A 285,444-nucleotide genomic window follows, 5' to 3' on the forward strand; every position below is an offset into this window, starting at 1 on the left:
TGATTATCCAGCCCAGTCCCACTTGGGACAGATGAGAGCACAGGCCCCCACAAGGAACATGACCTTCCCAAGGTCACCTAGCTAGGAAGCCAATGACGTGGCCAAGCCAAGATGTGGACTTTGTTTTTTTAATTAACTTAAACAAATACTAAGACTTAAATACATAATAAGAAAAGAAAAAAAACTTTGCCATGTGCACGGCAAAATGTGAAAGGATTCAAAATATACAGCAATAAATTTCCATTTCAAGAAAGCCTATATATAGATACTAAACATTGTGTTCAGTGCTGGCCATCTTTTTTGTGATCTCCAGCAAGTTCTCCTTTGTTGTCTGCTGTGCACTTTTTACCTTGTTCTTTCCCCCTCTTTCCCCCCCCCCACCCCAAGAAGTCTACAATTAAGTTCTAATGTGTGTATGCAGACACACACACATTTACATATGCCTACATATACTTAGATATCTATAATCATACCCATATATAGAGATTCATTCATATGCATCTGTGTAAAACCATACTATGCGTGTTCATGCTGTTTCTTCTTCATCAGTCTGAGTCTTCCATATTTTCCTACGTCCAACTCATCATTTTCCATACCACAACAATATTCCAACCTTATACTGTCTAGTTATTTTAAATAACCTAAAACAATATTAATGTCTGACATATAGTGTAGTTTCCCTATTTTTCTCTTTTGGTTAAATCTATTTTAGCTTTAATTTTGTCTGAGATCATGGTTACTACTCTTGCTTTTTTCCCTGATAAATTCTACTCCTGATCTTTATTTGATGTTTGTGTGTATCTTCTTTCCTATCCTTCCTGACTCCTCTACTTTACTTCTACCTGCTGCAACCTTGCCTTCCTATTATTTAACCTACTTCCCCTCCAAAGATCCCTTCTTATCCACTCCCCCACTTTCCTCTTACTCTCTTGTATCTATCTAAATTGAGAAAACTTTTATGACTTTATGTTATCCCCTCTTTATCCCATTCCCGTTAATCTAGAAACCCTTTTGTACCCCACGTATTCCCTCACCCTCTTATTTCTTTATAAATTTAGAAGACTTTTATTCCAATGGAAATGTATATATTATTCCTCTTTAACCAAAATGTGGACTTTAATTTGAGAAACCCTCTTTAGGCACCAAGTCTGGGCTGAATCATCACCTGTGTCATGCCCCCTAAAGGTCAAAACCCTCCCAAATTCTGTCCTAGATCCCTTTTTTCCTCTAAAATCTCTCTTAGTGATCCCACCAGCTCCCATGGATTCAGTGATCACCTCTATGCTGATGATGCATACTGTCTTATTCAGCTGTAACCTCTCCTGATTTTATAACCTCAAATTGTCTACTGCCTACTGGACGTTTCAAGCTAGACAAAAGTCAAGAAGTATTTATGAAATGTGCTAAATGCTGGGGATACAAAGAAAGACAAAAACAAAAAACCCAGCCCATGTTCTCTAATGGTGGAAAAACATGCAAGCAACTATGTCCCATCAAGCTGTATATGGGATAAATTGGGGATAATCAGTGGAGGGAAGGTACTAGCTTGGGGGAGAAGGAAAAACTTGTACAAGATGAGATTTTACCTTGTACCTGAAGGAAGTTAGGGAAGCCAGTAGGCAGAGATGGGGGACAGCCATGGAGCAGAAAGATGGAGGGTCTTGTTTGGAGACCAGTGTCACTAGATCAAAGGTGATGTGAGAATAAGGTGTAAGAAGGCTGGAGGAGGTGGTCAGGGTTGAGGACTTTAAAAGCCAAACAGGATTTTAAGTTTATTAAGATATGTGTGTGGAGGGGTTATGATGATGAGGGCTGGAAGGGGGGGAGTGATACCCCCACAAAGACCGGAGTATCAGGGGCAGGTCACCTGGAGTGAATTCGAGGATTCCAGCATTTTTGAGGTCAAGGTAAAGATTATAAGTTTTTCAATGGGCAAGAGTTCTTAGGGAACCTGCAAACTTAGAGGGGTACAAGTAAAGTTTATATAGGATATTCTATAGTAAAACATGCGCCAACTATGCTAATTAGGTTAAGGAGTGATTAGTTCTTAAAGGAACATGCACTTTTAGTATCTACTGCACAGGTTTTTACCCAGAATTCATCGGGAAATAGCTCAAGGAGGGGCTACATGGAGGTATGGTTTTTGGCCTGAAACATCATTAAGTCAACTAAAGGTCAGGGCTGACTGAGAAATACCCAGGCTGCTCCCATCAATGTCCTGTTAAACAAGAAAATGTAAGGGAGTATGTGTATGTCTCAGTCTAGGATAGACACTTGACACCCACTAGCTGTGTGACCTTGCACAAGTCACTTAACCCCAGTAGCCTCATCCTGGGTCATCTCCAGTCATTCTGATGAATATCTGGTCACTGGATTCAGATGGCTCTGGAGGAGAAGTGAGGCTGGTGACCTGCACAGCCCTCCCTCACTCAAAACAAAGTCAAGTGCAAGTCATGTCATTGTTTCTCTGATGGCATGGTCTTCTTTAGCAACAAAGGACGAACACACACATATGATCGTTCAGTGAGTAGTAAATGTTGTGACCCAGTACACAGCCAGTTCAGCCAGTACATAGCTGATTCAAACTAATAAATTCTATAGGTGTGTGTGGAATGGCTCAGGTCCCTACATAAATCAATTACTCAGAGGCCTCTCAAAGTGATGACAGAAAAGAGATTTATTCGATTCTCGAGAATCTGGACAATCCCACAGCAGTTCACCTGGAGTAGGAAAGCCGAAGACAAAAATCAGGACAGTGATTTATAAACCCTAACGCAAGTCCCTCCTCCCCCCACTGACCATTATCCTCATTAGCTGAGGATATGGTCTTACATTCTAGACACGAAATCTAACCAATCCCTTTGAAATGAAGACATCGAGGAATTACGCAAGTTTTGTCCAATCATTGAGACCCCAGTACACCACACAGTTTTATACCTTATATGGAACTATTCTATTCCAAAAACACTGCAGCCCTGAGCCTCCAGGCCCCACCTCACCCCTGGGAGAAAACCACAATCTGAGGAGTCTTCACCAAGTCTATCCCACTCAATCCCTCCTCTTATTTTATCAGCCTGAAGACTTCTCACGGATGTTTCAACCAAAGTTCTGTAACATAATCTCACACTGTCTATTAATCTCCTCATCCCAATCAGGATCATTCATGTCTCTTGTCTCCACAGGTCCTGTTTGGTTTAAACAATGTTCACCTGGAACTGATTCGGACAAAGACCATTGGTGTTTCTCTTGGCTTGTCCAGAATCTTGTTCCATCATGTACTACAGATCTATTACTTAAGATCCAGGCTGGACTCAGCGGTACTGCTACCCATGGCCATTGGCTTAACCGCTGAGGTCCCCCACAAATCCAACAGTCAGATACCTCAAAGGTGTCCGCAATGGTCTGAATTAGGGCCAGGAAACTATCTTCAAGAGGGGGTGTTGATAACTGGGGCCTGGTGTCCCAGGGTATTACATTTTGGTTGCATTGTTCCCACGGTTTGTCGAGTCCACACAGCCTTAATAAAAGAGTCCTGTTTAGATATTGTGGTAGTTGCCTCAGGGCAATTGCTGAACAGAGAATCCTGTTAATAACAAACAATAGTAATCCTAGTATAGTTCCCCAAATAACAAAGCTTATAATGAATTTATACAGAGGCCTCATTGACTATCCCTGTTCACTTATACTTTAGACGGATCTTTAGTTCATTTGATGGGTCAGGATCTGCAGTCCACTTCTTCAGGGCATCCACGGGTCCTTTTACCCTGGTATGGTGAGTCCAACCTCGTTCCTGGGTTCTTATAGCTGTGTCTGAAGTCAGGAGAACCTGGTAGGGACCTTCCCAGCTCGGAGTCAACTTCTCCTCCTTCCACACCCGGATCAGGACCCAGTCGCCAGGGTTAAACTTGTGCACCACAAAACCTCACGGGGGAGTCTGAGCAATAAGTCCCTTAAGTCGTAATTCATGCAAATGTTTCATCAAAGCAAATACATATTCCCTTACAAATCTATCCTTGTTATCAACAATTGGATCCCAGTTTCCTTCCTGTATTCCCGGGTAGGGATGCCCATATAGAAGCTCATAAGGAGATAGGCCTACATCTCTGCGAGGTTTTGTTCTAATCCTTAAGAGAGCTAATGGTAAGCATTTAGTCCATGGTAATTGTGTTTCTAAGGCTAGTCTAGTTAGTTGTCTCTTAATTTCCTGATTCATTCTTTCTACTTTGCCTGAGGAAGGAGGATGCCAGGGAGTGTGAAACTCCCAAGTAATCTCCAGTGCTTTTATTAATGACTGCAAAACCTTGGCAGTAAAGTGAGTGCCTTGGTCCGAATCTATCCTCTCCACCATGCCATACCGTGGAATTATCTGTTCCAATAATATCCTACTAACTGAGGAGGCAGTAGCTCGTGATAAGGGAAAGGCTTCTACCCATGAGGTCAGGTGATCTACTATGACTAGCAGGTATTTGAGACTGCCCACTGATGGTAGTTCGGTGAAGTCCACCTGAATGCTTTGGAAGGGTCTGTATCCCGGGGGCCTGCCCCCTTTGGGGGGGTGGCGTTGAGCAGTCTTATTCGTCCTTCGACAAATCAGACAACCCTCCACCAATTGTCTGGCCAGTGTGTATAAGCCCGGTGACACAAACTTGGTCAATACAGCATCACACAGGTTTTGGACATCCCAATGACTACCTTGATGTAGGTATTGCAAGACTCGTCTCATCCCTGCCTTGGTCAGTACCTCACGGCCATCCGGGAGAAACCAGCGCCCTCCTTCTGTCTCCTTGGCTCCCAAGTCTTGAGCCTTTTTCTTCTCTTCCTGAGTATAGGATGGGGAGGGGAGATTGGGAGGCAAAGTAGGAATTAATACCAACATTGCAGTCTGTCCAGGTTCCTTTTCCCTTACTATTTACCATTCCTCTTTCTTCCCAAATTTTTCCAAAAACATGTGCTACTCCCCAAACATACTTAGAGTCTGTATTCCCTTCTAATAATTTTAAAGCTTGATGCAGAGCATACAGTTCACAAGTTTGTGCTGACCAAGTCTTAGGTAAGCTACTAGCTTGTACTAGAGAACTTCTATCTCCATCTATTATGGCATACCCATTCTGTCTCTTTCCTTCTATCACCCGGGAGGACCCATCTATAAACCAATTCACTCCCTCAAACAAAGGGGATTCTTGTAAATCCTCCCGCACTTTTGTCTGATAATCAATTATATCCAAACAGCAGTGTTCCAAATTTAGAGGCTCCTCGGGTGAGGCTGACAGAAAACTAGCTGGATTAAGGTTATGGTCTTGGGACAGTATTAAATCATCCTTTTCTAATAATATGGCCTCATACTTTAAAATTCTTGAATCTGTCAGCCATCTCCCAGCTCTCTGATTTAAGATAGATCGCACCTGATGAGGTACACTCACAATCAAACAGCCTCCAAAAGTGATTTTTCTACTTTCTTCTACTAGGAGGGCAGTGGCTGCCACAGCCTGTATGCAAGTTTGCCATCTTTTTCCAAATTCTGTGTGTTCTCACACACGCTTCAAATGGAGCTTTAATACTGACAAAGTGTGTCTCCAAGCATGAAGCTTGAGAGTTATTAACTAATAGCAATAATTATAAATGAAAGTAAACAACTTTAAAATTTTAAATGCAATAACCTTCCATAACTTTGTCTACTGGCTTCCCAATCATGCTAAACATTTTCTGAATTGGTATGGGGGAATAGATAGTTCAAGGTTCAACTTACCCATATTCCTCCCCTCCTCTTATTTTTCCTTTTTCCATACCTAAATCCAATCAATAAATACCTCTTCACATTCTTTCCCTTATGAATCCTTCCCTTCATCTATCTTCCTTTTATATGAATATGGGAAGAAAGCATAGTTGACTGACACATTAGCAAATTACAGGGGGGGCAGTCCCCTTGTCATAAGTACAGATACAGAGATTTAAATTAATGAACTGTCCATTTAGAGGTTCCATCTCATACAGCAGTCTGGGGAGAAATATCATCTTATGCAATTTTCTGATCTGGATGCTCCTTCAAACAGTCGTCAGCACAGCATCTCAGCATCTTCTTTTCTTTATCTTCTTGTAGAAATCCAGATGTCCACTCTCCTGCAAAACTGAACTTAATACCATCTTAGATTACCATTCCTATCACTCTTACAAAAATCAAAATTGAAACTTTGACGAATTGTCATTTTTTAAAAAAAAAAAAAGAAAATTCACATTAAAATGCAGCTTCTACATTTCACAGTAAGTCATTATTAATTCCCTCATTAGGAAGATGAGATTTCACTAAGGAGTCAACACCAGGCTCCAGTACTTACATAAATACAATAAATAATCATTTTTAACACAGTGCACATCACATCATAGAACAATTCCAACTTCTGATCATGTGATGCTTCTTTTAAAGCATTTACAATATAGTCTACAAACCATTTTTCATTTAGCATTAACCAACTAGGACAAAATAATAACTATGCATGCTAGCCTCACAAGCCCTTAACCTAATCATCTCCACACCATTACTAAGAATTAGAGGACCCTAACTTATTGTTGTTGTTCTAAAGTCCTAAACCTGTTAGCTCAATGTTAGACTTAACCTCAGATGTTCCCCTACCAACAATCTATTATTCAACAGATCTGGTATTATTACTTACAAAACTTCTGATTTTAGGAATTTGCCACTAAGAGTAGGGACATTGCAGGGAAACATCTCCCTTACTTCATGTCAGTTCCAGGCAGGAGTAGGTTGTCAACTGGCGTTCAGCCAGGCTTCAAGTCTGCCAGGTGTCAGTGGGGAAATTGAGTCAGGAGAATCCTACCTCAGCCCAGACTGAACAGTCGCTCTCCCAACCTTCCCATGAGATCACCTTTTTGCAGTTCATACCAGCATCTCACAGGCTTACTGGCATCATGGATCAGTGGCTCAGACCACCTCTCTTGCTATCCACACCTGGAGTTAGACTCAGAAGAACAGTCAGTTAATAGTCCCACAAAAATCTTAAAATAGCAAGCTCCAATAATCAGTTTCAGACATGACTAATTTCACATTGGCCAAGGAACATCTTTGAAGCAGGTCTAAGTAGCCTACATGCCTTTCTATACATGTTCTAGTTCCTGATTGAATAACAATCATAAGTCATTGCTCTAATAGATTTATATCTGTTTCCCAAACTACTTTATCCCTTTCTAACCCTGCTCAATCTAAAAGAATGAGCTACACATGTGATAAGTTCAAACACTAACTTGAATTTTTATGTTCATGTAATGAATTCAAATCAAAACAATCATTTAACTTTCAATGCCAAATGTTACCAGAGGCTACCTACCTCTAAGAAAATTAGACTGAAATTCTTTCCCCAAACTGAAGATGCCTCTGATTTAGTCTCAGTAATTAATTCAGTTAATTGCTTTAATACTAATTGCTTTTACATCATTTTGTAACCTGTAAAGATCTCACTCCAAGTTGGGACCTTTGTCCATTACCCCAAAAAAGTTTTAGTCCCATTTGTCTAAAGGCCTTGAAAAACCTCACCTTGAAAACTCCTTGGTTTTTTTTTCCATGTGAACCGACTCTCCTAAGGTCCACTCTATCACTATACCCAAGTCTATTCTACTTCCCACTCTTAATTCTATCAGTCCAAATCTCCAGTTTACTGGCCACTCCCATCAAGACCATTCCTGGAGCTCCCAGACCACCTGGGGCCACCACCACCCCCCCCCCCTTTTTTTTTTTTGTAAGGGATTCCTTTCCCTGAATCCTTCTGTAAATAAAATACAATTACAGTTCACTTTAAATCCCAATTTTGTTCTATGTAACAATGATACAATATCTATTTATCCCCATTAGATTTAGAAAGAATGTTCCCAGGGATTTTATTTACCTCTTAGATCTTAAATTTGCCCTAAAAAGCCAATCACTGAAGATCATTTCTTATACGTTTTCAAATTCTCACCAAAGCAAGTTCTATACACAATCTCCTCAGCTTCTGGGGCTGTACTTGTTACTAGCCTGAGGACTGCTTCTTTCCCCCACATATTCACACAGTGTACCAGCTTTAGGTTTTAGCATTAGAATTACAAATGGCAAACATAATTTTTTATAAGTGGTAACAAATTTTTTAGCTCTGAACCTGAACAATAAATTTCAGATGACATCAATTGTATTTTCATATCCTATTAGAGAAACTAAATTCTTCCCACTTTTGTAACTTACAAATACGAATTGGATAGGTAGGCCTTTCAAAAACCCATACGAAGGATTTTACAAAGTATTTCTTAATACAGCAAATATTTTTACAATTTATCACAATCCCCTTGAAACTAATTGACAGAAATCACAAGACCTAAACCCACAGCCTTTTCACATTTGCCCATAAACTTTCTTTTACACAAAAATAACTTTAGAGTAAATGCTTGATTCATGGCAAAAACAATTTTAGCTAAAATTTCCTTTTCAACAGCAGAAATAAACTTTTAACATAATACATGCTCAGATGAAACAGGCTTGAAAATCACACCTATATATATATATACCCGTACATTTTAAAAGCATTCTCATTTTCTTAATAAGAATGCTACAACAAGAAAACTCTTACAAAAAAACAATTCATAACAACTCTTTTTAACCAATTCACAAATTAGCTCAACAATGCAATTTCTAATACAATATTTAGATGGATTACCTAAAAATTTAAACTTATTTAAGTTTACTTAAAACTTAAAAGAAGCCATTAACCTATTCAGCTCTTTTTATAACCAAACGTAAGTTTCAAATTATCAAATTTCTATTACATCTTTTTAAAACCCCAATCTATATGTAATAAATTACAAAATTTAAAATCGTGTAACAGTTACATTAGATTAATGTTGCATCTAACAAATACCTATCCTTTGTTAATGGATCTAACATTTTTGGCAGAAATGCTGCTGGGTGTCTCTGCCCTCCTCTTATTTGTGCCATGATTCCCAAGGCCATCCCTTTCTGGCCCTCCCACTCTGCAAAGAAAAAGAAAAACCTAAACTTATTATCTTTTTACTTTAAATACATTGTCTGGCATCAAATATATTGATCTAATTAAACCTAAATCCAAAACTCTCAGCTCTAAGTTGCTTACTTGAGTTTTTTTTTACTTTCTAATCTTCTACTTACTTCCACCAAACTTTAATAAATTCTAACCTATCTGAAGCATTAAATTAAGAATGACACATTTCACCTATTCACAATTCCAAATACGACCAGAATGAATTCACTTAACTTTCTGTTATTTCCCATTACACTAAAATTTCTTCTTTGGGTGAGGCAGGAAATGGTTAATTGGTTGCTAGCATGCCTCTTAGGTCTGAGGGAAAAAGAATTTTTTTTTTTTCCTTTCTCTCCCTCCTTGTCCCTCCGCCCCTCTGAAACTAGTCTGGAGGGGTTGAAGAAAGGGAGTAACAGGAATTTCAAGGACAGTTCAGCTCAGCCTTTCTGCTCTTGCTGGCTGGCTGGCTGGCTAAATTTACAACCTTATCAGATAAAAACAGAGACACACAGACTTTCATTCACACAGAAATACCAACACAACATATACAGACAAAACATTTAACAGAATAGAATAGTACATATAGGTTTAAATTTTTGTCACACCCAGTCCTCGGAGGAACCATATTTGGGCCAGATTGTGCCTCCTCCTCCAATGTCTTTTCACCCTATATGAAACAACAGTACTTAATCATCTTCTTCTACATTCTTTTCTCTATAATTTTGGTAATTCATGCCAATTTTGTAATCGCTTTCCCAAGGGACTATTTACCGGTATTTCTTCCTGACTCCACTCCGAAGCTCTATTCTTGGACTGCTTTTGTCTCATTTTGGTCAAGGGTTGTCGCCAATACCTCTGAGTCTGAGACTCAGCGAATTATGCTAGCTCCCTTGCTAGCTTCTCCTGCTGGCTCCTTTGGTCGAGGGTTGTCGCCAACACCTCCGAGTCTGAGACTCAACGAATTATGCTAGCTCCCTTGCTAGCTTCTCTTGCCAGCTCTCAGGTGAGGGTCGCCCGTCACCAGCAGTCACCCAGCAAACGTTTTTGGGGGTGCCCTTCACCCTGGGGTCCCGCAGTCCACTAATTTGGTTGGGAGTCGTCACCTTCTCCCCGAGTCTATCTAAGACTCAACGAATTGACCCCCAGACCCCCCCCACGCTTACCGCTGGGTCGTATACGCGTACAAGTTGCCTGACTGCAAACTTCAACACCAACCAGTTGGCATTTTTACACACTTCACAGCTTCGGAGTCTTTGGAGTCCTTATCTCTATTCTTTTCTGTCTTCACTGAGTTCCTCTGCTTCAGGTCGTTACCTTGCAGAGAAGGAGGCCCGGCAGCTCCTTTCAAGGACAATGGGGAAATCTCCCCACAGGCGCCCAAGTCCTTGAACTGAGCTGTCAGCCGTCTCTCAGAAAGGTCACAGATCCCGGTACGTGCCCCCAAACTGTGTGGGATGGCTCAGGTCCCTACATAAATCAATTACTCAGAGGCCTCTCAAAGTGATGACAGAAAAGAGATTTATTCGATTCTCGAGAATCTGGACAATCCCACAGCAGTTCACCTGGAGTAGGAAAGCCGAAGACAAAAATCAGGACAGTGATTTATAAACCCTAACGCAAGTCCCTCCTCCCCCCACTGACCATTATCCTCATTAGCTGAGGATATGGTCTTACATTCTAGACACGAAATCTAACCAATCCCTTTGAAATGAAGACATCGAGGAATTACGCAAGTTTTGTCCAATCATTGAGACCCCAGTACACCACACAGTTTTATACCTTATATGGAACTATTCTATTCCAAAAACACTGCAGCCCTGAGCCTCCAGGCCCCACCTCACCCCTGGGAGAAAACCACAATCTGAGGAGTCTTCACCAAGTCTATCCCACTCAGGGGCAATTGGTTACTATATCAGGAAAAGAGATAACAGTCGTTGCTGGGGCTGGCTATGTCCTTGGGCTGGGGAGAAACTACCTAGGATAGTATTTTGAGGCTAGGGAGAAATGTGATTTTAGAATTGGGGTCCAAGCATATGCACCCAAGCACCCCATCAATGACATGGTCACACCTGTGCTTTATAAAAATCTCTATCAGTTAAATGGAAGATGGATTGGCATTGACACTTGAGGCAGGAAGGCCAAGCACAGGCAATAGTTCAGGTGTGAGGCGATGAGGGCTTGCACCAATGTGGTGGCTGCACTGGAGGAGAGAAGCAGGGCATTTTTGTGTGAAAAATGTTCAAAGTTAACCCTGACAAGCCTTGGTGATAGACTGCTAAACACTGGGCATACAGACTCAAGCAAGTCAGTCCCTGCCCTCAAGATGTGATGATTAAGAGACCATGGTGACTTTGGTGACAGCAATGTCCTTTGAGGGATGAGATCAGAAGCTAGACTACAAGGGGCTGAGGAGAGGAAAGAAAGTTTGTATAGACAGCTTTTTCAAGGAGTTTGAGAAGGGAGGAGAGGTATGGAGGATAACTTGAGGAGACGGTAGGGTCTAGTGAAGGTGATTTCTTGTTTTGTTTTGAAGGATAGGGTCATGTTTTAAGGCAGTTAGAGAAGGAACCAGTTAGTAGAGAGAGGATGAAGATAGAAAAGAATTGGAAAGAAAGTAGATGTCCATCAACTGGAGAATGGCTCAACAAGTTGTGATATGTGCATGTAATGGAATCTTATTATGATTAGGGAAACAACAAATGAAAAAGAAACATGGGATTGTCTATATGAACTAGAGTACGCAGAGCCAAGGAAACAAGATAGACAATTGACTGGGTACAGACTCTAGAAACCTTCTTGAACTCTCCTTGAATCTTCCCCATTAATCTGGCTTTTCATAGGCAAATTTGTTACCCTCAACCTAGCCTGGCCCTCCATTGTCTGGCATCTCCTGATTGCCTCCAGCTAACTCCAGTCCCATTAAGATTTTCCTTGGACTCCTCCTCAAGACCCTCCCTAAACCCCTCCTCCCATCACCCCAAACTACTAGACCACCCCCAGATCCCTCCCACAGTCTTTCCGTATATAAGATACTTCTTGTCTCCATGAAGGTGCTCTATCATATCTGGCCAGCCTGGTCTCACAAATGGTGTGACTTCTTAAGAGTCAATATGGCAGATCTTTAATAAACTTTGTTTTACTTTGGCTGAAAGAAGGCTTGGTTTGAATTCATTCAGGCAGAATCTGGGGAGTCAGTGTTTTGGGGTCCCAAGCACCCCAAACCTCAACATTATGGTTCCCTGACCTCAACACAATGACCACAATAATATAAAAAGAAAAGAACAGTAACTACTGTAGTTTGGTGTGGCCTCTGATCAGGCTCTCAGGATTGTCTGCAGATGGTATCTATGGGACTATCCAATGGGACGTTCACTTCCCTCCTCTTTCTGAGATTACTGACTCTCTCCCTCCCTCTATGCTTAGAGTGGCAGGTCTAAGGTATTTTCCCAGGGGATGGGTGGGTTGGCAAAGGCCAACTGGATACTACCCAAACTCTCTCTCAGGATCCTAAGGGTAACCTCAGTGTGTGGAGTGCCACACATGCCTTCAGTCAGCCACAAAACACTTGAACTCCCCCTAATGTTCTTCCCATTTACACAAAATCAATCCCAAGGGCACCATTGACTCTTAAACATGAAGTATTTACTAAGTAGTAGGGCAAAGGTAAGAATAACTACAACATTTATTCAATAAAAAAGCAAAAGTGAGAGTAATTCCAAAACTTGTTCAATAGAAGGCAAAAGTAGGACTATTCCAACAATAACCGTCCACCCACAAACCTGGGTCATGCTCTTACCGCCAACGCACAGAATGATCAGAAATTTAGACAGGGCAAAAATTTAAACCTGTGAATTTCCTCAGCAGAGCAGAAGAGAACACAAGGAGCTTGGGTGCCAGAAAGTTGTGGCAACTACAAACTGTTTATTCCTTCCCTATCTTCCTCAGTCTAATGGAGATTTTCAACCCACTTGGACCTGCCCCTCCCTTAGAATTTCCCCTCCAGGAATTTCTTCCTCTCTCTGCCACCCACCTCCCCAAGTGGCCATAATCATTCTGGTGTTACTTGCCTGCCCATGTTGTATGTCATAGCCTCACCAAAGAGTCTCTAGAGAGAGTATGAGACTCCAATTTCTGTGGATTGTATGAAATCCTCTCCATGGTTTGCCAGCTCAAATTCTCTCCCCTACCTGGATCTCCAAAGCCTGACCTTGAAAGGTGTTTGATCAAACAATTGGAGAGTGAGAAGACAATCCCAGACTCCCTGTGATGGCTAATCCTGGACTTGTTTCCAACACAATTACATCATCCCCTTAATCTATCATAAGTAGCTCAAAACTCCCCTATTCCATTTTGTGGTGGCCAAGAACTGGAAACTGAGCGAATGCCCATCAATTGGGGAATGACTGAGCAAGTTGTGTATATGAATGTAAAATACTGTTGTGCTACAAGAAATGAAGAACAAGCAGACTTCAGAAATACCTGGATAGACTTATATGAACTGATACTGAGTGAAGTGAGCAGAACCAGGAGAACATTACACACAGTAACAGCCATAGTGTGACAGGAACAGTGTTTATAGACTTAGTCCTTCACATCAATGCAAGGACCTAAAACATTTCCAAAGGACTCTTCATACAAAATGCCATCCACATCCAGAGAAAGAACTATGGAGATGGAATGCAGATGGAAGCAAACTATTTCTCTTGTGTTATGTTAGGTTTTGTTTAGTTTTACTCAGGCTCTCTCCTATTTGTTTTAATTCTTCTATGCAACATGACTAATGTGAAAATGTGTTTAATAAGAATATTTGTGTACAGCCCATATAAGATTGCACGCTGCCTGGGGAGGAAGGGGGAGAAAATGTAAAATGTATAGAAGCGATTGTTGACAATTGAAAACAAATAAATAAATAAATTTGAAGAAAAAAACCTCCTCCATTCTAATCCCTTCCACTCCTGGTTTCCCAAAACGAGGCTTTGGTTCCTCATGATTGTATACCCTAACTATAACCCAGGCATCCCCAGCAACTGTGCAGGCAAAATTCCCTGTCCTTTTCCTTTCATAGGGCTCTATGCCTTGCCCCCCCTATTACCTTGTGGCTGCTGTAGGCCCTGTGCTTTAGTACAGTGGCCATAAGATCATTTTGGGAGAATGAGAAAGAATTAGTAGCAAATCTTCTCAGCAAAGCAATGATCTAAGGTAATTCCAAAGGACTCCCAACAGACAATGCTCTCCACATCAGAGAAAGAACTCTGGAGTCTGAATGCAGACAGAAGCAGACTATTTCCTCTCTCTCTCTTTTTTCTTTCTCATAGCTTTCCCTTTTGTTCTCATTCTTCTTTTACAACATGACCAATGTGGAAATATGTTTAATATGACTGTACATGTATAACCTATATCTTGGGGAAGGGGGAAAAGGAGCGAGGGAGAAAAAATTGGGATTCAAAATCTTGTAAATGTTGAAAACGCTCTTTGCATGTAGTTGGAAAAAATAAAATACTATTAGATGAGAAAAAAAATAATTAGTAGCAAAGATGAATAGACATTGATGAGCTGTGATGTGTATCACAGATCTCTTTATGTTACCTTTTCTCCAAACCCACCTGTCTTAAAAACTTACCTGATTCCATTAAATGTACCATGATCTTTTTGTCGCACAGATTCTCAAGAGTTCCCCTTATCCTTTACTCCTTACTCAACTGAATCTGCTCTTGTTAAGGTTAGGGAACTATAATGTTGAGGTTAGGGGTGCTTGGGACCCCAAAATACTGACACCCCAAGTCCTGCCCAAATGAATTCAACCCACATCTGTTGGGGGTGTAAGCTCAGTTTTCACGTGGACAGTCTCAGGCAGGTAAAAGTGAGGACCTCTAAATCTCAGAGTTCTCATGAGGCCCCCCAGGGAACAGCTGGGAATTGGGGCGTGAAACACGGGCTATCTCATGCATTTCCACCTCTTCTCAGTGGGAAACTTACTGGGGAGAGCATCCCACCCTTGAGATTGGCCCATGGTCTGAGCACACCTGTTGTTAATTAGCTAGGGGCTGAGAGCACTCACGGCATGGTATTCACGTGCAAACTATGAGGCTGGGAGAGCTTAAGTAGGGACAGGAAAGCCTGAAGGCCTTCTTCTGGATGCGGAGCCCCCTCCAGGGGCTCTTCGTGCTGAGGGACCCTTGGAGGGAAGAGGGTCCCCCCACCTTCTGCTCCCATGCTCTTGCTGTATGATCCTTGCCCCTTGGGAGGAGGAGGATTCCTCTCTCCTGAGGAAGAATTCACCCTGCACATGTAACCAAGACCCTGAATAAAGCCTAACCCTTATTCCACTCTGGAAAGTCTCTTCTCTCAATATGTTTATCCGGCTGATCTCCAAAGACCTGGACGACAGGTAAGAAAGGCTCGGGTAGCCCTTCGGCCTCTAGGCCGAACACACATCTTCTTATAGTCAAAGAAAAACAAAGTTTATTAAAGATTCACCATACTGGGCTGACTGTTAAGGAGCCTAAGCATTTGTGATGCCATGTTTAACAAGCTGGCCAGATTGCATCTCAGCTAGATACTATCTGAGCACCTTAATGGAGACAAGAAGGATCTTTTAAACAGAAAGACTCTGGGAAGGATCTGGGGGTGGCCCAATAGTCTGTGGTGATGGGAAGAGGGGTTTAGGGAGGGTCTGGAGGAGAAGTATCTCCATGGAACTGGAGTGACTAGAAGTCAGAACCAAGAGTGGGGCTGTGGTGTGATCAAGGGTGGGAAACTGCTGCAGGTAATCCAGAGGTAACAGACAATGGAGGACTATAGGGTCAGGGATAGGAAGCAGCCAGAGGCAACTGGACAAAGAGATAATGAAAGGCTTATGGCCTTAGGGGAATGCCTGATCAAGTGGGAAGATTCTTGGAGAGTTCAAGGGGGTTCCCAGATTCTGTACCCCATCATTCTCTCTAAAGTCACCAGTGTTAGAAACACTCTTGACACTAAAAAGGTATCAAGGAAAGTTTATTACAGCAGAGTTGAGAGGAATTGAACACTTTGGCCAAAGTGGGTCCCCACCCTCTTCTCAGGAGGAGGAGGAGGGAGCACTAGATACAGAAGCCACATGAGCTATATACTGTTAGTTCAAGACAGATCCTCCCACCAGGAGGTGGATTGGTCCATTCTCCATTAGGTCACCATCTTCTCTACATAGCCATTACTGTAACAGCCCTTGGTGTGATTCCCTGCTCCCAAACATGTTTTAACACAGGACCCATGATCAAAAAATGGAGGGATAATTTTATGTGGGATGTGTCTGCTTATATGCATGAGGTTCATTAACCAAGCACAGTGAAGAAAAGCCGTCTCCAGATTATTCTAGGTCATTTTCCTGACTGGTTCAAGTTGGTTTCAGGCCTGGACTTGCTTATAAAAAATGTCGTGATTTTCTGAAGGCCATTGTCTGTCTCCTGATTGGTTGAGCCCACCTGCAGTCTGCCGACTTTCTTTCTATCTGACTTATTCTCAATGAGTTCATCAACTAGTAACTTCTGTGGAAACTTAACTTTTGGGGTCTCTTACCCCAGCAAGCTCTTAAAAGCCATGTCTGAGGCTCCATCCTTCTTGACCTCCCTGCAGCCTTTGGCATCGCTCTTCACATTCTCTTGGATACATTCTCTGCCCCGGGTGACTTAAGGCAACATACATGTGTGGCCTATGGAACGTGACCTGTACAGAGCCTGCACAGATAATATGGGAGGGGCAGCCCTTTTCCACCCAAGCATCATGGTTACCCAGCCATGTGGCAGCTAGTGTTGGGGGCTCAGACAGGTAAGCTTGCATTTGGGTCTCTGTCTGTCTTTTCTGGTTTGGAATTTGTTCTTTCCTGATCATAAGGGAACAAGTATAATATTCTGAAATTGATGTGTTTAGAATTAGAGGCTAACTTGTGAGGTTAAGAGGTCAAAAGGTCCTGGGACCTTTGGGTTAAAGTTAAGCAGCAGTAGCGGTCTATAGCAACTCGTACAGAGGCAAGGTGAAATTTGTAACTCCTTTATACCACAAACCTTTTCTTTTCTCATGAGGCTTAAGTATCATTTGTTTTCAAGAGATTATAACAAGAGATTATTATGTAATCAATAATTATTTGTATACGTATATATTATATAATCAAGAGTTACCCATTATGTTACTGAATCCTGTTTTAAGTCATTGTCAATGAGCACTATGAGTCTTTTGTGTTAAACATTTTTTTTTATGTGCAGGAAATAAATACTAATCCCATACCTGATTTGTATGGTGCATTCTGACTTTGGGAAGAACTAGTCATGAGCCAAAACTAAAGCTCTAATAGTCTATAGGCACTGGGAGTAGCAGAAAAGGAAGGCTAATCCTTCTCAGTAGAAACCAGGCTTCATCAGATTGAACCTAATATAAGAGCCAGTCCCTGAATTCAGAGCAGAAGAGCACCTTAGGGAGAAGGGGGGGGGGGTGCAATGTTTCAGCCCCCTCCCCCTGCTGTCCGCTACCCATCCCCCCTCCACCCCTTCACCCCCTCCCTGCCAATAGTCATCTCTCAGTGTTCACTTATAAAAATTCTCATTTCTTTAATCTTGAAAACTTGTAAAGAAAATATTTCAACCTGTTTAAATATCGTCTAAGTAAAGAGTTTCAGTGGGTTTTGAATCCATTTGTTAAAAATTTGAAAATATAACGCCTTCTTATTAGTTTGTAAGGACAATCCATTGGCATCAGAGAAGATGATAATTTATGAGTTGAGATCAGCCAAGATGGTGGAGCAGCCAGAGGTACAGCTGAGTTCTCCTTGACACAATTCTTCTAAAATGCCAAGTATCATGAGTCTTTTTACCATCCCAGATGGGAACTGGGAGATTGAAAAACAGAACTTCAGACACTGGGGAAGGGGAGCAAAGAATATCTGGGCAGAGCATCCCCTGGGCAGGGGACTGAGCAAGGACTACCCCACTAGGGCAAGAGGTCCCCTATCCCTTTTAGAAGGGTCTGACCCTGGCTAACTGGAAGTTGTCTTTTATTGTCCAGTGCCGGGTCACAGATATAGTGTGGACATAGGAGGGGACCTGTGCCTAAGGGTAGTAGTTCAGGACAAGCAGTGACCATAGGCTTTAGACATGTACTGAGTTAGGAGCATGTGCAGAGGCATTTGCACCAACTTCTCCCCCAACACAAAGTTCAAAATCAGGAAATAAGGCTGGAAGAATGGACAAACCCATAAAGAGCTGTTATAGCAACAGGAATGCTCAAGAGACCAGAGAAGACAATGAAAACAAAACCTCAAAGGAAAACTCAGCTTGATAGTATGTTCTAAATGGGTATGTGACATGAATATGAAAGACAAATATAAAAAAATTACAAGAAGAACAGATAACAACTATGGTAGGAGATGTACTCTTAAACAAATAAGAGATAAAGGCAATTAAAAAGATAAAATGGATAACCTCGATTACTTGAAACTGAAAAGCTCCTGCATATTCAAAATTAATGCACTTATGATAAGGGAAGTGGTCAAATGGGAAAAGAATTTTTGTATCAAATTTCTCTAATAAGGGTTTAACAAAAAAGTAATATAAAGAGATACGGGATCCACACTGGAACTCATTCATGTCTATTCATCTTGCTACTAATTCTTCTTTTTAAAATTTTCCCCACTTAACAGTATTTTATTTTTTTCCAATTACATGCAAAGATAGTTTTCAACATTCACTTTTACAAGATTCTGAGTTCCAAATTTTGTTCTCTTCCCTCATTCCCCAAGAGAGCAACAATCTGATATAGGTTATACACGTACAGTCATATTAAACATACTTCCACATTAGTCATGTTGTGAAAGAACGAGATGTATAAAGAATGAATAAACACAAATAAGATTAATAACGATTCTCCAATGGATGAGAGGTCAGAGGACATAAGGACAATTGCCAAGTATTCACAGCCACATGGAAGAATGCTCCAAACCACTACAAACAGGAGGAATGCAGATCAAAACAACCCTGGGGTTTCATCTTGTACCTGGCTAACTGGCCAAAATGACAAAGAAGGGAATAGTCAATGCTGGAGGGGTTGGGGGAAGAGAGGCAAACAGGTGCATTGCTGGTGGAGCCGCGAATCATGAAAACCACTTTGAAAAGCAACTTCTAACTGAAAAGCAAAAAAGTACCTCCGGTACCCATATTTCTGCTGGGTTTCTGCCCCAAAGAGGACATTGACAGGAAGAAAGGCCCTCTCTGTACTGTTTACAGCAGCACTTTTTGTGATTGCAAAGACCCAGAAAGAAGAGATGCTTATGCGTTGGGGGAATGGATAAACAAGGATGGCTCATAAATGTGATGGGATCTTTGTTGTTGTAAGAAATGGGTTGAGAAAAGAGAAACGGAGCGCGCACACACACACATACACACACACGCACACACACACACGCACACACACACACGCACACACACACCACTTTGTGGAGGTGGGAAGTCCACAAGTATTCACGTGCACTGCACAAATGTTCATAATTTTTTGAATGTACTTATTGGTTATGCTGAGTTTTTCCTCTTTATTTTTCTGTCATTAAAAAATACTATTTGTATGGAACTATGCTCAAAGGGCTACAAAAATGTGCACACCCTTTGACCCCGCAATATCGCTACTGGGACTGTATCCCCAAGAGATCATAAAAATGGGGAAGGGCCCACATGGACAAAAACATTTATAGCAGCCCTTTTTGTGGTGGCCAAGAACTGGAAGTCAAGGGGATGCCCATCCATTGGGGAATAGCTGAATAAATTATGGTATATGAATGTAATGGAGTACTATTGTGCCATAAGAAATGATGAACAAGAAGACTTCAGAGAGGCCTGGAAGGACTTATATGACCTGATGCTGAGTGAAAGGAGCAGAACCAGGAGAACTTTGTGCACAGCAACGACTACAGTGTCTGAGACTTTTTTTCTGGTAGACTTGGAAGTTCATTGTAATGCAAGGACATTAAAAAAAAAAAATTCCCAATGGTCTTCTAAGGCAAAATGCCTTCCACATTCAGAGAAAGAACTATGGAATTCAATCGCAGAATGTAGCAGATGTGTGTGTGTGTGTGTGTGTGTATTATGTTTTGGTTTGTTATATGATTTCTCCCATTCATTTTAGTTCTACACAACATGACTATAGTGAAAATGTATTCAATAGGAATGTATGTGTAGATCCTATATAGAATTGTATGTCGTCTTGCAGAGGCAGGGGGAGTTGTGGGGGGGGTAGGTAGGGGGAAAAAAAATCTAAGTTTTATGGTAGTAATTATAGAACATTAAAAATAAATAAAATGAATATATTAAAAAAAGAAAAAAATACTATTTGTTATAAGGGATGGCTCTCTGGGAGACAGAGTCAGAGGAGGAGGGATACTAGCAAAAACTGTGGTGAAAAAAAATCCAAAAGACATTAATATTGATTTTTAAAAAAAGAAAAGCCCACTTCGAGCATAGAATTTGGAACACAAACTTTTAAATGAAAATGTTAAAAAATAAAAAAAAAAAAAAAAGGAAAATGAATCTTGTGATTAAGCAAGGCTTCAATAGGAACCAGCCAAGGCACTTTTCCAGCTACTAAGACCAAGTATCCACTTGTACTGAATTTTGAATCACTGGATTAGTGTATCAATTTAGCCAAAATAAAAAAAAAAAAAGGTGTATTCAGTTATATTGGGGCAGCCAGTGCCTAGCGAAGACCTGAATTCAGTATGACCTCGGGCATTTACTAGATGTGTGACCCTGGGCGAGTCACTTCACCCCTAATTGCCACAAAAACGAAAACGAATAACGATCATCATTATTGGCCAGAGACTCAGGATTGAAGACTTTTTGGTGTCGTTAGCACAGAAAGCATTACTTCATCTTTCACCCTTTAAACATCTATGTTGGCCTCAGCTTTATTTGTTAAGGGTTTACAACGGACAGACCTTGTGCCAAGTGCTGAACGTGCCAGAGCAGACACCGGACTCAAGGAAGCTCCTTTCTAACGAAGGCAGACAGCTCAGCAGGGGGGCGAGGATGGGGGGCGGGGGACACAGCGTGTAAAGGGTTCGTTCTCGTTTTCAAAGGATGCCCATGGGCAGTCTTACTTGTGCCCGCTGTGCCAAGCTGCTCATCCCTTCTCCAACTCTTCTTTTTATCACTCTCCTTTCCAATGCTTTCCTCCACACTCCAGTACACCCAAACATCTTTTAGGGATGGGATCGGGTGATCCAAAAAGTTTGGGGACCCTCCCCTTCGGACTCTGCAGCAGCTAACGTAGCCTGTCCCCTCTCGGGTCTCGCTGCATTCCCTCTTCTGCCCCAGCAGGCTGACCAAAAGTCTCTCGACGCTGGGAGCCCGTTCTGTTTATTTGGTTTCCACCATTCACGTTCTCGTCCCCAAGAAGGCACGCCGCCTGACCGGGCTCCACACACGCACTCCCGCCAGGCGCACCTTCACGTTAGTCCCGCGGCACAGAAGGGTTACAGCGAAGTGGAGAAGCACGAGAAGGAAAGCCAAGACAAGATAAGAGAAAAGAAAGCGGCGGGCCCGCTCCGCGTCCCAGGCCGCCAAACCGCAGCTCGTCCTCGGGAGGTGCCCGGCTTTCCGCCGCAGGAGTGGGGCTGCCCTGGCGGCTCTGCTCGGGGACCACGATCTCCCCTCCCCGCCCAGGGGCCACCCGGACCCTCCCGGGTTCGGCCTCCCCCCGGAGCGGAGCGCTCCAGGGAGGAGGAGTCCTTTACCTCTTCCCCCCTGCCCATCCTCCCCAGTAGCAGGGAGCGCTGGCCGAGTGGGTCGGGGGTGGGCAGGGCAGAGGCTGAGGACGGAGAGAGAGAAAGAAGGGGAGGGGGCGGCGGAGCTCAGATCTCGACCGAGCCCTACTTTTCCAAGGAAGGCACGGCAGAGAGGACAGGAGGGGTGCTGCTGGGGCCTCGGAGTGGGGTGCTAACTCCCTCCAGGGATCGGATGGCCAGGAGGGTGGGGGGATCCAGGGCTGAGGACCGGAGAGGGGAAAAGGACGCAGGAGGACGAGGCAGCGGAGCTGGGCGGCTCCAGGGTCAGGACCCCGACCCTCAGCACGTAGTAAGGGAGAGGCGGGCTGGGGGACTCGGGGCTAAGAGATGATGATCCCGGCGGCTCCAAGGTGTGGGGGCAGTGCGGGGGCGCGGGTCACGGGGGCTTGGGGGGCCCCCGTGAACGAACGCCACCATCTCGCCTCGAGCCGCCCCAGCTCGGGGCACTTTCCGCAGCAGCGCCCATGCTGGCGGAGGGGAAGCCGAGGGCAGGGCCCGGGAGCCCGAGCTCCACGCCCTCCCCTAGCGTCCGGCCCCGGGAGCCCGAGCTCCACGCCCTCCCCTAGCGTCCGGCCCCGGGCGACCCGCAAGGAGCAGAAGAGTGGAGAAGAGAATGAATGAAGCGGGAAGGAGGAGCAGGGAGTTAAAGGGACTGGAGAGTTTCAGCGAAGCGCGCGACGATTGGCTGAGGCCTCGGCTTGGGGCGGCACCCAAGTAGGCCCACGTGAGGAGGAGGCCTCGGCGCTAGGTCGCCAGGGTGCGGGCGACGCTTTGAATGAAGAGCCGCGGGAGCAGTCTCGGCCAATAAACAAAAGGCGTCCTTTGACGTCACCCGTTGCTGAGGCTGGAGCCACTCTGCTCCTCCTCCCCCTCCTTTTCCTGCAGCTCCGTCACAGATCCTCAGGTCGGAGTCGACACCTCTACCAGGAACGAGAGTGTCGGAGGAGGGGAGGAAGCGAGAGCAGGAGGCGGCTCAGGCCTTGGAACCTCCTCACCCCGACCTGGTAGCCAAACGGCGCGTCTGGGGCTGCAGAGCAGACTTCAACTTCCAGCAAGCCTCGCGGTCCCTACTTCCGGAGTCCCCCCCCCCCGGGGGCGCGCAGCCTGCTGGGAGTTGGAGTCCTGGGTCACTACGGCATCTTTCCAGGGAAATGTATTCTCTCCTGGGCTGCGAGCCCGCAAGCAGAGGTAGATCTTTCGCCTCTTACCAGCGGAACCTCCGGTTTCTCCAGGGCGTTCCGAGTCCACAGAGAGCGGGATAGTGGAGGGGAGGGACCCGGGGAGGGCTGCACCTGTGCTGGCCCTTTAAACGCGGAACGGAAGTGAGTGGGCGGGGCCCAGGGCCGCGCTATATAAAGCGGCTCGAGCGACGCGGGCTCTCCAATCTGCCATTTTCTGCTTCGGGAGCTGCGGAACGCCCGGCCCTTGTCTCCCCTTCCCTCTTTTCCTCCCCTCCCCGTCTCTGTCCTCTGCGCCCGCCCGCCTCTGAAAGACCATGGCCACCGAGCCCGCCGCGATCGCCGAGCTCGCCCCAGCCGACAAGTGAGTGGGCCAGGGGCAGGAGCGGGGCGGGGTCTGCGCGGATCCGAGCCAGGGACCAGGGTGGAGGGTGGAGGCGGCCTTCCCTCCCCTCCTTTTCCCTCTCGGCTTTTTTTCTTGGTCGCCCGCCATCTTGCCGGCGCCGCGGCGGTTTCTCCATCTTACCCGCCGGGGTCCCGGGGAGGCCGGTGAGGGGAGGGGGTGCGGGGCACGTGCACGTGCACGCGCATCCCCTCAGTCCCGTGGCCATTCCGCTCCTGGGGATTTGGCGCCAAAAGAAAGCTCCCCTCACGAGGAGCGAGGCTGCTCCGGAGGGGGCGGGGCTCTCGGCGCCTGCGCGGGCGCGTGCTACCGAAGGGGCGGAGTTTCCTGGCGTCTTGGGGCGCCTGCGCAGGCGCGTGTCGTCGAAGGGGCGGGGCTACCGGAAAGCGGGAAAACTCCCATTGTCTGTGGCGGCGGAGGGGGGAGTGAGCTGTGCGCGTGCGCGATTGGGGGCGGAGATGGGGCCGCAGCGCCCGGGTTTCGGGCCTCAGTTTCCCTTTTCCAAAAACGTGCTGGACCCGGCCCGGATGGAGCTGCGCCCGCGACCTTGCACTCGCAGTCCTATTCGTAGTTCAGGTTGCCCCCTGGGACTGGGTCCTTGGGCGTCCGAGGGAGCCGCTCCGGCCGTTCGCTGGGGGAGCTTTGCCGAAGCGCATTTCTCCTGCGGGCCAGGCTGCGCGCGCCTCGGGGTCCCGACTGTCCCCCCGCCGACCCCTCCCCGGCACGGGGTCTGTAAGGCCCCGCCTGATCTCGTGCGAGAGCAGGGTTATGACCTCGCCTTCCCCTCGCACCCCAGGTGTGTGCTTCCTCTGGCCCCTCCCTCTCCTCCCAGAAGCCCCCAGACCGGGGGCGGGGGCGGGGCTCCTGAGAAGCCTGCAGTCCCTGATTGGGGCGGGAGGGGGGCCCGGGACCTGAGACCACGGAGGAGGGGGAGGGGGCCAGGCCGGCCTTTTGTTCGGTCAGTGCCTCCAGCCGAGCTCTGCTCTGGGGCCCAGCCGGCCCGCGTGGAAGACCGAGGGGCCCTGCACCCCAAATAGGGAGGGAGGGGAGGTTGGGGCTTGCTCAGAATGTAGGCCAGCGAGGAAATGTTGGTAGTGGGAGGTGAGAAGCAGCGGTACATCAAAAGAGGGAGGAGGGAAAGGAGCAGACGCCCGGCCTGGCCTTCTGGGGGGCTGCCCGCCTCTTGCCCAAAGTAGAGCAGCCAATAACTTCCAGATAGGAAGGAACCAACAGGGAAAAATGACTTTCTGGATCTGAATCTGACTAACAGGGAACTGGAAGCTGGGGCCAAAATGTTGGAGCAGGAGATCCAACCATGGGAGCTGCTCAGGAATAAAAGCCTCCAGGATAGAGAGAATCTATTCCAATGAGAAGGGAAAACGAGACTTGTCTGAAGCATGATGCAAGGTAGAGCAGGGAAGCAAAGCCAAGTAATGAATGGAGTACACCGCACTCTAAAAATAGGAATGCTAAAGTTTAGAATGAACTGAGACCGGCCAAGGCAGCCAAGAGCAGAAAGGCCTTTTCTAGTTATATTGGAAGGAGGAGGCTCAAAGCAGGAAAGGGACCTTTGCTTGGGGGAGATGGGATGAGTGACAAGAGAAACCACTGAGCTGCTCAGGTCTTGTGTCAGCAAAAACAAAATGGAAACGATGGAATAAAAATGACTGAGGGATGTTGATAGCCAGTCAGTCCTTAGTCCTCACTGAGATGGAGGAAATTCAAGCCCCCAGTGTGAGGCGGGCCTGAAATCTCTGGCATGTATGGGACTGCTGAGCCCCCATCAGTTATGTGGGACATGGGGGAAGTAATCCAAGCTTGGAGAAGGGCAGATGTGAAGGGAGCAGTCAGGTGAACTCCAGGCACATGAATTTGGCCTGGCTTCCTGTGGAAAGTCTGGAACATATCGCTAAAGAAGATGGTTGGTGAACATTGAGAGAAGCCACCCATCTGTCTCCATCAAGCACACGTTGTGCCAGGCCGATTTCATTTCCTTTCTCAATAATCTTACTAAACTCATAGATGAAGGAAATTTTTTTTTTTTGATAAAGTCTTCTTAGACTGTTCTGGTGATGACCTGGAGAGATGGGAATTGGGTGATAATTTAATCCATTGGATGCAGAACTGTGGAGGGATGGGTGAATGGACCCCAGGTTCAGGTGGTTGTTACTGGTTCAGTGACTTGGGTCCTGGGCTATTGAACATTTTTATCAATTCCATGGATAAAGGCAAACTTGGTAGGCACAGAAAACTTGCAGGTGATACAAGAGCAGGGAAGGAGAGCTAACACAGAAAAGACAGAGTGTAGGATTCCTACAGGATCTTGACAGGCTAGAGAGAGCATTGGGCTGATCTAATTAAATGATCTTCATTAGGAGTGAATGTAAAGCCTTATTCTTGGGAGTGACAAATGAGCACAAATATGGAGGCATGAGTAGACTGGAATGGAAGCTGGAGCTGTATTAGAAGGGGCATCTTTCTGGAAGAGAGATCCTTAGTGAACCTTACCTGAAGTCTCGTGTTCAGTTCTGAGCACACCAATTTAATATCATTGATAAGTTGGAGAATATACTAAGGAAGGCAAAGACTGCGGGTAGGGGTTGAAGAGGAAAGTAACAGGCTGGGGGGGGGGGGAAATCCTCTGAATTAGATGACAGTGACAGGTGGAGTTTCCAAAGTGGCACCTCCCTTGATGCAGAGAAAGCACAAATATCTGCTGGGCTACACTTGAAAGAAAGACCTGCTTGCTGTCAAAAGACCAAAAGTTTGGATGAGATTACTTCCAACTGGCCAGGAATTATGATCATCCTTTGTCCTAGCAAATACCCGACAAGTTGGCACCTAATCTTTCAAAACTACTACATGAAATCAATTCAGATTTTGTTTTATAATCTTTGGGAACCATTTACACTTGTCAAACCTGAAAACAATTTTTTTAAGTGCAAGCCATGAGCCTCTACTTCCCTGCTTGGGCAGTGAAAAACTTAGCAAGTCCTTGGTTCTTTGTTTTAGAGGAGAGGAATCGGATGTATAATTAGAATACAAATGATGGTTGATAAAAACATTGGAGCAAGGGAGTGGCCTCAGATTTAGGAGGGTTTAGGAAAGTTGAGGATTGGATATGGGAGCATACGGCATAGTGCCTTGTAACTGTTCAGGTGTGACAGGATTGGGAGGATGAGGTGGAAGATATGCTGCACAGTGCCTTGTCAAAGAAAGATCTGAGGGCAACTTAGTGTGATTCTTGTCGCCCTTTTACAGCTGCCAGGAAACTGAAGGAAAATCCAGCTGTATTAATGGCCACAGTATCTGAGTCTGGAGGGGTGATAGTCATGGGCCCTGATCAGGCCATGGGTTGGAGGATTGTGCACACTCTGGGAGCCATTTATTCAGAAGGGTCATTAATCAGCTGAACAGTGTCCAGCAGAGGGCAGTCAGGAAGGGGAATGAAGAGGAATGCCCTGCTTGAGCCTTGGCGGCGGGGGGGGGGGGGGGGGGGGGGGGGGGGGGGGGGGGGGGGGGTGAACATTGGAGGGAACCTAAAAGGTGTGACCTTCCCCAGGCACAGGCTCTGTGGACAATCACCTGTTGGTTTCATCAGTGGTTCTCCCTCTCCTTCAGGTGTGCTTGGATTAAATGGCCACTGACTTGCCTGGTAGTTCTGAAATGCTACAGGTTTTGTACTGTAGAATCCTAAAAGGAAAGGTTTGGGGTAGGATGGAGAGGAAGAGGTAATTAAGTGATTGATGGAAGGATGAGGCCAGACCTCCCTACAGATGATGAGGCTTTTCAAGTTTGTGAGATTATGGACAAAAATGAGGTGAGCAGAGAGTCAAGTCACAAGAAGGGCAAACGAGTTTGGGGAGAAACATGGTTGCTATCAAATGTTAATATGGGAAGAGATTTGTGCAGCTGGTAGCTTGTTTAAGTGCCAGGTCCTTATATACCATTCATTTAGATCATAGGTGATACCTGGGAAGGAGGAACCTGCAGTGATTTCTAAGGAAGCATAGATGGAAAGATAGCAGAAAATAAGGGAGACTTAGCCAGGTAGGACCAACAGTGAAAGGGGCCAAGCAAGTGAAGAGATTATCACAGAGTGGTGTTGACTGGAGAAGGGGTCCAGGCAAATGAGGCCCAGAAAGCCATTGGTCACCTTTGATAGCAGTTGGAGGGGACCAGTGAGACCAGAAAACTAATTTAATATAGAGCTTGTCAGTGTTTTGTGACTGGTTAGTGTCTTAAATGCCTCAAGATCCTGCAAGCAAGAGAACCCACTGTGGTCACCCATCTGCATGCATAATCCAGTGCCTGAGCACAGGACCTTTATGAATGATCTGGGTCTTCCTTCTTTCCACCTGTTTGTTTCTCTATATGCCCCTCTCTCATCCAGAGAGTGCAGAAAAGAGAGAAGGTTCCCCTCTGAAATCTTCTTAGACTTCACTTAGCTTAGCAGCATGCTCATGGCTTATTGGGCTCATGTGCCACCATGTGTGTTTGGCCATTCCCTGTTGGCTACTACCCCAAATGCGGATATGAATATTTTGGTATATGTATATGTGGAACGTTGATTTTTCTTTAAAATGTTCATACCCTTTAACTCCAGAATTTAGTCACTTGCTTAGCATAATTCTAAATTGCTTTCCTGATTGGTTGGACCAATTCACAGCTTTGTGCATCTGTCTTTAACTTGCTGGGTATGAGGTCCATTAGGAAAGTTGTTTTTCCCTTGGAGCACAAAGGACAGAAGACTAGGGAGGGCTATCTTGATCTCATGTTATGCACTTAAATTGAAAGACTGGGAAAAGCTGTAGCTTAGAGTGAGGCAAACTGGAGACTTGATCCCATTTTATATTTAAAGCCATGCAAAAGAGACTGATTTATAGGATTAAAGGGACAGTCACAGTCCATGTTTATTCTATTTTAAATCCTGCCTCAGGCACTTAATGGGGTTGTTGAGGTTTCAATTGTGTCTGATTTTTCATGATCCTATTTGGGTTTTCATGACCCCATATGGTTTGCTGTTTCCTCCTTGTCATTGTTTTACAGTTGAGGAAACTGAGACAGAGTGAAGTGACTTGCACGGGATCACCAGCTAGTAAGTGTCTGAGGCTAGATTTGAACTCAGGTGTGCTCTGCTTTATAATGCCACTTAGCTGTCCCAGGCATTTAATAGTTTTGTGATATTGGGCAACACTGACTCTGCCATAGCCATAGTTTCCTCATCTGTACATTGGGAGTAATGGCATTTTTTTATACTAGCTGCATTGATTAAATGTGTGTAAAGTGGTTTGCAGACCTTAAAACTGCTTATTAACATTGATTAATTAGCTGTGTGACCTTGAGCAAGTTAATCAACTCCTCTTCCTCTGTTTGGCTGATTAGAGATAACACTGTATAGGAAGTTAGAGCTGGGGGGACAGGAGAGGTATTCTTGTCCAAGGCTGAGGCAATGGTGGACTTTTTCCCTGACTGGAATTAACTACTGGATTGTCTTTCACAAGCCTTAGGACTCTGCTTCTTTGAGGAGTTAATATTTTGAAGAAGAAACCTATTGATAAGACAAGAAGGAAGTTAGATTGCAGTGTGGTGGTAACCTTGTGAAAGGCACTAGCTAGCCTGGCCCAGTTCCCCCAAAGAATAACTCAGGAAAAAGCTGATTAAACAAAAAGTTGAGTAGAACCAAAGGAACCCCAATGAACTCAACCTCTGAGTCCAGAGCTCGAACCTACAAATGTTGTGGTCAGGGTATATGTGGGAAATCTGAAGCCAGAACAATCTTGTGTGTGGCTGCATCAAGAGATAAGGCCAGTGCTGTGGGCCTGGAAGGATGATTGAGAAGCCAAGAGAAACCTGGGCCCATGATGCCCTTCAAATAGGACCTGTATCAGGAGATAGGTAAGGTCTGAGGTCACAAGCATCTTTTGGTAGGTGAATATGCAAAAAGCCTGACATTAGGCAGAGGTTGCAACCCTAGTTTGGAGTGGCTAGGTGATGCCATAGAGTGTAGAGCACCAGGGGAGTTCAAATCTGGCCTCAGACACATTAGCTGCGTGACCCTGGGTAAGTCGCTTAACCCTGTTTGCCTCAGTTTCTTCGCCTGTAAAAATGAGCTGTGAAGAGAATCCCAAGAGGAAAAATCTGGAAAAGGGAAAAGTAACTCCAGTCATTGCAATTAGAACTCTAGAAGTTGTTGGAGGAACTGAAATATGAGATGAATTACAAGGTGACAGCTTGGGAAGGACAATCACCAGCTTAGACCTGAAGGTGGAAAACCTTACCCGAGTAGTATGTGGGCACAGTGAAGAAAAAAATAAAGGAATCAGACAAGGCCAGGGAACGCATATTCTGACAGGAGGTGCCGTGGGACACCTGTTGATGGAGGTGTGACCCACATGAGGGATGCTTGGAATCTGAAGGATCAGAGAGATGTTGAGGTGAAATTGGCAGCTGATCAGCCATGGGGCCAAGGGAGATCAGGACTGGAGAACAAGGCCTAGATCCTTGTTCACTTGGGGCAGCTGGAAGAAGGAGCATGCCATGGACAGAAACAGGGATGTGAGTAGGGCTGGGTTTGGGGGAAGGATACTCTTGTCTGGAGCATTGTGGGACGTGTAGGAGGATAAATAACTAATCTGCTGCTGGACTGAAGCTCTAGGGAGAAGGAAGTCCTAAGAGTGAACGTTGCTGCATGCACACAGAGTTTCCAGAGTAAACATTGATGCCTTAGAAATCAGGCCTTGACTTTGTTTTGTCTGGTCCTGAGAAAGGGGTGGAGAAAAAGTTCGTAATACAGATTGCACTTTAAAGTGTGGCTGGTAAATACTTAACCTCCCTGGCTGCCAGGAACCTCAGTGGTCACATCATGTACTCTTGCCCATAGATGAGAAGAATCTCCACTGAAATCTATTGGGCAGGCAGCTGACTAGATCTCAGAGTGGGAGGCTCCGGGACCCATTGCTCCTTGTTGTCTCTGAGGCCAAGCAGAACAAAACTGAGCCCTCCTCTACAGGCCACAGACAATTGTTGTGTGGTCCCAGAATCTTCTTCAGACCAACCCCATTTCCTTGGACTGATATTTCTATGACATGAACATCAGGCCTGGTTGCCATCCTCTGGAGACCCTCCAGCTTATCAGTGCACCTGGTAGGAAGATGTTTAAAAACATAAAACAGGATGAGCAGGAGGATCCTCTCTCCGCTCCCCAGGCTCTTTTCTGCTTCACCCTCAACCGTAAGTGAATGGATGAAAAGGCACAGAGGAGGCTCTCCTATGTTCCAGGCCAAGCCAGGGCGTGCAAGTGCAAAGTAAGGACAGTTCTGCCATTAGCTCCCATGCCAATGGGCACAATCCAGGGAAGATCGTGTCTAGTGGAGCTCCAGAGAGAGTAGATTAGATGTTGTTTGCTGTAGCTTTGGCAGGATTGATTGGATTGTGGTTGGAGGTGCTTTCACCTCTGGTGTCTTATCTTACTCTGCCCAAAGTCAGCAAGTTAAGCCCCATGTTGCGCACCAAATTGTTAGAAATGTGCTTGACACTAATAGGTATCAGGGAAATTTTATTATAGCAGAATTCAGAGGAATTGAACACTTTGGCCAAAGCAGGGCCCCCACCCTCTTTTCAGGAGGAGGGAGTATAGGACATAAGCTAGATTGGTTTTATACCGTTAATTCAGGACAGATCCTCCCATCAGAGATTGGTCCATTCTCCATTAGGTCACCATCTTCTCTACATGCCCATTATATAACCACCCTGGTATGATCCCCCTCCCAAACATGTTTTAACATAGGACCCATGATCAGAAAATGGAGGGATAATTTTATGCGGGGTGTGCCTGCTTATATACAATGAGGTTCATTAAGCAAGTGCAGTGAAGAAAAGCCTTCTCCAGGTAACTCTAGGTCATGTTCCCATGCTAGTTCCAGCTAACTGTAGATTTGGTTCCTTTTATTGAAAACTTTGTAATTTTCTGAAGACCACTTTATGTCTCCTGATTGGTTGAGTCCACCTGCAGTCCACCTTCTTATTATCTGACTTATTCTCAGTGACTTCATCAACTAATAACTTCTGTGAAAAACTTAACTTTTCCTGTCTCCACAGTGGGGTCTTAGCCAGTGAAATGGGATTTGGCATTCCACCCCTCAAGTCAAATCCAACAGCTATGCTAGCTCTCTCCTTAGGGAGACAGGATCATAGATTTGGAGCTGAAAGACCCGTAAGAGGTCCTCTAGCCCAGGAGCTCCATCCTTGCCTAGAACAACTGAGTGTCAAGGTCCTTGACCTCTTCATCTTGTTGGAAGAGAAGTGCTTTGAGGCTTGTCCACAGTGCCCTTGGGGAAAGCCCAAGTTGTGCTGCAGGGGAGGCGGAGTTGAATTGTTGGTAGATGGTGGGAAGATCTCATGGTGGCTGCCTCTCTGGGCCCCCTTTTTTCCTATAAACTTGAGGTGGTCAGAGTGTATGTGGGAATTAGCCACTACCCAGTCTAATTTTCCCTGTCTTACGTCTCTCCAGAAGGGAAGAGGAGGCCCCTGCTCCGTCCACATCTGCAGACAAAAGTGATAGGTAAGCATCAGTGATGCTGGGGTGGAAATGTGAGTGCTGCATGCCTAGCTTGCTTGTTTGGTGGGTAAGGCTTGGACATATGTTGGTGGAACCAAAGATTTGGGGGCCATTTGAGTCCCTTTTCATGAAGAACCCTTCAGAAATCTGCCTTTGTTTTTTTTGAGTTGAGCATCTGTGTTTCAGAAGCTGATTTGGGGTTGACTCTGGCTGGGGCTTCTGTTAGCACTGGTACAAGACTCCTCACTTAGCACTCCAGGGTGTGCGTTGAGCCTTGGGTTTTCTTGCTGGGCCTTTTGGCCTGGAACTATAGCAGCTTGAAAACTGGGGCATGGGTGGGAGGGAGGTTTCCAAGGGAGGTTACAGCAGTGGTGGAGTTGGCTGATTTGTCTGAAAGGAGCAGGACAGCCATCCCTCATCTGAGCTGCCCTGAGCCTGACCTAGAGTGAGGGCTCCCATTCTGTCACCCTTGGGATGAGTTTCCTTAACAATCTGGAGGGAGAGTGATGGTGTTGGATGAACTTGACCCCAAGAACCTAGAAGGATTTAATGTCCTCTGCTTATTCAGTACCCTGTAGTGTGCACTAACCACTAAGTGATGAGAGTTAAATGTCTACTCTGGAGATCAGGGTGTAGCTGGTGTTAGCCCAAAGTCTTTGAGGTAGGGGCTGATCTTTAGGGGGCATAAGACTTTTTCCCTGGAGTTGGGTGGGGATTAGTTTTGTGGTTTTATAGGAATAAGCTGGACTCCTGGCCCTTGGGGTCTTGGGCTGTGAGCCTGCCATTCTACAGTTCTGACTGGTAGTATCTGGTTTTTGTTCATCTTCGTATGGTGTGTCTACCACCCCCCAGCCTGGATGTGGATAGTGAATCTAAGAAGCTGCTGGGCTTGGGGCAGAAACATCTGGTAATGGGAGACATCCCAGCAGCTGTCAATGCATTCCAGGAAGCAGCTAGTCTCTTGTAAGTATTGATGCTTGCTTTTGGTAGGAAAGGGACACGTGTCATGAATGGCAGGTTCAAGGTCTCTTGAGCTCTGTCTTCATTGTCCCCCTCTTGTTCAGACCTTTGACTTGAGTTGCTTTTCCTGCCTCCAAGCCTTCTTCCCCATCCTGTCCTGTGCCCAGAACATTTGGACAGGGATCCTTGACTGAAGTGGGCAACTCTCCTAAGCTGTGCCTTGCCCCTTAGCACTGGGCACAAATGAGGCCCTGCCTATGTGGCATCGTCCCCAGGTCTATGCCAAGCCCCTGTCTCCCCTAGCATTCAGGGCCTTTCCTGATCCCCCCCACCCCTGGCTTGTGGGCCCAGCTGTAGCACAAGCCCTCACCCCCGCTCTGTGCTGCTGTCACAACTCCTGCCTCCTCATCGAGTTAATTTTTTGTCCTTTCTCCCTCCTGATCCTCTGCTTTTCTGATAGGACTCTGGACTGACCTGCCTGTGGCACTCACTGTTGTCCCTTCATGGCATGTATCTGTCCTTAGTGAAATGAGTAGCTGTGCCAGACACTTGCTTAGAGATGGCCATTGAAGCCAGTTTAGGGGTGCAGGGGACTCTGAGAAGTCATGGTCAGATCATTCAGTGTTAGATCCTCACCTTGGTGCAGAAAGCACTCAGCACTGACTCAGTGTATGAGGCTGAAGAAGACGAAGCAGCTCTGGCTCATACTGCAGTTCTGGCCTGTCACTGTCATTGCCATTTGAGTGCTCAGGATGTAGGCAAAGCACAGAACAGTTTTGTGGGCGAGAGAGCTTCTTATTTTTGTTTATCTTTCCTCTCTAGGGGTAAGAAGTATGGAGAGACAGCTAATGAGTGTGGAGAAGCCTTCTTTTACTATGGGAAGTCTCTTCTGGAGTTGGCAAGGTATGTCCTCCCAGGCGCAGGACCTGGGATTCGTGGAGGGTGTAGGAGCATTGACCTTCCTCTCCCAAGGTGGCATGTGGGGGTAGGAGGAGAACCCAGTTATTGGGAGGAGCGGAATTGTTGGCAAGTATTTGAGTAGGTGCTTGATAAAGGCCACACAGGAGTGCAGATGGGAGGAGAAGTACACACACCATAGGAGTGGAGAAGTGGATGTGCTTTCAGGGAAGCCTGAGAACTGGGCATATTCTCCCACTGGAATTGATGAGTCTGGCATAGAAGAGCGTCTTTCTTTAGCTCTCTGTGCAAGCTTGGTGGAAGTGGGCAGCCGTGGAGGTCAAGGACCCTTCATTAGGTGGTGAAATCAAGGCTATAAGATGCCTAGCAAGCCTTGGTTCCTTCAAGGGCTAGGAGACAGGTCAGCCCCAGGCTGTCACTTGCAGGGGGAACCCTGGAAAAGACCTTCCTGTGCCACAGCAGGCTGGCATGCTGTCTGCCACCTGCTGCTCACACCATGCTGCCTCCTGCAGAATTGCTGGGCATTTTTCATATTGTGTAAGCTAGTAAATCATCCCTCTACAACTTCATTCTGGTCAGTTGCCTAATTGTAACATTGATTGTCACAGTAGTTCGGATTTCTGTCATGCTTCAGAATTGCAAAGTGCATCCCTCACATAACGCTGAAAGAGGGCAGGCATAGTGCTTGTAGCATTTAGAGAGAAAAGCGGTGTGGTCAGAAGTACACGGGGACATCTGAGTTGGGAGCCTGTCTCTAAGGCCCCCGACGCATCACACGTGTGGTGTCTGTAATGTTGGCTCTCCCTGCAGAACTGGGAGGGCCAAGGGGCCACAGCTCTTTTCTGAAATCTTATCAGTAAATGTAATGCCATGACCTCAGTGTCCAGAGCCCACTGACCCACCTTGATAGCTTCCCTAGCAGCCCTTGCTTTTGTGCTTACTAATCCTCTTGCTCTGTCCATACTTTGCATTCTGCTTTGCTGTATTCTGAGTTCAACCCAAGGCATTGCTAGTCCTGACCTTGAGAGGAGTGAGGGGGAACCCAGCTGTTGGATCTCGGTGCTTTCTATGTTTGTTCTCCTCCTAGAATGGAGAATGGTGTGTTAGGAAATGCCCTGGATGGAGTCCCAGTGGATGAAGATGGAGAGAGAGCAGAAGATCAGTCTATGATAGAGAGTACTGATAACGTAGAGGGTATGTAGCGCTGCACGTCCCACCTCCTAGAGCCGCCATGCTGGGTTTCTTGCCTTCCCTGAAGGGTCTCTGCTGCCATGCATCCAAGGAATGCTCAAATGTTCATGGCTGATGCTTGGGGCAGGCCAGATGATCTGAACTCCCCCTTGGGAGGAAGTAAATGAATTCCTTGATAGCTGGGCCTTCTTGTTGGGAGCAGTGCCATAATCCAGAAGCTTGCCCTGATCCCTGTATTTGAACCAGCTGGGGCTCAGTAACTGTCCCAGGATAGAGGAAAGTCTTTCCCCATGTACTCACCTTGAAGACTGAGGGCTCTGGCAGGGAACATTTAGCTTTTGACCAGAACAGTATAAGAATACTAATAATAACACAGATGACCCACATTTCTGTAGCACTTAAACGTTTACAAAACTCTTCACATTTACCGCCCCATTTGAGCCTGGAATAGCTTGGCGCATCCCTGATTTGGCTCCTTGCTTAAAATCTGGCCGACTCTGTCTCAGCAGCTTAGCATGAGGGACTCCTTTTGGAAGGAGCAGCTTTGTTGGCTAGCACTGGCTTCTCTTTATTTGGGCTTAGGTTTCCAGGGGCATAATTCAATTGTAGTTCATCAGCCAGGCTGAGGGTTAAAGGGGGATTAATTGTCATTTCCATTTATATGCCTTTTATCATTAAACTGGAAGAAATGTTTATGCTTCATGTTCCTTCACCATGTAGAGGAAGCAAGGGTGGTGTTGAAAGAACAGGGCTCTGATGCCACAAAGAACCAAGAGGCAGCCCAGAAAGCCCAGGCTGAGGCTCCTGGGGTGAAGGCTGAGGCATTGGCTGCCCCCCCTGTAGGGGAAGCCTGGGGACGTCCAGTGGATGCTGAGGGGACAGGAGCTGATGTCGAGATGAAAGAGGACGAGACCCAGGCAGAAGAAGCCCCTGCAAGCCCCGAGAAGATCCCGAGCACAGCCCAGGAGCCCGAGGCAGCGTCTGCTTCGGAGGAGCTGTCCACAGGCTCAGAAGCCACAGTAGCTGCTCCCCAAGATGGAAAGCCAGAGGAAGAGAAGCCGGCCAGAGAAGAAGCAGTAGTGGAGGAAAAACAGGGCGAGGTAGTTGGAAGAGCAGAGGAAAGGTCCAAAGATGCTCCTGAAGAGCAGCCGGCTCCGGAACAGCAGGAAGCTGTAGTCAGGGTGGAAGGAGAGGCAGCAGATCGGGCAGGAGAGGGGGAGACAGAGAAGGCAGAGGAGGCAGCGTCAGTCCCAGAAGCAGCATTGGAGGCTGAAAAAGGAGAGGAGAAAGAGGGCCATGCTAAAGAGGAGCCAGCAGAGGCTTCAGCTTCAGATGAGGCTGAGGCCGGGGTGCTGAGTGAGGACGAGGCCAAGGAGCAGCCAGTAGCCACCCACACAGAGGGTCAAGACAGCCCACCCTCTGACCCAGGGAAGGTGGCTTCTGCAGAAGACCAGGCTGCCAAGGAGCTCACAGACACACAAGAGAACTCTGCTCCTGACGCAGAGCCTCCAGCACAGGCAGAGCCTGCCCAGGAGGGGCCCAAGGGACCCCCAGAAGATTCTAAGGCAGCTGGAGATGGGCCAGAGACGGGCCCTGTTGACCAGGTGGCTCTAGGAACACCCCCCGAAGAGAAAGATGAGCTGATGGAGGAAGAGGAGGGAGAAGGTAACAGGGAGGCCAGGCCTATTGCCGTGGGGGGATGAAGTGATGACCTTGACTCACTAACAGGGAAAGTCAGTCTTCCATTCAGAATTTTCCGTCTGCCTTTGGAGTAGGAGCAAGAGTAGGGTGGCCGGAGTGGGAGCTGAAGATGAGCTGAGAAGCCCACTGGAGTGGGGGAGTGGGAAGCATCAGTCTCCCTTGGCCGGCTCAAACTAATGCTTTTACTAACTGCCATCGACGCCTGCCAAGGACTGGGTGCAGTGTTAGGGCAGGGGGTGGGGGCGAGCAAAGCAGGGCCAGGCCATAGCCTCCAAGTAACCAGGCTGGCAGAGAATGCTGAATGGACGTCCACTTGCATGCCTTGGGTTATTTAAATGTTGATCATAAGGTTTATTTTAACATCTATATTAGGAAGTAGGATCAGCACAGTAGAATCCACAGATTGGGCGCACATAAGCAGGCTTGCTGTGGGCAGGGAGGGCTCTGTTCTGTGGAAGGAGTTCATTCTGAGCCATGCCCAGCTAGGCCATGATATGCAGACAGACGCTGCTGCCGCTGCCCTGTAGCAGGAGGAAGGAGGGCTCACTTGCCCCCCCATCCTCCCCAGCTTTGCTGCTGCGCTCTTTCCACCTGCTTCCCTGCTCTAGCTCACCTGCTTTAATTTGACCCTTTGTGTAACTTCTTTTTTTAATTGTTTTGTACAATCCTTAAAATTGGCAAAAGAGCAAACGGAACAGTGTACGTAGATCAAATTCATTCCTTTGGTCTCAGTGTGTTGTCATTTGAGGATTCTACTGTCTAATGGGTCGTCTAACACCAACATTAATCGTGGGTATGTTTGCATTGTTTTCTCCCCTGAACGCTGACTAGATCAGTCTCTCTCTGTCTCAGCCCCAGTCCTCTCCACCTTAGCTCCTCCAGGTCATCCAGTCTCCCCTCAGTGGTAAGGAGTAATAGGGGGAACTGGCCACTCCATTGTCTTCCCCATGATTCTTGCTCCCTTTGGCCCTTATGCCCCTACTATGCCACCCTTTTGTGATGTGCTTTCCAAGTATTCTTTGATCCTTACAACAAGGCTGCATAGTAAATACTATTGTCTCTGTTGTACAGTTGAGGAAACTGAGTCAGACAGGTGCACTGGCTTACTCCAGGGTTACATAGCTAGTAAGTGTCAAAGGCCAGATTTGAACTCAGGTCTTCCTGACTCCAGGTCCAACTCCCACTGGCTGCCTGTAGGGAAAGGGTCATGACACGCTCAGACTTTTGGGGTAGCTGAACCTCCCCCAGATTGGAAAAGGAGGTAGGGTGTCAGCAACACTGGTGGCCGGAGATCTGCCCGCTCCCTTGTCCCACCACCTCCTTCCCTTTCCTTCAGAAGCACTAGGGCTGAGGTTGCTGTGGCCAGGACCTGGTCCAAACCACCAGGATCTTTCCCTATTCCCAGAGGGTGGCTGGGAGGGCACCTTCAGACCAGTTCAAATCTAGAAAATCCAAGAAAGCCCAGTTGGCCCAGATTTCCAACCCTTTTGGAACAGATGCTGGAGTGGGTTCAGTCTGATCCATATTGGCTGACTGCACCCTAAGTAATAGAAGCTACGTTTGCCAACTAAGAGAGTGGAAAGGTGGTTCTATTGAAGCCAGCAAGGAGCCAGTCTCCCTCTGCTGTGTTAGTGGACACTGCCATCCCAGGTCACAGAATCATTGGCAGGGAGCCCTGTGCCCCTGTGCTCATACCCAAGCAAGAGTCTGAGGCCTTGGGCCTCCAGGAAAGAGGCTGCCCCTCCCTTTTCATGATTCATGGCCCCAAGATAGAAAGACAGTTGGGAACTACCAGGGTAGAGTGGAGCCTAGGGCCTGCCCCCTTAGTCTCCTGGAGTTCTGAGTTGGGGGCAGTTAGAGGTCACTCTTCACAGAATTTTCTGGAGCCTCAGCAGAGTAGTGGAGTGGTCAGGCCAGGACTGGTTGGGTCATAGAATAGAAGCATGAAAACCCAGAACATGCTGAAGAGCAGTCCTCCAATTCAGTGTGGGTGAGAGTCATTCCTCCAAGGAAACTGGACTCAAGCAGGAGAGCAGGACCTGAGGGGCACTTTCTCCTCAGCCTGTCTTCTCATGTTGAGAGTTGGGTCTCCTTAGGAGGTGAGACCATGTTAAGTGTCACAGCTGGCATTAGATATGAGGTCTGGCCCTTGAGTGTCCACTGAGAGGCCAGTGGTCATCTTGGGCCTGTCCAGACACCAGCTTTCCACTTCCACCTGATGTGCCCTTCAGGTGCTGGAGCTGCCTGTGAGCCAGCCAAACTTCAGAACAGCTCAAAGATAAATGAATGCTCTCCTTGCAGAAGGAGGTGTGGCCAGCTTCTCCTTAGCCCTGACCCCCTTACAGGATGTGCATCTTCCACTTAAAGGCAGGTTCACTTCCTGGATTGTGTCCAGTCTCCCCTGCTTCTCACCTTTATCATGATAAACTTGAAGCTCTGATGTAGCTGACACATTTCCCAAGGTTTTTGAAGAGTCTACAACTTTTGGATTTGAGGTTGTTGTTAACATTTGGTGGGGTGGAATCCCAGGGCCTCTCATTCTGGAGGGGTTTTGACTTGCAGAAACGGAAGGCTCCGAAGAGGAAGACAAGGAGAACGAGCGAGAAACAGAAGAGCCCGTGAGCGATTCCAAGATGGAAAATAAGGTGGGTTCTCCATGCATCATCCAGGTGCGTGTGTGTATGTGTATGTATGCGCGTGTGCACAGAGCCTGCCCTTTTCATGCCAGACCCTCTGCACTGAAGCACAACTTCCCTGACTCCCTCTTTGTCCTTTCAGGAAAATGAAGAGGAGGAAATTGGGAACCTGGAGCTGGCCTGGGACATGCTGGACTTGGCAAAGATCATTTTTAAGAGGTGAGCAGCCCGGCACCCCTTTGGCTCCCTCCACCACAGCTCTGCCCACATTAACAATACTGCTCTTCCCTTTTTAGGCAGGAAACAAAGGAAGCTCAGCTGAATGCAGCTCAAGCCCACCTGAAACTGGGGGAAGTGAGTGTGGAATCAGGTAACTAAGCAGCTGCTCAGGGGCTTTGAGGAGAGAGGCAGAACACTTAGGGGGCAGCCCTTGGGAATATCTGAGCAGCCAGGGCACTACCCTCAAACCCTCAGGTAGAGGCGGGCCAGGTGAAGTCACCTCGTATGCCTGGGATAGGGCAGGCTCGGTACCTGGCCTGGCTCGGTGCCTGGCCTGGCTAGCTTGGTGTACGGTGACTCTGAATCATGGTTTGAGTGTGGTGGCTCTCATCAACTTTCATGTGGTCACTTTACAGCCTCCCCGTTTGTTCTCTCCTGTTGTACAGAAAATTACAGCCAGGCCATAGAGGAGTTCCAGGCCTGCCTCACCCTCCAGCAGAACTACCTGGAGGCCCATGACCGGCTGCTAGCTGAGACCCATTACCAATTGGGCCTGGCCTATTCTTACAACAGCCAGTATGGCGAGGCTGTGTCTCAGTTCACCAAGTCTGTAGATGTCATTGAGAAGAGGCTGGGTGAGTGTGTGCCCGCCAGGACACCTCTCTGTTCTGGGCATAGGAAAGGCATTGTCTCACCAGGGGGTACGTGTGTGTCTGTCTTTGCAGCCATGCTAAATGACAGGATAAAGGCAGCTGAGATGCCCTCTGCTGAGGATGAGAAGGAGGTTGAGGAGCTGAAGGAGCTGCTCCCTGAAATTAAAGAGAAGATTGAAGATGCCAAGGAGTCCCAGAGCAGTGGGAACGTTGCTGAGCTGGCTCTGAAGGCCACCCTGGTAGGTTCATGGCAAGCAGAGCCCGAGCCTCCCCTTGGTCCACTTTGCCCCCAGGCCTGATCTCGGGCTCCTGTTATGTGCTCAGCATGTGTGCCCCGTCTGTACTTGACCTCTGCATTCGAGACCCAGGCCTGCATATGTTCCTCACAGCTTGAGGCCTCTGCAACAGCATGGCCACTGTGAACAAAGAGAGTCACAAAGTACTGGCAGGATTTGTGGGTTTGGGACTCAGACCAGGCTGAGGGAAGGGGATGTTGGCCAGTAACCCAATTCCTTGACCTTGTCTGACACGCAGCGCCCCTCTCCAGAAAGAAGCCAGGGTGCTGCATGGCCCACTGCCTCTGTTTCTCAGGCCTAGTGCTGAGCAGCTACTGGTACCAATGGGATGAGAGCAGGGCCCTCCTTTTTTTCAGGTTCAGGCTGCATCTGGTTTCACATCGAGCGGTGGGAACTCCTCAGCCTCTGGGGTAAGTCTCCAGGGGCTGTCCGGGGGGTGGCAGGGGGCTAACCCAGGTTTCACTCAGGCCTAACTCAGTCTTTGGCTTGTGACAGATCATGGCCAGAAGACCCACAGATGGTGCTGCTACAACGTCTTCCAACTGTGTAACTGACATTTCCCACTTGGTCAGAAAAAAGGTCAGTTTCTCCTACCTTGATGGCACAAGTGGGGGCCACCCCCAGCATCCTCCAAGAGTGTTCCAGGCCAGTGGGGTGGTTATGTTCTGTGGTGGGAGTTGCCTGGTTGTTTGTGGGGAGACAGTGTTCTCTTGCCCTTTGGTGAGAGCTGGGAGAAGACCTGTTCTTGGTCGGGATCCTGGGAGACCCAATGTAACCCTTAATAAGCGGAGCTTTACTTGGTGTCTGTCCCATCTTTCTGGTCCCCACTGAGGTCTCCAAGATGCTCCGTTGTCCTGAAATCTGTGCCTTGGGGTCCTGGTGGCAGAGTAGAAGGGATGCTTTGATTTTCTTAACTCAAAGCCAGTTGGGAGCCATGGGTGCTGAAGTTTTCACACTTTTGTCTTTCAGAGGAAACCCGAAGAAGAGAGTCCCCAGAAAGAAGCTGAGGCCAAGAAACCAAAGCAAGAGCCAGCTGTCAATGGTGGTGGTGGGGATGGCGATGGGGGTGGGGATGCTCCTACCACTCAGAATGAGGCTACAGAAAACATGGAGGCAGAGGTAAGTTGGCATCAATGGGAACAGAATCTGCTGGGGCAGGAGTCGGGGCACCTCTCATTCCCTCCCTATTCCCTGTGCTAGAAGTAAGGCTTTGGGCCATGCCCAGCAGATGGGAAGGGGTGGCTTCTCCATCCTCTAGTCACTCCAGGAGAGGACCAAGGTGTTCACTCACGCCCTCCCCTCTGTGTCATAGGCTGAGAACCAGACAGCAGCTGAGCCTGGAGCTGCCACCGTACAAAGCACCGCGTGAACCTCCCTGAGGGAGGCGGGAGGACCCTTCTCTCGAAGGACGATGCTTTTGTATATAATGTATTTTTTCACTTTTGGGGACTCTTTTTGTATAACTTCAATAAAGATTGTACGCAAAGATTGAAGCGTGGATGGTTTATCTTAATGGTGACCCTGCCTTCATGCACCACCATTTTTCCTGTGGCTAGTCCAAGGTAGCACTTGCCTCCTGATGGATTTGGGCTGCCTCCACCCCTATCCCCAGCTCCTTTTTAGGGGGCTTTTCTTCCTTGTTTCTCAGCCTTGCCTTTGTTTGGGGCGTTTGGTTCTACAAATGATCTCAGGTTTTCTGTCTTGGGCCATGTTGTCTACCTGGCCTCACCTGAAGGCCTGCGTGGCCTCTCAAAGAAATACAGGAAAGCAGGGGAGTCACCAACTAGGTCTTTGGAAGAACTGGAGAAAGTGGAGACCTCCATGGGAGACAACCAGGCTCTTCCCTTATGGCACCCATCTTGGCTTAGCAGGAGTCTAAAGTTTGGTGGGAGGGAGTGACCTCTCTGTAACGAAGCACTGACCTTGTCTCCATGCTTCTGGAAAGAGGCTTAAAGTGACTGGGCAGTGAAGTGACGCCATCATGCAGAGCACCAGGCCTGGAGTCAGAACAACCTGAGTTGTGATATGGCCTCAGACTGTTGCTACCTGTGTGACCCTGGGCAAGTCACTTCACCATTTGCTTCAGTTTCCTCATCTTTAAAATGAACTGGAGAAAGGAATGGGAAACCACTCCAGTATCTTTGCCAAGAAATCCCCAAGTTGGGTCATGGAGAGTTGGACACATATTGACAAGTCTTTTGTGGGTCTCGTACTTGGTAAAAGATGAGTCAATGGAAGCATGTATGTTGGTGAGTTAGTAAAGGAACATTGGATGCTGACTCTACCAGGCCCCGGGGTTTGTGGAGATGAGCATGAAATGTTTCCTGGCCTCCAAGACTAATGCACAAATGATAAATGGAGGGGGTTATAGGGTAGTGCACATGTAATCACAGCCTTGTCTGGAAAGAGGGCACTTGATTTCTTACCCAAGTGTTTTGGAAGACTCGGCTGCCAGCTGATGTATGGAGGGGTGGGCTGGGGTCTCCGTGTTGAGCATGCCCCCTTCCCTGACCAGGTTGAGGACATAGATATTGAGTGGTACATGTAAGAGATGTCACGGTTCAGACCCAAGGCCAGATTACTGCTCCCTACCCATGAGCAGGTTCCCTGGGGGTGCTGATAAGTGGGTCTGACTACCTTCTTGCAGGGAGTAGGCTCCCCCCTGGGCCAGGATGAGAGGTTGGGAGTGGGTGGGCAGGCAAGTGTGCCTGCTTGTTCAGGGCAAGGAATTGCGGAATGGGGGCCTGCATTAGAGTTGAGGGTTGGTTGTTGGGGACAGTCAGTGCCAAGGTGGCCCATTGCTCCAGAACGCTCCAGAACACAGATTTCATGAAGGAAAATTGATAGGTCCAAAGGGGTGTGAAGTCCCAGCCTCCACAGTGGGTACTAGGTTTAGTCCAGAAGAAAAGCCCCTGGGGAATGGGATGGGTGGCAGTGGTGCCCCCTGGGTCAGGCCTGAGAGCTCAACCCAGTGTTGATTCCCTGAGAGCTGAGGTGGCTAAAGGCTTGTAAGCATCAAGTCCAGGGAGAGACACACCCCACACCAACATTGGGGTGGGAAGAGCAGGGTGCGGGCTGCATTTGGATTAGGAAGGAGGGAGAGGGTGGCTAGGGCAAGAGCCCTAAAGTGGCAGATTCAGGTCAGATGGTCACCTGGGTAAGTCAGTCAACGTGTCAGCCTTACTTTCCCTGTCTATAAGATGGAGACAGTAAAAATGAAATAAAATATAGGAGTGCTTTGTAGCCCCTCCAAGCTTTCTATAAATGCCAGTTAGCTGATTGGCAAGTGGTGGTTCCTGTACTTGAATGTAGTGGAAGACCATATTCTGGGGGAGAAGTGGGGGGTTTGGACCCAGATGCTTTGAGGGCCTCACCAGCTCAGATTCAGCCCCAGGTCCAGGCCTAGGCCTCAGTGAGCATGCGTTCTGGCGCCTGTGCCCACAGTGCTTACATAATCTGCGTTCAGTGAATGAGAGGGAATTTGAACTAGGAATGAGAGGCAAAGAAGTGCCGGGTCCAACCTCACTAAGTCTAGAAGTGGAGAGGAGGGGGGAGAACACAAAGATACTTCCTTAGTATCTGGGGGGCCTTGGGTGGGGAAGGAGCCCAGGACCTGAACCCAGCAGGTGGGCTGTTCATGCTCCAGGTGGCTTTGGCCACGGTACCCCAGACGCATTGCTCCTTGTTTGGGGGGGCTTTCTAGCCCATAGGACACTCCTGGTTTTATCCATGAGAATCAACTTGAGTGTTTCAAGGTCTGCAAAGTGCTTAATCAAGTGTTTCAGCTGAGCCTCTCCAAAGGCAGCCCTGCAGGGGTGGGGCTATAGGAATTAGCTCCATTTTGGAGAGAGAAGGGGTGCCGGGTCACAGCAGCTGACCACAGTAGGATGTGACAGATGTTTGTAAGGTGAATATGTGGCAGACCCTCCTGGCCTAATCCAGGCTACCAGTGTGACCACTGACTGGTGGGATTCTGATAGGAATCCGCATTAAAAGTAGGTGCAACTTTCCAAAGACAATTAGCCACTCTCCTCCTTCTGGTCCGCTCTGGACTTGCCCATTTGCAGTGTCTGTCTCAGATATAAATTGATGTCCATCCCACCTGCATACATAGTCTAGAGAATTGTCTTCATCCACTTGCCTTTTCCCTCGTGGATGGTCAGGCTAAAGTCTTTTGTGTCCTTTTGTGTGGGACACGAACAAGAGTCACACAGGACTCTGGTGCGGATGGGATGTGTCTGCATTTCTGAAGAAGCCCTCTCCTTGGAGAGAGACCACAGACTGGAGGATGTAGAGTCAAGTGTCTACTCTGATGGATGGACCTTCCATGTAAGGGGCAGTTGCTGGTGGCATGACCTGGGTCTCTGTGCTCCAGGATTCCCAGATGCCAAGGCTGAGTGGCAATGTGCTGAACCAGATCTCTGCATGTTTCCAAAGAACTGTCTCAGGCTTCCGCAGAGGATTTCTCTTAGGTGGTTCTTCTGAGTGTATTGATGCCTGAGGTGTCGCCTTCAGTGGCTGGCCACACACAGACACACAGACACAGACACACAGACACAGACACAGACACACAGACACACACACAGACACACACACACAGACACACACACACAGACACACACACACAGACACACACACACACACACACACACACACACACACACACACACACACACACAGAGCAAAGAACCTTTCCAGGGAGCTAGGTGAGGTAAGAGACTTCTCTAGGTTCAGGGAAACATAGAATTTCAGATTTGCAGGCTGAAAGAGTCCTGGGGGAATGAGGCCACCTCATTTTAAAGATGGGAACCCTAGGCCAATAGAGGCGTTGGGAGGGGTTTCCAGCTGCTGTATCAGGGGTTTTTGTGGGCTACTCTGAAGCAGGAGGAGGGTCATTGAAGCCATCAGATAGGGAGAGGGAGGGGAGCAGGCTGAGTGGTCCCAGGAAGTGGGAGTACAGGTTGCTGTCTTCCAGAGAGGCTGAGTTGGATACCTGTGGGAGTGCAGACAGGGTCAGGGGCTAGCCCCTGAAACATTAGCTACTTGACTTAGCCTGTTTCATGGAGAGGTCTCAAGCCTACATACCACTCAACCTGGACCATAGCAATCCCAGTTCCTGGCCCCCTACTCAGCCAAGCCGCCAGAGACCTGGTCCCCAGACAGGCAGACTTCCAGAGACCCCTTGGCCCAGACTGCTAGGCCACCCCATATCTGGTCCCCCAGGCTCACTCACGGTGGGCAGGTAGCGGTATTCCCGGCCTTGAGCTGGATCTATTCGGGCCAAGGCCTGGATCTCAGCATCTCTTGCATTTGCTATTCTCAGGTATAACTCAATCTGGCCAGCCTGGGAAAGGGGGCCATGCTGAAGTGGGAGCCTCAGGGCCTGGGCTTCCATGCCCCTCCTCCCATTACCAGGAGCCTATACAGACCTGAGGGATGGCATTGAGCTGCCTGGGGTGAAGGCCCGGTGCCCGGGGCAGGGCTCTCAGAGGCAGCCTCCAGCGTCCACTCAGCACTCTCTGCTCCAGGTCAAACAGCTGGACATTGGTCCAGGCCTGGGGCCTTGGCTCCTGGCCTCTGTCCCAAAGGCCCCAGGCCTGAAGCTCTGTGACCAGGGTCACAGCCTGGGAGGGATGCAACCTGTTGGGGTGGGGGCAGCCAGGGATTGGGGAAGGAAGAATTCATCATGGGACATCCTCAAAACAAGGACTGCAGCAGTCATCCCATCTTGGAACAGAAAGATGATGCTAGAAATGGGCCATGGAACCTTAGGATACTCACTTGAGAGCTCTAGAACTTTAGGGTTAGTGGGACCCTGAGATTTGAGAGGATGGCACTAAGGGTCAGAGAGGGATACTGAATTGGCCAGGGTCACCCAAGCAGGCTTGGAGGGGTTGTCACTAACCTGGGCACAGGTTGCCTGGCTGCCAGGATGGCACAGTTGCCCAGGGGAGCCCCTGGGATAGGGGCCAGTGGCAGACAGGGACTGGGGGGTAGGGCAGTGCTGGGGCCGGTTTCCTGCCCACCCCGTGCCAGCCCTGTCACCAGCTGCACCTGTGACCACTCAGGCTCCAGTCCTAGCAGGAAGTCGTAGAATATGGCAAACCCAGCCCTGGGCAGGAGGAGGACAGAGGAGGATGTCAGGGTAGGGGCCCTCCCCTCCCACACCCTCTCCCCTCTAGCTGAGACTGAGGCCAGGCCTCACCCTGGGTCATAAGGCGCTGGGCCCAGCACATCAGGCGGGGGCAGGAGGTGGTGGCTCTGGGCTGGGGCTCCTGTGATCTCCTGCAGCAGAGACAAGCACGCCCTCTACAGGAAGCCTTCCGGGAAGCCTGGGCAGGGCCAGAAGGGAGCCCTGTCCCACAGTGGGAGGTGAGGAGACAGGGAAAGATCCGGGAGCCCGTCAGGTCAACTTGCCCCAAATCCTCATTTTATGGTTGAGGAAACTGAGGCAAGGCAGGGCAGGACCCTGCTAGAGGCAAGGGAGTCCCGAGCTCCCCATCTAGGGTCTCATTCTTTCTGGGGAACTCAGCCTTCCCACTAGAAGTCCTCACCTTTGTGCCTAAGTAAGGGCTGTGTCTGGGAGGTCCGGGGGGAGGGGGTGGCAGCGGGGGAGCCACAGGGGGCGGCAGGTGGACGGAGCCTCCTCTTCCTCTGCAGAGCATGCCGATCCCCTCCTCAGGCAGAGGCTCCCACAGGCCTGAGGGCAGACGTGAGGAGCTCTGAAGGCCCTGAAGTGACTCCCAGCATCCTCCCACATGGGCCCCAAAAGCTCAGAGTCCGGACAGGGAGACCTGGGAGGTGTCTGTGCTGGCCCTGCCTGGCCCAGGGGCCCAGAGAGAGGGTGGGCAGGGGCCATGCCAGGGCAGCAGCCCCTAGCCAGGCCTGGCAATGCATATCCAGTTCCCTCAGGCTCTTAGATTTGCTTTATTGTCTCCCCAATCAGAATGTCATCTCTGTGAGAGCAGGGACCCCTCACTCTTGTACTTCCTGTCCTAATGCCTGGCGCATGATAGGTGCTTTATTAAGGCTTGTTGATGTAATACATGGATAGAGCATAAAATCATAGATCTAGAGCAGAAAGGGAGGCAAGGTCACCTAGTCCAGATCCATTTTACAGAAGATGACCCGAGGGTCGGAGGCAGGATTTGAACCCATGGCTTGTAGTTGTTCACCCAAGTCCAACTGGGCCCCTCTCCCCACCTCTGGGGATAGGGCTGGAGATAAGATGAACAGAAAGAGGATATGAGGAAGAGTCCCAGGCTTGGGTCAAGCCTGGGAGAGCTCTGGGTGGCCAGAAGAGACCACATGCCCCCAGGGAGCCGCTTGCTGACCAGTAGGGGCAGGGCTCCAAGCAGACCCAGTTGGGCACCCCTCCCCTGGGCCCTTATCTCTGCTCATCTGCCTCTCTGCTCCCAGGAATCCCAGGCCACCAGGCCCCCTCCTTGTTCCTCCAGGCCCTGGGGAAGGTTCTCCTGCTCCCCTTCCAGGAATTCAGACATAGATTTGGGGTCTTGGAGGGCATCCCTCCCATTGTACAGATGAGGAAACTGAGGCCCAGAGTTGTTTTCTCTGAGCTCCACTTTCCAGCCAATGACAACGGATCCCCTCTATTTCTGCCCCCCACTGCCCTGCTCCTACCCCAGAGACTGTCAGTTCCTAGAGGGCCTGGACTTTCAATCCTCTGGGCTGAGCACAGGGTGGGGATTCCTATCACTGAGGTAACTTGCCAGCGTCACATGGAGAACACACAGCAGAGACAGAATCTGAACCCAGGTCCTGGTCCTCCTCTTATAGGTCTCTCTCAGAAGTCTGATAGCCTGTCTTGGCCTTTGCCTTGGGGAGTTCAAGGTCTGCTTGGGGAGACCACATTCTCATTGGGTAGGTCACCAGAGTCATTGAGGACTTGGCATGGTGATCCCTTAGCTCAGAGCCCCCTGGGCCACATGGTACTTGGCTGGACCCTGCCACCATCTTTAGTCAGCATGGAGGGGGAATGTGCTCCTGTCTAGGCTCTGACTTAAGGGGTGGCCTTTGTCAGGAGGGGACCAAGCCTAGGGAGGTCGTGGGAAGGTAGGGAGGGTGGACAAGTACTCGAACGTTTATCCTGCTTCTGACACTGGCTAGCTGGGTGGCCCTGGACAAGTTCATGAACCGCTCTGAGCCTCAGTTTCATCCTCTATAAAATGGGGGTGAAAATGCTGGACCAGATGGTACGGCAAGAGACTGAACCTGTGACTTCATCGATGTAGGGAACTCCCAGGAGAGGAAATTCCTTTTACCAATGCAGGTCAGCAACTTCTCTGCAATTCTGTGCCTTAGAGAGTTGTCTAGAGCAGTGTGAGGAAGGAGGGAGGGAGGGAAAGAAGGAAGGAAGATAGGAAGGAAGGAAGGAAGGAAGGAAGGAAGGGAGGAAGGAGGAAGGAAGGAAGGAAGGAAGGAAGGAAGGAAGGGAGGGAGGAAGGAGGGAAGGAAGGAAGGAAGGGAGGGAGGAAGGAAGGAAGGAAGGAAGGAAGGAAGGGAGGAAGGAGGGAGGAAGGAAGGAAGGAAGGGAGGGAGGAGGAAGGAAGGAAGGGAGGGAGGGAGGAAGGAGGGAGTGAGGGAGGAAGGAAGGAAGGAGGGAAGGAAGGAAGGAAGGGAGGAAGGAAGGAAGGAGGGGAGGAAGGAAACATTTATTAAGTACCTCCTATGTACCCAGCACTGGGCCAGGTGCTTTTTATAAACATCTCATTTGATCCTCACAACAAGCCTGGGCAGTAAGTGCTCTCATTCCCATTTTATGGTTGAGGAAACGGAGGCAGAGAGATGCTAAGTGACTTGCCTAGAGTCACACAGCTGTGCTTCTGAGGCTGGATGTGAACTCAGGCCTCCCTGATCTGCAGATAGCAAACCACCAGCTGAAGGGACTTGCCCAGGGTCACACACACACAGGAGGTGTCCAAATCAGAATCTGAACCCAAGTTCACGCTCTTGACTCTGCTGCCTCATTTAGACAGCGGGGCTTGGTGGACGGAGCTCTCAGCCTGGGCCCAAATCTCAGCTCTGCCAGTTCCTGGCTGGATCTGTCATTAGGTCTACAAGCACTTAGAAGCACCTACTATGGGTCGGTCACTGTGCGAAGCGTTTACAAAGAAAAGCACAGAGATGGTCCCTGGCCTCCAGGAGCTCATGTCTTTGTAGGAACTAGGTATTTACATGTATAAAGAGTAATGGGAGGAGGTGTGGAAGGGCAGCTAGTGCTGGAAAGTGAGGCCAGGGAGGTCACCAGGAGGGAGCCACAGGGCAAGTCTCGGAACCTCGGTTTGCTTGTCAGTAAAATGGGCACAGCGCTTGATTATAGGACACCTCTGGTGACGGGGAGCTTGCTCCCCATTAAGGCCCCCCTCCAGAGCTGCTTCTCCCCTCCCCTTCCTGCCCTGGCTGGGGGGCATCAGCGGTCCTCAGTCCCTTAGTAGGGATACCTGACCAGGCCCCTGGGGACCTCAGGGTCCAGGTGCTGGGCACTCACCCTGCCGGGCTCTCCGGGGTTTTCTCTGTGTCTGCAGGGCCAAGATTTCAGCCTCCAAGCTCCCGTTGATAGCTTCTAGGGCCTGCAACTGGGTGTCTAGTGTCCGAGGCCCGGCAGTGGCCTTCCCTTCTGTGGACAGTGGACTCTGACTCCCTCTGGCATTGCCAAACCTGTTTCACTGGGGGCAAGTTTTTGTAGGTCTCCCTGCCTCCTTAGGCTAGAGCTCAGGTGAGCACCTCCCCAGCTCAAGAGTATTCCATGACTCTCGAGGACCCATAGGTTGAAAGACATAGAATCCCCAGATCTCAGAGGAATTCTGACAGTCAGCCATGCAGCCCTCCAGTCCCCAGGCCCTATGTTCTCCACTGTCAGGACCAATGTCCCCTCTCACCCTCGGACATCCCTCCTGGGATCCCCTGCTTCCGGGCAGCCTCACTCACGCTTCTGAGCCCTCCCTTCCAGCAGGGCAGCCTCGAGGTGCATCTCCCAGAGCTTGGTCAGGACTCCAGGGTCTCTGCCCCCGGCCTGGAGATAGGACACCTGTAGGGCCCTGGGCAAGAGGAGGAGGAGGAGAAGGCTGAAGGTCTCCTTGTCTGGGCAGGTTTCATTTGGGATCAAAGGGCCTGGGTTCAAATTTGGCTCTGTGATGTTGGACAAAAGGAGCACTGGGGAAAGACCACTAGCCTGGAGTTAGTTCAAATTCTATTTCTAACTATCTGGAATGGGGCAAGTCCATTCTCCTCCCTGGGCCTCAGTTTCTTCATCTGTTAAGTGTGGAGGGGTAGGACTAGATCTCCCTGCCTCTGTGAGCCTCAAGGGCTGCCCCTCCTGCAGCCTCAGTTCCTTCACCAATACAATGAGGAGGAGGTTGGGCTCCGTCTGGGCGCCCAGGGGCCTGGGTTCCCAGGAAAGGACCCTCATTCTTGACCTCAGAAGCCACTGAGTTCAGTGCCTTCCATTTATAGGGCAGGAAACTTGAGGGCCCAGGAGGGGAGGGACCTTCAGGTCTCCAGGGACCAGAGAGGGCTTTTGTGAACCCCAGGTCTGCCTCCTCCCTCCTGGGTCTGCCCTGGCTCTCCCATCGTTCTCTGCGTGTCCTTGGGCAGCTGCCTTGCCCTCCCTTGGCTTTATCCTCCTCATAGCAGCTCCAGGACCCCAGCAAGCCTGTCCTCTTGGGCCTCTGAGCTTACCGAACCTCTGAAGTCAGGACCCCCTGACTGGCTGGCAGGGCCAAGAGGCTGAGGCCAGGCCCTTCCTCCTCCTTCTTCGCAGCCTGGAGATCTGGCTGAGACCTGGCAGATGGAAGGGAGGGATGGGTTACAGGGTCGCCCAGGCCCTGACCTGCAAGAAGCATGCACTTTAGGGCCTTGACCTCTGGGGAGGGGCAGGGGGGCTCACCGTGCCTGCAGTTTCTCCACACGCTCCCCTAGCATGTCCAGAGCCAGCTGCATCTTCTTCTCCTGGGCCTGGATCACCAGCATCACCTGCCCCAGGATGCTGGTGCCAGCATCAGCCCCAGCCAGACCCCCAAGCTGCTGCCTGATCTCTGCATGGGGGCAGGAGGCTATGGCTGACAGCTAGCCCTCCCAGCTCCAGCCCAGACCCAGATGCTCCCAGGCACTAATGGGATGGGACTTGGCTTATTGCCGGTACTGAAGGCCTGGCCAGGGGTATGGGTCTCTGGGGGGGGAGAATTCATTCCCCTCTATCCCCTCCATGTCACAGTCTGAGCCATACCCTCCCGGTGTTTCTCCAGACTCCGAGTTCGGGCTCCAATCTCTGCCAGACGACGTGCATAAGCTGCTTCTAGGTGAGCCCGGGACCTTGCAGTGCCCTGAAGAGGGGAGAATGGAGCCCAGGCAGGGTGACGTCCTCTTTCCCTGCCTGGGGCTGGTGCTCCAGGCTATGCTCTTCTGGGGACTTGGGGTTCCTAGAACTCATAACTTCTCAGTAGGGTATCACGGCCCTGGCCCCCTGGGGAACTTCACCCAAGGGCCACAGAGAGCCAGAGATAGTGAATAGAGCCTTGGACCTCAAGTCAGACAAAATCAGTGCCAGTGCCATCTCGGACAATAGCTATGTGAGCCTAAGTATACCTGTGTACCTGCCAGGCCTCATTTTCCCCATCTTTAAAATGAGGGGTTGGTCTCAAAGGACTTTCCTGCCCCAGAACTGGGATTCTTTGATTCTCACCTTCTGGGGAGAGGCCAGCTCTTGCAGCGACACCCGAAGCCTTTGAACCTGGGGGAAGGGATAAGGGGAGCCTGTTGTCACTGTCCTGGGGCTCCCCACAGTAGAGGGTCTGGGGGGTTGAGGAGGACACAGAAAGAGACAGGGGTAAAGCTGAGACAAAGCTAGAGAACCAGAAGTGGATGGAGCACCAGAGGGAGATCCAAGCTGATGCAGCAGAGGCCCACAGGGATGCTGGGTGCCCCTAGGAGCCCTCCTGGGTGTGGGGGTTTGGGGAAGGGACATCGTCCCCAGGCACCTCATCTGTCAGCCTCTTCAGGACTCCTCCACTGGCCTCCTCCTGGCCTGGGGTTCTCCTGCGGGTATCCAGTTGATCCTCAGATTGGTGTGACTGGCCCTGGTAATAAGATCTGGGTTGAGGGGCTATGAGGCCCTGCCCGTATCCCATTCCTGGGGGAATCAGGGGCCCTGGGAAGGCAGGTAGAGCTGCATACCACTCCCTATATTTCTAGGTCAATTAGGGGCTACAGGGATGGGAGGCCCCAAGGCTGGTTCAGCTGCCACTCACTTCTCTCTCAAGAGAGAGGGAGGCTGAGGGCCAGGCCAGGTTCTTCCTTTGGCCCCTGGGTGCCCCTGCAGTGAAGTGGCCAATGCAGAAGCGATAGGCATGACTGTCCCGGAGAGTCCTTGAAGGGAAAACCATATCACAGGCTGAGCAAGGAAATGATCCTGGGGTCCCCTGTTCCCCTGAGCCTGATGCCATCTCTGTGCCAGCTGTCCAGAGACAGGGACAAGGAGAGAGACAGAAAGACAGAGACAGACAAAGGTAGTCACAGAGAGACAGAGACAGAAGAAAGGGGAGAGAGAGAGAGAGAGAGAGAGAGAGAGAGAGAGAGAGAGAGAGAGAGAGAGAGAGAGAGAGAGAGAGAGAGAAAGTCAAGATTCAGAGACCTACAGAACCTGAATGAGCCACGAACAAGGACAAGCCAGACAGAAGGGGAAAAGCAGAGGCAGAGATAGAGAAGCAAACACAAATGTGTGGGGAAGCTGGGAAGCCAGAGTATGCTGGAAGGGGCCAGGCTTGATATGGCCACCCCTGGGTGGAGCTTGGTTACTAGGCTGAGCTGGGGGCTGGTGCCTGGGACAGGCTGGGTCTCCAAGGCTTCCTGTTTGTGTTTGGGACCAAACCTCTGGTGCCCAGCAACCCTGGCAGAGGGGAGGCTGCTGGGGCTGAGACTGGGCCCAAGCATTCCAGGCTTTTAGCAGCCATCTTGTTGGAGTGGGCCTTCTCCATCACTGCTCTCTCCTGGCTTTCCTCCTGTCTCTTTTCTTTCTGCTTCTTATTCATTTTCTCTCCAAATCCTCCACCTCTGCAGACTCCCCTGCCCAAGCTCTCTCCTCTGCTCCCCCTTGGGCAATCTCATGGCCTCTGTCCTCTCCCAATTCTGTGCCCAGTTCCAACCCTGAGCTCTAGATTCAGTCATCCTTGAAGTGTCCATCTCTCTTCTCTAAACTTAATTCATCCTCCCAACTTTTACATCTCTCCCCATGGTATTCCTACCTTCCCAATCATAGGATCCTAGACCAGAATTGGAAGAGCCCCTCTATGACCCTTGACTTTATCTTCTTTTATAAAAAGAGGGCCTTAGACGAGATGGCCTGGGACAGACTGAGATCCTGGGCAATCACTTAACTGTTCAGTGTCTGCCCATCATAACTCATCTCCCATCTGAATGTGGGCCTTCCCGCTTGTCTCCTGCTGGATCTCCATCCTCTTCTGGGAGAAGTGGCACCTTCATTATGAGATCAGTGTACTCACACCTGGAACCACCCTACACTTTCCAGTGATTCTGAATCCTTATGGGTAAAGTCCAAGCCCCATTTCCTATTTCCCTCCACCTGATTCCTTATTCCCATACCCTTTAACTCTCCTACTCCAAAGTCCCAACCAAATGTTATTCACTCCTACTGTGCCTTCTGGAATGCTTGTTTTACAGGCAACAAACTTGCCTCATCTTAAATCTTTTCCTCTCTCGCACCTTCCCTCTTTTAGCCATCACTGAGACCTGTCTCCCTCCTGATGATACAGCCTCCCTGGCCATCCTTTTCAACATTGGCTGCATTTTCATTCATTGCCCTTGGTTCGCTGGTTGAGGCAGGGTGTGCGTGTGCATGGGGTGGGGGGAGTGGGGAGAGAGAGCTGGAATACTTCTTGGTCCCCTTTGCCACTTCCAGGTTCTCCCTTTACCTCCATTCCTCAGTAACTTCTCCTCCCTGAAAGTCCACCTAATCAAAATCCTGGTGGTCATTGTCTATAGACCTCCAGGTCACTGCCCTTCCTTCCTCAATGAGTTTGGTGCCTGACTCACAATTTTTCTCTTCTCTCCAACTAGGGGACTTCAACATACAGACTGATTCTCCCTCAAACACCCAAACCACTAAGTCCTTCAACCTCCTCACTTCCCATGATCTACTTCCTCTACCCTCCCTCAGACTCACAAAAACGTACCACCTCCGTGTTCAATAATTCCAAAATGCCCTCATTGGACTTTAATCCATTGGCTTTCTACCTCTCCCTCCACCTTCTCATACCAAATCCTATCTCTTTGTCCACATCACTCAAATACATCTTCCTTTCTCCTCTGACTCTGCCACCATCTTGGAGCAGGCTCTTATCACCTCATGCTCGGAGTAGTACAATAGCCAGAATCTTCTCCTTCTTTCCTGTCTCACACAAAGAGGCAGTCCTATTCTTTACCAAGGAAAACCCTGCACAAGAGATCCCATTCCATACCATCTCCTTCAACAGACTGCCCCCTCTGTCATCCCCTACTCACAGCTGAGTCAAATCAACTGTGTGCCAGGCACTGTGTTAACTGCTGAGGGGATACAAAGAAAGGCAGAAGACAGTCTTTCTTTCAAGGAGTTCACAATCTAATGGGAGAGACAACATGTAAACACCACAGCCATAACATGTCATCATTGAACCATACACAGTCTTGTGGTAAAAATCACAGAGCTTATGGGGAAAATGGGTTCAGCAGCACAAAGCACAAAAACGTCATCAATGATGTATAAACAAAAAGATAAGAACCTAATAAAAATGGTAACAATTTTTTATACACATGAAGTAGTTAAGAAATACGTAAATACTATGATAAATAATGGTGGTGTCTGAGGCCTCAGGTTGTTGCTTGGCTTGTGGCCTTGGTTCCCATGGACCAGGAATAGCAAAGCTGAGTCACTGAAGATGAGAGAGCATCCTCAGTGGGTTGGAAGCGGGGCCAGAAGCATTATATGTAGTGGAAGATTATGGGTTGGCCTGGCTCCCTTCAGCGCATGGCGCCTTCTGCACCAGAAAGATATGCACTAAGGCACTTTGCCTTAAAAAACACGTCAAGTTTGCTTGGGTATTGGAGGGTCTGAAGTTTGTATACTGTGAAGTAACAGACACCTGCTTTTCTGTTATCTCTTTTCTCTCACTGTTTCTTGGAAATGAAAATATGCACTAACAACACCGAATTTGCAATATGGCCAGATTGTTCCTAATGTATTTTGTTGGGACAAATCCCCATTAAAAAAAAAACAACAAACATAGCAAAACTATGTACAAACAAGATATGTGTAGGATAAACATATGTATTACATACATGTTAATGTTGTGATGTTATTTTATAGATTACATAGGATAAATGGAGATGATTGCTAGAGGGAAGGCACTAGAATTAAGAGGTGTCTGGAAAGGCTTCTTGTAGATGGTGGGATTTTAGCTAAGACCTGAAAGGAAGCTGGGGAAGCCTGGAGGCACTGAGGAGCTGGGGGGAGCGGGAAGCATTTCAGGGTAGAGAGACAGCCAGGGAAAATGCCCAGACCTGGAAGATAAAAGGGTCTATGTGAAGAACAGCAGGGAGCCTGAGTCATTGGATTACCAGAGTATGAGGAGGGTGTGAGATATAATAACATTGGAAAGACAGAGAAAAAGCATTTTTTCTTGCTTCTCTAATGTGGCTATGAAGTGAACTTTTACATCCAGGTCACAGGAGTACATCCTGGTCTATGATGTAAAGTGTTAGAAGATGAATTTCTGCCAGACTTCAATCCAGTTTTCCCAGCAGTTTTCAAGTAGTTGAGTACTTCCTCCTTCCCATTTCCCACCACTGTTACCCAGGTCTTTGGGTTTATCAAACACTAATGTTATTTTGTTTGTTTCTGGATCTTATCCAGTTTTTTTTTTTTAACCAGTGTCCATTTTGTAAAAAATACTGGTTTTTAGCTACTGATAGAACTTCCTCCCCCGCTTCTAAAATTTCCCTTGAAGTTCTTGACCTTTTTTCCTCCATATGAATTTTACTTTTCCTAGCTATATAAAATATTCCTTTGATAGTTTGGTATAGCACTGGCTAAGCAAATTAACTTAGGTAGTATTATCATTTTTATTATATTGGCTATCTATGAGCAGTTAATGTTTCTCCATTTAGGCATATCTTTATGTGTGCAAATTGCGTTTCATAGTTGGATTCATATGGTTTCTGGAAGCATCTTGGTAGAAACTCCAAAATAGTAATTTTATATCCTGCAATTCTGCTGAACTTAAAGAGTTTCAGTTAACTCTTCAGTGGGGTTTTCTAACCCCACTGCAAAAAAGTGGAAATTTTGTTTTTTTTTTCCTGCCTCCCCTTAATCCTTCAATTTTTTTTTTTTTTTGGTCCAAGTACTAGGGCGAGCATTTCTAGCACTGTTAAATGGCAGTTGTAATAACAGGCATCCTTGCTTTATCCTGGACCGTACTGGAGAAAGCCTAACTTTTGTCCATGACACGCTATGTTTGCTTTCGGTTTTAGTTAGATATTATTTGTTGTATCGATGGAAGGAGGATGAAAGGAAATAACCATTTTATAGGCATCTGCTACGTAGCAGACACGATGACAAATGTTTTACAAATATTATTTGATTCTCACAACAATCCTGGCAAATGGGTGTTATTCTCCTCTTACAGTTGTGGAAACTGAGGTAAACAATAGTTAAGTGACTTGCCCAGAGTTAGACAGCTAGTAAATAACTGAAGTCAGATTTGACCTCCTGGCTTAGGAGGCCGTGCACCACCTAGTTGCCTTTGGAAAAGTCCACTGATTTCTGTGATGAGTTTTTAATAAAGTGGATGCTGCATTTCGTCAAAACCCTTTTCAGTATCTATGATTTTTTTTTTATTGTTAACATTTACTATACGGATACGGTTCCTTTTGCTGAACCAGCCTTGCATTCCCAATTAAACTCAATCTGGCCAGTGTATAATCTTGTTAAATATTGTACCATGGACAACATACAACTTTTTAAACAATTAATGTTCATTTGGGAATTTTGTTCTACAGATGTTTTCCTCTGCATTGTCTCTCCCTGACACGAGTATAAAGACCATATTGGTATCAAAGAGATTGGAAGGATGCTTCCTTATTGCAAACATTTTATGGAGAACTGGAATTGTTTCTGTAATATGTGATAAAATTCATCTGTAAATCAACTTGGTCCTAGAATTATTTCTTTGGGGGTTCATTTATGGCTTGTTCAACGTCTTTATTTGATATTGCATTAGTCTTTGGCTATTCTGGTTATTTCATATTTTTTCTAAAAATTCGTTTCTTCTAGGGTTATCCATTTTGTTAGCAAATAATTGGGCAAAATTGTTTCTGATAATTTCCTTGATTTCTCCTTCAACTGTTAAGTTCTCCTTTTTTCATTTTAAACAGGGCAACAATAGGGTTTTCCTCTTTTTAAGACGGATTAGCTGTTTATTATTTTTAAAAACACCTCAGTTTTACCAAATTTAGTTTTTGCTTTTCATTTTGTTTATATCTTCTTTTACAAAAAATTCTATTTTCTAATTTAGTTGGAGATTTTAATTTTGCTGTTCAAGCTTTTAAAATTGCATCCCAATTCACTGATTCTTTTTTTGGTAAGTGTTGAGATATACTTCCCCCCAAGAATTGCTTTAGTTGCATCCTCTAAGTTTTGGCATTTTGTCTCATTATTGTAATTTTCATCGATGCAATTCTCTATCATCATCATCATCGTCAGCAGTTAGGTATATAGAGCAGCAGGCTTGAAGTTGGAATGATCTGAGTTCAAATCCACCCTTAGCCACTACACTTACTAGCTATATGACCTCGGGCAAGTCATAACCTCTGTCTCAGGTTCCTCATCTGTAAAATGGGTATAATAGGGTTGTGAGGATCAAATGAAATAATTATAAAGCCTTTAGCACATAGTAAGAACTACATAAATCTTAACTATTATTATTACAATTTGTTCTGAGCCACTATTTAGAAAAATTTTATATATTTGTCTCAAATTACTTCTTAATTCTTTAAGGATCCTTTATTGAAAGCAATTACATTATTAGTAGATACATTTAGCATTTCTGATTTTCTACATTTATGCCCTACAACATGGTCTAATTTTGTAAAGGTATTTTTAATTTTTATTCTCATTTAGTAAAATGCTAGAACACTATTATCTCTAAATTTTCTAAAGCTTTATTCATACATTTTTCTTTTGGTTAATTTATCTAGATTTGAAAAGTATACAGTAAGGTCCCTCATTACAGTTTTAGTCTTTACTTCTTGTTAAGTGTTTAGATGCAATGCCACTGTATCAATTAAGTATCGATATTGACTCTATCTATGGTGCCTTCAAGTATAACATTTCCCTGTTTTATATATTTTTAACACGTACTTTCTACAGTTTGCACTCACTCCTGCTTTATTGAGTTCAGCTGAAGCATGACCCATTTTATTCCAATCCTCCCTCCTGTGTGAATCTTGGTGTTTGAAATGTCATTTTTTTTGTAATCAACACATTATCCAATTGTTTTCTAATCCATTCTGCTGACCCTCTTCCACTTTGCAGGAGAGTTAATCCCATTCCTATTCAGGGCTGTGATTCCTCCCAGGTCCCTCTTTACAAGGATGGAGGTGGGCATTTGATCTACAAATGCAATGGCTTATTTCCTCTTTCTGGCAGCTCTTCTCTTTGCCTCCTCCCTTCCTTTCAACGCCCCTTTACAATCCTCTCTTTAAAATTTGAGATTGTTTTGCTTGATTATTCTCTCACGTCTCATCACTGCTGATTTCTCTCCTGTCCCGTGCCTGCTCTCTCTCCTCTTTCTTTTTTGAGTTTAATGTATCTCTATACTGAAATCTCTACTGAAATCTCTGTATGTGTGGGTGTAACTGCATTCAGTCTTCATCCTTTGTCCAGTTCAGGGGAAAGTGAGTTTCATCGGACCCCTCTTTCTCTCATGACAATCCCACCCTTTGCTCCATTCTTCCCCAGAAGAAGGCATCTTGGGCAATTCTCAAAGCAAGGTACGATCCTAGGGTGTTTGGAGTTTTCCTAGATCTCCTTCTCCACTTCACTATCTTGGCTGGGGAAGGTGGTGGTGCTTTTGGCTTGGTTCAGCAACTGGATAGAATGGGCAGTGCTGAGCCGCTCGAGTGTCAGGGCTAAGACTCAAGTCTCATTCCAAGGACTCTGGGGCTGGGTTCTGCCTGGGGGCTCTTTCTTATCCCACAGCACTGGGGCTTTCCTGAGTCAGGTTCTGACTAGTTCTCTCTGAATCCTCCCCCTCCTCCCCCAGCTCCCACCAGGCCTTGGACTGCCCTTTACTTTTGAGATGGTTTCTCCTTCCTCTAGAAGGAGGGTACTAGACTCCACCAGGCACTCTCCTTCCTGCTGGGCTCTCATATCCAAAGAAGATCCTACTACAGGATTCCCTTCTGTGGATCCCAGGGGTGGATGGAAGTCTTCAGGGGCTTCTTCTTTTTAGACTAAGCCACGCAAAGGTTGTCTGTGGCGCTTCTGTGCATCTCTATGTTCTGGCAAACCAATGAGAGGGTGTTTTCTCACTTCAGTCCCCTGTACCAATGAAATCATGTCTGGCCCAAAAGACCCCTCAAGCCTGCATACCTCTCCCAGATCAGAATGTAATCTCTTTGCAGGGAGGGATAGCCCAGAGCTTAGTGCACTGCCTGGTAAGGAGTAGGTGCTTCAAATTTTAACAGAGTGGGATTTTTAACCCTTTTCTTTCCATTGGTGGTCATGAGGAACTCTTTGGTGCTACTTGGGTCTTTGGCTTTCTTATCTGGGAGAAAAGGAATAAGTATTTTTATTGTGCCACAAACTAAAACCAAATAAAATGAGCATTTCCACGTACAAAGTAGAAGAGAAAAAAAGATGTTTGCATTGGAAAATGTGTCTTATAATAAATCTCGCAGGCAACTCTCCAGGCTGTCCTCCTTGTCTATTTCTTTCTGTTCTCTTCTACATATTAAGATTTTCATCAATGGTTCTCTTTTTTTTGGCAACCTTATCAACGGCCCCCTTTTCAACTCATTCTCAACAGAAAACCAAAACCAAAACCTTTATTAACAAATCGCCATTGTCAGGCCCAACACATCATACCCAAAGACAAGCCGCGCTTGTTGTACTTCACGTTTGGCCTCTGGAAATGGGGCTGATCTTATGTTGTGGTCACTGCCCAAGTCATTCCTCTGGTCTGGCTTGTTTCATTCTGCATCAGTTCATACAAGTCTTCCTGGCTTTCTCTTCTGTTGGTTGGTTCTTATACTGCAATAACGTCCTGCCTTTGTGGGGATTTGACCTTGTTTCTCCTTTTCTAATTGAGCTCCAGCTACTTTCTTAGAGACAGACTCCACGTCTGACACTAGCTGCAAAAATGCAAATGTAGCTTAATTTCTTGGAGCCTCAGTTTTCTCTTCTGTACATGGAATAATAATAGTGCCTACCTCCCAGGGTTGTTGTGAGGATCAAATGAACTGATGCAAAGTATTCTGAAAACCTGGGAGCCCCATAGAAATGCTAGCTGTAATTATTAATAGAGGAAAACTGGAAAGGCAAATTTCGACCCAATTTAAGGAAAAACTCACTCTTTAAAGTGGAATGAACTGCCTTGAGACAGTTTATTTCCCAGCACCAGTCGTCTTCCAAGCAGAAGCTGGAGGACCTCTTTGGGGTGGGACAGTGGAGATCCTTTCAAGTACACACTGGAGTGGAGAACCTGGGATGGCATCCTTCATGAATCTGAGATTCTGTGACTGTTCACTGTTCAAATGGTCTCCAATGGGAAGTCTTCCCTGATTTACCGGGGTACCCTCTGACCTCACAATCACCCTCCTTGATGTCTGACACCAGGGTCCTCTAACCAACATCATGTGCCAGTGCCATCAGTTTTAGAAGGGTGGGCAGGACCTTTGTCTCATCTAAACCCAGGATTTCCCTAAGAGCTCATTTGGGATTCTGCATGCAAGGGATATTTAATAACTATCATATGCTTTAATGATGCACTGCTCCCCCCCCAATAATGAGGCTTCCAGAAAACCTCCCCTCCCTGCCATCTTTTGGCTGAACTTGTGGGACCCATAAGGACAGGGAAGCCCAGGACACTGTCCTCAAGGCCCAGGCTTCAAGAATAAGTAACTGCAGAGATCAGAGATTGGCATCTGGGGGCCTGGCAGCTCCTGCCAACACAAGAGAAAAACGGGCTCCACACTAGCCTCTCTGGGTGTGACTTAGGAAGATTGAAAACCATGACTGAGCACAGGAAAAAACGTCTAAACAAAGAGAGTTTTTGCTGAAAATGGAGAGAGGGGTTGAGTGGGAGCACATGTGTGGTACTCCAGGGTGGGGGGAATGGGCCATAGGAAGTAAAGCTGAAGCCTGGCCCCTTTTGTTCCAGAGGCAATGCATGGGGAAGCACCACAGAATGCTGGGAAGAGGTGGGATGGGATGGGACATGGCCCTTTCCTCAGATGAAAGGCCTGGAATGTCATTCACACTGAGGCACCAAGGAGCCATAACAGCTTCCACCATCCAAGGGAAAGAAAATTTTTGGCCAAAACCCAATATCTGTTCCCAGATTTATAAATTAACAGCATCACCAGAAAGACCTGGACCAGTTCCCTTAAAACCAAACTCTTCCTCAAACAAGAAGGACAATTCCAATTGGCAAACTGATGCAAAATATTTATTCCAAGTTAGTTATTTTTGATGCAGTAGTTTTTCCCCTTATACAGACTCATGTGATAACCACTTTTTAAAATCTGTAAATAATGTTATCAAAATAATCTTAATCTTTGAAATCTCACAAAAATTTATATTTTACAATCCACCCTGAATATCAAGGCTGCAAGAAGAACACAACAATTCCTATATCCAAATATTTTACAGCTGTACCCAAAAAGGAAAAAAGGAAACCCACAAATGCTTGGTTAAGTGATGAAAGCTGCCCGAGCCGCCAAAAATAAAAGAAAATTAAAAATCCATGTTATTTGCATTAATTTAACACAATTATAACTTCCGTAGTCATTTTGTCATTGACAATGATTGTTTGAGCACATTGTGAGTAGCCCGGGCTCCCGAGGGCCCAGGGTATGCAGGGGGGGCTGGCTGGGGTGGGTGGGGCTGCGTTAGAAAGCTATGGCTGCCAAGGTTCGGCTTTTGCTCACTTCTGCCACCAGCTCTGTCAAGACACATTTACTGTCCTACACACAGAAATGTGTGTGTATGTGTATACTTGTATATTTATTTTTATTTTTTTGTCACAAATTTTCCCAGCTATACAAACTTGCCTCTATTAAGCATAGAACAGGCTGAACTGAAAAAAAAAAAAAAAGCCAAACAAGCCAATCTTTCTTCTTTGGGATCGTTCCCTTTGTGCACGAAGGATTCAACAGCAATGAACAAAGAAAGGAAAAAGAACGGTTTCATTTATACAACCCTGACGGGGAGCGGAGCTGGACAGGTCACTCGAGTCAGGCCTCGTCATCCGAAGTCTCACTGCTGCTTGTCTCCGTGCCCGAATCCTCGGCCTCAGGCTTCAATGCGTTTCTCCAAGTGGCAAAGAGGCCGGAGAGGCGGCGGCTCTGAGAGAGGCCATTCCTCCCAAAGCCGTTTCTTCTTAGCTGGGGGAAGGGAGGAAGGTGACAATCACTGTGGGTAGGGGCTCTCCAAGGGGATGGGGGGACAACAAGAGGTGAGTCCAAACAAAGCTATCCCAGGGCAGTGGGATGGGTGGCAGACGTACCTTCTCTGTCTTCATGTGGAACTCTCTTAGCTCATCCTCCGTGAGGGGAAGACAATTCTCATCATTCTCTGGGTATTCTTGCCAGCCCATCGCTTTCAATAACCTGCTCCAACAGAAGGAGCATGTCAGCGGAACAGGGCAGATGAGAGAAGCCCAGAAGTTTCTGGCTCCCTCCTGTACTGTTACCCTCTTCTCTGTGCCCCTCAGCAGGTACAGACGGGGTACAGCGAGGCCCACAAACAGCTAGCATCAAACTAGAGCCAAGTCCTGGTGAGGCTGAAGAATGACTCTCCAAAAGTAGTCACATCACTCAAATTCACACCACTTACTTCTAATGACCATATTTTACACACGCATACCTCCAAACAGTGAGAATTCAAGTATCAGCAACCACTCTCGGGGATTCACTACTCACACTAATTACGACATTCAAGATGGCCAAGGCCACCAAAAGGATTCCAAGGGATGAATGCTACCAATTGCCAAAACCAAAACCAAAGCCAGCTCAGGTGATTGAAGATGAGGACCACAGGCCGGAGAATGAAGGTGGATACAGGGACAGAGGGAAGGTAACAGGAATGGGAAGTCCTCAGAGGGGAGAGTCAAAAGTATTTTAATTAAGGAATCCTTTCTCCTAATCTCTCCCCCTGCTCCAATGCTACTAACTCTTCTTGACACAAAAGTAACTATAGATATAACAAGTTCATTCTTGCTTTGAGTGCCTTCCAAGACTTTTCTGGGCCACTGCAGGATTCAGGCTTTCTGTGATGAGATGCTGAGTAACACTTTCCTGAGATGACAACCTGCCTGTGGCCTACAGGCCCCCAGGTGCCCACCAGTCAGTCTTCCAAATTAAGCAACACTTGCCACACTTTTTCTTCTTTCACTCACCTGTGTTCCGCTTCCAAAGAGAGAGAAAGGCCTTCTCTCTTCTCCATTAGGGGGAGAGTGAGGCCATTCTGATGGCAACCCTCTTCCCCATTTTCCTTTGGTTCGGGTGTGCTGTTCCCCTCCATCTGCAGCAGGAGGAGAAAGAAATCACCTGGGAAAACCATCCTTTGCAAATGAGCAGTCCCCAACACAGGATGATTTTCCTCCCTCCTGTCCAGTTCTTTTCCCCAAAAGAAATGTGGGTTTACGGGGTTACCAACTCCCAAAGGAGGACAAGAAACCACTGTCCTGGGTTCGAGTCCACTTCACTGGAAGCCTTTTTCTTATGGTGGCTAATAATGCGTATAACACCCATGGAAGCCAGGGCTGAGCAGAGTAATAAGACTTCATACGAGGGGGACAGATTTCCTAAGTGAAACTGAAGCTAGCACCCAAGGTGACCTACCACTTAAGTCCTAACTCTGGCCCTTTGATGGATGGAAAGCACAGCATAATTCACTTAAGACAGGCACAACAACACAACATCCCCACTGTTGACAGCTCGTTTAACTCAAAATGAAATCTAAGACCCTAATGGAGTTTGGGCAGTCACTTAGGTTTCAGGGGTAAGAGGGCTAAGACCACCAAATAAATAGTAAGCAAGTGGTTGCTGGACAAATATTTCCTGTTATGGATGTGGATGACTGTATCTTCTTAGCTCCAAATCCCATTGGCTTGGATTTAAGACTTAAAACAAGTAGCAAGACGAGGTTTCCTCAAGTGTAGCTCGAGTTTCCTGAAAATTTCCCCCATGTTGTCCAAGGAAGAAAAGGAAAAGGGGATGAATCGATAGAATCAGGAACACATTCAGCTAAGAAAGGAGCTGGGTTGTAAAGGATTTCCAGACAGAAGCACAACAGGGTAGGATGGCCTGAGACCCTAACTTTGGTCTTCCCCAACATGACTCTGCTCAAACTTACAAAGGACAGCGGTGCAAGGAAGAGCTGCTGTGCTTGGAAGCGCTCTCAAACCACCAGCAGTGAGGGCTTATTTTGCTTCATTACAATTTAGGGCAAGGTAATGGAAAAAAAGGTAATCAAACTATCAAGAAAAAAGAATCTTCCAAGGTAAAGCTTGAAATGAAGATATGGGAGGCACATGACCCCTGCATTTTAGTTTTTGAAGGATAATACCGTCAGATGGATTCAACATGAACGGGATGGCCAGATTCAAAGAGTAATTATTAATAGTTCATTGACATTGGGGTCTCCAGGGGAGGGCTCCAGGGATCTGTGCTCAGCCTCATGCTGTTTAACATTTTTATCCGTGATGTGGATAAAGGCTGAGATGGTACTGCTGATCAAATCTGCAGATGATGCAAAGCTAGGAAGGACAGCTGACATAGCGGATAGCAGTGTCGGGATCTAAAGAGACCTTGATTGGCCAGGTTAGGGCAGAAGGCTGAGTCTAATAAGATGAAATTCATTAGGGATAAATGTAAAGTCTTGGGTATAAAGAATATGAACTCTACAAAAATAAGATGAGGGAGCCATGGAGAAACAGTAGGCATGTGGAAAAAGATCTGGGGATGAGGTACTGCTAAAGCTCAGTGAGCCATTAAGGTGATGTGGCAGCCAAGCTAACGCCACCTCAAGTTGCTCTGGGAGGGCAATGCTTCCAAGAACAGGATGGTCATAGTTTCAGCCTTCTCCTCTGTCCTGGAAAGGAGTCTTGTGCTCAGTTCTGGGTACCACAATATTAAAGGACATTTATCAGTTGGGGAGGACAAGATGGGAATGGGCCTTCAGTTCATGATGTGGAAGCTGGTGAAGATTCAGGGAGGGACGTAATAGATGGGTTCATGTCTGGGAAGAGCTGGCAAGTGAAGGAGGGATTAGATTTGCTGCCCTTGGTACCACAGAGCAGGATGAGGTGCGAGAAAGGAAGGAGAAAAGCAGACCATTCAGGCTGATGTCAGGAAAGACTTGCCAACTATGAGAACAGAGTAAGAGTGGGATGGACACCTCCCCTTCCTTGGGGTCTAAAAACAAAGTGGGGGTTCCTCTGGGCAGGCCAAGGAGGAGTATTCTCTTAACTCTCATGTTTCGAATGCTGGGGTTCTTCACTCCACCCAACCTCTTCCCAATCTTTAATTGAAGATCCCCAGCTCCTCACTGGCAATCTTAGGGTTTCAGCCTCTTCTTATGAACAGATGATAAACAACTCACATTTCTCAGAGCTCTTACAGAGCAATCTTCTTACCATCACCTTGTATTTTGATACAAGTGCTATGCTAAGCACTTTTTACAAATACTGCTGCACAGCAACAAATATTGTACACAGTAACTTTGTGAGGTAGGTAATTATTATCCCCATCTTATAGCTGAAGAAACTGAGGCAAACTGAGTCTAAGTGACTTGCCCAGGGTCCTATAAATACTAAGGGTCTCATGTTGATTTGAACTTAAGTTTTGTGGCCTCCAGGCCCTGCATTCTGAGTCACCAGCCTCAGAGTAAAGGGAGTGTCAGTATTCTTATCTCCAAATAACAGAGGAAGAAAACAAAGTGCTGAAGGCTTAAGTTTAATAAAGCCTGGAACTTGGATTCAAACCCATGTCTTCTGAATTCTTGAACTTGAATATTTGTTTCATTAAGTATGTCGACCTCAGCACATCTCAAACAGAATTTGTTCTTTCTCCCCTTAACTGGCCTGATTTCTGGCTCCCCCCAGATGCCCACTTTTGTAACCTTGTGATAAACATTTTCTTCTGTCAGCTTCCAAATCCATTTTCATAATGTCTACTGAATCTGTTTCCTCTTTTATAAAATGACTCTGAGATCCTATAAAGATCTAAGTCCTGGAACCCTCTCTTCCCCTCAGTCCCTACCCCTGAATTTTTACAACAGTTCCTCAACGGTAGTTTTTCCTAACTGGTCTCTCTCCATCACTACAGTCTTCATTCCATGGATTTTCTTTTGTAGAATTCTGATTATTTAATTCCTTTGTTCAAAAATCTCGAGTGTTTCCCTCCTGACTCCTGAGGCAGTTCAAATCCCTGTATGTGATACTCAGGTCCTCCACAAGCTGGCACAGCCAGACCTTTCCAGAAGGTCTCCTTTTCTTCAGGCCCATGTTGTTCTCTGTCTATACCCGAGATGTATTCCCCAGGAACTGATTTAGTTCCTCTATGTCCTTTCACATGCACCCTCCTCCAGAAAGCCTTTTTTGATCCCTTGGTCTGCCTCATCCTTCCCCCCTCACACATCAAAGTACATAAACATTTATCAAACACCTACTAAGTTCCAGACATTGTGCCATTATGACTCCCCATTCTACACATGAGGAAACTGAGGCAAAGAGAGGTTAACCAGGGTCATATAGCTAGCAAGTATCTGAAGCAGGGTTTGAAGACAGGTCTTCCTCATGTTAGGCTTGGGGTTCTACCCCTATGTCATTCACTTAGTGGTCTCTGTGCCATGAAATGCTTTGGGTTATATCTTATTGATGCAATTCTCAGGCAATATTGTGTATTACAGTTAACTATAATACTTCTATTTACTGGCATTTAAAAGGCCCTTAACCTACCTTTTAGGCCTTGTTTCCCACTGTTTCCTTTCAGCCCACATTCCTAGCTATCATCTTTCTTAATATTTCAGGGGTGGGATATGAGAGTTCTGAGAACATCAGGTACAGCCCCTTGGCTTGACCCAGAATCTCCACCAACATGCTAGTGGCTCTACACAGGGGCAGGAGGGTGGAGATGTATTCCAGGCGAGGGCAGCCCAGTGGATGGTATATATTCATCTGGAACGTACCATATGCCAGGCACTGGGAAAACAAACAAAGGCCAACCCTGCCCTGCTCTTCAGAAGCTCATGTTCTAATGGCAGTGAGGCTATAATCAAACAGAACTGGGGCCTGTAAACCACCCGTGAGGACCCTGTGGACCACACGCTGACTTCAGCTTTATTTTTATTTATCTTGTTACACATCCAACAAATCGCTGCCCATTTCCCGACTACGGTTCTGAATGCAATTGGGAGTGGTGTGGGTTCTGTGACTAACCCTTTGGGTATAAATCACTAGGTTAACTATCAGACCCATACTGAAGAGGAACTGGGCAGAGATGGAGAAGGCTCTTGCCCTGGGTGGGGCTGGGCCTTGAAGGAAGCTGGTAATCTACTTGGGAACCATTTTCCATATTAGAAGGAGGCAGATTCCCCTAAAAAACCCGCAACCACAAAAAAAATAAAAAAGGAATTCAAATCCAGTTAGGTATACTCTGCGTCTTGCCTGTTATTTCTACATTTTTTGATTCAGAAACCCAAACCCAGGACTAACAACTTTTTAGCCAGCTGGTTGCTTCCCGAACCTGCCTCTTTCTCAATTCCTTCTTCTATCAGTAGGAGGAATGAAAACCTCCAAGTCTTCAGCATTTTGCCCTGGCCATCTTTAACCTCACTATGAAAAATCTCCATTTCTCTGAGAGGTATCCCATGTAAAGAACTAAGTCTGACAAATCTTTTCCAGGTCTTAGCAGCATCTCTACTGACAGTTTCTAGAATCTTCTTTCATAGTAAAGTCCACCTCATTGCTCTGTGGTCTGAAAATTCTATTTGTTTTCTTTTCTGAGAAGATGGAGACATTTTCCCTTTACCAATACTCATGATGCCTCTGACTTGCCATCATCTTTTGAGTATCACTAACAATGCTGTGGCGATCACACCTGCCAGTTCTTTTAATTCCAGAAGATGCTGGGGAGCCAGATGGAAAAAAATAACAGAGTTCTGCCCTGGACACTTACTAGTTGTGTGATCCCCTGCAAATTACTGAACCTTCCTCAATTATAAAATGGGAATTATTTATCTTGGGAATTAATTTCCTATTAGCCATTTCTATTTAGTCAAAAGGTCATTCTTATTGGCACAGAGAACGGAAGCATAAAAATCGAGCACCTTCTGTCATGGTTATGGCAGACCTGTCCTTTCTTTGAGACTCCCTTTTTCCTTCTCAACACAAGCCCAAATCATTCTGTGGCCCATGGCCTCCCTGATCAGCTTCAGCTCATTCTCAACCTTAGCCCTCCTTGGCAGCCCTCTTTTAAGGACCATGTTTGGGGCATTTAAAAATCTAAGGGGGGTTGGCAAGCTGCCTATGCCTCTGACGTATATCTCTTCAGAAAGCTTTCCTCTACACTTTCAACACAGCCCACTCTCTTAAAGTGAGGGAACACCACACTCTGCCCAGCTCTGTTCTCCTTCACCCTCAACTTCGAGGTCAACCAGCACCTCCAGAGAGTGAGAATCAGTTCCAAAAGAAAATGGATGCCCTGCAGAGAATGCATTATTTGAATTCACACTGAATATTTCCACTGACCTTTAACCAAAAACTTTACATAGCCATAACTATGAGTAGTGTGATTGGGAATACAAGTGACCACTTCAGGGGGACTCAACTATTTCCATTAATCAGGACAAAGCTTTATTTTACTTCTACTAAATGGTCAACTTTGAGAACAGAGACCCAATCTTAGCCCAGCTGTTTCTCTGCTACAATGGAAGCATGGGAGGTGTTGGTGCTGGTTGTGTTGAAGTATCTTTTCCTCAGGGTATAACTTCAATATTAGTGAAACAGAAGGCAGTCCAGCAACTGGGACTGAGGCTTTAATTTAAATAGAGCTATTAATCTAGCCCTTGTTTTTGGCATTGGGTTGCTAATAAAACTTCACAAAGATCAAAACTTATATTTCTTTGCTACAGACGTGCTAGAAAAGACCTTTTTCCAGGAAAAAAAAAAAGCATTTTAGGGTGGATAACTATAAACTGCCGATGAACTTTCGGTACAGCCTATGCCCATTATGAATACTTAATAAATATGCCAATGGTTTAGTAGTTCCTTCACCAAAGTAAAAACTCAAGTGCTTAAAATCAACACTGATCCAGAACCATTAGGATGCCATTTTCCAGCAAGGATTCCTGCCCTCCCCCCAAAAGCCTTTGCTCTTACGTCCTCCAGTTTGTCACATTCTCGGTTCTCTGAGATCTCTCCGTTCCGGTCATCCTTCAGAGTCTTGAGGAACTCGCTCTTTTTGTCTGTGGTCCGACGGGTCAGCTTGGTTAAGCGGCAGGAACTAATCTCAATGGGAGGGGTGGTGCTGGAGGGGCTCTAAGCAAACACAATAAGAGTTTTGTCAGATAAGATCTGGGACTGGGGACCTCCATGGACTAGTTCTCACAAGCTTTAAACTTTAGAGTGCCCAGAACTTGCCATTCCATCTCACTCATGACTCTTCCATTAGTAATCTAAAACATTCTTAGTTTGGATAAAAAATCCACCTGGACTCCCTCCTTCCTTGGTGGCCAGTCTGGTGGTTAGTGACACAAAAGCAAAAGCATTTAAGAAAGCTGGGAAGAGTCAGATGTGAGAGATGTTATAAAGGTAGAGAGAGCAAGATCTGGTGACTGATTGGATTTGGGGGGGGTGAGGGAGAGGGGATAATTGAGGACACAGCAGAAGTCATGAACCTAGGAGAATGAAAGGATGGTGGTGACTTTGACAGAAATGGGGAAGTTTTAAAAAGGGGAGAATCTGGGAAGGTAATGGGTTTAGTTTTGGACATGCCAAATCTGATGTAACTTTTTAAGAATAGGGGAAGAACTGAGGGCATATTTGAAGGCAAGAAGAATGGAACCAGGAGTAGAGAGGGAAGTATTTTGAAGACACAACAGAATGCAGCTGGAGACAGAAGGGGAGAGGACCCAGGGCATGTAGAGCAGGGTTGACATTGGTGAGGAGAAGGGTCATCTCTATTAGAGACTGGCAGAAAGGAAGAAAGAGTGGGGGCTGATGATGTCAGGAGGTTTTGAGATGAAGAGAATGGAAAGAAGTGGAGCTCTAGGGAGGAATAAAAGGAAGACTGCTTTGCTGCAGTAAGGGCCCAAATGAGGTTGGATAATATAAATTTGGATAGTAGGTGCTGGACCTGGATTCAGGAAGATCTGATTTCAAATCTAGCCTCAGACTCTTTTAGCTATATGATCTTGGGCCAGTCACTTAAACTGTATCTACCTTAGTTTCTTTATCTGTCAAATGGAGAAAATAACAGCAACCATCCTGCCAGGGTTTTGAGGATAGGATGAGATATTTGAAAAGTGCTTTATAAACCTTCAAGTGCTCAATAAATGCAGTTTGTTATTATTTCTAATGTACCCGGTCAGTGTGGTTGTGAGATTTCTTCCAGTTAGTGGCATCAGAGGAGGTAGATGGGAGGAGCACAGCAAGAGATGAGGGGGTGAGGGTTTCAAGAGCAGAGGGCAGTATAATGTTGAAATGGCTTGAGAGGCATTGAAAGGCAGGAAAGAGAAGTCAGAGCAGAGCTCAAGGCTGAAAAAACACTGAGGGGTTACAGGATTGCAGGTGTCCATGAGGGCAAAGGATGGGCTTAAGCAGGCTCAGGCATTAAGAAGAGGGAATGGAGTGTTCTTTTGTCCAGCAAATCTGGCCCTCACTTCCTTATTTAACTGACTGGCCTCGAGCACTGCCCTGTACAAAAAGCCTTCTTTATTCCCCACCCAGTCCATGTGCACACATGTGAGAGATGGTACAGTGGGGGTGATGGGGAGATGGACTTGGAGCCATGAAGATCCAAATTAGAGGTGTGACTGGGCAGTCACACTTAGGTCAAGTTGCAGAGAAAGTGCCAAGTGGCATTGGTGGAGTTTCTTACCTGGAGTTCCCCACTCCTGGTAAAATTGAAGGCCCAGACCCAGTAGAATGTGAGCTCCCGGAAGGCAGACCCAATTTCATTTTGTTCTCATATTAATAGTGGCTGGCTCAAGGTTGGTCTCATTACTGATTTCAAAGTGTAGCATGAGCAAAGCTGTGTTCAAAACTTTCCCCAAACAGCCATGCATTGAAGACCCTTCACTAAAGGGTAGTGGGGCAACTTATAGATATAACCAGCAGAAGATCAAGCCCTTCTCTTTAAAGATGAAGCTCAATGCCCTTTGACTCAGCAATGCCACTGCTAGGTCTCTAGGTCTCGAAAGAGAACAAAGGAAAGGGAGAGGACTTCTATGTATAAAAAGGCTTAGAGCAGTGATGTTTTTTGTGGGGGCAAAGAACTGGAAATCGAGGGGATGCCCATTAACTGGAGAACGACCAAACAAAAGTTGTGGTTTATGATGGTGATGGAATACTATTGTGCTACAAAAAAAGACAGGATGGCTTTAGAAAAACCCGGCAAGACTTCTACGAACTGATGCAAAGTAAAGTCGACAGAACCAAGAGAACAAAGGCACGAGTTTAACACCTCAATTTATCCAGCCCCCCTTAAAGCTTGAAACCACAAGTATGATGGGAGGGGCTTCACCTTCATAATATGTGATAAGCATTTTTTAACATGACCTTCTGCATGAACCTTTCCTAATCCTCCAGTAACAGCAAAATTACAATAAAGACTTAGTTATTCTGATCAAGAAAATGATCCAAGACAATTCCAAAGGACTCATGATGAAAAATGCTATCTACTTCCAGACAGTGAATGAAGTGCAAATTTTTGAAACTCTATTTTTCTTTTTTTGCAACATAGAAAATTTTTTCAATATGGAAATGTTTTACATGACTTCACATGTAGAACTAATATGCTGCTTGCCTTCTCAATGGGTGAGGTAACAGCTGGAGGGAGAGAATTTAGAATTCAAGATTTTAAAAAATGAATGTTAAAAAATATTAAATTTATTTTAAAAATATGTAGATCAAACATTACTTTCATGGAACACTTTCCTAAACTTGTCAGTCCCCGCCCCTCTCAAACTACCTTGTATTTAATTACTTTATTTATTACTGTATCTGTGTTTATTCACATAATAGTTATGCTATACAGACATACACCTTTCTCTCTCATTAGCATGTAAGCGCCCTACAAGCAGGGATGGCTTCACTCTGTACTTGTATTGTCAATGCTAACACAGTGCTGGGCACGCAGTAGGTACTTGGTAAGTATTTGTTGATGTACTGATACTAAATGTAGCATATACTGTCAGTAGTAGCCAGTATCACTGGCTTGGCTTAAATGACTTCCTTTGTTGAAAGGGAGACTTCTTGGGAGTGGACAGAAGAACAGAGATCTATTAAGAAAAGACTGGTATAAAAACCCAAAGTCATCAATGAAATGCTGAGATTATAGGGACCAGTCTCATTCAGGCCTAGAACAGGAAGAGGAAATACCATGGCCAAGGAGTGAATGATTCTGTCAGTACCAGAAGGTGCCTGTTTGTGCCTCTGTTAGCAGCTTTGCTAAAGGCATTTCCGGGCCCTTTCGATGTTCAGGTCACTGGTACCTTTTCTATGGTTAAGTTCAAAAGATTACTGGCTGGGCCTTATCTGGGTGTGCAACCTGTGCTAAAGTCTAGGGTGGCAGATATTGAAATCTGGGGCATCCAAACTGCCCAGGGAACTTAGTGAGGTACACCCACAACTCTACTTGGATTGAGAAGCAGCTATCAGACTGTCACATAGACCCATTCCATCTTTCACGTGCACACACACAATATTCATTAGCTTAGACAAATGCAGGTTAATTCATCTGGGTCACATGGTACATATACCAGGTAGCCTCAGAGTTAGACAAACAGTATTTAAAATAATCATAAAGGTGAAAGTCCTTCCCACCACACTTGTGATCTCAGACTCTGAAGGGCATTGAACAAATTGGGATATTAAACTCATGCCAGTATCATGACTAGTTGACCGGTTCCATGTCAAATAATCAGATGATGATTTTCTCAAATTTTCAAACTTACAAAAAAAACAAACGATGACGTGTCCTACCACATGGCCACTGTTTGGCACTAACTCTACAAAAAGTACTGAGGATAAGCAAGTTTGTTCCAATGATTTAGGCCAATGCAATCAAAAATAATAACACTTTATTATAAACTTAGCTTCAACGTACATGACAAATGAACAAAGAACACAGAACAAAGAATAAAGCCCCATGGAACTGAAACCATCTGGAGGATCAAGGCAATCTTATACCGTTAAGTGGGACTGGGTTTGATGAGGGAGTGATACGGGCCACCTCAGAGAGAGTGAAGCAATCTCTTTGAGCCGATAAAATAGAATAAGTACATAAAAAATAGAAAAGAGCGGGTAAGAGTGACGACACAGAAAAGCAGAAGCTGGCAGGGAACCCTTCAGGAGGGAGGAGTAAGCGGGGCCGACTGGCTGGGCGGCTCGCCTACTCACTCCTACCAGGCAAAGACAGGTGTTTGGAGAGGAGTCTGGGAAGGAAGGGGGTGGGGAGAGAGAAGGGCACAACGTGGAGCTGTGGATAACTACTTCAAGGGCAGCCGCGGGGAAGAGGGACGAACTTGGCCCTGGAGGGCAGAGCTAGCACCAAAATGGGAGGAGAAACACAACCACACAGTCAGATTTCAGCTCAGTGGATGGCATTCCTAACAACCCCAGCTGTCTAAGATTGGAATGGGTCACTCAGGGAAGTAGTGAGGTCTCCCCAACAGGAGCTGAAATGTATATAGCGCCGCAAAGCACTTCAGATACATTATCTTACCTGAGTCTTACAAGTACCAAGTGAATCATTTCACTTTATAAATGAAGAAGCTAAGGCTTGGTGGGTTGAAGGGACTTGCCCAAGGTCACAAAACTACAGGCTGGACTGAAGCCCAGGTCTTTCACACCTCTGTCTATTACACAAGAAGAGGTCTAACTAGTAGGGGTCAAACCAGATTAAAATCTAATTGGGAAGAGTTTAACCAAAAATAAACAAACAAATAGACAAATGAAGTGACTCCACACAGATTTTGCTACTTTGTGGTTTTCTAAGTCCATATGGGTCCACAGGAATCCATTTCTATTTCAGTCTGACCTCCCTGCACTTGTAACATGGCCACCACAGATGACCACTTACAGCTAGGGTTCCTCCTCAGGTAAGAATTAGACTTAATGCAAATTCATTTCAGAAAGCCCACTCAAATCCTTTCCTAACTAATTTCTATTGATTCTCTGGCTTTGGAAGCTGCAATTTAGATGCAAGTGAGATATTTCTATTGACAGCACCAAGCCCCAGAATACAGCAGAATATCTTCAATGAGATCCATGGCCCCTAAATAGACTGGCTCACAATCTACACAGGAAAAGCCAAATGGATGAAGAATGCCATTACCCAGATTATGATATGTTTAGGAGATAATTTTGTCAAAATGTTGTTTAAATCATTTATTTACCTCATAAAACCACTGCCAATAAACAACAAAGGGTCATAAAACTGAATGAAGAGGAGGAAGGTAGGCTAGGCTGCATGTGAAAATAAAGCAATCCTCCTTCCAGCGTTCCCCAGTTGCTCCCTGACCGAATCAATATTCTTCTGATAATGCTACATAACTCTAAAATACAATAAGATCCTGAGTTTCTAAGAATCAAGACTGCATGTGATTCAGAGGGCAATGGTGGCCACAAGGAGGATGTCACAAGTGAAACCATGGATGCAAACAGTATAAAGGTTAACGATCTGTAAATTCATAATGGAAAAGGAGTGTGAGGGAGGGCTGCACAGGGACATAAGTTCAAAATCCTAGAAGGAAGCCCCTTGATGATGTAGGTAAGAATAATTTAGAATGAGGAAGTATGGAGGACAGTACATATGATACATCCTGGTGGACAGTGTTATTAACACGATGAGCTTAGAAATAATTAATAATAATGGCTAGCATTTATAGAATGCTTTAAGGTTTGTAAACATTATCACACTTGATCCTTCAATAACCCTGGGACGTATGTGCTATTATTATTCTTATTTCACAGATGATGAAACTAAGGGCACATAGTGGTTAAGGAATTTGCCCAGAGTGACATATCTAATGAATGTCTAAGGCAGGATTTGAACTCGGGTCTTTCAGTTTAAAAATTATAGTATCCATGTCCAAGTAAATGATGCCATATAAGAGAAGACAGCAATGGGAAGCCCCAAAACAAAGTAGGAGTTTTAAAGCAGAAGGCTTAAGTGTCTAGAAAGAGATGAAAAATGGTATTTCTTCAGCTGAATTAAACAGAAGTTCCATTTCACAGAGGTTCTGGAGAGAGGCAGATTTGGCCATGTGGAAAATGAATAGTTCTACAAGTCACTGGGAAGACATAGAGGGTGGTTTCAGACCCTGAATACATTGCTCTCTGTCCAGAACTCAAACACTAAGGAAAAGCCAAATATAGGATGCACAGGCCAGGGCTTTCTGTTCTATTACTAGGTGCTGCTCTCCCAATGACATGATTGACTGAGGTTGACAAAACCTGAGTGAGGAAACCATGGGGTCTATACAGAGCTCTTAAGTGACTAACACTACTTTGGTTGAGAGCCTTGAGACTCCATACATGAAATCAGCTTCTGGACTATTTCAACTTGCCCCATTTCTCACCCACCAAATCATTTCTCTTTGTGTCCAAATTCAATTCAAAACAATAACTTTTACTTTGTTGGAAAACCTTTCCAGAACAGTTGTATAATGTCATCTGCACCCGGGAGCCCATCAATGTCATTCACAGTATGAGTCACAATTTGAAATCACCCATTTCCCTTAGGAAGTTCTCCCAGGTTGAACCTAACCTATTCTTCAATGTGTCAACCCAATCTCAGACAATTTTTCTTCACTGTGAGTCAAAAATTTCAGTGAACTGAGAAATATTTTCACAAAGTCCCAGATGCTATTAAAAATTCTAACTTATACATTATAAAAGCTGAGAATAGCATTAGTGAACTGAAAGACAAATTTATCTATGTATAAGCATGAATTCAGTGGATCTGTGAAACCCCCTGAATCTTCTGTTACAACCCATCAGTCTGTCTTAGCCGGTTAAACTGCAAGTGTGGTAAGAATAGGATTGCATCTAAGGAAAGGCAGGGTAGCATGGTAGAAACAGCAATGGACTAGAATCTCAGAGATTCCTAGCTGTTACTGATTATGTGACCCCCAGGCTAGTAACTTAACCTCTACTTCCTCCTCCAAGCACTGTTACCATCCTGAATTAAATTTTCACAGGTTAGAAATCAGTCCTCTGTGGACTACATTTAAAATCCTGTTAACAGATGCTTCCCTCAGGCATCCTGGAGAAGATCCAGCAAACACGTGTGTAATGAAATGACCCTCTTTCTCAAGTTGACAGCGTGGAAGACTTCATTTCAAGCTGGAAATGACCAAAGATCCAACCCCCTTATTTTACAGCTGAGGAAACTGAGGCCTGGATATGAAATGGTACCCCCATGGTCACATATAGGACAAGAAATAGCAGAGCTATTTAAAAAACAAATTAGACATCCAGTGCTCTGATAATGACGAGGCCCAGTGGTTTTCACTGATTCATCCTCAGAGATCTTCTCTCACCTATCTATTGATTAGAAGCCAAACAACCAAAAATAGGGGCCGAATACTGCAGGCCTTCTCTGCTAGGAAGTCCAGAGTTTCTTGTCTCATCTATGGTCAAGCATTTCACTAGTGATAGAGACCAGCACAGCTTATCAGCATGTGTCAATTAGTGTTGGTGTTTAGCCACGTCTGACTCTCTATGACCCCATTTGGGGTTTTGTTGACAAAGATACTGGAGTGATTTGCCATTTCCTTCTCTAGCTCGTTTTACTGATGAGGAAGCTGAGGCTAACAGGGTTAAGTGACTTTCCCAGGGTCACATAGCTAGGTAGATTTGAGACCAGATTTGAACCCAGGAAGAGGAGTCTTCATGGCTCCAGGCCCAGTGCTCTGGGCACTATGGCACCACCTAGCTGCCATTTTGTGAAAGCTATGTTATTAGTAAGGTAAACAGACAAGGCCCTCAAGTCCCTGGGAAATGCCATTTCCACCCTTAGTAGCTCTGGCTGGTTCCACTCACCTCTTTGGGAGAGGGAAGTACTGAGCCACTTGCCAGTACTACTGGTTTGGTGACAGCAACTGGACTGGTGAAGGCAGAATCCCGGCTAGAGGAGAGTGAGCCTGCTTTGTGTTCTGTCCTGGTCGCTTTCCATGGACTGGGCTGTGGGGGAAGAAAACAGCAAAGGGCAGTTAGACTAAGAACAGTCTCCAAGCTTGCTAGGAAATTTGACCTTTAGCTCCCCCACAGACTACCTGCCTCTCTCTTCCTTGTTAGTGTCAGAAGGGAAGGGAAGCAGAGGGGAGGTGGGATGCTTCTTTAGAAGATGAGAGTCTGGGTAAGAATCCTGGTTAGATGAGGAATTTGGCTAGATACAAATTTAGGCATGCCTGTGGGAGGGACAAACTAAGCTGTGAGAAGGGACTGAGGTACTGGGCTTAAAAGAACTATTTGGGCAGACATTTTCTTGCTTAGTCAAGAGGGCTTTGGGTACCACTTTCCCCTGCTGAACCTACTTGATCATTCCTGGCATCATTCTCCAAAATGATTCTTTTGCCAAACTGGATGAACTGCTAAAACTGTGCCACTGCAGTCGAATGGAAGAATGGGGCTCTCTGAGAGGCATGTTTTGCATGGAGGCCAACTGTTCACAGCATGTCCTTATGATCTGGCCTATCCCATCTCCAGGTGGTGGGTGATACAGGGAGCCTCATCTGGGATTCCCTTGCACCCTGACTCTACTGAGCTCTTTCAAGGCTGCTGCTCCCAGTGTAGATGTCATCTGCTCTTGACTGTGGCTATATAAACCATGCAAAGATGGAACTGTGTTCCCTGAGAAGTGCACCAAAACAGCCAGGTGGTATGAAGAAGACCCTAAGATATTGTGCTTCAGCGCTTGCAGAATAAGCCACTCCTCCAGCCTCTGCCATAGTGGTGCAGGGGCCTTGGATGCATTATAATAGCTAATGATAAAGCCCCTCTGGGTGAAGCAGGGCTAGGGACTAGCTGGGAAGAAAGAGCTTGAATTAGATGCAGTCCAGATCCTCATATAAGATATACACACTATGTAATAGACAATAATACATGATAGAAATTTTAAGATAAATGGTTCCATCTCACGAAGTGTGAAGGAGAAAAATCAATTCAACAAGATATCAATGTCTTATAGGCAATGACGGAAGGCAGACAGAAAAATAATAATGCTAACAGACAATAACATCAATTTATATAGTTTACTATGTGCCAGGCACTCTACTAAGCACTTTACAATTACTGTCTCATTTAAGTCTCAAAATGACCCTGGTAGGTCAGATGCTAATGGGTATTATCTCATTTTTAAAGATGAGGGAAATGGAGTCAAACAGGTGAAGTGACTTGCCTAGGATCACACAGCTAGGAAGTATCTGAGGTCAAATCTGAAATCAGGTCTTCCTGACTCTAGGCCCTGAGTCCTACCCAAGTGCCCCCAAAATGACATCTGAATGAAGCTTTAAAGAATCATGAGGGGGAGGAGAATAATTAGTACCAGAAAAGTGTATTTAGAGAACTAAGAAAATTAGTTTTTTCCTGCAACATGCAGCCTTAGAGTGTTGCCTAGAGCACTGAGAAGTCACTTCCAGGGGTCACACAGCCAGTACGGAACAGAGGCAGACCCTGGGGCCAGCTTTCTAACTGCTACGTTACTTGTGCCTCTCATACAGCGGGACAGCAGAGACTTGGAATGACAGGTACAGAGTGGGTTTGCATGCTTTCCATGAGCATCAGGTGAAGGAGAGACTGGAGGAGGTAGAGTTCAGTCTATGATGTCAGCAATGGGAGAAGCAAAGGAAGCAACTGAGAAGGTGTCACAGGGCACCTGAACTACTAAGGCTTGATCAGATGTGACAAATAAAAAGAATTCTAACAAATGCCAAGATTCCAAACGCACGAGACTGTGAATGGTTCCACAAACAATGAAGTCGTGAAGGAAGGGAGAGGAATATGGGAAGCTTGGGAAAATTTTGGCCATGTTGAATTTGAGCTACCGGTGAGATATGTAGGTGGCAATTTGAGATCATAAAGAAGAAATGTTCATAAAATCAAGTGCTAGAATTTCAATGAAACCAACAGACCTGGCTACCTCCACAATACCACCTGCAGCTTTTCCTATGGAGCTGCCCCATGTCCCCACCTGGGCCTTCAGAGGCCTTGCTCACTATCACCTGATATTGCTAGGCCAGAAGCAAGGTGAATTCCCCCAGCTCTCCCACTACCCAAGCAGCCTGTCTTCTTTTTCAACCCACCATTTTCCTGATGACACCTTTGACTGCTGCTGGGCCTCTCCACTGCCATCTACTGGATAATCATTTTAAATGTTGAGACTGTTGTGGTCCATGTATCATGACTATACATAACAATGCCTTTAGTTATATAAAAAGTAAGCTTTTGTTTCTGGGAGGTGTTTGGGGTCATTAAAGGAGCTCCATGGTTTCCTGAAGGCAATTCAACACCCTTTCCTCCTCTTCCTTAACCCAGGACCTATCTCACCAATCACTTGTACTGTTTATCCTAGTGGCTAAAATCTTTTTTATCTAACTGCATGTCATAATCTGAGGAAAGGACAGCCTTCATGTTCTTGATTTTTCCTAAGTGAATGTGAGGTTAAACTACTCTGAGGAGAATACTATGGAGTTTCTACAAACAAGACAACCGGAAGGATATGACTATTCACAAAGGAGTCTGTCTTTACCTGGAACTCTGCCCTGAGGTTTCTCCACTATGGTGATGAATACCTGTGTTGAGGCTGTCTCCCTGTTTTCAGTCAGTGAGTCAATAAACATTTATTAAGCAACTATTATGTGCTAGGAATTGTACTAGGTGCTGAAGACACAACAAGAGACCAAATAAAAATAAAAAACCAGTCCTAACTCTCAAGGAGGTCATAGTCTAATGGGGGAGATAACATACAAACAACTATGTACAAACGAGTTACAGACAGGAAAAATTAGGAAGGTATGGTTTCTTGTAGAAGGTGAGATTTTAGTGGGGACCTAAAAGCAGCTAGGAAGGTTAGTAGTTAGAACAGAGGAGAGAGAATATTCTAGGAATGGGGAATAGCCAGGGAAAATACCTGGAGCCAAGAGACGAAATATCTTGTTCATGGAACAGCCACAGGTCAGTGTCACTTGATAGAAGATGTGTTGGGGAGTAAGGTGTAAGAAGACAGGAAGGCAGGAGGGGGCTAGGTCCTGAAGGGCTTTGAAGGTAGAGCAAACATTTTGTATTTGATCATGGAGGTGATAGGGAACCAGTGAAATTTACTGGGAGAGTGGGAGGGAGAGAGGGAGAAAGAGAGAGGGAGATGATTTGATCTACACTTTAGGAAAATCACTTTGGCAGCTGAATAGAGGATGGACTGGAGTGGGGAAAAATTTCAGGCAGAGGCCCACCACAGGCTATCAACAATAGTCAAATTATGAAATCATGAGAGCCAGATTGGTGGCAGTATAAAACAGAGGTGGTAGAGGTGGGGTGTACATGAAAGATGCTGCAAAGGTCAAATCAACAGGATATCAACAGCAACAGATCGGATATGGGGAGGGGTGAAAATAGTAATGGATAATACCTACTGAGAGCCTGAGTGACTGGAAGGCTACATGGTGGCGCCATTGATAGTAATAGGAATGTTAGGAAGAGTTTGGGGGACAAAATAATGAGTTTGGTCTTGGACATGCTGAGTTAAAGAGGCCTGCAGGATGTCCAGTTCAAGATGCCCAATAGGCAGCTGGAGATTTAAGACTGGAGGTCAGCAGAGAGGACAGAGCTAGATAAGCAGATCTGAGAATCATCAGCATAGAGATAATTGAATCCACAGGAGTTGATGAAGTGAAGTAGTATAGAGGGAAAAGAAAAGAAGGTCTAATAGAGCCCTGTGGGATATCTACAGGGAATGGATGTGAGTTGGATGAAGATTCAGCAAAGGAGACAGAGAAAGAATAGATAAGGTAGGTGAAAAACCAGGAGACAGTGGTGATCTGAAAACCTAGAGACAAGAGTATCCAGGAGAAGAGGATGATGAACAGTGTCAAAGGCTGCAGAGGTCAAAAAGGATGGGGATTTGAGAAAAGGCCATTAGATTTGGCAACTAAAAGGCTGTTACTCATTTTGGAGGGAGCAGTTTCAGCTGAATGATGAACAGAGTGAGAAGATGGAACATAGTGGCACAATGCAAACTTCTCAAGGAGTTTAGCCATACAAGGTAAGAATAAATATAGAATAGTCAACAGGGACAGGACCAAGTGAAAGTTTTTTGATGAAGGGGGAGATATAGGCATATTTGTAGTCAGCAGAGCAGCAGCCCATAGACATCAAGAGACAGAAGATAAAGAAGGAAAAAATGAGGATGATGCTTTATGACTTGCCTGATGTTATCATCAAAGGGTCACTTATTAATAAGGCTCTAATTATTTCTTAGGAATCTTAAATGAACTAATGAGTGAACAACACTTATTAAACAATTTCTATGTTCCAGACACTGGCAACACATTCAAAAAATCAAGGCAGTTTCTGCTCTCAAGGACTTTACATTCTAAACAGAGAAGCAGTGCATCTTGTAAGGGTGAACTGGTTTGGGAAGTTACAGGGATTATGAGAAATTCTTAACCCCACCTTCATCTTTACTGTGATCTGCATGCCTCCAACTCTTTCCCAGGCCATAACCCCTGCATCTCTTCACTTCTGATCCCTTGGAGAACCAGAGCTGAGTAGATGCTGGACTTGAGTCCAAGCACAGTCCAAACAGAAGATGACTTTAGTAGCCCAGGCATTAAAGTGACGAAGGTCTGGCACAAAGATTGGTAAAATCAATGGCCCTTGGCAACAGATAGAATTTGGGCCATGAGAGAACAGTAGAGGTTGTGAGCTTGGGGCACTGAAAGGATGGTGGCGCTTTGGTCAGAAAGGCAAGTCAGGAAGATGGAAGGAAGGATGGAGGAAGAGATAACAAGTTCAGTTTTGGATATGTTGAGTTTAAAATATCTATGGGACATCCAGTTTAAGATGTCTCACAGGCAGTTGGTGATTTGAGAATGGAGGCCATGAGAGAGGTTAGGGCTGGATTCAGAGGTCTGAAAATTATTTGCCTGGAGTTGATAATTCATCCACGCAAGTGGGAAATAGGATATAGAAAGAAGATAAAATGGTCCAGGACAAAGCATGTGAGGGATACAGTTAGAGAACAAGGCCTGAATAAAGATCCAACCAGGAAGACAGAGGAGTGGTCAGACATATCAGAGAAGAAGCAGAAGATATCAGTGACATTAAAATTTTAAGAGAAGAGGATACCAAGGAGAAGAAGGTGACTGACAGCACAAACAACTGCAGAGAAGTAATGAATGAAAGAGAAAAGGGAATAAGTATTTATTAAGCACATACTATGTGCCAGAAATTGTGCTAAGGGATATTATCTCAGTTGTTCCTTTGATCTCTATTTTAAGTTGAGGAAACTGAGGCAGATAGAGGTTAAGTGACTTCTTCCAGGGTCACACAGCTAAGTGACTGAGGGTAGAACTGAACTTGGGTCTTCCTGACTACAGGCTGGGTGCTCTATCCATTGTGGCACCTAAATGCCAGAGAAAAGGACATTAGACTTGCCAAGTCAATGGTAACTCTGGTAAGACTTGTTTCTGTTTCAGCTGACTGTTGAGTCTGTCAGTCAGAATGAAAAAGAGAGTGAGAGGAAATAGAGGCACTGACTGCACAAGGCCTTCTCAAAGTCAGTCAGAAAGGGGAGAAGAGACACAGCACAATAAGCTAGTGGGGATGGATGTCAAGTGGGGGCTTTTTGAGGCTGGAGGAGACAGATAGTAGGTAGTAGCCAGAAGACAGGGAGAGACTGAAGATTCATCATTTCTGCCTTCACATTCCTTGTATCTATCCCTTCTCTCCACTCTCACAGTAATATCCCCTACATGGACCCTCTTCACTTACCATGTGGACTGCTGCAATGGAGTTGCTGTCAGGTCTTGCTGCCTCGTATCTCTCCTCACTTCAGTCCATCCTTTACTATTGCCAAAATATATCTTCTTTATAAAGCACTGTTCCAGACAATCCCTCTACCCAATAGACTCCAATATCTCCCTATCACCTCCAGGATTAAATATAAAATCTTCAGGTTGGCTTTTTAAAGCTCTTCACAACCTGGTCCCTTCCTACCTCACCAGTCGAGTTACACCTTCTCCTCTCCATGTTCTCTGCAACCCAGAGAAATGGGCCTGCCTGCTGGTACTTGAACAATTCTCCCATCTGTGGAACGCTCTTCCTCGAGGCCTCATTTAAATAAGACTCAGTTCAAATCCTACCTTTTGGAAGAGGCCTTTCTGGTAGCACCCCACTGCGTATGCCATCTTTTTGAGACTTGCTACCACTTATACTGGATACTTTCTTGCATGTAAATAGATGTCTGCAGGTTCTTATATGTATGCATTCTATATGCATTCCTTGAGGGACAGCAGAGATCGTGTTTTTGCCTTTCTTTGTATCCCTAGGCCTTAGTACAGTAGCTGATGTATAGTTAAGTACTTAATAAATGGCTGACTGACCAACAGTCCTTTTCCAGGGATGGTGGTGTTGATGTAATTATTGCACCTATAATTAAGAGGTCAAAGCGGGGTGAGTATATATATGGCAAGGAGGCTATCGTCACTGGATCACAGAGCATGTGGGGAGAGGGCAGGGATCAAGAAAAATGATCACAGAGTACAGTGGCAGGTTTGAGACAGACAATCTATAGTATACACACCAAGATCAGCAAGCCAGGGCACCAGGACAGAAGCTGGAGTCCTAGGCCTTGGTGTATGTCACAGGCCAAAGCATGGCAAGAAGATGGCCAGAGGTGAGAATGATTTTGATGTATGGATGAGGGACACCTTGATGGAAGAGATTATTCAAGAGGGCATTTTGCTCTGCTTAATCAACTGGGGAATCTTATTTTCTCTATTTTAGGCAATTGTGAGAAGGTAAAGATGTGGTTCCACCATGGAAGCAAGTCTGTCTCTTCCCTCCTAATAGGCTGATTAAGTATACCCCTAACACACACGGATACAGGTCTCAAATACTTTGTAGAGATGGAAAGTAGGCAGAGAGATTGGGAGTTGTTAATGTTCTCATTCATTTTTATGAGTATTAATAAAGTTTGAGATTTTTCCATGCTTTGGCTACTTTCTACTTTTCCAAATCCTTTGTGAGTTGCTCCCCTATGGCTCCCACAACTGTGACACTACCAGCACAGACTTACCCCTCTGTAGACTTGGTTGAATTCAGATGCTTCTCAAGTCTGTGCCCTCTCTAGCACTATGTCTATGTCCTATAGCTTGCCTTTCTATTAAAGGGATTCTCAGTAATCCAGTTCACTTCACTTTAAGATGGACAGAGGCCAAATAAAACAAGGCAAAATTATGAGCATTATTTTGAAGTCAGGGACTGTATTTCTGCCTTTCTTAGTATCCCTGGGGCTTCGCACAGTGCCAGGCACATAGCTACTACCTAAGTGCAGACCCTCTTCACGCCCTGCAGTAACTTCCTCACTGGCCTCCATTGCTCAAGTCTCTCCTCTTCAGTTCATGCATCACACTGCTGACAATAATTTTTGTTAAATATAGATCTGATCATGTCACTATCCTACTCAATTGCAGCAATTTCCTATCACCTTGAGGATTAAATATACATTTCTTTATTTTTAAAAGCCTTCACAAATTGGCTCCAACCTATCTTTCAGATTCACCGGACATTATCCCCAATCCTGAACTCTATGCATGATCCAGCCTCCTAATCCTTTTCATTGCTAGTGATTTCCCTAACAAACTACTTAGGACATAAACCTGTATTTATCATATTTTAAATTTATGCTATATTTTTATGCACTTGTCACCCCTATTAGAATACAGTTAGCTTCTTGCAAGTAGGGACTGTTTCACTTGTCCTTATCTCCCCAAGGCTTTGAAGACAGTAGGCACTTAGTAAGTGCTTGCTGTGTGATTGATTTTTATAGATTAAGACCTGGAAGTGACTTCAGAGATCAGATTCTCTATGGTCTCTGAGGGCCTACCATTCCTTTGCTTTCTAAGAATAATCCCTTTACTAGCTGTAATCTTGTTTCTTCTCCTGGACCTTGCTGTGGATCAATCTATTCCAATCTGTTTTGCTTTCGCACTTTTTCTTCTCCATTGCTTCCTTTCACTGTTATTTTTTCCCTATCTCATTTCTTTCTTCCCTTGTCTTACTTGAATGAGGTGTTTGCAGATGTATCACAGTTCCTTCTTTGCTGAGGTAGAAATTTCCTCCAGTGCTGTAGATCAGTCAACAAGTCTTAATTAAACACCTATTGTGTGCCAGGCCCTGTGCTAATTGGTACTGTACAAAGAAAAGAAAGAATGCTGTCCCTGTTCTCAAGGACTTCCCAATCTAAGAGGACCATTAGATCATCAGTCATTTTGCAACCCTAAGAATCCCAGCTGCCTGGGACATTGAAAAATTGTGACATGGCTGTGATCACAAACTATACGTATCAAAGGTAGGATCTGAACCCAGTCTTTGCCTTCCAATCTACTAAATCTTGTAATCTAGGCTCTAATAATTATAGGCAGTTGGATGGTGTGGTGGATACCACATAATACTGGGCCTGAGTCAAAGAGCTGATTTTAAATCCAGTTGTGTGACCCTAGTCAAGTCATGTAATCTCTGTCTCAGTTTCCTCTGGGATAATAATAGCACCTACATCACAGGGTTGTTGTGAGGATCAAATAAGATATTATTTGCAAAGCAATTAGCAGGCACTTATTCCTTCCCTAGTCTACTGTCTCCTCAATCCTCTACAGTCTGGGTTCAGGCCCTACCATGTTATTAAAACTTCCTTCTCAAAGATCATCCACAATCCAATTGTGGCCTTTGCTAAGCCCTCACCTCCTCACTCTTGACCTCTGGGACATCTTGTGGGAACTCCTTTTCTCCTATCACCTCTTAAACAAAGGTGTTTCTAAGATTCATTTCTCTGCTCTTGGGGCTTTTCTCCCTTGACATCTACCCGTGTTACTTCAGTTCTCATTTCAATGCATAAGACACTTCTGTGACATACCCAAGTTCCAGTCCCTCACAAATCCCCAAACTGTTTTCCTCATTGACTTGTGAGTCAGCTTTTTGCTTTGCTGATTCATAATTTTTCTCCTGCTCTTTCAGTGGCTAGGAATACCTTTTCCCCTTTATCTACCCTGCAATACTCAGATCAAATACTTCCTCTTCCATAGAATTCTAGTAGCAGCTGTCTGTACAATCATTTGGCAATGAATCACGTAGGATCCCGTGAAATCTTATTCAATCGTTAATGTGAGTGTTTTATTTCAAAGTATATAGTAAGTTGTAGGAAGAGAGGAACATGCTTAACTGCTCTTTGTAAATACCATGACACCTCACTCAGCCTGCACTTAATCAGTACATGTGAGAAGATTCTTCACATAGACTAAGCTGGTTGGGATCAAGAACTGCTACCATTCTTGGTTTTGCCCACAGCATCCAGCAGTGCCAAGTTCTCAATAAATATTTGTTTAATTAGCAAACAGAATGAAACTCAAGTTCTTTCTGCTCCACCTCCAAAGTCCTCATCTCACAAACTGATACCTTGGAAGGAGGCGCTGCCGGCTTTGGGACGAGGTTTTTGTAGACACTTGGGACAATGGTTGTGGGCTTGTTCCCATTTGCAAGGTGAGGTCCTGGTGAGGTGAATGCAGCAGAGAAGGCAGCGGCAGGATCCTCTTTGGAAACCTTTTTGATGACCAGCATCTTGGTAGGTTGCTTGGCACTCGGAGGATTTTCTGTGAAAGACAGTGATTCAGAGAGCACAGAAGAAAACACAGTGTAGGTAGGTCTAGGCATCAGAAACACTCTTGCTCCTTAGCCCTTACTTTCTGCGGTACACAAAAAAACATGATCAGCAGAGTTTAAATTTCTTGAGCATTGGCTCTAGAGTCAGATCCTGCCACTATACCTGGGACCACAAGTAAGATAAAGAACCTCCCTGAGCCTCAGTTTCCTTATGAGGGGGTTAGATTAGATGGCTTCCAAGGTCCCTTCCAACTCTAGATCTGAGGCTATGATCCTTGAGGGCACATAGGCAGAAAAGTGCTTTCTGGGACACAAACCAAGTCACAACAAGACTGCCTTTCCATTAACCCTGTCCCAACCCAGACTTCTCCACTGTTCACGGGTCTTGGAAGAGAAACGTGCTCTTCCTAGGGAAATGGAGGACCAGCAAGCCATGCTGCATGACCTTGGCCTCGTATGGTTCTCCAGGTCTTAACAAGTGCCTTGCCTCTATTCACTCCAAATGCCTAGCAAAGCCAGGACCTTGGCCCCACATGCTGATACAGACTAAGTTCCTAAAAGCCTGTCAGTCTGCTCTACAGCTGAACTCCGTTTAATGTACCATCTCCCCCAATCACAGCGTGAGCTCCTTGACAGCAGGGACTGTCTCAAGTTTTTTGTTAGTCCCCAGAGTTAAGCACAGTGTTTGGCACAAAGTAAGCATTTAATAAATGCCTTTTCAATCATTCACTGGTTCATTCATAGTGGAAAAGTGCTTAATAAATGCTTATTGATTGAGCAGAAGGAGTCCTTCTCCCAAGCTATGGTGCCTAGAAGATGACAAAGATGAGGCCGTGAGCCTTCTGACATGAGGTTATGGCACTAAAAAGCCACCTAAAGCACGGCTACTGTCTAGGGGAGACATTAGCAGTCCTCAAGGGTCCAAGATCAGCTGTGGATTGGCAAAGGCTTAGGACTTGTCACAAGGTACAACTAGAATGACCATTAGAGAGCCTTCTGAATCTAATTTACAGAGACCACATTTTGATTCTGTTTAGGAGAGTGAGAAGAATAAGAAGGGAACATCGCCTTCTAAGCAAAAAGACAATGTGAGTCTGAGTCTTGTTCTATGCAAATTCTTTAAAAGTCTCCCCTGGCTCCATCCCAAGGTGCCACAAATTGGGACAGCTCCTCTGGCATGGTGTGTGCTTGCTGCCTGCTCTAAAGAGAGAGGGAGAGGGAAATGGAGGGAACAGGAAGGGAAGAAGGGGAGGGAAGAGAGAGACAATGAGAAGGGAGAAATGGGAGGGAAAGGAGAGGAGGACAAAGAGGGAAGAGCAAGGAAGACAAAAGAAAAGGAGGGTAAGGGGAAGAGAGGAAGACAGAAGGAGAGGAGGAAAAGGAGAGGGAGAAAAAGAGGCCCGAATCATCTTGGTGTGGCTAATACTGGCTCTACTCACTGTCAAGTGTCAAGGGGTATTCAGAGGAGAACCAATAGTATGGTGGTAGTGACACCACATACCTTGGTAAACCAATGCTTTCAGCCTCCTTGGAGGTTTCTTAGGTACAGCCCTGGCTTCTCTCTTAACTGCTTAAGTTGCCTGCCCATACTCACTCCAAGTATGTGAGGTGGATGCAATTCTAGCAACAGGGGCTTCAATAATTTCAGCAGATATGACAGTGGAAGTATTATTACAGACAATTATTTTGAAAAGGGAGAGTGTTAATTAGGAAGATCAGGTAAGGCTTCCCATAGGAGGGAGCACCTGAGCCGAGGCTATACTGAAGCAAGGGACTCTAAGAGGCAGGGATAATAGGAGGGGCATTCTAAGCCTCAGGATAGCGGGTACAAAGGTACTGAACTCAGGAAACAGAGAGTGGGCAAGCCAGTTTGACTGGATTGTAGAATGCATGAAAGGGAAGTAATGTGAAAGAAGCCTGGAAAGACACAGGTTAGAGCCAGACCATGAAGGGCTTTAAAAGCCAAGTTAATGTGCTTGTATTTTATTCTAAAGAGAAAAGGAAGCCACTAAAGGTATGTGAATTGGCAAGTGCCATGGTCAGCCATGAGTTTAGGAATATTTTTTTTTTGAGAGCTCCTAGGAGGACGGATTGAAGAGGGGAAAGGATGGAAGCTGGAAATCAAAAGAGAAGGCTACTGCAGGAGTCTGCACAAGAAATGGCAAGGGCCTGACCGTGGGCACTAGTTTGCCTCTGTAGTGTGTGAACAGAGAGAGAAATAATGAGACTTGGCCACTGACTGGACACTGGTGAGGGAGACAGATGGAAGGGCCTGGGTTTAATCATAGGTTAGGAACCTGGGCGACAATGCCACACTTAGCAGATTATGAAGGGAGGGAGTAAAACTCTGGTCACAATAGTCTGAGATGCTCATGCAATCCAAGTCCTGCAGGCAGCTAGTGATTTGGGACCGGACACTGGACATCTACCCAGAGCCTGAACTCACAGGAGCCAAGGTCAAAGTACAGACAGAGGGAGAATTTCAGGGAGGGTGATGCTATCTCCCTTTAGACACTCTCCAGATACATGTGGATATTCTAACAGTGTTTCACACAAATACAAGAATCATAAAACCACAGCAATATAAGAGAATTCTGTGTTTGTTTAATTTAGAACTAAGAATTTTTGACACTCTCTCTACCAAATGATGAGTCTCAGTTGGGGAAACCTTCAAAGAGGTGAGGAAACCACTGGGAGGCTTACTCTACAGCTTTCCTTAAGGTATCACTTGTGAGAGACTTCTTCTTGGTATCAAGACATGCTGCCTTTCTCCACCTCCACTGCTTCCTAGAGGTGCTTTCTGGGAGACCAAGAATAGCCAGAGCAAGTCTAATTCATTTTCTAGAAGAGCCACTTGAATGCAGTGATCACACATCCTCCAATTCCTTTGGCCAAAACTCCTTTTTTTTGAGGCTAACCTAAGCAGCATGGGCTCAAGTCCCTGCATCACCACCATCACTTTTAGCTTGTCAATATTTTCTTTAAAATGCAGCTCTCAGAATTTAAGATACGCTCTAAATACAGTGTGTGACCAGGGCAGAATTAGGTTAGAATGCCACTCTCCTCATTCTCAAAAAAAGATTCTTAACCTTTACTGTCTTGTGGACCCTTTTGGGAATTCTATGAAATGTACAGATGCCTTCCCAGAATGTTTAAAATGCATACAAAACATTACACACACACACACACACACTTTATTTCTACTTAGTTTTCAAAATTAAAAAAAAAAAACAACAAATTCATGGACCCCAAGTTAAGAACCTGTATTCTACATACTATGTCTTTTAATGTGTCCTAGAACTGGATTAGCTTCTCAAAATTGCCACACCAGAGTTAATTATTACACCTGTGGTCCACTACAAACCTAAGGTTTTTTTCTGAAAAGACTACTGTGTCGCCGTGCATCAACTATCTTGTTGTAGGCTAGTCAACAGGCATTTTATTAAGCACTTACTATGTGGGCTGAGCATTAATAATACTAAGAAAGGCAAAAACACCTCCTGCCCTGAAGGAGTAAACATTCCAATGGGGGATGGCAACATAGACCTATCCAGTGAAGACAGAAGGTCTGGGAAGGCCTCCTGTAGCAGTGTGGCCTATCCTTAGGAAGATGGTTATTTTTAACATAGGAAGGGCTTTATGTTTCTCTCTCTCAAATTTCACCTTCTCGATTTGGCCTGTAATTCTGGCCTGTCTACACTTGCTGACACACTTCATTACTTGCAGAAAGCCTTGCTGAACACTTTTTCACAAGGGGAACAATAATTACTGGGGCCAACAAAAGGAAAGTAATAAAAGGAAAATGATTTTGTTCCTTTCTCCCAAGCATGAACCTGCTTTAATTTATGTCCCTGAAGTTTTCTAGGAGAGAAGGGAGCTATACCTACCCCATACTCCAGAAGGGGTCCCAACAGGTCTACTTGGATGATTCTGTTTCCCAGCCTCTGGATTCAAAGATGGCTGTAAAAACCAGAGAAAAACCTTAGTATAAAGCAGTTTATTTTGGCCATATCTTCTCTACAATAGCTATCATAAAATATAAGTGAAAATTATGTAAGAAGAATGTCTAGTAAATACCGCATTTAGCAGTGTGCAAAGTAGGACAACAAACATCCACCAACAGCCCACCTGGGTGGGTTGCTGTATGTTCACTCAAAATTCAGTCCTAATCTTTTTGCCTGCAGTCAAGATTTTTTTACTTCAGAAATTTTACTGGACTGTTGGATGTTCAAATCAATCCAAAGAATTTTTAAAGACAACAAACACTGTCTCTGTGCTCAAGAGCTCTGCTCTCAAGTCAAGTGAGTTTTGTTTCATCCCTTTAATTCATAACATATATCACATGTCAAATAAAAGCTTACACCCCCCTTCCCCCCAAAAAGCAAAAAACCAGGCTTTACTTGCCTGGGCTAGGAAAGATTCGGCTCAGTGCTTCTGAAGATGAGAATCACACACAGTCACTGTTAACTATTGACTGACTACTTTCACACGTACAAAGCACTTTCCTCACAATTCTAGCAGGTAAACAGTGACCTAGAGGCTTTTGTGACCATTTGACAAACGAAACAAGTGAGGCTCGGAAAAATCAGGAGTATCTTGCCTGGAGTCTCACAGCTTGTACATCTCTGAGTTAGGATAAGTAGCTGGTCAGGTCTTTTTGCTGACTATAAGATTAACAGCTGTTCCCACTTACTCTATCAGGCTGCCTCAACCATTCAGAGTATCTAATAATACAGAAAAAGGCACTGTAGCCTATGAAAGCTACAGGGTAAAAGAAAATGTGCATGACTCTGGTATCAAGGACCTTCAATATGATAGGGGAGATGAGATGTATAAAAACCACTCCAACACAAGCTGAATACATAATATACACATAATACAAATGGTGTCATAAAAGTGTGCTTAAACAAATATCCATGGGAGTCCAGGATGATGGGAGAAATGTCCTCTGACTGTGCCTGGGGGAGAATAGAGGTGGTAATTTGCAGAGCCTTACAGGATAGAAAGAATTTCTACAGGTGAGCTGGGGGAGGTGAGATGGGTAAAAGGATATTTATTCAGGTAGATGGAATACAGCGAGCCAAGGCACAAAATGCACAACGTGCTGGGTATATTCTTCAGTTGGAAAGGTAAGTTTGGGTCAAGATCCTAGAAGGCTCTAACTGCCTGGCCCAAGAGTTTGTCCTTTACTGTGAATCTAAGAGAATACTGATTTTAATAACTTCTTTCTCAGGGTAAAGTTAGGCATAACCTAGTAAACATTCATAGTGTTTCCAAGGTTATTTTATGATGGATTGAACTTTAAAATCTGCCACCTGTTTTAGCAGAATAAAATGTAAGATGAGACAAATGTAATTTTGCTCTTTGTGTATTCAGACAAGTAGGAAATAAAGGCAATAAAATGCCAACAGTTGGAGTCCACTATTAGGTGGCACCAGATCATTTTTATTTTAAAAATTAGGGGTCTCAAGAAACTGTATCCAAGTAGAATCCCCCACTCTCTTAGAAATCCTAACGTCAGTAAAGAAATGCCAAGGGAAAATTAGAAAATCTTAAAATTTTCTGTTCATGCAGAAAAGTGGCAGATGGGTTTATCAAAGGCAACTGTACAACGATAAGTTCAGGAAAGTGACAAAGGAATAGTTTCATAATATGTCCTAAAGATAAAATTCAAAGATGTCACACTGACATAGCATATTCCTCACAATAACCCTGTGAGGTAAATAGTGTAAATGACACTATTCTCATTGCAGAGAAGAAAAGGGAGGCTGGGGGGGGGGGGGGGGGGGGTGTGGCGTCGAGGGGGGTCTGACTTGTCCAAGGTCAGGCAAGTGCGAAGTAGTACGAAATGTGACCTCAGGCCTTGTGAGTCTAAGGCTCTCTGCATCACATCACACTGTCTGTCTGGTGCCCTTTGGCCAACAGTTCAGTATATGTTACTGTGGCTAAGAAGCAGTTGGGAGTTACCATGCAACGTATCAGTTACCAAGGTAGCAGGACTCCAAAACCTCGGTGCTACCTTCTGCTGTCGGAGAGTGACTGGCAGGGTGGGGTCAGGGAGCTTCAGTAAAAGGACAGACTTGCAAAGTGGGAAGATGAAAGAAAATAATTGGGATTAGCGTGGGAGAAATAAACATGGGCTTAGATCTGACAGTGGAGGATGAAGGGGCCTTCTCCAGAAGCTTCAGGGAGGGAAATGCAGGACAAAGACTTCCCAAAGTCAAGACAGTCAGGACAGAAAAGAGAAAAAAAAATGAACTCAGATAAAATCCTGCTGCCCATGACAAAAAAGTACTATATTAAGGGACATTAGGATTCTAGGTTCAAAATGCAGAATTAGACTGGGCTTTAGAAATCATCTCAGTTTAATACGCCGATTTTAACAGAGAAGAAAAGTTCCTGAGATGTAGAGTGGTTTTCCAGAAAGTAACAGAGTGAGACAAGCCCAAATATCAAAAATCCAGGGTTTCCTCTAAGCAAGCGAATATTAAAGAAGATACCTATGTCTTTATATAGAATAAACCATAAATGCAATAACTAGGAGTATGAGTGACTGAATCTTGGCTCCTCCACCTATAAAATAAAGCTCTTTTATTTCCTCATAAGACATCCATATTAACAGCAACAATTTTTCCACTCACTCAAACAATATAAAGTATTACTACAACTATATGTGACAAAATGTCAAAAATGCAAAATAACACAAGTTTTTCCAGATATGTTTATGCTTATCATGTTTAAACTCCACCAACAATTTTTGGGGGAAGGGAGGGGGAAGGGAGAGCTTCTAGATTCCTACTTACCAGAAGAAGCCTACCTGCTCTATTTCTGTATTTTTTCCTCTTCCTTTTCCCTAAGCAAAGTAATTACTGCTAATGGACATCAGAATCATAAACCTGAAATCTGGGAGTAACCAAGGGGAACCATAGCATTGTAAATGGATTTTTTCCACCCAAAACCTACCATGAAGTTTTTCTAGCTCTCTACTTTAAAATATACTGCATCAACTGAATGGTAGGTTTAGATGCTAAGTGGCAAAGAACTCAACACAGGAACAACAGGATTTGTATCAACCATCTGTTATGTCACCAAGTCTTTTGGCCACAGGCAACTTTAGCAACAGAGAGCAAGGGCAAGAAGGAACTCCTTATGATCAGCAGAAAACAAAGCCCCTCCGAGAGGGCACACTTTGTAATTACAGAGCATTATATCTAGGAACGCAGAACGCACAAGGTAATTTATAACTTTGCTGTCTAGAAAACATCACTTTCCATGAAAGATGAAGCAACTAGGTCTAAAGCAGCTAATCACTCACTAACCCTTTAAATAAGACTGAACGTGACTAGCAGTAACAACTGTTCAGGGATTGTCATGAAGCCCTCCCCTCCTCCTGCTGACTCTGACTTCTTTCCTCTACAAAAGTCTACAAAGTCTTATAGACTTTGACCGACAGGCTACAATTTGGTTTCTGGTCCTGGCTCTCTCACTACCTATGTGGCTCTTAAGAATTACCTTCCCCCTCTGGTCACAGCGTCCTCCTCTATGAAATGAAGGGGTTGGACTAGATGTTCGCTAATGTCTCAGGCCTGATTCTAAACCTGAACTTAGTTATATCTACTTCCAGACTGTGTAGTTTCTAAAAAAAAAAACAAAAAAACAAAAAATTCTTGTTGCCAAAGGGTCCTGACTTCTGCTATTATTATGCCGCAGCCTTAGCTGCCCTCAGAAAGTTCCACACTTACAAAGTCTTCCTCCTCAAACTGCAACTTCTCCGCCTTCTCTTCTTTCTTTTCTTCCCTGGCCTCAGTAGGTGGCTTTTCCTGAAAGGCAGAGCCCTTGCGGGAGTGGAAGCTGCCATTCCAGTGGCGGTGGGTCCCTGCTCCCCCCCCGCCGCGCTGGCTCACGCCATCGTGACCCCGGGCAGAGCCATGCCAGCCGGACTGGTTCCCAGAGAGTCCAGCATGTGTACCCTTGGAGACACCCGAATCTACGGAGTCATGGCGGAGCAGGGAGGGTTGGTGCCAGGAATCTAACGTGGAAAGGAAAAGCAACAACACGCGTCAATGTGGCTCTCTTCTGGGAGTGTGGAGGGGATGGGCCAGGGACTTCTGATCTGGCTGAAGGCTCTGCCAGTCAGACAAAGGCTAGCCCGATTAGTGTGTTTAGAATGATATGGATTATGAGATTGGACAACTGAGCTAGAATGATGAAAGATCAACTTTTCTTTCAATGCCAATTCCTGGAAAGATCCCTTTCAACTGCAACAAATGGTTTAAAATTCATCAGAAGACAAGTCTCTCCCACCCAGTAGAGAGCCCAGCTCGAGTGGGTACGAGCAGTACAGCCTCTACCTAAGACAAGTTCCTATGTGGATGGAAGCAATGGTCTGCCTTCCTTCCTTACATCTTTCCCAGGTGGTGCCTGCTGCACCAGATGGCACTGATGTGAACAAGAGGACAGTGGAAATCACTCACCTCCTGGAGTCCGTAGGGGCCCATTGTTAAAAAAACCATCAGAGGAGTTATGTCTCCGGCGACTCACTCCAAATCGGCCTTCTCCTCGGGATAGGTGTTCTCCATGTTTTTCAAAGCTGGCTGCAGGAGACTAGAAAAAGAAAGACCAAAGAAGCAAACGCATGATTAGGAGCTCCAGCTAAGCCCCTGACTTCTTCCTGTGGGTCAAATTCAGCCAGGACCAAGCCCCAAAAGGGATAAACACCCCCAGAAGAAGCTCACGTTAATGCCATGGGCAAAAACACACCTTGCTTGAGTACGAACACCTTTCCACAATCCAGCTCTGCCCTCCCTTTCTGATGCTCTGCTCGCCTCTCTCATGGCTCTAAAAAGCCTCTGGCTCATCAAAATTCAGTTCTTTGTTCACCTCCTCCATGACTGTCTCATCACATTTTCCCTAACAAGCCTGTGTCTAAGTTTAAGGATTAGAATCATGGTCTGAGAGCTGGAAAGGAACTTCCATCCAAAAGATACATAATCTAGTTACATTTAATATGATCAACGAAGTGAAGTCTTGAGAGGATATGTGACTTGTCTGATGCTGTCTTCAAAAGGGATTCTGGGGGGAGAGAGCCTCTGTTGTCTCTAACAAACCCAACCCTTGTATCTATCCGTGTCCAGGTCACATCTCTCTCTTGTCCCCAGACCGTCATTCCCATCCCATTTACCCCATGAAAGAATATTTTTGAGGGACTATGACTTTTTTTGAAAAATCCCTCCCAAATCAAGACACTTCTGCCAAATCCACTCTTAGGATGCTGAACACAGAGAAATACAGAACTATGCAGTCTGGGTCCAATCCCAACTCAGGCTTTACTGACTCTAACCACTTCACTTCTTGGTGACTATTCTAACGCTCTCTTCTTATCTCAAACCTCCCACACCTTCACGTACATTGGCAACTCTCTTTTCTCCTTATTCTACACCACGAAGTCCCTTGACCCGACTCTCATTATTCCTTCCTCTTTTGTTTTACTGCTGACAAATTGGTAGCTCTTGTCTTTGCTAAGACCAATCCTCAGTTCCTTCCCCACCCATGTTGTCCAAGAGCTTGCCCTTTTAGTGTCCAGTCCATTCTTGCCTCCTAATTTTCAATCGCTCTTTATTCATTGGGTTCTTTCTTGCTGTCAAAAAATAAGCCCGAATCTCCTAACATAAATAAAGAGCTAACATTTATATAGCTTTAGAGTTTATACTTCTCTGACCCTCACCAAAGCCCTGGATGCTAGGGGCTATTATCACCCCCATTTTATACAGATGAAGAAACTGTGGCTGAGAGAGGGTAAGAAGTGTCCTGCCCAAATCTGGGACCGGATGTGAACTCAAGTCTTCCTGACTTTCGAGGCAGATATGTAACTCAGTGGGCCTGGAGTCAAGAAAACCCAAATTCAAATCCAATCTCAGATACTTACTACCTGTGTGACTGTATGTAAGAGACTTAACCTCTGTTTGCCTGAATCCACTGGAGAAGGAAATGAAAAATCACTCCAGTGTCTCTGCCAAGAAAACCCCATGGACTGGGGTCGGCATGGTATGATTCACAGGGGCGTGAAGAGTAAGACATGACTGAACAATAACTTCCTGACTCTGGGTCTTTACTTCCTCTGAGAAAAGATAAGCAAAATTCTTTAGGGAAAGAGAAGCCCAGGGAAGCTCTTACGAAAGAAATTCTGAAGACATACAAGAAATACTTCTTATGAGGCAGCAAAGAGGAAGTGTCTGTCTGAAGACCCTGGTGTGGATGCATCGAGATTCTAAAATGACATGTACAGGAGATGGCAATAGATTCAAATAGTGGAAGATGAAAAATGTGTGGCATGGTCACTGATGGATAGTTTGAGGACTGCTAAAAAAAGTCAGAACAAATTGAGACTCATGTGAATACTAAGGACAACAACAAGGGTATTTTTAGTTGTACCCTGGAAAAAAAGAAGGATCAAAAAAGTGCTAGGATTTGTAATTAGGATGACAAGAGGGCAGAGAATATATAACTTTTATTTTGCTTCCTATTTTCTCCTTCATGGAGAAGAATGACAAAGAGTCAGGATGGAGGACTGAGAGGAACAAGTATGGTCTAGCTTGCCCACCCAAAACACCGGATCAAATTCTGATCAGGAAATCCAAAAATAATCACAGTGAGGGGAGCCAAGACGGCAGAGTAACATCATGGTCTTTCTAGAGTGCTGCCACCAAGCCCAGTCAAATACCTGTAAAAAATGGCTCTAAACAAATTCTGGAGCTGCAGAACCCACAGAATGAGGGAGTGAAGCAAATCTCCAGCCCAAGACAGCCTGGAAGGTTGCCAGGAAGTGTCTACAGGGTCAGGCTGGGAGCAGAGCATAGTCCAGTATGGGCTGCACTGGCACAGACAGGACCTGAGCAGGCCTTGGGGAGACTGAAGCTCTCATACCTGTGGTGGTTTCCAGGACCCCAAAACGCTGAGGATAAATTGGAAGGTCAGTGGGAAAAAGCCTGTGGGACCAGTGTGGGAGAGTGGAGTGGTACAGACTCAGTCCCAGGGCAGCTGAGGGGGGAGGGGTGGAGGAACCCACATCAGCAGCAGGAGCAGCTGCAGCCACTGTTTCTAGAGCTCTAGGCCCCCAGATTGTGGGGGGATAGGGCAGCTGACAGCACACCCCCCACTCCCACTGGAAGCTGAGAAGTACCTTGACAAAGAGCTCAGAAGTCAAGTAAATCGCTGCGGAAATGAGCAAAAGCTGAAAAAAGAATCAGATCATAGAATCGTACTTTGGTAACAAGGAAAACCAAAACATGCAAACAGAAGAAAATAAAGTCAAAGCTTCTCCATCCAAAGCCTCCAAGAAAAATACGAACTGATCTCAGGCCATGGGAGAGCTCAAAAAGGATTTTAAAAATCAAGTAAGAGAAGTAGAGCAAAAATTGGGAAGAGAAATGAGTGATGTAAGAAAATCATGAAAAACAAGTCAACTGTGTGCTGAGACCCAAAAAAATGCTGAAGAAAATAATACTTTAAAAAACAGACTAACCCAAATGGCGAAAGAGATCCAAAAAGTCAGTGAGGAGAAGAATGCCCTAAAAAGCAGAACTGGCCAGATGGAAAAGGAGATCCAAAGGCTCACTGAAGAAAATAATTCCTTAAAGGTTAGAATGGAGCAGATAGAAGCTAATGACTTTATGAAAAATCAAGAAATTATAAAACAAAACCAAAGGAATGAAAAAATAGCAGACAACATGAAATATCTCACTGGAAAAACAACTGACCTGGAAAATAGATCCAGGAGAGGCAATTTAAAAATTATGGGGCTACCTGGAAGCCATGATCAAAAAAAGAGCCTAGACATCATCTTTCATGAAATTATCAAGGAAAACTGCCCTGATATTCTAGAACCAGAGGGTAAATTAAATATTGAAAGAATCCACTGATCATCTCCTGAAAGAAATATGAAAAGAAAAACTCCTAGGAATATTGTAGCCAAATTCCAGAGTTCCCAGGTCAAGGAGAAAATATTGCAGACAGCCAGAAAGAACCAATTGAAGTATTGTGGAAACACAATCAGGATAACACAAGATCTAGCAGCTTCTACATTAAGGGATTGAAGGGCTTGGAATATGATATTCCAGAGGTCAAAGGAGCTAGGATTAAAACCAAGAATCACCTACCCAGCAAACTGGGAAAAAATGGTCAATCAATAAAATAGAGGACTTTTAAGCATTCTTGATGAAAAGACCAGAGCTGAATAGAAAATTTGACTTTCAAATACAATCAAGAGAAGCACGAAAAGGTAAACAGAAAAGAGAAATCACAAGGGACTTAGTAAAGTTGAACTGTTTACATTCCTACATGGAAAGATCACATTTGTAACTCTTGAGACTTTTCTCAGTATTTGGGCAGTTGGAGGGATTACACACAGACACACAGACACACAGACACAAACACACACAGAAGGCACAAGGTGAGTTAAATAGGAAGGGATGATATCTAAAAAAATAAAATTAAGGGATGTAAGAGGAATATATTGGAAGGAGAAAGAGAAATACAACGGGGCAAATTATCTCTCATAAAAGAGGCAAGGAAAAGCTTTTTCAATGAAGAGGAAAAGGGAGGAGGTGAAAGGGAAAAAGTGGAGCTTACTCTCATCACATGGCTTAAGGAGGGAATAACATGCATACTCAATTTGGTAGGAAAATCTATCTTACACTACAGGAAAGCGGGGTGTGGGGAGGATGATAGAATGGAGGGACAAGGTCAAAAGAGGGAATAGAAGAAATGCGGGGCAGGATAGGATACAGTCTTTCCCAACAGGACTTTTATGGAAGTCTTTTGCATAACTACACATGAATAACCTATATTGAATCGCTTGCCTTCTCAGTGAGGATAAGAATGTTGAAAATTGTTTTTACATGCAACTGGGAAATAAGAAATACAGGTAATGGGGTATAGAAATCTATCTTGCCCTACAAGATAACAGAGGAGATGGGGATAAGGGAAGGGAGGGGTGTGATAGAAGGAGGGCAGACAGGGGGAAAGGGTGATTAGAATGCACGATGTCTTAGGGTGGGGTTAGGGGAGAGATGGGGAGAAAATTTGGAACTCAAAATCTTGCGGAGATGAATACTGAGAGCTAAAAATAAATTAGTTAATTAAAAAAAAAAGAAATGAAAGAAAAAATCACAGTGAGTCATTTTGCCACCCAAGAGCAGCTTAGGGAGACAGAAAAAGTCTACAGAGAGAGGGATGAGGTCTGCTCAGGAGTTTCCTGCTAGGAGCATTTTAGTACCCAGGGACTGAAAGAAGACAACTAGTTCAGGGCACAGGGATGGGTGTCATGTGGTACCCATTTTGTTCCGTTGCTTGCTATCGAGTTCTGAGCCATGGATCCAGAGCAAGGAATAAGTACTGGAAGCAAATAGTAGCTGTGGGGATCTGATCCCAGGAGCAGAAGGGGAATTCATTTCTTGCCTATAGTGGAATTACCCTGGTAGAAATCACACACTAAAGGGGACTCTGGAGTTCAGTTGTTCTGAACTTAAAGAGCTATCCAACAGGTGAAATAATAATGTCTCAGTTAAGCAGCTGTTTGCTGAAACTTCCACTAGGGGAAAAGCTGCCAGACCCAGATGTGGGTCAGGAACATATAAAGTTCAGACTAGGAAGTATATGAACAGATACTCCCCCAGATCACATCCCTGCAGCAGCACACACAGCTGGAGGTAAGAGGACAAGTGCTCAGGCCAGATATTCTTAAGTGCACTGAACCCAACATTAATATGAAGTCCAAAGTCAAGAAGAAAGGAAATAGTAGAATCTGACCATAAAGAGCTATGCTGACAACAAGGGAGTTGAAGACACAAACACAGAAGAGACTAACTTGAAGAAGTCTACAAACAAAATCCAAGGAAAAGAAATGCATATTGGGCACAAGTCCAACAAGAGTTCCTAGAACAGAGAAAGCAAGAGTTAAAAAAAAAATTGAGCTAAAAATGATTTCTAAAACCAAATGAGAGCAGTAGAGGAAAAAAAATGGGAAAAGAAGCAAAAGCTAGGGAGGAAAGAAATGAAGACAATTAATAGTCTGAAAAAAAGGAACTGAAATAGTCTGAATAAAAAATTGTCTGAAAAACCTTGCTCAAAAAAGGAACTCCCTGAGAAGCAGAGTTGCCCAAATGGAAGCTAATGACTCCATGAGGCATCAAGGAAAAATAAAACAAAGTCAAAAGATAAAGAAGACAACATAAAGGAACATAGAACTACCTAAAAGCCATGAACAAGAAAAGTAATCCAGACATCAAATTTGAAGAATAATTAAAATACAACTTCCCAGTTATGTTAGAACCAGAGGGCCAAGTAAAACTGAAAAAAATGCATGTTACCTTCTGAAAGAAACCCCAAAATGAAACTTGCAGGTATATTATAGCCAAAATCCAGAGTTCCCAACTTGAGAAAAGTACTACAAGAAGCCAGAAAAAAAAGGAATTCAAGTACTGTGGCGGAACAACAATAATAACAATGTTACGATGACAGCTAGCTTATAGTAGTGCTTACTATGTGCCATGCACTGTGCTAAGTACTTTACAATTATTAACTCATTTGATCCTAATAACCACTCTGGGAGGTAGGTACTATATATTCCCATTTCACAGATGAGGAAACAGACAACAAAGGTTCAGTGAACTGACCAGGGATATAGAGTTAGCAAGTCCCAGATCTGAACTCAGGTTCTGCAGACTCTAGGCACTCTACCCTCTGCATCACCTAGCTGCTCCCAAGATCAGGATCATGCTAGATTTAGCAGTCAGTACAATAAGGAAACAGACAGCTTGGCATAAAATTCCAAAAGGCAAAGAATCCAAGCTTACAATCAAGAATAATCTACCCATCAAAACTAAGCATAATGGGGGATGGGGACCCAGTCCTTTAAAGAAATAGAAGACTTGCAAGAATTTCCAATTTAAAGACTAGGACTAAGCAAACATATCTGACGTACAAAAACAACAATCAAGAAAAGCAAGAAAAGGTAAACATAAGTGAACAATCATAAGGAACTAAAATAAGATTAAAGTGTTTACATTCTAATATAGGGAGAAGAAACATTTATCCCCCCAAAGCTCCATGATCATGAAGGTGCACAGAGGAAGTTCTGTTGTTTGGATGATCTCAGAAGAAGAAAGGAAGGGTGGGGAGGGAGATGAAGAATGGTAAAATAATCTCACATAAATGGGGTACACAAGGAAAAGTTCACATAAGAGGAGCCCACAGGGGAAGGTGGGGAAGAAACACTTGAAGCTCACTCTCACTTGAAATGGTTAATAGAAAGAAGAATAAAATGCACTCACCCCCTCTGCCCCAGTACCCAACAGGGAAGAAATGAAATGGGGAGAGGCATAAGAAGGAGGGCAGATTAAGGCAGGCAATAGTGAGAAAATAGACTCTTCAAGAGGGTACAGGAGAAAAAAAAATAAAATATAAGAGAACTGGATGGAGGGAAATACACGGTAATTATAACCACGAAAGTTTGAAGGAACTGATTCTGTATCATTCTAGAGTAGATGCTCTCCTGTTCCACCGCCCCATTCTGCATGATTCTTTAAACCTTTTCTACGTCTTTGAGTCGAGCTCAGGAATTCAGTTTTCCCTCTGAGTTAAAGTTATAATTAATGGGAAAAACTTATTTTCAGCTCCTGGGAAAATACTAAGACAGCTGGTGTTAAGTCCTGAAGCTCCAAGAGATAGACTGTTTGTTCATTCTTGCCTTTGCCTTTCCTTGCACAATTAAGGCCGCTCTTATTTCCCTAGCAAACCCTCTTAGGAGCTAGGGAATCTGCCATCCCTGGTTAACTAACAACATCCTCAGGATGCAGATGGGTCCCATAAATCAATCAAGCATTCCTTAATGACACAGATGTAATCAATCATGTTGTCCCCACTCCCATGACGCTGTTTACCCAATAAACAATTGCAGGGTTGTCTCTACCTACTCAATTCTGTACTCCCCCAAACTATAGTAAGGTTAGTGAGCCCTACCTTGGGCTCTTTGGTCATTGAGGGATCAAATAAATTGGGTTTATTTATTGGTTACTGCTGGCCTAACTAATAAATTGATCACGCTTAGAACATTGTCTCTCAGTTTACCTTAATATTCAAATACAATATAATAATAATATTATTATTACATAAATTATATATATGTAACTTATTATATATAAAATAATATGATATAATTTTCAAATAAGTAAATGGGATAAAATCACCCATAAAATAGAAAATAGCAGAATGGATTAGAAATCAGAATCCAACAACATGCTATTTATAAAAAGGATACTGAAGTAAAAAGTATACACAGAGTTAAAATAAAGGGCTAGAGCAGAATTTACAATGCTTCAGTTGAGTAAAAAATGGAAGGGCAGCCATTATGGTCTCAGACAAATCAAAAGCAAGAAGAGACTTAAAAAAAGAGATAAGCAGCGAAATTACATTTTGCTAAAAGTTACCAAGACAATGAATTAATACAAGATATATGCACATAATGGTGCCACATTTAAATTCTTAAAGAAAGAATTAATTACATGGAAGAAACAGGAAGTAAAACTATAATAGTGGGAAACCTCAATTTATCCCCTCTCAGACCTAGATAAACTGAACCAAACAATAAACAATAACTTAAGCTAAATAGAATTTTAGAAAAGTTAGATATGATAAACCTCTAGAGAATACTGAATGGGAATAGAAAGGAATACGATTATTTTTCAACTGCGCATGGTACCTTTATAAAAACTGACCATGTATTAGACAGGGCATAACCTCACAAACAGAAACAGAAAAACAAAAATATCAAATATATATATTTTTTTTACCAACACCATATTCAATAAAAGGCTGCTGAAGCAGAGATCAAAAATTAAATGGAAATTAATAAAAAAAAAATAGATCAAAGAATAAATCATAGAAACAATTATTAAAGATAATAATAAAAATGAAAAGGTACCAAAATTTCTGGGAAGCAGCTAAAGCAACACTTAGGGGAAAACTGATACCTTTAAATGCTTTCACCAATAAAAGAGAAAGATCAGATGAAGAAATTAGGGATGCAATTAAAACCCCTCCAGAAAACCCAACAAATCAAAAATCCCCAATTAAACACCAAAAAACCCCCTGCAAATTAAAGGAGACAAAATTGAAAGCAAAAAATCAAATGAGTTAATAAAGTTAGAACCTTTTTGGGGGGGAGGGGGAAGACACAAAAAATTATAAATAGGTAAGTTGATTTTTTAAAAAAGAATACCAAATTGCCAATATCAAAAATGAAAAAAGTGAATTCACAACTACTGAATAAAAGAAATTAATAGCTACTGTGCCAAACTATACAGTTCTTGCTTTACATAAAGATTATTCTGCAGACCTCTATGTAAAGTTATTTTTACATAATATAATTATAATTGTGTTTGTCCTTTGTTGCCAAAGAAGATCATGCCATTGGAGAAATGATGACATGACTTGTACTTGACTTTGTTGTGAGTGAGGGAGGGCTGTGCAGGTCACCAGCCTCACTTCTCTTCCAGAATCATCTGAATTCAGTGACCTGATATTCGTCAGGATGCCTGGAGATGACCCAGGATGCACTGGGAGATCTTAGGCCCTTTAGGCCAAGGTCTTTACAGGCACTCACTTAGGGTGAGGCAATGCCCATTCATTGAATAGGCCTGTTTAAGAAGTAGCCAGGGCATGGCCCCTTTAATGAGGTCAAGAAAAAGGAAGATATCACAGGACAGGACAGAATGCCTGGAAAGAAGTAGAAAGGGAGCTGCCCTGAATGTCTGTGGAAGAGGCTGGCAAACAGTGAGAAATGACAGCAGGAGGAGGAACACATGGGGACCTGCACCAAACTAAGAAGAACAAGAAGCTGGGGGGGGGGGGGGGGGGGGGGGCAGACACATGGGAGCCAGACATGGACACAGACAAGAGAAAACAGGTAACACGTAGGGGTCAGGGATAGACACTCAGAACCCCAGCACAGACATATGGAAGAGAGACATGCAAGAAGAACTGACATCTAGGCAGGTGAGTCAAGTGGCAAAGGTGCCCTTTCTGACCAAAGGTTTCAAACCAAGTCCCTAATCCTTCTGCAGTGGCAGCTTCTGCTTTCACTAGGAGATTTTGTTTTGGTTTTTTGGGAGAAGGAGGTGGAGTATAGGTGGAGGAGTAAAGCATAGAGCAAAGCATAGAGCAGAGGAAGGCAGGGGCAACAGTGGAGAGAGGATGCACAGTACTGAATAGTAAAGTTAAATAGGTGTTCTTTCGGAATGAAGAATTTTTCAGAATGTTTTCTGTAAAAAGTCAAATCTGCATCATACAAATTTACATAAAGCCAGAACTGTATGTATGTCAAAGTGACAATCTAAATAAAATGGATGAAAATTTACAAAAACATAAATTATACACAAGAAATAGAGTACTAGATAACCCTATCTTAGAAAAAGAAATTGAACAAACCATGAATAAATCCCTAAAGAAAAAACCTAAGGACCAGCAAATTCTACCAAATATTTTAAAAAACAATTCCAATACTACATAAACTGTTTGAAAAAATAGGAAAAGAAAGAGGTCTTACCAAATTCCTTCTATGACACAAATATGGTCTTGATACCTAAACCAGGGAGTCAAAACAGAGAAAGAAAACTATAGACCAGAGGTGTCAATCTCTTGGACTGCAAAACTTCCAAGTATAGCCTGAACCAGATTAAAAGGTAATTGGAAAATGTTTAACATAATAAATAAATAAAACAGAACACAGATAAGGTTAATTTGTAGATTTCTAAGTCAATAAGTGGCCTGCACAGATCCATTTCTATTTGAGTTTGACACTACTATAGACCAATATCCCTAAAGAATATTGCTATAAAAATTATGACTAAAATGTTAACAAGCAGACTGCAGCTACATATTACAAAGATAATATACCAAGCTGCATGTACAGCAGGAATATAGAGTCAGTTCAATATCAGGAAAACTATAAACCTAACTGACCATATTGATAACAAAACAAGAAAATCTTATGATTATATGTCAAAAGCTGTAGAAAAAGTTTCTGAGAAGATATAACATCCATTCCTATTAAAAACATTAAAAAGTACATGAATAAACAAGTTTTCCTCCAAATAAGTAATATCTAAAACCAAGGAGAATGATATGAAGAATGGAAAGGATAGAACAATAATGGTTAATAGTGAAATGAAAACTCAAATAAGGAGAGAATAGAAGGTACCTAGCCTCCCTTTATGAATTCCAGTCATCTATCTTTTTGGTAATACTGAAAAGGTACTAAAAGAACTTGTAAACTGTGACTGACAAAACATTGTGTATTTTTAAAAGACCCTGGAGAACAGAAGAAGTATCACAGGCTAGAAAAAAAAGAATATCCCAATTTTCAAAAAAAAAAAAAAAAAAAGGTAACAGCATCTAGAAACTATAAGTAAGTGAGTTTGACTTATTGGTTTCAAATTTGAGAACATAATGAAGGGATATTTCTGAACATTTCAAAAGGGATAAAAGTAGTCAGAGCTAGTCTGGCCTCATCAAGAACAGGACATGTCAGATTAACTTTATTCTTTTACGGGTAGGATTAATATACTGACTATATCAAGTGAATGATACAGTCAATAAGTGACTTAGACATGTGGAAAAATCCAACAAATTTCTATTTATTCCTATCTATAAGATAGAGAAATGTGAGCAAGATGGCAGTAAAACCAAGTAGATTCATAACAAACTGACTCAAAGAGTAATACTGATCATCAGTGTGAAATGGAGAGATTTACTGAAGGGCCTTCTGGCTGGCTCAGATCTAATCATCCTTGTCATCAACTGGGATAAAGACCTACACAACACACTTTTTATACTTGAAGATGACAAAAAACTGGAAAAGAGAGCCAAAATGTTGAGCCATATTCATAATTCTAAAATATCTTAATGGACTAAAGCTATGGGCCAAAATTTTAAATTTGTTTAAAATTGTATAAATTGATGCTTTTATGTCAATTTCTTTTTTTGATTATATTTCTCCCCACTCTCTCACCCACAGAGCCATCCCTTCTAATAGATGACTTAAAAAAGGGAAAAAAAGTAACAAAACCTACCAAAACATTTTTATACCAATAACAAAATTCAAGAGGAACTAGAAAAGTAAATCTCGTTCAAAAAAAGTATAAAACTCATTAAGTATTGAGATCATCTACCTAAGTACATTCAAAATTTATAGAAATAGTTACAAAACAATCTTTAAAGAAATTATTTAAATAATTGGAGGGATATTCATTGCTTGGGCGTAGGCCACACTAATATAATAAAAATGATATAACTTAAATTAATGTATAGATTTAGTGCTAAAACAAGTACCAAAGAGGGTAGGGTTACAGAGCAGGACAGAATTCATGTAGAGAAACAACAGGTCTAGAATCACGGTAAAAAATGCAGAAAAAAAGTTTAAGAATGAAAGTAAAATGGCCATTTTCAGACTTTAAATTATCCTATAAAGTGACTGTCATTAAAAAGATCCAATACTGGTTAAAAAACTCTCAGAAAAGCAGAAGCAGCTAGATGGCACAGTGGACAGATCATTGGACCTGGAATCACGAAGAAGTGAGTTCAAATCCAGTCTCTGACATTTACCGGCAGTATGACCCTGGGCAAGTCACACTGCTAAAGCTATCTAGGTGGCTCAGTGGATAGAGAGCTGGGCTTGGAGCAGGAAAAACTGAGTTACAATCTGGCCTTAGACACTTACTAGCTATGTGACCCTGGGCAAATCTCTTAATCCACTGGAGAAGGAAATGATAAAACAACTCCAGAATCTTCGCCAAGGAAACATCCTTGTACACTATGGGCTTCCTCTCCATTCCTTTCCCATAGCGTCTGATAAAAAAGGTCATCAAGGTCAAGGCCAATCCCACTCCACATGCCTTTGATCCCCATCGTCTTCTGTCTTTTCTAGTAGATGATATCCTTGATCAAACCCCCTTCTCTCTCATCTTCAGTCTCTCCTGGTCCCTTCCCTACTGCCTACAAAGATATTCCAGCCTTTCCTATCCTTAAAAAAAAAATCTTCACTAGACCTTCCACTATACTATCCCCACAGACTCTCCTGTATCTCTCCTGTTTCTCAGCCAAATTGGTTCCTCAACCCTTTGCAATCCGAAAATGCTCCCCAATGAATAACCGTTTTTATCTTTCGTTTTTGAAGAGGATCAATGACATCATTTGTGTGAACTGGATTTAAGTGAGGCAGAGCTGCAGCCTTGCTCTCTCTTTCAAAGTCATTGAAATTCAGTGAAAGGACAAAAGTCCAGATGACCGTGGTTCAGGATGCAGTGGATGACCATAGTGTCTTCAACGTCGGACCAAGCTCTAGGAACTCCACAGCACCTGCTTCAATTGCCTTCATGGCCACTACATCAAGTTGTTTTCATTTGCCCATTCCGCCAGGGAAGTCTTCACATGCTTGGGATAGACATTCCCCAACTCACCAACGGGTTTGAAGCCTGCTGGTTACTTTCAGCCTAGCTTAATTTGCTAAGACAGTATTACCTGGGTGTGGCTGCTGTACAGCTACAGCTTCCTGGAGCTACAGGTGAGAACAGGACAGGTGGACACCAAAGGTGGATAAGCAGCCCTCACACCAGATGTGCTACTGCTCCCTGAACACACCTCTCCTCCCCTGCCCCCAATTACTGAGGACTACGAAACTGGTGCATCTGAAGGTCTTTTCTTAATTCTAATTATTCTCAATTTACCAGATGCATTTAATACTGTTGATCATACCATCTACCTCAGACAGTCTCTCCTCTCTGTTTTTGTAATATTACCACATTTGTCTTCTACCTCTGACTGCAGGTCCTGTCCTAGGCTCTCATCTCTTTTCCCTGTACATTCTTTCTGTTAAGCCCATCAGTTCCTATGAGTTTGAACTATTATTTCTATGTAGATGATGTTTAGATTTATACATCTAGTCAAGTCTTTCTTCTGAAATTCAGTTCATAATTGCCTATTAGACACATCAAAAGGAATTCATTATTTCCCCCCTCCATCTAACATTTCCCTCTTCTAAACTTCCCTCTGTTCATCTCAGACATCAATCCTTCTAGTCACCCAAGTTTGTAAACTTTCTATCATCTCAGACTTCTCATCTGCCCTCACCTCACATGTCCAAGCATTTGCCAACTCCTGTTTCCCTCCACATTTCTTCTATTCTAACCCTTCTCTCCTCCACTCATACAGTGATCACTTCGGGCCCTCATCAGGTCACATCTAGATGATGATGATGATGATGATGATGATGTTGATAATGACTAGCATTTATATAATACCTGAAGGTTGGGAAAAAATGTTTTTCAAATATCTCCTTCTACTTTTATAACCACCTTCAGAGGTAGGTGATGTTATTATCCCCTTTCAACAGATGAGAAAACAAAGGCACAAGAGAGGTTCAGTACCTTGCCCAGGATTACACAACTAGTAAGTGTCTGAAGCTGGTTTTTAATCCAAGTCTTTCTGGTAACAGGCTTTATTCACTTTATATTTTTACTTATATATTTATATATACATTTATTTATAAATATATTTATCCCTTTATCCACTACAGCACCTAGATGCCCAACTTCATGCAACAGCTGCCTAAGTAATTTCCCTGCTTCAGGTCTCTCCACTTCATTCTACCATACACTGCTGCCAAAGCTATCTTCCTTAAGCAGAGCTCTATGTTATTCTATATTCTCCCACTCAATCAATTCCAGTAGCTCCCTGTTAACTCCAGGATCAAACATAAAGCTTCTCTGCTGAACTCTTCCAGTCCCTTACAGCCTGGACCCAACCAAGCTTTACAGATTCCCTGGACACTGTCCTGTTTCTTGTCCACAATGCAGCCTTCTAGCCTTCTCTCTGACATATGACACTATAGCTACCTCTGGTCCCCATGCCTCTCACCCGGTTGATCCCCATGTCTACAATGCCCTCTGTCCTTAACTCCTCTTTGGAGCCTCTCTCAATGCAGCTCAAACACCACCTTCTGTACAAAGTTTTTTCTAATGTTCCTAACTCTTGTGATCTCCATCCCTAACTACCTTTTATTTAACTAATGTTGCATATATTTGTATTTATTCGCTTGTATGTATGCCATCTGTTTACAGGTGTACCTGTCTCCCCCATTAGAATGCAAACCCCCCTGCAAGTAAAAACTGTTTCATTTCTGTAATTGTATCTCCAGTGTACAAAACAGTGACCAGAATTAAGTAGATATTTAATAAATATGTGAATCCCTAGACTGTTTTGGCTTTTCTGACTGCCTCATCACCCTGCTGATTCAAATTGAGCTTGTAGTCCACCAAGACCCCCCAAATCTTTTCCAGACAAAATGCTATCTAACTAGGCTTCTCCCGTCTTATATTAGTGAAGTAATTTTTTGGTACCCATTCACAGTAATAGTGTGAAATAGCTTATAAAATGTAAACAGAGGGAAAAAACAGTAAATCTGATTAGTGTTGGGTTTATAATTTAGTTAAGAGGAGGGAGAATTAAAGTTTGGCTTCAGAGACCAGAGAAAAAGAACTATACCTTAGCTGACTGTGGTGTGGAGAAATTAAGCCAAGCAGGGACGAAGTCATGCTGCGCCATTTAGGTCCAGTGTCTCTCTTCAGCAAGGTGAGGAGGCATCAAACCTCATTGCCAGGATCTGACAGAGACAAACAAGGCAAACATCCCTTAAGTCTGTCAGGTTCTGGGAATGCGGAAGGAAGATAAAATATTTCTCAAGGGTTCCTTGTGAACATTAGAAGAATAAGCAGAGGTAGAAAGTTTTCCAGGAAGGCAGGGACAGCTTCATCACCTAGGAGGCTCTGCTTCCTGCTGCCATCAGTGTCCTTCAGAATCTTCCAGTATCTTTCCCCCTGGAGACCTGTACAATCTGCAGCTGGTTACCCAGCCCTGACTCAGATACATTAAATCTGCCTCCCAAACGACACCTATTTTCACATGCACATTCACAGGCTTTTTTTTTTTTTTTTAAAGAATCAGGCACATGGAGAATATTTACCCCAGAGTATAACCTCTGTGGTCCTGGTCCTCCAACTTCGTATGCTTGGCCCCGCTGGGTCTTCCACGTTATCCTTCTGTCAAGAGGGGCTGGGGTGGCCTGGGCAGCAGCACGCCTACTCGAGGCACTAAAAGCCACGCCCTATGCTGACCAGCCCTTTGCCCCTTCAGTTGCTCATTTTAAACTACTGTTTCTCACACTTACCCAAATAAAGGGGGGAGGGGGAGGGGGAGAACAGAAAAAGGTGTCTGGTTACATTTAAAAAAAGGGAGGGGGAAACCACACACCTCTGTTCAGCTCATTCACCTGCCTTCAGGGTGGGTACTATGTTGTTGCTGAAGCAGATAGTACATGAGGATCTAGGGAGTTGGTACCAAACACTATTCATAGCAAGGCCATGGCTAGCAAGACAAATGTGGTCATGTGTTAGCAACAGGTAAGTGGCAGAGGAAAAATATAATTTTAAAGTAACAGAAAACTGTGAACTTGGAGAGTCAGCTCAATTGAGAAACATCCACATGAGAATGTATTTAAAATATTAATTTCATTATCCCCAATCATAAAGCTGCTAAAAAAGTGTATATGTGTGTATGTGTGTCTGCTGTAGCTTTAAGATCGTGGACTGCCTTGTGGTAGATACAATCCAGCAGAAATTTGCTCTGCTTTGTGAAGATTCTGGACAACACACTTGCTGAGTTCAATGTCAGACTGGGAGTGGAATGCTTCCACAGGTGTAGTCTACTTCTTCAAAGCTGACCATTTATAAAGTGAAAAAAATTAAAATGCAGAAATATGGGGCAGATGAAATTTCCTCAATGGTGCTTTCTTTCCTCAGATCTCTGTCACTCCTCTCGCTCCACACGGGGAGCACAGTCGAGAGCAGGCTGAGAATGCTTCTACTGCAACAAGGCAGAATCTGCTTCTTGTGTCCGGTGCATTTTCACCATCAACCAATCTTCAAAAAGCCATACGACTCAACTGGTCTAGAAACGAAGATGAGACAGAAAACAAAGTATGAATTATAAAACTCTATGCCGAGTTATCATATCAACTACATAATTACTAGGCACCCACCACATGCAGAGTGTTATGTCAGGTTCCAAGGTAGATATAATGACAAGTAAAATGAGCTGTCTGTGCTCTACATCACAGAGGTCAACAAGGAAAGGAGGCATGTAACGTTCAAGGATCTGTGATTTTGTGAATGGATACCCCTCCCCGCTTCTCCAAACACTACACCCCTTTGATGATGGTCTGCAGAATTGTTGTGACCAAATTATATCTTAAAGCAAAACTGGTAGTAATCCTTCTGAAATTAGCTAGGTCATATTACAGATGGACAAACAGGCATATAGCAATCTGGTACTCAAAAGTCTTTCCAACCTGGCAGGACCTGTTAGCTGAGCTATTGAGAACTCAGGGTCACTTCCATACCACATGGAAGCAATGGAGAGAACCGGAATGGAAGAAAACAAATGCCAAAGCCTCTAGAATACAAAATAAGCTGTAAGTGCATATGAATTGGATCTAATTGGATGGCTCCTCCCAGAAGGTAGTCCAAGTCAGTTATATCTCACTCCTTTCCTCACACAGGGTATGTCTCTCTGCCCCCTTTAGCTTCCTTTTAACACGTTGTCTTTCCTTATTAGGATGTAAGCTCCTTGAAGTCAGAGGCTGTTCATCCTTCTACTTGTATTTCCAGCACTTTAGCATAGTACCTGACACAGCAAAGCCTTTAAAAAATGCTGATTGAGGCACACTAACGCACTATTGGTGGTGCTGGGAAGTCCCCAAATTCTGGAGAACAATTTGGATCGATGCCCAAAGGGCTATAAAATTTTGCATATCCTTTGATTCAGCAATACTACTACCACCACAATACTACTGCCCTAAAGAGATCAAAGAAAAGAGAACCTATACGTACAAAAATATTTATAGCAGTTATCTTTACGGTGGCAAAGAACTGGAAATTAAAGAGATACATATCAAATGGGGAAAGATTGAACCAAGCTGTTGTCCATAATTGTGATAGAGTACTATTGTGGTATAAGAAACAACATGAAGGATTAGTTCAGGAAAACCTGGGAAGATTTGTATGAACTGATGAAGACTGAAGTGAGCAGAACTAGGAGAATGTTGTACACAGTAACAGTAATACTGTAAAGATAATCAATCAACTGTGAGAAACGTAGCAATTCTGATCAAAGCAATGATCCATGACAGTTCCAAAAGACTCATGGCAACTCTTCATTCTATCCTTTCCTTTATATAGCACTCCCCTCCATGCAGACAACTCTTAAGACCTCAAAAACTCCTATCTTAGCATCCAACAAACAGACCAGAGCAGGTGAAGTGTATTTGTTTTGTCCATGACCACGTAGCTAAGAAGTGTCAGAGGCAAATTTTATCTATGCCTAGGCCTATTAGGACTTGAAGCCAGGATTCTCTCCGCTAGACCATGCTGTACAGCTTACATTTCCATATTGATTTGTGGCTGGCAAAAGGGCTTGAAAAAGGCTTTCCTCATGATAATCCTAGTCGTGCAAATATTATCATCCTTATTTACATTTGAGTAAACTGAGGTCTAAAAAAGTCAAGGAACTTATCCAAGATTACAGACCTCCTAAATGTGGGATCCAAATTCCAGTGCAGTATTCTGTTCACTATACTGGTGGTTTCCCAATTGTACCATGGGTTCTTACGGGGCAGGAGAATTATTTTAAGGTGTCTGGAAATACGTAAGTGTAGCAAGTATTACCTTTTTTACCTTGCTTGCTTAAAAAATATGTATAATATTAACAGTGGGGTTTTATGCTAATGACTTTCTATATTTTGGTACTTTATTCATCCTTAACAGAAACTTGTAGGTAACAATTATTTAAAATCCATATTTGCATCAAAGCACCTGGTTGACTTTATTCTAAATACTTACAATGGTTTGATAAAGTTATTGAGTACTTGGGTTTATCTTCTGTATTGAAATCTAAGCTTGACATGGAACCAGATCAAACTTCGACCTCTACAAGCTGCAAAACAGCACCAGCTACTTCATTATGACTTGTCATAATAAATGAGCAGACACACCTTCTAAGGCCTGACTGTCTCACACAAATACATATTCAAATAAGGAAAATATCTGTAAAGTGCTTAGCACAGCTCTGGGTACAATGCAGGAACTTAATAAATGCTTGCTCCTTTCTCCCTCTTCCCTTCACTTTAAAGTGTTAGTGAATTCACAGAAGCTTTCTGTTATGAATTCTCTAACATATATTAATAGCATAATTGGTATCATATGTAGATTGGAAACTCCACCCCCCCACTGAGTGTGGAAGGCACTGAATGTCTGCCTGAGTTAGACATTATCAACAGACACAGGAGGGCCGCTGAAGATTTCTGCAGGAGGGAAGTGAGGCAATGAAATTTTGGAAAAATGCATTACAAAAACCCATGTGACTTTTGAATTATAACTATCTCTGAATATTTTAACTTTTTCATTAGCTACCAAAAATTTGTAGTATCTTAAAGGATGCCTTAGCTGGCATCTCAGAGAATTCAAGCTCATATGGCTGTGAGACCTGACCTTTTAGGGAGAAGTCTGCAAAAAAAAAAAAAAAAAAGGCTATAATTTGGAGGGATGAGCCGACAGCATGGCCACCACTACTTAAGAGAAAAATAGTCACGTATTGGGCATTACTTACAAAAACTAAAAGTTTTAAGTTGGCTTGAAACAAAGATAAAGAACACAAAAAGAATTCTCATGTTTTGATAGTAAGTTTTTAGCATGCTCTCTTTATAACATGAGGCCATGTGGCAAGTCCTCCTTCATATGCTTACTGGGCATCCTTTCCTCACTAAGTCATATTCTGGGAACCACCCCAAAATAAGATGACCTGACCTTCATAGGATAGTCATGGGCTCAGTGTTGTCCTCCACTCCAGGGTCAACCTCATGCACTGAGTGGTGCACAGTAAGGCACTGACCTGGAGACCTTCTGTTAGGTCTGTAGCTGGAGGCTGGACAACAGTTTATAAAAATACCAGTAAGAGCTCACACCTGGATTCCTCCATCGTTATTCAACTCAAACTGACCCTCTATGTTCTCTTAGTTGCCTTCTTTTCCTTTTCTCATCCTTGGGTTCTCTGCAAACTTTGACCCTGTAGACCACTGTTTTCTCCTCTCTGGGTTTTTCTGACACTGCTCTCTCCTAGTTCTTTCCTACCTGTTTGAGAGCTCCTTAGTTTCTTTTGCTGGTTGAACCACTTCATTTATGCCAAGTCTACTTAACCATGGGTATTTCCCAAGAGTGCCCTGTGCTGTTATCTACCCCTATATACTATTGAACTTGATCTCATCAGCTGCTAGGGATTCAGTTTTCACCTCTATATATGATTCCCAGATCCACATATTCCATCCTATTATCTTTCCTGAACTCCAGTCTTACATTACCAATTTCTTCCTGGACAGCATGAACTGGATGTCCCTTAAGTTCAACATACTCAAAACTGAACTCATTATCTTTTCCAAAAAACCTTTCCTGTTTTCAAATTTCATATTAATGTCCATCCTGCCAGTCACCCAGGCTTGTAACTTTGGTGCCATCCTCGAGTGCAGCTCACTTTCACTCTCCCATATACCTAAGTCTCATTTCTACCTTTACAACGTTTCTAGTTTCTTGTTCTTTTCCCTGACACTGCCACCTCCTTGGTGTGGGCCTCCATCATCTCACATTTGTACTCTTTCAATAAGCCTTTGATCTGGTTTTCCTGTCTCAAGTCTCTCCCTATGACAATCGATCTTCTACTCAGCTGCCAAAGTGATTTTTCCTAAAGATCAAATAATGTCACTCCCTCTATTAGTAAACTCCAGTGGCTTCTTATTGCCTCTGAGAACAAACTAAAAATGTGCCACTGGGCATTTAAAGCCCTTTATAACCTGGCCCCTTTCCTAATGTTTCAATCTTTTCATAATTTTCCTCCCCTGCACACTCTCAGAACCAGGGACACTGGCTCTCCCTTGGAGGACACTTCATCTCTCAAGTCCATGCCTTTTCTATGGTTTTTCCCCAGGATGGCAGTGCTTCCCCTTCTTACCTATACCCTCTAGTTTCTTTTAAGACTTGCTCAAAGTTGACCTTTCGCAGGTAACATTTCCAGCTGCCCACACTGTTACTGCCTTCCTTCTGAGAGAATGTCTCATTTACTTTATAGATCATGTATTTAAATAGTTATTTTCAGCTGTCTCCATTAGCCTGTGAATGCCTTGAATTGAGGACAGAAAGGATGCCCAGTAAGTGCTTAATCAATACCTGGCTGAATGTTACATCTATGGAATGTTCCTCCTAACAATCTTTCAAGGAACTCGATCCAGAGACTTAGCCTCCTAAGAAGTGAGCTGACAGAAAGACTTACGTTTATGTCACAGCTGGACAGCTATTCCATGAGAAGCTTCAGTTCCAAAAATGAATAAAAAAGTAATTAAGTCCCTACTTTTTGCCAGGCACTGTGTCAAGCACAGGGAATACAAACACAAGCAAGCAAGATAATCTTTGGTCATAGGAGCTTACAATCTAACAGGGGAAGACAACACATAAAACGAAGCTCAAACGGGGTGGAGTTTCATGCCCTGGGGAAGTGAGTTGCTAGCCTGATTCTGGGCATAGCAAAGTGAAAATTCTCCTATTAGAATCCAGTGACTAAGGATGAACTCTGGGAGGGTAAGAAGGAGGATGGTCAGAGTGCAAACGCACAGTTTAGAAATCCCTGGGATTTTTCTAGAGCCAATTGCATTCTGTTGGCCTTCTCCCAAATCACTGTTAATCTACCATTCTTGATGAATCTGTAAAGCTGTTCAGGAATATAATGAGAAAAATACTTAAATCTTACCGCCAGCTTTGATGTTTCAGAAGGTTGTGTGGAAGACAAAAAGAAGGAGGAAACTGTCAATGTGATTTGAATTTGTAAAGGCCAGAGATAGAAACTGGAGAAGAGAAATATGAGGGAAAAATCCTGAGGAAATTGATGAAAAGTCAAAACAATCTCCAGGTCCAGATTCTATTTCCAGCCTCTGTAAGAGACTAAAGAGGGGGAAAGCAAGAGGGAAGACAAGACCACAAACCAAATAAAAGCAGAAATAAACGGCAAAGGCAATTTGAGGAGTTTGGACTTGTGAAAATGACTGAATAGGGAACGAAGAGAAGTTGAAAATAAACTAAAGAAAAGGGAATCCACCCGAAGTAAAGGGATTAAGAAAAGTTAGGCCAGAAGAAGACTCAAGATAGAAAGTGGATGATAGAAATGACATCCACACCTACTGTAACAATTTTATCCATAAGTATAATCAATCTAAATTAACTGCCACAAGACATCAAAGGAGCCCAGCAAATTTACTTGTCAAATAGAGAGAGATGGTCATCAAAGATATCAGAGTTAGAATATAAACTCATTGAGAAATCCTTACAAAGAAGGATGATGGGCAATTATAAGCAGTATCAACTTTATAAGGCAGAAAAACAACTGAGGGCAAAACCAAATTAAAGAAAATTAGGCCAGATATTCGTCTAGCCATTACCAAAGTCATCTTTGTCAGAGATGACTCTGATGGGCTGGCCACGTTGTTTGAATGCAAAATGTACTCCTGCCAAAAAGACTATTTTATGGAGAACATGGGGCAGGCAATCACATGGTGGCCAGAAGAAACAATACTAGGACACTCTCAAGAACTTTGAATTTGATTGTGCAACATGGGAGACACTGGCACAGGACCGCTCAGCATGGTGTGCCCACATCAGCAAGGGCGTTGTGCTCTTTGAGCAAAGTAGGATTGAGATAGCACAAAGTAAACGCAGGATGTGCAAATTTGGGATATCCACCCCAAATATTCACACGGCCTATCTGTGCCCAACTTGTGGTAAAGCATTCTGAGCTTGTATTGGTCTAATCAGTCACAGTTGGACACACTGAAATTTCACTTTACAGTGGTGATGTCATTTGGGTCCTCTTCGAAGACAAATGATGATAACCAACCAAAGTCATCCCAAAGACAAAAATGAAAGGACTGCAAACAGGAGAAAAAATGGGAGAGATTTGCAAAAAAACTTTTCTCTATGAACAGCAGTGGAATCATTCCTGGAACCTAAAATCACAGCCTCAGTACCAGATGTACTCATAGGAGGTAGAAAAAGAGAGGCACTAAAGAGAACAAGGACAATAAAAGCAGCCTAAAAGGACTAAGTATCTTATTTATGCTACTGGTGACACAATTGTGAGGCTGTTGAGGGATAAATATACATACAAGATATCTAAAGGAGGGGAAGCTACCAAAGTGGAAAAATACAATATATACTAATACCAAAAAAAGAGCAACTGAGAAAATATCAAAAACTAATGAATTATACATGACTACTCTCCTATCAATACAAAATCTTTTGAATAAGAGTCTTCTATGCATGAATTAAGGGAATCCTGGATGTGGGTATTAGGAGGGAACAGGTAGGCTTTCCTAAGTGACAGACAGCAATGGAGCACATCTTTACTATTACCATAGTTAACTGAAAGATGTAAAAAGAAGAGAAAAGAAAAACTTAATATGTTCACTATTTGTTGGCTGTGAAAATGCATTTGATTTGGTGGAACAAAACACTACCTTATAGGCTCTTTTACAATAAATTGTCATCTCCCATCCACATAGCAAAATTATTCAAGATTCTTTAGAAGGCATAACAGAATACTCTTATTCAAAGACTCTCTGATAAGAAACATCAGACTAGGCATAAAATAAAATGTATGCCTGCTAAAGGTATTTGCTGCTACTGTCATGGAGGAGATCCAGAGCAGAGACTAGAGGATAGTGAGGTCATTGAGATACCCTTGTTATGTTGATTACAGCAACCCTTCCAACACTGAAGAGACCCCTTCCTAAAAAGATCTATAATCATCCAAAATGGTTTCACCTGTCCACCAAAAAAAAAAAAACCCCAACAGAAAAGACCAACTGGATGAATGTCTACTGCTTAGATTTCAACATGTATTTGCAAGGCTCCAAACAGAACTTGTTCATCAGTATGCAAATTTGGGAGAGACACTTTTCCTGAGGCAGTACTAAGGCAAGCATTTTCTTGGCTGATAACACACAAGTCTGTAACATTCCTGGAGGTGTCCAAGACAAAACAGAGAGCCACCCAATAAATGTCAAAACAGATAGCTACTACCCACTTTTGGTGAGTCACATGGGCATACTCAATATTCCCAAATGGAGCCTAAAAAGTTTATGGAACTCTCAAAGACTATGGAGCCTTGGGTAAAAATCTGATGATCACAGCAATTTTAAGAGTTTTCCTCAATGCTTTATCCCCATGAAGATCTTGCCCAGACAAACCCCAGTTTTGGATTACTCCCATCACTTGCTGCCTTTGCTTCTACACATGTGCTGCCGAGGTAGAGAAAACATGAAACTATTCAGACTGGATCCACTACAGCTTTATGTTTCATAACCTTGTCTTGGCCCTCACTGCAGCCAGGTAATTTGTTTACATCTTCCTAATCGATTCATTAGCCCACTTATCACAATGGTTTTTTCAAACCTTTTCATCATTCCTCAAACTTTCCCCTCCTCCCCCTGTCATCTGAGAACTCTGACATGCATTTCACTGAAAACACTGAGGCTATTTTCAAAGAGTTCCCTTTCTTCCCATATTCCTCACATCACTTAGATTAACTTCCTTCTGCAACTATCACCTCCTTCACCTAGTTTCAATTATCATTATGCTGATAACTCCATCTTTCTATCCAGCCCTACCCTCTTTCTTAAGCTTCCAGTCTCAAATCAACTTGCCTAATGGACATCTTGAACTAGATGTTCTGTAGACATCTTAAACGCAACATAAATTTCCATATTACTCAAGGATATCATCAGCCTCCTAGTTACCCAGGATGACAACTCAGGTATCATCCTCAACTCCTCACCCTATCTCATAACCCTCTATCTAAACAGTTGTCAAGTCTTGTTGATTCTACCTTTGTAACATGTCTGGCATTTACCCTGTGGCAGCTCTGATCAAGCCCTCCATCACCTTACATCTGGACTATTGCAAAAGCTAGTTGACTTCCCCTACCTCAACCTCAAGTGTTTCTCTACTCAGCTGTCAAACTGATCTTTCTAAAGTGCAACTGAATTCTACAGATTCCATAATTCCTATTACCTACAAGAACAAATGCAAATCTTCTGGTTTTTAAAGCTTTTCATAACATTGTTCCTTCTGACATATCATTCTTATACCTTCCTCTTCTCCATGTATTGTGCAATCCAGTAACACTGACCCTGCTGTTCTGTATGATATCCCACATCCTGACTGAGCATTTTCACAGGCTGTTTGTCCTCCATGCCTAGAATTCTGTTCCCTCTTGATTCCAAGAAGCCTTTCCCAGCCCTCTGTAATCTTATTGCTTTTCTTCTAAAACCACCCCTAATTTATCCCACACATGAGTTTTATGTATGTGGCTGTTTGCTCTCCTATCATATGCCGAGTTCCTCGAGAGCAGGGACTGTTTTTTGCTTTTCTTTACATTGATGGTGCTTGGTACGGTGCCTGGAACATAATAAATGACAGCTGACTACTATCCACTGAGGGCAAGGGATACAGGATAGACAAATTGTACGGTGAAGCCAACAGCTAACTAAGAAGGCAGTATCTGAATATGGGCTTTTTATTGCTAGACTAAGGCTTAAAATACAGTGAAGATGCATGGCCAAGGATGGAGTAAACCTCAAAAATCTGTTTTCCTGTTTTTTTGAAAATCAAAACAAATGGATTCTTTTAGTACTTTACAAGGTAGATCAGAAAAAAAGAGGTATATGCATGAAACTTCAACTATTTTCTACTGTTTGTTTTTTCTTTTAAGTATACAATAAATTCAAAATGTAACTTTTAAAGGTGATCTGCTTCGTGGAGTTTTTTTTTGTCTTTCGTATATCATTTTGTTTTTTAAAGACTTCAATGAGCCTTTCTTTTTATAGTTTTTGCTATTCTCTCTCCTTTTTTTTTTGGCAATCCTCTTGCTCCTCCCTACTCTCCCTTCTTCCTAACTCCCTCCATTAAAAAAAAACAAAAACAAAAACAGAACCTTTGGAATAAACACACATAGCAAAGCAAAACAAATACAGGGGCTATGTCTAAGAATTTAAATCTCATTTATGCACATTAAGTTCATCACCTCAGGTGACTAAATTGCTTTTTATCAATATGTCCTCTGGAATTGTGGTTGGTCACTGCACTGAACATAGTTAATAAGTCTTTTAAAGTTATTTGTCTTTACAACACTGTTCTCCTGGTTCTGTTCACTTCAGTCAGCATCATTTTTTTTACAAGTTTTCAAAGAGTTGTCTGAAACTGTTGAAAAAAGGCTCTTTTAAAATAAAAAGGACTGGGGAAGGAAAATTGTCATGTATACTGTTAGATATCATAGACGGTACATGATGAAGGAAGACTAGAAATTGGGATCACCAGAAGTTCACAGGAGACAAAATCTAAGAAAAGAACCAGTAGTAAAACACATAGTTTAATACAATTATATACACAAACGCTCAATGTTTCAGCAAAAAAGCAAGAGGAGCTAGAACTTCTAACATAAGGAGATAAATTTGATCACAGAAGTGCACCTGAATGTTGGTGGGATAAAGTCCATGACTACATATTACGTATGGCTTTGGATGGATACCTTATTCAAAAGAAAAAAAACTGGTAAAAGGGGAGAGAGAAGAGAAGATAGGCTGACACTGCATACTAAGGGGCACTCATGCAAGAGAAGAATGGGAGATTGGAATGGGGGAAAAGCGTGCTGGAGAGCATTATGATGAAAATCAAGGGAAGAAGAAACAGAAATTGCTTCATCACCCTTGGAGAGCAACACACACATAAGTAATCAGTCAACAAGAATGTTGCAAATACAAATTTTCTTTTTCATTATTAATTAAATTAACAAATATAAACAGTACAATATTCCAAGAATCATGGAAAAGAATTGTATATGAAACTGTGAACTTCTCTTATTTATAGTCTTCCCCTCCCATCCCTATGTAGTTTGGGGCTTTTTGTGTAATTCACTTAGTGTGGCAGTCATATAACATGTTTTTAAAATAATTCAACAACACTCTTTTCTTCCCTTTCTTTTCTTTTTAAAGTATTTCTTAGTACCTTTCTCACCCCTCAAAAAAGAAAATTCCTTTCTTGTAACAAATATAATCAGGAAAACAAGTGCTGAAAATGTATGTCTCTTTCTGCCTCCTGGGCCTAGCACCTTTCCACCAAGAAATGGGAAGAATGATTTATCTTCCTCCTTTTCTTATTAATGGCCATGTGACCCACACTGTAGAGGCTGCATGGCAGTAAGAAACGCAGTAAAGTAGCCTTCAAAGAATTAAATATTATTATCATACAAAGGGCAATAATAGAGAGGCACGTGGGGGTATGGGTCAGGGTTAAGCAGGTCACATCACATAACCAAAAAGTTGCTATGAAGAGGAGAAATAAGAGTCAAAGATGTCATCAAGGAATCTTATGATAGGAACTGATAAGCTGGTCATGTGACCAGCACGACACAGGACAAGTAGACAGTGTATTCACTGGTATCTCAGAAGCAAACAAGGAAGGCCTTAAGCCTGCTGGGACTGACCCTCTATTTAGGGGAGAACAACCACCCACACAGGTTGGGCAGGCACAGATGGGTTGCGATCTGTATTGCCGGAGAGAACTAACAGATACACAAGGGCAAAGATCCATTTGAGTATTTCTGAATTACCTAAATGTTCCAATTTGCAAACTGGATGGTACTTGCAAATAGACATGGTACTGCCTGTATTCAGGCACAGATTACTAAGAAAAGAGATTGTTCTGTTTTTACTAAAAAAAAATAAAATAAAGTAAAGTAGATGAAAAATGTATACTGTCTGACCAGTAAGTTCAGTACTCCAGATAAATTTTCATTATACTCAGAACTGCACAAGAAGATGAACTGGGTTGTATGAAGGTCTAGACACTTGTTTCCACTTCTGAAATAGCAATATTCATTGGGCATCTTAAGGCTCTGAGTGACGGAACATCAGGATCTTAAAGGAATTAGGATGATAAAATCCTCAGATGGCAATAAAGAAAGGGATGCATAGTAGGCGGAGTATGCATGCTGCAACCTGCTGAAAATGATAATGTCTTTTGTGCTCCCTGTCTTCTGTGTTAGAGGACCTGTAAAACCAGAAAAAGAGGTAGGTTTGTCATGCATCAAGGTATGGGACCTAACTGAAAGCTCTTCCCTCCTCCCATCAGCCTCTTTCAAAGCATAGTTTAAATTTCACCTCTTTCAAGAGGCCTTCCCTCATCCCTCTAGTTAGGGCTTATTCAGCCTCCTACACTGAAATTATTTTGCATATATTGTCGTTCATTTTCAGTTGTGTCCCACTCTTTATGACTCCATTTGGGACTTTCTTGGCAAAGACACCGGAGTGGTTTACTACTTCCTTCTGGTCATTCCATAGATGAGGAAATTGAGGCAAATAGGGTGAAGTGACTTGCCCAGGGTCCCACAGCTAATAAGTATCTCAGGCTGGATTTGAACTCAGGAAGAGGAGTTTTCCTGACTCCTGGTCCAGCACTCTGCTATCTTCCCTATTAGGATGTCAGCTCTTTTAAAACAGGAATTTGGTTGTGTGTGTGTGTTTTTTTAACTGCATCCTCAATGTCTTTCACATAAACAGTTCTTAATAAGATGCTGGCTTCATTTATTACTTATCTGACCAAAAGATATAGAGGTGAATGGTACACTGATTTATCAATGTACAAAACTATGGCTATAGCCTGAATCTCTTTCTCCTAAATTCCTCTCCTTTGAACGCTCTATAGGATACTCAAACTAAACATATTTAGAATGAAACTCAATTCTGTTTTCCACCAACTCCTCCCCTCTTCAAAAGTTCCACATTTCTTCTGAGGGACCATCATTCATCAGTTTCTAGTGTTCATTTCTCCCATCTCCTCCCTCTACTCACACAGCCTCTACCGTATTTCAGGAGCCTATAAACTCTAACCCTGGCAATTGCAATGGTCCCCGAAGGAGACTCCTTTTTTAGTCTTTATCTCTCCAAGCCATCTTCCACAAAACTACCTACATGGATGCAGATTTACTGCTTGTTATTCTTCTACACAAAAAAATATTCAGTGGCTCCCTCCTACCTCTTAAACAAAAAGCCTCAGTCTGGCATTAAAATAAAGCCTCCTCTACTATGGCACCTATCATATCATAGATAAATTTAATTGAATTACAAAGATAGTAACATGATAGTGGTAGGAGATTTTCTTGTCCCTCTCTGTTTTAGACAGTCTAATAGAAAGGTAAACCAAAGGGTATATACAGAATTGGATAAATTGCTGGACAAGCTAGTTAACTAATAGATTTATGGCATCTTGTAAATAGGTCTGCTAAAGAATATAAATACCACATGAATTTTAAAAAAAACCTGATAGACACTGTAAATAAATGTAAAAAGGCAGAAATAGTAAACATCCTTTATGGACCATAAAACAATAAGAACAGTAATCAGTTTAAGGGACATAAACAAAAGACACAGACTCACTGCTGCATGGCAATGAGACATGGAGCATAGTAGCCTCCAAAGAATTAGAATTAAAAATTAATATCATACAAAGGGCAACATGGAGGCACATGGGGGTAGGATATGAGGGGTGAGCAAGACACAACAATGAAATGCTAAATAATGGGTACATCAAAGAAAAAAGTCATGGAAAACAATAAGTGAAAGAAAATGACAACAAACTAAAATTTATGGGATATAGATAAAAGTCTTTAGAAAAATAGCAATAAAAACATTAACAAAGCAGAAAAGGAGAGTATTCATGAACTGAATATGCATTTAAAATATTACAAAACCAACAAGTAAACAACACTAAAAAAGTCTTACTATGCAAACAAAAATGGGAAACACTAAAGAGATAGAGGAATACCTTCAAAAATATAAAATAATCAAAAGACCAAATAGAAATCTTAAATAATCCAATCTCAGAAAAAGAAATAGAACCAGCTATACAGAAACTACCAAAGGAGAAACTCTGGGTTCTGGTGGATTAATAGGAAAATTCTATCAAAACTTTAAACAAAACCACACAAATTATTTTCAAAAACTGAGAAAGCACTATATCAGATTCCCTTTATGAGATAAATATAGGAGATATAAACCAGGAAAGGATAAAGCACAGAAAAACTACAGACCAACAATATTGATGAATACTGATTAAAATTTTTTAAGTAAAATCTATCAGACTATAGTAATTCCTCCAAGAAATCATTTTGACCAACTTGGATTTGACCAACCCAACTTGACCAGGGAAGGCAAGGATGGTTCAACATTAGGAAAACAATGAATATAAATAAAGCCAAAACATCTCTAGACATGATTATCTCAATAAATACAGAGTGTCTCTGACCAAGTATAATATTCACTAGTATAGGCACAGAAGGACTTTTCAAAAAATCATACAAAATATCTATCTAAAACCAAAAGCAAGTATCATAAATTTTCTCAATAAATATTATAGGAGTAAAGCAAGGGATGGTTACTCTTCTCCTCACTATTATATAATTCTAGAAAATGTTAGCCACAGAAATAAAACAAGAGAAAGAAATGAAAGACATAAAGGTAAAGCAGAAAATAAAACCCTCCCTATATGTGGATGACATGTTTTACCTAGAAAATCCCAGAGAATAAGCAAAGACATTGAGACAATTACTAGCTTCAACAAAGGTTCACAAAAAGCTGTCTGTCTCCCCACCATCAAAAGCATTTCTATAAAAAACCCCCCAAAGAGGCAACATTGGAAAAGGAAATTCTAGTGCAAATATAAATACAAAAAACACAAAGTATTTGGGAATACAAAATACCTGTATAGATCAAATGACAAAGACTTCCTCAGGGAAATAAAAAAACTTAAATAGATGGAGGAATTTTTGGAGCTGGTGGCTGGACAAGACCATAGAATAAAATGACAATGCTAACAAGGTTAATTTACTTTTAATGTGATAAAAATCAAATATCAAAGTTTAACTTATAGAACCTGATAAAATAAATCGTACTTGGAAAAATAAAATGTCTAAAAATATCAAGGGAAGTAATGAAAAAGAGGTAGGATGAAAGAGGGTCAGTATTTCCAGACTTCAAGCAATATTATAGCAAAAGCAATCATCAAAACCATTTGGTATTGGTTAAAAAACAGAGAGATAGATCAAAAGAACTAAGGCCAAACAAGAAAGAATCAGAAATAATGGAACTCAATAACCCAGTGCTCAATAAACTTGAAAATGGAGCAGCTAGGTGGTATAGTAAATAAAGCAACTGGCCCTGAAATCAGGAGGACCTGAGTTCAAATCCAGCCTCACTTACTAGCTGCATGATGCTGGGCAAGTCACTTAAACCCCAATTACCTCCCCTTACAAATAAAATTAAATAAAAAGAAATAAACTGGAAAACCAATTATTTAGCAAAGAACTCCTTATACGATTAAAAACTGCTGGAAATACTGGAAAGCAGTTTGGCAGAAATTAGCCTTGGAACAACACATTATGCCACACCACACAATAAATTCAAAATGAATACATGATTTTATTATTATGTAAAAAATTAAGGAGATCATCTATATAACTTTCGCAATTATAGATAAAAGACAGAACAAGGGATATAGGTAATTATGAAAGATAAAATGAATAACTTCGATTATGTGAAATTGAAAGGCATTTGCACAAATAAAATTAATGTATCTAGGTTAAGAAGAAAAGAAACTCACAATGAAAAAAAACTTCAGATTTTTTAAAAATCTGAATATTATTGTTATATTACTATTATCTGAATATAATTGTGAAAGTTATATAGATGATCTCCTTAATTTTTTACGTAATAATAAAATCATTTTTTAAAAAACAGGTTAGGAATAGACCAATACCTCACACCCTATACCTAGACAAGTTTCAAATGGATACATTACTTAGATATAGAGGTGACAACAAATGAGAGGATAAAAGAAGAAATTACTTTTCGGATCTATAGACAGGGGAAGAGTTCACGACCAACTAAGCAAAAGAATCAAATAAGCTAAAATGAACAGTTTTTATTACAGGAAATTAAAGTTTTGTACAGTCTCATGTAATTTTGGAAGGGAAATGGGGAAATGTGGAAAATTCTTTGTAGCAGGTTTCTCTGATAAAGATTTCATTTTCAAGATATATAAAGAACTGATGCAAACGTATAAAACCAAGATATGTCTGAAGGATCAAACAAATTTTTAAAAGAAATTAAAATTATTCACATTTCTATGAACAAATGCTAACAATTCCTCCACCCATCAGACTAGTAAAGATGACAAAAGAGAAAAATGACAAAAAATGGTAAGTGGGAAGAAAACAATTACACGAGTGGCCAATCATTTTGGAAAGAAATTTAGAACTATGTCCCCCAAATTATCAAAATGTGCATAATACCCTTTGACCTAGCAACATAGTGGTATGGAGCTATACCCCAAAGAAATCAAAGAAAGAAAAGGACCCTAATGTACAAAAATATTTAAAGTAGCTGTTTTCACTGTAACTAGAAATGGAAGATGGGAGGGGTAGGGAGACTCCTCCTACTGGGGAATGGCTAAACAAACTATAGTAGGTGAATATAATGCAATTCTAAGTATCCAATCTATTATTATATATTGAAGGTCAGCCCCTCCTTTGTTCCCTTTGTTTTTAATTTTCTGGGGAGGTGGTGGGGATGGGAAAGGAAGATTAATAAAGACAAAGAGGGACGACTTACAAATTACAAAACTGTTTGCTGAGATAATACAATTGATAAACATTTCAGTAATTCTCACAATTAACTAGCACAAACAAATCTAAGGCAGTTTGTTAGGTTCATAGCTCCATTCCAAAACATAAAAGAACAACATGTTTAAAGACGTGACATGAAATCAGAATGCTATAAAATATTCCATTAAAAACGACAGACATCTGAGGGAAAAATATTATCCAAGGCGTAGCTCTTTCTCTGCCTGTTCTTTTTTTTTTTTATTATTAAATTTATTTATTTATCTTTTAACATTCATTTTCACAAAATTTTGGGTTACAAATTTTCTCCCGTTTTATCCTCTCCCCTCCCCAAACACCAAGCATTCTAATTGCCCCTATGACCAATCTGCTCTCTCTTCTATCATCCCTCTCTGCCCTTGTCTCCGTCTTCTCTTTTGTCCTGTAGGGCCAGATAGCTTTCTATACCCCTTTACCTGTATTTCTTATTTCCTAGTGGCAAGAACATTAATCGACAGTTGATCCTAACACTTTGAGTTCCACCTTCTTTACCTCCCTCCCTCTCCACCCCTTCCCTTTGGAAAGCAAGCAATTCAATATAGGCCAAATCTGTGGAGTTTTGCAAATGACTTCCATAATAGTTGTGTTGTATAGGACTAACTATATTTCCCTCCATCCTATCCTGTCCCCCATTACTTCTATTCTCTTTTAATCCTATCCCTCCCCATGAGTGTCGACCTCGAATTGCACTCTCCTCCCCATGCCCTCCCTTCTATCATCCCCTCCACCCTGCTTGTCCCCTTATCCCCCACTTTCCTGTATTGTGAGATAGGTTTTCCTACCAAAATGAGTGTGCATTTTATTCTTTCCTTTAGTGGAATGTGATGAGAGTAGACTTCATGTTTTTCTCTCACCTCCCCTCTTTATCCCTCCACTAATGAGTCTTTTGCTTGCTTCTTTTATGAGAGATAATTTGCCCCATTCAATTTCTCCCTTTCTCCTCCCAATATATTTCTCTCTCACTGCTTGATTTCATTTTTTTTTTTAAGATATGATCCCATCCTCTTCAATTCACTCTGTGCACCTCTGTCTCTATGTATGTGTGCGAGTGTGCCTGTGTGTGTGTGTAATCCCACCCAGTACCCAGATACTGAAATGTTTCAAGAGTTACAAATATTGTCTTTCCATGTAGGAATGTAAACAGTTCAGCTTTAGTAAGTCCTTTATGACTTCTCTTTGCTGTTCACCTTTTCATGCTTCTCTTCATTCTTGTGTTTGAAAGTCAAATTTTCTTTCCAGCTCTGGTCTTTTCATCAAGAAAATTTGAAAATCCTCTATTTCATTGAAAGACCAATTTTTCCCCTGAAGTATTATACTCAGTTTTGCTGGGTAGGTGATTCTTGGTTTTAGTCCTAGTTCCTTTGACTTCTGGAATATCCTATTCCATGCCCTTCGATTCCTTAATGTAGAGGCTGCTAGATCTTGTATTATCCTGATTGTATTTCCACAATACTTGAATTGTTTCTTTCTAGCTGCTTGCAATATTTTCTCCTTGACCTGGGAACTCTGGAATTTGGCCACAATGTTCCTAGGAGTTTCTCTTTTTGGATCTCTTTCAGGCGGTGTTCTGTGGATTCCTTGAATATTTATTTTGCCCTCTGGTTCTAGAATCTCAGGGCAGTTTTCCTTGATAATTTCATGAAAGATGATGTCTAGGCTCTTCTTTTGATCATGGCTTTCAGGTAGTCCCATAATTTTTAAATTGTCTCTCCTGGATCTATTTTCCAGGTCTGTTGTTTTTCCAATGAGATATTTCACATTATCTTCCATTTTTCCATTCTTCTCTCTTTGTTCTGTGATATCTTGCTTTCTCATAAAGTCATTAGCCTCCATCTGTGCCATTTTAATTTTAAAAGAACTATTTTCTTCAGTGAGCTTTTGAATTTCCTTTTCCATCTGGCTAATTCTGCTTTTGAAAGCATTCTTCTCCTCATTGGCTTTTTGAACCTCTTTTGCCAATTGAGTTAGGCTAGTTTTCAAGGTGTTAATTTCTTCAACATTTTTTTGGGTCTCCTTTAGCAGGGAGCTGATCTGCTTTTCATGCTTTTCTTTCATCTCTCTCATTTCTCTTCCCAGTTTTTCCTCCACCTCTCTAACTTGATTTTCAAAATTCTTTTTGAGCTCTTCCATGGCCTGAGCCCATTGGGTGGGCTGGGACACAGAAGCCTTGATTTCTGTGTCTTTGCCTGATGGTAAGCATTGTTCTTCCTCATCAGAAAGGAAGGGAGGAAATGTCTGTTCTCCAAGAAAGTAACCTTCTATTGTCTTATTTCTTTTCCCTTTTCTGGGCATTTTCCCAGCCAGTGACTTGACCTCTGAATATTCTCCTCACACCCACCTCACCTCCTGATCCTCCCAGCCAGCGTTTGGGGTCTGAGATTCAAATGCTGCTTCCAGCCTTAGGGCTTTTGGCGGGGGCAGGGCTGCTATTCAGTGTGAGAATTAAGTTCAGATGGTCAGGTCAGGGCAGGGCCGCCTCTCAGGCTCAGTTCCCTCAGGGGGTTTATGCACAGACCTTCCACAATGGATCCAGGCTCCCGCCCTCTTGGGGAGCCCCAGTCTGCAGCCTCCTCTCAGCTTCTACCTCCCGAGGGGGCCTGAATTATGGGGGCACCCCACTGCCCTTTCAACCCGCCAAAGAGACTCTCTCACCGACCCCCGTCACCTGTGGGTGGAGGGACTTGCGCGGCCGCTGGAGATCCCGTCCCTGAAGCCTGCTCGGATCTGTATCTCTCGGTGCCGTGGCCGCTGCCGCAGCAGGTCTGGGCTGGGCTCCGCGTCTGCAGCGCGACGGATCTTTTGCGAGAGGTTTGCATGTCCCTCTGTGGGTGGAGGGACCCGCGTGGCATCCCGTCCCTGAAGCCCGCTCGGATCTTTTCCTCTCGGTGCCGCGGCTGCGGCAGGGCTGCACTCAGCTCCCAGTCCCGGCGCCCAGTGCGCAGTGCGAAGGACCCCCCGCGAGAGGTTTGCAGGTCTCTCCGGAACAAAAATCTCCCTCGCTCCAATATTCTGTGGCCTCTGGGTGCAGAATTCGCCGTGAGTTACTTCCTTGTAGCCGTTCTATGTGTTGTGGGTTCGGAGCTATGTGTATGTGCGTCTTTCTACTCCGCCATCTTGGCTCCGCCCCCCTCTCTGCCTGTTCTTAAAAGAACTTCGATGTGTCTAGTTTATTCAAGTCAAGGCAAAAAACACTGAAGGCCATGAAACATATGATGTGCCATGTATTGTGGTTTAGTGTTAGGGATACCAAAGTAAAAACAGTCCCTGCTCTCAAGAAACTCACAGTCTAATGCGGGTGAGAAAACATAAATAACTGTGCACAAACAAATGACACAGTGGAGAGACTGGAGATCCAGAGGGAAGGCATTGAGATTAAGGAGGACCTGGACAAAGGGTGGGAAGTCAGGAGGTGGAAATGAAGAGGATTCAAAATGTAAAGGCTTTATTAGAAACAATAGCTATGGAAATAAGTATTTGTATCAGTTTAATATTTCAGATAAGCACAAAGATGGTTTGAAAATGTATACCCTGGTTTGTAGGCTATGTGTTGTTATATGATGCCACATATGATTTACACAGTTATCCTTGATGATTCTGCAAGACTTTAAAATACAAATACGCACACACACACACACACACACAGGGGCTTAGATGATTATTAAGTACTTGAGTTGAGGCAGGGCCTAGAACAGTTCTGGTTCAACAAAAGGCCTTTTGGCTCAAGTGATAACTTGTCCCTGCAGGGTGCTGGACATATCTTTGGCTTCTTTACAGTAAAGTTGCAGAGACAGTTACCTTTGGTGAGAAGGCTACTGTCACGGCCTGTCTTGGCAATGTGACAGGGCCTCAATTTTTATAGTATGAGGTGACATCTTCAGCTGACAAGGTGTGGAAGGGGGGAGCCTTGGAAGCCTTGAGAAGGTCTGCTACTCCAGCTGCAGTGGGGAGGACACAGATAGTAGAATGACTACTTTGCTGCAATGAGGGCCTAATTATAAGATAGACAGAGCAAGCATTTATTAAGCATTTATTGAGCCACTGGTGAAACAAATACATGTAAGTACGACAGTCCTTGTCCTCAAGGAGCCCACTCTAATATGGAGAAAAAACACAAAAAGCTTAGTTAGGAGGGTATGGGGAAGGTGACACCTCAAGAGGCCTAACTGCAGGCAAGGCAAGGGACATAGAGACCAGGATGGTTCCAAGGACTGAGTTCAAGATTGGGGAGAAAAATGGTGTGGAGATGGCCAGGAAGTTGAGATTTGATAATATAAATCTGCTGCAGACTCAACCAGCACAGTTTTGTGATTTTCTTCACAAAAATGCCAAGAGGAACACAGGAAGTGGACAGTAAAAGTAATTCTGGGTAGGATTTTGGCAAGGTGTGACTGGCAATAGTACAAATAGGCAAGAGATCTAAAAGTTGAGATAACAGCCTGGCAAAACATCAATAATGAGAGAACACCATATATGAGGAATAGGGCAATTCAAGGACAAGATCTTATGATGGGGGGAGAGGGAGGAGTGGAAGGGGGTTGTTATTCCTCCCAAGATTGTATGATTTAGTAAAGTCAAGTAGTATACATTATCTACTGCACTTGGTACACTAGAAGACAGTTATTTTGAGAGAAGCCCTAGTAAAAATAAGGCATGTTCTTTGTCCTCAAAGCAATGACAATTTATCTATTTAGGCAGACATGGCAAACCCATTAGACAATGTAGAAACAAGACAGTATATAACCAATGTGTGATAAAAATTCAGAAAAAAAGAAAAATCACTAACCTACTTATACTTTCTCACCTAGCAGTCCCATTACTGGACACATACCCCAAGGAGATCAAAGACAGAAAGGATATATCAAAATATCCAAAATCAGAACCTTTCAGTTGAAGACTGAAACTAAAGTAGGTGCTCACTGGGGAAGTACTGAACAAATGACAAAGTATAAATAAAATGGAATATTCTTATAAGAAACAAAAATAAGAAATTTAGAGAAACATGAGGAGGCTAGTATGATTTGATACAAAGAAAAAAGTAAAACGAGGAGAATATAAACAATGACTACTTCAAATAAACTTGGAAAAAATACAATGACCAAACTTTGTCCAAGAGAACTGAAGAAACATATTTTTCTGTCAGTACAATACGGACTTATGAGTGCAGAATGTTGTATATTTTGTCCAAAAGTGCTTCAATGTTGGTATTAACTTTTCTTTATTACTAGTGCTATGGGAGGAATAAGAGGAGCAGGGCATATATCGATAAATAATTAGAATTTTTAAAGAGCATAAATAATTTTTTAAGTGATTGCTGTAGGATATGGAATTTAAGAGCTGAAGCTGAAATTATTTATACTAGGCTTAAAGTTTATTGTAAAGCAAGGGCTCCTAGGAAAGAAAAATAGAGTATTTTGGTTAGAGAGAACAAAATGGGTTTCAGCACTAAAAAAAAGTGGACAGGGACAGCAGCAGAAGTAACCTATTAGGAAGAGAAGTTTTCCTCTTGGGGAATGAAAGGCAGATAAGAAAAGGCCTCTGAAAGGCTTGGAGAAAAAGCTGCATTTGATCTGATAGATAACACCAAGTCTTTACCAATTTGCAAGCAACAGTATTGTGATTTCCTCTTATGAAGGGTGGTAATGAAGAGTCAGAGAGACCAGTTAGAAGCTACACATAGTGTGATGAAGACACGATGCAAGGATCAGTATTATAAAGATGTATTTTTACGTATCATCAAAAGAAATATTTGTAACAATACTTAGCATAGTGCCTGACACATGGGCAATATATAGATGCTTATTCCCTTCCCAGCAGCAATGAGAGAGGAGTAAGACAATTAAAGGATAATCAATAGGAAATAGTGATTAAATATCAGGATGGAAGTGGCAAAAAATAAAAATAAAGGTTTGAAGCTTGAGGGAAATCGGAACTTCTTTAATGGTCAGATCCAGAGTGGCAATAATTTAATATCAGCCTGAAAGGTCTTTAACAGAGTACCCCAGGGTTCAGTACTTATCTCCTGAGATGTTAAACATTTTTATAAATAACTTGGATAAAGACATAAATGGTATGCTTACCAAAGAACAGATAACACAAAGCTGAGTGTGTGACTGGATGATGACAAAGTCAGATAGGGCATCTGGCTGAATCTAATAAGATGAAATTTACTAGGGATAAATGTATAAAGTCTTGCACATGAGCATTAAAAAAATCCCAATTTCACAAACATAAGATGCAAGAGGTAAGGAGAGGCAGTAATTGTTCTAAAAAGGGATCTGTGTTTATTTGTGAGTTTTAAAAAACAATAGTGGACTATAAGCTCAATATGAAGCAGCAATGGTAGCCAAAAAAAGCTAATGAGATTTTGAGCTGCACTAAGAGGCAAAAAAAGCTTCCAGGAATAAGATGTTAGTCTCTTTCTCTGTGCTGCCCTAACCTGACCCACATCTAGAGTATTCTGTTCAGTTTTGGTCTGCACATTTTTGGAAAAACATTGACAATCAAGAGGTCGTACAGAGAAGGATGACCAGGATATTTATCCTGGAAAAGAGAAGACTAGGGGGTGAGCAAGGCCATGATAGCTGTCTTCAGAAGGGCTGCTATCAAATGGATGAGGTATTGGACTTGTTCTGTTTGTTCTCAAAGGACAGGACTAGAAGCAGTGGATAAAAGTTGCAAAGATGCCAGTTAAAATTAGATATTAGGAAAAATTCTAACAATTAGAGCTGTCTGAAAGTGAACTCTGGCTGGAGAAGTAGTGGGATCGCCATTCTGGGAGATCTTCAAGCAGATGGCCAACAATCTCTCATCAGGGATGTTGTAGTGGGGATTTTTTCCACATATGAGTTGGTCTAGATGGTTCCTGAGGTTCCTCCCAATGTTAAAATTCTGTGACTCCCCCAAACCCCATCCTTATTCAATCAACAAGCATGTATTAATCATTTACTATGGTTGTTGCACTGAGAGACAGAAAGAAAAAAGTTCAAGACTGATTCCTAGGACCTTACACTCTAACAGGGAAGAAAATATGTAAACACAAGGTGGGGGGGAGGGGGGAGCAAGATACATAAACCAAATATGACCTGTTTGTCAGCTGGGAGGTCTGAGTAGCTTCCTGAGTCCTAAAGGCACCTATGAATCCTAGGAGGCCCAGACATAAGGCAGTCAGTACGACTGCAATGCAGTTTGAGGAGGAGAGTGAAACATAAGAAGCAAGCAAAGGGAGGAAAGAACAATGTCAAACAAAAGGGTAAACCATCACTTCTCAAACTTCCCTATTTTCATCCTGTGAACAACTATGGATTATCTTTCATTTAACTCCCCATATGTGGCTAACGAGTACCTGGTCAATTCTCTCTCCTCAATGCAGTAAACTTCCTAACGAGTCTCCAATCCATTCTCTTCCCCTCCGCACAACTGCCAAATTGATATTCCTAAAGCACAAATACGATTAAATAATTCCTATGCTCAAGAAACTTCAAAAGTTTCTCACTGACTACAGTCATCCTGATGAATATCAGGCCACTGGATCCAGAAGGCTCAGGAGGAGAAAGTGAGGCTTGGTGACCTGCACAGTCCTCCCTCCCTCAAAACAAAGTCAAGTGCAAGTCATGTCATCATTTCTCTGATGTCATGGTCTTCTTCGAAAATGAAGGGCAGCAGGATGGTAGTACCCTGGACAATAGTTGGCAGGTTTGGAAGGAAAGTGATAACTAGTGTTTCTTTCACCCTAAGAAGCCTTTACGTTTGTCAAATATTTACTTATTGGATTTATCCATTCTGAGGGGAGGATTACTTCCATTTATAGTCCTTTACATCAAATTCCTTGTTAGCTTAGTAGATTCTTTTCATATCAGAATGCAGTATTTGCTACTATTAAATAAATAGGTTAGCTAGCTGCTCATGTAATAGAAAATCCACATCCAAGAAAGTTTACCTCAAGAATACTAGTGGATACAAAGACAATAGAGTTATTGTCTTCAAAGTGCTTATATTCTACCAGGGGATCAAAACATGATCACAGATAAGCAAAAACAGAATATGTATAAAATTCACAAAGGATGAGAGGTGGGGAATCCCTAAAAATGGGGGAGGAGGGAGAATCAGGCTGAGTTTTAAATAGTAGTTAGAATTTATATAGCCCTTTAAGGTTTTGCAAAGTCCTTTACATATATTATCTCATTTAATTCTCATAACCTTATGAAGAAGTTGCTCTAATTATCCCCATTTTACAGGTGAGGAAATGGAGGCAGAGGGCATTATATGATTTTGTCACATTTGGGAGGGAGGTAAGAGGAGGAAAAATAGCAGTCATGTCCTGAATGTGTACAAAGGAGGTACAATGTTGTGCGCTGGGAGCAAGTCCAGTTTGGCTGAAAGTATAAGATGGAGCAATGTGAAATCAGCCTAGTAAGATGGGCTGGAGTCACAACCTCACTACCAACCTCCTAGTTACACAGGCTTGCAATATAGGCGGTATTCTCAACTCCTCACTCTTATCCACTCATACTCAATTACACACCAAGTTCTGTGGATAGAATTTTGCTACATCTACCTAACAATCTACTTTTTACAAGGTCTTTCCTATACTGTCCCCGACCCCACAGGCAGGCCCAATTACCTCCCCTCTGGATGACTGCTGGTTGGCCTCCCTACCTCAAGTCTCTTCTTCACTCTAGTCCATCCAGCTGCCCAAACAACTTTCCTATGTCACCCGTTCTAAAGAAACTCTAGTGGCTCTAGGATCGAATATAAATTCTATTTGGCTTTAAAAGCTCATCACAGCCTGTCCTCAACCTACCTTTCCAGTTTTCTTATATTTTATTCCCCTCTCTACACTCTATGATCCAGTGACATTGGCCTCCTTTTCTGTTGCTCAAACAAATAAACAAACAAACAAACAAAAAGACACTCCATTGCAACATTCCATCTCCCAACTCCAGGCATTTTCATTGGCTGCCTAGCATGGAAGACTCATTGCCCTCTCCTGGCTTCTTTCAAGACTCAGCTCAAATGTCACCTGCTGTAAGATGGGGCCTTTCCTACTTTTTCCCTCTGGGATTACTTTCCATTTACACTTTATATATTTTATATGAACATAGCTGCTTACAACGCTATTGTCTCATCCAATCTAAAGTGAGTTCCTAAAGGACATAGACTGTTTTTTTTATTTTCTATGTATCCCAGTAGTACTTAGCATAGCGCCTGGCACATAGAAAGGACTTAATGTATACTTAATTGATTTTTACTTCTTCACTTTCTGCTCCTCATATTCTTGTAATCTAGCTTCAAACCCAACCATTTAAGTAACAGCAATCTCTCAAAAGGTATCAATAATTCGTCAACCAAAAAGCATTTACATGCCTACTGCGTGTTAGGCACCCAGTATCTTTGCAGTCCTTATCCTTCTTGACTTCTCTGCTGTTGTGGGCACTGCTGACCGCCCAATCACTATGAGAAACTTTTCTCCCTTGCCTACTGTGACAATGCTATCTCTGGGCTCTCCTCTTACTAATGTGACTGCTCTGCTTCATCATCATACACCTCCCATTGTTTTTCAAGGTTCTGTCCTGGGCACTCTTCTCTTTATAGGATCTCTCAGTGATTTCATCAGTTCCCACTGACTTCCAAATCTATATATTTAGACCTAATCCCTCTCATGAGTTTAGTAGTATCATGTTACATCTCTATCTGGATATCTCATCAACACCTCAAATTTAGAATTTCTGAAATGAAATTCACATCTTCCCCTAGACACCCCTAAAAACTTCCCTTCTTCTCTTGAGCGCACCATCATGCTCAGCCATCAATATATTCTACCCTGACTCTCCCTCTGTCTCACTTCCTACAGCCAATCAATTGTCAAGTTTGATCTATTCCATTTTCCCATCTATTTTCTTCTCTCTACCTCTGGGCTACTATCTCTAATTTCTTTCTAACGTCATTCCAACGCAGTCTAGCCCCTCTCCAATCCATTCTGCTCCCTAAATGATCTTCCTGAGATAGAGGCCTGTCCTCTCACCTTCTTGCTCAATAACCTTCAGGGTCCCCTTACTGCTTCTAAAAACAAAACACTAACTTCTCAGTTAAGGCCCTCCAAAATCTTCTTACCTATCTTGTTCTAATCTTAATCTTATTGTCCTTTGCAAACTCTACTGTCCAGCTAATTGGACAGGCCATTTACTGCCCCTTCTCTTCTCTGCTTTCCCACCTGATCCTCTATCCCTAGAATGTACTTTCTCCTTATTTTTGCCTCTCAGAATTATTTAAGGCCCAGTCTAGTTATCATTCCTACAAGCTCTTTCTGACACCATAGATCGTTAATATCCTTTTTTGCGTCAATTTATCTTGCATATACAATCTATGAACTTGATGAATTCCTTCAGCAGAAAGCAAGCTCCTTGAGGGAAGATATAAGGTTTCTTTTTTGTCCTTGTATCCCCATTCCCTATCACAGTTCCCTCACCTCATCCCCAGTAAAGGGAGTTTAAGAAATGGTTGCTGAGTTGATTTAAATTGTTAATACAAAGTAAGACAATACTGCTTTCTGTTGTTGTTTGGTTGTTTCATGTTGTGACCCAATATGGGGTTTTCTTGGCAAAGATATTGAAATGGTTTGCCATTTCTTTCTCCAGCTCATTTTACAGATGAGGAAACGGAGCAAACAGGGTTAAGTGACTTGCCCAGGGTCATATAACTGGTACACGTTTGAGGCTGGATTTGAACTCAGGAAGATCAGTCTTCCTAACTTCAGGCCCAGTGGTCATCCACTGTACCACACCTAATTGCCTTGTACAGGCTAAGAAAAAGCAACTCTACAGTTCGTTATTGTGAAAATTCTGACGTGTATTAACATAGATCATACTTGTCAGGCATATTCTAGGGGGGGAAGTCCTTTGTATAAGGACTACTAAACACTCAGTTTCTCTAATTTGGTAAAATTTCCAAAAATGAAAGCATTTTTAAAAAAATGTCACCGTAGTTGTATGCTATACTATATGTACCACATGAAAGTATGCTATACTCTTACCATAGATGGTGAATATATGGGGAGAAACATGGTTCCTTCAGGAAATGCCCATAAAGGACCTCCTTTGGAAGCTCTTTCCAAAATGGATCATTATTTTCCAATCAGAACAAGGAAAAATTCTCTCATGTACTTTGGTAAATGAAAATAACCACTGGCAGTTTTATAGCTTCTCCCCTCACCCACATAATAGGAGGTATGGGGTTTTAAAAATAGTGACCTATCACAGTATTCTAAAATATCAGAAGGGAAGTTTCTTACTACTGCCTCGTGCTAAACCAGTGAGAGAATTTCTCTAGTCTTATGAAACAAGCCAGGCTATTATAACACATGTTGAGCAAAATAAAAAGCATTCCTTATACTGAATATACAGCTCTCTTGGGCCCACAACCGTATTAGGTGTTGAGGGAAATACAAAGATAAGTACAATCTGGTTAAGGGATCAGACCAGTTCTTAACCTTCTACACATTCCCTCCTTGTACTATGCAGTACAGCCACATAGGTCTGTCCTGTCTACTGGGTGTTGCTCACACATAATTGTTCCATCTTCCACTTTTGTGCCTCTGCAATTGCTATTTTAGTCATTCCCCAACCGAAGGACAACTACTTTGTTTCTGGTTCTTAGCTACCACAAAGTGTCACTATATTTTAGAGCATTGGACCTTTCTGCCTGTATCTCCTTGGGCTAAATGCCTAGCAGAAGGATTTCTGGGTCAAGGGGTATAGGTATTTTAGAAACTTTTAAAGTTGTATGCTAGAGTTTATGTGGGATAACTGGGCTTCTTCATTACCTTTTACAACATTATAACTGAAAGTCGCTTTTGGCATAATTCCAAATTGCTCCAGATCCTGGTGACTCTTGTGGCATTCTCCTTCCTTCTTCTGTGAATTTATTTCCTGGCTCACAGTATCTCTCTTGTCATCATTTCTTGCATTCATATAGTAACGACCCTTGGCATTCATGATAGCCCCTTGAATTCTCTAACTTTCTAGTTCCTCAACCTCCTCATTTACCCTGACCTATTCTTCCACTTTACCTCAGCTGTTCAGAGATTGTGACCTTAACTTCACCCACAAAATGTTCTACTTCCATGTTCAAAAACTCTTAAATTTCTTTTTCCTATCATAACCTTGTATCAATCCATCTTTCCCTCTGCCTTATGATCCCTAATCTGCTCCTACTTCTCATCAAATTCTCCACTAGCCTGCCCCTCATTCTTGACTCAGGTCATGGGCCCCGCACTAGCTACAACAATTTCCTCTTCTTTATCTTGACCCCTTAGTGAATTAGTTCAACTTTATCCTATCCTTTATTTTAGAATCACTGCTTTTCAAACTCAAACCTGGATTATTCCCAACATCCTCCTTCGATCCTATTAACATGTTGTTTCGTTGCTTAATGGGAGCTACAGAAGGTCATGAAATCAAGCTTACTGCATCCTTAATTTTATGGCTCATAATCAGTGTAACAAGAAAATCCTTCTACTCTTCCCTGATTTACTTTTCCAAACAAAAGCTCCCAAAGCACTCCTTTCCCCTCTCAGCTGAGGACTTCATACATCACTGAAAAAAAAAACTGAGGTCAGATGCCAAGAGCTCCTTCCACATTACTCAAATTTCATCTCCTCTCTGACTGCAATCTCAAGTGGGTTTCCTGGGCCCCCTCCTCTTTCTATACCATTTTATTTGGTGATCTCATCAACTCTTACAGATTTAATTATCATTTCTATCCTGATGATTCTCAAATCTACTTTATCCAACCACAACTTCTCTTCCTAACTGCCAGACTTGCATCTCCAACTACCTATTAGAAAATTTGTAAGTGGATGTGTCCTGTAGACATCTAAACCCAACATGTCCCAAACTGAACTTATTAGCTTTCCTCTCAAACCTGTTTCCTTTCAAAACTTCCCTATTACTGTCTAGGATACCACCATCCTCCAAGTTATCCAGACCTGAAGCCTAGATATCATCCTAAACTTCTTACTTTCTCTCAGCCACCATATTCAATCTGTTGCCAAGGCCTGTCCATTTTACCTTCTTAACATCTCTCCCATAAGCTCCCTTCTCTCCTCTACTCACGACACGTGGTGACTGATATATGGTGTCCATGTTGTGATTGTCCTTTTCTTTTCAATAGGGGGTGCATGATGGGTGGAGTGGGCACTAGTATTGTTCTTAAAAAGGGGCACTGAAGAATTTTTTTTAAAAGGCATAGAATAAAAGGAAGTTTAAAAGGAAATGAGCAGAATAGCTTTGAAAGTAACATATTTATTTAATGTTAGGACACTTATTAGCTGGGTGACCCTGGGCAAAGTCATCTCAACTCTGTCTGACTCAATGTCCTCATCTATAAGATGAAGATGATAAGTAATCCCACCCCACCAGGGTAGTTGTGAGGATAAAATAAGTTAATATTTGTAAAGCACTTTGCAAACTTTAAAGTGTTATATAAATACAAAAGTGATAGTAGTAGTAGTGGTAGTAGTAACAGTAGTTGTACTACATCCTAAGGATCTGTGCTGGGTCCCAAGCTTCTTAATGTTGTCATGAATACTTGGACAAAGGCACAGATGGTATAGCTCACTCATGGGATGACAAAATCAAGATCTAAAAGAAGATCAACAGACTAGTTATTGTTCAGGCATTTCAGTCTTGTCCAACTCTTTGTGACCCCATTTGGGATTTTCTTAGCAAAGATACTTGAGTGGTTTGCTATTTCCATCTCCAGATCATTTTACAGATGAGGAAACTGAGGTAAACATGGTTAAGTAACTTGCCTAAGGTCCCACAACTAGTAAGTAGTTGAGGCCAAATTTGAACTCAGGTCTTCCTGGTTCTAGGACTGGTGCTCTATCCACTTCACAACCTAGCTGGCTGCAACCCTGGGCTAAACTTAATAAGATGTAATTGAAAAGAAATAAACTTACATAGGTCAAAAATAAATCATCTCCACAATTATGAGTAGGGGCAGAGTAGCTAGATAGCAGTTCATCTGAAAAAAGATCCAAGGGTCACAGTGGATTGTCAGTGCCACATAAGTAAACATTGTGAAACAGCAGTTTAAAAAAATCTAATATGATCTGAGACAGTGTTGAGGACTAGGGAGGAAATGTTGCACTCTGCCCTGGACAGAGCCTGCTCATTTCCAACTATGAAATTCCACAATTCTTCATTTTTCTAGTCTAACCTTCTCATTTTACAGCTGATGGAACTGGGACTCCAAGTGAAATGACCTGCCTCAAATTACTAGAAGAGCTGGGTTACATATAAGCATGGTCTAAAGAAAAGTTTACTAACAACTGGAGCAATCCACACATGTGCAAAGGACTAACAGCCTCAGAAATTGGTGCATTATCTATCTCTAAAGATCAATTCTATTTTGGTTAAGGTAGGACTAAGATGCCTCCAGGGTCCATTCCAATTCTGAGATTCTCAGGATATCCAGAGTATGACTCCTCCCATTTTAATTGGCCAGGAGGAGGAGTTAAGAGTACCATGCTTGGGTACTACCAAGTATTTACCCCTTGACTCTACCTTGCCTTAATTTTCTCACCTATAAAATGGGGGATTTTTTCACCCCTGATGTAAATATTTGCTTTGAGGGAAAAAGCTTTCAAAAACAGGTAAATAAGACAAAGATCTCAAGATCCATTCTTAGCTCTAAATTCTATGACTTATCTAGGACAGAGGTTCCAACTTAGGCCTTCTGACAAGACTCTTGCTCTTGTAAAGTTCACTGATTCTTCCTCCCAAAGGATTTACTTTTCCTCATCTGACAAACATTATTCCAGGCTTCTCCAGAACTTGAAGACACTAAGGAAGTGCCTTAACCTCTCTGGACCCCAGTGTCCTCACCTGTCAAATGGGATGACCAAACTTCTTTGACTACAAGGCATGGGGGTGTGAGGAAACAGTACCCACTTCAATGTGAATTTGTATACACTTCCTAAGCAACAGCTATATTCAAATTACAAAACCCACTCATGGCCAGAGAGCCTGAGCACAGGAGTATTTTTTCCAAACAAGTCTCCTTTTAATGAGAAAAGGGAAACTCAGAGCTTACACTGGACTCAGAACCAGGATCAAGGACTGCCGCACCGAACAGCTGTTTGACCCTGGACAAATCATTAGACACAGTTGGGCATCAGTTTCCTCATCCCTACTCTGGAGTAATACCTAGAGCAACTCCCTTCCCAGAACTGCAGAGTTCAAGTTACAGTGTGCACAAAGATCTCCATAAAGGCAGAAAGAGCACTCCCTGCATGGGAATATAGATCTTACGTGGGTAAGTGTTTCAAAACCACAGACAGTTAACAGGGTATTAAACAGCAAATGATGGTTTTCTAGCTCTTGTTCCACACAGGAACAGCCAACACAGCCCTCAAAGTAAGAAAAGCATTCAGTAAAGGTAAGTACTCTTATCAACTATCGCTAGCCTGCTGACCCTTAAGGCCAGTAAGTACAAACAAGGGGCAGTTACAACTCTCTGCTCTTTCCCCTTCACCCCACCATCAAGTAAAATCAGAGGTGCTGAAACGATCCTTTCCAATGAGCCAGTCAGTCACTAAGTGTTCTATTAAGCGCCCACTATGTGCCAGGGATTGTGCTAAGCAGAAGCCACTAAGTGAAAGTCCTGGAGACTGTTCTATTGTACGTTCATTTTCACTTCCATTTTCTTGGAACATTTTGACTCTAAGGGCAAAAGCTTTTATTCACTTTTGGATACATTTGGTATTTTATTATAAGAACATAAGAAGTGCAATAAAGTTTTGAGGAAAATACATGACTAGAGATTAACAGGCTGAAAAAGTTCAGGTTTCTGGAACCAAAATAAAAACACAACTACCTCAATTTTGTAATTTAAGGATAATCTGAAAATTAGGAAATGATTTCAGTCCACTTTGCCAGGATATTATCGATGCCAAATTCGTTTTCCAATTGCTTAAAATGTTCCTGATGTTCCGCTTCTCCTTGAGTACTACGCGCACACGGACGGTTCTGGAGCACCCCCGCGGCCAGCACCCTTCTCAGGGCCCCCCCCAAACCGCGAGCCCCGAGCCCCCAGGGGCTGGAGTCCTGCCCCAGGGTCCTACTTGGTCTCCCGGCCCGCCAGGGGGGCCGAGGCCCGGCACACAGCCCGCGGCTGGACCACCCTGCCCCCAGGTGCGCCTGGGTGCCCGTGTCCCCCGCCCAGCACACAGCAGGCGCTTAATGTGTGCTGGCTGACAGCTGGCCTGGAGCCAGACCCGGAAAGGAGCTGGATGACAGCGGAGCCGCCCCCCGGCCCGGCCCCCGCGCCTCGGGTTTTCCCCTTCACTGCGCCGGCCGGGGGGCCCCGCCCCTGTCCCCGCCGCCGGGCCCAGCCTCCCGCTGGACTTTGCCCCGCGGCCCCCCCGTCTTGGGACCTTCCCAAGGTCGCCGCCTGCAGCACCGCACCCCCGTAGGCTCGGGTCCGAGGGGGAGGGGAAGCTTCCACACGCGCCCCCCTCCCGCCGGCCGCCTCAGGACTTGGGGGTCGCCCCCGCACGTCTCTGGCCCGCAGGCAGCGCCTCCTCGATGCCGGAGGAACCATGCCGCCTCCCCCTCGTTCGCCCAGCGACTCACCGGGCCCCTGGTCTCCCCCGCCGCCGGCTGCCTCACAACCACAACAAAGCTCTGCCCAAAATGGCGGCGGAGGCGCGCGGCCCCGCGGCGGAGGCGCGCTCTGGGGGCGGGGCCAGGAAGCTCCGCCCCTAACCGCCGCGCTCGGCCCAACGTCTCCTCCCGTCCCCCCCACCCCTACCGCCCGTTGGTCCCGCCTCGGGCCTCCGCGCTCCGGGCCCCACCTGATGGCGCGCGACGGTTGGGGCGGCCTGATCCCTCTGTCCCTCCGGGCAGGCCCCGCGTCCGTGTCTGTGTCTGCGTCTGTGTCGGTGTCCGCGCAGGTACAGAGGGCGTCGCGGCAGCTCTTCCTGCACCCGCCTTGCTCCGGCTGACTCCGCCCCTCCCCGCCGCCACCACCGCCTCCTCGCGCTGCGTGAGGGCCGGGACGCGCGCGCTTGTGCGCGGGGTGAAGGCTGGGGGAGGAGAGAGAAGTAGAGCCTACCAGCGCTAACTTTGCGCATGCGTTTGCATTAGTGCACATGCGCTTTCCGCAGACTGTCTTCCGCCTCCAGGCCCAGCTTTCGCGGCGTTCGCTAAACGCCGCCGCACTACCTTTCGGGACTTGTGGTTCGAAGGTCGCGCATGCGCACAGACTAGTCGGAAAATGAGGAAGGCGTTTCATTCACCCAGGCCTGGGGATTGTAGTGGGTCCAGGTTTCCCAGACCCGGTTAGAATGGAAGCTCCTTGAGGACAGAGTTGTTATCTTGAATCCCGGGATGCTGACCTGGGTCACAAGCCCATTGAATCTTTCCCGGATTACCCAGACTCCGCCCTTTCCGTTCAAGTTCCGCCCTCGAGGACGGCTGCCTAAGGAACCCTGGAGCCCAACGTTCCCGGAAGCTGCTCTGGGAACCACGGGGCACTGGCCGAGTTCCCACCCGCCCTGTTTTCTCTGTGGCGCCGGAACCGGAAGCGACTCGCCCCGCTCATTGACAGCCGCCGCCACCATGCTCCGCCTTCTCCGTTCCGGCTGTCGGGCGCCGTCTCAGGTAAAGGGAACCGGAGGCCGTGGGGCGCCCGCAGCGACCACCGCCGGGGAGAGGGCCGAGCCTGGCCCCGGGGACTTGGGGAAACGCCTTCCCATGCGGAGGTGGGGGGCCCTGGGTGCGGAATCGTGCGCACGAGACCAGGCCCCGCCGGGTGGCTGGGCTGTCGGGGCTGGCGAAGGGAAAGGAAGGCAGTGTCCGAGGCCTGCGCCTTCCGAGGGTCAGCCTGGGGTGCCGGGATCGGGCGGGGTCGTGGGGAGGACAAGGAGGAGGGGCACCCTTCCTCCTTAGTAATAATAATAAGTAACAGATAGAACCCTGGCAGGCAGGCGCTTTTATTGTGCCCGTTTTACAGACGAGGAAACCGAGGTTCAGGGACCTCCCCAGGAAGTGTCTAAGACTGGACTTGAACTCAGGGCCCTGAGCCTCAAAACTGAGCTTGGTAAGGAGCTGAAGCTCTGGACCTCTGGTGGGCAGGCAGTGCCAGGGCAGATGCCTGGAGGTGGGCACTGGCAGGCCAGGGGTTTGTCCCATTCATCTTCCTTTCTTCTCTCGCAGGTCCTTAAGGCTCCGCCGTGTGCGGCTCCGGTGTCCGCGAGGCCGGAGCCAAGCACCCCTTGTGCCCCCCCTTTCCTTCGGAGGCCTCGGCTCCTCGCGTCCAGTCTGGGGTTTGAGAATGGGGGCAAGGACTATCACACGTCCACCCGCTGCCTCAAGAAGAAGGTCCCCGCGGTTCCGTCGTCTCCACCGCCCACTCTCACGCACCTGCGGGACGTCCCCAAGCCGGCCCTGCGCGCGGCGCTGACCGGGCTGGTCCCCTTTGCGGCCCCGCCCCTGATCATGATGACGGCCCAGACCTACGTCCCGGTGTTGGCTTTTGCTCAGGTGGCCTATGGGGCCAGCTTCCTGTCTTTCCTGGGCGGGGTCAGGTGGGGATTTACTCTGCCAGAAGACAGTCCGGCCAAGCCCGATACGATGAACTTGGCCTGCAGCGGGGCCCCCCTGCTGTTTTCGTGGTATGCCTTCCTTATTTCTGAGGGACTCACGGAAGCCATCCTCATGGTGGTCGTAGGCTTTGGGGTGGCCTTACACAGTGAAGTCTTCCTCCTGCCCCGTTATCCTGACTGGTTCAGAGCTTTGAGAATAGTAGTGACTCTGGTGGCATTTTTTTCATTTGTAGCCACTTTGGTAATTAAAGATTTTTATCCTGAAACTGGCCCTAGACGGCCTCCTCAGGCTGAGTGAAGCCTGCTCTCCTGGCCTCTTCTGAGGAGACAGGCTATTAAGAACTTTCTTCACACGCTCACAGAGGCTACTTTTTTCTCTGAAATTCCTGCATCTAGTGGCTGCCCTTCTCTGGAGATCGTCCTTTTATTATAGTTGCCTCAGACCCTAGCACACAAGACTGTCATGTGTGTCCATAGGCTGGCACTCAGCAAGTTTATTTCACTTACAAGTGAGTTGTAAAGAGTTTTAAAAAGATCAAATAAAGACCACAAAGCATACTTTGGCTAGGGCATTGTGGCTCCTGAGGGACTGATTTCTGTACCAGTGGGAGAGAATACCCTGGTTACATGTTAGCATTTTAGACCTGTGTTTCCTCAGGATGCTCTTGGGAATTGCCCTTTGGCATTTATGTTGCCTGGTCATTTGAGGTGGGTGCTTGACCTAAACTCCTTCGTTATGGAATTCTGCCAGAAGGCAGAAGCATTGAGCTGTATGGAAGGCCACAGATCATCAAAGAGACCATACTTACCAGTGGGGAAAGCCATGACACCTTAAGACCATTGACCCAAGCTCTCTTAGTGAAGGCAAAGGGTCTCAGTTTGGTCCTCAGGTAATGGCACTCAAGTGATGGGGGAAAGGGAAGAATTGAGTGTGTATGGAATACTTCAGTATGGAATGGTGCATCCAGTTTTGGTTTGGTTTAGAAAAACTCGTGAAATATGGTTCTCATCAGACATCAGAAATTCTTGTGAAGGACAGACAAGGGGCCTTTCTGAGGTACTATATTCATCTAATGGCTTCCCCTTGAGCCCTTCCCCACAGTGAATCAGGAATCTTCTGAGCTCCTAAGCCTTACAGAAAGAATGATGGTGCAGGTAGCTGGGCAAAGCATGGCATAAGACAGCTGTGTTGAGTTGGGTAATTCTTTAAGCAAATGGCACTAAAAAATTTGGGGAAGAAAAACGTTTGACTTGTTAGGATGCCAAATGTTTTAAAAAATATATTTCATTTTAGATACAGCTAAGGAAATCTAGTGGCAAACTGCTCCAAGCAGTCATACCATGTCCCAGAATCAGCCACAGAATCTACATAAAGGAAGAAACAGTCCCACACACTTATTTTATCAGTGTCTTGTTTTAATCAGAAGGCTCCATTGTTCCTTAGGTCTTTGCCTGGAGATGCCTCTGTTGGGCCAAAGCCTGGCAATGCCTCAGCTCCCATCACATGCTTGTCTGCCTGAGGATTCCATAGCCCTTCTATCTTCTTTTAGGAGAAGCTACCCAAGGGCCTAGTGCCTTGTGTGGATGAAGTGTATGAGAAGGAAAAGCTAAGGCAAGACTGGAGCCCAGTGGGATCAAATGTTTTGCAGACTTAAACCAGAAGAAGGCACTGGGATTCTCCTGGTGAAGCCAGCTTGCCAAGCCTTTCCTGGGTAATCACTTAGGCCCTGGCCTCTGGATGACTCAGGCTTGTGTTCTCTTGATGTATGTGATGTTCAGCGAGTGTTCCCAAGTTTGGCCTCCAACAAAGGAAGGCACGGCTTCCTGGTGTCAAAACCAGGTCATTTTCTCACACATTTAGCCCTTCTAGAAGTATTTTCCCATGCTGAGTGGTGCACAAAGGGAGGGCAGGCCTTGGCTCAAGGTGGAGCTTTGATTTCTAACATCTGCCCCCAAAAAGACAGAACCATCACATGCAAGCAAAACCTTTGCAGTGTTTATTAGAAGCAGAGAAGAGCTGGAATTTGCAATGAGCTTTACACAGATTAATTCACTGGATCCTTACAACCACTCTGTGAAGGCAGATGCCATGATGGTCACATTCTCCAGGGGAGGAGGAGAGTGATTTACAGGGGGTTTCTATACCAAAAGTGCCTTTGCCACAGTTTACTAATTAAGCTTTTTGGACCTAAGATGCAGCCAATATTTAGAATGCCACAGTAAGAAAAGGAAAACTGCACAACTGCTCTATCAGTAAGCAACTTGGGGATTCAGGGTACACCAGGCCCTTGAGAATTGGGGAGCTGAAGCTGGCACAGGCAAGCAAAATGCAGAGAAGCAGTCCCAGGCTGAGCCTTCCACCCGTGATCCCACCCTTTGCCGAAGGCCTGGAAGTGACAATGGGGGCAGCCCCCATGAGCCAGTGCTTTTAAGGAAGCTTCCCAGGTAAGCAAACAGCTGGAGGAGGAGCAGAACGGAGGCCTGAAGCTTTACCTTCTTCTAAAAGCCAAGCAGGCGTAATCTGTGGGTGACCCCTCCTTGGGCAGTGGAGGACTGGGGCTGCTGCCCAGGGCCTCCATTTCAGAAGGCTGGCTGAGGATTTCTGAACTTGCCCAGTTAATAGGGAGACCAAGTGAAAACCAGCAAGCCGAGGTCTGCCATGAGCTTGATAGGATCACCTCTGTTTCCCACTGGCCTCTCCCAGCGAATATGTTGCCATTTGAGGATTCATTGCCAGTGAAAGACACCACCTGGCACTAAGGGCTGGGCAGCTGTTGCCCTGTGGGGCAGGTGGCATGGGCAGTGGTGTCATTTTCATTATGGGTGAACAGGACTCAGTGTGAAGAAGTACTTAGACCTCACAGGAAAAGCCCCTGACAAGAACAAGGGCACAAAAAGGGCAGTGTGGGTCCATGAGCAGGACGGGTCTGGGAATGGGAACCTGATGGCCCCCTGTCAGGGTGGGCTTTGCCTCTAAAGGATGCCAAGCCTGTCCTACACAGCTCTCGGGAGCATGGCACCAGTCAGTTTTTCAGCTTTTTCTGTACTGAGAAGCATCTGCCATTCGGACTTCAGGGCCTCTCTCTCTCCTCTATTCCTGTCCCAAGCCCCAGGGTCCTCTTCCTCAAGCTCAGGTTTTCTGACACCTGTCACAGCACAGCCACACCCCCTTCACACCGACTGGTGATCATGTTACCAATTTCAGTCCACGTGTCAGAGTGAGGGTTGTATACTTCAACTGAGTCCAGGGTGACGGGGGCCAAGAAATCGTGGCTGGAAGACCGGCCTCCAGAAACGTACAGCAGCCCATTTATTGCCACCACACACACACCAGCTCGGGGCACTTTCATAGGTGCAACTTCAACCCACCTCTCCTGGTCAGGATAGAAAAGCAAGAGATGGCCACATGATTAGTAGTCAAACAAAATGAGAGTCTTGGGGTGGGGATTAGGAAATGGCTGAGTTAGAAGGAGGCTGTGGGACATGGTGATGAGCCAAGAGAAGGCACCCCAAAACATTCAGAGGCCTGGCCTCTGAGATGAGAAAAGGAGTTTAATGTGGGGATGGAAAGTACTCCCCGAGGACATCGACCTAGTGTGCTGCTGGGACACAGGCCAACGCTGGGAAGGCTTGGGAACCAAGTTAGGAAAACACCTATCTGCCTCGAGACTGCAATAGGTGCAGCCAACTGCTGCTCAGGGCCCAGTCAGAAGAACAGTACCATTCTGGAGAGCTGAGAATCCACAGGATCCCAGCCTCAGAGATCCCTGAAAAGGAAGGCAACACAGGCTTGCCCACTAATCTAAACCAACAGGCCTGGCCCACTCTGAATATGTACTTCTTTACATGAGAAACTTATTGGATGCATGGGCAGAGGAAAGAAATTCAGACAAGGTGAGGATGACTTCATAGTGAGCAGCAATTTTTAGGCTTGAGGTGGGAAAGATCACGAGTCTTTGAAGATGGCACATACAAGGTCTTCAAAGCATGTATTGGCCTCTTTTAGAGAAAGCCATGCTGTCACCAATGTCAGGGACAACACACTCTACCTGGCACGAGGAATTGTAGATCATCCTCAAAAGTCAACTTTCCACATGAAAAAAATGATAAGAATGTCACTAGAGCTCACTCTCTTTAGCAGACAACCTAACCATTTTGGGGCCAAATAGAAAGGTGCTAAGAAATGCGTGGGAATCTGAAATGCTGCCCATCACTGCTGGCCTAGCAAAGGAGAATAGGTATTGAGTCCTGAATAAAGCATTCCCAGGGGGCCCAGGATGACTTCCAGTGACTTCAGATCCCACAGACACAAACCTAAGACTTCTGGGAGGACAGTAACTGTAACTGATGCCTGGTTCAGGGCAGCCCTGGTCATAGAACCTCTTCCAGGGAGAGCTCTGATTACCATAAATGAGAGTGCCATGGAGTAAATAAATCGCTAGGGTGCATCCTCTGGCCCCTGGGTCTCTCCTTCCTGAGCCCAGATGGTGTGTTCTGGGACCAGGCCCCACTAGAACACAGGAGAGGTACGCACCATCATTGTATGGCCAGCTTCTAAACACCCCAGGTCTGTGTTCCTTCCCTCTTGCTTCCTGTGAAACAAATGACCCTAGGCAGGGCAGACTCCAAATAGGGGCTGTGTCACTCGGCCCCTTCATAACCCGTGTAACAGAGCTGTACCCCTAAGTGTCCTACCGTACCTCCTCAAAAGAGTATTTTTCTACGGAGTTCAGCGTGTCCTGGGTCTCATTCCATCCTCCAATTGAATAGATGCAGTCATTGAGGGCAGCCACCCCCAGATAGGCTCTCCTGCTCCCCATGGGAGGGAGCATGGACCAGCACTTGGAAATTGGGTTGTATGCTTCAACGGAGCTGAGCTCCACGCCCTCATTGCTGATGCCGCCAACCACATAGATTACACCTACAGACACAGAAGATGCCAGCTCCAACAGAGGCACAAATAAGGGCTCAACATCATTAGAGCTGTTAACCATGAAGGGCAGCCTGACAGGCCCCTCTCTGAAGTGGGGGACCCAGAGGCAGGAAGGCGTGGCTCCTCCTGGCACACTCATGCCACTGAGTTCTGGTCACAAGGCCCAAAGGAGAAACAAACCATAAAGGTTTCTTTCTTTTCATTTGATAAGCCTCACGGATGGAGGCCTTTTGTCCTTACATTCAGAAATGTCCCTCTCTGCACCCCCCCAGACTGAATCAATCATCCCCAAACACAGAGTAAAACAACAAAGCAGAACTGTGGGATACAGGATGTAGCGTCCCATCCAGCTGCAGATGTATTCCACGCTCTGCTACCAAGGCCCCCATTTTTCTCTGTTTGGGGCTCAGGTCTTAGGGTATGTTTCCTCATCTGTTCTCTGAGTCTGTCACTGGTTTTATAAGGACCCACAGTCCCCCCCTACACAGTGTGGTCCTCACTGTCTCTACCTTCCTCTGAATTCCTCGTATGTCTCATTTCATACTGTACAGTCACACTCCATCACATTCATACACTGTGCTGGCTTCAGCCATGCTCCCAAGCTGATGGGAACCCCTGTGCTGCCAATTTTTGGCTACCATAGAAAGGGCTGCTATGAAGACATGGAGCTAGAAGGAGCCTTTGACTTCCTGAGAATCAGTAGGGAAGGTTCCCTTCTAGGTTCACTTGCTGCCCACTCCCATGGACAAAATGAGTACAGGGCATACGGGACAGCAGAAATGAGAAAAAGCACACTTGCTGCAGGCCACATCTGTGTCCTGCCAGCTTAGGAAGGGAGATTTATTAGGTGCCTACTATGGGCCAGCACTGTGCTAAAGAAAAGCATTACCTCACTTGATCCTCACAATGGCCCAGGGAGGAAGGTGCTATTATTATCACCCGTTTTACAGATGAGGAGACTGAGGCAGACAGATGAAGTGACTCGACCCCAAGCGCAGGCTCTGGGCATGGTGGTGCCAGCCTTTCTTCCCATCTTGATGCTCCAACAAGTCCTTACCTTGGATCTCACAGCAGCCAAAGTAGTAGCGTGGCACTGCCATGCTGCCAACAACTTCCCAGCTGTTTTCCTCAGGATCAAATCGTTCGATGGAGTTTCCTATCTCTGCTCCAACCCAGCCACCTGCAACAGAGAGCAAAGACTGGTGCCTCAGAAGAGCTTGGCACCTGGAGAAGGGAGCACCCAGTCCTCCAGAAGCATGGGGTCAGTTATGGCTTTGCCGACACTAGCAGGTGACTGAGCCCTCTTCTCTCCGGGTGGCAGACTGGCATCGCCCTCCCAGAACACAAGGAATGAAGGTAATGGAGACTTAACGGGTCTTATTAAGCTTTTGAACTGAGTTAATAAGTAATTAAAATTTATGTGGGCAAAATAGACTTTCAAAATAACTGCCTTTTATAACAGGCCTCTGGAGCTGCTGGCCTTGGGGACACTGACCACTCTGGCTACTTACAAATTTGGCTCTCAAAGGTCATCTCTATGAAAGATTATTTGGATTGCACATAATTTTTTAAAACTATGATTAACTCAATTTAAAATCTCAATAAAACCAATTACACACATTCTCCCACTATTCCCCAGACACTGCCTGGAAAGCTTTAACCCCATAGGGAAGGGCTCTTGACCCCAGGCCCAAGCTTCTCCAATCAGTACTCTGTCCTCAAAATTCCTCTAACAAGAGCCACTTTTCACCATACAGTAAGAGATAAGGCTGCACAGCTCAGCCCAGACCCCTGCGGAAAAGAAGTGCCATTCTCTTCAGGGTGTTTCTCTCAAATAGGGCCATCAGATGAGGGAGGGGAGGGAGGCCACTAAAACAAAGACTTTCCTTCTAAAGAACGTCTTTTAGTAAATTCAAATCAAATCAAAGGTCATTAATTTAGGCTCAATTTGGGGCCTGAGAAGTTTGTCCTTCCCTACTATGTTTTCAAAGATTGTTCCTCTCTATAGGAATGGGGAGGAGGGGAGTATATTTTAATTGGTCAAGAGAACTGACTGTTCACATGACATTTGTGTGTTATTGTGTAGGTACTGCTAATTATAAATGTAATTCATGATTAGAGCAGGCAGTTGCATAGAGGGCTTCTAATCCCTTCCCCAGCTGGAGGACTAGCCAAATTCTTTTGGTGTAAAGCACTATGTTTTCTTTATTTGTGCAGTGAGTGTTTGGCAGTTAGAGTTCCTTGGAAGAAGCAAAAACATGGAGTTGAGTCAGTCCCCTGGCCTGCTCTAATGTGCAGCTGCTGGATTGGAGACACAAGGCAACCTGTCCTCTCCCTGCTCCCTGACTGAGCTGCACCCTCAGAAATCTGGAGACTAAAGAAACCCCCAAGGGGCCAGGGAAGGGATCCTCCATTGCAAAATGGTCACACATAGTTACCCAGAGCATAGATAGCCCCATAACACACGCACACCCCCAGGCCACAGCGGGGCTGGTTCATGGAAGCCACAGTAGTCCACTGTTTTGTGACTGGGTCATAGCGCTCAGTGCAGTCAAAGATCATTGAATCCTTTTCTCCTTTAGGAAAGAGAACAAGCCATGAGAAGACAAGCTGTGCTCCGACTCCCACTTCCCTCAGCAGCTTCCCCCTCCAGGTCAGAGCTCAGCTGGTGCTGGCCAGGGCCAAGCATGCATCCCAATCCCAAGCCCCACCCTATGAACCACCCACGGAATTTGGAAAGATCGTCTAATTTTGATGGAAAAAAACACCACAAAGCCAAGAACACTTCTCTGGTTCTTCCCTTGGACCTTCAGAAAAATATATCCCCAGGCTAGGAAACTAAATCTCCTCCATTTAGATGGAAGCCTGGCAAGTCACATAAATAAATCAAGTATTTATGGCTACGTGTCAGGCGTGTGTCAGGCACAGCGGAGGACAAAGAAACAAGATACACAGGTCCCTGCCTTCAAGAAGCAGATAACCTAGCCGAGGAAACATGATTTCCTGGCATTCAACTCACCCCAATCCACCTGCTACCATGTTAGGTGCCTGCAGGCCAGAACACAATGACAACACAAAACAGATTCTCTGTCCCCAAGGACCTTGGAGTCTACATGGGGAGACGCAATCTGTGAGAGGTAAGTAAGTTACTTGAGGAGGGATCAAGGGGACAAACTAACAACTTGGGCAAGCAGAGAAGGCCTCCAGAGCAGAGGACCAATATGGGGAGTGGAGAGATGTTAAATGCTTTTTTCCAAGATGGCAGCTCCCTCTGTCATGCTATCTGGGCAACAGGAGGACCACACCTCAGGCTGTGCTATGGCATTCTTTTCTGCCAGGCTTGTTCACTTAGGAAAAATAAATGAGGTCATAGGCATGGCAGACATGGGGGCCCACAGAGGCTGGTGACCAGACATACTGGTGTGAGTACTCTGGGGAATTAAGTGAGCCCTATCTGCCCTAGGGAGGGCAACCCAGGAAAAGAGATCTCACTTTTGTCTCAATCTACTGCCAGCAAAGAGCTGCTCATGGAGGGACTCTTCCTGGCATTTTCTACCACATTGTTGGGCTTTTGTTAATGGATCTCCTGCCTAATCACATGCTGCCAAGGTGGTAAAGCTCAGAAACACTGCTAAAAATCAAGGTGAGCCAAAGAAAATGGCTCCTCTCCCAAAGGAGGCAGAAGACAGTAAGTATGAGGGCATTCAGAAGATGAAGAGCAAAAAGGCTGTGACTACACCAACGAAGAAGTTACCAGCAGCCAGAAAAGTATGAGTACTGGTGAGAAGGCTACCGTGGGCCTGCTAAGAAAGTGGCTCCCCCAGCCAGAGGAGTCAGCCCACCAGGTAAGCAGGGAGCCAGCCCAGCAAAGGCAGCAGCACCCCTAACCAAAGGGGTGACAAATGGCAAGAAGGATGAGGAGGAGGAAAGAAATGGGAACAGCTCCAGTCAAATGAGCCTGAGCACATCTGCACCTGCCAAAGTAAAAGCTGCTTCTGGGGAAGCCGGGGAACCCCAGGAGGAGGCGCCATCCCATTGAAGCAGACCCAGGAAAGAGGAAAAGGCATTGAAACCAAGGAACAGAAATGGAGCTGAAGCAACTACAAATTTCAGCCCCTTTGCTGGAAACCTCAACTTCAACAAAACCACTCCTGAGTTGGTATGTAGGCTATGGAAAATTCAAGTCTGCTAAAGACACGAAAAAGGCTTCAAAGGGTCAGGCTCTGAAATGAAACTGGAAAAAGCAAAAGAGAATAAGAAAGATCTAGAGGCAAGGATGCTCTTTATCAAGAATCTGCTGTGAAAAGTAACGCATGTATCCCCAAGAGATCATAAAAATGGGAAAGGGTCTCACATATACAAAAATATTTATAGCAGCTCTCTTTGTGGTGGCCATAAACTGGAAATCAAGGGGATGCCCATCCATTGGGGAATGGCTGAATAAACTGTGGTATATGAATGCAATGGAATACTGTTGTGCTATAAGAAATGATGAACAGGAAGACTTCAGAGAGGCCTGGAAAGACTTGTATGAACTGATACTGAGTGAAAGGAGCAGAACCAGGAGAACTTTATACACAGCAACAACCACAGTGTGCGAGGAATTTTTCTGGTAGACTTAGTACTTCATTGCAATGCAAGAACCTAAAAAATTCCCAATGGACTCGTAAGGCGAAATGCCTTTCACATCCAGAGAAAGAACTATGGAATTGGATCACAGAATGAAGCAGACCATTGTCTTTTGCATTATATTTTGTTTTGTTCTATGATTTCTCCTATTCGTTTTAATTCTTCTATACAACATGAAAAAAAATTGACAAAAAAAAAGAAAAGTAACACACTACTGAGGTCACAAGAGCCTGCATCAAGGATGGGATGCCCAAAGGAACTGGCCACGGTGAATTGAAAACAGAAGCAGATGTGGAAAAGGCCTTGGAAGAGAAACAGGGAAGTGAGGCTGGCAATCAGGAGCTTGTTCCGTACAATGCATAATTCCTGGAGTGAGAAAAGCAGCAAGTCGACAGACCCAGACCCTGGTGCCAGAAAACTACGTGCCATGGAGGAGAGTCTGCAGGAAGGTCTGAGGAAGCAACGTCCATCATCCTGTTCCGAACAACCAAGCTTGACTCAAGCGTCCTCAATCACTGCATCTGCCTCTGCAGAAGAGGCTAAAGAAGCTCAAATTCTTGTAACAACACAGAGAAAGAAGACTGAGCTGCCTGGCTGGTACTAAAGGGACCAAATCCATCGGATGTAGCCAAAGGAGCTGATCCTACACAATCTTGTTTGTCAAAAGTCTGTCTAAAGACATGACAGAAGAACCCAGCTCTGGGGGTGCCAGCAGAGTCACCAAAGGGCAGATGGGTTCATCTAAAGGGTTCAGTTTTGGGGACTTCAACTCAGAGGGTTCCAGAGCTGTGAAAGAGGCAATGGAGAAGGAAGAGACTCATGGCTGGACTAGGCCAAGCCCAGTAGCCTTGAAGCCACAGGAAACATTGGAGGTTGGTGGTTTCCAAGAAGGCCAAGGAGGAGGAGCCAACAAACCACAAGGAAAGAAGATGAAGTCTGAATAGCATTTTCCCGCTCTCTGGAGGTCTATCCTGTCATCTAATCATCGACAGCTTTCTGAAGACATTTTAAGACAAATAGGCAGTCCAGGTAGGGGAGGAAGCCAAGGTCCGTGGAAAGGAGGCCAGTTTTGAAGTCTGAGGAGCTGGGTTCTAGTTCTCCCTTGGATGCTGTCTACTTGTGTAGCCTCAGGCAGTCCCTTAAGCCACCCTGGGTCTCAATTTCCTCCTCTGTAAAATAAGGGGGCATGACTGAATGTCTTCCATGCTGTGATTCTAAGTGACTAGTTAGGGGCAGCACTGAGGCAGACCCCACATCTGAATGCCTGAGCCCTCATCTTGGCATGGCACCCATGGAGCCCAAACTCTCACCAGTCCTGCCAAGCTGAAAGGGTCTACGTGCAAATGTGTCACCAGATGCTCACCCACCAATTGGACCCATCAATGTAGACACTGTTGCCTGCTGAGGATGGTGGGAAGATGGGCAGAGCCCAGAGAGCAGCTGGCCTTTTGAGTATGGCTAGAGTGCTTCAGACTGCAGTGTCACAAAGAAAAGACCAGGGAATGGACGCTGGAGGAACGGTGGGCCGCCCAGACGCTCAGCCAGACTTGGCACTCCAAGGCTTTGTGCCCTCATGACCCATCACTGTCCTAGATGCTGAGCTTCCTCCTGCAGTCATTTTGAAGGCCCTAGATTCTATGCAAGGTTCCCTTCCAAGGACACCAAGCCAACTACACTGGGATATGTGTGTGCTGTAAAACACAAGGCATTGATTAAAATGTATTTAAAAAATAAAAATGAGAAGTCACTAGGGTCGCCTGATGTGCTTCGAAGCCCTTGTTCTATGCCCTCACCCCTAACCATGCACCATCATTACCTCCAATGGCATAGATCATCCCTCCCACTACTGCCACGCCCAGGCCACTGCGGGCCTGGTGGAGGGAAGATACGGTGGTCCAGTACTGGCTGAAGGTGTCAAAACGCTCCACGCAGCTGAGGGCTCTGCTGTCACTCCATCGGCCCCCCTGCAGCCGGGTGTATCCACCTGGGGAAAGAAGAGAGAGTGCACGTACCAGGTTAGCCAAGCCTCCCTTGGAGGAGTGTCCCAGGCCCAGAAAACAAAACAAGGCACTCTTCTGTACCCCCGGTAGCCTACTGAAAACGGAGGTCAGGCAAGGTGGGCTGGTGAGAAAAGGGCCTGCCATGGCAGCTTATTTCAGGGATCATTCTGACCCTTTCCTCAGCTGATTATGGCAGCAGCTGAGACTGCCAGGCCAGGCCGCCCACTGAAGGCTGAGCCTTGCTTGGATACGATTCAGCAATGTTCAGCCTAGTCTCTCCTATGTTTCCACAAAAGTCTTCTAGCTTTAAGAGAAGCATTTTTCCAGGTGTCTCTTTGTTCTTAGCTAAGCTGGGAACAATAAGTCCCAGATTCTAATTACAAAATGAGGGATTTTCTACTCTCTCCTGGTGATGACTCAGGCTGGAAAGCAGACAAAGGATGGCGAGCCTGTCTGTGGGATGTGGGAGACCATCCAACCTCTTCACTCTGAGGATGACAGTTCATGGCCTTTGTCTGAAGAACACACAGAGATGCTCACCTACAGCATACAGGTACTTCCTGGCTTTCTTTCGAGGCCGCACCTTGGAGGTCTGCAGAAAACTGCAGAACCTGTGATCCTTGGGGGACTTGCCCATCTCACAGTACTCTTTCAACAGTGTCTGCAGGGCTACACGGAGGCTGAAGTCAGGAACTCCTTGGGGAAAAGAAAAACCTTTATTAAGTCCCTACTACCTGCGAAGTCCTGGGGATACAAAAAGGGGCGAAACAAGGAGCTCAGTCTAATGAGTGAGACAACACACAACAAACCACACAAACAAGCTACAGACTGGAAAGACTGAAGATAACAGAGGGGAGGTCCTAATTAGCATGAACAGTGCTCAGAAAGAGTTTCCTGGAGAAGCTGGGATTTTAGCTGTGACATGGAAGAAGCCAGGGAGGCTACAAAGCAGAGATGAAGAGGGAGAGAAGTCCAGGCAGGGGTGGCATGATGCTGATGAACATTTAATAGCATCACTCTCCTCTCTCTGCTTTAAGAGTTTCAATATGTACAATCAAACCAGGAAGTCCACCGTGGCGAAACAAGGGAAATAAGAGCACTTTCCCGAAGGCCCTGGTCAGAACTGGATGATGACCCCAAGCATCATGAGTCCAAGTAGATGAGAGGAGGCTGGCCACTCAGGCCTCCCATCACCACCGGCCGGTGCTGGTCTTCCTTCAGGCTCCACCCCTGCACCACCTCCTCTCTCCCCTCCTCCCTCTTCCCTTTCCTCTCCTCCTCCTCCTCCATGTAACCCGACCTATGCTCTCAGCTTTGCCTCCAGAGGGCTCCCATCTTCCCATCAGCCCACAGGGCAGAGGGCTGGCCTGTGGCATCCCCAAGGCCTCAGGCACTGGTTCTCCAGTGTTCTTAGGACTTCCTTCCCCTTCCCCTTCCCCACAACATACAATGCAAACACTAAAGGTTGTTTCAGGGTAGTGACAAGAGTTAAATAGTTTCAGATCCAAGGATAAAAGGAAACACTATTAAAAACAACAGAGGGAGGAACAGAAGGACAGAGAGTTCCCTCCCCTCCCCCCTTACAGTCTCTTCTAAACAGATCAAGGAACATACCAACCACATTGTATTCTAATGGGAAAATTCAAGGGAAAAAATCTCGGTGAGTCATTTATCCAGCCCAGGTTAGCACAGAGACATACAAAGAGAGGTCAATGGACCCTGAGGGTGGGCTGGCCACTCCAGCCCAAGGGAAAGGCAGTGCCCAAAGGCAATCCATATGAAGGCCCTAAGAATTCCTGCAGACCGTGGAAATGAGTGCCAACTGGCAATTTGGTTGCCCAGTATATCCATTTCTGGGTCACAGATTCAGGTGGAATGAGGAGGGGGTAGTATTACTAGAGGTAGTATTTCCAGGTAAGGACAGCCACAAGCCCTAAGCAGGCTATATACTGAGCAAGAAGAATGCTCCAGCCCACTATGAAGCCTGCAGACCAATAACCAGGGCAGAAACCCCAGATCAAAGGGAATCCTACAAGAGACTGAGTCCAGAAGCAGGCTATACTTTCTGAGACCCAAGCCAAGGTCAGGAAGTTGCAGAGATCAGATGTTGCCCTGGATCAGACCACTTCAGGAGCACTGAAAGCTTATGGGTGCCCAGCATTAGAACCTGGAACAACATAACCCTCAGTACCCCAAGAAAGCAGCAGCAGCAGCCCAGCCTTTCCCTCTAGAAGGGTGGCAGGGCCCAGCCCCGACCTCAAGTCCTCAGGAAGTAGGCTGGACGAATGGGCAAACAGAAGAATTCCCCCCCCCCCCCATAAATAGTTAGTACGGTGGCAGAGACCCTCACAAGGCCAGAAAGAAGGTGACTCCAGCTCAAATTTCTCAAAGAGATAAAGTGAAAGTTAAAAAAAGAGAAAAAAAATTTTTATCAATGAAATGAGAATATTCTAGGAAAAAAAATTGGAAAAGTAATGAGAGCTATAAAAGGAAGGATTAGTAAGGAAATTAATATCTTAGCACAGAGCTATAAAATCTGGCCAAGCAATAAACTTCCTAAAAACTCAAATAGACCAAAGAGAAACCAGAGACATCATGAGACAACAAGAAATATTAAAACAAAATCGAAAGGCTGAATAAAAAATAGAAGAAAATGTGATGTATGTCAGAACAAAAACTCACCTAGAAAACTGATCAGGGAGAAAAAAATTGAATCACTGGACTGTCTGAACACCATTATCAAAAAAAGAGCCTAGATACCATATTTTAAGAAATCTTAAAGAAAACTGCCCACATCCTTGAGAACCAGAGGCAAAGTAGAAATAGAAAGATCCTACCAGAAACCTCCTAAAACGGACCCCAAAACAAAAACTCCTAGGAACATTACAGACAAAATTCAGAGTTTTCAGGTCAAAGAAAAGGACTTCGAGCAGTTAGAAAGAATTCAAGTAGAAGGAGACACAATTGAGGATCCCACAGAATTTAACAGCCACCATGATGAAGGCGCACAGAGTTTGTAATCTGATATTTCAGAAGGCAAAGTATATGGGCTTATCCTAGAATAACTTATCCTATAAAACTAAGTGTAATGCTATAGGGGGGAAAATTGATCTTTAATGAATTAGATGACTTCCAAACATTCCTAATGAAAAGACCAGAGTTTTGAAGTACAAACACAGGAATAAAGAAAAATGTAAAAACATAAACCTAAATGAACATGAAAGGACTAAACAAGCATAAACTGCTTATATTCAAGTCTAAGGAGATGATCCAGGTGTCCCCTCTGATCCCTATCACTGTCAGAGGCCATGGAGAGAGTCTAAGTAGGAAAGGCCCAGGAGGGTTCTGTTATGACTTGATGATTCTAAAAGAAGAATGGAAAGAGAGAGGAAGAAGAATGTATTAGGGGAAGAGGGGGAAGAAGAGAAAGGAAGGTTAAGGAAGATTATCTCATAATCAGGGTTCACAAGTAGACATCTATATAAAAAGGAGGTGGGGGTGGGGGAAGTCAAAGGAGAGAACACATACATTTATTCACACACACACACAGAGTTGAGTATAAAAATATGTTTCTGTCAATAGGAAAGTAGGAAGTAAAGAAGAGAAGGTAGAAGGGGAAATTAAAGGGAGGGTGAATTAAGGGACAGATAAATCCTAAGTAAAACAAGCACTAATTAAGGATCTACACAAATATTTACAGCATCTCATATTGCTGTGACAAAGGATGAGAATCTGAGGGGCTGCCCATCAAGTGGGGAATGGATAAACAATTATGGTACAGAAATGTGGTAGAATTCTATTGTGCTACAAGAAATGAGGAGAGGGATGGTTTCAGAAAAACCTGGGAAGACCTGGATGAACGGATGCAGTCGATGAAGTAAGGACAACATTTTATACAATGAGAACGCTATGGTAAAGACAAACAATTCTGAAAGAATTAGGAACGCTGATGAGTGCACTGACCAACCATAGTTTCAGAGGACTCATGATGAAACAGGCCCCCCACCTCCTGACAGAGGTGGGGAGTCAGTGCTGAACTATACAGGTAACTGTGTGTTTATTTTTATGTTATTTTTCAGGGTTGGGGAGGTTGGAATGGGAGGGAGAAAAAGTTGGGTTTTTTGCTGATTGAAAATCTATATCAAGATACAAACCCAACAATAATATCAGTTACTGTTTTGGGCTGGATACATTTTGTAATGAAAGGTGGTGGTGCTGTGGGATATAGTCTGGGTCTGGATCTAGAATTTCACTAGTACAGGGAAGTCTAGGATGAGTAAATTCCTTCCACCAGTGCAGGGAGGCATCTCACTGCAGCTTGGTTTTAGAGAGCTGCCTGGATTCTTGAGAACTGAAGAATTTTCCCCAGGGTCACATGGCCAGGAGGGGTCAGAGCGAGGACCTGGATCCAGGGTTTCCTGGTCCTGAGGTCAGCTCTGTCTCCTCTACTCCAGGCTGCTCCTACACAGAGCACTGTTGGCAGTCTTCCCCTCAGACATCAATCAAGCACTAACAACAGGGCAGGACAGGAAGCCATGCCTGTGAACAGATAAAAGGTCTCCAGGGCCCTGCCCACACTGCACACTAATCTGCTTGTGCCCTACAAGATTGTTGTGTGCAGGGTCAGGCCACAGGGGCATAGAATGGGCCTTGCTAAATGTCCCAACACATAGCACAGGGCTCTCAATATGATGCTGCTGCCTGGTGTGACCAATCCAAAGTGAAAAAGCTAAGGGCCTCCTTCCTCATGGGCTGACCCAGTCCCAGGCCCAGCCTCCCTCTCTTACCTTCTATGTACTTGGCTAGCCTCTGTGGAGGCAGCAGGGGGAATCGGACAGGCTCCAGGATCTCAACTGCATGCTTCTTCCTCCCACTCAGGTCCTTCAGAAGCCAGTGCATGGCAGCCAAGAACACCTGGTACTCATCTTCAACGCTCAGCTCCTCGCTTCGCAAGATCTTAATCAGCTGATCCTTGGTCAGAGCCAAGAACTCTTCCCCACCGCTCACCTCCACGAAATGCACGTGGATGTAGTTCTCTGTGAACTCAAGCAGGTCATGACAGGCAATCTGCTCTGAGAACTGGAAGATGCCGATGCAGTTGGATGGCTCTAGTTGGCCTTTCAGAAACTCAGAGCACAGGCCCACCACCTCAGTCAGCTGGAGCATGTCGGCAGCCACGATCAGCTCCTGAACATTGTTCACCCCTATGTTCACCACGCCTGGAGAAGTGGGAGGACAGAAGGGGTGTTAGGGGCAAGGAGGTTCTTTCTGCACCGAGCCCAGCCAGACTCGCTTCTCCTACGAAGGTCCCAGGCCCAATGAGAGACAGCATTCCATGCCTCTCTTCTCAGATATCATTTGGTTATGTACAGATCATTACACACAGGGAGCCCCCTGAGGGCAGGGACCAATCTTGGCCTTTCTTTGTATCCCCAGAGCTTATTAGAGTGCCTGGCACACAGCAACTACTTAATAAATGCTCACGGACTGACTAATGTATGTCAAAATCTAGAAAGCTTAGGGACAGCGGCAACTGGAGAAAGCCAACATACTACATTCTCCCGATGTTCCAGATGGGGTCCTTAGAAGGTGGCACTGATTGCCCCTCGGATTTTAAAAGAAGCCTTCCCCATGCCCTCTTAACTCCAGCACCTGTCTGTGTCACTTACTTCCTATTTATCCTGTAGAGACCTTGCCTTCTACATATCCATCTGCCTGGGGTCTGCCCCACTAGTTTGTGAGCTCCTTGAGGGCTGGGACAATCTTTAGTCTCTTTTTGTATCCCCAGGGCTAAGCACAGAGCCTGGCACACAGTTGGCACTTAGTAAATATTTGATTAATTGACTGAAGAGCAAAGGTACCAGGTCAAAGGAGGCAATTTGCAGAGGTGGAAATGGGCATGACATTCACAATACTGAAGCACAATGGTGAGCAAAACTTCCAGCACTGGGCAGATGCCTTTGCAAGTAAGAAGCTTGTCAGAGTCAGACAGGCCGCAACGAAGGGCAGGCTACCAGTGAACCTAAAGAAGCATTAGCTACCCAGGGAGAGGGTAGTCATTTGCTCTGGGTCATGTCCCGGACCCTTTGGGCAGGCGGTCTAGTGTTGCCTGAGGACCCCTCCTCACAATTATGCTTTTAAATGCAAACAAAAAAATAAATTAAGGAAATGAATTGTACAGAAATAGTTAACAAAGTTGTTGGGTTTTTTTTTAAAGGTCACAGACCTCTTGTTGAAAACCTCTGCCATACAGGGTCAGCCATGTGCCCAGATTTTAACACCTCACATTCCCAAATCCTTAAGAATCTGTGAGTATGTCAAGGTGGGCAGCCACACTCCATCCTCAAGCTCTAGTTGCTGGGATCAGCATAGGCCTGAACCTCTCTGCATTTGTCTGGACCCCGCTGCCCAGGCCTGGGCCCCCACACAAACCCCCCCCAGGTGGGTGGGGACTCCTAGGGCTCACAGAGCCCTCAACAGCCCTGATCATCTCTCTACCCCAATGGAGCATCAGAGGATGGCTTCACAGATTCCAGCATCACTGAGTAGTAGGGATCTAAGGGGCATGTAGCCTGGCCACTTGGCTCTTGAACAAAGAGGCTCTCCCATCCCCCTCCCACTCAATTTTGGCAAGGAGGAGCTCACTGGCTCCCAAGTGATTCAATGTCCAGGTAGCTGTCTTTACACTCTCTGCTCCTCTCCCACTGCCCCTGGTTCTACCCTCTGGGGCCAAACAGAACAAGGCCCACCTCTCCTGATACTTGAAGGGGGCTATCATGTTCCCTCTGAGCTTTCTCTTCTCTGAGATGGGCATGCTCAACTCCCTCAGATCCACATCATATGAGGATATGATGTGGATCTGAGACCCTTCTCCAGCCTGGCTGCCCTCCCCTGGACACTGTAGTTCGTCAATGCCCTTCTGAAGCCTTTCCGCCCAGAGCTGAGCCTGGTACTCCTGCGGGCTCTGACCAGGGTGGAGGCCAGCAGGGCTGAGGCATCCTTAGCCCTGGACAGGACGCCTCTCTGAATGGAGCCTCAGATTACAATTACTTTCTTGGCTGCCACTGGACATTACTCACCTACATGGAGCCATTGACCCACACTTTACAAGTGAGCTGAGGACACTGGGGGAAGGCGAGGCTCTGTGAAATGTCTGGATGGATGCAGAGTGGCCATACCAAAGACAGTTTGAAGAAGCCAGCCAGAGATGCAGCTCGCCAGGGACTAGGGAGAGAAACCAAGAAGCAAGTCCTTGGAGAGAGCCCTGGGAGCTACGGGGGCGGGGAGGGAGGGATCCTCCACAGAGCCACACGGAGAACTGGCTGGCCTATCTAAAGGCCTGACTGGCTTGTTCTAAAAACATTTTTAGAAAGAAAATGAGAAGGACACACAATGACATCTTCAAGCCTGCAGGCAAGGAACCCTCAATCGCTCTGGTCAGCAGAGCACTGAGCTGATCAAGAGCCCACAAACCCAGGGACTGTGTGAATGGCCAAGTTGGTCCAGGCCAGTCAAGGCCAGGACCTGCATAGTAACCAGCCCCAGAAGGTTATGGGGATAGGGAACTCCTGGGGAAACCCTGCCCCATCCAGGAAGGTGAGCACCTTTTAGGCAATTGTTGTCTCAGAGAGCTCCCCAGCACACTGAGAAGTTAAGGACTTGCCCAGGGTCACACGGCCAGGGTGTAAGAGTAAGAATTAGGACCTAGGTCTTCATGGCTCAAAAGCCACTTCTCTGTCTACTATCCCAGGGTTGTCTCATTTCAATCCCACAAGCATCAATTAAATGCCTACTGTGTGCCTGGCACTGTGCAAGACATTGGAGATACAAGTTCAAAAACCAAGCAAACAAAAAAAGATTCCATGTGAACAAATAAAAGACAGTTAACAGGAAAATATTCCCTGCCATAGAGAGTGGGCTGTGAGCCACCCAAGGAAATAGCTCCCTGGACTTCTGTAGCCAAAGCAGCCAAAGACTGAGCAGGCCCAGGAGGCTGGGCCCAGAAAGCAGGCAGGAATCCACTGTTAGAGTCAGCCAGCCAATAAGCACCTAAGTACAAAAGACAGTCCCTGCCCTCAAGGAGCTCCCAGTCGATTGGGAGAGAAAACAAGCAAACAACTATGTAGAAACAAGCTCTAGACAAGATAAAGAGGAAAAATCAACAGAGAGAGGCAGTCGAACTATGGGGGCTGGGCAAGTTTCCTGTAGCAGGTGGGATTTTATCCAGTACCTGAAGGTCGCCGGTGAAGTTGAGAGGTGGACAGAGAATGTTCCGGGCTCAAGGAGAACCCAGGGACAACACCCAGAGCCAAGATGGGGGGAAGGGCGGAAGAAGAAGAGTGAAGGAAATGTGGAGATTGCTGAGACCCATCGAAGGCTGGGAGAAATGATGCTGCTGAGGAGAGAACCCAGCCTTCCTGCCAAATTCCAAAGGCACACGCCATGTCACAAGGCAACTCAGGCGAAAACAGATTCAAGAGTGGCTTTGACCAGGGCTGTTCTGCCTTTTGGTGAGTGTTGGGTTATCTGGTGAAGACTTCTCAGAATCATGCTTTTAAGAAACTGAAAGAATGGCTAAATTTTAGTTAGAGGTTAGTAAAAAAAAATGTCTTTCTCTCCCCATCCAAGCTCCTGGGTTCCCTGAGACCTATTTACTCAAAGAACTACTGGTTTAGAAAAATTCCTGATGGAAATGTTTTCCATGACTGCACATATATAATGGATATCAAATTGCCTGTCTTCTCAAGAACAGCCAAAGAAGGAAACTGAGGGATATTTGGGACAAAGCAGGAGATGGTAATGAGACAGCACGTTCTTGGAGGACCTGAGCAGAGACCAAAGAAGACCTCTGACTCCACCCTCCAGGAGCTGAGGCATCTCTGTCAATGTAACAGCCTGGTTTCCTCATCTCCACCAAGGCCAGTTCTCCCAGGCCCTCCTCAGGGGGACAGGATGATTCCAGCTAAGCTCAGCCCTTCCCTAGTGTCCCACTTGGGGACAAAGCAAGCCTGGCACGCCAGCTAGCACCCTGCCCATCCTCCAGGGCAGCCTGGGCCATGGGTGCTACCTGTGTAGATGAAATCCAGAAGAGTCTGGAAAATTCCCGCTTCGATGCCCAGGATCTGCACCTCATCCTTGCAGGATTCCTTCATTCCCCCAGTGAAGAGAGCAGCAAAGTAGGGGCTGCTGGCAGCCAGCACCAGCCGGTGCACTCGGAACTCAGCCTCTCCCACCTGCAGCTGCACATCACAGAAATCCTGCCCGCTCCGCATCTCATTGATTTGGGCCAGGATGATGTGGGCATGTCTGTCGGATGAGAAGGTGCTATCAGTCGCCTTTGGCCCAGTCTCACAAGCCATGACTGGAGGTGACTCGGCCCCTCAGTTGCTTCTCTGCTGGAAGGAAAGAAAAAGACCCAGTTAGTGAGCATCATGTCCCCGTGACTGACAGCTGGTCAGACATAGGATCAGCCTTTATGCAGCTGAACTGGCCTGAGGACAGATGTGGCCCAGGCTGCTTGGGGATCACTGCATGCTGGGGAATGACAGGGAGAAGAAGTATTTATATAGCCCCAACCATGTGCCAAGTTCTGTGCTAAGCAATCTACAAATATCTCCTGTGACTCTCACGACAATCTTGCAAGATAGGCACTATTGTTATTCCCATTTTACAGGTGAAGCAACTGAGGCAAACAGAGGTTAAGTGACCTGCCTAGAGTCCCACAGCTAGGAAGTGTCTGAGGCTGGATTTGAACTTAGGTCTTCCTAACTTCAGGCCCCAAGCTCTATCCCCCTGTGCCACCTAGCTTCCTCTAATATGACAGAGGGGACCTTGAAGGCTGCAAATAATAGCTAGTAATATTAATAAATACCATTATCATTAAAAAATATAACATTTATGAAGAGCTTACTCTACGCCACAGCTATCCAATTATTATCTCATTTGATCCTCACAATAACCCTGGAAGACAGGTAATATTATCCCCACTTTATAGATAAGGAAGCTGAGGTAAACAGCAACCAAGTAACTTGTACAGGGTCACAGAGCTAGGAAGTGTTTGAGGCTAGACTTGAACTCAGGTCTTGCTGACTCCAGACCTGGCACTCTGTCTAATGAACCACCCAGCTGCCTCTAATATGATAGATTGAAGCCCTAAAGACTGCAGAGGATCTGAGGAGAGGAAAGGATCTCAGTAGCCTCTGAGTCCAGGTCATCTCTGAGACAAGACCCCACTACGGGGGCCTCCCACCTCTGCTTGAAGACTTCCAAGGATGGGGAGCTCACTACCTTCCAGCGTAGCCTATCCTACTCTAATTGTTGCAAAGTTCTTCCTTACCTCCAGGTTACATCCACCACTTGGCAGCTTTCCCCTATCCCTCAAGGTCCTGCCCTCAGGAGCCAAGCAGAACCAGAACCAGACTATTCCCTCCTTCAGATACTGGAGCACAGCTCTCATGTCCAGTCCCGCCTTCCTCTCCCCAGGCTAGACTACCCTGGGTCCTCATAGCGCATGGACTCCAGGCCCCTCCCCAGCCCAGCTGCCCTCCTCTGGATCTTCTTTAGCTCATCAATGTCCTGGGCAAGATTACCAGGATGTGTGTGAGATGACAAGCAGACACTCTCCACAGGGCTGACAAACTGACCCTTTAGGCTGCTGTACATCAGCCTAGGGCTTGCTGTCCGGTTTGGTGACACCACTGACCTGCCCCCCCAAATGCAGCATCTGTCCCTCCTGGCTAAAGCAATGACTCCCATGACACAGCTGACAGGCTACTTCCTGCAGGTAATTCCTCTGTCAGTGGATCTGTGGTCTAGACAACAAGTGAGACAGAGCGGGCCACACTGGGGACTGAGTCCAGCAGAAAGGGCCCTACATGCCACCTCAGTTCCCATATGAAGACTGCTCCTGCCAAGGACATAAACTAAACCATCACAGTTGACTGATCTGAGCCATGGACTATATAACCTGGTGGGATGGCTGTAGGGGTGGGCTCTGGAGCCTCTATTCCCTTTCCAACAAGAGTGACAGAACAGATTTTTTAACTAATAATTTCACACAGGGGGTGTGAAAAAGACTCAGGGGGTCTTGGTGGACCTCAAACCTAAGTCAACATAAGTGGTATGGCAGCACAAAATGCCAATGAGACTTGGGCTGCATTAACAGAGGCAGGGCTTCCCAGAGTATGGGCATCCCTTCATTTTCAGCACTGCTCAGATTCAATCTGAAGAACTGTATTTAGTCTGGGCACTCAATGAAGGAAGGACCAAGACAAGCTGTGGCAGTGAGGAGGGCGCTTAGGCAGAGCTATCAGGTCTGCCAAGCATTTTATCAACAAGGTCCCCAGAGGTCAGGTGAGTATAAGGGAACTGAGTCTTTGACAGGTTTAATGACTTGCCCAAGGTCACATAACTACTAAAAGTCAGAGACAACATCTGAATCCAGGTCCTTCCTGACTCCAAGTCTAGGGCTAGATGGCTCCCATCCTGAAGTCAGAGCACATAGATTCAAATCCAGCCCCAGACCCTCACTAGCAGTTGTGTGAGTGTAAGTGGGCAAGTCAATCTGTTTCCCTCCGTTTCCTACTATATAAAATGAGGATACCTCCTTTGTAGGTCTGTTGTGAGGATCAGATATTTGTAAAGTTCTTTACAAACCTTAGAGTGCTCTGTCAATGTGAGTTATAACATTGTTATGAATACAACATTGTTGTTACTATTACACAGAGTGCTTGAGGGAGGCTACATTCAAGTCTTTGAAGGATTAATTTTCTGGAGAGATCAGCTTTCATCTGCTTGGGGGGAGGAGGCGGAGGAAGGCACAAAGAGAGGCATGATTTGGTCTAATGGCAAGGCAAACTTCCTAACAGTGGGACTGAAATGAGCTGCTTCAAAAGGTAGTGAGCTGCCCACCCCCAGAGGCCTGCAAGAAGCCTGGGGTTGCTGTTAAATACAGGTTGGCCTCCAGGATGCCCCTTACAAAGGGCTTTCCTCAGACACATCTCCACTCAGAGTGGGGCCTGACAGCACACTGGTGCTGATGGCCTGACGGTCTGGGGTACAGTGAGGGTCAGAGACAGGGTCTGGACCAGCCCACACCCGTGGCTGATCCTTCCCTGCTCAGGCACCCTCTCATCCACGAAGCCTCCCAGCTTCCAGCATCGGCCTGGTCTGCTGTAAAGCACCCCCGCCCAAGACTTAGCCCCCTGAAAGCACAGCTGGGGGGGGTCTGTCTTTGCCCGGTGGAGAGCACCTGTCCTGACCAACAGCCCACTCTGGGCGTCTGTAAAGTAGCAGCTCTTGAACCTGGCATTCAGGGCCCCCCCTTCGACACCCCCCCCCCCCCCCCGCCTTGGCCCCTAGGGGCCAAGGCTCTCTGGGACCTCGGGCGGTGCCACCTCACCAGCTGCTCTTCCGCCCTCGGGACGGTGAACCCCGTGACCCCCGCGACCGTCCCATGGGGGCGGACAGGGCAGGCCTGGAGGCTGGGAGGGGCCCCGGGCTGGAGGAGGCTCCCCGGGGCTGGCAGGGTGGGGTGGCGAGCGCGGAGTCCTCAAGTCCGGGCCAGGGGACCCCCCAGCCCCGCCGGAGGCTCCCGATGCTCCTCTCCCATTCCCACCCCCCATAGGGGACCGGAAGATCCAGAGGAGGCCGGCCCTGGCCCCCGGGGGCTGCCTGTCCTCAGGGCTGGACGCAGCAAGTGCGGAGGGCCCGGACCCGCAGCTGGCAGGGCCGGCCCCCTCCTCTTACAATGGAGGAAACGGAGGCCGAGGGGCGGGCAGGACGAGACGGCGAGCCCCAGGGCTCGCAGGGCTCAAGGGCCGGGGTAAAACTACACTGACTGGGGGGAAGGGAGGGCCCTCCGGGCGCAGGCAAAGGCCCGGCGGCCAGAGATGGCGCACCTTGGGACCCCGGCTCTGGCGGCCTCCATCTCAGTCCCTTTCTCTGACACGACCTACCTGGGGGACGTTAGTGGCGGGGCCTCATCCCCGCTACCCACCGTCACCGACACCTACGAGGGCACGGTCCGGGCCTGGCTCCGGCTGCGCACGCAGCTGGGAGGGGGGCGAGCAGGAGCACCTGAGGGAGGAGGGGGCGGGCCACGCGTTGGCTCCTCCCATGTGGGCGGGGCTTAGGGGCGCCTGCGCTGGGCGTTGGGGCGGGGCCTTCGGGCCTGCGCGTGCCCAGCTACGGGAGGGGGGGGCGGCAGTAATCCGCTCTTTGCCCGTCTCTGGCCTCAGTTTCTTCCTCTGTAGAGTGAGGAGTCGGGACTGTCCATCTACGATAATGTCCGTCAGGGATCGGGGCCATCCTCCACGGCTCCCCCCATCACCTCTCCCCTCTCCATGCCCCCTTCTCAGGGCTGCTAAAATCAGCATGCTGAGCAGTCAGTGAACGTGCATTTATTAACTACCTTCTGTGTGCAAAGCGCTGGGGTTACGATGAGAAAAGTCAGTCTCTGCCCCTAGGAGGTCAGAAGAAAGAGGTTCCAAGCCCTTAGTCTCAGTGAGGTATCATCAAGAAGAGAAGACTTGAATTCAAATGCAGCCTGAAATAATCACTAGCTATGTGTGACCCTGGGTGAGTCAGTTGACCTGTTTGCCTCAGTTTCTTCATCTGTAAATTGGGGTTTATGATAGTGATGGGGTGCTTGGGTGCTTGAGCCTGTACCTCAATTATAAGGCACATTTCTCCCTAGTCTCAAAACACTATCTCAGGCAGTTTCATTCCAACCCAAGGGCAGCCTGCCTTGACAACAACTGTTATCTCCCTTCCTGATACAGTAGCCAGCTGTACCTGTAGAACTTATTAGTCTGAACCAGCTGTGTACTGACTGAACCGGCTGTGCACTGGGTCATAACAACATTTACTATAAACCGACCAGTCGTATGTATCCTAGACTTAGCTTGTCTAACAAAACATTGATAAGAGCAGCCTGGTATGACTTAAGTCAGTCCTGCCCTGAATCACCTAGTTACCATATTTGGCACATGTTTTGTTCTACAACATCCTATACAAGTTTTACCTGTACCCCTCTAAGGTTGCAGGTTCCCTAGAACTCTAGCCCACTGAAAAGTATAGTAAATTTTTACCACCTTGACCTCAACAGTGCTTGAGTCTGTGAATCCTTCTCCAGACAGCCCACTCAGGGAACTCCAGTCTTGGAATTCCTGTACCTCTATCTCTCCAGCCCTCATCAATAGCACCTACCTCCTAGGGTTGCTATGAGAATCAAATGAGATAATTGTAAAGTGTTTAGCCCAGTGCCAAGTTAGCTATCGTCCTTAGGGTGCAGCCACAAAGCAAATGGTAATACCTCTTCTTTATTGTTACTTCCACCATGGGGTGCTCAGGGAGAACTAGCACGTCTCATGTGAGGATTTGTCAAATTCCTTTCAGGGCTGCTCATCCACCTTTGTGGTCTACCTGTCACCTACCTCTTACCTGTGGCTCCAAGAAGTTACAGCATGCATAGGAGCCATATATACTCTGTTAAAAAAAAAAAAAAAATCATCTCAGTAGACCAGTAAGCCAGGTTGAAGGTAACCGATGGGCCTTGGACCTGTCTGTGAGTTAGGGAGATGTCTACCCCAAGCATATGAAAACTTTTTCCAGTGGAATGGGTGAATGAGAACAGTTTGTTCCAACAGCCATGGAGGCGGCTGAAGCAGGTGCTGTGGAGTTCTTAGAGACTAGGTAATCTACTGCATCCTGGCAGGATTAGGTACCAGACACTGAAATCCTTGCTTGAGCTGAACTGCCAAGTATTTAAACTGTGCTTCAGAGAGTGCAACTCTAATGGGCTGGCCATGTTGTTCGAATGCAAAATGTACACTTGCCAAAAAGATTATTTTATGGAGAACTCGCATGGGGCAGGGGATCACATGGTGGGCAGAAGAAACGATACAAGGACCCTCTCAAGGTCTCTCTCAGAAACTTTGGATTTGATTGTGCAACATGGGAGACACTAGCACAGGACCGCTCAGCATGGTGTGCCCACATCAGAAAGGGCGCTGTGCTCTTTGAGCAAAGTAGGATTGAGATAGCACAAAGTAAACGCAGGATGTACAAATTTGGGATATCCACCCCAAATATTCACATGGACTATCCATGTCCAACCTGTGGTAGAGCATTCCACACTCATATTGGTCTGTCTGATCAGCCACAGTTGGACACACTGAAATTTCACTTTATCATGGTGATGTCATTTTGGTCCTCTTTGAAGACGAAGGACAACAACCAGTCAACCAACTCCACATCATTGTCTAGATAGTAGATGGTCTTCATCTGTTTGGTCTTTCCTGTATGGATGGTCAGGCCACATTTCTTGAGTCAATATAGATATCTTTCAGGAAGCTCTCCAATGTTCTGGATCTGGAGTCAATCACTTCTTGAAGGAACATCTGGAGGACTTTGCCCTCCCCTGGGAATCCTTGTGCCTTGAGTTGGGATTTCCTTCCTCACAGTAGCAAACTTGTGTACTAGAAGCAGCCAAAGATGGGGAGTTTTAAATCCATCAAATTCATATACATGACTGCATTTTCATTTGTATCCAGAGTCCTATAACAAAGTATTTGGCTATGCCCTGAGATGGCTTCTACTGGTATAAATACTATCCTCAAGAATTACTATTCTGCTTACCCAAAGGGCTCTAAAATTTTGCATATCTTTTGACCCAGCAATATCATAAAAAAGGGAAAAAGACCCACATGTACAAAAATATTTCAAGCAGCTCTTTCTGTGGTGGCAAAGAATTAGAAACTGAGGGGATTGCCATCAATTGAGGAATGGCTGAGCAAGTTGTGGGATATGAATGTAATGGAGTACTACTGTTCCATAAGAAATGGTGAGCAGGCAGATTTCAGAAAAACCTGGAAAGACTTATATGAACTGACACTGAGTGAAGTGAACAGAACCAGGAGAACATGTACACAGTAACAGCAACACTGTGTGATAACTGACTTTGATACACTTAGCTCTTCTCAGCAATACAATGACTTAAGACAATTCCAAAGACTCATGATGCAATACATGTTGAAGCAGACTATTTTCTCTCTTTTTTCTTTTTCATAGTTTTTCCCTTTTGTTCTGATTCTTCTTTCACAACATAACTAATGTGGAAATGTGAAAAAAAAAAAAAAGAAAGAATTACTATGCAGAGTATGGGTTTTGAAGCCCAGGTGGCTATTGGACAGAGCTCCAGAAAAGTACTCTATGTCTGAAGGTTTGATACCCTTCATCTAGGCAGTAGATGAGAAGTTTGAAGGACAAAGCAGCAAGGAAAGTTTATGTACATAGTGTGGTCATCACAAGGTCATGTGGTCTTATTTCATGATGAAATCTTAATGGTGTTTGGGGTGGCATTGTTTTGAGAGGCTAATCAGGAAGTGGTTTGGAGAAAGAACTTTTTTTTTTATAAGAGTCAGGGCAGAAAGAGAAAGGCCCTTGTTTTCTATGTTTGTTGACTAGCCAATGGTTTTCCCTGTGCCATTTGAAGTAATGATATTTTTCCAACTACTACCCCAAATCCTCTCTGACAGAGAAAATGGGTTATGACATCTTGACTTCCAGAATTTCATGCCAAATTTTTCTAGACTCTTTTTTGCTATCTTCAGGCCTTTTTGGAAGTCTGATCACTGCCCAAACCAAGCCTTAGGAATCACAAGCACCCCACTCTCAAGAGATTCTCAGTCTCAGAGACCGAGGGGACCTAAGGTCATATCCAGTCCCTCTGGCTTGCTGCCTCCTGCATAGGAGTAAGAGAACCTGATGAAACAAGAGGGGGAAAAGTCTGCAAGATTGAGAGGGTATCATTGCTTCCAAAGAAAGGCTGAATTCAAATATAACACCCCACTATGATATTTAGCTCTGCTTAAGTCTACGGACAATATAATAGTCCTTGAGGTCCATGTGATTTATGTTATGGTCTTATTTTAGACAAAAAGTTCCAAATTTAGTCATGACTACTCTGAGTCTCTAGTTGGGAAATTTCCTAATATTTAGGGTTCTGTTGTGTAAAAAAAAAAAATTGAGTAATAAAATAACAGATATTAAATTGTCTGTGGACAGATAGGTACAGTAGGGAAAGAGTTGACGTTTTCTTGAGACTTTTCAGTCCTTGAGTTCATGGGTGCACAGTGTTGCCTGGTCTTCTGCTCTGAGATACCTTTAGCTCTAATAGATCTTCTCGATAGCTCCCTTCTCCAGTTCAGTCGTAGGGTTTCCCTTCCTCCTTCTACTGCTTGCCCCAAGGTTGTTGGTTTTTGACGTGGCTCTTATGACTCTCCTCCTTCCTCTACACTTTCCAACCATCAGACTCTATCTGGTTCTGAGTTACTTCCTCCCTTTGATGCAAGTTTTTTAGGAGGTAACCAAGTCTCTTCTAAGTAATAACTTTGATTCTGGGACTGAAGGCAGGCAGACCAATTAGGAAACTGTTGCAATAGTCCAGGCAAGAGGTGATCAGGGCCTGGAGTGGGATGGTGACCATGTAAATGGAAAGAAAGGGACAGAGAGGGTATAGAAGGGTGTTTAGATTTAGGGGAATGGGAGAGTAAGAGAGGGATTGTTGGAATGGGTATAGGTTAAGTAATAGGAGGGCAAGATAGCAGTCAGAAGTAAAGTAGAGGAGCTAGGAGAAATAGGAAAAAAGAGATGCATAAACATAAAAATAAGATTAGGAGTAGAATCTCTTAGGGAATGTATATGTTTATATATGTATGGATGGATGTATGTGTATATATGTGTACATGTATGTATATGGTCATACCTATATCTAAATATATCCATGCTCAGTTGTAGTCTTGGGATGGTGGGTAGGGGAAGAAGGGGGAAAGAAGAACAAAGTAAAACGTACAACAGAGAACAAAAGAAAACCTACAAGGAAGCAAAGAGGAACAGCTTTCAATTTAATGCACAGTATTTAATATATAGGCTTTCTTGAAATGGTAAGTTGTTGAATCCTCTTTTATGTTCTGTTATGTGCACATGACATGTTTTTTCTTTTCTTATTTTATATTTATGTTTATAATGTTTCTTTTTCTTATGTATTTGTTTTAGTATTTGTCTAAAATTTTTAAAAATTTTTAAAAAAGGGACAAAGACTAAAGATGTTGAGGAGATGGAATTAACAAGACCTGACAGCTTGAGGAGCCGAAGAGGACTCTTGAACAATTAATATTTCTCCAATTGTTTAGATCTGTCTTTATTCGTGTGAAAAGTGTTTTGCAATTGTGTTCATATAATCCCTGAGTTTGGCTCTACAGGGAGACTCCTGAGTATTTTATATTGTCTGCAGTTATTTTAAATAGAATTTCTCTATTTCTCCCTGCTAGGTTTTGTAGGTAATATATAGAAATGCTGATGATTTATGGTGGTTTATTTTGTATCCTAGAACTTTGCTGAAGTTGTTCATTGTTTCCACTCGTTTTTTAGTTGGTTCTCTAAGTTTTCCATCATATTGCCTGCAAGAGGGAGAGTTTTGTTTCCTCATTACCTGTTTTGTTCCTTCAATTTCTCTTTCTTGTTTTATTGTTCTCACTAGCATTTCTAATACAATATTGAATAATCGCAGTGATTGTGGGCATAGGTACTAGCCTTCGGATGTTATTGGGAAAGCTTCTGGTTTGTCACTATTACAGATGATGCCTGCTCTTGGTTTTAGATAAGGACTACTTATCATTTTAAGAACTCTCCATTGATTCCTATGTTTTCTAGTAGTTTTAATAGGAATGGATGCTGTATTTTGTCAAACACTTTTTCTGCATTTATTGAGATATTAAATGATTTTTGTTGGTTTTATTATTGATATGGTTAATTATGCTGATGATTTTCCTAATATTGAATCAGCTCTGCATTCCTGGTATAAATCCCACCCGGTCACAGTGTTTGGTCTTTGGGATATAATGCTGTAGTCTCTTTGCAAGTATTTTATTTAAAAGTTTTGCATCCATATTCATTAAGGAAATTGGTCTATAGTTTTTTTCTCTGTTTTTGCTCTCCCTTGTATAGGCATTAAAACCATATTTGTGACATAAATGGAATTTGGTAGGACTTCTTTTTAGCCTGTTTTTTTTTTTCAAATAATTTATATAGTATTAGGATTTATTGTTCCTTAAATGTTTAGTAGAATTCACTTGTAAATCCATCTGGTCCTAGGGATTTTTTCTTAGGGAGTTCATTGATGGCTTGTTCAATTTCTTTTCCTAAGATAGGGTTATTTAAGTATTCTATTTCCTCTTCTGTTGATCTGGGCAATTTATATTTTTGTAAACATTAATCCATTTCACTTAGATTGTCAGTATTCTGGACATAGAGTTGGGCAAAGTAACTACTAATAATTGGTTTAATTTCATCTTAATTTGTGGTGCATTAACCCTATTCATTTTTGATACTAGTAATTTGGTTTTTTTAATTTTTCTTAATCAAATTAACCAATGGTTCATCTATTTTATTTTATTTTTTAACAAAATCAGCTCCTAGTTTTGTTACTAGTTCAATGTTTTGTTTTGTTTTTCTACTTTCAGTTTTATTAATCTTACCTTTGATTTTTAGTATGTACATTTGCATTTAATTGCAGATTTTTAATTTGTCCTTTTTCTATTTTTTTAGTCATAATTCATTGATCTGCTCTTTCTCTCTTTTACAGATGTATGCATTTAGAGATATACATTTTCCCCTAATTATTGCTTTGATGTCTCATTGTTGTCATTTTCTTTAATGAAATTACATATTGTCTCTGTTTTGTTCATGACTCGCTCAATCTTTAGGATTAGACTATTTACTTTCCAAATAATTTTTAATCTATGCTTCCATGGCCCTTTATTAAATATAATTTTTCTTGCATTATGGGCTGAATAGGGTACATATAATATCTCTGATTTTCTGAATTTGGTTGTGAGATTTTTATGCCCTAATACATGGTCAGTTTTTATAAAGGTGAAAAAAAAGCTGAGAAAAAAGGTATATTTATTTCTATTCACATGTCTAATTTTTCTAAGATTCTATTTATCAATCTGACTTCTTTCTTATTTATTTTATGGTCAGATTTATCTAGCTCTGAGAGGGGAAAGTTGAGGTACCCCACAAGTATAGTTTTACTATTTTCTTCTATAATTCATTTAACTTTTCATTTAAGAATTTGGATGCTGTGCCATTTGGTGTATGTATATATATCTATGAATATGTTACATATATATATATAATAGTATTGATATTACTTCATTGCAAGATGTAGTTTCCCTTCTTGTCCCCTTTAACTATATCTATTTTGGCTTTTGCTTTGTCAAGATCATGATTGCTATCCCTACCTTTTCTATTTCAGCTGAAGCATAATAGATTCTTCTCCAGCCACTTATTTTAACACTGTGTTTAACGCTGTTTGAAGTGTATTTTTTGTAAACAACATATTGTTGGATCCTGCTTTCTAATCCATTCTGCTATCCACTTCTAATTTATGGATGAGTTCACCCCATTCACATTTATGGTTATGATTACTAACTGTACATTTTCCACCATCCTTTTTTCTTTTGTTTTGTCCTTTTTTTATCCTATCACCTATCCTCTCTTTTTATCCTATCACCCCTCTAAAGTCTATTTTGTTTCTGACCACTACCTTCTTTTATCTGCCCTCCTTTTTATCACCCCCTCCTTCTCTTATCCTCTTCCCCTTCTACTCCTGTGTTCAGTAAGATAGATTTCATTACCAATTGAGTATGTTTATATATTTGCTCTCTTTGAACCAATTTAAATATTGTTCAAGTGTTACCTGTCCCCCATAATCCCCCCTCCACCATGAAAGCTCTTCCTAGCATACCTCTTTTATGTAAGATAATTTTCCCCATTCTACCCCTCTCTTCACCCCTCTCCCAGGGCATCCCTTTTTCTCACATATTTTTTAACAATATCCCAACATATTTGACTCACTCCTGCACCCTCTTTCTATGCAGAATCCTCCTAACTGCCCTAATAATGATAAAGTTCTTAGGAGATATATATCAAAAGGTAAACAGTTTAACTTTATTGAGTCCCTTATGATTTGTCTCTCATATTTACCTTTTTATTCTTCTCTTGAGTCACATCTGAAATTAAAATTTTCTACTCAGCTTTGATCTTTTTTAAAATAATATTTTATTTTTCCCCAGTTACATATCAAAAATTTTTAATTTTATTTTTAAGTTTTGACTTCCAAGTTCTGTCCCTCCCTTGGTCTCCTTCCCCTTCCCTGAAATGGTAAGCAATCTGATATAGGTTATACATGTGCCATCATATAAAACATTCCCCTGTTAGTCATTTTGTGAAAGAAACAAAAAAGAAAGAAAGTGAAAAATAGAATGCTTCAGTCTGAATTCAGATAGCACCAGTTCCTTCTGTGGAGGCAGATAGCATTTTTCATCATGAGTCCTTTGGGATTGTCTTGGATCATTGCATTTCTGAGAACAACTAAGTCATTTTACAATTGTTCATCATTCAATAGTGCTGTTACCATGTACAATGTTCTCCTGGTTCTGCTCACTTCATTCTGTACCAGTTCATGTAAGTCTTTCCAGGTTGTTCTGAAATCACCCTGCTTGTCATTTCTTATAGTACAATAATATACCATTACATTCATATACCACAATTTGTTCAGTCATTACCCCATTGATGGACATCCCCTCAAATTCTAATTTTTAACCATCACAAAAAAGATCAGCTCTCATCTTTCCATCAGAAATGCTTGAAAGGCTCTATTTCATTTATCCATTTTTTCCTTTGAAGGATTATCCTCAGTTTTGCTTGGTAGTTAATTCTTGGTTGTGATCCCAGCTCTTTTCCCTTCTGGGATATTATATTCTAAGCCCTCTGCGCTTTAATGTAGTACCTGTTAAATCTTGTGTTATCCTAACTGTGAATCCATGATATTTGTATTGTTGCTTTCTGGCTGCTTGCAGTATTTTCTCCTTGACCTGGGAGCTCTGGAATTTGGCTACAATATTCCTAGGAATTTTTCCTTTTGGGATTTCCTTCAGATAATGATTAGTGCATTCTTTCATTTTCATTTTACCCCCTGCTTGGAGGACATCAGGGCAATTTTCCTTAATGAGTTCTTGAAATATGATATCTAGGCTCTTTGTAACCAACAGAAGTAGCCTGTTTTATCATAAATTCTCTAGAATTTAGAGTGATCATTATTCTGATCGGAATTTCTAGTCTTTCAAAGTTATTTGTCCTTACAATATTGTTATCATTGTATATATTGTTCTCCTGGTTCTGCTCACTTCACTTTGTATCAGTTCATACAAGTACTTTCAGGATTCTCTGAAGCCATCCCCCTTCATTATTTCTTACAGCATGATAGTACTCCAACACATTCATACACCATCAATTGTTCAGCCATTTCCCATTTGATGGGCACCCTTTCAGTTTCTAATTCTTTGCCACCACAAAAAGAGCTGCTGCAGAAATGTTTGTACATCCTTAGTTAGAACCTTTTTGCTTAGGACCAGCCCTACCCTTAATCTACCCTCCTTCTCTTCCCCATTGACCTTTCTTCTCTTTCCTGCTGTTTACCTGTTGAGTACAATGTATGCAACTAGGTGTCCATTTGTGTATTCTTCCCTCCTTCTTTTAAAGATTCTAATGTATTTATTTATTTTTACTTTTCAACATTCATTTCCACAAGATTTTGAGTTCCAAATTTTCTCCCTATCTCTCCCCCCACCCACTCCAAGACACCATGCATTCTGATTACCCCTTTCCCCAGTCTGCCCTCCCTTCTATCACACCCCTCCCTTCCCTTATCCCTATCTCCTCTATTATCTTGTAGGGCAAGATAGATTTCTATACCCCATTACCTGTATTTCTTATTTCCCAGTTGCATGTAAAAACAATTTTCAACAATCGTTTTTAAAACTTTGAGTTCCAACTTCTCTCCCTTCCTCCTCCCCACCCATCCCCACTGAGAAGGCAAGCAATTCAATATAGGTTATACATGTGTAGTTATGCAAAAGACTTCCATGAAAGTCATGTTTTGGAAGACTAGCTATATATCCCTCCATCCTATCCTGCCCCCCATTTATTCTATTCTATCTTTTCTCCCTATTCCTCCTCAAAAGTAGTAACTTCTAATTACACCCTCCTCCCATTTGCCCTCCCTTCTATCACCACCCACCCCCTGCTTATCCCCTTCTCCCCTACTTTCCTGTAGTGTAAGATAGAGTTTCACAGCAAATTGAGTGTGCATGTTATTCTCTCCTTAAGCCAAATGTGATGAGTAATGTTCACATTTTCCTTCTCACCTCCCCTCTCTTCCCTTCCATTGACAAATTTTCTTGTCTCTTTTATGTGAGAGATAATTTGCCCCATTCAATTTTTCCCTTTCTCCTTCCAATACATTCTTCTCTTACCCCTTAATTTGTTTTTTAGATATCATCCCTTCCTATTCAACTCAGCCTGTGCCTTCTGTCTATATGTACATAATCCCTCCAACTACCCTAGTACTGAAAAAAGTCTCAAGAGTTATAAATATGATCTTCCATGCAGGAATGTAAACAGTTCAACTTTAGTAGGTCCTTTATAATTTCTCTTTCCTGTTTACCTTTTCACGTTCTCTTCATTCTTGTGTTTGAAAGTCAAATTTTCTATTCAGCTCTGGTCTTTTCATCAGGAATGCTTGAAAGTTCTCTATTTCATTGAATGACCATTTTTTCTTACTCAGTTTTGCTGGGTAGGTGATTCTTGGTTTTAATCCTAGTTCCTTTGATTTCTGGAATATCATATTCCAAGCCCTTGGATCCTTTAATGTAGAAGCTGCTAAATCTTGCATTGTTCTGTGTTTCCACAATACTTGAATTGTTTCTTTCTGGCTGCTTGCAATATTTTCTCCTTGACCTGGGAACTCTGGAATTTGGTTACAATATTTCTAGGAGTTTTCCTTTTGGGATCTCTTTTAGGAGGTGATCAGTAGATTCTTTCGATATTTATTTTTCCCTCTGGTTCTAGAATATCAGGTCAGTTTTCCTTGATAATTTCATGAAAGATGATGTCTAAGCTCTTTTTTTTTAAATCATGACTTTCAGGTAGTCCCATAATTTTTAAATTTTCTCTCCTGGGTCTATTTTCCAGGTCAGTTGTTTTTTCGATGAGACATTTCACATTGTCTGCTATTTTTTCATTCCTCTGGTTTTGTTTTATAATTTCTTGATTTTTCACAAAGTCATTAGCTTCCATCTGCTCCATTCTAATCTTTGAGGAATTATTTTCTTCAGGGAGCTTTTGGATCTCCTTTTCTATCTGGCCAATTCTGTTTTTTGAGGCATTCTTCTCTTCATTGACTTTTTGGATTTCTTTTGTCATTTGGGTTAGTCTATTTTTTACAGTGTTATTTTCTTCAGCATTTTTTTGGGTCTCCTTTAGCAAGCAGTTGTCATTTTTCATGATTTTCTTGCATCACTCTCATTTCTCTTCCCAATTTTTACTCTACTTCTCTTACTTGATTTTCAAAATCCTTTTTGAGTTCTCCCATGGCCTGAGACCAATTCATATTTTTCTTGGAGGCTTTGGATGGAGGAGCTTTGACTTTGTTTTCTTCTGTTTCCATGTTTTGGTCTTCCTAGTCACCAAAGTACAGTTCTATAGTCTGATTCTTTTTTCAGTTTTTGCTCATTTCTCCAGCCATTTAGTTGACTTTTGAGCTCTTTGTCAAGGTAGTTCTCTGCTTCCAGTGGGGTTGGGGGTGTACTGTCAGCTGCTTGATCCCTCCACAATCTGTGGGCCTAGAGCTCCAGAAACAGTGACTGCAGCTGCCCCTGCTGCTGCTGTGGCCGCTGCGGGTTCCTCTGCCCCCTCCCCGCTCAGCTGTCCTGGGTCTGGGTCTGGACCACTCCACTCTCCTGCACTGGTCCCACAGGCTTTTCCCACTGACCTTCCAATTTATCCTCAGCGTTTTGGGATCTTGAAGTCTAGAAACAGTCACAGATGTGAGAGATTCAGTGTCTCCAAGGACTGCTCAGGTCCTGCCTGTGCTGACATGGCCACGACAGACTGTGTCCTGCCCACATGGTGCGATAGACACTTCCCAGTGACCTTCCAGGCTGTCTTGGGCTGGAGATTTGCTTCATTCTGTCATTCTGTGGGTTTTGCAGCTTCAGAATTTGCTTAGAGAAATTTTTTACAGGTATTTGGCTGCGCTTGGGGGCAGCACTCTAGAAAGTCTGTACTGCTACTCTGCCATTGTGGCTCCATCCCCCTATTCTTCCTTCCTTTGACTCTTTCAGATGGGTGTGAGATTCCAGTGTCATTGCCTCCCTCCAACCCTTCCTCCTAGTTTGTATAGACTTCTACTCATGCACCCTGATTGGGTGAGACAATTTCCCCTAACTTGTTCACTTTCACCAGTTTCCTCTCCCCTTCTCATGTATTCCTCTTCACCTTGTTTACAATTCTTCCTTTAAGATCATTAAGTTATTTCAGAACTATTCCCAGGGTTTATGAGTAATTAATTCCCTCTATGACCCTGGGTGATAATAGGATTCAGAGGGGACCCATGTATTATCTATTTCCACTTTACTGTTTCCTTTAGGCCTTATCTTAGGGATCCACCTGTAAAAGAAAACTATCAGGATCTGTCTGGCCTCCTAGCCAGTTTTTCTATGTATTCCCATACCCTTTCCCAAGACACCAGTTATTAAAAAATCCAACCCAAATCACCAACTTCTCTGGCTCAGTCAGGAGAAGAAATGCCTGTCTAGACAGAAGCTTCTGAGCCTTACCTCAGTCCCTGCCCAGGGCCTGTTATCCTCTGTGCCCAAGGCTGGACTGGCAGATGGTTCAGGAGATGAGGGGGTGGAGTGGCCTGGGGGTGGGTAGGCTCTAAAGAAGCCTCCCAGGTGTACCTGACCATTCCTGGTGTCAGGAAGGTCATGCTTGACCTGGAAGAAGTATTTTCTATTCTTCTTCAGATTCTTACCTGCCCACAGCTTGATGTTCTCCACTAGATAGCAGTGTCACCTCTTTGCAGGAGGATGGGACCTTAGAGATCATCTGTTCTGCCCCCAGAACTAGGTCACTCTACCCACCCCCCCCAATTACTTTGTATGGTTTTTGTGTTTGCTTCTCCCTGTAGATGTATGTGGTTTTTCTCCTAGTAGAATGTAAACTCCTGGCAGGTAGGGACTGTTTTGTTCTTGTCTCGGTATTCTCAGCACCTAGCCCAGTACTTGGCATTTAATACATATTTCTTGGCCTGAACTGAACCAAGGCAGCTAGGTGCTCCCTCCATATCTTGAGGATCTGTCTGTTCTCTATTGACTAAATTCGTTCCATCCCATCCCGTCTAAGATAGTGATGGGGTTCAGACTCTGGGAGCCTCCCTGAGCTCCCCTTGAAGACCACTTAATATGGTCTTTCTTACTCAAATCTAATCTCCCCACCCTTGATCCCATCAAAACCCCATTTCCCCAGGCTGCTGACCACTCTCATCAAGATCTGTATTACTTCCCAAACTGCCCCTATCAAGATCTCTGGATTGCCCCACCTGCTTCCCACCCCAGCCCTCCATTGTCTGATATCTCCTGATTACTTCCAGCTGTTTCCAACCCTTGACGAGTTTAGACTCAAGACCCGCCCTAAACCCCTCCTCCCATCACCCTAGACTACCAGACCACCCCCTATCCCTCCTATAGTCTTTTTGATATTTAAGTTCCATCTTGCCTCCATGAAGGCTCTCAGATTCAATCCAGCTCAGACTCTGTCTAGCTGGGATTCTGTCTGGCCCACTTGGGAATACAAGCATTACAAATGCTTAGGCTCCTTAAGAGCCAACCCAATTTGGCAAATCTTTAATAAACTTTGTTTTCTTTGGCTTTAAGAAGGCTTGAGTCGAATTCATTCGAGCAGGACCTGGGCTGTTGATATTTTGAGGTCCCTGGCACCCCTAAACCTCGTCAATAGTTGGCAGAGAAAATAGGAGGTGACCTGCCCTACCATGTCTCAGATCACAAAAGTACTCAGTGTGAGAGGCAGGATTTGAACCCAGGACCTTTGGCTCCAAATTCAGTGCTCTTCCCAGTTCATGAACTGGTGTCTTCCTAGTTTCGTGAAAGTAGGCATCTGGTCTAGCCTGCCCCAGAGCCAGATACCTCCTTCCAGGATCCTTGATGAATGGTAGGTCATCTAGTTTCTTAGAAACCTGCAATGTCAATAAAGTCATGAGCCCCTGAGTCAGGCCACAGGGCAGCTTTCTGCAATGTGTGACCAGCTGACCTTTATGATTTCTTCTAGTCCTTATAGATTAAGAATAACACTTCAAGAAGCTTGTATCTTTCCTCTCTTTCTTCCCTTTTAGCATTCTTTGTTTGTTTCTTAAGGTTCGCAGTGCCCTCATATTTCCCATGGACTTTCCTTTCCAAGGCCCCCTAACTAGTTTGGTGCTTGCTGGACAGTGCCCCTTTGCCCTTCCCCATCCTAGAGGTCTTCCTGTTTCCTCTCTTCACCCTCCTTCTACTCATGCTTCACATCTCTACCAGAATAATTTTAAACATCTATCTGGAGATGTTACTCCTTTAATTTAACAATCCACAGTTGCTCCCAATTACCTGTAGGCTGTCACTGACTCTTCTACATATCGTTCAGGGTCCTCTATCATCTATCTGGTACCACCCTGCCTTTCCCTACTGATCTCAGATTTTTAAAATTTAAATGTTATTTGATTTTTGATCCTCATTCCCTCTCTTCTTTCATCCCTGTCTTTTCTTCTTTCCCCTAACCCCCCCAGGGAGAAAGAGAGAAAAACAAAAACTGTTAAAAATTTGTATAACCAAACAAAATTTCCCACATTGGCCATGTCTCAGTCTGCAGAGTCCCTAACCTCTCTGTATGGAGATGAGGATTTCTCATCAGGGTCCTGTGGAATTGGGGAGGGTCATCCTGTGGATCAGGATTCCTAAATCTTTCAAAGTTGTGTTGTTGTTGTTGTTGTTTTTACAATATTGTTGTGATTGTATAAATTGTTCTTTAGATTCAGCTCACTTCACTCTGCATCAGTTCCTACAAGTCTTCTTACATTTCTCTGCAACTATCCCCTTCATCATTTCTTACAGAACAATAGGATCACGTTCATCTATCACATCTTGTTCAGTCATTTCTCAAATGACTTAGTTTTCAGTTTGCCAGCACAACAGAGCTGCTATAAATATTTCTGCATTTGTAGGTTCTTTTTCTTTCTTTTATCCCTGAGGTATAGACTTAGGAGCAGTAGGTATGTATCACTGGACCAAAGGATATATATAAATAGTTTAGTAATGTTGGGGGAATAGTTCCCAATTGCTTTCTCAATTGGCTGGACTAACAGAGCTATTATAAGTATTTTTGTATGAACATATCCTTTTCCCTTTGATCTCTTTGGTCCCCAAAAGTAGTGGTATTGTTGGGTAAAACGGTATGTACAAATTTATAGCCATTTGGGTACACTTTCAAATTGTTCTCCAGAATGTTTTGACCAGTTCACAACTCCACTAATAATGCATTAGTGTCCCATTTTTCCACATCCCCGCCAGGGTTTGTCATTTTAATTTTCTGTTGGGTGAGTCAATCTGATCAGTGTGAGATGGTATCTTGGAGTTGTTTTAACGTGCATTTCTCTAATTATTTGTGATTAAGAGCATTTTCAATATGACAGTTGGTAGCATGTGAACTGCCTACTCATATTTTTTGATCATTTACTTTTATAAACTTGATTCAGTTCACTTTATACTTTGGAAATTTGACTTTTTTTTTCAGAGAAACTTTTCACAAAGATTTTCCTCCATATACCTGTTTTTCTTCTAATTTTAACTGAATGGGTTTTATTTGTGCAAAAACTTTCAAATTTTATGTAATCAAAAATTGTCCATTTTACTTCCTATGAACATCTCTATTTCTTTTGGTCATGAACTCTTCCCATATTCATAGATCCATCAGGTAATTTCTTCCTTACTCTTCTAATTTGTATATGATGTCACCTTTTTTGTCTAAATAATGTGCCCATTTGAAGCTTGTCTTGATATATGGTGTGATACATTGGTCTCTACCTAGTTTCTGCCAGACTGCTTTACAGTTTACTCAGCAGTTTTTGTTGAATAAATAGTTAAGTTCTTGACACATTAGTCATTATGTTTAGTCCTACAACTGGGGAAGACAAAATGAGTGAAGGTAGAAGGTATTCATAGTATAATCACAGGGCATAGTTAAATGGGCTAATATGGATGTATATGCTTTACTGTATTAGAAAAATGTAAGTGAGGGACAGCAAGGTGGCACAGTAGATAGAACACCAGCTCTGGAGTCAGGAGGACCTGAGTTCAAATCTGGCTTTGGAAACTTGATCTTTACAAGTGGTGTGACTCTAGGCAAGTCACTTAACCCTGATTGCCTTGCAAAAAGAGAAAAGTGTGAGATGATTACAGAATAGTGGAAAAAGTTTTGATCTTGGATTTGGGACCTGGGTTTGAATCCTGACTGAACTATTTTCCTTTTCTCTGACCATGGGAAAGTAGCTTGGCCTCTTAAAACCTATTTCCTTATCTATAAAATGGGGTATTATATTTGTTTCTTCCAGCTCACAGGGCATTTGTGAGAATTAAATAGAGGAACAGAAACTAGACTTGTGATTTCATTGATATTGGGAAAATCTCAGATGAGGAAACTCCCTCTGCTGGTGCAGGCTGGCACCACATTTGCAGCTACTTGTCTTAAGAGAACAGCCTGGAGCAATGAGAGGATAAGTGACTTCCTTAGGACCAGGTAGTCAGGACGTGTCAGAGATGGAGTGAGCAGAACCAGGAATTGTTCAGTTTATACAGCAGCAGCAATACTACTACTAATAATCAACTGTGAAAGACTTAGTCACTTTGATCAATGCGTGACTCCCCATAGTTCCAAAGGACTTATGATGAAATGTGTTACGTACCTCCAGACAGAGAATTAATGGACTCAGACTGCAACTTGAAACACATTTTCTTCTATTTCTAATTTTTCAGGGGTGGGGATATGGATAATGTGGAAATTTGACCATCACAATGTGGACAAGTCTTTGACTCGATAGCTAGTTAGCATGTAATCCTGTCAGAACTCCCTTACATTTCTAGATGAATCTTTGTACTTTATCACATTAACACCTCCTTCCCTATTATGTGGTCCTTATTTCTGCAATTACTTCAACTGAACTGGGGTAGGGGAAGATCAAATCCTCCCTCTCATTTTGTAAATATGTAGCTTCTATTTACTTAATTATAACATGTTGTATTCCCCACTCCTCCCAGCAGAATAAAAGCTTCTTGAGGGTAGGCACTATTTCATTTTTGTCTTTGTATCCCTAGTGACTACCACCATTCTGGGCACATAATTGATGTTCAATGAGTGTTGATTTATTGACTGAACGTTCTGGTCCATGCTGACCACTCCAGCCTACACTGACTACTCTGGCTAATCTCCATCCTGAGCTCACAGCCATCATTCCATGATTTGAATTCCTAAAAGAAATTGTGATGGCAGCTTCACACACAAGGTGGTAAGCAGGCAGAGGACCTGGGTTTCACTCCCTGCCTTATAGCTATGTGACAGAAGGCAACTCTTTTTTCACCCCGGGGAACCTTGATTCCCCAGTGTATAAAATGAGGAAGTTCCACTGTATGGTGAGAAATGATGAATGTTGTTCTTGGATTCAGAACACATTGGTCTTAGGCCATCACTTTTCTTTTCATCTTTGTATTATTTTGCTTTTCTGTTCTTTTGCCTCAGCTGCCTCTTTTGGGCTGCAAGCTCCCCTTGGTAAGCATTTCACTTTCTTCTTTTTAAAAAGGAAAACTTATTTTAAAATTAATTAATTTATTTTTAGTTTCCAAATTCACTTTTAAAATATTTTGAGTTTTAGATTTTCTCCCCCTCCCTTCTCGCCTCCCTCCCCAAGATGGCATGCAATCTGATATAGGCCATACATAAACAAACATAGTAAACATATGTACACATTAGTCATGTTGTAAAAAATAATTAGAACCAAAGGAAAAAAGCATGAGAAAGAAAAAGCCAAAAAAAAAAAAAAAAGGAAAAATAGTCTGCTTCCACCTGCATTCAGACTCCATAGTTCTTTCTCTGGATGTGGATGATATTTTCCATCATGAGTCATTGGAGTTGTCTTAGAGCCTTGCTTTGCTGAGAAGAGCTAAGTGTATCAAAGTTGGTCATCAAACAATGTTGCTCTTACTGTGTACAATGTCCTCCTGGTTCTGCTCACTTTACTCAGCATCTATTCATGCAAGTCTTTCCAGGTAAAAACAAAAACTTTTGTTAATATCTTGTTTCTATGTCACATGCATATACACACACACGCACACACACACACACACACACACACACACACACATATATCTCCCTTCCCATACTTCCTGCCAGATAAGATTAATAGAGGACACAGGGATCCTCTCCCCATATTAAAATGTAGTTTGATAAGCATAAAAATCTAAGCTTTGGGATAAGAACTCACTATTTGATAAAAAAAAATATTGCTGGGAAAACTGGAAAGCAGTCTGGCAGAGACTAAGTATAGAACAATATCTTACACCACTTATCAAGACAAGGTCAAAATGGATTCATGACCTAGACATAAAGGGAGATATCATAAATAAATTAGAAGAACATGGAACATATTGCCTATCAGGTTTATGGATAGGAGAAAAATTTATGAATAAACAAGAGATAGAGAGCATTGTGGGATGCAAAATGGATAATTCTGATTACACTGAAAAAGCTTTTGTACAAATAAAACCTATCTAGCCGAAGTTAGAAAGAAAGCAGAAAACTGGGAGGAACTTTTTGTAGAAAATTTCTAAGAGAAAAGACTTGTATCTCAAATATATACAGAACTCAGTCAAATTTACAAGAATATGAATCATACCCCAATTTATAAACAGTCAGTTTTTGGAAGAAGAAATCCAAACTATATATATGTATATAGTCATATGAAAAAATGCTCTAAATAATTATTGATTAGATAAATGCAAATTAAAACAACTTTGAGGTACCATCTCACACCTCTCAGATTGGCTAACATGATAAAATGGGAAGTGGAAATATTGGGAAACTAAGACATAGTTGGTAAAATTGTGAACTGATCCAACCTTTTTGGGGAGTAATATAGAATTATGCTCAAAGAGTTGTTAAACTGTATATACCCTTTGATCCAGCAATACCACTATTTGATCTGTTTCCCAAGATGATCAGGGAAAAAGAAAAAGAACCTATATATTCTAAAATGTTTATGGCAACTCTCTTTGTGGTAGCAAAGAACTGGAAATTGAGAGGTTCATTCTGTTAGGAAATGGCTGAATAAGATGTGGCATATAATTGTGACATAACACTACTGTGCTGTAAGAGACAATGAGCAGGTTGATTTAAAAAAAAAATGTAGAAAGACTTGTATGAAACAATGCAGAGTGAAATGTGTAGAACCAAGACAACATCGTATACAGTAACAGTCATATTGTTCAAAGAGTAACTGCGAATGGCTCAATGACAACTCAAAACTCAAAATGTAACAAAAAAAGAAACATTTAAACAAATAGCATAGTTTATCCTTGTTTTAGTCCCTTTTCATTTCTCACTCATTTTACCTTCTGTTTCTCTTGACCCCTGTGTAGTACTTCAAAGTTTCTATGCTGCTCCCCCGCCTTTTTTTTTAAATCAGGAATGCTTGAAGTTCTTCTGAAGGATCATTTTCCCCTTGTAGGATTATATAATTTTGCTAGGTAAGTTAATAGTGGTTGTAACCCTGTAATTTTGGAATATAGAATTTTGAACTCTCTCTCTTTTTTTGTATGTGGTGGCAGCTCTATTATCTGTGATACTGACTGTGGTTCCTTAGCTCTTGAATTCTCTTTCTGGCTGCTTGCAGTAATTTTTCTTTGAGCTGGTAACTGGATTATAATGTTCCTGGGGGTTTTCATTTTGGGTTTTTTTTGTTTTTTTAGTAGTTGTAAGAGATTTGGATAGTATTTCTTTTCTGATTTCTTCAAATATGATGTCTAGGCTCTTTTTCTTCATGGTTTCAGGTAATCCAATGTTTTTTAAATTATTTCTCCTTGGTCTGTTTTCTAGAGTCTGAGATACCTCAAATTTTCTTCTCCCCCCCCCCAAGTCTTTTGACTTTATTTCAGTATTTCTTGTCTCATGGAGTCATTATCTTCTATTTGGCCCATTCTATTTTCAAGAAATTTGTTTCTTGGGCAAGATTTTGAACCTCTTTTGTCAAACTGTTTATTCCCTTTCTAATTCTTTCTTCCCTAGCTGCCATTTCTTTTCCATTTTCCTCCCTTTCACACTCTCATTTCATTTATAAAAACTTTATCCACTGGAAACAAAAACTTCTTGCTTTTTTTCTCCCAAGAGTTCTAGTTGAACTTGTGCCCAAGTTGTGTTTTTTCTTTTTTTGTTACTAATTCATTTATTTGTTTTCCATTTTCAACAATCACTTCCATAAATTAAAAATTTTTCTCCTCCTTTCTCCCTTCCTACGATGGCATGCAATCTTATATGGGTTCTATACATACATTCTTATTAAACACATTTTGACATCCGTCATGTTGCATAGAAAAATTAAAATGAATTGGAGAAATCATGACACAAACCAAACCAAAACAAAACAAAATAGAAAATTTTCCGCTTTATTCCGCATTCTGACTCCATAGTTCTTTCTCTGGATGTGGATGGCATTTTGCCTCGAGTCTTCTGGAAATGTTTTAGGTCTTTGCATTGCTGTGAAGGGCTAAATCTATTATAAACAGTGCTTGAACACTGTGGTTATCACTGTGTATAATGCTCTCCTGTTTCTGCTCATTTCACTCAGCATCAGTTCATATAAGTTTTTCCCCAAGTTCCGTTTTTCTTCAAGCCTCTGCTTGTGGATGTTTTGGAAGGAAGAAGGAAACATTTAGTAAATGCCTATTATGCGGAAAGGACTTCACAAATATTATCTCATTTGATCTTCCTAACAACCCTGGGAAGTAGGTACTATTATTATCCTCATTTTACAGTTGGGGAAAGTGAGGCAGACACAGGTTAACTGACTTGCCCAGGCTTAGATGGTTAGTATTTATCTGAGGTCAGATTTGAACTTGTCTTTCTGACTCTATATACTGTGCCACCTTAGCTTCCTGTTTTGGAGTCTTTCTCTTCTTCTAGGTTTGTGTTTTGAACAACCTTTTCACCATAATAATTTTTTTATGGTATGTTATGAGGGACAGAGTTTCTGGATAATTAATCATCGATTTATTAATTAGGTTAATAATAAATTGATGATCAGTGATTTTTCTTGGTAACCAGATGCCAAGGGAGACTCTGAAACCCCTTAAATCATATGTATTTCTTCGGATAGGGAACTGTCTGGACAAGGGAAACTCAACCCTGATTCATGGACATTTAATGAGGAGGTAGGCTAAAAGTCTTTTCAGCATCTCCAGCTGAGAAAGTGTCTTGAGCATTAAGGCTCAGCAGCCTCCAGCAATTTGGGCAGAGGAAGCCACTTCCATCCTAACCTCTCTGGCTAGTTTTGTCCTCCATGAGTTGGGTCACGCTAAACTCTAATGGAGGGTATCAAGGACAAGAGTTCCTTCCCTAAGCAAGGGTCTCCCCAAAACTGGACTCTCTTTATACTCTAAACAGAAATTATATTTCCCAGCTGGATGTGGTGTGGCTCAAATGAATTAAATGAGGCTAGGAGTAATCTCATCACCTAGCCATGCTCTTCAGAGACTAACTGATCTTTTCAGGAGTTGGGTCTTAACAGAAATAGGAGGAAATGAATGGATCACAAATTAATAATTAGTTATTAGTAACATATTAATTTCTCTCCCTTGGAATTAATTTTTTTGTTTTCCTATTTCTTGACTTTGGATTTCATGTTAGTATCAAGCTCTGTGCTCTTATGGAAGGAATGCCTAGGCTTATCTTCTGACTACTTTCTTGGAATTTTTGAGTGTTGTGTGTTATTCCAGGATTTCAGGGACAGCCAAAGCTAGGGCCCTGTAAGCTTTCAGTGTTCCCAAAGTGATCTGCTCCAGGACAAAGTCTGAATATGGACCCTTGTTCTGAGCTTTGCCAAGTTCCTGACCTGGGTTTGATTCTGAACATCACTCTTGTGGGCTTGTCCCACTTGAAGTTCCAGTAGACTGCTACTGGACTCAGCTACTATCAATTGGAAAGCTCAGCTGGATCAATGACAGAACAAAAGGAGTCCTTTTGGTCTAAAATTCCTGCCTTGTTAATTCGTCTGAAGGCTTTAGCGTGGCCTAGAAACTGGAACTGACACCCTACTCCACTTCTAGGGTCTATGTCCCATAACTACTGCTTGCTTCTTGCTTGATGCACAGTGTGGAAAAGGTTTTGTTATATTGTTTGAAAAACTTATTAACTAGAAAGTATTTGAAATCAGCAACTAATGTGTTGCCTTGACCTCAGTAACTCTCCAGGAATGTCAAGGAAGAGCTATAAGGGACTTTGTGTTTTTCCAGGTCCTGTTTTGGGTCTTCACACCTAGATCTTGTTTGGGGTCCATCCAGGCTTGTGTTTTGGTTTTGTCTAAATTTTATTGAACATTTACATTTACTCATATCCATTTCAACCTACCTTGCTTTTAAGCTGCTCTCTCAGTAAAATTGCTTAATTGCCTATGTGGGGTTTGTATGTGGGTACCCTAATCTAAACCCTATATAATGTAAGCCTTCTAGTGCCTGGGGAGAGGGAACCACACCTCCTTTCTGACTTGCTCTCCTCTACCAAGTAACATAATAAATTTCTTTTTAATGCTCATTTATATTTTGGATTTGCTTTTTCAAATAACAACAGCTTGGGGCTCTTGACCCCTCCTCACCCTGGAATGCCAAACCTGGTTGAAAGTAACCTCTTAAATCCTCCTTGGATCTGTGACCTGGAACTAGGTAGTACATGATAGTTGTCAGTTGGCACCTGTTCTTGTGCCCAATATAGGATTAGGGTCCTCTGTACTAGATCTGCCATCTCTTGCAGTATTGTATGGCCTCTCCCTGAGACAGAATGCTTTGTGTGGTATGCTATTATCGGCCAGACCCAACAACCCTGGGAAATAGATACTATTATCAGCCCCATTTTACAGGTGGGGAAAGTGAGGCAGACACAGGTCAACTGACATGCCCAGGGTTAGATGGTAAACATCTGTGTCCACAAACCTCTCTTTATTTCTCCTTTTGTTGACCTGGTGATTCACGGTGATTTTTTTTTTTAATTTCTGGATCAAGATTTGGTCTGGTGCATTTTCTAGAACTATTGCTTCCAGGATCAAATATAAAAATCTTCTGTTTTGACTTTTAAAGCCCTCTATAACCTGGCCCCATTCTACATTTCTAGTCTTCTTGCTTCTTTCTCTTCCCTTTCCCTCACATGTAGTGTGAGTGTAGGAGTACAGGGTGACTAGTACCTTTGGTGTGAGGGCTTGCTGAGTCCTTTTCAGGGCTGCTCATCCACCTTCGGTTCTACCTGCCACCCATCTCTCACCTATGACTCCAAGAAGCTGTGGCATGCACATCAGCCACATCCTGGTGAAACCATCTTGGCAGATGGGTTAAATTAAACCAGGTTGAGGGTAACTGATGTGCCTCAAATCTGTCAGTGGGTTAGAGGGGTATCTACCTCAAGCATGTGAAGACTTCCCTGGTGGAATAGGTGGATGTGAAAATATTTGTTCCAGTGCCCATGGACGCAGTGGAAGCAGGTGCTTGTAGAGACTTAAGAGCTTGGTTAGACAATGAAGAAGCAAGGGTCATCCACTTCATCCCAAGTCATCCCCAATTATCTTGATTTTGCCTTGCCACTGGACTCTGATGACTCTGGAAGAGAGCAGCCAACAACTTTGGTGCAACTTTGTGTCACTTAAATTCAGTTCACACATGTGCTAAAAGACATCACCCATACCATTTCATCATTTTTACCTACCTCAAAATTCTGTGGCAATGGGCAAGTGATGAAGCAGTAGGTGCAGATACTCTGGGAGTTGTAGTCATAACCCTGCATGCAGGTGGCTCAGGCCATAGGCTCATCTTCCCACAATGGACTGAGGCAACTGTGGAATCATCAGCCCCCCTGGGCCGATGTACTTCTCACCTCTTGGCATGAGGAAAGGGTTAGAAAAGGTCCCTTAAAAATTGTTGGCTTCACCTCACTTATGGGGATCCTACTCTGCGGCCAAAAACGTCTTCATTCTGAATGTTCGTACAATTTATGTCAAACCTGTGGTAGACCTTCTGAGCTCCTCTTGATCTGATCAGCCACAGTTGGACGTTATACATTGACCCTGACATAATAATGTCACATTGGTCCTCTTTGACTAGGAAGGACAATGACCAACCCAACAACCCCATGTATTCTGCAACCCAATGTCACTGGCCTTCTTGCTATTTATTCCTTCCTCTAGATCCTCTATCTCCTGACTCTGGGTATTAATGTCTCCAATGCCTGGAACTTGCTCCCTCCTTATTTCTGCCTCCTAATTTCCCTGGCCTACTTCAGGTCTCAGTTAAAATCTCACTTCTGAAAGAATCCTTTCTTGTGTCCTTCATTCCCCATCTCCTAGAGTCTTCCCTCTTTTGATTATTTCTGCTTTATCTTGTCTTTATCTTGTTTGTGCAGAGTTGTCTTCTACCTTTTGTATCTCCTGTGTCTAGCATAGTGCTTGGTACAGAGCAGGCGCTTAATCAGTGCTTGTTGTTGTTGTGTTTATCCTTTGTTTTTGAAGAAGACCAGGACCTCAGAGAAATGATGGCATGACTTGCATTTGCCTTTGTTTTGAATGAGGGAGGGCTGTGTAAGGTCACCAGCCTCACTTTCTCCTCCTCCAATGCTTGTTGACTGATTGGATGAGTGATGGGGTGTGTGTTCGTGCCTGCTATTTCTTCCTGCTACTCCACCATCTTGGTTCTGTCTTGTGCACATCAGATTTGAGTCTGACACTAAGCCAAGAGGTGGTGGTTGATACACAGGGTGAGAGAGAACAGTCAAGATCCAAAAGGATCTTGGCAGGCCAAAGCATGGGGCTGAGTCTTATAATATGCAACCCCATAGGGATAAATGTCATGTATTACAGCACAAAAATATGAACTTCACAAGTTAATATGGGGTGTGTGTGTGAATAGATAGCAATTCTGAAAGAGATTTGGGGATTTTAGTGGACTTCAAGCTCAATGTGAGTCAGGAGCGGGGATGGAACATCCACAATAGCTAATAGGATCCTGGGCTGCATTCAGAAGTGCAAAAGTTCCAGGAATAGGGAGGGCATGGTCCTACATTTGTGGGATGCCACATTTTTTAAGAACATTGACAAGTCTGACAATTCAGAGGAGGGCAACAGGATGGTACAGTCCACATCCCCCAAGGATCACTTGAAGATTTGGCACACTTAGGTGGGAGAAGAGAAGACTTGGGTGCCCTCACCCAATACATGACCTCATAGTTGTCTTCAAGCATGGGAAGTGATGGTGTGTGCAACAGGGACTAGATGTTCCGTTTGGCTCCAGAGAGCAGAACCCAGAGCACTGTGGGATAGTCAGTTTAGGCTCAAGGTCAGGAAAAATTTCCTAAACATTACATAGAGCTTTTGGGGAAGTGGCAGACTCCCCTCCGTGGAGGGCTTTGAGCAGACAGCCACTCACTGAGGTGAGTGGGTGGGAGGGCCTTTGTACACGGCCCCCTCCAGTTCTGACCTTCTGTGATTCTGAGGTCTTCCCACGACCCCCAGAGCGCCTCATTCTGTCATATTCCCCCTGCCACGGGTAGTTACTTTGTTTCAAGGTCTTTGCTACCCACAGGGTAGCAATGTGGCATCTGTGTGACTCACTTCCCTTCCGTAACTTAGTGCGGGAGGGCACCTGGGAGATAGAGCATGACATCCTGCCACAAGCTCTAAAGAGCCAGCCTGGCAGTGCCAAGCTGGGCCTCAGGACAGGCTGGTGACCCCACCACCTCCGCCCTTCCTCCCTCCTTCCTTGGATTTTCCCTTTCATGCCTTCTTTGCTCACATCTCCCCCTTAGTCTGGGGGCTCAGGCTTTCCTTCAGAGGGCCCCCCAGGGGGATCATCTCTGTTCTGTCCCTTCCAGGCCATGGGCAGGCCCCTTCCCCTCTCTGGATCTCACATCGGGGGTGGCTTTAAGCATCTTTCCAGCTCAGAGCGGCCAGTCCTGGAACACCCAGACACACACTTCAGGGGGTCGCGCTGACCCTCCCCTCCTAAGCCTTCCGTGCTTCCGTGTTCACGAACGGCCCCATCCCACCCAGTCAGAGGGAAAAATCAGGGAGGGCTTTCGGGGGTCAGCCACGGCCTACCCAAGGGGCCCTGTTCGGCTCGAGCCCAAGTGAACCAGGGCCAGGTAAGGTGGGGGGTGGGGGCGCCAGGTGCACGCTCCCCAGGTAGATACTCGGTACTCACGAGCCCAGCGCGTGGCCAAGGGAGGAAGCCAGTAGAGTGAAAGGCGTGCTAGCCGGCAATGCGCATGCGCAGGACGGGCGGGGCCTTACGGGAGTGGGTGGAATCTTAGCTTGAGTAAGCGTGTCCCGGGGGCGAGGCCCCGAGTGCCGGGGGCGGAGCTGGGCCCGTGCGCGTGCGCCAGCCACGGCGGAGCTGGGGCATAATAAGGCGGGGCCTGAGGGGCAGGGCGGGGTCTGCGCTGGCGCGCGTGCTCGGGGCGGGGCGACTCGGGGCGGGGCCTTTGGGGCTGGGTGGGGGTTTGCACCCTGCGCCTGCGTATGAGAGGTCCTTGGGCGGGTACGGGGAGGGGCCTGCGGATCTGGGGGCGGAGCTCCCGGGCCCGGCGCCGGTTGGGAGGGAGGCAGGCAGCCGAGAAAGCGCCGCGGTTGGAGAGCCTGCGGGAGGCGGTGCTCGCGCCCGCGTCCGTGCCCGCGCCCCGTCCCGGGGGCTGCAGGTCCGCGGGACCGGGAGGAGAAGAAGAAGAAGGAGGAGGAGGACGAGGAGGAGGAGGAGGAGGGAGAGGAGCCAGGCGCCCCGAGCGCCTCCGCCCGCCCGCCCGTGGGCCGGCCCGCACCCCGGCGCGGCCATGGTGGGGGGGCCCGTGGGCCCGGGGCTGTTTCTGCCTCCGCCGCTGCGGGCCGGGCTCGGGGCCGGGCTCGGGGCCGGGGTCGGGGGGCCGCTTGCCCAGCAGCCGACTCTGCTGCCATGAAGCGCCTTCGTGCCCGGGACAAGCCCGCGGCCCCCGGGCCGGCCCGCGCCGAGGGGGGGACCCCCAGGGCGCCCGGGGGCAAGGCCCCCCCTGAACCGCGAGCCGCCGGCTCGGACCCCGTAGCCCCCGCGCCTCAGGAGCAGGTAGGACTGAGGCCCGGCCGGGTCAGGCCAGGAGGCGGGGTGGGGGTTGGGGGAGCAGAGTCAGGGACTGGGGGAGGCAGGGGGAGAGGGCCTGCGGTGCCGGGGAGAAGGGGGGGAGGGGCTGGGGCAGTCAGGGACAGGGGGCAGGGGCTGGAGGGTGCAGGGGAGAGGGCATGAGGTTGGGGGGCAAGGGATTGGGGAGACAGGGAGAATGGAGCAGGGAAGGGTGACGGATGGGTGACTCTAGAGGGGAAGGGGGGCTGGGGCCTAGGGGATGAGGAAATAAATGCAGCTTGGTGCCCTCCTGGCGGCGGGAATGACATTGATAAGCTGGGCTGCGCTGGGGGTGGGTGCTGGAGCCCAGATGATGGGGGAGCAAGTTTGGTGTTGGGCGTGAATGAGCCCAGGTGAGTTTGGAGAGAGCTGTGGAGCTTTGGAGAGACCTGCTTCACACTGAGTTGGGTGGGACACAGGGGCTCTGAATAAATTTTCCTTTCTTCGAGGCAGACCCCAAACCAACTGCCAGGCCTCCCCACATTGCCCCTTTGGGTTCTCCTCTCAGGTCAGTAGTTGCTATGGAAGAGCTTCCAAGCTCCACAGCCCTCTGCAGCAGCATTGACCCCAAATGGTGCAGTGCCCATTATAAAGGCCATTCTCAAGGAGACCTGCACAGGCCCCTTTCTTACCTTCAGAAAGCTTATAGTCTATGAGCATGACACATACCATACAATACACATATTACCCTCACTTATAAATGAACCATAAAGTGTTGAGGTCTGGTATCCATGGGACTCTGGGGCATTAAGGCTGACAGGGGAGTTTGAATTCTGTGAGGTGGTAGAAAGAGGAAAGAAGGATATCTTAGAGGTGGAAGGGACTGCAGCCACCCCTGCCAGAATCATCCAACTGGTTTTCCTGGACAACAGACTGAATATTTCTGCTGCCTCGCTAGGCTACTTCCCATGGTTGGCCAGCTCAGCCACATTGTTAAGAGATGGTCCCTTCTGAGCTGAGCTTTCCTTCTCTGAGGACTGCCCATTGCTCCTAGTTAGTCAGTATTTATTAAGGGCCTGCTATGTGCTAGGTACCCTGCTAAGAGATAGGGAGATAAAAATAAGGCCTTCCCCCTGCTCCTTTTCCCCCAGGGCAATTCTCCAGGTATGTGAGATCTCTGGATGCCCTTCTTTGATGCCATTATCATTCAGTACCCTCCTCAGTTATGGCACCTCAGCAAGGTAGAGATTAGCAGGAGCCCCTTGGCTTTCTCCTTCTGAATGTTAGGGTTCTATTCATCTTTGAGAAGTGGCCAAGCCCTTTCCCCTGTTAGTGGTTTAGGATCTGTGGAGCTGGAAGGAACCTTTAGAGACCATCAAGTCCCAGCTTCATTTTACCGATTAAGAAACTGAACCCCAGAGAGGTCACATCAGTATCTGGGATTTGAGCCCAGGGTCTCTGACTCCACTGATAGCATTTTCTTCCCTGGTTTTCTCCCAGTTGTGACAAGGAAAAGACTTTGCAAATCTCCCTTTTTTGGTCCTGTGGCTTCATCTAAAAGTAAGGAGCTCCTGGGGAGGGCTTATCTTTAACTTTCCCTCTCAGTAGACCTTCAGAGCTCCTGGAGCCCATCTATGGTAATGGCTGGCCTTAGCTAAAGTGCTACTTCAGTGTCAATGATGATTACTTATGGGAATGGGCAGAATCTTGACACATCTTGTAATCATGACTATCCTTGGCTCAGAGGTGATATGTCCTTTCCTACAACCCAGCCCTGGACTGTTATCACCATATAGAATGGAAGCTGCTTGAAGGGCAGCTCTTGGGTCTCTGTAGTGCTTTGAAGTCCTGTGATACTTGACTCTGGGTTCAGTATCTTTCTTGGTAACTCACTATTGTGCTTCTGTCAGAGCAGGAAGAGACCTCAAAGGTCATTTAGTCCAACCTTCTGGAGCCCAGGGAGGGAGAGGAAGGGTCTTGGCCAGAGTCATGAAGATGACCAAGGTGCCCATTCCAAAGCCAGTGGCTGCTCCCTGGTCCTGCATCTCTTTTGCTGACAAAGTAGTTTGGATGTTAGAGTGGGGGTGGACTGGGACTAAGGGTTCTTGGGAAAAGATGGAAGGAGGGGAGGTTAAGGTCTGGCCTGAGTCACACTTCTTGTGGAGGTTAAGGTCAGGCTTTCAGCAGCTCCCATGGATGGTGGAGGCCGTGTTGATGGCATTCAATACTGGTCCTGGCTGTTTCTCTGACCAGATCTTCTCAGGGTTTCTCAGCTCCAGGCTTTTCCCCTGATTGTCCCCCGGATCTGCAATGCTGTCTCTTACCTCTGCTTCCTGACTTCCACGATTGTGTTCAAGTCTCAGCTAACATCCTATCTTCTAAGGAAGCCTCTTAATACTAGTTCCTCTCCTTTCTTAATTAATTAAGAAGCCTGTATATGGCTTTTTTGTACATAATTGTTTAAATGTTGTCTCCCCTGTTAGATTGCGAGCTCCTGAAGGGCAGGAACTGTCTTTTGTCCCTTTTTGTATTTCCAGGGCTTCTCATAGTGCCTGGTACACAGTAGGTGCTTCATAAATGTTTATTGACTGACAGGGTGGTTCTCTTGGGCTCCTGCTGAGCCCAGTGCTGCTCTGGGTATTGTGGGGGATCCTTCGCCGTGGAGTCTCCACACACGAAACCTGCCCAGTGACTGATCTCAAGGGGAGGAAACCACTAGGGCCCAGTCACCCTTCATCATTCTCTCTCCCTTTCTCTCACGAAGTCAGTTGCTGAGTTTGCTGATTCTGTGGCCACAGCATCCCTGTGCCATAGGGTCTCTTGGATATGTCCTTTTCTATCACCCAAGGAAGCCACAAACCCAGTTCAGGCCTTTGTCATCACTGGCCTAGACTATCGGAATAGCTTTTTGGACCTGCAGCATGTCTCTTTCTTATCCAATTAGCTGCCAAAGCCCAGGTCTGACCGTGCCATTATTCAGCTCTGAAACCTTCAGTGACTCCTTTTTACTTCTAGGATATTATAACAAAACTCCTCTCTCTTTCACTTCCTTTTCACACTTATTTCCTGTTCCTTCCCTTTCTGTATCCCCCATGCCACTCAGACTGGCCTGCTCGCTGTTCCCTGACCCTGGTGTTTGATCTTCCATCTGCCACGGGCTGTTCCTTAAAGGGACAGGTAAATATCACCTATGATTGAGCTTGCTCTCATATATGTGGAAGTGGTGGATGCACCGTCACTGTTGGAAGTGTTTTTAGATTTTTAAGGTCCTGGTAGAATCACAGAGTTGGAAGGGACCCTTTAATCCAGGAATTCTTAACCTTTTTAGGATGTGTGATGTACTCTACCACCTCCCCCCAAGCCTTTGGACCCCTTCACGGACTGAAGTTTTTAAGTACATTAAGTAAAACATATAAGATTATAAGGAAAGTCAATTATATTGAAATACAGTTATTGAATTAGACAGACAACATTCATGGACCCTCTGAGGTCTCTCCATGGACCCAGGTTCAGAATTCTTGATTGGGTTTCTCAGAATCAGTCTTGCTGACCCAGGGGAGTCAGGCCACCCTGGCCCCCTGCTGTGCAAACAATCCCTGTAGATGTCTCAGGGTGAGGGGATGAGTGGCTGTGAATGGGGCTGGTTGCGGCAGAATGAGCTGCAGCCCAAGTACTTGGCACACATGGGCCTCTTCGTCTACACACAGAAGCCCTGATTTATAGTCTTTTGCATCCTCCAAGCCCTGGGAGGGTCCGAGGGTGCCATCCATCCCTGAAAGCAGTGCCCACTGTAACATCCCTGACAGATGATCTGGCTTCTGCTTTGAAGACCTCCAAGGAGAGCAAATCCTGACTGTAAGAATGTTTCTCTTTGTATCAAGCCCAGATTAGCCTCTCTGCAGCTGCCCTTTGGGACTCTTGGAGCCACTCAGAGCATGTCTTAGCCCTCCTCCCAAAGGGAGCCCTGCAGACACTTGCACATGGGTCATTCCAGCTCACCCAGGGAAATGGTGGAACATCTAGGCCCAGTGCTCCAGGTCAGGATGATGTGGGGTATTGGGAGCTCTAGGCAGCTGTGGCGTTAAGAAGTGAGTCTCCTTTATTTAGTTACTTAAAGAAAAGGGACCAAGGCAGTTAACTAATTTAGGAACCATTTTTAATTCCATGAATGATGGTTTTATTGACCTCATTCTTGAATACTCTTTCTCTTTGAATGGTTCAGTAAAATGAAACAATTAGGTTGAATTGATTCAGTTCAACAAGGTTCTATTGGGTGCCTCCTGTGTGCCTAGCACTGTGCTAGTGTTTGAAGATACAAAGAAAGAAGCTGTCTCTGTTCTCTAGCAGCTTGTACTCTATTGAAGGAAACCCCATGTATGCTACTAGATCCCTGTGCCTCCTCCTCGAAGCTCTGTCTTTCTGAATTCAGTTTCAGCATTTGGAGCTTCCCTGTCGCCCTGTAGTGTCCTACTGAGCTTGTCACTAGAACCCCCAGTTCATTCTCCTACTAACTTGTCTTTAACCACCTATCTCTCCCCAGTTCTGCGCTTGGGGACCTGATTTCTTTGCAAGACTTTACAAGATCCTTTCTAGATTCAGTCCAAACACTCTAGGGCACCATTGTGTTTTTGGATCCAGCTTGTCATCAAGTGTTCTCTCAGCCTTCTGTCTTCTGCAGATTGGATGAGCCTGCTATCTATTCCTTTTGCCTAGTCATTGATAAAAATGTTAAGCAGCCCTAGTCTAAGCCCAGATCCCTGGGGCACTCTAGAGATCTCTTTCAGGGTAGGTATCCAGCCTTTAATGACTTTTTTGGACCTGACTGTTTTACCTGCTTAGAATCTATCTAATGGAATTTTTGTCAGGTCACATCTTGACATTTGTCCTTGAGAACAGTATAAAGACTTTCATGAGATGCTTTGCTAAAATCAAGGTGTATTGTATGTATTAGTATTTCTTTCATTAACTCTGTTAGAAAAAGAAATGCAGTTTGTTGAACATTACCTTTTCTGGAGGAAGACAGGCTGGCTCTTTGGGATGCCGACTTCCTTTTCTAGATATTCCCTAATGTGCCTTTCACTATTGTATTCTACAACTTGGCCTGGCATCGAAGCTGAGAGATCACTGCTCCCCGAAGTGGGGACTGCGATTGTGCCTCGAGGTTGGCTCAATCCCTGCATTTTTGGAGTGGCCTTGTGGATGGGAAACAGGCCTGTTATTGTGCCAGTAGCACTTGGATGACCTGGTGCTCCATTGCTAGGAGAGTGACCCCCACCAGTGCAGCTGAGGTTGGGGATTGTTTGGAACGGCGCAGCTCATGGAGCTTGTCTGGAGGACAGGATGTTGTCTTTTGGAGTCTCATTCATCATCTTCATGGAGTTGACTGCTGTCTGCAGTTTTCATTGTTTTTCTTCCCCCTTTTGAAAACAAAGAATCTTTAATTTGGAGTTACCTACAGAAGAAACAGTGTGTTTACCACAGTTTTTTCATTTGGCAGAGGAATTTTTGACCTTACTGGGTTTTGACTTCCTGTCTCCATGACATACAGGGTGTTGGAAAGAAAAAATGATTCTTATGTGTTCTAACATTTGTAGATGTCTCTAGCTTGGAGAGGCAGCATGGGGTGATGGAGAGAGAGCTGGTTTTGGAGTCAGGAAGACCTGGCTTATAGCCCCATTCTGACACTGGGCTGCCTGCGTGACCCTAGGCAAGGGCCCATGACCTCTCAGTGCTTCAGGAAGCTGTCCCAGAGTCTGTGGACAGAAGAGCTGCTATTCCCGCCCAAAAAGGAAGGAAGGAAGGCAGGAAAGTGAGGAGTATTTATTAAGCACCTCCTGCGTGCCAGCTGCTCTGCTAAGTGCTTTACAAATATCTCATTTTGGCTCCATAGGTGCTATTATGATCACCCCTATTTTACATGAGAAGAAACTGAGGCAGAGATGAAGTGACTTGCCCACCATCTCATGGTTAGGATGTATCAGGCAAGATTTGAACCCAGGTTTTCCCTACTTCAGGTCCAATATTCTTCTGTTCATTATGCCACCTAGCTCCTACTCACTTGTAAAGTCACAGGTCCATGTCAGTACGGTGTGTGCAAAGGAACTGGGCTGGTGGACATTCTGGTGGCCTTTTGAAGCTATTACTTGTTTCGATGGAATCCGCAGGATATGGATGGAAACCATGTCCTTTGCCAGATTGTGGAAAGAACTGAGAATGTTTAGTTTGGAGAAGAGAAGGCTCAGGAACAGGAGAGCTGGGGCTGTGTCTGAAGGGCCAGCCTGAGGAGCGGGGAGAGATTTGTTTTGTGTGGGAGATACTGCATCGTTGTGTGCAAACTACAGCGCAGATTGGAATTCTTAATTAGGAAGGAATGTCTAGTCATTTCAACAAACATTCATTTTATTTTATTTTTTTCAAAAAATTAAAAACTGCTCCTTCTACCCTCATTCCCCCAAGCAAATATTACAAAAAAAAAAAAAGAGAAACTAAGCCCTCAGCACATAACTGCACAGTCCTGCCAAACATTCCCATATTGGCTACATCTGAAAATATCTTTCTCTCTAACTTTAAAGTTCCAGGGTTTCATCTTTATTCTTTTTGTGTTATAATTTATCATTGTATTGATCAGAGCTGTAAAGCCTTTGAAAGTTGTTTATCCCTAATGTTGCTTGTTCTCATCAGGGACATCTCCACATCAGGGAGGTGGTGACTTGGCAAGTGAATTGGATTTAAATGAGACAGGGCGGTGTAAAGTCACCAGCCTCACTTTCTCTTCCACAGCCATCTGAGTCTGGTGGCAAGATACAGATCGGGACGACTGGAGATGGCCCTGGGTGCAGTGGGGAGACCTTGGCCTTTTCAAGCTAAAGTTTTTAGCTGGTCTCAGTTTGACTGAGGCCACATCTATTCAGTGATTAGGCTGGGTAAGAAAAGAGGCAGAGATGGCCTCTATTACCTAGTGAAAAAAATAATCCATCTGGGAGCTGAAGACCCTCAGGGTTTCTGGCCAAAACAGAAACAGTTGTTATTTGCATTCACTCTGAGCCAGTCAGGACCCAAACAATCCAAGTGAGGCTTGGGCTGGGACCTATTGTTGGCCAACCAATGAAAACCAGAGTGACTTGGGGTTTAAGGCAAGGTCCTTTAGGAAAAAGATATTTTGCAAGGTTTCAGTGATCAAAATTTACATTCCTTTGGGCAGAGTGCCCGCAGGTAAGGGTATGATACTCTATTTGGACTGAAGGAAGGAAGAAAAGAAAAGAGGGAGAGAGGGGGAAAGGAAGAGGGAGTTGTATTATCTAACTGGCCACTTCCACTTGGGTCCCCTGTAGGGCAGCTCCTACACACTCAGAGGGGTGATTGTTTGTCCTAGGTTCTCCAAGAGGACCAGGTGATGTTATGACATGCAAATGAATCCCTATAATGTGCATACAGGTCTCCCCAGTTTCCTCTGACACTGTTCATTTTATCATTTATTATTGTTCAGTAATATTCCATTACATCTATATACCATAATTTGCTTAGCCATTTCTCAGAAGGAAGACACTCCGGTAGTTTCTAATTTTTTGGCTGCTGTGAGAAATTCCTTTAAGTATTTTGCACATATGGATCCAAAACATTATTTTAAAAATAATTATTAATTACGTTAATGAACAATCATTTCTCTCTCACTTCCCACAATTAAAAAAAAGAAAAACCGAACATTTGTAAAAAAAATATGCTAATGCCATGATATTCTATTAAATTAATAGTTTAATTAATTAAATTAATGGTTAAATTAATGTTTTGTTCAGCCGTTCCTTGATTAACAGGTACCCACTTTGTTTCCAGATTTTTGCTTCCCCAGAAGTGCTGCTATGAATAGTTTGGTGTAAATGGATTCATTTTTCTATATTTGACTTTCTTGGGGTATGAGATCACTTGCAGCAAAGACATGTTAACAACATAGTCACTTCTTTTCCCCAATTCCAGATGGTTTTCGAAAACATTTGGGCCCATTCACACTCCCACCAACATTGCATTCTCATGTCTGTCATTCTATAGCTCCGGCAACATTACTTACCTCAGTGTTTTTGACCTTTCTCTTTTACTGCCTTTGCAGCTTTGAGTGGCCAACCCCAGGATTGTTTTAATTTGCATTTTTTATGAGTAGTGATTTGATTATATATATGTGTGTTTGATTCATAGTGAATCTGCCCTCTCTTCATGTGGCTGTTGATAGTAGGCAGTTCTCTTCAAAGGTCTTTATGTCCTTTGACCACTTGTCGGGGAGTGATTTGGGATCATCCATTCATTTCGGTTTCCTGTATATCTTGGATATCAGTCAGAGATACTTGGTATAAAATTTTTGCTTTCTCAGTGATTTCTCTTTATATTCGAACTGCATTGATTTGGTTTATATACCAGCTTTGTGATTTTATGCAATCAAAACTGATCTTTTTTCCCCTTTATTGTCCCTCTATATCTTGATTGGTTCCAGGGGTGGGGAACCTGGGGCCTCTAGGCTACATGTGGCCCTCTAGATCCTTGGGTGTGGCTTTTTGACTGAGCCTAAGTTGTACAGAACAGATCCTTTTATGAAGGGGATTTATTCTGTGAAGTTTGGATTTAGTCAAAGGGCTGCACTTGAGGACCTAGAAGGCCACATGTGGCTTGGAGGCTGCAGGTTCTCCACCCCTGGTTTAGACTCTTACCCTAACCATGGTTGTGAAAGGCACCATTCCATTCTTATTGGTTTTTATTTTTATTTTTTTTTGTTTTAAATCTTTTTTTTAATTTTAAAATATTATATTTGTTTTCAGTTTTCTACAATCACTTTCATATATCTTAGATTTTTATCCCCCTCCCTCTCCTTCCCCCCTCCTTCCCCGAGACAGTGTGCAATCTTATGTAGGTTCTACAGATACATTCTTCTAAAAAATTATTTTTAAACATTTATTTATTTATTTTTAGTTTTCAGCACTCATTTCCACAAGATTTTGAGTTCCAAATTTTCTCCCCATCTCTCCCCTCCCTTCACCCCAAGACACCATGCATTCTGATAACCCCCTCCCCCTAATCTGCCCTCCCTTCTATCACACCCCTCCCTTCCCTTATCCCCATCTCCTCTATTATCTTGTAGGGCAAGATAGATTTCTGTACCCCATTACCTGTATTTCTTATTTCCCAGTTGCATGAAAACAATTTTTAACATTTGTTTTTAAAACTTTGAGTTCCAACTTCTCACCCTTCTTCCCTCCCCACCTATCCCCACTGAGAAGGCAGGCAATACAATTTAGGTTATACATATGTAGTTATGCAAAAGACTTCCATAAAAGTCATGTTGTGAAAGACTCACTGTATTTCCCTCCATCTTATCCTGCCCCCCATTTATTCTGTTCTCTCTTTTGATCTTGTCCCTCCCTTCTATCATCCCCCCACCCCACTTGTCCCCTTCTCCCCTACTTTCCTGTAGTGTAAGATAGATTTTCCTACCAAAATGAGTGTACATTATTCCCTCCTTAAGCCAAATGTGATGAGAGTAAGCTTCACTTTTCCGTCTCACTTCCCCCCTTTTCCTCTCCGCTGAAAAAACTTTTTCTTGCCTCTTTTATGAAAGATGATATTGACCTGGAACTGGTTCCCAACCAGTTGTAGCTTTTCTTGTCCCAGTCCATGAAATCTGGACTCCTGAGACAGACATTGAAGGTTTTGCTTCTGGTTGCCCTGTCCAGCCACATTTTCTCCTCCCCATTCCTACAGGTGCACTGTTCCATGGAGCCTGGCAGCTTTGCACCAGGCTGCCTACACACAGGAGTACCTGGCCAGCCACAGGGCATCCCCCTTTGACTGGACCCTGCAAGACCTTCTCTTCTTTAAAAAACATTTTTTTTAGCATTTATTTTCTCCCCTCTACTCCCCAAGGTGAAAAAACCAAACCAGATCCTTCTAATAGATATACAGAGTCAAGCAAAATAGTTTCTTGCATTAGCCTTGTCTGAACCTAGATCTGTCATTCTGTGCCTTGGGTCCATCAGAAGTGGGGAGCATTATTCCTCCTCAAGAGTCCTTTGGCGTCATGGTCAGTCCTCGTGTGCTCATCAGAGCCTTTACAGCGTTGTTATTGTTGTATAAATTGTCTCCTGGCTCTGCTCATTTTATTCCACACTATTTCGTATAAGTCTTTCTAGGTTTCTTGGAAACAGTCCTTTTCGGCATTTCTTCTTAATATCCCATTTCATTTATCAAGTCAAATCAATAAATACTCATCATATAGTGTGGCTGTTACTGTGTACAATGTTCTGGTTCTGCTCACTTCACTCAGCAACCAGTTCATGTAAGTCTGTCCAGGTTTTTCTGAAATCTGCCTGCTCGTCATTTCTTATAGCACAATAGTGTTCCATTGTATTCATATACCACACCTCGTTCAGTCATTCCCCAGTTGATGGGCATCTCCTCAGTTTCTAATTCTTTGCCACCACAAAAAGAATTGCTATAAATATTTTTTCATGTGGACCCTTTTCCCTTTTTTATGATCTCCTTAGGATGCAGACCTAGTAGCAGTATTGCTGGATCAGAGTGTATACAAAGTTTTATAGTCCTTTGAGCATAGTTCCAAATTGCTCTCCAGAATGGTTGGATCAGTTCACAACTCCACTAACAATGCATTAGTGTTCCAATTTTCCCACATCTTCTCCAACATTTATAATTTTCCTGTTTTGTCCTGTTAGCCAATCTGATAGGTGTGATATGGTACCTCAGAGTTGTTTTAATTTGCATTTATTTTATCAAATAGTGATTGAGAACATTTTTTCATATAGCTATAGATAGCTTTAATTTCTTCATCTGAAAATTGCCTATTCATATCCTATGACCAATTGAGGAATGGCTTGTATTTTTATAAATTTGATTCAGTTCTCTACATGTATGAGAAAGAAGGCCTTTATCAGAGACACTGGCTGTAAAAATTGTTTCCTAGCTTTCTGTTTCCCTTCTAATCTTATTAAATAGCACCCACTGTGTGCCAGGTGCACTGTGCTAGGCTCTAGAGACCCTAAGCAAGGCATCTTCCCTCCTCCTTTCCCCCCTCCCCCCAGTTCCTCCTCTCAAGGAGATCAGTTTAATAGGGGAGATAACATGCAGACAACTGTCTACAAATAAGGTAAATACAGAGTAGATAGGATGGCTCTTGAAGTAGTCTGGGCTAATGTGAGAAGGGCCTGCACCAAAGGGGTAGTATTTTTTGTTTGCCCTTCCTTCTTGAAGAGGATGGTGACTTTCGGAAGGTGATGCCATGACTTGCAAGTGAGTCGGATATAAGTGAGGGAGGGCTATGCAAAGTCACCAGCCTCACTCTTACCTCTGGACCCATTGGGGTCCAGTGGCAAGATATACATCAGGATGATGGGAATATTAGAGGCATGAAGGAGGCATATATGACATGTTATTAAATAGAATCGATAGGACTTTGTTGGGGGAATGAGAGTGTGAGGAGCTACATATGACACTTAGGTTGTGAACCTTGGTGATAGGGAGGTGATGCACTCAGTAGTTTGAAAAGGGGGGGTGGTTTGGGGGAAAGACAGTTCAATTTTGGACATGAGACATTTAATATTCTATTGGACACTTGAGATGTCTAATAAATAGTTGGTGTTGCAAAACTGGAGGTTAGAGAGAAGTTTGGGCTGGTTAAGTAGATTTGAGAATCATTAGCATAGAGAGAATAAATTAATCTGGGAATTGATGAGATTACCAAGTGGTATTGTATAGAGCAGTGATGTCAAACTCAAATAGAAACTGATCTCTTGTGGGCTGCATATTGATTTAGAAAAACAAATTATATTATAACTATGTCATTCTATTTTTATTTATTTTGTTAAACATTTCCCAATTACATTTGAATATGGTTGTCTGTACTCTACCCTCTAGTTTCACATCTCTGGCATAGAGGGAGAAGAGAAGAGGATCTAGAGTGGATGTCTTGGGGGACACCCCTTAGTTAGTTAACCGTGGTTAGTGTGACCTGCATGAAGATCCAGCAAAGGAGACCAAGGAGTAGTCATACAGGAGGGAGAGGTATGAGAAAGTAGTGGCACAGGAGCCTAGAGGGAAGATATCAAGGAGGAGATGATAATTGATAGTGTTAAGGGCTGAAAAGAGGTCAAGAAGGATGAAGATTTTTTAGCCATTCCCCAATTGATGGACACCCCACCCCCCCTTAGTTCCTAATTCTTTGCCAGTATGAAAAGAACTGCTATAAATATTTTTGTATGTTTGTGTCCCTTTCCTCTTTCATTGATCTCTCTGGGTAGAGACTTAGTAGTAGCATTACTGTCAAATGGTAAGTCCAGTTTAATTACTTTGGAGACATAATTTCAAATTGCTTTCCAGAATGCCTAGACCAAGTCACACAGCTCCATCAACAGATCATCAGTGTGACTTTTCCCACAGCCCCTCCAGCATTTGTTATTTTCTTTTTTTGTCCTCTTTGCTAGGCTGATGGGTGCGAGGTAGAATGTCAAAGTTTGTTTTAATTTGATTTTTCTCATTATTTGTGATTTGGGGCAGTTTTCTTTCAGAGGTTTGGATTTCTTCCTTTGAAAACTGGCTGTTCATATCCTTTGACCATTTCAAAGTAGAGAATGGCTCTTATTCTTTAGTTTCCTTCCATGTCTTGGAAATGAGATTTTCATCATAAAAATTTTCTACCCTCCTGTTTGCCTTCTAATTTTAATTGCATTGATTTTGTTTGTGCAGAAATTTTTTAAAATAGTCAAAATTATCCATTTTATCTTTGATACTCTCTTATTCCTTGTTTGGTCATAAACTCTTTCTGTATCCACAGATCTAAAAGGTAATGATCCTTGATTCTCTTTTTATATCTAAGTCATGAATCTGTTTTGCACTTCTCTTGCTACATGATTTGAAAGGTTAGGTTTGTTTTTTGTCAGACTTCTGCTCCATTTGTGAGTCCTTGTCCCAATAGTTGGGGCTTGTATGTTTATTAAACACTAGTTTATTTGCTTTGATATATTATCTACCTCATTTGGTCCACTGATTGATCTTTGTATTTTTAGCCATTACCAAATCATTTTGATGATTATTGATTTGTGGTATAATTTGACATTCGTTACTGGTAGTCTCCTTTCCTTTCCTTTTCTCTTTTCTTCCCCATTATTTCCCTTGAGATGTCAAGAGCACGTGAGGAAAGTCTCAGCAAATGGAGTAGATCCTCCGTGGAGTATTTATGGGAGGGCATGGACAAGCATTTCCCAGTGTGAGGCAATTTGTCATCTGCAAGGCAGGACAAAAGACCCCGAATGGTGAGAGCATGGTGCCAGTGAAAGTATTGTTTATATACGTCACGTGCTTGCTGGGAGTTTTCTTAATGCTGGGGAAGATGACTTTAAGAAACAAAAAGTCAAAAGAATAAAAAAAAGAAAAAGAAAATATGTTTCATCTGACAAACAACAACTAACCTGAAAAGTAGATAGCAGATTATTGGTCCTCCTGAAAGTCATGATCAAAGAAAGAGCCTAAACTTCATATTTCATAAGAAATTATCAAGGAAAAATGCCTCAGTATCCTCGAATTAGAGGGTAAAGTAGAAAAGAAAAAAAATCCACCTTAGAGAGATCCCAAAATGAAAACTTCCAATAATATTATAGCCAAATTCCAGCCTTGCTAGGTTAAAGAGAAAAATACTTCAAATAGCCAGAAAGAAACAAGTAAACTATTGTGTAGCCACAGTCAGGATCCCACAAGATGTAGCAGTTTCCACGTTAAAGGAGTGGAGAGCTTGGAATATGATATCCTGGAAGGCAAAGGAAATAGAATTACAGCTAAAAATAACTGCCCCAGCAAAACTGAGTGATCGTAATCATTCAGGGAGAAAAAAATGAGTATTTCATAAAATAGAGGATTTTCAAACATTTCTCATGAAAAGACCAGAGCTGAATAAAATATTTGACATTTAAATGCAAGACTCAAGAGAATCATAAAATGGTAAACATGGAAGAATAACCATAAGGGTCTCAATAAAACTAAACTGTTTGCATTTCTCTGTAGGAAGATGAAAGAACTCCTAGGAACTTTCTTGGTATTAGGCAGTTAAAAGGAGTTTACATAGAGAGCATGGATGTGAGTCAGTTATACCACCTCCAAAAAAAAATGAAGGTTTGAGAAAGAAGGATACCCTGGGAGAAGGGAGCAAGGAGAGGAGGGAAAAACTTTCTCATATAAAGAGGTGTGCAAGAGAACTTCTGCAGTGGAGGGGAAAATGGGGTGGTGGTGGCAGGCAATGCTTGAACCTCACTCTTATCAGAATTGGTTCAAAGAGGGAAAAAGAATATGTATGAACATAACATACACATTCAGTTGTATATAGAAGTGTAACTTACCAAATAGGAAAATGGAAGAGGAGATAAGAGGAAGGGGAGGGGGAATGAAAAAAAGGACAAATTAAAGAATGTAGTGGTTAGAAGCAAAATAGACTTTTGAGGAAGGATAAGATAAAAAGAGAGAAGAAAATGGGGTGGAGGGAAAACACAGTGATCCTAACTGTGAATGTGAATGTGATGGACTCACTCATGAAATGGAAGCAGATAAAATGTAATAGAAACCAGAATCCAACAATATGTTGTTTTTTACGAGAGACACTCTTGAAACAGAAAGACTACTCGTGGAGTTAAAATAAGAGACTGGAGCAGAAACTAATCTGCTTCAGCTAAACTAAAAAAAAGGCTTGAGTAGCAGTCATGAGCTCAGACAAAGCAAAAGGAAAAATAGAGCTAATTAAAAGGAATAATAAGGGAAGCTTTGTTGTTTGTTGTTCAGTTGTTTTCAGTCATGTCTGATTCTTTGTGATCCCATTTAGGGTTTTCTTGGCAGAGATACTGGAGTGGTTTGTCATTTCTTTCTCTAGATCATTTTGCTATCAGGAAAACTATACTTTGCTAAAAGGTACCATAGACCAGTGCTTCTTAAACTGTGGGTTGTGACCCACGGTTTAGGATGTGTTTGAAGGGCTTGAGAGTGGAAAATGTTTAAGAAGCCCTGCCATAGACAATGAAATAATTTCAACATTTTTATGACAAGTTTCTCCGATAAAGGCCTCATTTCTCAAATATATACTGAGTCAGATTTATAAAAGAACCATTCCCCAATTGATAAATGATCAAAGGATATAGAGAGGCAGTTTTCAGGAGAAATCAAAGTTACAGTCATGAAAAAAAATACTCTAAATCACTACTGAATAGAGAAGTGCAAATTAAAATAATTCTGTGGTACCATCCCATATTTATCAGAAATGATAAATGCTAGAGGGGATGAGGGAAAAATAGATACATTAATGAATTGTTGATGGAGTAGTGGAGAACAATTTGGAACTTGGCTCAAAAGACTTTCAAATCGTTCATACCTTTCCACCTAACAATACTACTACTAGGTCTGGATCCCAGAACAATCAAAGAAAAGGAACAATACCTATATGCAAAAAAATATTTATAGCAGCTCTTTTTGTGGTGACAAAGAATTGGAAATTGAGGGAATACTCATCAATTGGGGAATGGCTGAATAAATTGTGTTATATGATTGTGCTGGACTACTATTGTGGTTTAAGAAATGACGAAGGTGGTGGTTTTAGAAAAACATGGCAACACTATATGAACTGATGCAAAGTAAAGTGAGAAGAACCGGGAGATCGTTGTGCACAGTAACAGCAATGTTGTAATGATGATCATCTATGAAAGACTTGACTACTCTGATCCATAAAGTGATCCAAGGTAACACCAAGGATTCATGATGAAAAAATGCTGTCCATCTACAGAGGCAACTCATGAATTTTGAGGGCAAATTGGAATATAATTTTCTCACCTTCTTTACTTTTCTTGCTTTTTTTTTTTGAAATATAACTGATATGGAATTGTGTTTTGTATGATTTCATATGTGTAATTGATGTCATTGATTGCCTTCTCAGTGGAAGGGAGAAGTGGGAAGGAGAGAGAGAATTTGGAATTCAAAGTTTAAAAAGTAAAGAATATTTAAAATAAATAATAAATTTCAAAAAAAATTTAAAAAAACACTGGAGAAGGGCAAAAGTCATCTTACTTTTTTTTTTTTTGACAGTGCCAGTTTTAAATAGATTTTATTCTAGAGGACAAGAACTGATAAAATGTAATGTTCACTTCTCTCTCTCTCTCTCTCTCCTCATTCAAGTACTCAGAATGCCCAAATTTACACAATAGTTGAAATGTTCTTTTTTAAGCTGCTACTGCCTTGGCTATAAATTGGAGTCCTTCACTTTTGGAAAGCATGTATGGAATGCTCTTTCTTCTCATGGGTGTAGTCTACTCTTTGATGTTGGGGCTGCTCCACCAGGCATGCTTCCTGGCACACCCCTTACACTGTGCTACAGGTTAGGAGTGATGAGGTTGCACACCTTCTCCAGGTCTTTGTGCTGTTGCTCAAATGTTTCCTTCTCAGCATTCTGGTTCATATCCAGCCAGTTGATTATTTCATTACATTTGTTGAGGATCTTTTGTTTGTCTTTATCACCAGTTTTGCCTTGGGAGTTTCTTATCCTTTAAGGTTACCTTTATGTTGAAAGCATAAGATTCAAAATAATTCTTGGCAAACACCTTTATCTCTCTGCTTCTCATCTTGAGCTTTGTATTTCTCAGCCTCCTGGATCATATGCTCACTGTCTTCTTTGCTCAGACAGTTGTCACTGGTGATGGTTCTCCTTGCCTGTGCTCTTATCCACACCAGAAACATTGAGGATGCCCCAAGGTGGGGGGGTTCCCTGTGAGCTCAAACGTGCCAAGCAGGTGGTTATCTTTTGTCACTACTCTCACCTTCATAAATCTGAATAAACATACCAGACTAGTTATCTGGTAAAAGTCTGTGTCTGCTTGCTGGGGATGGTGGTACTGTGTTTGATAAGAACTGTCAGAACTCCACTGGCAGTTTCAGTTCGAGGGAAAGAGGAATGACGTTCAACAGCAGCGAGGCCTGCAAATTCTCATTTGTCTCCAGACAGAATGGCAGCCTGGACAGTTTTTATCAGGATTGATGCTCTTGCTGAGCTCCTTACCACTTAATAAATCCTGCAGAAGTTTACAGATTTGGGGGATCCAAGTGGAACCACTACCAAGACGACGTCATGAGTCTGTGATTTATCTAGCTTGGTGTTTCTTAGGGCCTTTTTCACAAGGGAAAAGGCGGAGGTCAGCATTCAGCTGTTCAAAACAGGTCTGAGTGATAGAGTAGAGAAATCATTGCCTTTCTAAAGGGGCTCAATTTCAGTACTGGCTTGGGCATTGGAAGAGAGGATGTGCTTTGTATGTTCACAAGCGATGGATAGCCCTCTTGTTCTCACTGATGTTCTTGTGTTTTCATTTGAACTCAGCAATGAAGTGATGGACAATGCTGTTGTCAAAGTCCTTCCCAACCAAGTGGGTGTTCCCAGCTGTGGGCTTGACTTTAAATATGCCATCTTCAGTAATAAAAATGGAGTCATCGAAAGTCCCACCTCAGAAGTCAAAGAGCACCAACCTTTTTGTCCAAGCCATTAGCAATATCCACAGCAGTTGGCTCATTGATGATTCAGAACGCATTGAGCCCAGTGATGTTTCCAGAATCTTCGGTGGCCTAATGTTGGAGATTGTTGAAGTAGGCTGGTACTGTGATGACAGCATTTGTGAGGGTCTTCCCAAGGAAGCTCCAGCATTTCTTTCATCTTGGTCAAGACCATAGAAGACACTACTTCTGGATAGAAACTTCTGGTCTCTCTTTTGTACTCTACTTGAACCTTTGGCTGTTCATGATAGTGAAAGGCCAGTGGTTGATGTCTGACTTACAACTGCACCATAAAATTTGTGACCAGTCGGACATTTGGCATCAAAGACTGTTGGTGGGATTCACTGCAACTTGATTCTTTGCAGCATCACTGATCAATCATTCTGTGTCAGTGAAGGGGTGGTTCAGTTTCCTTGGTCATTAGCAATGATCTCCACACTCCCATGTTGTAAGATTTCTGAACAGAAATAGGTGGTGCCAAGATCAATGCTAGTCACTTTGACATGGTTGCTGGGGTGTGACCACTGTGATGCTGAGTAGGGTCACTTCACTTTTCAAAAAAAGGAGTGAGAGTAGTCTGTAGACTGCAGTCAGTGAGTTTGACTTGGATTCTTGGCAACCTTTTAGAAAAGGATGGTTGTTATTTAGTTGTGTCTGACTCTTCATCTGGGGTTTTCTTGGCAAAGAGAGTGGAGGGGTTTGCCATTTCCTTCTCCAGCTCATTTTCCAGATAAGGAAACTGAAGTAAACAGGGTGAAGTGACTTGCCCAGGGTCACACAGGTAGTCAGTGTTTGGGGCCAGATTTCATTTTCCTAAGAAGAATCTTCTTGCCTCCAGGCTCCCAGTGTTCTACATACTATGGCACCACCTAGAGGCCCCAAGAGGGTGGTTAGTGATCATAGAGAAACAAGAAAGTGTGATCACAAAGAAAGGGCTTCACCCAGAATAGGCCATAACAGTCTTACCTCATTTCTTTGGAAAGAATTGCTTAATTGGCCTGGGAGTAGATTTCTATAGACATAACTTACCCAAATTTAACTGGTTAGTGTTGAATTTATTTAATTTTCATCTCTTATTTTAAACCATTCATTAAAAAGCTTTGTCGTTGACTCCTTTTTTTTTTATGCCCAACCTTCCAGCCAATCCATTATTGAACCTTATAGGAAAGAAAAATTTTTGCTCAGAACTGATTGATTGTGTCTTTGACTGAGTGGTAGACCCCTCTTCCCCAACCTGTAATCTCCCGCCTTTCTCCCTAGTGAAGGAAGGTTCTCTGAGGCCCAGATTGGTCATTGCAGTTAATCTGAGTACTTAGCTGCCTTGTATGTGAGGTTATCATTAACACAATGTTTATCTAGATTTTTAGCATATTTTTCTGATCAAATATCCTGTTTTTGTTGAAGAAAAGATGGAGAAATACAGACTGGACAAAAGTCCAGTTAGGTTCCCTCGGAGCATGTGCCTAGGGCTGAATGACCAGAACTGGAGAGAGGAGTCATTTATCCCTCAATGTCCAGGTGGAAGAACACTCTCATGAGGAGGGTTCCAAGTTTCTCTGCGTAATTCTGTCTTTTGTAATGTTTTTGATCAGTAATTTGGATAGAGGCAGAGATGACATTGATTTTTTTTGTTTGACCCGTTTAAAACAAAATTTTTTGATGTCTCTTGCTTTGTGTCCCATTCATTTCAGATATGTTCCCTGACCCCACCTGAGGACTCTTTTCTTATAACAAAAGATTGTACTATTTGATGGTATGTACAGCGTTCCATACCCTTAGTTGCCTACCTCTTCAATGAAAGGAGGGAGATGCATTTTTTAAAAAAAGTTTTATTAGTGTCTCTTCTTTACATCTCCCAGATTTTATCCTTATATTCTTTTCCCTCCTAGGTAGCCACTTATTATAATAAAGAATTAGAGTAAAAATAAAAACTTAGCAAAAACATAAAATATTGTGGAAGAATAAGTTTATATACAGTATTCTATACCCAGAGGCTTCCCACCTCTGAAAAGTAACCGGGGGAGGTGTCTTTTCACGTCTCTTTGGTGCCAAGCTTGTTCTTTATACTTTGGAAGCATTTAGTTTCAGTTGTTTGATGGTTCTTTCCATTTACTTTGTTGCAGCCATTTTGTGTGTTGTTTTCCTGTTTGTGCTTACTACACTTTGCATCTGTTCGTATGGAAATCTTTCTAGAGTTCTCTGTGTTCATTATCTTTGTCATTTGTTACAACACAGTAAGATTTCGTTACATTCTTGTACCACCATTTGTTTAGTCCATCCCCAGTTGATGGGCATGGACTTTTTTCAGTTCTTTGCTACCAAAAAGTATTGCTAAAGCTATTTTGGTGTACATCAAACTTTTTTGTCAGTAGTTGGTTGTTGTCCTTTGTCTTCAAAGAGGACCAAAATGACATCACCATGATAAAGTGAAATGTCACTGTGTCCAACTGTGGCTGATCAGACCAATACGATCTCGGAATGCTCTACCACAGGTTGAGCACAGATAGTCCGTGTGAATATTTGGGGTGGATATCCCAGATTTGCGCATCCTGTGGTTACTTTGTGCTGTCTCAATTATGCTTTGCCCAAAGAGCACAGCATGCTATGCTGAGCGGTCCTGTGTCAGTGTCTGCTACGTTGCACAGTCAAATCCAGAGTTCTTGAGAGACACCTTGAGAGTGTCCTTGTATCGTTTCTTCTGGCCACCATGTGATTGCCTGCCCCATGCGAGTTCTCTATAAAATAGTCTTTTTGGCAAGCGTACATTTTGCATTCGAACAGCATGGCCAGCCCATTGGAGTTGGGCTCTCTGAAGCATAGTTTGAGTACTTGGCAGTTCAGCTTGAGCAAGGACTTTAGTGTCTGGTACCTTATCCTGCCAGGTGATCCTCACAATCTTCCTAAGCCAGTTCAAAGGAGGTTAGTAATCTCCTTGGGGTATATGTCAGCAGTGGGATCTCTGGGTCAAGAGATATTATGGGTGGTTTGGTCACTTTCTTTGCATAATTACAGACAACTTTCCTGGAAGGTTGTATTAATTGACTGTTCCCACCAACAATGCATTAGTCTGCCTGACCCTCCACCTCCTGTTTAGCCTTGACTATTTCCATCTTTTGTTCACTTTATCTATTTGTTGGGCAGGGAGAGAAATCCTAAAAACTTGATTTACGTTTTTCTTATTGTTCATGATTCTGAGTATTCTTTCATATGGCTCTTAATAGTTGGTCAACCTGTTTTGTTTCAGGATTTGTTGTCTGTGCTAGGCTGGGATGCAAACAAAGGCAAAAGATAGTTTCTGCTTTCAAAGAGTAGTCTAATGGAGGAGACCACAAAAACTCTGTACAAACAAGCTATTCACAGGATAAGTAGAAGATAATCAACAGAGGGAAGCTACTAGCATTAATGGGGACCAGGAAAAGCTTCTTGTGGAAGGAGGGGTTAAAACCCTCAAGGGGTTAAAAGGGTTAAAAGTCCCTCAAGTTGGGACTTGGAGAGAAGCCAGGAGTTGGGGAGAAAGATGAAATTTCAGGCACTGGGGACAGCCAATGCATTTATTCTCTTTTAGAATTGTTCATATTCTTGGATCACTTTTCTATTAGAGACTGGCTTTTGGTCATATTCTATATATATCTTGGCCATTAAGCCCTTATGAGAAATATTTGATACAAATATTTTTTTTCTCATTTTGACTGCTTTTCTCCTTATCATAGGAGCATAAATTTTGGTTCTGCAAAAGTTTTCCAAATCAAAATTGTTTTATCATTTATAATTGCTTCTGTCTTGTCATCTAAGAATATATCGCTTACCTATTGCTGTGAAAACTCTATAATCAGCTTAATCTTTTAATGATAATCTTTAATACTCAGTTCATGTATTCATTTTGAATTTATTGTGTGACTTGGTATAAGGTGTTGCTCTCAGGCTAGGTAGTTGAATGTAGTATATGTGCTTTGTCCAGGCCGCTCTATCTGCCCCTTAGGGTCCTAGGGAGTACTTGAGGAGAATATTTTCTGTCTTGTCCTGAGCTTCCACTAGCTTTGCTCCCTCTGTTATAAGGTGCCAGGCCCTAGCCCTTCAGTTCCATTTGATCACTTAATATCCATTGGCTTTTACAGAGGGATAGTTACTTCAGAACAAACATTCCTCAATATTTCCCAGAGCATACTCCCCCCTCTCCCACTTTGGCCTCTGGCGCTGTGCCCTTATAACTTAGCTCTCAGATCCTTCTTGGCATTGGCCTCACCAAATTTGTGTCCAGATGCAGAAAGATGGTCAGATGAGCCCTTGGTCTCAGGTGTTGTTCCTAAAGGTCAGTCCTTGCTCCCATGCCCCACTATATACAAAACCTGGCATGGGCACTTGCCAGGGTCTGACCCTTTAGATACTTACAAGGCTAGAGATTCCCCTTCTTCCACCTCAGTCAAACAGGCTGTTTCTTGGGGTCCCATAGGCTCCAAGCAGAGGAAGGCCTTAGCTACTTACTCTCTTACTGTCAGGAGCAAAGGAGGCCTGGCTGGGCTGAGATGCTCTTTGGAATGGCTCTGAGGCCAGAGGTCCCACTCTTCCTCCCAGGGTCAGCCCACTGTACTCAAGGTGCTCCATTACCTCCAGAGTGCTTCCCTTTTTATAGCATCAAGCTACTCTGGGAATTCATCTCTCCCAACCCAGTATTTGGAAAGCTTCTGTTAGTCAGGCACGCTGATGGGCTTTGCACATGTCCAGACCTCTACTGCACTAAGGTTCTCAGATACACTGGGTTATTGAGTTTCCTTTCTGATTCTTCCTCTTTTTCTGTACCAAGTGGTTTTGCTGCTTTCTAATACACCTGGCTATTGCTTCCCTTCATTCTTGTCTTTTTTTCATTATTGACATTCTAGCTCTCTTGTTCCCCCAAGTAAATATTGTTATTATTTTATCTCGTTCTGTAAAGAATCTCTTTGGTGGTTTGATTGGCAGAACATTAAAGGGAGGTCTGCTCATGCATTTCCTGTGACTCTGGATCCTAGGTCTGGAGCCGAAACACTTTTGCACATTTCACTTTCAAGTTTCACATTTTGCTAGGCTACAAAGGGAGATTTTGACAGCTCTGCCCAATGTTGGGCTTTTTCTTAGTGCTCTGGGCCATGGGCAGATGAAGAGGTATTGTTGATCTTACTTGGCAGCCCTGGTTTCCTAGCTATGTGGAAGGTGCCTAGCCAGGAGCTTTTAAAACAAAGGAATAGGACAGCTTCCTCACCACCCAACAGCTGTTGGAGTAGGGAGAAGATGTCGCTTTGCAGTGAGGGGCCAGGGTGGTATCTGGGGCCTGATGATACCTGCTAGTTCTGAGTCCTGTGGTGTACCATGTAGCTTCTAGGCCTCAGTTTCCCCCTCTTTAGTGTGGAAGCATCAGAACTTGCACTGATTGCAGCACAGGATTGTCAGGGGGACAGGGCTATTCATTAAATAACCAAAACAATCACCAAAGAGGATTTTCTGACCCTGTCCCAAGACCAGCTGCCTCCCTGGGCCCCAGTCTTTGTTGTTAAGGACAGGTGTTCTTCCTTGGATCTCTCCAAGTCCTGATCCATCTAGTGTAGCACATGCCCCACTGCAGGGTACCTATCTGCTTCAGTTCAATTCAGCAAGTGGTATTTAAATACCTACTGTGAGCCAGGTTTTGTGCTAGACTAGAGCGGTACAGTGACAAAAGTGAGTCACCTTCTGGCCCCAGGGCAGGGACTGGGACGTGGGCATGATCCATATTGATACTGATGCAGGACAGTAGGACTCTCATTCTTCCCAGCAGAGTGTGGCGCTAAGACCTCTGTGCTGCTGTTTCTCCAACAGGATGTGACAGCCAGAGGACCCAGCCCCTTATTCTTTCGGAAGCTCAGCAATCCTGACCTGTTCTCCTCAAGTGGAAAAGCCAAGCTTCATCGGCAGCTGAGTCAGGACGATGGCAAACTCCGGGGACGGGGGAGCCTGGCCACAGCCCTGTCTCTGTCAGGTGAGTCTTGTGGTTGGCACTAGAGTCCCCTGGTGAGTTTCCCTGAAGTACTTGTGTCATCTTTAAATCAACTGACTAGTCACAAAGCCTTTAATAAGCACCTATGTGCCAGGTCTGTGCTAATAAACGTTGGCAAAACAAAGAAGAAGCTCGCTGCTCCAGTGGGGAGATAGTCTCTCAGTAGCCAGCTGTGAACTAGTTAGTTTCGAGATAGCTGGAAGAAAATCTCAGAAGGCAGAGATGGCTGGGGGACTACCAGAGGGCTCCTGCAGAGAGAAACCTGGTGGGGAGAGCATGCTGGGCTGAGTCAGATAGTGACGGTGGCCAGCATTTCTGTCAAGGCTTGCAAACGGCTTTTATAAAGACTCATTTGATGCTCACAAATGAGGGAGAGAGGTGCTGTTGTTCCCATTCTACAGATAAGAAAACTGAGGCAGAGTGAGTTCTCCAGGGAAGTCAGCTAGCATCTCTGTGAGGTCACATTTGAATTTGGACCTTCTGACCCTGAGTCCAGTGCTCCTTCTCCTCTGCTGTCTGGCTGTCTCTGAATTTCAGCAGTCAGCTCTCATTAGCCTCAGGTGCAGGTGGGACAGACTGAGAGCACCTGGTACCTGGGACAGATGAGGAACCTTGGCTGAGTACAGCTTCTCTTGGGGAGGGGAGGGACCCTCGATCTTGCCTTTCTTGCTCGTTGTGTAGGGTCTAGGGGCGCTTTCTGACCAGGGAAGCCTGAGGACCTCACTTGGCATCCCAGCTGTTTTCCCAGCTAGGCATATGATCTTAGACTAGCAAGTCCCTTCACTCTACTTATTTGTCAGATAGGCTGGGACAGGGGGTAGGGGGGAGGTTTAAACCTTTCTGATTCTCCCCCATATTGGCTGGGGAAGTTGAGGCATTGCCAAAGGTGGATTTTCATTTGTTCTGGCCTCCTGAGGGATTCCATGGGGAGGGAGGGAAGGTGTGATCTTGTGGGCTGACCAGTTGGTTGTCAAAGTTGTTTCCAGATGTTTCTGTCAGTCAGTTAATCAGCACGCATTCATTCTGTACCTGCCATCTGCCAGGCACCGTGTTGGTCACTGGGGATACAGAGACTAAAAGGGGCAGTCTCTGAGTTCAGGGAGCTTATGTTCTCTTGGCAGGGAGCCTCTGCATATACACATCACTCCACAAGCATTACTTAAGTGCCTACTGTGTGCTAGGTATTATTCTAGGCAATGGAGACATGTACACAGAATAACTTTGTCCAAGAGAAACACCAGGTAACGACTGATGTTATGTTTGTTTGTGTCATTGCAACCACAGCTACCCATGGGCTCACACCAGCCTGACCCTGTCATGTTACAAATGGCTTGTGAAGCAGACAGGGCCAGTATAAACACCCCCATTTTAAAGATGAGGAAATGCCATATCAATGGCGTGACATTGATTATGGCCTAGGCCCAGGGATTGCCTTGGTGAGTGGCCCCTCCCCTGCTGCAGGGGGCAGCCCCCATGGCCAGTGGGTGTGTGGTCATACTGTGCAAAGCAAGTGCTGGACCGATGAGTCAGAGAGATGCTTCTGAAAGGCTCTGGCATAAAGGGGCCAGGCAACTTTGTGGTGCCCCCAGCAACCAGCATGCTTCCTGGCGTAAAGTGGGATTGTAAGAGATACTTGTGGGCCAAATGAGGCGCTCCCTTGGAAAAGAGAAAAGGGCTCCTAGGGAGGATCATTCCAAGGTTTCCTGACTGGCTAGAGAGGGCACCCCTGCTGATAGCTCAGGCCTCACTCAGAACTGGGTTGGCACACTGTTGGTGTGCCTGCTCCTGGGGACTGTAGAGGTCTTCGTTGGCCTGAGCTCAGGACAGCCCCATCCAGACCAGGACTCTGTGGTAGGAAGTTTACTGAGTCCTGTTCTCTGGGTTCCTGTGAGCCCGCAGCTCTCTGTCTAGCTTCCTGTCCCAGCCACATGCCTAATTTGGACCTTTTTCTTGAATGTGTTACTCATAGGCTCTTTGGGGCCATGCCTCCCCCCACCCCTCAGGCTTTGGGTTTTTTAAGGTAGGATCTGTCTCAGACCCTTTATCAGGCTGTAATGATTCTCCCCTTGTAGGCAAGCAGCTGCTGCCGTTGTCCAGTGGAGGGCAGAGTGGCTTGGGACAGTCAGCCTGGCAGTGCTCAGGGGAAGCCTCCAACCTTGTCCGCATGAGAAACCAGTCCTTGGGGCAGTCGGCCCCGTCACTGACAGCTGGCCTGGTGAGTGTGCCTGAGTTCTTCAGCATTGCCTTATGACTTTGGGTTTAATGATTTTTTTCCCCCTCTGTGGGGTGGTTGTGGGGAACGTAGGGAGCTAGGCTCTCCAGTCACCACAATTTTAAAGGAGTCCAGTCTCTGTGTGTGGTCACTCAGGGGTGAGGGGCCCAGAGATAGGCACTGAGCTCATTGAGAAAGACCCCTGTAAGCTCCATTTGGCCTTGGGCTCCTGCTTTTGGCAGCCCTCTGGGCCCAGGAGGCAGGACCTTGGGGCAGGGTGGGGTGGGAGTGAGCCGGGTCCTCTTCTCTTGCACTGGGCAGCATTGCAGAGTCTTATCATGCCCAGGCTCCCTTTTTAAAAAGCACCTACCTTCCAGGCTTTTGGGGATAGAATGAGCTATTTGTAAAATGCTTTGCAAACCTGAAAGCTCTCTCTAAATGCTAGTGATTAGCTGTAATTTCTCCACACCCTCCTTCTTTGACTCAGTACTCAGGGCCCAGGACAATCTCTGGGCTCCTGGTTTGGCAAAGTGGCTTCCCAGCCTCCCTAGGTAATCCCATGCCTTGCTCATCCCTGAACTGCCTGAAGGCTGCTGTATCTGCCTTCTCTGGCTTGCTCTGCCCGCTCAGCCTGATGTACTGTGGATCCTGACTGAATGCCTTGGACCCTGAACCACTGTGGCCTCTTCAGATCATATTGGGCTCTGGGATTCTGAGTCTGTGGGAGGCCACACTCACCTCAGGAAGAAGATGCTGGAGTAAAAAATCTCTTCAAGACTTTGGATAACCTGAGTCACCTTTCCCAGGGAAGGATTCTTCCAAGGGTATCTTCCCTGGACAGGGCTGGATGTGTGGAAGCCAGCCTTGTGCTTTGCTGAGGTTTTAATGTAGTTTTTACAATGATATGCCTTGTATCTTAATATTTTTAAAAAGGAAAAAGCTTCATCTTTGTGAGTGTCTCATTAGTTCCAGGTGTCAGAGATTTACCTGTTTTAGGAAAATCAGATATCAGGTGTGAAAACCCTGGCGCTGTGGGTGGGGGCTGCTCCTGACCTGCCCTTAGTCCTTAGTCAGCAGGCTTTGGTGCAGGGCCTCCTCTGCTGAGCTGCCCTCAAGGCGCTCATGTGCCAAAGAGCAACATAGAAATAACTGGCCCATACAAGACACGTGCAGAACAAATAGGGGATAGCACTCGGAGTGCTGGCTGTGGGGTGTGAGAATGGGTAAGGCCCAGAGCTGGGAAGTGGAGCCGCATGTCCAAGGAACCTTGGGGATGTCATTGTAGACCATCTTTTGGCGCATGGATTGGACTAGCTGCTACTCACATCCCTTCCAGCTCTCAAATTCTGTGACTCTGTGAGTAGCATGTGAGTGTGAAGGACTGCTACAAAGCCAGGGAGGGGTTGGGCTGAAGAGACTTGAACTGCCAGGCCAGGGAGTTGGCTTTATCTTGTGGCAAAGGGACTTCCTTGAGTTTGTGGAGTTGGTGAAAGGTGTTGGAGAAGGGCCCCAGGGCAGGGGAGGGCTCTTGTCCATAGCTCGTCACCAACATGCTGAGGACATCCCTTTAATAACAAATTCAAAGATTGCCAAGAATTGAACACAAGATTAGTGGCTGAAATGAAAAGTCTTTGCTTCTGTGGCATTTTCTAATAATCCTCCCAGGCATTCTGGAGGGCAGTGGTTCCAGTCATCCATTGGTTCTTTCAGGCCCTTAGCATCTCCAGGTCTTTTCCTGCCACAGAGCTAGGGAGTCCATCTGGGAGTTGAATCCAGGTGTCGCTGACTCCATGTCCTACTCTTTCCACATGCCCACTACTCTGCCTCTTCAGTGAGGCATGAAACACTCAGCTCACAGATTTCTAGCTCGCTCCTCAGGCAGCCCTTCTTCCTGGGGCTGCTGTCACAGCTAGGAAGCTTTTTCCCCCTTTGCCAGGTCCTGCCCCTTGGGGCCATGAAGAGCAGGATTGATCCTTGTCAAGCAGGACAACCTTTCACATACTCGAAGGCAACTCTCCTGGCCCACCTGAGTCTTCTCCACTCTGTTGATGTCCACATGGCTTGACCCCAAGGCCCTTTCTTTGGAAGTCATAGGGTACAGGCTGTGTGTTTGGGAGATTGACCTGGCGCCATGTGCAGGAGGGAGAGGAGTGGGAGCAGGAACAAAGCTTGATCTGCAGTGGGGAAGAGAGAGGGTGGATGTCCGGACAGCTGGGGGCTGGCCTGGCCGGCAAATAGCCTGCGCTTCGTAATTCCAGGGAGCTCTTTCCAGAGTGACTTTTGTCCTTTTCTCATGGTATGGTAGGTGCTTAGTAATAGTCTTTCTTTTAGCTGGTTTATAACAGAGCACTCAGGCAGCAGTAATGAATACTGGGGGAATTGTCCCCAGATTTTTCTAAGTGTGGAGTGCCAACATTTGGTCCTCTGGTAGTGAATGTGGGGTGGGTAGGGAGGTGCAGAGCTGGGGCTGGGGCCTCCTGCCAGACTTGACTCCAAACTGTGGAGTGCTTTCTGCTGGCCTCTAAGGGCACGTTTCCTAGCATGTAGCTGAACCAGTTTACCCAGCATTCCTGAGGTGTTTGTCCCCTCCTCCTCAGGGCCTGAGCTCCATACCAGGCCTGCGGAGATGGTCCATGGGGATGCTCTGAGTGGCCTTCTCTGTCGATGCTCAAGCCCCAGAGCATTTGTTAGGCTCCCTGAAACAAGCCGTCTGTCCTCAAGGAGCTTTTACTCTTTGGGTAAGTGAAGAGTATGGGTGAGGCTGAGTAAAGAGAGAGCCCTGGAGGGACCTGAGTGTGGGAGGTGTGCTCTCCTATCTTGTGAGAATGTAATGGGCTAACCTTTGATTCTGATAGTGTCCCTGCCTTTAGTACACTCTGGCATGTAGGAAGTTCTTAATAACGGCTTGTGGCCTTGCATCTTTATGTGATGCCTGTGTGGATGGTTGTTTGACCTGCTTATCCCCCTTAGCCTTTCCGCTGACCTTCAGTCTCACATCTCCAGCTGCATGTCCAGTAGATGTCATAAAAATGTCTAAAACAGGCTCATTAGCTTTCCCTCTCACCTTCCGTAGTACTATAGAGGGTACCACCCTCCTCCTAGTCCCTCAGGCTCACAACCAGGAATCATCCTGAACTCCTCATTATGTCTCACTGCTCCCCTCTCCAAGCTGTTGCCAGGGCCTGTAGATTTCACCTCTGCAACATCTCCTGAGTGCACCCCTACCCTGGTGTAGGCCTTCATCACCTCACCTCTCGATTATTGCAGTAGCTGTTGGGGTGGGGGTCTGCCTGCCTCAGTCTCCCCCCACTGCAAGTAATCCTCCATTTAGTCACCAAATGATTTCTTCAAAGCTTTGGTCTGATCATGTCAACCCCTTCTCTCATCTCCCCCACTCAGTAAACCCCAGGAGCTCACATTGCCTCTAGGATCAAACATAAACTTCTTTCACCTTCAGAGCCCTTCCTGACCTGACCCCTCCTCCCTTTCCAGTCTCCTTACATGCCAGGCCTAGAGGCCTGTGGGCTACCCGAGTCTTCTTACCTCAGCTTCCGAGGTCTTCGGTTGGCCAAACCGGATGCGCATATGAGAGAAAGGACGTTCCAGAGTCGAACAAGGGTTGAGCTTTATTTCAGGGTCTAGTTACAAGTGCAGGGGATTCTTCCTTAGGAGGGAGAGAGAGAGGGATCTCCCAAGGAGGCAAAGATCTTACAATAAGAGCTTAGGAATAAAAGTGTAAGTGGGGAGAGAGGGGGAGGGGGGAGAAAGAGAGAGGAAAGTGAGGAGCCTAGTAAGCTCACACGTGGTCCTTCGCCCAAAAGCTTTTCCGGCTTTCCTGAACCTACTTAAGCCCTCTGCCGCGTAGTTTACATGTCAATACCGAGCCTGTTAGGAGACAACAGGTGTGTCCAATCTGGGACAACCTTGAGAGCAGGGAGGCTCCACCCATCACGTATCTCCCGTGAAGAGGCGGAAATACCCGAGCTAGCTGAGCTAGCTCGGTCTGACCTTCTCGATTCCCTACTGTTTTTGGAGGGCCTCGTAGGAACTCTAAGATTTAGAAGTCCCACTTTTACCTGCCTGAGACCATCCACACGGAATTGAACTTCCAACCCTAGCACTTACACCTGGCTCTTTGACCTGGTAACACTGTCTTGTTTTCTGTGTACCTGTAATTTTTGTCTAATGCAGTATAAACTTTTTAAGGGCAGGTGCTGGTTTCCTTTCCTCTTTGTATCCTGAGTCCAAGCCCAGAGGCTGGTTCTCTCCACCCTGCCACCTTGAGAGCGTGCTTCTGCACCCTGCTGGTTGTCACTCACTGGGTCTGCTTCTCCATCCCCTCCTGTGTCTAGTTTTGGGCACAGCAACAAAATCCACATGACTGTTACTGAAGAGAGCGAAGAAGTGTGCCAGGCTGTTGGCCTTTATTTCCCCATCCCATCCCTGCCTGTCATTCCCCCCCAACCTCCCATCGGAGTGTAAGCTTCTTGGAAGCTGTAATTCCCTTTGCTTTTAATGTATGTATTCCCAGCATCCCGTTGGCACATAAACATTGAGTAAACACTTACTTTGTGCCAGGCATTACACAAGCTTCTGACAATAGGGCAAAAACAGGAGGATCTTGTGTTTTACTGGGGTAGAGAACATGTAAGTAACTGTCTGTACCAGGTAAATGTAAGGTAATTGGAAAGGGTGTCCCTGGCCATTGGCTGAAAGCAGCACCTCTGGAGAAGGTGGGATCAGGACTGAGGCTTGAGGGAGAAGGGCCAGGGGGCACAGCCAGAAGGTGGGCTGACTGTTTGGAGGAGTCACACAGCAGGAGAACTGAAAGGCAGGAGGAAGGCTCTGAAAGCCCAGTGGAGGATCTTCTGTTTGGGACTGAAGCGTTGGGGAGTCACCAGATTTTATTGAGGGATTGGAGGTGAGGGGCTTGCATGACCAGATCTGCTCTTTGAGAGGATCTCTTAGATTTCTGATCAGAAGGTGGCCTGCAGTGGCGACTCCTCTAGGCAGGGAGGCAGACCAGAAGGCCATGGCTGGTTGTGAGGTGACACAGTGCATCAATTGGTTTTCCTTGATAAGTGTATATTTGTTACCAAGAGTTTTTTTTGTTTTCTTTCTCTGTGAGAGGTAGGAGGGAGATAAAATATTTGTTAACCAAAAAAATAATAAAAAATAATGCCTGGAAAGTAGTCCAGGCATGAGGTGATGAGGACCTGCATCAGGGTGGGGCATTTTCAGAGGTGGGCGGGGGGGGGGATTAGAGAAGATGCTTCAGAGGTGACATCGACAGGCCTTGGCACCTGCTTGGATCTGGAAAGTCAGAGAAAGGGAGGAATCCAGGATGACACCAAGGTCTTGAGCCTGGGTTACTGGAAAGATAGTGGTGCCCTCAACAGTAATAGGTGAGTTAAGGAGTGGCATCTTGAATTTAAGTAGTCTACAGCAGAGGCATGAAACAGAGACCTGGGGGCTCCATGGTACCCACAACGTGCCTGAATGTGCTGAACCAGATTAAAATGTCCTGATTTCAATGTCTTGATGTATTAACAAAAATATGTATGTGTATATATGTGTGTGTGTGTGTGTGTGTGTGTGTGTGTGTGTGTGTGTGTACATATATATATACACACACACATTATATATATGTGTGTGTATACACACACACACACACATACATGCATACAAACATTTGTGGAATTATGAATTGAAATGATTTTTCCATACAGTTAGTGACTGGCCCCTGTTTCTGGCCTACAGGATATCCAGTTTGAACTGTCTGGAGGGCAGTTGGAGATGGGATACTACAGGTGGATAGAGAGGTTAAGACGGATTTAGTAGATCTGAGAATCATTTTTGTAGATGGATGCTGACAATATCAGGCTAGATAAAGTATAGGGAGAAGAAGAGAGGATAGAGCCTTGTGGTTCATCTACAGGTGACTGGCAGGACATGGAGGAAGGTCTAAGAAAGGAAAATGAAAAGGAAGGATTAGAGGTTAGGGAGAGAACCAGGAGAGAGCAGAGAGTATGGAGGGAGGAGGGCCTGAAGGACAAGGATTGAGTCATGACTATTAGACTTGATGAGAGAGCACTTTCAGTTGGGTGATGTCAGAAGGAGATTGCAGAAATGTAAAGAAGAGAGTGAGGAAAGCAGGTGGAAGGTCCTGCCATGGATATGGCTTCCTTCAGGAAGGGAGAGAAGATATGGGATGAAGGGATTATGTGATGAGGCCCTGGTTGTTGAGCAGGCAATGAGCCAGAGACAGATGATTAGTGAGAGCGGCTCTACGAGAACAGCTGATCTTTATACTCAAGTCCTCTGTCTATGTAGACTGCTAACTACTCTACTAATGATAAAGTTCTTGGGACTTACATGTATCATCTTTCCATATAGCAATGTAAACAGTTTAACTTTTGAGTCTCTTCTTATGGCTCTTTGATGCTTTCCTCCAGGGGTCTTCTGACAGGGTCAGAGTGCACCAAGGCTGCCATGTGTCTCCTTCCCTCCCTCTGGCTCCCATGATTTCTAACCATACAGTGGGAGGTTGACCCAGCTTCCTGGCTGCCTTTCCATGCTGGCCAGGGAGTCAACCCAACCCCCTGGGCTAATTTAGCCTGTGTATGACTCTGAGATAAGGGCGTCTCCAAACTTTGCTTCAGCAGTCAGCTTTTTGGAACCTAACTGTAGTAGTGTATTTATATACACATATATACATACACATACACACAAAATTTATCATACAAAATGGACCATATCTTTAGCCAGTGGAAAACCATTTGGGCCTTGATCTGTTCACCTAGGTAATGTTTTAGCTGTGGCCCCTGGCTTTTTTCCACATGCTGATCTCATCTTCTCACCTTTAGGCCTTTCTGCAAGTCAGGGATGGCATTGTAGAGCAGATGAAAGAGCTCTGAGGAGCTTACTGAGGTTCCTGCATTGATCCATGCAGCCATCTGGACTCTGCCAGCCCCCTCCCCATCCTCTCTGCTAGGAGGCTGAAGTGCTTTTGCCTACTTCTGCCAGTTGGCCACATTGCTGATTTTGTCTAGGGGAGACTCTGAGGGCAGTTAGGCAATATCTTACCGTCTCTTCACTTGTCTTCCTTTTCTGTTCACTGTTAAATACTTGTATTTCTCTTATTCTGCTCTAAAGGTCATTCTCCTTAGTTGAGGAAACAGAAGCAGAATTTTGGTATGTTGGCCAACTTTCTCAGCTGCTCTCCAGGCTGAAGACCTGCTGTATAGAGGGCTGGAACTCTCACATTAAAAACCGCCTTCCCTGACTTTGTGTTTCTTCCATGGTGGCCTGCATGGGCAGGCTCCCTGACCACGGAGCTCTGAGGAGGTCGGAGTCACAGTTAGGTGTGGGGCAGAACCTTGGCACCCATGGAAACAGAGCCTTTGGGCTGTGTTAGCTGCCCCTGGGCCTTTGTCTTGCATGCGGGTTCTGTAGCTCCTGAACTGATCCCCAATCTCTGTGGTCCCATGGGCACACTCTCACTGCTGCTACATTCCTTATCTGTCTCTGCCACTCGGACATTCTACAGCTTCTTCAGTGTAGTCTCTGTCCTTCCTGAGGTCCCCTGTCCTCTACCTGTGAGGCTATACTCACTGACCTCCCTTTTCTAGATACAGCTGCTCCAGGTGCAGCTTATCTGATGTTTAGCAGAGAGCCTGATGAGTCTCTTGTGCTATTTTATGGATCAGATGAAGAGGACAGGATCCCAGGAAAACACGTTTAGAGCTGGAAGGGGCCTTGGAGCCCCCATGTTTGAGAGATGGGAAACTGAGGCCCAAGGGGTGAAGTGACTTGCCTAAGGTCATGCAACTGGTGAATATCAAAGGCAGCTCTTTTTGACTCCAAGGCTGGCATCAAATCCCAGCAGTACAATTAGACAGCATCAGAACTGGCTGAAGGGTGGGGGCCCTAAGGTCAGCCATCAGGGACTGAATGACCTCCTGACTGGTCCTCCTATCTCCGGGCTCCCCTCTGTGTCTGCTACCATAAGCTTCCTAAAACACAGAGATGCCCTTTTTCTCCTCCTGCTCTGGAAGATTCAGTGGTTCCCTGTTGCCTCTAGAATGAAGTGAAAACTCTTAAACCCAACACTGGAGAGTTCTTTCGAGGCTGCTCTTGAAGGATGAAGTGGCGTCCCTTCTCGCCAGTGTCATCCTTTTATGTTCTTGTTCCCATATGGTCCCTTCTCTAGGAACTCACTCAGCATTTCCCTCTTCTTTATTTTCATTTGCCTCCCCAGCTCCTTCATGGCTGCCTACAAACATGGCCAGATTCTCCCATCCTTAAACCCCCTTCTCTTGACCCTGCTGTCTCCTCCAGCTCCTTAGCACCTTCTGCTCCTGTCTGACTTTTGATTCTTTCCCCCTGTGCCTTGCACAGAGTAGGTACTTAATAAATGTGTATTGTATTGCATTGAACTCAGCTGGAAGTCTCCAGTGGAATGCCCCAGGGACTTATACTGAGCCTCATGCTTTTTCCTCACTGACTTAATAAGGTCCAGAGGGCAGGCTCATCACGCCTCTATATGACACCAAGCTTGAAGAGACGACTGAACTTTAAAAATTTTTTTAAATTTTATTTTCAATTCTAAATTATCTCCCTCCTGCTACCACTTGTCCCATCCATGAGAAGGCAAGAAATATGATACATATTGCACATATGAAGTTATGCAAAACATTTGCACATTAAGAGGGAAAGAGAAAGAGAGACAGAGAGGGTGGGGGGCGTGGAGGGAGAGGCTTCAGTCTGTACTCTTGAGTCCATCAGTTCTCTGTCTGGAAGTGGGATAGGGTTTTCATCAGGAGTTCTTTGGAATTGTGGTGTATCACTGCATTGATCAGCGTCGTTAATCACCAGTGGTTGTGTTAACTGTTCTCCTGGTTCTCCTCACTTCAGTTTGCGTCAGTTCATACAGATCTTCCCAGGTTTTTTTGAAACCATATCTTAGATTCTTATTTATTTATTTATCCATTTATCCATTCTTGTTTATTTATAGCACAGTAGTAACTGCCATTGGGCAGTTAGGGGGCAGCTAGATGGCGCCATAGTGCATAGAGTGCATAGAGTGCCGGGCCTGGAGTCAGGAAGACTCATCTTTCTGAATTCCAGTCTGGACTCAGACATTTTCTAGTTGTGGGACCTTGCACAAGTCACTTAACCCTGTTTGCTTTAGCTCATCATCTGTAAAATGAACTGGAGAAGAAAATGGTAAACCACCCCAGTATCTCTGCCAAGAAAACCCCAGATGGGGTCATGGAGAGTTGGACGTGACTAAAGTGACTGAACAATAGGTATACTGCCATATTCATATGCCCTAACTTGTTCAGCTATTTCCCAATTGATGGGCAGCCTCTCAGTTTCTGATATTTTGCCACTACAAAAATAGCCGCTATAAATATTTTTGTCCCTATAGATCCTTTTCTTTTTTTCTTTGATCTCTTTGGGATGTAGACCTAATAGTAGTATTACCTGGTCAAAAGGTACGCACCAATGGTCAGCTTTTGGAGGCACAGCTCCAAATTGCTCCAAAATGGTTGGACCAGTTCACAAGTCTACCAGTAGTGTATTCATGTACCTATTTTCCCCTGTCCTCTCAAGCATTTGTCATTTTCTGTCATCTTAGCTAATCTGATGGTTGTGAGTTAGTACTTTAGAATTATTTTAATTTTCATTTCTTTAATTATTGGTATTTTAGAGCATTTTCTTCATATGACTGTTGATAGCTTTGATTTCTTTCTCTAAAAGCTATCTTTTTAATCCTGTTTATCAGTTAGGGAGTGACTCTTACAAATATGGCTTAGTTTCCTATATATTTGAGAAATGACCTTTTTTTCCCCTCAGTTTCCTGCTTTCCTTCTAATTTTGGCTCCACTGAATTTGTCTTTACAAAAACTTTTAAACTTTATGTAACCAATAGCTAAGTGGCATGGTGCTTAGAGTATAAGGCCTGGAGTCAAAAGAGTCATTTTCCTGAGTTCAAATCATACACTTAGTAGCTGTGTGACCCTGGGCAGGTCACTTAACCCTATTTGTCTCAATTCCTTCATCTGTAAAACAAACAAAAAAAACAGAAACAAGCAACAACAAAAAGAAAACTGAGCTGGAGAAGGAAATGGCAGAGCAGTGTCTTTGCCAAGAAGACCTCAAATGAGGCCCCGAAGGCTTGGGTACACGTGAGCAGCAGTAACTAAAACGATCCGTTTTACCTCCGGTGAGCCTGGAACCTTGGGTTTATCAAACACCGGGTTGGAAGAAGGACTTGCGGATTTTTTTCCCCTGGCTTTCTGCTCAGAGTTTGACTTGGTGCATGTTTTAGGTCACTGAGGAAGAGGTTCTCGGAGAGCTGTGTCCAAAGTTGCTAAGTTCTTGCTCCTCCGTCATGACTCTGGTCCTCCAGGTCCTTTCTTCTGGATGTCAGGACTCAGCGTCTGCTTGGAGAGATGAGAATGAATGTGGCCCAGCCCTTACCTTCCCCATCTCTAGGTCAGGAATGAGATCCAGTCTGCCCAGAGTAGCTTTTCCTGTCCAGAACTGGGAGGCCAGATGGCATTTTTGAGTCTCAACGTCCAGTACTGTTTGTGTGATTTTAAAAGAAACTTCGAGACCAATATTTCCCTGTCATTGAACAGTGCTCATTGGGCCTCAGGCAACCTCATCTGCTCCTCATGTGGGACTGCTGGCTGGTTAGACGTAAGTAATCTGGTCCTCAGGGCCTCAGTGGCCCCGTTTGGGCAGCTCTTCAACTGTCCCTGTTTCCTCGACCTCCCAGCACTTAGAAATGGGAGTTGTGGAGCTGGTTGCTGGCTGCCATTTCTTGCTGCATTTGACTTACTGGGTGCGGGGGAGAGAACACGTTTATCTATGTCCCGTTTTCCCAGCATGCATGGTTGGCTTTCTTCACGTCTCTGTAGTGTCTCCCCTGGGGAATCTCATCAGCTCCCATGGATTCAGTTGATAATTCTTAGATCTATTTATCCAGTCCTAACCTCCCTCTTGACCTCTAGTTTCACATTTGTTACGGCCTGTTGGGCAGAACATCTTAAACTCAGCACATCCAAAACAGAGTTTGCTATCTTCCCTCTTTCCTCAAACCATTGCCTGTTTGTGTTGAGGAACCCGCCATTCTCTTCCCAGCCCCACAGGCTTGCATCCTGGGCATCAGCCTTGATTCCTCACTCTTCCACATGGCTGTGGCAAAGTCCTCTCTGTTTTCCCTTGGAGCCATGTACACACCTCCTCTTCTATGATGCTGCCATGGGTCCTCATCATCTCATGCCTGGATTACTGTGACATCCTGTTGGTGGGTCACCTTGCTTTTAGGGAGCTCTGTGTGTGTGCCCAAGAGCTGGCCTGGCCCCCTCTGGACAGGTCCTGCCATGCAGATTCTCTTCTCTGTTAGAACAGTTACCATCAGGATAGGTCATCTGGAGAAAGCTCTCCAACAGGTCCAAATTGGGGAATTGAACAGTAGCAGAAAAGCGCCATTCTGCCCAGAGTGCCTGGCTGGTGTCCTCGTTCAGCTTGCCTGGTCTCTGCTCCGTTCACGTGTGGCCTCAGTCTGAGCCTCCCTGGCCCCAGCTTTTCAGAGGCTCACCCAGGTGTCTGGCACCTGCTCTTCAAGGCCCAGGCGTTCAGCCTTGAGGTAGCCCTCCCAGCCAGGAGCCCACTGTTTAGTTAGCTCTTTTTAATGTTGGAGGAGCCCTTTGCTCTCACCCCAGTCTGGTTATGTCAGTGAAATCATCAGCTTGGCATTTCCTTTATTTGTTTACATATTTGGGTCATCCACTTAATCCTGCTAGGACCAGCTATGTGATGGGGTGAGAGACTACCCCTCACTCCCAAGTGGTCCTCCTCAGAGCTGCCTTTGTTTCTCTCCTTACCAGCCTCTGTGGAATTACCCAGTGGGCCAGGCCCCTCTTCCCCTCTGTTTTTGTCCTTGTGCCAACCAAATGAAGCCGTCTGTTCTGTGCCAGATGAACTGTCTGTTCATCTGTGTCTGGATGGTAGCACCCACGTGTGGGATTTAAAATTCCCCACCCAGCCTCCCACCTACCAGGGGTAATGCAGTACAGTAGAAACAGAGCCAGGTTTGGGTCCCGGCTTTGCCACTCAGTAGCTGGGGGACCTTCCGGGGCCCCAGGCCTGAACTCGGTGGCCTGGGAGGTCCCTTCTAGCTCTGGATCAATGATCCCCTGATCCTGGTGGTGAGGGTTCCAAGGCAAAGTGCATCCTTTGAGTTACTGTGGGGAGGATGAGCCTGCAGTCTGTGTGGGTTGTGCACTTGACCCTGAGTGTCTGCTTATGTATTTGTGCAGTTTACCTGACTGTGATATGGAAGAGACATTTTTTTGGGTGCAAACCTGACCTTTACTACAGCAGGAACATGCATCATTCATCTGCTTCCTACACAGAACTCAGGGCATGGGGGAAGTGGGATGGGGAGCATTGAGGGTCATTGTGGCCGAGAGAGAGAGAGACAGAGACAGAGACAGAGACACAGAGCCCGTGCATTCCCAGTGCCTCATTCTATTGTGGCAATCAGAGCATCCTATCTTTGGGTTCCTGGTTGCTCTAGAGGGGCCTCAGGCCTTGAATGTTGGTATCAAATGGCTGTGGCCTGTGGATGAATATCCCTTCTTTTCTTGGGTCACATTACTCACATTCATCTCCAGATGGACCAGTGATGTCCAAAAGTGCCTTGTTCATCCTTTTGATGCCCCTTGGTGTGGCAGGAAGTCTTCCTTCTCCCAGTGACAGGGCTTGCTCTCTGTCCCCTGTGGATGAGATGGTCTGGCCACATTCTAGGCCATGAGGGTGGCATGTCAGCAGGATTGTTTTCTGTCTTTTCCCAGAAGCATTCGTGGCCCCAGAAAGACAAGATGACTGACCTTCTCTGAGGAGTAGGAGTTCCCAGGGCCAGGAGTCCAGAGGGGCTGTGGCCTGGAATGTGGCTCTCACAGTCTGCTTCATTCCAGGCATTTCAGCAGAGTTGATTACGTACCCTTGGCATGAGGCCCTTTCCAGCAGACTGTCCAGGTCAGTGGGGACCTTTCTGCCAGAGTTGAAATTAGAATAGCAAACGCATCAGACAGAGGCTGATATGATGTAACAGTGTCCTCCACAGCCCACGTGCCTTCCTGGGGGGACCTGTTCTCGGGCTGTTGGTCATCCAGAGGCCACAGTGGGGGGCTTTCAGCTTGGAAGCCAGACAAACAATGCAGCACACATTCTTATGACACAGGTCACTGGGTCATTTTACAAAGTGGCCAAGGCCACCAGGAAAGGAAGAGTTCTTTTTCCCTCCTTTTGCCATCATCCTGGAGGCTTCTCCTGTTAACTGTCAGCATCACAGAACTGGTAGGTTACGTCACCAGATGTGGCTCACCCTCCTGCTGCCCCTGGATGTGCACGGCCCTGCTAAGCAGATGGGAGCCAGAGACTGTGACCCCATAGTCAGGAAGGTATTTTTGTTGTTGAGTTGCATCTGACTCTTCGTGACCCTTTTTGGGGTTTTCTTGGCAAAGATACTGATGTGATTTGCCATTATCTTTCTCCACCTCATTTACAGATGAGGAAACTGAGGCACACAGGGTGACATGACCTGCCCAGAGTCACCCAAACTAGGAAGTGTCTGTGCCACCTCACTGGCTCCAGTTAGGAAGGACATGGACAAATTGAGGTGTCCAGAAGAGCGCCTAGAGTCCAGGGTATATAAGGGGATGTTGACTCTTGAGAATCAAAGGCTGCGTTCCCACATTTATAGTATTGTCATGGGGTGGAGAAGGGGTCAGGTGTGTTCTGACCTGTTCCCACAGGGTGGAATCCGAGAACTATGTGAAAATTGCCCAGGCTGATGTAAGTGCGATAAAAGAAAACACTTCCCAGCGATGAAGGAGGCTGTGGTGAAGGCCATTGGAAGGTCTCGTGTGGCGTGGCCTGTCCTGGGTATGTGGTTGGTTATGTAGCCGCTAGGGTTGCCCTGCTTCTCCTCAGTCATTTAAGGCACTTTTATCTTTGCGTGTCCCCATCACTGCTAGCTTCAGTCCCAGTGTGGAGGGGCCACCCTCTTCCTGAGGGGTCTTCAGGCAGAAGCTGGTTGTCCACTTGGCAGAGACACTGGAAGTGCGAGGGGAGAGGGAGCCCATTTGTGGAGGGCCATGGACGCCAGGCCAAGGAGTCTGTGGTTTTGTCCTGTGTGTTTCTGAGCAGAGGAATGAGAGGGGAGGCCTGTGCTTAGGCTTCGTCTGGCTTGTGGTCCGATGGAGGGATCTACAGTGTGTTCAGGAAGGATGGAGATGGAGACTGAAAGGCTTGCTTGGCACCTTGTGTTTGCTTTTTGGCAGAGACAGGTTGCAGATGCTCCATCCGTCATTTGAGGCCTGGGTCACTGAGCTTCAGAAGCTGCTTTGGGTTGCCTCTGCCTGCAGTTCTTTTTTATTGTCTCTTTGTGCCTTTGGTTGGTGTGAGCTTGGGCTGAGCTCTCTCCCCCTCCTCCAGGCTGAAGATCCTCTCTGCTGCCTAGAGTTGGGAGTCTTCCTTGGCAGCCAGGCCTGCCACCCCAAGCTAGAAGTCCCTCCAGCAGCCATCCCCCATTCTTCTGATCTTTTCCTTTGCCTGTGGTCTTGTGCCTTCTCTTTCTCAGAACCAGACAGGTAGTTCCAGATGCCCATTTTTCATGTGACGATCCCAGATCTATTTGTTTGGGGCCGCCCTGTGGCAGAACTTTGAGACCTGGAATCAGGACAACCAGCATTTACTCTCCCTGATCTTGACTGAGGCAGAAGGAATGTGGCTCAGTGGCCCCAGTGTCAGGACCTGGCATCATTCTCACCGAGGGAACTTCCTCCCTCTGTGATGTTTTTTCAGGGACCTCACTGTCCTCGTTGGTGAAGATGTTGAGTTGGCCTAGAAGAAGTTGGGGAGAAGGCTTGTATTACATCCTGCAGATTTGGGAGCCAGGGAAGACCTTTACCAGGTAGAACAATGACCTGCATCTAATTCGGGGCATGCTGGTAGCAGTGCACACCTGCACGTGGTCCTACAAGGCATCTCTCAGTCCTGGGTGAGAGCGGCAGGATTAGACAATTGTTGGTGCGCACAAGGCTGCTCAGACTCCTGGCATCTTGGGCTGATTATAGAGGCAAAGTGACTGGGACTACAGAGGGTTCCTTCTCATAACAGGTAGAAGATGGCGCTCCTTTGGGGACTGGGTTGACAAACTGGCATCTGTCTAGAGGAGTCACCAGGAAGTCGTGGACCCTGGGGCCCAAGCCCTACAGGGAGCAGTTGAAGGTCGGAGTGTGTGGCCTGTGGAAAAGGAGAATTGTCCTCAGGTGTTTGAAAGGCTGTCTGCAGAAGAGAGGCTGGCCTTGTTCATCCTGCTTCTGGAGGAAAGACGAGGCCCAGCCTGTGGACCGAATGTAGGGTTAGCGCTGTCCTGCTGTGCCGCAGACTTCCTAGGGGAGCCACTCTGGGCTGCTTGCTGGGGACAACATCCAGTGCCTTCTTCGTCAGATTGGACTCCAGTATTCCTCCCCTCCTCACAACTCAGATTCTGTGGAAAATCACAAGGCTCCAGGTTCTCTAAAGGGGAAACTGGCACACCCTCTACCTCCCACCCTGAGCGTCCATCAGGCAGCCTCCAAGACGCCCCCTGTCTCTGTCTCATCTGAACATGGGTGTCTGTGTGCAGTCTCCTCCCTTAGGCTTTGAGCTCTATGGGCAGGCACTTTGTAGTCCCAGTGCTGGGCACACGGTTGGCACTTAATTACTGCTCATCACCTGACTTCCCTCACAGCTGCCAAGTTGCTCTCCCCATCTGCTGCTCAGTAAAGTCTCAGTTCTTTTCTTGGCATCTCAGGCGTTCCTCAGTTTGGTAGCTGACCTTGCTAGGCTTCTCTGAGACTGCACCCTCTCTGCCCCCTATGTCCGTTGCCTACCATACCTGGGCTAGACTTGATGCCTCTGGGACTGTTCACATCTGCCATTAATGGCCCCTCTTCCAGAAAGCTGCTTTGGGCCGCCTCCCCTTCCACCTCTGCTGACCCTCCCTCTCCCTTGCACCTGCCACGTCGTGCCTTATTTGTGTCTATCGTTTCCCCACTGGGGGCTCAGCTTTGTTTTCTTCCCCTCCCCCTCAGTGCCTAGCACAGGATTTTGTAGAGAGTAGCTGCCTAGTCAGTTTGTGGCATTTAGTTTGGCTGCCTGGAGTCCGAGGCCACTGAGGCTTCAGGAGGGAGCGAGGCTCAGGGAGTCAGTTCAGCATTTCTGGAGTACTTCCTGTGCTGTGTAGAGCCCAGCCCTGCCTGGGGGAGACAGAAGGGTCAATGATGGGCCAGTGGAATGGGTGGGTGTGGTGTGGACACAAGTAAATGTGATCTAGAAGGGAGCATTAGGGCCAAGGGCAGAGCCAGCCAGGGGGCTTGCTTAGATTTGAGGGAAGTGGACATGTGGGGGCCACTGGGATGGAAGAGCAATGCATCAAGGTCAGCTAGGTTTTCTTCTTGTTTGATTGGTCATCCCTGCCACTCTCTAGATGTGGCCTTCTCAGGAGCACAGTCCTGGGGGCTTCTCTTTTCTGCCTGTTCTCTCTGCTCTTCTCCAGAGCCTTTTCTGTTTCTTATGAAGTAAAAAGTGGAAGAGTTAGGTCCATTTTACAGAAAAAAACGTTAAGGCTTAAAGGGTTGCAGGCTCTTGTCTCTGAACATGCAACTTTCCCTGCCCTACCCGGAGTGAGAATGAGTGACTAACCGTGGGCTCCCAGGGTTCCTGCTGATCCTTTCTTCCCTGGTTGCTTGTTCCTGAACCTTGCAGAGATGTATGAAGCCAGGTCCAAGATGTGCTGGCCTGCCATCTTGTATCTTCAGGACATGGACATCATTAATTTCTGCTTGAGGAGGCAGAATCGTCTAGGGCTGCTTTTACTTAAAAGGAAAAGCCAGTGAATCTACATTCTGATTGGAGAGAGCAGGCTGGGGTGAAGGCCTAGAGGCTGATGATTTTTCAGAGGTAGGAAGATGCTGGGCAAGCTGGCGTGGTCCCCAGGCTGTCTGGTGCCCAGGCTGTCTGGTGCCCAGGCCGTCTGGTCCCCTGGCTGTCTGGTGCCCAGGCCGTCTGGTCCCCTGGCTGTCTGGTGCCCAGGCTGTCTGCTCAATTGCCTCCCCTGCCCAGGCTGGGGACTTGCTCTGGCTTGGAAGGTGTGTGCCTTCAGTCACGGAATAGTGGCTGGGTGCCTTCTTTCAGGATTGCTTCTTTTCCTCTACTGGTTGTATCTCTTCCTTGCCCTAGTGCATGCTGGAGTGCATGTGCTGCCCTGTCCCCTGGCATCCTCCCGGCCATTCCTGTGGTGACCTGCTCTCCTCCAGCCCTCAGCTCCTCTCATCAGCTCAGTTCTTCTTTGCTAAAATGGGTCTGTTATTGTTTGTTTTGCCCGCCTGCAAGCTGGTTGCAGAGATGTGGGCTGGGACCGCCGTGGTCTTTTCTGTACCATTCTCTTCTAGGAGAGATGGGGACTCTTGGAGGCTCACATAGCCCAGGCTTGGAGTTGGGTTTGGAACCAGACCTGGGATATCTCTGGTAGGGAGTTACCCAGTGGATGTCAGAAGTGGGACTTGAACTCTGGGCTTTCTGATGCCAACTGGGCCACACTGCCTCTTGTCAGAGGAGTTAGTCTAAGTTGTTTTTCTTCGGATCAGAACTGTGGAATTCTCCTAGTGAGAGTGATACCAATTAGGACGCACTCTGTAGTGGCTTGGGGCACTAGGAGGGAAGGGTCCCAGTATGATGTATTCGGAGGGGAGGCTCCTGGCTTCAACCCCAGCTCACTGCCCTTCCTAGTATCTTGTGAGTCCAGCCGAGCACATTGTTTTGTTTGGGCCAGACCTGTGATTTCAGGGTCTCCCAGGCAGCATTTGACAGAGAGAGGCCACGAATCTGCATCTCTGACTTTGGGCTCTGTCGTGTATAAATGCAGTGATCTCAATTTGACAGGTGAGGCAGCTGAGGCCCAGGGCAGTGCAGTGACTTGCCTGAGGTCCTACACTCTTGTCACAGCGGCATTCGAACCCAAGTCTTTCTGACTTTGTTCCCAGACCTCTTCACAGCATGACACTTCCTTTGGAGAACAGTTTTGTGGGTTGTAGGGAGCTCATGTGACATGAGAAAGGACCCTGTCCTCAGGCTTCCTGGGAGACTTTAGGGTCTGCCCCTTTCTCTCCAAATGTGGTTTCCTGTGCCTGCCTTCAGTGTAGTGCAGGCCCTGGGCCCTGCAGACTGACCTGCTGGGGTGCTGATGATGGGAAGGAGCCAGGTTTGATCTCTGATCTACCTCCTGGCCGGCTGGATTCAGGCCGTAGACAAGATGCATCTGCTAAGATCAAGCCCTTCCCCTGACCCTTTCCTTCCTCCACTCCCAGATCTCCAGATAGGAGAAGTCACCTGTAGGGCTGACTCCCTGGTGTTCAGCCTGGTGACACCATACTGGATGCTAGGGGTACAAAGACAGGAGTGGCAGGCCTCAAGGCATTTATGTTCTTTTGTGGGGCTTGATAGATCACAGCCCATGCTACATGGAAAGTACAAGAAGATGAGGGCATGAGCCCCTTGGGGCATAAGGGGACATCCGAGCTGAACCTCGAAGGAAGACAGGGATTCTTAGTGATGGTGGTAAAGGAGGACCTTCCAGCCTTGGAGTCGGGCACGGCCAGCAGTGCCGTTTGTCATAGAACACAAGTGTACAAAGAAGTGTGAAATGAGGAACAAAGACACAGGAGGACCTCCGGTGCCTGGCTAAGGAGCTCGTCATGTTTGACTGAGAAAGTGACTGGGAGCATCCAAAGGCTTTGGAGCAGTGTGGTCCAGCCTGGGCTGGAGGACGGGTATCCTGCTAGCTGTGTGCATGGGGAAAGCCTGGCAGCAGGAAGACCAAGGAGAAGGCTGGCACACTTCGGGCATCTAATAAATGTTTGTTGACGTGACTGATGTGAAAATATGTTTGATATAATTGTACATGTATAACCTGCATTAGATTGCATGCCACCTTGGGGAGGGGAACGGGGAGGAAGGGGGAAAATTTAGAACTCAAAATCTTATCAAAGTGAATGTTGAAAATTAAAAATAAAGTAAATTTAAAATATTTGATTTTATCTTTTTGTAAAATTATATTTTATTTTAAAAAATAATCAGAATTCTACTTTTTATCTCTCTCACCCCATCCCCTCCTCTCCAATTAAGAATGAAAGAAAAACAAAATCCCCATTACTAATATGTAGTCAAACAAAACAAATTACTGACTTGGCTGTGTCTAAGAACTCTAAATCTGTATCTGTGTGTTTCTTTTGCATTCTGAGTCCTTCACTTCTCTGTCATGAGTTGGTGATAATGTTTCATTCGCAACCCTCTGGAATAGTCGTTGGCCATTATGTAGGTCAGAGTCCCTCATTTTTTGGCTTGTTTACCTTTACAGCATTGCTCTCATTGTGTACATTGTTCTCACTTCACTCAGCATCAGTTCGTACAAGTCATCTCAGATTTCTCTGAAACCAGCCCTTTGTTTTCTACAACCTAGTAGAATTCCATCACATGTATAGACCATAACTTGTTCAGCAGTTTCCCAATTGATGAACATCCCTTGAGTTTCCCATTCTTTGTCACCTCAAAAAGTTGCTATAAATACTTTTGTATATCCTTAATTTTGCTTAGGGCTAATCCCCCTTTAATCTGCCCTCCCCCCAATTCCCCCTCCTCCCTTTTCTCTCCCTTTTCCCGATTGAGTGAAATATATTTCTGTACTATGGAATGTGTGTGTGTGTGTTCATTTGTTCCTCCCTTCTTTGTCTCCCGTCACCTTCCTTTCCCTTTCCCAATGAGTATATTCCTCTCCTCTTTCTGTTTATTTCTTAAAATCCTCAAGACCTAACCGAAGCATCCCAAGGCTTCCTTCTCTGATCCCTGATGGTGATAGGGATCAAAGGGGACACATGGATCATTTCCTCAGCTTTGAACATAGGCAGTTTATGCTTGTTTCATCCTTTATCTTTGTTTATTCTGTTTATCTTTTTATGTCTCCCTTCTCTCCTGGTCTTGAGTCATCCAGAAGAGAGGTGACGAGGGGCTGAACTAGGGTCCAAGCCATGGCCATAGAGAGAAGAGGATGTATCAGAGGTGATGTGGAGTTGGAGTAAGCAGGAATTAGCTGCTGATTGGCTATTGGGTGAGGGAGAGAGACTGAAGCAACAGAGTTCAGTGGGGAGAGGGGAGAAAAGGGAAGGGGATAAACATTTGTACAGCTCCTACTCTAGGTCAACATGGTGATAGGCACTTTACAAATATTATCTTAGTTGATCCTCACAACAACCCTGGGAGATAGGCACCTTTATTTTCCCCATTTTACAGTTGAGGAAACTAAGGCAAAGAGAGGTTGAGTAACTTGTACAGGGTCACCCAGCTAGAAAGTGTATTGAGGCTGGATTTGAACTCAGGTCTTCCTGACTTCAGGCTCAGGAAATCTATGCATTGTACCACCTGTCTCTGCAGCAAGCCCTGGCCCTGGGTTCCAAGTTGTCTAGGACTTGGGCATCCTTTCTTTGTAGCTCTGGTCTTTAATCAGGAATGTTTGGAAGTCCTCTATTTCATTTTTCCCTTGTAGGATTCAAGGAAATTAATCTTGACTAACCCTTTATGCTTTATCTTCTTGAATACTGTATTCCCATCTCTCCACTACTTTAAGGTGGTGGCTGCTAAATTGTGTGTGATCCTCACCATGACTCCTCATTACTTGAATTGCTACTTGCAGTATTTTTTATTTGACCTGAAATCTCTGGATTTTTGTCTGTAATGTTTTCTGGGAGTTTTTATTTTGGAGTTTCAGGAGGTGACAAGTAGATTCTTTCTATTTGCATGTCACTCTCTGGTTCTAAGAGATCTCGGCTCTTTCCTTTTAAGATTTCTTGAAACATGATGTCTAGCTCATGATGAAACATCATCCCTACTTCTAGACAGAGAGCTGATGGACTCAGAACACTGATGGAAGCATTTTTTCTTTCTTTTTTTCGGGCATGTCCACCGGGGGAATTGTTCTTTTGTTACCGTGCATATTTGTAATGGGCTTTGCTTTTCATGCCTTGGAAATGGCTGGGGAAGGGGGAGAGTTCAGAAATGAAAATGAAATAAATTGAATTTAAAAACAAAAAAGGGAAGAAAAAAAAACCCATAATGTTTGGGCCCCTTTTCTGGTCGTGGCTTTTAAGGGAGTGAGGGGATCCTTAAATTTTTTCTCCTATCTTTTTTCTATGTCATTTGTTTTAGCTATGAGATACTTTATTTTTTCTTTTGTCTTTTCAGTCTTTTGATTTTCATATTTCTTGTTGTTTCATGGAGTCATTGACTTCAATTGGGTCCATTCTGATTTTGAGGGAGTTTGTTGGTTAGGCAGTATTGTGTACATATTGAGTACGTTGTTAATTCCTTAACTCTTTCTTCCATAACTCTCCTCTCTTCTCTATTTTTTCCAATATAGGACTCTTCCTTCATTTATTTAAAGTGAACAAAACCTTCTCTGAGCAGTTCAAGTTGTCTTTTTCTTTGGGGCGTTACTGGTAGATGGTCTGAATCTGGAGTATCTGTCACCATGAGAGATTTTTATGGGGGGATTTTTGTTTGTGTGTTCATCCTTCTGTCTTGACTGGACTGTGCTCACTTCTGGAAGGAAGGGCTAGGCTTTTCTTGCTACTCCTTTCTTGGGGTATGAGTGTTAGGTTTTCCTGTGATTCCAGGGACAACTCAGGCTGGGACTTGACAACTTTCCACGTTCCCAAGGTGGCCTGATGGCTGTGCCTCTGATCAGAACACCAGGAGACAAACCTGTTGGGCTTATTATCAGACAGATGGGAACCCCTGCTGGTTCAGAACTGCTCTCTCCCCTTGTGCCTGGGAATCTTACTCTGATTATTCTTCTATTGGAGGCTCCAGCCTGGGCTAGAAGCTAGACCTGAGAGCCTGCACTGCTGCTGGGCTCTGAGCTACACCCTGGCTATTTGCTTCTGAACCTGTTCTTTTCTCAGTGCATAGCCTAGGGCCTCACCCTAGAGCAGGACTCCCCCCTCCCCGGTACAGGTACCTCCTCAATGTGCCCTGGGTCTGTGCCCTGCCAGTGCCCAGTACAGGACTGGGACCTCCTCTTTACCTGGAGCATAGCCTCTTCCTTAACCCTGAAGTGCCCGCAGTCTGTCACCTTATACTGACACCTGGGCTGGAAAAATGACTCAGCAGGATTTTTTCCTTGAACTTCCCCATTAGGATTTGTGCCAGTATATTTTAAGGTGTGTTTGGAGGGGTTTTGGTGTGGGAGCTGACTGTCATCTTCCTGCTTCACCATCTTAGCCCCACCTCTTGGATTTTGTCTTTGTATCTCTCTGCCTCTAACACAGTGCTTGGTGCAGAAATGTTGCAAGAAGGGGATCCCAGGCTCTCCCTGAGCAGTTGCTTGTCCCTTCTGGGGAGCCTCGGGTACTGACTTGTTTTCCCTGAGGCCAGGCCTCCCTCTGTTGCTGTTCACCTTGTGCAGTCAGTCAGCCTCCCCAGCTGCTTCCTTTCTCTCTCAGGCCTGACCTCCCCTCTAGCCCAATAGTGGTCTGGGCTCAGCCAGACTGTATCGACAGGTCGGTGGCCCCAGAGGCAGAAGCAGTGGCCTCCCTGGGATTTGGGATGGAGCTCAAGCGGAGGCCCAAAGGGGCCCAAAAACCCAGATTGGATTGATAATCCTGGAAATCAAGTACTTCACTCCTGACAATCTTGACTTGTTATCACCATTTTATGGAGGAGGAGATTGAGTAGAAGAGAGAGAGGTTGTTTTTAAGTCTCCTTTAGTCAAACCAACAGTATTTATTGAATGTCTGCAGTGTGGTACTCCATGTGCCTACCATGTTTAGTGTGGGGATCCCATGACTTTCTCTACCCAGTCAGGCATCAGCCATAGACAAGTGCAGACCAGACTTGAGCCAGGGGAACCCAGAGTGCCCCACCAGGCAGGCTGGGGCCCAGCCAAGGATGGTAGGGCCCAGTGCCAGGCAGAGGGCTGGAAGCTGGTCATCAGTGGTCACTCTGCATGTTCTCTGTGCCCATTTCCCGAACACAGTAGTTCTGCCTGACTTTACAGAAGGCTTGTGACTTTAAGAGCTCCGCCCCTCCCTGCAGGGCAGGCACACAGTCTGCAAATGGACTGTCTTCTCTGGCAGCTGGCAGCAGCCTGGGGAGGTTCACAAAGACACAGGCAGATGGAAGGAAGCAGGCTCCAGGAGCGGGACTGGGAGAAGAGGCGGAGGCAGAGGCGCCGCCGGCATCCTCAGCCCTCACAATGAAAGCCCTCCCTGGCCAGTCCCCACGCTCTGAACTGCCAGAAATGTTGGGCGATTGGGACATCTTGAGGAGCTAAAGCCCCTTGTTTATAGGGGCACCCTGCCTGAGCTTTGGGAAAGCCCCCTCCCCTGCACCTCTGGACTCAAGGTGGGGGAGAGGAGGAAGAGGAGGAAGAGAGGCTGGGACATTTTCTGGCCATTGCCAGCCCTGACCAGACCCTTGGATCTGGGCTTGTCTCTCTTTGGAGGGTGGGTGTGGGTGTGGGTGTGGGGGGGGCGTGGCTTGGTGGATAGCTCGTGTTCCGAAGAACAATGATGAGGGCGGGCGGCTGAGACTTCCTGAGAGCAGACCCAGCCTGACTGGCCGCCTTTCTGACCTGCTACTGGGACCTCAGTGATGACCATCAGCCTGGGGGTCTTCTTCACAGCTGCATGCTTGGAATTCTCTCCAGAGAACCCCCTCACTTTGAAATTTAACTCATCTACTTGGGACTGGCCTTGAAGGAGACCCAAGGCATTTTTCAACTTGGCCCAAGTCCCAGGCTAGAGCAGGACAACTGATGACCAAAGAAAGCTCAGAACCATGGATGCTTCAGAGAGCCTTGGAGACCCAATTTCTTGCACTGGTGGAAGGGGAAAGGCTTCCTTACCAGGTTGGCAGGAGTGAGTGACTAAATGAATTGTGGCATGCTCAGAGCTCACACTACATGTGACCTCAGGGACCAGGGGCTCCTCTGCTAGACTCAGGCCAACTGCCTCTGAAGATGCCTGAGATGAGAGCAGATCTGGAATAGAGAAACAAAAGAGTGTGCCGCCAGATTGAATGGGAGGACTCTGTGTGCCCTGGCCTTTCTCTGTCCAGATGATTCACAGAGGACCATCCTTTTTACCTGTGGATAGATGTGACCAGGACTGTACTCTGGCTTTGGGAAGGTGGGCTTCCGTGACAGGGGCAGGAGGCTTGCTTCGGAGGTGAGAAGTGGGTGGGAGAGCCTGGGTGCTTTGTGGCCCCAGGAAAGGGACTCTGGCCCATCATTGTCGGATTGTATTTCCATTTGGGGGCATTTCATTAGTTTGGGGCCTCTCTTCCTGATATTAACCATATCAGTGATATAGGGAGAAAATACTCAGAAGAGAAAAGTTTGGCCAGCCCTTGGGATGTGACTGAGCCATATTCGTAAGGGGAGGGATTTGGCTGTGAGCTGAGTACTGGACAGACAGCAGTGAGGAGTGGCCCTGGGAGGCTAGAGGTGGCCCAAGTTTGCATGATGGATGACTCCAGTATTCTTCGGAGGAGGGGGCTGCAGGTGAGTAGAAGAAAGGTGTTCTGGGAAACTTAGGGGAAATGGGAAGGCACAGGGGTGAGGAGTCAACATTTCTTTTATTCTGTGGTGGTGACTTGCAATTTCCAGATTTCTTTAAGGAGGATATTTCACACTGTTGAACTAAACAGGCCCAGGATTGAAGTTATTGTTATTCTAGACTGCTACCAGGTCATTTCCAAGTGTGATCAGCCGCTCGACTTTCTTTCTGCCTTTCAGTCTGGTCTGTGGGGCATTCTCTCCCAGTCCTTCTTTTGTTGTTTCTTCCTTAAGAAGGCTTGTCCATATATTACTTTTGTAGAGGTTAGATATCTGTGAATGTTGTTTTACAGACCACATATTCTGAGTCATTGAGTTCTCATGCATGATTGTGACCTGCAGAGGATGAGCCTCTGTACGATTGGACCCGTGGCTGGTTCGGCTTCTCCTCCTCTGACCTTAGTGTCACCGGTAAAGCAGATACTGCCATCTTGTTAGGTCACTAAATATTCTCCTATGCTTTCGAGTCTCAGTTCTGCAGTTTACCAATATCTCTTAGGACCTTCTGGAGAGCATTGAACTAGAGCACTTGTCTCAAATCCACAGAATTGTTAGAAATTCTTCAGGTCTCTATTTCCTTACCATCTGTTCCCTTCTCACCCCCTTTTTCTTTCTAATCCAGCAAATGTTTATTCTGTATTTGGTACCTAAGGAAGAACTTGAAGCTCCTTGCCCTCAGAGAACTTATGTTCTGCTGGGGCTGGTGACCTGCAGTACTTTGATGTTTTCTACACAATTTGAGCCTAAGAATCTGCCATAATTCTTTTAGGAACAAGTCCACTTCTTTCAGGCATATGTAGCCCTGAGCTCTAAGTGTCAGCAGCGTCTGGAGTCATATTTGGGGCAATGTAAATACTCAGGCACATTCCTTGTGGGCACTTTTCTTGTCCTGTTGACACAGGTTTCAAGGGTTAAGGGCATCGATTTTTGAATGCCACTGCTCTTTTTCAGTCTCTCCCCCACACAGTTAGATTAATGAGACCCCAGGAATGGGGAACTCACCCCTTCCCAAGGAGTAAGTGGTTCACTCTCTTGGTTAGGAAGTTCTTTCTGAATTGTTCTCTTTGGCAATCCCTTCCATTGTTTCCAGTTGTGCCCTCAGGGATCCAGTGGAACAAGACTGATTCTCTTTTCCCCCATGCCCACTCTGCAAGTACACAAAGGTAGGCATCTGGTCTTCTCCGGCCTCAGCTTCTCTAGCTCCCCTGGCACACTCTGACTTTTCCTGTGATCATCCTGATCCCAGTGGTGGAGATCAGGATCAATGGGATCCTGTCATGGTTTGGGGGCATTCTTGAGCTTGAGAGGGTACTTCAGTGGGCTCTGCTCCCAAGGTGCCTTTGACTATACTGTGGGCAAACTCTGTCTCCCTGGGTGCTATGGGACCCTGCACCTCAGATTGCTTCTTGCTGCTTTTTCAGGCATAACGACCAGCCTTTGTCCCTTGCCTCTACACAGAACTGTGACAGCACTGCTGCTTTCTCTGTAGGATTGCTGGTGGCCAGGGTAAGAGGGCTTTTGCAGCCCCCCTCTCCCAGCCCCCATCCAAGTGCTCACAAGCCTCCCTGTAAGCCCTGAGAGGGGGTCAATGACTGGCTCAAGGCCTGCCACCATTGGTACCTCTAAGTCTGTGGGGTGCCCTAGCATGTTCCGGGAACCTTAGCTAGAACCTCAGCTTCTCCTTTCAGGGTGCCTTGACTTAACAAGAAGCAGATTCATGCCCGTGTCCTTTTGTCACTCATCTTTGATTTCATTCCACCCTGATCCCCTCCGCCTGGTCTATTTTGGTTATTGTGTGTTACTGTGTGTTACTTTTTGTTCCATTTTCTGTTACTGGGGCCCAGGCCCTTCTCTGCCCAGAGCTCTGGTCCTTCGTGGATTTGAGTCTTGCTGCAGGTAATCCTTAAAGAAAGCTCTTCCTTGTCTTCATCCGATCAGCCTAGGACCCTTGGCCTCCGCTGATAGTCTTCCTATTAGAGTTGCCCCACCATTTATAATTAGGAAAAACTCAATTAGGTGTAATCTTCGTTCCTTAATGCTGATTTTTAACCAGTGTCTGACTAAAAGTGAAAAAGGAATAAAAAAGCATATAGAAAGATGACAGAGCCAGGTCAGTACTTGGGTAGAAGGACCTTTGGAGGAGCTGGAGTTGAGCCAGCTCCAGCCCAGGCTTCTGTACCTTCACACCCTCATCTCCTGCTTTGGGATTCTGAAGAAATGAGAGAGCTTCAGGTATCCACTAGGAAGTCTGGACCGTGGCTGAAGGGCAGGATGTGGGTGCACACACATTCTCAGCTTGATAAACAAATGGCTTTCCTATTATCCAGGAAATTCAGACCATTCCCGTACCTGTAAAACCAGCACTCTGGACAGAGCCAGACAAGGCCTGTCATTGCTGGCAGGATCTGGTCTTCTCTCTGGGCTATGCCACCGAAGGCGGGTGTGTGTGTGTGTGTGTGTGTGTGTGTGTGTGTGTGTGTGTGTGTGTGTGTGTGTGTGTGTGTGTGTCTGTGTGTGTCTGTGTGTGTCTGTGTGTCTGTGTGTCTGTGTCTGTGTGTCTGTGTGTCTGTGTGTGTGTCTGTGTGTCTGTCTGTGTCTGTCTGTGTGTGTGTGTCTGTGTGTCTGTCTGTGTCTGTGTGTCTGTGTGTGTCTGTGTCTGTGTGTGTGTCTGTGTGTGTCTGTGTGTCTGTGTGTCTGTGCGCGCGCGGAGCTGGTAAGTCCTTTCTGAGACCATGCTCTGGGGACTGCCTGAGTCTTTCCCCTGGCATTGGATCCTGGACTTCTCCCTTTCCATCAAGGTTACTTCAAACTTCTTGACCGTGTAAGGAAATTCTAGGGAACCCACAGATGAACAAGGAGGCTGCCTTTACCAGGTTGGTCCCACCCTGCATGGAGCATCAGGCCTAGACAGACTCTTGGAAGCCAGCCAGTCCAAGCCTCCTACCATGCTTTGTGGTTTTTTCTCAGTTATTTCAACGCTCTTTCAGGTGTCTGTTCTTTCTTTGAGCTGGTACCTCTACTCTGCCCTCCATACTCCCTGACATTCCTGCCAGAAGTTAAAAGCATACTGTTAGCATTTGTCCCTTCTTAGCAGCTTTTCTGCAAAGCCTGCCTCTGGGCTTCCATACCTTTCTGACTGGGTGCCTGCTGCTGCCCTCTTTACCCCCAACTCCTGTAGGGCAGCTTCCACTCAGTGTGGCCCTGTTTCCTCCCCACCACCTCCAGTCTTCTGCTTAGATGGGGTTTTCTGTGTCACAAGTCAGAGTGGTGACTGTTGACCTTGACTCTGTGCCTGAGGCCTTCCTGGCACTTCCACTCCCACCCTTCTCTGGGATGCTATAACTTGCCCAGATGTTGGATGAACCGTTGTTTGTGCCTCCAGCCTTGGTGCCCTGCTGTTGCTATGGGAACAACTACCTCCTAGGTCCCATGGGAAATCCTGTTGGGGCTTGTGGGAAGTGGGGAGAATGGGCTTCTTTCCAAACCTTTTCCTTGTGGTTCAGAGATGTCTTACTCTGGAGTCTTCCCTTAAGGGCCATGGGTGAGGTGTGTCTGCATGGATGTACCTGGAATTTTGCCCTAGGGCTCTGCCCCTCCAGCTTTGATTAGGGTTACTGGTTCTGGCTGGCAGAGGACCTCTGCCTGGGTACTTGGATCTTCTGCTTGTAGGAACAGCTGTGACTTCCAGTTTCTTCACTTCTATAGGTTCCTTGTGGGTTCTCCTAAAAAGCACTGAGGGCTGTTCCAAAGTGGAATGGGCTGCCTTTGAAAGTGGTGAACTCCTCCTTACTCCAGGTCCCCAGTCAGAGACTGAGCCAGGATTGGTGGGTGGAGAGGGTTCTTGTCAAGGTGATTCTTGGACTAGGCGACTTCTAAGGTTCCTTCTTTTCACTTAAGTAAGAACATGGGCAAAGTGTTTGAGTTTCAAAGGGTTTCTTGTGCCAGCATAAAAGTTGTCAGAACAGTCTGAGTAAAGAGAGGGAGCTAGACTGGCCAAGCCCATGATTGTGATGACCTATTGTCAGCAATCCAGAAGTAAGACACCCTTGGGGGTGCACACACCATCAGAGAGAGTGTGTGTGTGTTGCGGGGCACGGGGGGCTTGCATGAGTCTGGTGATGATAAACTGCTGCTTAGGCCGAAGAGAAGAGCTTGAATTGTCTGTGTGATGTTGAAGTCTATATTTTGGTCTTAGGTCTTTATTAGCTTCAGAATGGTTTTGCCAAGTTCACCACACAATAATTTAGGCCTACTTTTAGTTCAAGGTGATCTCCTGCCTGTCTCAGGCCACCAGACTGTCGCAGTTCAGGTGAATGATGCCTTAGGGAGGGTCCCAGCCTCAGCTGCTGCTGCTGCTAGACCCTGGACCAGGCCTAGACTCCTGGGGCCCCATTGTTTCATCCACAAATGGAAAGAAGATGATGGGAGAGTCTGAGTTGCTGAAAAAGTCCTCAAGGTGGAGACTTTGCCCTTGGTGGTTTCGGGAAAAGTGACAGTGGCTAGTGAAGGGAGACCTCTGGGATCATCTGATGGGAATATGAGTCAACTGGAAAAAGGGCTATAAGTGGTGGCAGCTTTGGCCCCAGCACCCTCTGCCATGTTCAGGCAGGACTTGAGCCTTTTGTCCAGGTCCTTATCAACTGTCACTTGGATTGTTGCAATACTCAGCCAACCTGTCTTTCTGAGCTTTTTTCCTCCTCTCACTAGTCCTTATGAGTCACTGTTTTGTTCATGGCCTCAGCTAAGTCTAGAAGCATCATGACTTCCACTTGCTCGGGTCTCTTACTGCTTTGCTTGACATTCAGGGCTCTGTAAGGTAGAGTCCCCACTGGCTCAAAAATGCCATGAGCCGCTGCCCCCTGGAACATCTAAGCTTCTTTACCTTTGCTCTTGGCATTTGCTCCTCCTCTTCCTGCACCTTCCTTCTGTCTTCTGGGGCCTTCCCCATTTTTCAGCACCTAGGTCAAATGTCATCTCTTCCAAGAAGTCATACCTGATAACGTCTAGCAGGAAGTGATCTTTGAGCTGATGGGGGAAGGGGGAGTAGAAAGAATGTTGGGCTTGGACTCAGGACAGGTCTGGGTTTGAATCCTGGCTAGTTGTGTTATTCCCATTTCAGTCTCTTCTAAGCCTGGGCAGCATTTTATCTGAGGGATGGCTCATCCTTTGATTTATACTTCATGGTCATTGGCAGCATCTCTGAGAGCTGCACATGCAATTGTTTCCATTTACTAGATCAAGTGACTTGCCCAAGGTCACAGGGCTTCTAGAAGTGTTGAGGTTGGTGCCTTCTGGCCAAGATCTTTTCCCTGGGCCAAGTTGACTGTTCTCCTCTGTACCCCTGCCTGGTTCCTTCTCATGGGAGGGACCGTCTTCTCATGGAGTTGATCAGCAGGCATTGGCTCTGTGCTAGGTACCCTGTAAGTATATAGAAGTGGGCCTGCTCTCAAAGAGCTTGCTTTCGTGGTGGCAGTGGTGGTGGTGGTAGTGGGTTATAACACATGTGCAGTAATGGGAAGAGGGAGAGGACAGTAAGAACTGGGTAGCCCAAGGAAGCTTTCAGTGAAGTGGTTCTTCCCAGGTGGAGGCAAGGAGGGAATGCATTCCAGCTATGGGAAATAGCTTGATCAGAGGTGTGGATGTTGGAGATGATGGGATGTTGTGTATCCCCTTGTGAAACTTCATTTATTATCTATAGAGAGAAGTTAGAAAGTTGGGTTGGATATTAGTTGCCCAAGTAGGAGAACCCTGGGGAGTCAGGCTTGGATCTGGACACTTGGACTGTCTTGGTGCTACTCAGTGGTACCTGAGTTCTTCCTGGAGATACACTTGGAGGTGATTAGAGGGCATATCCTTTTGTCTCCATGTCAGCCCTGGATAGCTTGCAGGAGTCTGGGGTGGAGACCATGCTGTGCTGGGATGGCGAACATTATACTGTGGCATCACTGAACCTAAATTAAGGGTGGCCTCCATGTCCTCCTGGAGTGAGAGGGACACTGTATAGAGTAGAGTCTGCAGGCTCCCAGGCTCTGGATGCTCCCTGGTCAGACACGCACCATAGACACTCATGACCTCATGTACAGGGCATGGGGGCCTCTGTCTTTTGGGGTTTATAGGGCATAGATGAAGGAATGGAGTCTAGGTTAGAGAGAACCAGGCACTGCTGGACAAGATGGAAGGACTTAGCCAAGAAGTCCCTTTGAGCTGGGGACCTGGGACCTGTCCAGAGTGCTCAATTAAGTTTGTTGGTCCAGTCCCTGCTGCTGGCTTTACGTTCTGCATAGACAGACTCAGCAGTGGGTTGTTGTTTGTTGGGACAAATGAAGGAACAAGTCAAGTCAGCAGGCATTTGTTAGGCAGCTTCTGTGTGCCAGGCCCGTGCTAAGGGCACAACAATATCACTGTTCTCCATTGGCTATTGAGGCCTTGGAGCCTCCAGGGTTGCCTTGTGGCTGCTGGGACCTGGGCTTCCTTATCTGGGGCAGTGGTCAAGAGTGGTAGGAGGTAGCTGCTCCTGCCCTTAACAAGGGCATTCTGTGCCTTGTCGTCATGAACACTGGACAGAGGACAGAACTTCGTAAACATGGCTTTTCTGTACCATTCTTCACCCGGTCCTGGCTCTCCAGTTTCCTTTTCTCTTTGTCCTGTCCTCCTTCCAGCTGAGCCCGAGCCTTTCTTGCCAGTTGGACAGAGGGAGCCAAGTTTCAGTGCCTTGCCAGCATCTGGTCCCTTTCCGTTGATTCTGAGATCTGGCTGACTTTGGCAGCTGAGCTTACCCTGATTTTTCCGCGGTCTGGGTCTCCTTTGCTCCCTCACCGCCTTAGCTGCAAGAGGACCTTGAGAAATTCAGAGGATGGACATATTTTAGACGTCCTCTGTTTCCTTCAGTCTCCTAGCAGTGCTTCCATTACAGTTGATGGCAGTGTCTGCATTGGGAGCCAAGGACAGAGGGGTGAGATGGCCTCTATAAAGGCCCAGCAAAAAAACCACAGCCGCCCTCAGGGAAGTGCTCCAGCTGGGGGACTTCCTAGAGCTGGGTGTCATCCCTTTTCCACAGGTGGTCTCTCAGCTTGAGGCCATCTTCTTCTGGACTTTATGTGTATGCATGGGAGAGAGTGGCCCAGATCTTGTTGGGGATGTAAGGGGTGTACTAATTGTCCTTGCTTTACTTCCTCAGTTAAATACTCCTTTCTAAAGTCTCTTAAGTCTAAATAGCTAATTGACATCTATTGATAATCATGGGGGGAGCATACTGGTGAGGACTTATTTACTTTGCCAGTAGAGATACTATGTGAGCTCCTCAGGGCCAACTCCAGAGCTGTGAGAGGAGGTAGAGATCATTTTAAGGATCCCAACAATGTTGGGAACTGGGTTTTCTCATCCTGCAGATTTTCCGATCATCAGCAACAACAACGGACAGTGATACTTCTGTCCGAATGGCTTTAGGCAGGCACTTGTGGAGGAGGAGCTTCCATCCCTATCCCCCCACCGCCCACAGCAGGCTGGAGGAAGCTTTGCTGCAGGGCCTTCAGGACACTGGGAAAGCCTCGTTTGGGAGAAGTCACTTTGTAAGGTCAGGTGGACTTTGCACCATCTAGGAAGGAGCCCCAAGAAAGGCTCCAGATTTCCTCCTTAGTCAGCTCTCTGCAGTAGGCCAGGGACAGCCTGGTCCTTCCTGGCCCTCAGCCTGCAGTGCTCCTATTCTGCCCTCTGAGGTCGAACACAAGCAGACTCATCCCATCTCCACAGTGGAGGCTGCAGCCTCCCCTGCCCCAGTCAGGGCAAAACATCACTGAATTTTTAGTTTTTTGGACTCACTTGCATTTGCTGTGATTAGTCTTGCCTACCATGGCCAAACTGAGCAGGTTCTATTGCTCTTCCACATGACTCCATTTCAGAACCCAGCTATCCAGCCCCTCCCGAGATGGGCAGATAATCAGTCCTCTTATGTCATAATCGCCGGACCTCCTTGCCACTTGGGATGTGGCCTCCAGACAGATGCAGTCCTCCCAGATGGAGGTTGTGATCCAGCCCTTGCAGGCGCTGCTCCTCTCAGGTGTGCCGTAGGCCAGACTGGTCTCCCCCACTCTGGATGGTCTGGCCTTTTGGGCCTGGTGGCCACTAAGACCTTCAGGTCTTATGGCACAAGCTGTGTTTTAGCTGTGACTCTCTTTCAACTCAATTCAATCTTACTAGATTATTTTTATCACTTTACTTTTTGAGAGCCTTTTGTGACAGCCCAGTATAAGGAGACAGTATGGGCAGGAAGACTGAAATCATTTTCCATCTTTGATGCCAACTTTGTGGCCCTGGGCAGGCCATAGATTTAGAGAAGACCATCGGGTTCAATCTCCTCCTTTTATAGCTGGGGAAACTGAGGCTCAGGAGGTGCAAGGAGTTGCTCTCAGATCCTCAGTTTCCACCTCTGTAAAATGAGGACATCTATCTTCTGACCTTTCTGAAGCTCCTGTGATGTTGGGTCCTGGAGTGCTTTGCAAACGTTCAGGAGGATTGGACCATCCATTAGCCTGACCCTTCCTGGGCTCCAGTCTGAGGACTTGGGGCCCAACCAAGGCCTGCTCTGTCCTGCCTGAGAACTGAGATTTTCTGTGGCAGTCAGTGAGAGATACTGTCCACTTGATATATTTAGAGAAGGGGTCTGAGGAATTTGAAGCTTTCTTGTTCCCTAGAAGGGAAAGGGGCCCTAATGCTGGAAGGGAAAAGATTTGCTTATTGACAGAGATGTCACCTTGGGATGCTGCTGGGGGGTGGCATTGGAAATGGTGTAGCTGGAAGGTCCAGAGTCCATAGAAAGGGAAATGGTTGGAACTTTTCTTGCCTAGAGCATAAGAAATTCCCTAAGCTCCAAAGCTTAAAAGCTGCTAATAAACCGTGTGGAGAGGACTCTGGTTACAGTAGAAAACTTTGTGGGAAAGACTTGAAGTCAGTTGGGAGCACCATGAAATCAGCCTTCCTGGGGCTGAGTTGGCCTCCAGGTTGGTTCTTTTGTTCAGGAAATGAGGTTTTAAGGTGGAGAAAGACAAAGAATGAAGTACCTGCCAGTAGGGAAGAGCTTTCGCCGCTTTGAGAGGGCTGCAGCCTAACCCTTGGCTTTCCTAAATCTTTAGGAACAAACCAGGCCATCTAGACATGTGATTGGAGGCTTAAAATCAGCTTTGTTAGCTTGAGGCCTTGAGGCTTTGGGCCTCACGCAGACCCGTTGATGGCCCAAAACCCTAAGAAGCTCCGTAGCCAGCTCAGTGCTTGTGTGTGTCCTTTAAAAGGTTTTTTTCCATTTATCATTTTCCTGTTTTTGTCTTATAATAGAAACAGGAGAGTTTAAATGTCATTTCCCAAATACTTTAAAACAGTTTCAGTTTTTCATCTCCCTTGTTTAAATTTAATATGCCCTTTTCATTGGCAAAGCTTCACTATTGGGAATATTCAAAAAAACTCAGGTATGGGCGTTGGGCAGGGAGGAGGAGGGGTCCCTTCACCACTCATAGGTGGCTGATGAAAACTTCATCCCCTATGACTTGTCCTTCTTCCCCCACATCTGTGGTGACCCTCTCAGGTGTTGCAGCATGGGGACATTGTGCAGAGTAGGCACTGGATGGGGTTTGTTGATTGGTCCCAGTGAGGTATGGCCACACCATTTGTAGTCTAGCCTTGTCCACTTTGCTAAGGCCTGCCAGCCAGCTGACCCTCTTCTAAGGTAACCTTGTAGACCTCAGCATTATTCTGCATCATGATGAGGCATTGGGATAGAACCGGACAGACCTCTGGGAGGTCAGAGCTGGAACGAAGGTGCCTCTAGCATCTAGACTCACTGCACCTGTCCAGGAAGTCTCTCAGTAGCATCCCCAACAGAGAGTTTGTCTCAATCATGCAGTCACTAAAAATTGATTCATGCCTACTTTGTGCCAAACACTGTTATGTGCTAAGAGCTGCAGATAAAAAGGAGGACAAAAGACAATGCCTTCCTCAACCCCCCAGTGCCCCCAGGAGCTCATAGTCTAATGGGAGAGACGACATGCAAACACATGTATACAGATAAACTATAGACAGGATAGACTGGAATTAATCAACAGAGAGAAAGCCCTCGCATTAAGGGGGAATCAGGAAAGGCCTCCTCTAGAAGGTGCAGTTTTAGGTGGGACTTGAAGAAAGGCCAGAGGAGGAGAGGAGGAGGGTGGACATTCCAGGCAGGGGGCACAGCCAGAGAAAATGTCTGGAGCTGGGAGATGGGGGGGCGGGGGGGGGGTCTTGTGCAGGGAACAGCCAGGAGGCCAGGGTTGCTGGACCATAGACTATGTGAGTTTCACATAAAAGGGTTCACTTTTGTCTCTTTCCCTCTAGTGCAGTGCCTGGCACACAGTAGGAATTTAATAAATGCTTGTTGAAGTGACTTGAGGAAAGCTATGAGAAGTAGCGAGGGGGCTTTTTGATGCCTGGCACCTGTGTATAGGGAGAGGAGGACAGGCTGTCTTGCTCTCCCACTGAGAAGAACTGGTCAGGAGGCTGTAGGGTCAGGCTGTGTGTTGTGCCTGCTCCTGGCCTCCCTTCTGCACAGCTCCCTCTGAGGCTTTGCAGGGATTCAAACCCAAAGGATCTGTTTCTGCTTCCTCAGTGTTTGAAACCTCAGAGGTTTGGAAACAGGTCCTGCAGGGTTGGGGGCAGGGCAGTCCTGGGTACCATATTATAGGGTAAGGAAATTGGTCTCTTTTTCCTGGCCACTTGGGTATTGCCTGTAGCAGAAGATCAGGAATCTGAGCTGAGTGGGGATCTCAGGAGGAGGAAACTGAGGAGGCTGAGGTGATAGAAAGACCCGGGACTTTGCAGGAGAGGGCCAAGGCACCTGCTGGACTGTTTTCTCCTTTTGTCAGTGGAGATAGAAACTCATATATCTTAGCCGTTAGGCAGAAGTAATTTAACAGGATGCTGTGGGTTCTGGTGCCAACCCCTCATCCTGATCTGCCTTTGCTCCTCCTACTCCCTCTTCCCCTTGTTGCTCCAGCTTTTACCCCCAGGCTGTACCCAGGGGTCTTTGTGATTTGGCCCAGCCCTGTCTTCTTCTGGGTATTCACCAGAGCTTCTCCTTGTGCCTTCCATGTGCGCATCAAGTCAGTACCTAATGTGTGCCAGGGCCTGGGCTGGGCCCTGAGGACACAGAAGCAAAAGTGAAGCGTCCTTGCCCATTGGACCTTCCCTTCTAATGTGAGACAGCATACACAGACATAATATTTAGGCAGAATGAATATGGAATCTCTTGTACTTATCTGGTAACTTGGGCAGGCAGCCGTGTTCTGTATGGTGAACAGGCACATATTCCCCAGGGTGTCTCATTCTTAGCTGGGGTTGGAGCAGCAGATCTGCCAGGCCTGCCAGTGCTAGGTGCCAGGCTTCACAGAACCACAGATGTAGAGCTTTAGAGGTGCCTGGGGAAGTGGGGACTCTGAGAGTTAGGAGACAGGAAGTGCCCGGCTCAGTCTGGGTGCAGGGGGACCCCAGAGCCTGCCCTGTGTCACATGGGACACAAAGACAAAGACCAGTTCCTGCATTCAGGGAGCTCACTGTCCAACAAGGGAGGCAGCGTTCTACTGTGAAGGCACCAGAATTATGGGGGATTGGGAAAGGTTTGCTGTCAGAGGGGAAATTGATTGGGGACTTGAAAGAAGCTGGGAAGTGGAAGTATAAGGGGGGGGGGCCTCAGGCATAGAGGAAAACCAGGGTGGATATGGGTGATCTGGTCTGTAAGAGTGTCACTGAATCACAGAGTATGTGTGGGAGTGAGGTGTGTGAAGACAGGAGAGGTGGGGGCAGGTTATGAAGGGCTTTGAATGGCAGAGGATTTGATATTTGATCCTAGAGCCACTGGAAAGGGGGCAGGGAGAGGGAGGGGAGATGAGATGAGACAGGACAGTGCTGTCTTAGATTTAGAAAACTCTAAAAAAAAATTTGTTTTTGAAAAATCACTTTGGCAACTGTGTAGAGGATGGTCCGCAGTACGGAGAGACCTGAGGCAGGCAGACCTCAAAGCGGCTCCTGCAGTTGAACAGGGGTGAAGTGATGAGGGCCTGCTCTGGATTGGTGGTGTCAGAGAGGAGAGGGACAAGTTTGCAGAGTTGTTACAGAGGTAAAATCAGCAGGCCTTGACAACAAGTTGGGTGTATGGGGAGAGAGATAGTGACACAGAGAAAGGAAGGGAGGGGAGGTTCAGGGTTGCCTGGGTGACCCTGGACAGTAATAGAGAGGTTTTGGGGAGATAATCAGGTGTTAAGTTTTGGACATAATGAGTTTGAGTTGTTGGTGGAAAACCCAGTTGAGGTTTTCAGTAGGCATTTGGAGACTGGTAGTCATCAGAGAGATTAGAATGGAATAAGCATATTTGAAAATCCTCAGCATAGAGATGATATTGAATCCATGGGAACTGAAAATATCACCAAGTGATTAGTATAAAGGGAGAAGAAAGGAGGGCCCAAGTTAGATCCCCCTGGAAAGCCTCCATTTGTCACGTGTGACAAGGATGAAGGTCTAACAAAGGAGACTGAGGGATGCTCAGATAGTAGAACCACAAGAGAGCCGTGTCACAGACGCTTAGAGAAACGAGAGTGTCGTGGAGAAGTGGGTGATCAATAGTAACAGTGGCTAAAGAGAGGTCAAGAAAGATGAGGACTGAGAAAAGGCCATTGAATTTGAAAATTAAGAGACCCTTGCTAACTTTGGACAGAGCATGGCTTTCTTAACAGGTTTAACCTCAAAGACAGAAGAGATTTGGGATGGTACCTGTTGGGGATGAGTGGATGGATGGAGTGAGGGTTTTTTGAGGATAGGAGAGACATGAGCATGTTTGTAAGCAGTGGGGAGGGAGAGATGGAAGATTAGTGATTGTGTGGGGTTGGTTGCTGGAAGGGGAGATGTGCTAGAGAAGGTGGGATGGAATGGCATCACTTATGCATGTAGAGGCCACTTCTTTGTGTGAGACAAGAGTGAAGGAGGAGACAGGAGCAGAAGGCATCCATGTGATGTGAGAAGAGGGAGCTCTTGGGGGAATTGGAAGCTGAACAGGTAGGAGCAGAGGAGATTTGGGAGGTTTGAGGAAGGATAAAGACTTTGGAAGAGCTGTGGAGTGTGAGATAGTATTGATTGCCAGGCAGCAGTGAGAGCCCAGTGGTTATGTAATATAGCCAGTGAGTTTCTGCACTGATTGTGGGAGCGATCCAGGCAGAGGGTTGGCAGGACAAAATTGGTGATGCAGTAAGACAGGAAAGATGTCAAGAGAGGTAGATAGGATAGAACTGAACTGGTTCACCAAAGGGTCAGGGTGGGGATGGTAGGGACCAGTGCAGGGGAGATGGTCTGGGAAAAAAGGGCAGATAAAAAATGGATTTGGAGTGACAAGGCAGAGGAAGAGGCCGAATGCCAGCAGTTGTGACAGGACAAAGGGCGTTCACTGTCCCAGACACTGTGCCCCACTAATGTTCACAAAATAATTTGTGATCTTTAAATACAGTATCAATGGAATATCTTTGTCCTCCTTTCTGTTATTTAGAAAGAAAATAAAGGGGTATGGAACCCTTGGTGCCTCAGGCTTGAAGCCTGGCCAGCCTTCCTTTGCAGGAGCCTAGGAGGGGAACCTGGAGGCAGCCGGTTGGCATTTTGACTTGTCATCCAGAGGATTGGGTTTACTCCTCTTGAGCCCAGCAGGTACCTGTGGCTTGTTCCCTCAGGGAGCAGGTGAGAGAAGTTCTGGGGAGTCCGCCAGTTTGTACAATTAGCTGGATTTGTGCCTATCTGCCCAGACCCCGGTGCTGTGTACCATGAGCACGAGGAGGAGTGACCCTTGATTGGTGGAGAGACCTCTGAATGTAAGGTTTGTGCCTTCACATCCTTTGGAAGTGCTTGGCCCAGTTGGGAGAGCAGCCTCAGAGCCTCTCCAGGGGCCACCTTCCTCTTCAGAGATCACGAAGAAAGGGCTTCATCACTGAGCTCTTTCTTGCCTTGGTTGTGCTGCCTGCCTGCTGTCTTGTTTCTCTGTGGATGCTGCTGCTTACACGGGCTTACGCAGCTGACTGATTTCTATTGGAATAAATGTGTTGGTTCACTCTCCATGATTTCTGGTGGTGGGAGGGCACTAAGCTGGCTTTGACAAGGTTAACCAGGCCCTGTCCAGTCTGGGGAGTGATTACTTTCTGCCCAGAGGACCTGCAAAGTGGGTCTGGTTCGGAACCTAAAAGCACCGTGGTCCTAGACTGCAGGTGTTGGGTGCAACCAGGGGAGTGAATAATCTAAGGTTCTTAAATGTAGGAGAATGAAGCAGCTATCGCCCAGTGACATCCTTCCCCTTTCCCACCCAGCGGTGGAGATTGCAGTCTTTCTTGGAAATGTTGATCAAATGGGGCATTCCTTGTCCAAGATCTGGGTCTGTCTTTTGTGCCGGAGCTTCCCTGGGTAGACTCATGTAAATAAATACAAGGAATACTAATGAGTAAAGAATAGTAAGAATTTTGGTTTTCTTGTGTCTGACTGTGGATTTTCTTGGCAGAGACCCTGGAGTGCTTTGCCATTTCCTTCTCCAGCTTACTTTCCAGGGAAAGAAATTGAGGCAGACAGGGTTGCATGACTTTCCTAGAGTCACACATCTAGTCAGTATCTGAGGCCAGATTTGAACCCAGGAAAATTAGTCTTTCTGACTCCAGACCCAGTACTCTGTGTACCAGGGCACCCTCCAGCCGCCCCAGTAATAAGAATAAGCCAATATTTGTAGAGGAAAGCTCTGTCTAAATCCGATTTTATTTTATCCTCTTGACAACCTGGGAGAGAGGTGCTATTATGGTTTCCATTTTACAGTTGAGGAAACTGAGGCAGACAGAAGTTCAATGAATTGCCTAGGATCACCTAACTAGGTGTCTGAGGCAGGATTTGAACTCAGATTTTACTCCAGGGACTGTGCTCCATCCCCTCTACCTGTTCAGCAAACGCTCACGCTGATGGAGCCAGAGCTGCATCTTGAAGGAAACAGGGAGGGTAGAGAGAGTGTATTGTGGGGGGCTTGGGGGAGGGGCTGGAGCCCGCCCCAGGGTGCTGCTCTGATCAGGCCCAGCCCAACCTTTCCCAGCTTCTCCAGCAGCCAGAGACTGGGGAGATGCCGCCCCCTGGTGGCCAGCCAGAACCCTGTGGCTTTCTGGCCATTTTCCTCCTGGCTCCCTAGGGTAGGAATGAGTGTTTAGGGTGTTTGTTTGGCCTCCTCAGGTGCCACCTCTCCCCTTCTCCCATCAAGTTCATCCCAGTCCCTAAAAGCATCCCTCCTATAGTATATTCATTCAGCCTCTGCTTGGAGATTTCCAAGGAGGGGAGCCACTTTCCTCCCTAGGCCCTTTCTCATGTCCCCCTCATCCCCAGGCCTTCCCCTTCCACCTCACCAGGCCCTCCCCTCTTCTTCCCCAGGCTGTTCTCCCGCCAACCCCCACCTCCCCAGGCCACCAGCCCCCACCCCAGAATGGCACTCCCTCTCTGGAAGTTCTTCCTGGTAGCCAGCTGAAGTTGGCTTTTCTGCCCCACGTTCCCTACCCCCCTTCCCAGTCTGGCCATCAGGCCCCAGGCAGAACCAGACTGATTCCTCTTCTCTCTGACTGCCAGTCAGCACCAGCTGCAGTGTCTTCTTTTCTCCAGGCTGGACATGACCACTTCCTTTCTCTGCCCCCCTTGAGAGGTACATGTGGCAGCTGGGTGGGCAATGGATAGAGTGCCAAGTCAGGAAGACTGGCAGTAATGGCACCTACCTCCTAGGGTGGTTATGGGAAAAGAATGAGATCATATTTGTAAAGTACTTTGCAAACCTGAAAAGACCATCTCGTTGCTAATCATCATTGCCCCCTGATGATGCACGCTTTTCTAACTTGGCCCTTTCTTTTGTTTTTTAGAAGGAGCTGAGCCTTCCGAGAAGAGGCAGCTTGTGAGTACCTTCTTCTTTCTTCCCTCCCTCCCTGATGTTTGGGGTAGGGGTGGGAGGTTCAGTCTGGCCTATCCTAGGCTCCCTGCCCCCGCTGTCAGGCCTCCACCAGGGCTTGGGATCTGGTTGTCCTGTCCAGAAATGGCCACTTAGCTTCCCTTGGTGGGCCCAGAGAGAACTGAGCCAGTTTTGGTCTTGGCTTCTGGTGGTCTTTTGCAAAGTTTGTGAGCCTTTTGGGGATTCTCTGCATGTTACCCACCTTCCATGACCCTGAGAACGGTCTCCATGGTGGTATCCTGGATCCAGGGAGTGCCTGGTTTTGGGGACTCCTGGTAGGGGGGCCATTAGCCTTGGCTCGTGTGGAGGAAGTACATGGGCTTCTCTCTCTGCTTTGCTCCTTTTCCTCCCTGTGTGACTGACCCTGCTTTGCAATTGCCAAATGATTGGAAAGCCAGTAAACGTCCTGGACCACCTCCTCTGTCAGAGCCCAGACAGTTTCTTTGGTCTTCCTTTCTAGTTCTTGTTCTTGGGAGCTGTTGGGGGCAATGGCTCCGAGTTGAGGCAGCAGGTTGTGTGTGGGCCCTGGAAGCTCCCTGTGTCCAAGGCCAGGGCCCTGTATGAGCCTGGGCATGGCCGGTGGCCCTGTCTGACTGCTGCTCCAGACAGGAGGTGTTTGGGAAGGCCTGGGACTGGGAGGTGTAGAGGTGACCCCATGCCCCATATGTCGCGTATAGGCAGAGTGCTAGACTCCATCCTGGAAGCATTTGAGTTGAGCCTCAGGCACTCTGGAACTGGGTGACCCTGAGCAAGTCACTAAATCTTTCTCAGTTTCCTCACCTGTAACATGTAATGGTAATGGTCTCACAGGGTGGTTGTGTGGATCAGTATTTGGGAAGTGCTTTGTGAGCAGACACAAGCGCTAGTGATTATTCTGATTAATAAACAGATTCAAGGTTGTTTTTGCCCTTGTTCTCTGAACCTCTTGGTGTTGGTTATCCACAGTGACTTTGGAGAGCCAGGGGAGCTTGGTTCCTGGGGTCTTTATGTTTGTATTCTGTATTCAGACTCCATCAGTTTTTTCTCTGGGGATGGAGAGCATTTTTCATCATAAGTCCTTCAAAGTTGTCTTGATTTGTGTTATTAAGAATAGCTAGTTCATTCACAGCTGCTCATTTTACAGTGTTGCTGTTACTTTGTACACAGTACGTGTCACTGCATCAGTTCATGTAAGTCTTTCCAGGTGTTTCTGAGAGCATCCTGCTCATCATTTCTTACAGCACAGTAGCATTCCATCATGATCACATACCTCAGCTTGTTCAGCCATTCCCCAGTTGATGGACTTTCGCTCAATTTCCAGTTCTTTACCCCCACAAAAAAGCTGCTATAAATATTTGTATACGTAGAGGTCCTTTTCCTTTTTGTTCTTTATCTTGTTTGGGATACAGACCTAGAAGGGATATCGCTGGCTTAAAGGGTAAACCTGGTTTTATAGCCCTTTGGGCATATTTCCAAATTGTTCTACAAAATGGTTGAATCAGTTCACAACTCCACATCCTTTCCAACATTCTGACACCCACTCTGAAAAGGGAGTCAGACAGCAGTGATTCCCCTTTATACAGTTGAAAAAACTAAAGCTCTGAGAGAGGTCAAGCCCCAGCCAAGAATTTGAGCCATAGCGTTTGCAAGCCGGATGCAAACCAGAAGCTCCTTTCATTCCATTTCATGGATTTCCAAATGACTGGAAAACCAGTAAACACCCTGGAGCAGTGACTTAGTGGTCTGAGGTTGCAGGGTAAGGAGGGACCAGATCAGGAAAAGGCTCTTGGGTCAGGTGGACCTTGAAGATGGGAGAGTCTGTCCCAGGCTTGGGGGATTGTGGACAAAACATTGGAAGTCAGATGTGCCACAGAGACCCTCTGCATCACCAGAGGCAGTGACCAGATTCATCCTCTCTCTCCTTTCATCTCTTCCTACTGGGCCCTGGTCCTCCCCTCCTTAGTAGCTGGGCTCTTTCCAAGTCCCCCATTGACCATGCTCAGCATTAGGGCCTGTGGCGAGTTCTTGGCTGGCTGCTGATGCCCAGAGTGTTCCAAGCTGCGCAGGATAGTATCATAGCATGTTGTTGACAACGCCTTTCCTGTTCTCTAGGCCAGGCCCCTCATTTTAGAGAAGAGGTGAGTGACTAGGCCAAGGACTGCTTACAAAAAACAAAGATGGGATTGGAGCCCTCTGGAACCTTTCTCAAGTTTGAGTTCTGTGATCTTGGCAGTCATCCCCAGCCTCTTTCTTTAGGGGTGGGAAGCTCACTACCATTTACTAATTAATACAGTAATTATTAGGAACTGAATGCTGTCTGCCACCTTGGAGCTTCTCCCCTTTGCCCTGGTCCTGGCCTCTGGGCCTAAGTAGAAGAGAAGCAATCCCTCACCCAGCTTCTGGTTCTTCAGACACTTAAAGGTCTACAGTCATGGCTCCTGTCTGCCCCGAGGTGACCTGAGGTGTTGCTGTCTTGTTTGCCCCAGTGTGGCAGTTCCCTTTCTAAGATGTGATAGTGTGCTGTGTGAGACAAGGGTCCTGGCTTTGAGTGGTGCATGCACTGCTCCCTACCACATGAGACTTTGGATGAACATGTTTTTTATAGGCCTCAGTTTCCTCATCTCTAAAAAATAAGGCATTTGTTTGGATGGACTCATTCATGTGCAAGTCCTCTTCCAGCTGAGACTGTGAAGGGTTTTCTAGGATGCTTAGTTGTGTTCTGTTTTCTTGCTCCTGCCTAGCCCAGGATCATGAGGGGGATCTCCAGGGCACCCAGCTTTCCCATTTTGTTGATGACTGTTTATCTCCATTTCTCATTCTTAGAGCCAGGCCTGGGCAAACTCAAGATTCTTGGGATCCCCTGGCAGAGCCGGCCTGGTGCCCCTTTGGCTTGTGCCTGCAGTTCCCTTTTCTGGCAGGGGGCTGCTTCTTCTGGCAGAGGCTGGGCTCTCAGGCCTTGTGGTTAGGTCACTCACTCGTGAATTAATCTTATGTACTTTGGAACATAGCTAAGAAAAAAGCAAAAGAATGTCCTACCCTTGTTGGAAGGAACTTGCCTTGGGGTGGACAATTTTGATTTCATTTTGAGCCAGAATGCAGGCAGAAGAGAGAGGGGAAGAGTCCCCCAGCACAGGGGAAGCGGCGGCTGCTTTTTCAAGCCCCCCGTTGGCTGTCGATGCTTGTCTGTGCATGGAATGTCTTGGCCTGGCGCAGCCCAGCCCAGAAATGAGCAGGTTCCCCAGATGCTCTCATATTGAGCTGCTCTTTGCACCCCTGAGTTTTCTCCTGGTTTTCAGCGGTAGCATTGGCCAGAGCCCTGACTCCAGCAGGGCAGTGCAGACCTGCCTTCCTTCTTGGCATCACCACCATCTTCACCTTCATCCCTATACCTCCCTGTACCTTAGAGTTCTCTCAGAACAGTGCCATTGATGATGGTGATGAGTACAGACCCTCTGGATCCTCCAACTTTCAAAACCCTCCTTTGACAGTGAGCTCACTACTTTCCAAAGCAGTCAGTCTCTTTCAGACAACTCTCAGTTCTTCTGTGGAGTCGAAATCTGCTTCCCAGTTGCTCTCTCCTGCAGAATGAGAGTCTGCCTTCAGGGCCCAGCAGAACAAAACTCAGCTCTCTCTCCAGCAGATTTCCTCTTCCTCCTGTCTGCTTTCTTTGAGGCTCAGCATCCTCAGCTGTGTTCTCTGTCTCCTGGGCACTCTCCAGCTTGGATGGCTTTCCTAAAATGAGACTCTCGGAGTTCTAACTGTGAACTGACCCAGGAAGTAGCTCATCTTCCGAATTTGTGACCATCTGCCTCAGAGAGCAGTCTAGGATAGCGCATGGTTGACTCAGATTCCACTTGTGGTCCACTGCACCCCCTAGATCTTTTTCAGAACAACAATTGTGTACCTATGTCTTCCCCATGAGTTTTGTGCTGGTTTTTTCAAGCCCAAGTTTGCCCTTGCTAAATTTCATTGCTCTAGTTGGAACTTTTTCAGCTTGGACTCAAGACTCTAGACTCCAGTGTGTTAGGTATCCCTTCAAGTAAATAATGGTGACTCCTCAGGTCACTATTTGATTAGTTCTGAATCTGTCTAATTCTACTCGCCTGCAGACTTTGTCCCTCCCATCATTCTCCCCATGGCAGAAACGTAGCGAAGTATCCCTATATGGTGAAGACACAGAACTTAGGTTCAGACCCAGCTCCGTGTCCTCTTGGCCAATATTCCTTCTAGCCATGGATCCAGGGGCTCCTGGTGATTCAATGGAAGTAACTTATTTGGGGTCAAACATGTCTTCCCTAGCAACTGTAATTGAAGGATGGTGGGGCAAGAGGTTTGGGGGCTTCTCAGCCTAAAGAGACAAAAGTCACTCAGACATTTAGAAAAGATGCAGGGGCAAGAGCAAGATCCCCCCCAAAAAAGATGTGTGTGGCCACATCATAGAAGCTGAGTATTGGCATGGCTTATCGTGTGCCATGGCATGGGTTGTAACTTCTGAGGGGGATACAGTATGGCATGGATGGCTCTTCGTCTACCTCACCCCGAGCAACCACTGATGTCTCTGTTGTGTGGTATGAGAGTACTGGACGTGGGGGCGGCAAGACCTGACTTCAGAGTCTGCCTTAAACAGTTGGTTCCTTGCAGTGTGACCTTGGGCAAGTGTCTTAACTTCGGCGAGTCCTGGTTTCATCTTCTGTAAAATGGGGAGAATGCTAGCACCCACTTCCCCAGGTGATTGTGAGGATCTGGTGAGGCCCCATGGAAAGTGCTCTGGACACAGGAGCTGTTATAGCCCTGGGCTGTTCATCAGCCTTTGAAGGTAACTGACCCCAGACCTGTTGTCCAGGAGTTTCCAGTTCCCTGGAAATAGATGGCATGGTCATGATGAACAACTATGACACAAGAGGGCAGAACACCTGGGGCCTTGGGGGGGGGGGCCATGGGCCAAGGCTGGGGAGGGTAAGTAAGCAGAGAAGGGGGTGAGCTGAGAAGTCTGGGTTGACTAGGACACACAGCACATTGAGGGGAATGATGTGACCAAAGACTAAGAGGGCAGCTGAGAACCAGATCCTGGAAAGCTCTGAATGCAGCTTTACTTTGCAGACACGTTGGGGAGCTCTGGGGGATTGTGGAAAGGAGAGCTGCCATGATCTTTTAAGTGCCACCTTGTGGGCCATACTACCAACTGCCTCATGGCTGGTGAGTTTCTTCCCATCCCTGAGGACCTTTGCTCTGGCCGGGTCTCATTGTGTCTAGCTCTAGATATTGGAAAGCAACCAGGAGGGGAAGACATGGAGATCAGATGAAGGCCATAGAGAAGGCTTAGCTGGAGCCTGGAAGAAGCATTGTCACTTGTTTGAAGGACTGTCCTGGGGAGGAGGGATGGACCTTGTGCTGCTGGACCCAGAGGGCAGAGCTAGAAGCAGGGAGAGTTCTAACAGTGAAAGGAATGGAAAGTGGCAGGACCACCTACTGGAGGTGATGGAAGGGAGCCCCTGTTCTAGGAGCTCTGTATTAGGCTATCTAAAGTGATCTTATGGTTCTTTTTCTGGCTCCCGACCCAAACCTGTTGTTCACTTATGTTTGATAAGTCCTTTCCACATTCAGAGCACTGTGCGAGATGCTGGACAGCCAGCAGAGCGGGCCTTTGTGTTTCTGTGGCAGTTTATAAAGCCTGTCCTATTCCATGTTTTTGTTAGCCTGAGTGCTTGCCTGGGAGCTGTAAAGGCTAAGACATGAGCCACATGCTGGTGTTCCCTGGGGAAAACTAGTTGAGGAGCAGGTCTGCTGAAATTCTGATGTTCTCAGATGTGAGCCCTGAAAGGTGTGATCAGTGAGAGGCTGCCTGGATGGTACCAGGTCATGTAAACCCAGTGCTCAGGCACAGGTCCCCACAATCCATCTGGAGTTGTAAGGGGATTGATTGATTATTGACCGGACTGTAGGATTTCTAGTAATGAGGAATTGTGATTTGTTCAAGGCCATCCAGGGAATAAAGGTCAGTCACTGAAGCATTCCTTCTCGAGTGTGTCCTCTGGGCTAGGCCCTGTGCTGGGTTCTGGGGAAGCCTCAGGGAGCTTATGTGGGGCTTTGGAGTTGGAGGAGGCTACACTGTGGGCAAGGAAGTAAAAAAATCTATTATACAAAATGATTTTGGGAGTGAGAAAGCAGTGACCTCTCAGAGGGAGCCCCTGTAAGCAGTGGGTCAGAGAACCCAAAACAGCCACTCACTTTGCAGTGACTCTGAGGGGTCCTCTGGGAGTTGGACAGGGCCTCTGAGGCCATCCCTGCCTTCACACTGCAGCCTGCAGAGTGTTTGATACCCACGAGAGGCTCATTACCCACTGGCCTGATTTTGGGACTTTTTTTCTTGAGGAAAGTGGGAATCCTCTGAGCTCTTGTTTGTTGTGTGGCTCTGGCCAGTACTGTGGGCCTGTTGATGAGCTTGGGCAGGCAGCGGCCTGGAGCTCTGCACCAGCCTGGTCTTTGGGAACATGGGTCTGTGAGACTGCTCGGCCTGGAGGAACAACAGTGGGGGCCCAGCTCTGCCCTCTACTCTCTTCTCTCAGTGTGTGTATATAAAGGTGCCAGTGACCCTGCTGGGGTCATGTGGCCAAGAGGGAGCCAAGGGGTCTGTAATGTGAGCAGGGGGGTGGTGATCATTGGGATCATTGTGGTCCCTGCCCAAGGCCACAAGCCAGGGTTATTTTTGGGTTGACTGTGTTTGGGGTGGGGGAAAGGGAGCTTATTAACCCTTTGACAGCCAGATTTCAGGAAATTGAAATTCAGACCCTAAAGCAAGAAACTTTAGCTGATGCTATTTGCCGCCTTTATTGCTAGAGAATATTGGTCAGCACTGGGTCTGTCAGTGTTAGCGGGCATTCCAGGACTGGGGACTTGGCTTTGATCCTTGTTGTCTCCCTCATGCCTGGGGAGGGTCCTGCATAGCACCAGGCAGTGAGAGGTGATATGGACATGCACCCCTGCCTCGGAGATGTGGGCTTTGAGCCTCAGTTTCCTTGGCTACTAAATGGGAGTCATGTGTTCACCACTGCCCTCACAGCTTTTAAATCACTAAATCATCAAGTTCTACCGGTGCGTGAGTGTTCTGTTGCACTCATAAGCATGTAAACGTGAATGGACCAGAGCGGAGGTTTTTCTCCCACTCTTGCTTTGTCATTCACTGTCCCTGGGGAGCTGCGCTGGGCCCCCTTGGGGTTGGCTCCTGCCTCTCTTCTCTCCCTCTAGCAGGAGCCAGGGGCCCAGTGGGATCCTGCCTGGGGAGGTGCAGATTCTTGAGCACTTTGATTTCCAAAAATGGCCTGATGAGCACGCTTAGTCCCCTGTGCCCCCGGCCCCTGCCTGGAGCAGCTGTTCTGTGGTCTGCTCACAGCTCTTGGGTTTCTGTGAGTGATAACTGTATTTCTGTCCCAGTATGAGTCTGCTTGTTGGTATGTGCAGCCTGTGCCAGGCCTCCTCCCCCTTTCCCTGCCCCCCATGGGAGCTTGCCTGGCGTGTGGACAGTGGCGGGTGGCACGGAGCTGGGAACACATTTCTAGACAGACAGACCCTGGCCCTGGGCTGCTGCTACTGCTGCCGCCGCTACTGCTGGCCAGAGCGAGTGATGTCAGGAGGGCCCTGCCGGCAGGTCCCATACCTCCTCTTCCAAATTATTGTCAGCCAGGGTTACCTTTCTATTTTTTGGAGGCTCTAGGGCAGTGGCTCTGAGGTCCATTGGGCACAGGAGAGCTGACCCTGTGAAATCCCTTGGATTGAGCCCTGGGGGTCTTGGAGCTCATTGTGTTGCTGCCTTGGCCAGGTTCTGCCCCACACCTAATCCCTGCTCTGAGCTCACTATAACAGGGGCTGGAGGTGCCCAGACAACTGCCAGAGCAGCAACAACAGCATGAAACGGAGGCGAGAGAGACTGGGAGCCCCATCTCTTCGGATCCAGTAAGGATGAGGGGGTGGGAGACTCTCCGGGGTGACATGGCCACCTTCTGTGGCTGGGCAGGCTTTGGGGTTGGGGGAAGCCATGGAAGCTGCCCCCTGTCTGAGCTGAAAACCCTGAGGAGTGGGCACTCACTGCCACAGGTCCGTAGTCCTTGCTCCCTTGACTGTTCCCACTAGCACTGGAATTTGGGGTCCCTCCTCCCCTCCACTTCTGGCCCCAGTTAGACTGAGGGGAGGCTGGCTGCGTCTTTTCTGCCTGTAGCCAGGAGAGAAGTGTGAAATTGGTTCAGGAGGTGGTGGAGTGGGCCCCCTAAGGTTGGTGGGTTGGCTGGAGGAGGCCAGAAGGCAGGCTGGATGTGGGTCACTGCCTCCTAAGCTACTGGATTCTTTTAAGCAGAGATTACCAGGCAGGGAGTTCTTGTGACCTTACTGACAAGATGTCCCGGGAGTCTTCAGAGAATTCTAGATGCAGGAAAAGGAGGGGTTAGAGCTCCCAGGTTCTTGTGTTTGTGGACTTCTCCTGTCCTGGGTCCTGCTGAGTGCCTGGGCTTAGCACAAGATTGAAAATACCTCATGAAACAGAAACAGAGGCCAGGGCTCCGTTCCATGCTTCAAGGGGGCTGCCTTTGGTCCCTCCCCCCACCCCCCAGCTTCACTGGGTGAGTTAATGATTCTCCGAGGTCTTAGATAATGGCCCAACTTGGGATGTAGCTGCTCTGGGACAGCCCCTGCAGTCACTGTGCCTGCTGTGGCAGGGTGGATCTTATTGCCTATGTGAAATATTTGGGGACAAATGCCGATAACAGAGAGGAGAAGGGACCAAAAGCCAGCTGGTGGGAGGGAAGCGGCATTGGCAGGGGGCCCTCAGCGAGCCTCCCCTGCCTACCAGTAGCTCCAGCTCTGGGCCTTTGTCCAGTCATCGACGGGGTGCCCTAGGAGTGGCTGGTGGGAAGGGATTCCTGTGTGACTCTGACAGTTAACCCCAAACAAGACCAGGCTTTCTGGATTTGGGGTTTCCTCCCGATGAGGTGGGAGTGTCCTTCTCCTCCCCTGACTCGAGGAGGGGCAGTTCCTTGGTGGCTTCTGGGGCCTCTGGAGCCCTGGGAACTCCCTGTCTGACCCTGCAATCCATGATGGGCAGCAGCTGGACCTGAGAGGAGGCTGGGGAGGGAGGGAGCTGATGAGTTTGAAAGCAGCTGAAGTCACTAAGTCTAGTGTTTGCTTTGAAAGATAGGGTTGAACTTTAGCCGACTGAATGCTCCATATTTAGGCCTGTCCCTCCAAGTCAGCCAGTTGGGTTGTGGCTGTATTCACATTTCTCTTTCCAAGCTGATGGCTGACTCAGGGAGCACTCTGAGGCTCCAGACTACCCCCATCTCTGGTGCTTGTCAGGACCCCAGGCCAGGGGTCATATAAAGATCCTGACTTGCCTGGTGCTCTTCTGAGCAGAAAAATCACCAGCTGAGTAACAGAAAGGCCCTCCTGGCTGCCACGTCCTGGCACAGTGACATGGGCCCTGGGACAGGAAGGCAGTTGACAAGATTAATTATGGGTTAGGTAAACAAAGAAGGCCCAAAACAGGGTGCCTGCCTTGGGGGAGGTTACTCTCCTTCCTGTGGGCTCCTTGCTTTAGCACTCTCCCTCTGGCCCAGGCTCAAGAGCCTTTGCTTGGGCTGGGTTTGGGCTCCTTGGTTTTCTGGGCCTTTTCTTATTTAAAAATAAGGGTCTGGCTCTGAGTAGTCCCTGATTATCCAGATCTTGTTACTGACCCTGCCTTTTCTGCTGGGATGCCTCGGCAGAATCTCTTCTCTTGGTCGAGGAAACAGTGATGTCCATCCACACTTACCCTCTTCGGCATCAGCACCTGCCCTGTGCCATCCCCATCTTCCTCTCAGTGCTGATGGGGCCTTTGCCACAACTCCTCCAGTCTTTTTCCTGAACCTGCCAGCCCAGAGTGGCCTTGGAAGCTGTCACCCGTTCCTGTGGAGGTAAGGACTTGAGCCACTGTTCAGGATGACCTGGCAGCTTCTCCCAGCTCCCACAGGCTCTGTATTGGACCGGGCCAGAGACTGAACTGTGAGGGGACCCATACCTGGCAAGTAGGCATCCAGACCTTACTCGGAGACTTGGGGTGGGAGTAGGAAGGGGGGAGCTCTCTCTGCACTGTGTCCTCTAAGACTTATGACCCTGAGAGATAAGGGCGTTGCCCAGGGACAGAGCACTGGAGCTCTCGAGGAAGATGGATGACCCTTAGTTGGAGTTGTTTGGGGGGATTCCTGTCCTTGGTGGGCTGAACTAGGGGTAGCGGGGCCCTTCCAGCTCCCTTTGAGGTGATGGCCTGACTTGGGCTCAGGGTCAGGAAGAGCTTCCCAATGGTTAGTGTCTTGGTGCAGAGTGGGCTTCCTGGGCCTGGGGCTTGGCAGAAAGCCTGTGGAAGTGATAATTATCATTAAATTATAATAATAGCATTGTTATAATTTTGTAGGGATTTAAGTTTGCAAAGCGCTTTATAGATATTTCCTCATTTGATCCTGACTGCCCTGGGAGGTAGGAGTAATTATATTCCTCATTTTACAGATGAGGAAGCTGAGGTTGAGTGGGGCCAACTCACTCAGGGTCACCTGGCTACTGAGGCTGGATTGGATCCCAGGTCTTCCTCCCTCCAGGCTCAGCTCTCTGTCCACTGTAACCACTGCACCACCTTCATGCCTCCAACATAAAGAGAATATATATCACTGTGTACAAAGTTACATACAGGCCAGGGTGGGAGAGAGGAGACTGACCGTGGGGAGGGCGGGGTAAGGGCTACTGAGGAGTAGGTGCATTCCAGTCCCATGGCCTGGCGTGGCTAAGGAGCAGAAGGCTGCTTTGGCTAGTGTGGGGAGGGGAGTCATGTTCAGTGTGGCTGCAAGGCTAGGTTGGGGCCAGGATGTGGACAGCTTTAAAAATGAAACAGAGGAGTCTCTGTTTGATCCTGGAGTCAGTAGAGAGCCAGTGGTGTTGATTAAGGAGCGGGGAGGTACCATGGTCAGAACAATGCTTAAGGAAAATCTGTGTGGTGGCATGGTGGATGATGGACCCCAGGCAGGAGGTGACGGGGGCCTGAGCTAAGGTGCTGGCTCTGTGAGGGGACATGATGTGGAGATACTATGGCAACATCTGGCAACTGATTGGTTAGGGAGGGGTGAGCTCCAAGAAGCTGTAGCATGTGTGGTGGCCACCCCCTGCTAAGACCATCTTAGAGTAAACTAGGCTCACACCCATCAATGGGTTAGCGGGGTGTCTACCCTTACCATGTGAAGACTTCCCCCGTTCAGTGGGCAGATGAAAACAATATGTTCCAGTGGCTCTGAAGGCGGCTTAGAGTGTGGGCAGACGTGGAAGATGCCAAGGTCATCCACTGTATTCCTGGCCATTGGCAGCTGCCCTGACTTTTGTTCAGCCACTGGACTTCCATGGCTCTGGGAGAGAGAGTGAGGCTGATGCCTTTGGGCAACCTTGGACCTCACTGAAATCCAATTAATTAGCAAGTCAAGACATTATCCCCTGATATTATTGGTCCTCTTGAAAAACGAAGGAAAAACAACACCAAAGGATGAGCGAGAGTGAGGAGTCCAGGAAAATATGAAGACTATGTTGAGAAGATGACGGAGCCGTGGACTTATTGATGTCTATGGGACGTCCCATTTGAGAGGCCCAGTATGGGCATCTATAGTCTGGGACTTACAGATCTGGGAATCTTGTTCATAAAAGTGATAGCTTAGTCTGGAGGAGGACAGGGGCAGGGAGAAGACCTACCACCAAATAAAGCTGAATCATGGGATGCTGGGGGGGTAGGGAGGAGAAGCCAAAAAAGTCCAGACGAGATGTCCATTCTGTTCCTCCCTTCTTAAATGGAGACGTTTATGGTTCTGCCTTCAGTTGCAGAGCAGAGGGTACTGATAAGTGGCTGGGGAAATTCAAAAGAAGGAGAGCCAGTGGGAATACGCTGTTGTGTTTGGAGGCTTGCAGAAGGGTTCCCCCAGAGCGACCAGGGCAGCTGTCAGCTTCAAAGGAAGCCCTGTCTGCACAGGGTGCAGATGTCTGCACAAGGCAAGGGACTCCAACCCCTCCGATGGTGAATTGATCAGGAAATTAAAGGAGCAGGCACACCCAGTTCTTCTGAGTGTTCACCAGGAAAGACAGCGATTGGCCATGGGAAATAGGGCAGCGATCACACTTTAATAATTTTGATCGTGTCCAGATTTTATGGAACAAATCCTTTTCTTAAGGGGATTTGTTCTGTGAAGATTAGATTTAAAGAGCCGCGCTTGAAGATCTAGAGGACCACATGTGACTTTGAGGCTATAGGTTCCCCATCCTTGCATTAAACATAGAGAATATGGGGGCAGAAAGCCCCAAGAGGCAGGTGGTGGTGTGGGGCCAGGGAATGGGATGGAGAAGGGAGGCAGGCTTCATGAGGGAGAGGATGTGCGGGGGAAAGGCCGAGACTCTTCCCTCACATGCCTGTCGATCAGAATTGGGAGCACAGGGCAGCATGAGGGAGGGCAGGAATTGGAGGACTCCTTCTTATAGGGTTTTTGGGGAAACAAACCATCTCCTCTCTGTGCCACCTTAGGGTTTATTAACATGCCTGCATCTTCTCAAGGCCGTCACCCCAATGTGATGTTTTGTTGGTCTGGATTTTGTCTGGAATGTACAGATCCTAGGCCCAGAAGCCTTGACAAGCAATGCCTAAATGGGGAGTCAGGCAGACTACCTGTGTAATTTAAAGAAACTCTCTGAGCCTCAGTTTCCTTATCTCTAATAAATGGAGATTTTCCTAGCTGCCTTGGGTACTTGATGATTGGCTCAGCTGAGGTGATGGGTGATGTGCTAGGTCAGTGTCTGCTATGGGAACCCCAGACAGCTGCTTCCTCTTTTCCTGGGGTCCCAGAGGTGGGATGCTGACTGGGGCCAGGGATAGGTGCTGACTCTGGAGTCTCTGGAGGACCTGAGGCCTCATCCTGCTTCTGACTATCCCTCCCTGGATGAACTTGGGTAAGGCCATGCCCATCACTGGCGCTGACCTGCACCAGACCTTGCTCTTGGCATGCCCCAGGTTAAGATTCCTTCTGGTTAGACTCTTTTCTGTTTTCTTCACCAAATCCATCTTCTGGTGGGTGTGGCGGCTAGGGAAGTGAGAGGTCTGGATGCCAGCCCCTTTCATCCATGGGTATATAGCATCTTGTAGAAGGGACGTCAGAGCCCACTGAGTGTAACCTGACAGTTTGAATGTCAGGTGGGATTGGGCTCCATGTCTCTCAGGCTCCTAGCTCTCAGGTCTGCAGTGGCTATGGAACCCATAGATGACCTTGGGCAAGTCTCTTTCTTTCTGGGTTTCTGTATCCAGGAAACAAGCAGATTGAATTGCACTGGATGGTCCCTAGTATCGTCACTGCATGGGTTCTCTCTTCAGTCTGATATTTAGGAAAAAAAACTTGTGTGTGTTTGTGTCACTCTCTGGTAGCAAAGTGTGACAAATAGAGCTCATGGAATGACCTTTTTTTCAGGGATACTTTGATGCTTCCATAGGTCTGAGGGGAGTTGCTCCTGACCCAGCCCCTGCCTGCCTGGCCAGGAGAGGCCTGTGGTCTGGGTCCTCCCACAGATCTTCCTCAAAGGCTCTGCGCAGGACCCCAGTGTCCTTCACAGTAATTCCTTGGGCAGCCCACCTGTGAACTGTCACTGTTCCTTCAGGTACAGGCTTGGAGGCCAGGAGATTGGAGTTAAAATCTGACTTCCAACCTCTGTGATCATGGGCAAGTCACTGTAAAAACCTGAGCCTTGGTGTCCTTATCTGAAAAGTGGGGATACCAGAGAGGGTGGTTGTGAGGTTCCAATGAGTTCACAAACCCTATATGAACGATGTTGTGGTTAGCAGCAGTAGGAGCTAACCAGCCTGTTTCCTCTTCTCATCATGTGTGCCCATAATGATCTGTGCACACGGTGGACATTGGGAGCCTATTGTAGGATCTTGGAGAGAGAGAGAGCATTGATTATTTACTGTGGACCAGCTAGAGTGAGTGCTAAGTACTGGCCATAGGCCTGCCCACGAGGAGCATCCTAAGGGAGGAAGACCCGACATAAGAGACATGGAGGTGAGGGAGGAGAATTCCTAGAGTTGTGAATGTGGCTGAGGCCCCTCCTGAAAGAGTGGTCTGAGCAGGCCACCAACCAACAGTCAAGAGAGTGGGCCCTGGGCAGAGCTTTGTCCAGGATGAGAAGGGGGCCACGTGTTGAGGTGTCAAAGTGGGAGTGAAGTGAAGCCTAGCCCAACTTCACCACAGACTTGGAAGGGCACTCGGAAGCCATTCGGTCTGGCCAGGGCCTGAAGCAGGGTTACCACTGACAGCCTCACCTCGGCTTGGAGGCTCCCAAGGAGCGGGAGACTGAGGCCACTGGCAGACCACCCCTCCTGATCTCCAACTCAGTCTGTCTCCATCTCTCCTGGCTCCACCCTTGAAGACCCTCCCAAGCATCTCTTCTCCAGGGGAGGAGCCTTTGACTGATTCTTCTCTGCTGTGGCCTCAGGGCCCTTCCCTGGCCTGTTTGCTCTCCCCTCGGTGCACCCCTGCTCATCACTGTTCCTCCTAAAGAGTTGGACACAGGGCTCGAGGTGCAATCTCCCTGAGGCAGGGGACATTCCGCATGAACATCCTCCTTTGTTCCTGGATGCTGTCTCCCTCCTCATGCAGTCTAAGTCTTCATGAGTTTTCTGCACTGCCGTCACTCTGCTGCCATGAGCTGGAGGTCCACTCAGATCATCCTCACACAAACGCCTCTCCATCTCAGATCCAGGAAATTGATTTTTTTGGACATCAGTGTCAGATTTTGGTCCAGGGTTCTGATCTATGCAGCTTCTCTTGGATTGTGACCCTGCCAGGAATCTCTTAGCCCTGCTGGATTCTTTGCATCCTCTGAACATGGGATAGATATCCCACTGAACAGTGCCTGGAGGAAGAGGAGGAAGGAGAGGGACTTTGTTAAAATCCCCTGATCCTCGATGAGTTTGATCTGGCAGGGCTGCTGCCTCTTTGGAATCACGACTTTCCTTGCTACATTTCACTGACTGGCCCCATTCAAAATACATCCCAGAAATTTTCTGGGAATCAAATCCAAACTTGTTGGCCTAGACTTAGAAGACTCTGCTCTTTCCTTTTTAAAAGATCAGGTCATTGGTGCTCATGCAGGCCTTTGGTACAAACGGCTCTCATTTTCCGTAGCCTTTACTGGCTGTTGATGGTAGCGGCCCAGCAGTGTTCCTGCCAGTTCTGCTGTCAGTGCTCTGGGTGCCAGAGGACTTGACCTCGTTAAGTCTGAGCACTCCCTTATTCTACACCCTTATTCACTGTGGGTGTGTCAGCCTTTTATTAGACATTTTTGTTCGATCATTTCCAGTCCAGAGATTATTTTCCTTGGCAAAGAAAAATGGAAGCAAACAGTCAATAAGAATGAGAATCAACATGGCACACATTTCTGTAGCACTTGAATATTTGGTAGTGTTTGACATAGGTTGTCTTTCCTTTGGGCCTCCAGGCAGCCCTGGCCAAGAGGGGCTGTTGTTAGGTGCATTGGACCAAGGAAATCACTTCATTCCTGCTTGCGTGCCCATGGTGTACCCTTTTGTGTGTGATGGGTGCTGGGCAGACCAAGGGACAAAAGACAGAGCCCCACCCTCAAGGACCTGACACTTCATGTGAACCTGTAAACATACATAAATATACAGTTATTTTGGTGGGAGTGAGGAAAAGAGGGGGAAGGCTAGCATCTGGACAAAGCACCAAAGGCTTCCTTTAGTTGAGCAGGTGGTGCCTGAATAGTGAGCATGCAGGAAGGGGACAAGTGTAAGTGTTTCCACAAGCTGATTTAGGACCAGGTGGTCAGCCCCGACAAGAGATGAGCAGCTGAGTGGAATGTGGACTGCAGAAGGGAGAGTCTTAGGAGGAGGGCACTGGCAGGAAGAACATTGGGTTGAGTTGGGTAAGATGAAAAATGTCAAGTTTCACCCTTGGACTTGAGACAAGCTGGATGGCTCCTCACCCACTACATTCTTGGGTTGTTGTTTGGAGGGCGGGAGGGTGAGGCTGGAGTTGGGCGGAACTGAATGTTGCTGAGTGCTTCTGGTATTGGCCTCTCCAACTCCTGCCTGGAGTATAGCAGTAGCGGCCTGGCCCTGCTCAGTGATCTCCAGTGGCTCCCTAGTGTCTCCAGGAGCAGATACAAGATGCTCTGTTTGGCATTGACAGCCCTTCACACCCCAGCCCCCTCTACCTGTCCAGTCTCTTAGCTTGTGGAATTTTCTTTAGCTAGCATTCCGTGATTCTGTTTGTCTGTGCCTGGATTGCTCCTCTGGGCTCTTTCCCAGATTTCTCATACATTTCCTTTTTCAGCCTAGGTGGTCAGTAATGCCAGAAAACCTCTGCAGGATAATGGGTATCAGGAAAAGACCACTTAGAGTGAATCCATTCTAGTGAAATATCATAAGAAATGGTGGGGCAAAAGGTCAGATTGGGATTTCATCTTGAAAAATTAAGTTAGAAAATGTGGACAAGTTTTTTGGTCTTATGGTTTACTAAATTTTGATTATTACAGCAGTTTAGCACTAATTCTTAGAACAAAGAATGCACTGTATAATTGTAATAATTACTAATTATTTTTGGTGAAAGTCTTCCCACAAAATTGTGCCAACACACCACCGTAATTTGCATTCCCAGCATGCTCTTGAAGAGGGCCTTTGTTGATGAAGGTTTCTTCATTTTCCCCAAGGACCTCCCTTGCAGCCTTTTGGTACTGAAGTTCTTCTCTTGGAAACTGAAGGTGGGCCACGGGATTAAGAGGAGAGGGACATGTGGTCAAATATTATCCATGGTCAGATTATTAGTGAATACTTCTATGTTATGATGACTTGTTAGATGAGGATGGAGAAAAGGGATCAGAGTCCAGATGTCCTACCTTGGACACATAAGAGCAGCTCTAAGCATCATGGGCCAGCAGCTGGGATCTCTCTGAGCACCGATGATAATAATATAGTCTGGGACAGGGATGGGGAGGCCGTAGCCTCGAGGCCTTGTGACTGAGTCCAGGTTTTACAGAACAGAACAAATTCTTATATGAAGGGGATTTGTTCTGTGGGGTTTGGATTTACTCAAAGGGCTGCACTTGAGGACTTGCAGGGCCACAGTGGCCTTGAGGCTGCAGGTTTCCCTCCTCTCTGGGTCATTAAAAAAAAAAAGCCAATCCAATCAGTCAGGTGATTGAGTCGTTCATGAAAGTGTGATTGTTCTTCAGCTCCTCTTGTGGGCTGGGCGCTGCTCCAGTGCCGGGGACACTTGGGGAGGGGGATGGAGAGAGAATGCTGTGCAGAGAAGTACACACGCAAAGTACAGATATAAGCCGCTGGAGAATCGACTTCTCTGGTAGATGATGGTGTATGGGCTAAGCTCTGAAGAAAATGGGAAGAGTGACCGAGAGCTTGTGCAGAAAGGCATGGTGATGGGAGGGAGAGGGCGTGGAGCCAGATAGTGAAGGCCATGAAATGTCAGAGAGGGCAGTTGTGGTCCCAGACGTGAGGGGTTGCCATGGGAGGTTATTGAGTAGGGAAGTAACAAGGTCAGGCCTGTCCTTTGAGAAGTCCCTGGAGTGGGGACAGATTGGAGATAAGATCCCGATGAAAGTCGTCTAGAGCTCTCAGGTAGATGTGGGGTGGGAAGCAGATGGGCATAATATGAAGGGGAGACGAGGGAGAGAGAGGACTGAGAACTCCAAAGTTAGGGACCTGAGCTATTGGAAGTTCAGAATAGGGAGGTGGGGTCAGGGAAAAGGTAATGGGTAGGATGAGGGTCAGTTAGATTATGGGATGTCCAGTTTGAAATGTACTGAACCTCCCTCAGGAGAGAGATGAGGTCTGGATATGAGGAGCTGGGCCCTCTCTGTTTTAGAGAGCTATGGCCCCTCAGTAGCCGATGAGAGAGTGGTGGGAGAGAAGACCCAGATCAGATCAGATCCATCGATTTTGTTTGTACGCAGTTGTTTGCGTTCTGTTTCCTCCATGGGACCACTCCTTGAGAATGGGAACCGTTTCTTTTTTGCATTTCTTTGCATCCTCAGTGCTTAGCCTAATGCCTGGCACAAGGCAGGACCTTAATAAATAAATACCAGTTGGTTGACTAGAGAAAAGTGATCAGAAGGTAGTTTCCTTGTGTTCAATGTTAACTCAGTCTTAAAGCTCATTTCTTTTTCGGGACCCAGGTCCAAATAAAGATATCTCTACTGATGGCTGAGCCCTCAGGCACCTGTCAGGGCATTTGGATTATTTTTCTTTTCTTATTTTTTGGGGGGGAAAGATGGCATCATCCTCCTGTTGTAGGAAAGGCCATTTTGGCCCTGTGGAACATTGACTGTGCCCAGAATCATCATGAGATCATTGGATTCTTATGTTTCTTCCATCCTGGCAACCCCTTTGCCTTAGTGTCATTGTTCTGTGCTCCTGTCAGATGGTTCAGGCCTTAGGCTAAAGATTGAGTCCCTTGTGCTCTGAGAAGGAGATGTGCCTCTGGATGTGGCATGAGAGCGTTGTCTAGGGTGCTCAGAGGCTCTGCTCCAGGGAACCGATGGCACAAGTGAAAAGGACATTGTGGGTTGTCTAACCACCATTACTTGTTGTTTCTTCCTGTAGCCATCTCAAGGTGGCTCATTACATGTGGAACTGTAGCATTCACTCTAGGAACCCAAGAAGCTGCTTCCTCGAGGAGGTCGAGAATGGCCAGGTAGAGCAGCCAGGAGAATGTAAGCTCCTCCTGGGCAGAGGCAGGTTTTCTCTTGTTTTGGTCTCCCTGTTGCATAATACAGTTCTCTGTTGCTTGAGGTCTTCACCTGTCCCAGGGATTCTGTAGAGGTTCAGACTTTGCCTTCCAATTCTGAGATTCTGTAAGATTCAAAGTCCTTTTCAGCTGTGAGAGAGTCTGTGATGATGAGCTTTTTGGGAAACCCCATTAGTTCGTTAGGATGTGCTCAGGGACGCTCTGTTGTGTGGTGCAGGGGTGACTTTGTAGGATTTCACATTTACTAGAGTGCTTGGCACAGCAGCCCTGTGGGGCATGTAGACTTTAGCTCTACCTGCTGCATTCCCATCAGCCTGGGTTTTTGAATGTCTGTTAAAGTAGGATTTACCTTATTCTTAACTTTCTCATCTTAGGGAATTTTGTCCATGTCTTTGCATCAATCCATCAGAAATCAGCCAATAAATGTTTACTAAGCACCTACTGGGTACCAGACACTGTGCTAAATGCTGGAGATACAAAAAAAAGGCAAAAAACAGTTCTGCTCTCAAGGATCTCACAATTGAATGGGAGAGACAGAAAAGAAGCAAACACACACACACACACACACACACACATATGTACAAGCAAGTTGCGTCCTGGACACATAGGAAGTCATTAGGAGTAGAAAAGCATTCGAATCAAGAGAGGTTGGAAATGTGGTGCCCAGTGTACTGGAGGACTTCCTTAGGGTCTTTTCAAGCTGACCACCTGTTT

At 45.5% G+C, this 285,444-nt stretch overlaps 6 protein-coding genes and 1 long non-coding RNA gene across 36 annotated transcripts in view; 3 read left to right on the forward strand and 4 right to left on the reverse strand.

Annotated features, from left to right (window-relative positions):
- The first annotated feature begins 22,950 nt into the window (after window positions 1–22,950).
- On the forward strand, window positions 22,951–42,035 carry NASP (nuclear autoantigenic sperm protein). 2 transcript variants are annotated; one of them, XM_072649259.1, is made up of 15 exons: window positions 22,951–23,376; window positions 31,928–31,978; window positions 32,828–32,938; window positions 33,758–33,838; window positions 34,941–35,047; window positions 35,765–36,709; window positions 39,308–39,390; window positions 39,524–39,600; window positions 39,678–39,751; window positions 40,047–40,235; window positions 40,326–40,492; window positions 40,906–40,959; window positions 41,045–41,128; window positions 41,519–41,668; window positions 41,862–42,035. In XM_072649259.1, exons 1-15 carry the CDS (start codon window positions 23,330–23,332, stop codon window positions 41,916–41,918), a joined length of 2,277 nt encoding a protein of 758 aa, XP_072505360.1. In that variant the 5' UTR covers window positions 22,951–23,329; the 3' UTR covers window positions 41,919–42,035. The 2 variants fall into 2 exon arrangements, with proteins under 2 accessions (XP_072505360.1, XP_072505361.1); XM_072649260.1 differs by lacking the exon at window positions 35,765–36,709 and having other exon boundaries at window positions 22,990–23,376.
- Window positions 42,036–45,252: 3,217 nt separating this feature from the next.
- Window positions 45,253–53,186, reverse strand: CCDC17 (coiled-coil domain containing 17). The gene is made up of 14 exons (XM_072649267.1): window positions 52,816–53,186; window positions 52,546–52,644; window positions 52,251–52,298; window positions 51,795–51,891; window positions 51,456–51,603; window positions 51,248–51,349; window positions 50,498–50,607; window positions 50,058–50,186; window positions 47,104–47,249; window positions 46,755–46,834; window positions 46,455–46,661; window positions 45,979–46,189; window positions 45,783–45,893; window positions 45,253–45,542 (listed from the first exon to the last, which is right to left on the reverse strand). The coding sequence occupies exons 1-14, from the start codon at window positions 53,008–53,010 to the stop codon at window positions 45,420–45,422; spliced, it is 1,806 nt and encodes a 601-aa protein (XP_072505368.1). The 5' UTR covers window positions 53,011–53,186; the 3' UTR covers window positions 45,253–45,419.
- Window positions 53,187–62,264: 9,078 nt separating this feature from the next.
- On the reverse strand, window positions 62,265–146,005 carry GPBP1L1 (GC-rich promoter binding protein 1 like 1). 3 transcript variants are annotated; one of them, XM_072649263.1, is made up of 13 exons: window positions 145,769–146,005; window positions 112,016–112,998; window positions 111,538–111,655; window positions 106,544–106,579; window positions 96,417–96,546; window positions 95,685–95,971; window positions 91,830–91,902; window positions 87,739–87,932; window positions 78,112–78,252; window positions 70,222–70,380; window positions 64,237–64,361; window positions 63,346–63,448; window positions 62,265–63,223 (listed from the first exon to the last, which is right to left on the reverse strand). In XM_072649263.1, the coding sequence occupies exons 3-13, from the start codon at window positions 111,595–111,597 to the stop codon at window positions 63,074–63,076; spliced, it is 1,458 nt and encodes a 485-aa protein (XP_072505364.1). In that variant the 5' UTR covers window positions 111,598–111,655; window positions 112,016–112,998; window positions 145,769–146,005; the 3' UTR covers window positions 62,265–63,073. The 3 variants fall into 3 exon arrangements, with proteins under 3 accessions (XP_072505364.1, XP_072505365.1, XP_072505367.1); XM_072649264.1 differs by lacking the exon at window positions 106,544–106,579 and having other exon boundaries at window positions 145,769–145,957; XM_072649266.1 differs by lacking the exons at window positions 106,544–106,579; window positions 145,769–146,005 and adding an exon at window positions 145,548–145,636.
- A 169-nt stretch (window positions 146,006–146,174) lies between these two features.
- Window positions 146,175–148,078, forward strand: TMEM69 (transmembrane protein 69). Its single transcript, XM_072649268.1, has 2 exons — window positions 146,175–146,576; window positions 147,132–148,078. Exons 1-2 carry the CDS (start codon window positions 146,304–146,306, stop codon window positions 147,816–147,818), a joined length of 960 nt encoding a protein of 319 aa, XP_072505369.1. The 5' UTR covers window positions 146,175–146,303; the 3' UTR covers window positions 147,819–148,078.
- A 1,416-nt stretch (window positions 148,079–149,494) lies between these two features.
- On the reverse strand, window positions 149,495–172,186 carry IPP (intracisternal A particle-promoted polypeptide). Of its 2 annotated transcripts, none has more exons than XM_072649261.1 (9): window positions 172,039–172,186; window positions 168,150–168,477; window positions 163,870–164,301; window positions 159,623–159,778; window positions 158,899–159,066; window positions 154,892–155,029; window positions 153,511–153,633; window positions 152,221–152,441; window positions 149,495–150,894 (listed from the first exon to the last, which is right to left on the reverse strand). In XM_072649261.1, the coding sequence occupies exons 2-9, from the start codon at window positions 168,439–168,441 to the stop codon at window positions 150,670–150,672; spliced, it is 1,755 nt and encodes a 584-aa protein (XP_072505362.1). In that variant the 5' UTR covers window positions 168,442–168,477; window positions 172,039–172,186; the 3' UTR covers window positions 149,495–150,669. The 2 variants fall into 2 exon arrangements, with proteins under 2 accessions (XP_072505362.1, XP_072505363.1); XM_072649262.1 differs by having other exon boundaries at window positions 168,150–168,474; window positions 172,039–172,173.
- A 20,548-nt stretch (window positions 172,187–192,734) lies between these two features.
- Window positions 192,735–198,619, reverse strand: LOC140530069 (uncharacterized). Of its 2 annotated transcripts, XR_011975786.1 has the most exons (4): window positions 198,538–198,619; window positions 196,052–196,221; window positions 195,749–195,945; window positions 192,735–192,980 (listed from the first exon to the last, which is right to left on the reverse strand). It is a non-coding gene; the product is annotated as an uncharacterized lncRNA (long non-coding RNA). The 2 variants fall into 2 exon arrangements; XR_011975785.1 differs by lacking the exon at window positions 198,538–198,619 and having other exon boundaries at window positions 196,052–197,333.
- A 263-nt stretch (window positions 198,620–198,882) lies between these two features.
- The window catches only part of MAST2 (microtubule associated serine/threonine kinase 2), a 159,158-nt gene continuing 72,596 nt past the window's right edge, over window positions 198,883–285,444 (forward strand). For 11 of the 25 annotated variants that reach the window (XR_011975787.1, XM_072649270.1, XM_072649269.1 and 8 more), the window contains exons 1-5: window positions 199,188–199,428; window positions 222,808–222,967; window positions 225,058–225,200; window positions 265,854–265,885; window positions 275,668–275,856. Coding sequence is in view for 24 of the 25 variants with exons in the window: in XM_072649270.1 (XP_072505371.1) it covers window positions 199,282–199,428; window positions 222,808–222,967; window positions 225,058–225,200; window positions 265,854–265,885; window positions 275,668–275,856 (671 nt within the window). In the remaining variant the exon portion in view is untranslated. Of the gene's footprint in view, window positions 199,429–218,713; window positions 218,732–222,807; window positions 222,968–225,057; window positions 225,201–249,547; window positions 249,877–265,853; window positions 265,886–273,734; window positions 273,869–273,919; window positions 274,528–275,667; window positions 275,857–285,444 lie in introns of those variants that run through there. The other 14 variants (XM_072649284.1, XM_072649285.1, XM_072649283.1 and 11 more) reach the window with 8 other exon arrangements.

This window comes from Notamacropus eugenii, chromosome 2 (genome assembly GCF_028372415.1).
Source record: "Notamacropus eugenii isolate mMacEug1 chromosome 2, mMacEug1.pri_v2, whole genome shotgun sequence".
NCBI classification, from domain to species: domain Eukaryota; kingdom Metazoa; phylum Chordata; class Mammalia; order Diprotodontia; family Macropodidae; genus Notamacropus; species Notamacropus eugenii.

Excerpts from the sequence above, each read along its gene's own strand:
- NASP (XM_072649259.1), top strand. The coding sequence starts at position 23,330 with ATGGCCACCGAGCCCGCCGCGATCGCCGAGCTCGCCCCAGCCGACAA. Across the intron at positions 23,377-31,927 it reads GAGCTCGCCCCAGCCGACAA|AAGGGAAGAGGAGGCCCCTG; the intron begins GTGAGTGGGCCA and ends ACGTCTCTCCAG. Across the intron at positions 41,129-41,518 it reads CCCACTTGGTCAGAAAAAAG|AGGAAACCCGAAGAAGAGAG; the intron begins GTCAGTTTCTCC and ends TTTGTCTTTCAG.
- CCDC17 (XM_072649267.1), bottom strand. The coding sequence starts at position 53,010 with ATGGCATCAGGCTCAGGGGAACAGGGGACCCCAGGATCATTTCCTTGC. Across the intron at positions 46,662-46,754 it reads CCAGCGCCTTATGACCCAGG|GGCTGGGTTTGCCATATTCT; the intron begins GTGAGGCCTGGC and ends CCTCCTGCCCAG. Across the intron at positions 45,894-45,978 it reads AGCTCAATGCCATCCCTCAG|GCTGGCCAGATTGAGTTATA; the intron begins GTCTGTATAGGC and ends CCCCTTTCCCAG.
- GPBP1L1 (XM_072649263.1), bottom strand. The coding sequence starts at position 111,597 with ATGGCGCAGCATGACTTCGTCCCTGCTTGGCTTAATTTCTCCACACCA. Across the intron at positions 106,580-111,537 it reads CCACACCACAGTCAGCTAAG|GTATCAAGACCATATTTGTG; the intron begins GTATAGTTCTTT and ends TCCCTGGTTTAG. Across the intron at positions 96,547-106,543 it reads TGTGTCATAGAAGGAATTTG|TCTCCTGCAGCCAGCTTTGA; the intron begins GTAAGACCTCTT and ends TTCTTTTTCTAG.
- TMEM69 (XM_072649268.1), top strand. The coding sequence starts at position 146,304 with ATGCTGACCTGGGTCACAAGCCCATTGAATCTTTCCCGGATTACCCAG. Across the intron at positions 146,577-147,131 it reads GCTGTCGGGCGCCGTCTCAG|GTCCTTAAGGCTCCGCCGTG; the intron begins GTAAAGGGAACC and ends CTTCTCTCGCAG.
- IPP (XM_072649261.1), bottom strand. The coding sequence starts at position 168,441 with ATGGCTTGTGAGACTGGGCCAAAGGCGACTGATAGCACCTTCTCATCC. Across the intron at positions 155,030-158,898 it reads GATGATCTATGCCATTGGAG|GAGAAAAGGATTCAATGATC; the intron begins GTAATGATGGTG and ends TCTTTCCTAAAG. Across the intron at positions 150,895-152,220 it reads AAAAATACTCTTTTGAGGAG|GAGAGGTGGGTTGAAGTTGC; the intron begins GTACGGTAGGAC and ends TATCCTGACCAG.